This window comes from Podarcis liolepis, assembly GCF_965112155.1.
Source record: "Podarcis liolepis genome assembly, chromosome: 3".
In the NCBI taxonomy this organism is placed as follows: Eukaryota; Metazoa; Chordata; class Lepidosauria; order Squamata; family Lacertidae; genus Podarcis; species Podarcis liolepis.
The window spans coordinates 41,632,062-41,920,419 of record NC_139557.1 but is presented as its reverse complement, the minus strand read 5'-3'; the positions used below and the strand labels follow the sequence as shown (position 1 = coordinate 41,920,419).

General features: G+C 42.1%; 5 protein-coding genes and 5 long non-coding RNA genes across 28 annotated transcripts in view; 4 read left to right on the top strand and 6 right to left on the bottom strand.

The window, feature by feature from the left end:
• Positions 1-49,243, top strand: part of LOC310704259 — a 51,896-nt gene extending 2,653 nt beyond the window's left edge. The window contains exons 2-5 of one of the 2 annotated variants that reach the window (XR_014524675.1): positions 43,558-43,617; positions 46,705-46,873; positions 48,212-48,326; positions 48,862-49,243. This is a non-coding gene — a long non-coding RNA (uncharacterized lncRNA). The remainder of the gene's footprint in view (positions 1-43,557; positions 43,618-46,704; positions 46,874-48,211; positions 48,327-48,861) is intronic. The other variant, XR_014524674.1, reaches the window with a different exon arrangement.
• SH3BGRL2 (SH3 domain binding glutamate rich protein like 2) lies at positions 38,297-61,597 on the bottom strand. Its single transcript, XM_083497493.1, has 4 exons — positions 61,322-61,597; positions 48,360-48,545; positions 39,877-39,957; positions 38,297-38,733 (listed from the first exon to the last, which is right to left on the bottom strand). Exons 1-4 carry the CDS (start codon positions 61,364-61,366, stop codon positions 38,719-38,721), a joined length of 327 nt encoding a protein of 108 aa, XP_083353619.1. The 5' UTR covers positions 61,367-61,597; the 3' UTR covers positions 38,297-38,718.
• Positions 61,598-73,139: 11,542 nt separating this feature from the next.
• On the bottom strand, positions 73,140-78,212 carry LOC310704264. Its single transcript, XR_014524681.1, has 3 exons — positions 76,629-78,212; positions 75,624-76,550; positions 73,140-74,577 (listed from the first exon to the last, which is right to left on the bottom strand). It is a non-coding gene; the product is annotated as an uncharacterized lncRNA (long non-coding RNA).
• A 110-nt stretch (positions 78,213-78,322) lies between these two features.
• Positions 78,323-99,726, top strand: LCA5 (lebercilin LCA5). Of its 4 annotated transcripts, none has more exons than XM_083497457.1 (9): positions 78,323-78,574; positions 84,118-84,238; positions 86,934-87,316; positions 88,300-88,829; positions 90,409-90,546; positions 91,766-91,862; positions 92,834-92,982; positions 94,385-94,517; positions 95,926-99,726. In XM_083497457.1, the coding sequence occupies exons 3-9, from the start codon at positions 87,121-87,123 to the stop codon at positions 96,729-96,731; spliced, it is 2,049 nt and encodes a 682-aa protein (XP_083353583.1). In that variant the 5' UTR covers positions 78,323-78,574; positions 84,118-84,238; positions 86,934-87,120; the 3' UTR covers positions 96,732-99,726. The 4 variants fall into 4 exon arrangements, with proteins under 4 accessions (XP_083353583.1, XP_083353586.1, XP_083353584.1 ...); XM_083497460.1 differs by having other exon boundaries at positions 78,360-78,574; positions 87,120-87,316; XM_083497459.1 differs by lacking the exon at positions 78,323-78,574 and adding an exon at positions 79,028-79,146.
• A 14,902-nt stretch (positions 99,727-114,628) lies between these two features.
• Positions 114,629-144,332, top strand: HMGN3 (high mobility group nucleosomal binding domain 3). 7 transcript variants are annotated; one of them, XM_083497435.1, is made up of 7 exons: positions 114,629-115,020; positions 132,681-132,731; positions 137,892-137,921; positions 138,945-138,992; positions 141,996-142,109; positions 142,228-142,327; positions 142,633-144,332. In XM_083497435.1, exons 1-7 carry the CDS (start codon positions 115,006-115,008, stop codon positions 142,644-142,646), a joined length of 372 nt encoding a protein of 123 aa, XP_083353561.1. In that variant the 5' UTR covers positions 114,629-115,005; the 3' UTR covers positions 142,647-144,332. The 7 variants fall into 7 exon arrangements, with proteins under 7 accessions (XP_083353561.1, XP_083353564.1, XP_083353563.1 ...); XM_083497434.1 differs by lacking the exon at positions 114,629-115,020 and adding an exon at positions 125,474-125,624; XM_083497438.1 differs by lacking the exon at positions 142,228-142,327 and having other exon boundaries at positions 141,996-142,068.
• Positions 123,984-125,441, bottom strand: LOC310704241. The gene is made up of 2 exons (XR_014524671.1): positions 125,356-125,441; positions 123,984-124,989 (listed from the first exon to the last, which is right to left on the bottom strand). It is a non-coding gene; the product is annotated as an uncharacterized lncRNA (long non-coding RNA).
• Positions 134,668-170,329, bottom strand: LOC310704238. Of its 2 annotated transcripts, XR_014524667.1 has the most exons (4): positions 170,075-170,329; positions 169,291-169,313; positions 140,124-140,174; positions 134,668-135,249 (listed from the first exon to the last, which is right to left on the bottom strand). It is a non-coding gene; the product is annotated as an uncharacterized lncRNA (long non-coding RNA). The 2 variants fall into 2 exon arrangements; XR_014524668.1 differs by lacking the exon at positions 140,124-140,174.
• Positions 150,519-156,117, bottom strand: LOC310702373. The gene is made up of 3 exons (XR_014523478.1): positions 155,478-156,117; positions 155,191-155,221; positions 150,519-150,778 (listed from the first exon to the last, which is right to left on the bottom strand). It is a non-coding gene; the product is annotated as an uncharacterized lncRNA (long non-coding RNA).
• Positions 170,330-170,432: 103 nt separating the features above from the next.
• Positions 170,433-236,128, top strand: PHIP (PHIP subunit of CUL4-Ring ligase complex). Of its 8 annotated transcripts, none has more exons than XM_083497422.1 (40): positions 170,433-171,182; positions 171,308-171,366; positions 171,473-171,502; positions 171,707-171,766; positions 186,527-186,677; positions 186,763-186,861; positions 187,573-187,733; positions 190,732-190,953; positions 191,403-191,503; positions 194,505-194,575; positions 195,076-195,176; positions 195,267-195,307; positions 196,198-196,296; positions 197,298-197,451; positions 198,032-198,166; positions 202,098-202,226; positions 202,586-202,811; positions 203,143-203,268; positions 204,304-204,487; positions 205,325-205,445; positions 206,284-206,424; positions 206,896-206,972; positions 208,699-208,930; positions 211,526-211,645; positions 214,712-214,819; positions 215,436-215,560; positions 216,041-216,123; positions 217,449-217,560; positions 217,761-217,822; positions 220,038-220,193; positions 220,606-220,726; positions 221,823-221,948; positions 223,099-223,171; positions 224,236-224,286; positions 224,667-224,816; positions 225,204-225,356; positions 226,334-226,497; positions 227,783-228,042; positions 228,704-228,865; positions 229,196-236,128. In XM_083497422.1, exons 1-40 carry the CDS (start codon positions 171,110-171,112, stop codon positions 229,861-229,863), a joined length of 5,487 nt encoding a protein of 1,828 aa, XP_083353548.1. In that variant the 5' UTR covers positions 170,433-171,109; the 3' UTR covers positions 229,864-236,128. The 8 variants fall into 8 exon arrangements, with proteins under 8 accessions (XP_083353548.1, XP_083353544.1, XP_083353549.1 ...); XM_083497418.1 differs by having other exon boundaries at positions 217,761-217,873; XM_083497423.1 differs by having other exon boundaries at positions 205,322-205,445; positions 227,783-228,033.
• Positions 236,129-236,676: 548 nt separating this feature from the next.
• Positions 236,677-241,960, bottom strand: IRAK1BP1 (interleukin 1 receptor associated kinase 1 binding protein 1). The gene is made up of 4 exons (XM_083497431.1): positions 241,507-241,960; positions 240,724-240,789; positions 239,645-239,775; positions 236,677-237,780 (listed from the first exon to the last, which is right to left on the bottom strand). Exons 1-4 carry the CDS (start codon positions 241,777-241,779, stop codon positions 237,498-237,500), a joined length of 753 nt encoding a protein of 250 aa, XP_083353557.1. The 5' UTR covers positions 241,780-241,960; the 3' UTR covers positions 236,677-237,497.
• Positions 241,961-288,358: the final 46,398 nt, after the last annotated feature.

Genomic DNA, 288,358 nt, shown 5'->3' with positions numbered 1-288,358 from the left:
CGGCACCAACATTAAATAAAAAAGTAGCTCAAAAAGGATATTGCAGATCTGGAAAAGGTTCAGAAAAAGGCAAGCAAAATGATTTTGGGGGATGGAGCTACTCCTCAATAAGGAAATTCTACAATCTCTGGGGCTTTTTAGTTTAGAGAAATGGTGAATATGAGAAGACGTGACAGAAGTGTGTGAAATAATGCACAGTGTAGAGAAAGTGGATAGAGGAAAGTTTTTCTCCTTCTGTCAGAAACTGAACACTGGAAGATTCAGGAAATGAATCAGCTTGGATGGCTTCAAAAGAGATCTAGGGCTCAACCACAGTTCTGTTTGCCCTAATGCTTTCCTCCATGGAAACACGTGGTTTAGCGCTGAATTGGAACAAACAGAAATGGGATTTTCTGCAGACTGCTCTTTGTTCCGATTTAGCGCCAAAGAGTGGGTTTTCCAGGGGAAAGTGGCTGAGACCTGAGCCTAGAAAGCACAGGGTAAGTGGGAAACTGCTTGGACTTGGACTTTCTAGGCATAGGTGTCACTTGAGGAAGAGCCAGATGGTTTCTCAGCCGAGCCAGTGGAAGGGTCATGTTCCCCCTTTCTCTTACTTCCCTAATCCCTTCCTTGTCTCTTTCCTTTGTCAGCTTCCTCAGTCACTTTCAGTGCAATTCAGGTTATATCGTAGGTAGGCTAAACAAGCCAAAAAACAGGGTCACTAGTCCTCTTTGTTCCTTCCAATTGAGGAATGTTCAAGTGGCTACTGGCAGAGCATGAAACAGACCAGGACAAACTCATAAAGACACTGCCGTCCACAAGCTCTAATCTACATCTCTCCCCCTCTCCAAGCTGCCTCCTACAAAACTTCACTGACTCCTGAATTTTGCATTATCATCATCAAAATAAAAATATTTGCACCCCATTAAAAGTTATGCACTGTCTTGTTTTCCTGTTCAGAACACACACTTGGGAGCATCTAAATTTCTGAGTCATGAAACCACCACATTATCTATCCAATTGTGGTCTACTGTGCACATATTAAATGCACTGCCTTTTATAGGGAGATTGGATAGCAGCTTAGCTTCCCAGGAAGTCCAGACAAGTCACAAATATTTTATGGCCCTTTTATACTTACTTATCAGCACATTCCTGCTGGTATTATTCCAAGCTTCTTTATTTCTCTGTTAAATGTTACAAGGAGACAAAGCATGCTGGGAATATTTCAAAAGAGAAGGTCTCCACAAGGATATACCATTCATCTTTCTGTCTTAAAAATAAATAAATCAATATTTAGCATCTTATTTCAGAACTGAAAGAGATTTTTTTTAAAAACACAAACCCACTAATGTAGCAGTATTTCTGAATATCAACCTTGAACACTGATCAGGATATTTGAAGACTCCACACTGACTTGCAAGGCAAAGCAGAGAAGTCTAATTAAATCACCAGGGAGCATAATTTCTTCCATATATCACAGGCCCTAATAAAAACAAAGGCTGGCTGGTTTTATTCATAATAGGGATCTTGTTTGCACAACCCAGAATCTGAGATCCAGCGCCAAGGGCCTTCTGGCGGTTCCCTCATTGCGAGAAGTGAGGCTACAGGGAACCAGACAGAGGGCCTTCTCGGTAGTGGCGCCCGCCCTGTGGAACGCCCTCCCATCAGATGTCAAAGAGATAAATAATTACCTGACATTCAGAAGACATCTTAAGGTAAGGCAGCCCTGTTCAGGGAAGTTTTTAATATGTAACGCTGTACTGTTTTTAACACTGATTGGGAGCCGCCCAGAGTGGCTGGGGAAACTCAGCCAGATGGGCGGGGTATAAATAATAATAATAATAATAATAATAATAATAATAATTATTATTATTATTATTATTATTATTATTATTATTATTATTATTATTATTATTCTCTCTAGAATATACAAGTCTGTTTAATGAAACACACACACAACCACTCATTTAGGGCCTCTAATAGTGCTCTTTAAGGACAAGAGGGCAGAATTACCGTACATACAGTACATCCTTGTAGCACAATGGGCAGTGCATCTGGCTGTTAACCAGAAGGTTGGTGGTTCGAGCCTACCCAGGGACAGCTGTGGGCAGGTGTCTTGCTTTGCAGGGGGGTTGGACTAGATGACCATCTGGGTCCCTTCCAACTCTATAATTCTATGATTCTATGTATGAGCACCTTGATTCCAAAACCAACAGGCTGGTACCTCTAAGCATACTACTTCATTTCCTGTCTGTGAATGTACTGTAACTTCCTGCTGGACTCTTGTAACTTCTTATACGAAAAATATCAGTTTTTTTCTTGTCTCACTGTTGTTGCACTATACTTCAGGATGTAAAGGTGAAGGGAACGCAGGGGACTCTGTGGTCTAAACCACCGAGCCTCTTGGGCTTGCCAATCACAAGGTCAGTGGTTCAAATCCCCACGACAGAGTGAGCTCCTGTTGCTCTGTCCCAGCTCCTGCCAACCTAGCAGTTCGAAAACACACCAGCGTGAGTAGATAAATAGGTACTGCTGTGGAAGGAAGGTAAACGGCATTTCCATGTGCTCTGGTTTCCGTCACGGTGTCCCATTGCACCAGAAGCGGTTTAGTCATGCTGGCCACATGACCTGGAAAGCTGTTTGTAACTCATCAAGGCCATGACACCTACTAATCCTCATAACCCCAGTCTTGTTTGGACTCATGAACTAAACACTTCTGCTTAACTAGGTAATGGACTGAAATGACAAAGGCTTTGTGTTTGTTATTTTATTGCGTTGACTTAATCCAGCTTCAGAGAGCAGGCCTCAGATACTGCTGCCTTCAGGAGTCGGGAAGATATCTGGAAGATGCTTTGTGAGTCATTTTCCTCAAGGTGTAAAGTATCAGGTTTCTGCAAACCCTGCTTTCTGAGGGAGAAATAATGATCTATTGAGGGAAGCATAATTTGCTGACACATTCTGTCATCTAACAAAGGGAATTTGCTTCTGCTTGTAATGACTGCAAACAAAGGCTGCTCGTATCCCTGGGTAATACCATGAAACCTGCTGCTACCTTTCTATTATAAATGACTCAGAGAGTTTATAGGCAGTTTTTTGTCACCACGATTCGAGCGTCTCAGAAAAACCGAACACCACAAACTTTATAGTGCAGTGTTGATGATGAAACATGAAGGTGCATCCTGGCTAAGAGACGCCATGTTGACCGACAACTGGCTAAGTGCAGGGATCGGAAAGGGTTGGGCGAAGACAGTTAATGCTTGCTTCTGTCTCAAGCTCTTTTCTGGGAAGGAACAGCTGGTTCCCCTCCAGCCAGTGTGGTGTAGTGGTTAAGAGCGGTAGTCTCGTAATCTGGGTTCGCGTCTCCGCTCCTCCACATGCAGCTGCTGGGTGACCTTGGGCTAGTCACACTTCTTTGAAGTCTCTCAGCCCCACTCATCTCACAGAGTGTTTGTTGTGGGGGAGGAAGGGAAAGGAGATTGTTAGCCGCTTTGAGACTCCTTAAAGGGAGTGAAAGGCGGGATATCAAATCCAAACTCTTCTTCTTCTTCTTCTTCTTCTTCTTCTTCTTCTTCTTCTTCTTCTTCTTCTTCTTCTTCCAGCTGCTGCACCCAAACATTGCTCGCTCACGGGTGTGTTTCCTCTTCCTGGAAATCAGATTCACAACTTACAGCTTCTGCTTGCTATCTGTGCATCCAGTGGATCAGCAAGAAAACACTGAAAGACACAAGTTACCCCATTGCCAATAAAACAACTATGTGATTCTCTCCAGAGAGAACGTCAGGAAAGGTCTGAACTCCCCGATACCTCCTCATGTGTTTCTTTGATTCTTGGTAGAAAAGCAAACTTTTACCATATTTGTATCCCACCATACATGGGGCTATTCAATTTTAGCTTCATGAAAACTGGTGTGAAAGTTAAGTAGGTTAGTTTAGTATGGCTGCTCCCATATCATCCAACAGCCATCCAGCTTCCCTTGTCCAAGTCTAATATTCTACCTACCACTGTATCAAACTGAGGTAATAATTCAGGCCGTGCAGGTCAGCCCTGGAGTTAAGACTGGTAGGAGATGCCTTGCTAGGAATTCCACTTCCCTCAGAGATTTGACGGGTGCTGGCATGCCACGGGGCCTTTTCTGTGGTAGCACCCAGGCTTTGGATCCCTTTGTCTTTAGATTTGTGTCAGGTGCCAACTCTGTATATGTTTAAAATGTGTGCTTAAGGCACACCTTTTCAGCCATGTTTTGGAGAACTCTGATTAACTACCCTTCTGTTTAGTAATTTTATATTGCCTGTGGTTGTAGTGACTAGAATTGTTTTGATTGTTAAGAAATTATTCTGAATTATGACATTGTGCTTTTATATTTGGAAATTCACCTTTAGATGAAAGTCAGGTGATGTAAGGCAGTGTAATATAGGGTGATGCTTTTAAACTGGGCCGGGGCTTTGTGATCCATCTGCTGCATGCATATCCATGACTTTCCCAGTCATAGGGCCATCCAACACAAGTAACATGACACCCTTCTCTTTGTGCCTCAACTGAGAGAAAATAGGCCTCTTCATTGGTGGCCCCTCATTTGTGGAATGTGCCTGGCACCATCGTCAGTTGTTAGGCACCAGTGACAATTTTATTTCCACAGGCATTTGGTGGCCCAGTTACCCTCTATTGTAGCACTTATCTTTTAGTGGGTGGAATAGGACTTGTCCTTCTTATTGTGTTGTTGGCTGAATTTTGTGTTGTGGGAATCTTAGGAATTTGGTATTGTACATTCTTTGCATTTTATCTTGTTAAGTTGCTTTGAGACTTTTTTGTACAACATGACTGACAAATGTAAACAAGAACAGCTCAGTTTTGTCTAAATCCAGGCTTATTCACTGTCAGATGAAACCGCCACATCTGCCTCAGAATGACAGGGAAAGGTGCCATGAATAAAAACCATGATCAGGATACTGAGAGCACCCTTTCCTGTAATTCTCAGCAGGTTTAGAGTTGTGTTTTATTGTTACCTTTACAAGCTGCAGAGCAATTGGTCAGTTTGACTGGCTGTTTGGTGGACATTCAAATCTATTGGTCCATGGGCCAAAGAGGCCATAGGTTCCACCAGAAACAAAATAATTGGCTGGAGGGTCCTGGCTATAGGAAATAGTAGGCATGTTTTCAGGCTAAGAAAACTGAAAATAATACCAGGGCCACAGTTCTTGAGAAAGTGGGAACTAGACAGTGGTCTGTAAAGGTATAGCTCATGTGTCAAACGTGCTGCAAAATGGTCCTGATTTGAGAGCAGAGAGTGTAGCAAATTGAAAAGGATAATTGTGATAGCAGTGCAAATATTTTACCCCTGCTGAAACGATGCAACGTTAACATCCCCCTCTGAAGTCTTGCAAGCTCTAGGAAGGAGAAAATACTGCCTCGGAGAATAGTTACAGACCATCGCAATAGCTTTTAATAAAGCTATAAATAATGTTCACTTTGGCTATTTTTGTTAGTAAATGTTATCAAAAGGAAGTTGTTTGTTGGCTTACTGGCAACGGACAATAAATCTGATTCCGTTTACTCACATCTCCAGGCCTTGCTTAGACAGAAACGAAAGACACATGATTTACAGAGGATTGTTCTCCTGCACTCTCTGCAAAGAGGGGATAGCGCAGCTGGATTTCAATTACACCACTGGCTACTCCAAGAATACTTACTTATGAGAAACAGCGTGCAGGACTGTAACAGGAATTAGGAAAAAGCTTCATCCTAACAAGAACAAGATCCAAAATATGAGAATAATACTGTACTGAATTTGAGGGAAATATGCAGAACAATAATAACGTTAAAATTAAATGGCAGACTGTAATCTATTTCAGAAGACAGAACACCAGATGAAAGACTGTTTTGACTAATTTGTCTTTTTCAATCCCTTCCATTTGGTCTAGCATACTTGGGAAGAGTGATAACACCACATTCCTGAGGAAATACTTCCAAGTCTTTCATGTGCAGCCTGCACAGCTGTGGGTTTTTGTTGTTATTGTTGGTGGTGGCGGCAGTAGATCATTAGCTGTAAGCACAACTATAGGTGGCATAATTATACAGAGAAACCTAGCAACATACAAACAGTATACAATAAACACACTTACCCCGGATTATGGAATGTTTCACTCAAACATCATTCTCACACAGTCCTCCCAGGGCTCTAAGCAGACCATCCTGATGTTATGGACTGTTCAAAAGCGGAATACATAGCTTCAGAAGATGTGGACTCTCAGTGGTGAGTGGTGCCCATTTAGGCTGGTAGAGCAGAAGGCAGGGAGACGAACAGTAGGCAGAGCCATAGCCAATGACAGGCAAAGCCAACTAGAGACTCAGCTGCATTGGTAAAGGAAAAGCATTTTATAAGGCTTATAACACTGTGGCACCAGATGGCGCTGTAGAGTCCCGTTTTTCACCAACATGATTTCCCTTTAGGAAGTTTAGAATGCATTTTCCTGAAACACTTTTTTGATATGTCTAGATCCAGCCTATTTCTGATTGTGTGAGTATCCTCTTCCATGCGCTATTGAGACAGAAGAGGAGGTTAACAGCCAGCTCTGGGCTGCATTTACACAGCAGTATAGTCCATTTCCCCAACATTTCCCTAACTGATGATTTGTGCATTATTTTTGAGTTTTCACACGGCACAGAAGCCCCTTAGAAAACTGAGGGAATATTGCACAAGTTTAGCACTTGTGTTATATGATTCCAGGAAAAAGCAATTCCTTAGAAAATTGTGGGAATTTTGCCTGGCAATTTCCCCCTCCGTTTTCATGGGCTCACACCAGAGTTGTTGAGTCATGAGGTGATATACCAGCATGCATTGAACTCTCCACCCATTTCAAGGCTCACGCTGTTTCTTTTCTCTCTCTCTTCTTTTTGCCTGACAAGAGCACACTGGTATTTTGGCCTAGAAATTTCTGCCTAGAAGAATGGTAGCATAGAGAGGGAGAGGGTCACAGTGAATCATGTGCATACAGGGTGGCCGAAACCAACATCTCAGTTGACCTCTGTTGATGTTTGCTGCTTGTTCTTGCCATGTGAATGACATTTACCACAACACGGCAGAGCAGCGGGCAAGATGTAATGGAATGTGTCTGTGTAGCATGAAAGGAATGTTAAAAAACCAAGAAGCTCTAGCCTTATAAACAGTTAAACTAACACAACAAGCCCACAAGTGAATGCAGCCCTGGATGGCTGGAAGCAGACAGGTGGCATGTGGTTGTGGGCACACTGAAGTTGATAGTGCATTTCCTGTATCAGGAAGGGTGGGCTAGATGACTTTTGGAGTCTTTCCAGGTCTGTGATTTTATAAGAATAGGGGTAAGAGTCTGGGAAAAGAGAAACCAGTCCTCCTAATATTTATTGAGCTCTGCAGTGCTAATTGGATGCACGTTTTTCACATCCATCTTAATGGTTTCCTGCTATGAAAAAAAAAACCCATAATAAAAGTGATGCTTTCAGAGAGAGCACCAGATCAATTTTAGACCCATTATAACTGATCTGTCATGGGGGGGGGTATTACATTTATGCTTAATTATATGTTGCTTCAATACTTTTTATTTTATTTGGGGGGGGGGAGTGATAACTATCATTCAAGATGATTTCTTCTCAGGTGGAGTGCCTCTATGAAAATAAATTGGTTCCAAAAATTAGCCACACTGTAATGGATTGCTTGGCTTTAGATCAAACTGAGCATCTCCCTCCACCCCATGGTGTCTCCTCCCCTTGTTTCTATCTTCACAATAAACTGCTGAACTGAAGGGGGGCAGGAGAGAGAGAGAGAGAGCAGCTCAAGGTCAGCTGATAAATCCCTTCTTAGCTATGCAACTTGAGTCCAAATCTCCTGGCTCTCAGTCCAGCACTCTTCTCAACTGTCCTATACCTTTTCCATACGTATCTAAGTATGAAAGCTTTGTGCTGTTGCCAGGTCAATTCCTGAGCCTACGATGGAGGGGCTCACAGCATCAACACTCCCAAAGGGTCTTGTCCCCCCTCCCACAGCCTTGTATGCAAACAGAACTCAACCATCGTGATCTGCTAGCCTCTACAGCTTGCTCCCTTTAAGAGCCTGCAACCTTTTTTCCTCTAGCTCACATCACAGCAAACTCTCAACTCTGGCTCTGTCTTTTAACTAACTCTGAGCCCACTCTCCTATTCATTTTCTTAATGGCCTATTACCTTTCCTTTGTTTTCTTAATGGCTCATCTCCTAGGTCAAGCATGGGCAAACTCGGCCCTCCAGATGTTTTGGGACTACAACTCCCATCATCCCTAGCTAACAGGACCAGTGGTCAGGGATGATGGGAATTGTAGTCCCAAAACAGCTGGAGGGCCGAATTTGCCTATGCCTGTCCTAGGTGATCTCCTGAACACAGGAAGCTGCATCCAGGGCTTAGGAGTGTGGCATCCAGTTAGACTCCAGACATTGATTAAATTCTAACACTTACTGAACCCAGGAATTTAGGGGAGTCTGGCACCCGCAAACTCTTAGCTCTGTGATTTTGGATGTGGGTGTGTGATTGGTGATTCATTGTTTGCACTGCTGCAGCATTTGAAAAATAGAATCATAGAGTTGTAGAGCTGGAAGGGACCCCAAGGGTCATTAGTCCAAGGCCCCACAACGCAGAAAACTCAACTTAAACATCTATGACAGATGGCAGATATAGAGGGGAGGGAAGCACTTCAGCAATGTTACTGGGGAGAGGTGGCTCCAGGGAGGCTTCAGCAAGAAAATTGGGGAAACAGTTTGGCCAAGTGTCTCCGAGCAGAATTCTGCACCCCACAGCTAGCCTTGCCGCTTTACATTTGGAAATCAAAATACTGTTCAGAGTGCCCAACTCTCTCTTAGGAAGGGGGGAAAAGCCCACAGCAACTACAGTAGCTTATTGCAATTAATTAAATGCAGGCTACTTTAATCTGCTGAGTATTACTGAAGTAGTGCTAACAGCTGCTGAGGAAGAAAACAAATCTAGCAGCCTTTGTGGGGACACAGTGAGAATTGTTGTGGGTGCCAAGAGTAATTTAGCCCCAGGGATGTGCTCTTCCCCACCCCAGCAGAAGACCAAATGCTCAGGGTGATCTCAATATGAAGAATGAAATCAAGGATTCATCCAAAGGAAGAAAAGTTATAGCAGTGGGTGAGTTCAATTACATTCACATAGGCATGTTTCAGTCTGGAAAAAAGTGGTCACTTTTATAGGCCGTAGGCCAGTTAGTCACATAACTGACTAGATGGGGATACAACCCTGGGCTTAATCTTAAATAATGTCCCGGGACTAATGTAAGCTGTGAGTGAATTCTTCTTCAGTCCTATGCCTGGGATTCAGGAGCAACATTACCACATTAAATGAATTGTGCAAACTGAAGGGAGAACAGAGGATCCTGACATTAAATTCTTGAATGTGTTTCATCTACATTGGTTCCCATGACTGTTGGCTATAATAGGGAAGTAGGGGTTAATTTTGAATGTTACAGTAGTTTCCATCAGAAAATGCCTGTGGTTTTCAAGCATACATGAAGGAGAAATCTCTTCTGCACAAAATGTGTGCATTTTAAAACCAATTATGAGTACTACCATGCCTAAACTCTGTGTATAAAGAGGTAACCCTAACCTCTAACCTCTAACCCTAACCTCTAACCTAACCCTAACCTCCGCACCTTCCAAGACAAGCGTAGCCCACTGAGGATCTGAAGAAGGGCTAATTGTAAAAATGTAGGATAGATGGATGCTGTGGAGCTGTAGCTCAGTAATTGCTATTAGGCAGACACCTTCACAGTATTATTTATGGTGCCTACTAAAAGCATTTTTGGTTAGGCAAGCCTACACAGGCATGTAATTTTAATTTATTGTGCAGATGTGTTTTAAACCTGCTGATTTTATTCATGTTTTGCTAAAACGTTATGTCAATTTGTAGTGTTTGATTTTATTGGGTGCTTTATGATGTATTTAGTCATAAAAACCTATGTATTGTATGTATCTATATTCTGTAAACAGCTTAGAGGGTTTGGGTTGATTAAGACAGCCTGTGTCAGGTGTCTTTTAAAAAGGGAGATCAGTCTGGCAGACAACCTCCCACAAAGACAGCTTGTTTGTCACCTTTTCCTGTAAGGCACAGTTACACGGGAGTCTTGAGAGCATGCTCAGTCTGCACAAGGCAAATCAAACAGACCTGAGCATCTCTTTGCTCAGTCTGACAGTGGGCCCCGAAATCCTCCCCATGCATGGGATACGTGGCAGATGTGTAAGGTCCTTCGTTCAATCCATGCAGAAAGGGTAGAAGTGATATGAAAACTTTGTATATTTGTCTATTTCTTAAAGTCATATATACACCAATTCCTGTGAGCTGATCAGAGTTTTGAACATCATGTTCTTCTTCTCAAGACCATTTCTCGCCCCATCTTCAACCTTTTCAGGTGGAAATCTACCTTTAATCCCAGCCTGGGAACTGCTTTTAATTTATTTCTATTTCTGTTTGTCTTTCACCTCTTGCCACACCACCACCGTTGCATCCACTTTTCTCTTTATTTCTTTCAATTTCTCCCATTTCTCTGCTTTACTTTTTTTTAACCCTTTCTCTTTAAAACAGGGATGGGGAACCTGTGCCCCTCCCTATGTTGTTGGGCAAAATTCCCATCATCCCTGACCATTGGCCATTCTGGCTGGGGCTGTTGGGAGTTGCAGTCCAACAATGCAGAATCCCTTCACCCCTGCTTTAAAAGAAAGCACATTTCTAAAAGTTTAAAGAAGATGGTGGTGGTACACCTGGTGTGACTTACTTCACAACTGACCTGACCCACAAGTTCAGGGCCGGTGATGTAGCTGGTCAGGTAACAGCCTAACCTTTCCCGCAGGGTTGCTGTGAGGGTACAAGACGCCACTATATATGGTTGCCTGACCTCTTTGGAAGAACAGAAAGGCAGTGAATGTAATTAAGAAATAAAATATTGGCATGGGTGTGTGATACTGCATGGGAGGTTTCTGTAAAATCTCTTTGTTGTAGCATGGAGCCAGTGTGGTGTAGTGGTTAAGAGCGGTAGACTCCTAATCTGGTGAACCGGGTTCACTTCCACATGCAGCTGCTGGGTGACCTTGGGCCAGTCACACTTCTTTGAAGTCTCTCAGCCCCACTCACCTCACAGAGTGTGTGTTGTGGGGGAGGAAGGAAAAGGAGAATGTTAGCCGTTTTGAGACTCCTTCGGGTAGTGATAAAGCGGGATATCAAATCCAAACTCCTCTTCTTCTTCAGTGGCTAAGAGACTGAACTGCAGATCAGAAGTTCTCTGGTTCACATCTGACTTCAGCCATGAATTCTCACAGTGGTCTTAAGCTGTTCTCGTTCCACAGACCCTGTCATCTACAATATAGAGCATAATGAATACTGACTTATCCTACAAGATTGTTGTAAGGATTACATCACCATCATCATCATCATCACCATCATTTATTTATACCCTGCCCATCTGTATGTAAAATGTTCTGAACGCTTTGAAAGCGCTATATGGTATTATTAGATATTAATAAGTATTATCAGTGTTTTCCCTCCGTAGAAAAATACCATGAAGTTGTTGCAATATTTGCCACATTTTTGAACAACAACTAAAAGAGGTGTTGGTACTGTACCCTTAAGTACTCCCTGAAAAAAAGGACTGAGTATTATTATTATCTTGCCAATGATGTTATTCTCTACATAGTGATCATTGTTCATTAACATGTATGCTGATCAAACGACTAGTCTGAGACATGCCACCGTTACCAGACTACTGAAATGCAAGTTTCTAAACCTTTTCTTCATTCATTAGTTTATTATCTAGGTCAGTCAGTAAATGGTGCTTTTTATAGAATCATACTTGGAAGGGACTAATCCAGCCCAACCCCCTGCAGTGCAGGAATTGTGAGGCTTTTACATTATACACTGTAAGTTGTAATTTTGAGGCTGCAGTTAAAAATAGAACATAATTTTCTGATCAAATCAATTGGGGGGGGGTTAGATTATGTCATAAAACAATCTATAAAAGCACAATGGCATTTTATAGAAATTTAGTTTGATTAAACAAAGGCAGATTAGATCCCCCCCCAACCAAAGGTGTTTGTCAGTGGTTGGTGTCATTTTCACATTATTTTCAGATGTGAAAATTGAATTTTCAAAGCCATGGGATACAGGACAGTTGAAGCAGAAACTTCTGGGATCTCCAGAGCTCCACATTCATTGTTTCTGCAACTTCTGACAAGCAAGGACACAAAAGGAGTTGGGCAACGCTAACCAGCGATATCACGCCCTTTTTCTTTACAGATTCATAACTCAAGATGAAGCATTAAGTGAAATGTAGGTCCTGTTGGCTAATGAGCATTGAAAGGTGTCGAATCCTGTCCCAGCCACATGAAAGCTAGCCCTCGAAACCAGAAGAGAACAAGCACACAACAAAGAGAGAGTTGTCAGCGGGGTGAGAGAGATCAGATAATTAATTCTCCTTCACTAATTTAGAATTCAGTGGGTGAGAATGCCCTCAAGGTTTTGGATCACAAAAACCTCTCTTTTTGAATAACTTAATCTTTTGGTACAATTAAATATCTCGCCTCCCCTACATTTTTTTTTAAAAAAATAAAATTGGTAGGCTTCTGGATTTTTCATCAAGAAAAAAATGTTAATGATTTCCCATGTTTTTGTGATTTGCAGTCTTAATAAAAATGGAAAGAGCTATTTGATGTTGCACGCAACATCAGCAGGATGCTGACGAATCACTTCCCTCTATCTTAAATCATAATGTGGGCTTTGTGTAACGCAGTGACTGAGAGTGACCTGGAAAGCATCCAGTTCATTTTACCATCCCAAAGTCTTGGGCAAGGCACGTTTTGCAACTCCTGTCTCCCCTTTAGAAGCGACACAAAGGCAATTGTGTCTTCACTTACAGGAAAGGGACCATAGTACAAAGACTTCATTACAGTGGTACCTCGGGTTAAGTACTTAATTCATTCCAGAGGTCCGTTCTTAACCTGAAACTGTTCTTAACCTGAAGCACCACTTTAGCTAATGGGGCCTCCTGCTGCTGCCACGTCGCTAGAGCATGATTTCTGTTCTCATCCTGAAGCAAAGTTCTTAACCTGAAGCCCTATTTCTGGGTTAGCGGAGTCTATAACCTGAAGTGTATGTAACCTGAGGTACCACTGTACATGCAGAGGTCCAATAAATCATAATCATAATAATAATAATTTATTATTTATACCCTGCCCATCTGGCTAGGTTTCCCCAGCCACTCTGGGTGGCTTCCAGCAAAGATTAAAAATACATTAAAACCTCAGTCATTAAAGAACTTCCCTAAACAGGGCTGCCTTCAGATGTCTTCTAAATGTCAGATAGTTGTTTATCTCTTTGGCATCTGATGGGAGGGCATTCCACAGGGCAGACACCACTACCGAGAAGGCCCTCTGCCTGGTTCCCTGTAACTTGTCTTCTCACAGTGAAGGAACCGCCAAAAGGCCCTCAGTGCTGGATCTCAATGTCCCAGATTCAACCCATGTCATTTCCAGCTAAAAGGATCTCAAGTAGCAAGTGATGCCTAAGATACAGGACAACCACTATTGGTCAGAGTAGGCAGTACTGGGGTAGCAGGACAATGTGAGTATTTTAAAAAGCTTCATTTCTTTACTTGCAGTGCATCACTGTAAAGTGCTAAACTGTAAAGGATGGCAGGCTTGCACCCAGCAGTTCAGGGGACTCATGTTCAACTTACAAGAAGGCATCTTCAGATGCTTCCCACCCATTCAAATGCCCCACCACCACCCTGGTGCCTTCCAGATTTTAGTCTTAACAGATCAGGACTCTGATGGAAGCAATTTTACGTTAGAAGTCACCCTGCCAAACAAAGAATGTCCATTTAGATGAAAGCCATATGTGACCGGATGCTACCACACCAACCCTAATTGGCTGCTGAGGAGCCTCACCTTAATATTCAGACACAAATATTGTGTGCTACCCAGGCCCAAAGCTCCCTAATTTATTTCCAAGGAGGAGCCATTTCTCTCAAAGACATGGTGAGGCAGCGATGGTGCTGATGCAAGTTGGCTGGGTGGGGATAACTTTGTATACCATTATTCTCTCAGTGCCTCCACTGCTGTGGAGAATTCCTTGCACTCGGAATTGCTGAGTCATAGAATCATAGAATCATAGAATCCTAGAGTTGGAAGAGACCACAAGGGCCATCGAGTCCAACCCCCTGATTCCATCTGCTCAATGAGGCCAACAAACCTTAAAGATCATTGTTTTCAAGGAAGAGAGCAAAAGGCAAACCAGAGGAAGAGCTGGGATGTTTTAACCGTTGCCTGTGTTTACAGTGCAAACCAAACTATTGTTGTGGAATAAGATGGGCATGGCAGCAATTAACCACTCTCCTCCTTGTACAATTGTTAACTGCATAAGGGCAATGATTGAATAGGGCTTGTGTCTCTAATTCTACATCTCAAATATTTTATATCCTCCCTTAAAAAGGACTTCTGAAGGCACTTCTGAAGGCAACCATAAAAAATATAAGCATAGCCAAAAAATAAAACCAATGGCTTTAAAGCAGAGTTATTAAAGTATAGTCAACCAGCAGAGAGTCATGCAGATATTGCAAGCCACGGGAATGGCTGTAATAATAATAATAATAATAATAATAATAATAATAATAATAATAATAATAATGTAGTGTGTGTGTGTTTTGTCTCCCTGAAGACTTGGATGGGCTTCTTTCTGTACAAATCAAAATGAAAATTCCATCTGTGGCCAACGCCACATCATTACTGTTGTGTATTGAGTCAAAGGATTTTATATCTGTATTATTATTGTCTGTATTGTCATTAGGGTAAAGTAACTGCCTTTTGGTTTCAGAGGGTACAACTACTATTGGTTCATTTAAGCTGCTGTATTTGGATCCTCTGTCTTATTGGTTTCCTCCAAAAGGCAGGACTGTGATTGCCTGATATTGTTCCCTCCAAAATGTATCCTTTCTAGCTAGTCCCCTGTCCCTATAAATGTAGCTTTCCCCTCCTCAGGCTTCAGTCTTGTTTGCTTAAATAAAGAAATGTTACTCGAGAACTGTCTCCAGCATATTATGTCAAGAGAGCTGAAATCACAAACCCCACGTCACAACAACTACATGCATGCATCCTCAAGTAAGTACAAAAATATAATTTGGGCATCAGTCCTAAGGATGCTTTCAGCAATGTGAGCCACCCACATTAAACTGATATAAAGTATTGCCAGGAGCTGTTTATAGCAAATTTGTGTTCAGAACCATGGAGAGCATCATACTGTATGTACCATGCTTTCAGATATTTACAAATTGAAGGGCCAAAGCAAATTGACAATCAGTAACAACTATTTTTAATGAAATGTTTCCGTTTTAGGCATGAGCAGCAGAACATTTATTACACCTTCTAAATAATACACAGGGTGACATGACTATTAGAAAGCATCAAGCCCAGATACTGTATATATCAACTCCAGAAAGAATATACGTATGCTAAAATGTTGAAACAAACTCAAGCAGCAAAAAACAACAACCCAAGAATTGATTAGGTAACTCTGGGAACAATTGAATATCATTAAATTAGCTGGCATAATACACCCATATAAAATAATAAAGGGAGAAATGGATAACTGGAAACTCACAATTCTATATGTATAAAAGAGAATTGGAAATAACAGACTTAAGGACAGGCTTTGCTGCTATAAAAAAATCCAATGTGTGTGCGTGTGGTAATTATTAGAACTGGCTATTTGACCATTTAATGAAATATTTATATTAATTAATACTTGAGTTTTAATGAGGTGTTTCATGATATCTATATTAACAAGTATGTAATTCTAGTTAATTATTAATAAGTGAATTTATTTCTAAACAAATTAATACAGCATTGATTTCACATATAAGAAGCACATTATCAGAGATCAGACCAAATGATTCCACCCAGCTATCACCCCAAATTTGTCCTTTTTTTTGCATTTTCCAATAAACGTAGTTCCGTTGCATTTTTTAAATATAAATCCAAGTTACTACATGATGAATGTTAGGAGATTTTAGGAATGCCAGTAAGTGATGGGGGGCAGTGTATCTAGCACCCAGAAACCCCAAGATTTGTCTGCTTATACCTGCTTTTACATCCACTTCTCTCGGTAAGAGTGTCTTGGGCTGAATTGTGATGCAAGGAAACAGCTGGAAAGTTGTTTGTGTAGCATGGCATGCACCTATTTGTTCAGCATTTCTTCAGGAAGGGAATCCTTTTAAAAAGAGGACCAGCACCACCACCCCGGCTACATTTTAAAATGTTTCCAATTAACACATTTGTTCTGCACCAGATATGAAAGAATCTCTCTCTGTGTGTGTGTTAACGTACTGCTCTGTGCTTTGTCAAGGGAGCAGGGAGGAATAAATTCAGCGCAGAAGGTAAAACCGCTGTGGAATGCTCTCCTGATCTGGAGTTTGCAGTAACCAGTGCCTCTTCACCTCCATTATAAATTGATAACTAACTTTTAAAAACTTAGCTGTCCCAGATCTCATTCTGCTTCTCGGTGTCACGGCATTTTCTGGGTAAAGAAAGAGACGGTCATTGTATCAGTAGCTACATAAAAGAAGCCTTTTCACAGCAACTGTGCTGATACGCTTCTAACAGAACCTTGGATATTTATAGGCCACAAATGTGGGTGGAATAAAGTGCTGAACTGAATGTGAGAAAAGTCATTGTACATCATTAGGGAAGCGAAAACACCTGAATTTCAGACTGCTGTCCTTAACACACTTACTAGCAGTGGAGGCTGGTTCGTTAGGGCAATGATACATGCCAACGCCCCACCAGCCTCGGTCTGCCCTCAGCCAACCCCTACCTGCCTTCTTTTGTTGTTGTTGTTTAGTCATGTCCGACTCCAATCCAGGGTAGCTTCCCTAGTGAGCCTTTTGGTCTTGCTGATTGGGAGGTCAGCAGTTCGAATCCTCACAACGGGTTGAGCTCCTGTTGCTCTGTCCCAGCTCCTGCCAACCTAGCAGTTTGAAAGCACTCCAATGCAAGTAGATAAACAGGTACCGCTCCGGCAGGAAGGTAAATGGTGTTTATGTGCATTCTGGATTCCGTCATGATGTCCTGTTGCACCAGAAGCAGTTTAGTCATGCTGGCCACATAACCTGGAAGCCTGTCTGTGGACAAATGCCAGCTCCCTCAGCCTGAAAGCGAGATGAGCGCCGCAGCTCATAGTTACCTATGACTGGACTTAACCGTCCAGGGGTCCTTTACATTTACTTTATATTTGAAGCATATTGTTTCCCTCACGGAATCCTGAGAACAGCTCCCAGGATTCTTTGTGGGGGAGCCATGGCTATTAAAGTGCTATAAATGTTTAAATGTATGGTGTGGATCATAGATTCATCTAGTCCAACTCCTTGCAATGCAAGAATACTTTGCCCTATGTAGGGCTCAAACCCATGACCCTGAGATTAAGAGTCTCATGCTGAGCCTCAGTGCTGCCCTGTAAAACTCAGCTGGGATGAGGATGGGGACAAAGCCAGAACTAGTTGGCTCTGCCTGTCATTCTCTCTGGCGCCACCTACTGTTGACCTCCCTGCCTACCCATCCCAGTGGACACCAGCCTCTGCTACCTTTGAGGGAGTAAGTGCCTTTGACTACAGTGGGACTTACTTGAGTAAACATAGGTAGGATTCAGTTGAGAGTTAGGGGGGAAAGGGAGAGAAAAAGGAAGAGGGGGAATAGAGACTTGTAGCCAGTAAAGACCAGAGCTAACATAAACAAACTAAAAATCTTCTTGGCTAATGAGTATGCACCGAAGCTGCTGAGAAAGGAGTAACAAATGGCTAGATCAATGTTTAATGAGGTCAGTTTGAGAGCTGCTTATATAATCTGAGTGTAAAAGCTGCAGCAATGGCAAAGCAGATGTCTCCCCTTTTTTTGCATTTACCCCTATTCAAGATAGCAAAAACATACAGTAAATTTTAAATATCAGCCCTCCCCCCTGCAGTGTCAGACATAATTAAAAAGTGTAAGTGTGAAAAGAAGCCCCCCCCCCCACCTTCCCAGCGTTTTAAAGAGCTAGTTTGGATGAATAGTATGGAAATGTTAAAGGGGAACAGGATAAAAACCTTGAATAAAAATCTTATGGAGACATTCCATAAATATTAGATAGACAGTAGAGGTTTTGGGTTGTTTTTTAAAAAAACAACAACAAAACAACATTTCAGGGTAAATACAGATTCCGCTGCCCCACATTTTTCTGGGAGTTAAGGGGAAGAGAAAAGAAATATGTGTTTAGTTGATCAGGACCTCATCAGCATAGACATGGGATTCTCCCTTATAGCACTTGAGATCAATGTGCCATCTTGCTCAGCATTTCTAAACTGACTGACGGGGCCTCTCCAGAGTCTCAGATCCTTCCTAGCCTATCCTGGAGATGCCTGGGATCCAACCTTTCGCAGTGGCTCCAGGCAGTGCCTTCAGAAACCCCTGTGGTGATTGTTTCTTCTGGTCTCCCACTTGAAACATGGACTGTTGGACCTAAGGGAGGCTGGCAGGAAACAAGTTGCAGTCCTATGCACACTTTCCTGGGAGGAAGCACCACTAAACACATTTAGGGCCTCCAATAGTGCTCTTTAAGGACCAAAGGGCAGAATTATATACATCCTGTGGCACAATGAATCATAGAATCATAGAGTTGGAATAGACCACAAGGGCCATCGAGTCCAACCCCCTGCCAAGCAGGAAACACTATCAGAGCACTCCTGACATATGGTTGTCAAGCCTCTGCTTAAAGACCTTCAAAGAAGGAGACTCCACCACACTCCTTGGCAGCAAATTCCACTGTCGAACAGCTCTTACTGTCAGGAAGTTCTTCCTAATGTTTAGGTGGAATCTTCTTTCTTGTAGTTTGGATCCATTGCTCCGTGTCCGCTTCTCTGGAGCAGCAGAAAACAACCTTTCTCCCTCCTCTATGTGACATCCTTTTATATATTTGAACATGGCTATCATATCACCCCTTAACCTCCTCTTCTCCAGGCTAAACATGCCCAGCTCCCTTAGCCGTTCCTCATAAGGCATCGTTTCCAGGCCTTTGACCATTTTGGTTGCCCTCCTCTGGACATGTTCCAGTTTGTCAGTGTCCCTCTTGATCTGTGGTGCCCAGAACTGGACACAGTACTCCAGGTGAGTTCCCACATGTCAGATGCAAACAGAATTGAGAATCTTGTCTCTGCCACAGGAGATCTCGTTTCATCCTGCACGGGTGCAGCTTTGTTAAAAGAGAATGTTATCTCTGAGGTGAAGTGAGCATAAACAGAAGCATCTTTGGCTTAGGAAGACTCGCCATAATTTTGGGGAATGTTTTGACTGAAGTCCTGAATGCAATGGAATCTTAACAGATCAGAAGTTTGGCCGGTCAGTTTTTTGCGAACTTTTGATGTGTTTTGAGTGAAGGAAAACAGAGTACTGTATTGAGATTTGCTTGAAAAGAAGTCTGCTGGGAAGAAGACATACTGTATTGCCTAATTTTGTGCATACACTTCACTGCGTTATTTTCTTTATTACTTGTAGTCCATGACGCAACTGGCCATGCTGTGTCTAGCTCAGGAATTCACTTTGGCCTTTTCTACAGCTATTTTCATGAATCAGACATTCTTAAAGCTGAGTCGTAAGGATGAATGCAAATTAGGGGCATAACCCACGCCCATACATGGGGCAGCTGTCCACATGTTGCAGGGAAAGAATTCCATAGGTTCCCCTCTTCCCTCTTGTGGTGTGCACAAAGCAGTGCACTGGTTTGTTATGAAGATTCATGAGAGTACTGGGCAAACACCTCCCATGTTCCCATCCACTCCTCCCTCTCACCTGATGCAAGTTCTTCAAGTTGGAACACATAATGTCCACACACTCTAGAAGAGAAGAAAACAACTCTGTTTATGTGGATACCTTTCTGTGTCTATAGTTGCATCTGGGTGAGTCTCTGGATTGTGCTGAACTTCTTTTAAAAAATAAGGGAACTTACACTACTGTTTTCCCCAATTTGCCTCCACAGGATGTGGGAAACCTGGCAAACTTTGAGGCCCAGTGGCCTTTCACCACATCAGGACCAGGGGGTTTGCCTCACCATATTCTTGAATGCCAGCTTTATTCTGATATTAGAGAACACCTTCCCGAGTCCTTACTAGAGAACATTAAATATTGGAGGTTGAAAGCGGGGGAAATAGCCTTCTGTTGCAAGGAACTAATCAGTGGTTGACTTGGAAGTAGCTACTTTTTTGGTAAAGGCCTCCAGCACCAGGAGATTTTGGGTTTTAAGAGTCTAAATTCATTCTGGTATGTTTCTCCCCTATTTTAATGTATTTTTAAAATTTAGATTATTTTTGTTTTATGTTTTACAAAACTATGTTTTTGCGTATACTTTTCAGCATATTTCACTCCTGTATGTTGTTTAGATGTGTTACGGAAGAATCTAGGTGTGAGGCTGCTCAGTCACCCAGCTCGTTGGGCAGAGCCCGTGTGTCCCTGCAGAATAAAGGAAGGAGTCCAGCCACCAACCGGAGCAAATAGCTGTAGACCAAAGTTTATTGAGCAACAGGTTCAAAGAGGAATTTTGAACCCCGAGGATGGGGTGAGAAGGACTTTTAAAAGTTTCTATCTTATCCCAGCATGCAGTTCATTAAGCATCATCACTACATCATTGCTACATCAGAAAAGGGGAGGGTTAACATAGAAGGAATGTGTTGGGGCAACAGGCGGATATGGGATATGTATTGGGAAGTACATTCTAAGCACCTACTACAAAGGGACAATAGAACTTTGGTTTGCATAGTCTGCCTCCTGGGCAAGTCTGAAGGAGTGTCTGCCCAGAGATTGACACCTATGAGTACCTTCCTGTGAGTAAGTGACCTCCCGCTTGAGGGATTATGGCAGGGACCGAGTGGTTTCCAAGTCCTTGGTCAATGAAGCAAATTGGCGGTGGAATGAAAGAAACTGGCAAAGGAGTCGATTTTATATGATTTTTAAAGCTAGGTAACTTCTCTGAGCTGTCAGGTCGAAAGGATACATTTATGCATAATATTGGTAACATTTAACAACTTTAAAGATGTGCCCACCCCCTGTAATTTCTGTAACAAGATGTATTTTATTTTGTTCTCTCCTGATATGGTCTTCACAGAGTAGTTCAGTAAGTTCTGGTCTATTAATTGGGCTGAATCATTTCAGCATAGGCAGCACACTTTCCCTCAGAAGCCCAGTTCGTGAAGTACCAACACTGAAATAGCCTCCTGCTTACTTGGACGCTGAAGCGCCCTTAACCCCTTCTTACACCATGCAAGATGTTTTCCTACATCTTCATCCCACCTTGGTGGAGTCCCATTTCAAGGCCCAGCATTGCACGGTTAGCAGGGAGCCTAGATGCTATCAGCCGCTTTTGGGTATCAGCTGCTTTCAAGTGTGTGCTTCTGATTGGTTTGCAGGGAGGTAGTCCGATGTCTCATCAAGCAGTTCTTATTCCACACCTCCTGCTGCATTTCCTCATCACTTTCCTTATTGCAAAAAATATATATAAATGGTCCAGTTTTGTGGGAAAGCGGATTTGTTGTGCAAGGGCATCATATCAGCTGCACAACCTGAATTTGCACTGATGTGACCGGACCCCACCTGAAAACAGTAACAGCCTGGAAGTGCTCCAGATAGGTTGCTTCCTATTTTTCTCTTGCCAGCAAAAATGCAGTATGAGTTCTCTCTGCGGAGACCTCCTGATGTTGCCATCACCTTGCAGGAAGCAACACAATTCATCTCCTCATTTGACCTGCCATGCTCAGACATGTATATTCATAACACTTAAGTCACAGCTCATTATATGTAATGCACATAAAATATGGATTAAGATTGTATCTGGTTACATAGGGATCATACACGTGTGGGTTGTTGTTGTTGTTTTAAAAAAAAGGAGCAGGGACAGCCTATTCACGTAAGTTTTTTTGCTGTGACTCTAGAAAACTAGGTGCACCTGTCGAACCAGATAGTTTGGGCGCAGAGGAGTCTTCCCTCAAGGCCACAGTGAAACCCTGGGAAGAGTTAGGCAAAGCTAATCATGGGTACAAGTCTAGACAATCATCTAATGCAACTCCTTGCTCCTTGGCCTCCTTTGGTAAGTGCAGCGCAAGACTCTGACACTGCTCCAGCGTCAAACACGCAACCACAAGTCCAGAAGCTGAAGTCCAAAGATCACATTGGTTTCTCTGACCCAAATACCCTCTTCAGCTGCATTCTCTCTCTAACACAGAGGAGAAAGGTGCCATCTTGTGCCCAAGGCTGAGGGGGTCCAGCATGCACCATGTGCATGCGACGTCTTGCACACAACATGCAACACATGCACAATACTGCATCATTAGGAGGAGCTCAAGTGCGGAGCCCAGTGTGGCGTAGCTTCAATGGCTGGCGGTTCCTCCTCTCGCATGCTCTCTCATGACAACCTAGCAGTTCAAAATCACACCAGTGCAAGTAGATAAATAGGTACCACTGTGGCAGGAAGGTAAATGGCGTTTCCATGCACTCTGGTTTCCCTCATGGTGTTCTGTTGCACCAGAAGCAGCTTAGTCAGGCTGGCCACATGACCCAGAAAGCTGTCTGTGGACAAACGCCGGCTCCCTCGGCCTGAAAGTGAGATGAGCGCCGCAACCCCATAGTCACCTTTGACTGGACTTAACCGTCCAGGGATCCTTTACCTTTATTGTAAAGTAAATTTGCATCTTTCTTCACCTTTACATCCCTGAAGCCTAAAAATACACAAGTGGAAACTGTTTTGTTTGTTTGAGGGTTTTTTGCAGGGGGTAGTGGTGGTAAAAGGGAGTTGGAAACCTGGGCCCAAAATACTGTGGACTGCAATACAGTGGTACCCCGGGTTACAAACACCTCGGGTTACAAACACTTCAGGTTACAAACTCCGCTAACTGGGAAGTAGTACCTCGAGTTAAGAACTTTACCTCAGGATGAGAACAGAAATCGCGCAGGAGCAGCAGGAGGCCCCGTTAGCTCAGGTTAAGAACAGTTTCAGGTTAAGAACAGTTTCAGGTTAAGAATGGACCTACAGAATAAATTAAGTTCATAACCCGAAGTACCACTTTACCTGTAAAATGTATTGAATATGCAGTTTCTCAAAGGCTGGTTCCTCTGTGTAAAGAGATAATCTCCTGTTTCGCTGGGTGCATGTTTTCTGTTCCCTGGTATGCATCAGTCTGCACTCTGCATCTGTGGAGACATTGTGCCATCTTCTTGTGACTGGTGTGATTAAGGAAACTAGAGGTGAGTTGCCTGGGAAAGTACAGCAAAGAACATGAACAGAGCAATCCTGTCCTGGAGCTACACCCACTGAGTGGCGTGGACTCACACCCAACACAGCCTTGCACCACTGCAAGCCAGTGATATGCCAACACAGCAAAGATAGGGATACAGCTGTGGCAATGATGAGCAATGCAGGTGGAACGCCTTTACTGTCATGTCAATGCAAATGTGGAAGGGGAAGGTGGGTGGTGTCTGGGGTGTGGTGGGGGGAAGATCAGAGCTTAGTCAGAATCCACTCTCACTGCCCTACATGCATTTCCCCATCACCTCCCTTATCACAGAAAGTGTAGTCATCAGTGTGTGTGTGTGTGTGTGTGTGTGTGTGTGTGTGTGTGTGTGTGTGTCTTGGATGATGTCTTTGGTCCCAACCAAGGTTGCGATTTTGTATCTGCAACAATGTAATCTGTAGTAGAAGGAAGTGCTGAAGTGGTCAAACTAGTCCGTTTGTTAAGCTAATACGTCTGGCCAACTCAGTTAGGCATCCACTTACATGTCTAAAGAGTTGGTCAAATTAAGATGCATTACCCTAGAGACATCTGGCTGGAGGCTGCATCATCTTGGAGTATAGCCCAGGAACCGGCCTTGTCTCTTAGTCTGTCTGGAGTTGAAAAGACACAGAAAGGCTGGACTTGCTCCCTGTGTCGAGACTCAATTATGGCCACCTGGAAGCCTAATGGGGAAGCAAGATCTGTTGGAATGTTAATCCTCCAAGCCCCCACTCCCCAATCTTATGCTTGGGTTATATATATATATAATCAAAACCACGTAGCCTAAAGACACCACCAACCCTGGGTAAGGAGTGGAACGCCAAATGTCTCTCACCACCTGGAGATTGGGGGCATGAAGTGGTGTGATCTTTGCAGGGAGCGGAATTACTGCTCAAGAGCTCCTCCAAATCAACCATCATTGCACAGCCTGAATTTCACACCGTGTCACTGAGTTCCACCTGAAGATCGCAACAGTCTAGAAGTGCCCTAGTTGAGCAATTTGCTCTTACAGAGATGTAGACTAGAGATGTAGACTGAAGCCTTACAAGTCCTTCCTTCCAGTCTTATCCATCTCAAGCATCATACCCCTCCCCACAGCGACCTGGATCAAACTCTTTATTTGTTTTTCTGTGTTGCAAAGAAATAAATACCTACCTACCTACCTAACTGGAAGGCAAGCGTCATCTTGCCAGGGGTGCTCCCTGATCTCTTGGGCCTTACAGTGGAGCTGGGGGCTTTTCGGCAAGAAGAACAAATCATCCTGTGGCACCAGAAAAGTCTTTATTGTGGAATAAGTTTTCATAAGCTTCATCCAATGCATGAAGTGTATTCCTGCGTTCCAGCTAAATGCATACATGCAGGGCACTGGGGAGGCTGAAAGCAGTGAAATCAGAGGGAAGTGAAATGTAGAAGAGCACAGACAGTGATGATCATTAGTACTATCTAATTAGCAGTTCTAATTCACAGAACATGTGTTGGTAATGCAGACATCCTGGCACTGATAAACCAATTCGTATTAATAATCATTAATGTGTTGCGTTATAATTGAATAGTTTCATGCTGCAGTCTCCCTTTGAATTTCCTTTGCTCCAGTGTGTGGGGGGGTGCTCCCAAGACCAGTTCTTCATCAGGTAATGCAACAACCCCAGTCTCAGCTGGCTCATATCCAAAGCTCAAATCCAGAGCCAGGACAACATTGACAAAATTAATTTTGGGCTCCTACCAAGCACTAGGGAAGACCTTGGGCTTCCTTAGATGCTGAACGCTAAATGTTCCTCCAACTGACACTGCTAGCTAAACACTTCTTATCAAAACCAAGGCACATGGCAGCAGAACAAACAGTGGCTGGAGACAGGGCTCCAATTCAACTCAACTCACATTGGGTGCTTGAGTGTCGTCTTATTGTTAACTGTATTTCCAAACAAAGTCACCAGAGGGTCTGGGAGGTAAGAGCACACCCGACAGAAGAATGGGCTGAGCCATGCGCTTAGGCAATGGCACACTTTAATTTACAAGCAAGGACCTATCTGTTGCACCTGCTAGCTGTGACATGCAGGGTGGGCCAAGGGAAGGAGAGGGCAGGGCTCCTGCACCTGCAATAGTTGCAGGACAGGCTACACCTGCTGAAACCTCCTCTGCTACACAGCTACTAAAGGCGCAGGAATCCTGTCCTCTTGCTCACTTAGCCGCTGGGGACTGAAAGACTCGACAGATATCTGTGTGCCCATGGCTATCAGTTCTTAGGTTTGTCCATCACTCTGCTTTGCTTGTCTGTTCAGGAAGACCCCATCCAACACCCACAGAGGCACCTCTGTCTGTCCCATATGGACCAGAGGTGAGGCCTATTGCAGCAGGACGAGGAGGCAGAAGAGGCGAGTTCCGCCTTCAGTTTTTTAGCAGAGTTTTGAGTGCCTTTGGCGGCTCCTTTCCTGGCAGCTCTGACTCAGACCTTTTCTGGAACAGGCATTTGAAGAAGGGGCGGGGAACCTTCTTGCATGTCTCTTCCAGGAACCCACCCACATTTCCAGGAAACTTTGGGGTAAAAGTGTTCATAGCACACTGGGCATCTGGGTTCTTCCTACCAGAGTTTGCTCTCTGCCATGATGGAGAATTTAGGCAGTCCCTCTGGTGCTGTCCCTCTCCCTTCCTCCAGAGCTCCTTTGTCTGGGACATGTTCAAGGTCATTCCCAGAAGTTTCATCTAACACCAGCTGCTAATCTCTACCAGGTTCTGCATCCCATATAGGTAGGGAACAGGATGCAGCACAGCAGGCCCTTGCAGTCCTCCTTCACACTCCAACAGGAGAAGTTTTGTGGGTCCTTCCTGGAAGTATGCTGCTTCTGCTAACAATCCCAGAGAAACTTTGTCTGAAAAGGGATGAATAATGTTTGCCAGTACCCACTGATGTATCTATGGAAAATAGAGAAATGTATAGGTGTGCTTTCAGGCAATCAGAAAAGTCACCCGAAATTGTGCGCATTAACACGTGAACATTGGCATTCACTGAATAAATTATTGACCACCAACTTTTAGGCAGAACATTGACTGTTATTTCTGTGTTCATTCAGGATTTGGGAAGAAATGCTTTCCAGTGTAGCATAAAAGTAAAGATCAATATGGGACATGTACCTAAAATGGCTTGGGACCTAAGTCCCTAACATAGCACCTTCCCCAATATCAGCCATCTCCAACCCTATGGCGGGCACTTAATGCTTCATTGATAGTGTCCCCACTGGGGGGATCCCTGGCTGGAACTGACTTGTAACAGGGCCTTCTCAGTGGTGCTTCCCCATTTGTGGAATGTCCTCACTGTTGAGGTGCACCTGCCTCCCTCATGACTGGTTTCATGATGGTTGAAAGGCACTGTTCATGGCAAGCCTGCCATCACTGGCAGAGGGAATGTTTTTAACTGTCCTTAGAATGTTCTAAGCAGTTTTAGAAATGCTTTTACTTACTTACTATGCTTTTGCTGTTAATGTGTTGGTTGCCTTGTACTTCTTTGGGAGGTAAGGCGGGATATAAAATAAAGGAACCAAGGAACGAACAAATGAATACGTAAATGTATAGCTAAGTGATCAGCTTTATCATTTAAACTAGGCATCTACATTTTCCTCCAGGAAAACTATACTGGGGGGAGGGGCTGGGTGGGCAGGGTTCACTTGACATTTGTGGTATAATTTGCAATTGCAATTTTTTGCCAGCCTATAGAACTGTTAAAAGTATGACAAGAGAAGAAATGGAAGGGAGGGGTATATTGGATTATATGAGTGCTGAGACATTACTGCTAAGTAGATTCTATCTGGTAGTGTGTAAATGTGGACTAAAACCCAGTCTCAGGGGGCAGGGGTGGGAAAATCCTCTAATTAAAAGAGTTTGAAGATAGAGCAGTAGGAGGCTGCTTCTTACATGCGCACACACACACACACACACACACACGACAAATGCATATTTGCAAATATTATTCAGATACACATTGCTGAGAGTTGGGGTTGACTGCAGCTTTGCACCATTTTCTTACGTATGGTGGCAAGCATATGTTTGCGATCATGTAGTGAGTGTAATGTCATGCAATTTCTGGGATGGTTTCAGTGTAGTGGCTAATGAAGTACCGCCATGGTTTTCCATGTGCTTTTTTTCTGTAGCCCTCTAGATGTCAGCATCACACAATTCATTTCACCTAAACAAATAACAGGAAGGGGTGGAATCCATGCCTAATGTATCACCTTTGGCCAGTGCTTTTTAACCAAGGATTACATTGAAGGAGTTTGAGTTGTCTGGTTTGAGAGAGAAAGAGAAACCACCTATAATTTTCTAAGCTGTTTGTATACTCAGAACAGATTGTAGTTGTAGTGTGGTAGGAAGAAGTGGAACCGAATTGTGTGAAGGGATTCTTCATTGTACCATTTGCATAGCGTTGCATCGTTCTGGACTGGACCCTTCCTAAATGCATGGCGATGACAGTCCATTTCAGGTTGCACTACTTACAGATAGTTCCATTGGGTTCCACATGTGTGCACCAACATATGCACAGTTTTTACATATGATTGTAAAAGCGAGGATACTTTTTTCTGTATCCACGAAAGAAAAAGACACCATGTGCAAGACTGCACTGAGGCAACTGGATTAGTAGCAACGGATGTGAGAAGCTTGCAACTCAGGCTCCCTTACCCCATTCCCTAGATAGAGCATATATTGTTTGCCCCAATCTTCTTTTGGAGCCTCCCCGTGGAGAGGATATTCTCACTGGAGGAAGATTTTTCCATTCTTCCTGTCTGCAAAGCCCCAAACTAGGTCAGGAGCAAAGAAGATCAAGAGCAGCAGTCTGTGGTCCGTGGAACTTTCTCCAGCCCTTTCTTCTTTAGGGCCGTGACAGTTTCCAGGCTAAGATAAGAGCGCCCACTAATACATGCCTTGTGCTAATGCAAAAGTTTCCAGGCTATCATTTGAGTGTGTGATAGATATCCACCTTTTATTTAATGTAAATGTGTTTCCCAACGTGAAACGTCTTATGTGACAGAGTCATGCCTTCCCTCAAACTACAGTGGTACCTCGGGTTACAGACACTTCAGGTTACAGACTCTGCTAACCCAGAAATAGTGCTTCAGGTTAAGAACTTTGCTTCAGGATGAGAACAGAAATCGTGCCCTGGCGGCGTGGCAGCAGCAGGAGGGCCCATTAGCTAAAGTGGTGCTTCAGGTTAAGAACAGTTTCAGGTTAAGAACGGACCTCCGGAACGAATTAAGTACTTAACCCGAGGTACCACTGTACTGTGTTTTGTTTCTGGGACAAAACAAGACTTCTCACTCTGCACTGCGTAGTGCCACTCTTGTTGCAGTCTGAAGAGCTCTGTACCTCCAGAGGTACTTCCTGTCTGGCTGTTGACCAAGGTCTATACTCGAGTCCCAGGACTGCTGGTCAGCTCACTCCCCTACAACAGGGGTCACCAGAAGGCTTAACCCATCCATTTCTATTTCTATTTTGCATTTAATTCTAGCCTTGTGCTTTGTATTCAGGTTCTTTCCCCCCCTTCCCCTCTTCTAAAGCCTATGGGACTCACATGTAGAAATTCTGGCCCTCTAGTCTCTGGTGTTTTCAAACCAACCACATGTTATTCTGCGTCCAGAGAACACTTAGTTCCCATATCAACCAAATGCAGAACTTTTCTCCACCCCGTAACTGCACCGCTAGGAGATATGCTCAACTGTTCCATTCAACTTTCCCAGAGAGGAACGGGAAAGCACCACTTGATCATATGGCAGACCTCTCAAGGTCTTTCCTTTATCACAGTTTTAAATGGTGAAGTAATAATTCCCTTATATTAATAGATAAGAGTGCTAATACATGACTTTATGCCAGTGCAATTCAATTGCCAGGGCAGCTACAACTGAATTGTGAGGCTCTTTTATACATCTACAAGGATGGATAAAAATCCATATATATATATGGATTTTTATCCATCCTTGTAGATAGATAGATAGATAGATAGATAGATAGATAGATGACCCACCTAAGTGGTACTCAGAATATCACTCAAGAAATCACTCAAGATATCCCTCAAGTAATTAAGGATCAAAAGAAGAAAAGGCACACTAACCTGGGAACTTCCTCTCTGCCCAGAACGTTGGAGGCTATACACCACACCCCCTCAACAGTATTTATAGGAACTCAAACACTGAGATCCTGCTCTGTTCCAGTAACAAGAAGCCGAAAGCACCAGCCTGAAGATGACGAGTGAGACCTCGTCGAAACGTCGCCTAGACACCCCAACTCTTACACGGGAAGACACCCGAAGACACCAAAACCTGCATTCCTGTACCCGTGAAAATCTACGAAAGCATATATATATATATATATATATATATATATATATATATATATATATATAAAATCCATTAAGTTTGAATATAACCAGATTTAATATTCAAGGTAATAAAAGCATATAAAAATCTATAGGCATAATATCTTAAAACTGAATCCATTTCCATCTATCAAACATTCTGAGTTAAAGTCTGCTTTCCTGCATGAAATAACAAACCCAGAGGCAATTATATGTGAATTTTTGTGGTGAAGTATTTGAAATACACACAATAGGTAAACTGTATTGGTTATTGCGGAAATCATGACCACAATTCAATGGTCCCTGGAGTCCCAAAGGCTGCAGGATTATTTTTTCCCTTTGTGGGCTGCTTTGCCCAGGTATGCCCCAAACCTCAGGGACATTTATCATGGAGAAATACTCCATGCATAATACCATACTGCACAATCGTAACACCCCTTGCTCCTGAGCATTTCAGTCTGCAAGCAAGCGGCCTTGCTGACTGCCCTCACATGTATGCACCAAAAGCAATCCTTTGTTTCACAACTGCTCCCTGAAGCATATATACATTTTGTAGATCAAAAGACGTGTGCATTGCATTCACGGCGATTTTGGATTATGTTCCCGAATAGAATGAAGGCTATATTTAGTGACAAACCTCTTTCTACGTCCAAAAGAGCTGAACTGAAGCAGCGGCAAATCACGTTTTGTTGCACTGAGGGCTTTGCTCAAGCAGCTTCTTGACAATCCATCTATTAACGCAGCTTGATGAGTTCAAGAAACTCAAAATGTAGGCAGTTTTATAGGAGGCTTACATTGATCTGTGTTTAAAATTGGTCTATAGCACGAATGTAAAACCTATAACGTGCATCCAAGGTCTTCCTTGCATTCTGTCCACCATTAACAATCTCCCTCTGCTGCAGGCCAAACAGTTTCAAAGAGGATCAGAAGTGCACTTTACTCTCCTTGTAGAAATACCTTTAAGCTTTGCATTTACGGAACAAAGGATGAAGTTATGCTCATTGCATAAACTAGGGTGGTTGTTGTTGACTTTAGTTTAATCATTACCCGTCTTTCAATACTACTTTGGCATTTACATCTGTCTGAGGGAGATAATAAATGCTAAGTTTTTGTGCAAGAGAGAATTCCTTCTTTGCACTTAAAACACATCCTGATGTGCCACTTCAGATAACCCATTTTAAACCTCTGAAATTATACTTCGAAGCTTTGGCAAAAAGCTTTGTGCTGGTCACAACTCTTATTCATGTCACATCACCCAACCAATGACTCAACAGACAGCATATTTCACATACACACACACACAAAATCTAATGCAAGGATTAGCCAATAGGATTTCTTCCAGTTGCTATTGGAATCCTAATTCCATCATCCCAGGGAGCACAGCCAGTGGTCAAAGATGATGGGAGTTGCAGTCGCAACATTTGGAGGGCAGCAAGTTGCCTACCCCTGTCCTAATGCATCTGCCCTTGGTTTTGGACGCCCCAAAGCTGCAGCAAACATTCAGTGGCCCTTAGGACAGCCACATCTATGCCAATCCCTTTTTCTTGTGTAGTAGTTTTTTGTAGCCATCCTTGTGTGCCTCTGGGGAGATTTACAGTCTGGAAAGCCAGAACAATAGCACACAATCCTGAACAAATGATCCCTGCAAGGTCGTTTTTCTAGGAGAGGTCATCAACACTTTGAGGGCAGTGGGCATGTTGATAAGTTGTTCCACAAAATGGCTGCTGGAGGGGGTTGCGACTGGCATATCACAAAATGGCTGTTCTGGGATGTGTGTCACTACACAAAATACCGGCACATCTAAACAGCAGAAAGAGAGACAAGAGTACAAAATGGTGTGGGCATGTTCTTCTCCCATCAATGGGAGAAAAGGCATCACATCACCAACCTCCCCCATGCTCGTTCACAGGGAGAAATTCTTTACACCTCTTCTTTGTTGAGAACAGGAGGATGGGTGGGTGCCCAATCCTGGCATCCAATGAAATGTGGGCATGTTTAAGGGGGTGTATTCAATGTAGGAGAGGTTGAGTCAGTGCAAACAGAAACTGAGCAGGAAGAGCAAACAGCCTTGGAGTTTGCTTATGGTTCAAGACGTTTATATTTACAACCACACAAATGTAATTTGGGTGGTGTAGTTGCTAGTTGTACCCTGCTTTGTGTGGGCTGTGCTCTAAAAGGAAGAATATTATACTTTGAATAAATGTAGACATAAATAAAAGGGAAAGGGGAAATATTTCACATTTGGAAAGCTAAAAAAAAGAGGAGAGATTCACTCCTCACAAACATTGGTTTTGCTTCACAGAATAAATCAAAGACACCAGCTGGAAATCTGAAAATAACACCAAGGATCTTTTTTTAAAAAAAATGTTTATCAATAGCAGCTTATTTTAGACTGCTTTGCAAAAATAATTTCACACACAAGATACCTTTTTGCAAACTCATGAAATCAACTGGGTGCTACTTTTTCTCTGCTCTCCTAAGAAAGCTTTTGCCAGTTTAAAACACTCTTCTTCCTGTGGCTTGTTTTAGAAAGTGATGTACTCTTAAATAAATATACTCCTGCAATCCTAGACAAGTCTACTCAGAAGCAGCTCCCACTGATTTCAATGGGGCCAATTTCTGACAAGTGGCTCTGGGTTTGCAGCAGAACAACACAATCATACGCATGTTTACTCAAAAGCAACCCCCTCTGTTTAATGGCACTTGCTCCTAATAAGTATTTTCTGTTAGCACGAGATACCAAATTACAAAGTCTACAAAACACACAGGAAAGGCCACAACCATTTCTGTGGTCACATTTAGAGATGACACAGCCTTTTAAGGGACAGATGAGAGATGCCAACAGAATGTGAGAAACACACACAAGCCATACTCTTCTTCATATGTAGGTTTAATATGACAATTTAAGCATTAAATATAAAAGTTATTTTTATTTTTAAACACAGTACACCTGAGACACATTACACAGGATTCCATCTGTCATATTATACAACAGAAGACATGGGAATCTTTGTCTGACGTTATTCAGTGCCATACCTTAATGCACAAAAGAAACAGGCTTTGGGGAAGCAGAGGCCAGGGAGAAATGGATACTTGGATGGGCTGCTATATCCTGCCTTAAAGAAGCTTCCATTCATGGTATGAAATGTGTGGCAGGGAGATGTCACACACTCAGCTTCTTCCAATCACTCCAAGGGCTGTTAGTGAATCTTTTCCTGCTGCCTGGTATTGAAGACACAGGAGCCTGATCTCAGTTTGCCAGGTCTTGCTCTAAGTGAGTTCAATATGCCAAATAGCTGAGCAGGAAGTCAAAATCTGGCAGGTGCAGACTTGCCTGTTCAGCACCAGCACAGGAGGTGCTGGACTCACTGAATTTCCCCATGACAAGCAACTGTCAATTAGGCACCATGCTAGGCACCTTAGAAGCTCCCATGAGATGTCCTAAGGTGTCCTTGTTGTTTTTAAGAATTGATGTGTTCGGTAGATCTGAGCTCTATGAGCCATACATGCCTCAAGAACGCACCTGCAATGGCCCACCAAGTCGTGCGCACAGCCAACAGAGCGTTAATGGGGCAAATGCATGCTACAGTGTCTGCAGAAACTATGGCACTATGGTTTAACATTAGGGCTGGCTTGCGGCACTGTACTTGCCGAACCAAAGGACCTTTCCCAAACATCTGGTTTGCTCCCTTGAACTAGCAGCCAGTGAAATACCTGAACAGATGTGCCACAATGCTACATGCGCATGTATAGGTGGTCCTCTCCAACACAAGGTTTATCAGAAAAGCACAAGACTAACATTGGCAACATAGACAACGTAGAGGAGAAAGGATGGGAGCCATTTCTGCAGGACTTGTTCATGTACATTACCTTGGTTACTCAACATTTGGTTACTTGCAGCTGAATATATAATGTGCTTACATGGGGAAAAAAACCCCAACATTGTGTTTGAAGTGATGTTGGGTGAGATCAATGCTCTGCTTGTGACACAACGGCTCTTTCACAGACGCAAGTCACCACCGAGTGCTGCACTCACGGAATAATGAGCATGCATGTGTCAACAGAGCTTTTAAGAAACTAAGGAGAACTGTAACTCCATACAAGGATGGCTTCTCACTTTGCTTCCAAGCAGATACCTGAACACAAAAAAAATACATGTAGCAGCGGCTGTGTTTCCAAATTGTCAGTTTTCACTTTAAAACACACACAGAAACAGTAACAGGAAAAAGGAAGTCATACACGCCAGCATCTAGCTTGTCCTCTGGTACCTGCACTCAGGGGCAAAAGGCAGCTTGCATTGAGAGATGAAATCCAAATGTAAACACTGGAAATAAACATTAATTTCTTTGTCATTTGTGCCGACAGCTGGCCTGGTCAAAATTAATACTTCTCGGAATGTGTGTAGCCACTTTTGCAACATGGAGGCAAATATCATGGAGTCCTGTCAATCATCCCCATATCCTCCAGAAAAAGAACATGGGAAGGGGGACCCATCTAAAGAATGAAAAGGGATAAAGAAGGTGATGGATTGAAAGAGGAGGGGCAGAACATCTTGAGCTACTAGTTGCAGCCAAGGTCAACTTGTAACATGGGTCTTCTCACTGCTTTGGCATACAGCCACGCCTAGGTTTTAGAGTCTCTCAGGTCTGCTTTAGCTTTTTGATGGTTTTTACGGATTGCAAAAGGATTTTGAGAACTGCAACAGAGAAGGGAGAGAAACGGACAACTCCCTTCTCCCAGTGTAAACTGATGCAGCGCTTTACATGTCACAAGTGCTTTGAACAGTAACTAAGGGTGTGATCTGCAAACAGTGACATTCCACTTCCCCAATGAGAGAAAAGGTACACCGGGGAAGCTGTCACATATCCTAATCCAACACACGCCCTCTTCCAATGATCGCTTACATGTTTAGGGCTTCACCACCATGAGCAGGGTCCCACACTGCACAGGAGAAAGGTTCTCTGTTTACCCCTGTGGACCAGGGAGGGATGGGGACAAAGACAGAGTCAGCACACTTGTCCTTCTCCTGCCTTCTTCTCACATGCTGAAAGCTAAGGTCCTGCTGTCGGGGCTTCCCACAGGCATCCAACTGGCCCTTATGAGAAGAGAGTGCTGGAGTAGATAAGACACTGACCTGATGCAGCAAGCTTTTATGCTCAAAAGTAGAGTTGAACACCTGAATTAGTGAGACCCATTTTCCCTCCATCAAGTGCTAATCCCATATAGAAATTGGAAGGGGACATCTGCTTAAGATCTGATGCCAGAGATAAGGAACCTGTGGCTTTGCTGTTGGGAATACAATTTCCAGCATCCTTGACCCCTGGCCATAGCGGCTGGGGCTGGGTCATGGACTAGCCACCCCGGCCTTAGGCAAAGCTAATCCTTGCAGCAAAACTGGCTGGTCCAGAATTTGATAATTCGGTCAATTCCTTTTCTTCCAAATCATAGTGTATCCCAACTTTATGACACATGGTGATGACTCTTGAGTCTGGCATGCTTTTAAGTGACGATAAACTCTGCTCCAACAGAGCTGCACTGATTTATGCTTTTTAAAGGATGTGGCCCACTTTATGAACACAACTATTTTTTTTTTGTCAGATGTGACTGCGCATGGAAAAAAATATCTTTTATCACAATAATATCAGGTGATCACATGAGGGGGTATATTTTTATGCAGATCAAAGCTAGTCTCAAACTACTGGAATATTTCCCATGGAGATAGATTAATTTTCCATATTAATTTTCCTGATAAGAGTACATCCTAGGAGGGGCTGGGAAACCACAGAACAGGCAGGACAAGAAATAGATAAAAATAAATGAGAGTTTAGTGGGGTTTTTAACCACCAACTGAAAGGAATGCATTCTAATGTTCTTTTACATAAAAGAAAACCAGAAGGCTGCAATATAATGAAAATAAAACAGAAAGAACTCAAGCACCTTACAAAATTTTAATATAAAAATGAAAGCCAAACTCTGAATTAAAAATCAAATAGCATTAACCAGTGAATTTATAGAGCTGATAAAGGCATGAAAACAGGGCACCTTTTGAACTATTCTTGCATTCTAAGAATACACTCCCCCCACCCACACACCCCACATAAAACCCATTAAGGCATCTTAAATAATGTGCCTTCTGCTTATTGCAAACACCATTATAATTAAAATTAACTAGACTCCAAAGAGCTGCTCAAGGACTTGCATGCTCCTGGTGGAATGGATAGAGCACAGTGGATTTTTAAGCTGCCATCCCCACACGTCCCAGAAGAGCAGACTTGTTCTGCCCCCAACAACAACAAAACTGCTTTCAAAACTTCCCTGAGCTATGCGTAACAAAATAGGGCTCATATACAATACTTTATAACAAGCATCCCCAAACTCAGCCCTCCAGATGTTTTGGGACTACAACTCCCATCATCCCTGGTCCCATTAGCTAGGGATGATGGGAGTTGTAGTCCCAAAACAGCTGGAGGGCCGAGTTTGCCTATGCCTGCTTTATAATCATCTGTGATTTTATCATTAAAGATTCCATAGCACTTTCCTCTTTTCCTTTTCCTTTAGTACTTTTAGGACCAACACCTGAACTATGCTATTGCCCTGATACAGAGGATCCAATATGCACACGAAGGAACATGCCCTGATCAAAATTAAAAAGGAAACCCTAGCAAATGGGGGTTATAAGTGACATATTCGCTCCCACAAGAAATATGTGAAGTCCTTTATCCCCAGTCCAAAGCTAGTAAAGCCGTATTCAGGTCTTCGTATCCTGTGTAAACAGGTGAGGCAGACTGCAGGGATGAGTGCCCTAGCTCTGATCCTGTTCGCATAGCTCCCTGTGTGTTGGAGAGGGAGAAACAGATGGAACGGGGACTCTCCGGTACTTTGGGGAGCTTTTTACACATTTCAGAAAGCTAGAAAGTCAAGGCTGTGGCACATGGAACCAACAGGAAGCTCCCTGTTTCATACGTTCACTCTCCAAATGGTAACAGTGACTGGGTAGGGTGGGTTCATCGTTGCAGCCCTCCGTCACATGTTTACACTTAATCTGAATGCCTGAAGAGGGCTTTCGTCATGCTCAAACGCCCATTAAAATGAACGAGAGTCAAGCAAGAGACAAGCAGCTTCTTCCACTGGTAAGATCATTAACTTTCTCTTGACTGTGAACTTTGTCTTGGATCTGGGACAGGCTTATGTGCACCTCATGCCAGCTTTAAATCAGAGCATCTATATTTTCCAGGGGGTGCTTGCACTTCAAACAATAAATATTCAATTGATAAGTGGTCTTTTAAAACCCAGCTAGGCTGCCATGCTATGCACCTATTTAACTCACTTCTGAGTAGACATGCATAGGATTGTGCTGCTATTGTTTGGTCCCACACTTTTCATTTAGATGCCTCACAGATTCACAGAATAGGCTATCCGTACTGCCAAGTATAGCTATTTGGGACTCTGAACTGGAAGATGCTAAACACACCAGTCCAACTCAGCACTATTATGTAAAGTAATACATTTTACAGGCAAAAATATAATGCTTCTTTCTTTAGGAAACCCTCCCCCCAATACCCTTCCACTTTTAAGGCAATAGAACTATTAATCTACTTAAGGTTCTGGCTTGTATGCTTTTGCAGGCTCCGATTATGCTGTATTACATGGCACACTACAGATTTTAACCTTTGTTCTACAATTAATCTCACTGACAGCAATAGGGTTTTTAAGTAATATCAATGCTTGTAAGGTGGGGGGAAATCTATAATTCATACAAAACTTTTTTTGGCAAATGCATGTAATGAGAGCCAGTGTGGTGTAGTGGTTAAGAGCGGTAGTCACGTAATCTGGGAAACCGGGTTCGCTTCCCCGCTCCTCCACATGCAGCTGCTGGGTGACCTTGGGCCAGTCACACTTCTGTGAAGTCTCTCAGCCCCACTCACCTCACAGAGTGTTTGTTGTGGGGGAGGAAGGGAAAGGAGAATGTTAGCCGCTTTGAGACTCCTGAAGGGGAGTGAAAGGCGGGATATCAAATCCAAACTCTTCTTCTTCTTCTCTTCTAATGTAGCTCAAAATGGCAGACATGCCTGGTGTTCTCATCAAGAGGTAAGGTCCATTTTGTCAGCTTCTCATTTTAGAATCTACTTGCCAGCTAATTCTTTTCCATCAAGTTGCAACTCAAAGCAAGCTATGAAGTACATGCAAGATGGCTGTTGTTTTAAGAACTGGCTGCTGAATACCAACCAGGGGAAATGTGAGATTTGATTCGCTGCCCCCTCCAAGTAGAAAGAGAATACCAGGCCACATCTACCACAATAAGCACATTTCAGCACAGATAGCACAACTAGCACATATTCTGGAGTGGTGTCTTTGCAGCTCAACGCTGCTGACTTTAGCATTTAACTGTGTTCAAGAACAGCAGGTTACACCTGCCATTACAGTGGTGCCTCGCAAGACAAAATTAATCCATTCCGCGAGTCTCTTCGTCTTGCGTTTTTTTCGTCTTGCGAAGCATGGCTATTAGCGGCTTAGCGGCTATTAACGGCTTAGCGGCTTAAAGAAAAAGGAAACAAACTCGCAAGACGTTTCGTCTTGCGAAGCGACTCAAAAAACGGAAAACCCTTTCATCTAGTGAGTTTTTCGTCTTGCGAGGCATTCGTCTTGCGGGGCACCACTGTAACTCTCAGCTCAGAATGCAGTAAACATCTGAAACTCTGACAATGCTCACTGTACAATCAGATTCAACACACCCACCTGTCACTTTCAGAATGGAAGTAATGTCTCAAATGTGGCATCAGATGCTGTTAGGGTCAATGGTACCCAGCATCCACCACAGATATGTTTGCAAAAAGAAAAGGGAAAAAGGAAGGACACCCCCCCATCATTACCATTTTACCATCACCATATACCCCATTTTTGTAGCCACTGTCTTATTTCATCTTTTCAGTGTCAAACAAAATATTAATGGTGCATATTGGTGTGCATCACAGTGATCCACTACGGAAGCTGTTGTGTGCTGGACATCAAGAATTTCATTCACCCAGACAATGTGCTTGCTGAATCCTCAAGGAACTTGTTCTAAGGCTCCGACTCCTGTTTTTTTTTAAAAAACAAACCAACAATTATATAGTTATTTTTTCCAAACACTTATTTTACCTTATAAAAATTACTCAAAAGTGACGAACCACACACAACATTAAAATAATAAAGCATCAAAATACACATTTTAAAAAAAACAATTGCAGCAATGACATGACAAATAGGCATTTTAAACAAAAACTTTATCAGCAGGAGTTGAAAACAGAAAATGAGAAACACCTGCTCTGCTCATGCAGACTCCCTGTGCATTTTAGAACCCTTCAAAAGCACATGGGAAGCCTACATGAGAAGAACAAGCTTGTGCTTTGGCCCTCCAGATGTCGCTGAACTACAACTCCCATCAGCCCCAGCATGCATGGCCAAGGAACAGGATGAAGGGGATTGTAGTACATGGCCATAGCTCCCCAGCAGTGGTGTAGAGGGTCACCCACCATTTAATGGAGAATGACTGGGAATGGGATAAAAGGAGCAGAGCAATCGCAGTCATCCTCTCTGCTTCCTCTTCCATGTGATTAACAATGGGTGGAGGAGGAAATGCATGAATAGGGCTATATGTAATATCATAGTTTGTGTAGCTGAGCCTCAATTGCCCCTATGCTAATCTCAATTTTTTATCACTAATGGTCAATAGGGCCAAACAAGTTAAGAGAGCCCGGAAAGGTGCCTCATAGGAATAGGCTCTAAGCTTTATCTGCTCACTAAGAGGACGCCAAAGGAACCAGCTATGACTCCAGGTCACACACAAAGCAAACTGCGACCTGGTTTGGCAATATTCCCAGGAAATCCAGTAAGTTTGCAACATAGTAGGAGATACACGTGTTTCAATGAGGACCAATTTCTTTGATATTTTATTAGTATCAAACCCTAAACTTGAAAAGAAATTTAAAAATAGCTGAATTAAAGATCAATTGCACTACTTGGATTTAACTGAGTACATTGTGACTTTAAGTGTTTATAAATTATGAAAAAATAACCAATTGTGCTTATTTTAGGTTCAAGCTATGATGTTGCCAAAAACATCCCATACCCTTTTATTCATTTTTCAAATCAAAGAACATGCCGTCTATTCCAGAAAGAAAATATACATTGAAAACTACAAGCTGAATCACATTAAGCCTCATATCATGAAATATTCACCTTTGATGCCAAATTAGGTTTCAACCCAAGAAACGTAAAGACGGTGTTGCTTTCCTTGGCTTCAAAAAATGAGTCATAATCCTAGAGAGAAGGGAGGGGGGGAAAGGTAAGTTATTTTTAGAGCTTCATCCCACTGATATTGTATCAGAGATGCAGTATAATAATGCTTACTGATATATAAAGGAATAACTTTATAATAGTAGTGGAAGGATAATTCCAGTTTACCCATCATTTGAGAATGTGTGTTTTCGCTCCTGCTTTGTAATTGATATGGAAAAAGGAGAGGGAGGGAGGGAGGCAGAGAGAATAAATTTAGTTAAACCCAGGATACATTCCACCTGATGATCGGCACCATCAAAGCAATTCAAAGGAGCATAAAGAGCTGTTTATCAGATGAACTTAATCAGATCATTGGTTCATCGAGCATGCTGCCCTGAGTGGAAGCGGAGATAATGATTAATAATTCACAGTAATATAATTACATATGTTCATTGTAAGAAGCAAACAGCTCTGGCATTCCACCAAAAAGCATCGCAGTACACAGCCTACACACAGTTCAGGCCTACTTCCCAGAAACAGGTTCTGCAGCTTTCTCAGCTATTGGCTTAGTTTCAAGTTTCACATGAAAAAAGTAGAGGCTGCAATTTCTGGTTAAATTGCCTAAATGTTAAATAGTTTTTTTAAAAAGAAGAAGAAGAAGAAAGCAAACAACCTGACAGTTCAGTCCTATGAACGCCTACTCGGAAGTAGGCCCCATTGAGTTAAATGGGGATTACTCCCAGGCCAGCAAGTTTGTACAAGATTGCAACATAACTTGAGGTGGCACCAAAATGTATAGCTAAGAGCCACCTGTTCCTAAGGCAGGTTTCTAAACAAAAGTTCAATAAATCAATAGTAGGTTTACCTCATAGCTTGCCCCCCCCCAAAATGGGCAAGGGATAGCTGATTAATTTGTTTCCTACAGAAATATCAAGAAATATATTCAGAGCCAGTTAGCAAGCCCCTTGACTTCTTAAAGAATTAATATCACTGTCTCATTGACAATAAAGGCTTCCTGGCTTTAAGGAGCAATTAGATTCTGTGGGATTACAAATGAAAGCTCTCTCTGCACTGCTTTCGGGAGTTGATATTTTGACAAACCCCTGTGTGTGTTTAAACGGCACCCTTCAGTTCTGTTTGCAACCTATTGCTTTAGCATTCTGCTAAGAGCCTTATGGTCTGAATGGGGGCTTTGTTGTTAAAAGCTTAAAGAAACAAAAGACACGTCATTCACTACTGATCATGTGCAGACTACTTGGGCTAAAAATTCCATCCTGCGGCAACTCATCAATCCTCTTTTTTCAGGAAACCCTATCTGTACCTAAGACCAGCTCACTACATATCTAAAATTGGGCGGTAAAAGGACTGAGCATACAACCCTGGAGAAGCTGTTCCAAAATCTGGAACCCTTTAATGGTGGAGCACCAGCATTTACTTAAGAAACCCCTGTTCAGACCTTGCTTCAGCCACAACCTTGCTTTAGGATGGAGCTATATGGTGCAAACTTGTGTTTTTGCTGAGATAACATGAATGTGGGATGGTGGAGAAAGGAGGTACATGCTGGAGAAAAATCTGAAAATCCTGCACCCAACTCTTCTCACCTACAAATGTCCCAGAGGTCATTTCCCACCTTGCTTCTACTTTTGGAGTGCAGCTGACAGTACTCGCATCAGCTTCTTCCGCAACAGGCATCAAGAGTACCTCCATTTTTTCTCGGAAGAGAAGGACTTGGTATACTGTGCAGATATTGCGCAGCTTCTGCTCAAGCTTGAAGTGCCACAGTACGAACCCAAAGATTGGAGACTGTTCATTGACAGCAGCAAGCGATCACTGAAATGTGTTCTGCTACACAACGGCAACCAGTTTGCTTCTATACCCCTGGCTCATTCGAGTACACTGAAGGAGAACTATGAAGCAGTGAAGTATGTGCTGGAGAAAATTGGTTATGATCAGCATAAGTGGTTTATTTGTGTTGACCTGAAGATGGTGAACTTTTTGTTGGGACAACAGTCTGGCTTCACCAAGTACCCATGTTTTCTGTGCATGTGGGATGGTAGGGACCGTGCTCAGCATTACACGAAGAAGGACTGGCCTGTGCGGGAGGAATTGGTGCCTTGCAAAGAAAGGAACGTCATCAATGACCCTCTGGTGGACAGAGACAGCATACTCTTCCCACTGCTGCACATCAAGCTCAGCTTAATCAAACAGTTCACCAAGGCTCTGGACAAGGATGGTGACTGCTTCACTTACTTGAGCCAGGCTTTTCCAGGATTGACCATGGAGAAGTTGAAAGCTGGCATCTTTGACGGTCCTCAGATCCGTCAGCTCATCAGAGATCCAGAGTTAGGAAAGTCAATGAACGAAGTGGAACTGGAAGCGTGGAAGGCATTTGTTCTGGTAGTGAAGAACTTTCTTGGCAACAATAAGGCCAGAAACTACGCAGAACTTGTCAACAAAATGCTGACTGCTTTCAGAAACCTGGGCTGCAACATGAGCGTCAAGATGCACTACCTATTTTCACATATGGACCGGTTTCATGAGAACCAGGGTTCAATGAGTGACGAGCAGGGGGAGAGATTCCATCAGGACATGAAAGAGATGGAGACCAGGTATCAGGGTCGCTGGGACACAGTCATGATGGCTGACTACTGTAGGACTCTGAAGAGAGACCTCCCTGCCGCTGAGCATTCCAGGAGTTCCAAGAAACGGAAGTTCAAGCCCTGAAGTTTGAAAAATGGTGAAGCAACATGCAATTTACGTGTACTTACCTTTATCAATGCCCACCATTCAGTTTACAGTAAACCTGACCTGATGGAGAGAAACGGATGCCATTTCCTGATTCAGCAGTGCAAGAATACCCTAAATCAGTTGTAGAAATCTAGACAACATTCAAAAAGTAAAAAAATGTTGCCCAGTGTAATGTATTTTCACACATTTCTATGCCACCTTTCTTCCATCATGGAACTCAAGGGGGTGTACAAGAGGTTTCTAGGTCTCCCATTCAGGCACTGACCAGACCCAGCCCTGCTTAGCTTCTGCAAAGTGGCTGTATCATGTGCTCTCAGACCATCTCCTGAAGGAAATGAGATTAAGTGAAATATGCCCACCAAATGAGATGTACCACCTGCAGCACAAATGGAAAGGGCATGCGAGTTATTTTGCTAATTACATTAAAAGCATGCAAATTAGTTTGAGAATGTGTTTAGCTTCTCCCCGGGAGCTCAAGAAGTATTCACTGCAGTAGCGTTATACAATTTGCCAGGGAAATGCAACCTGCACACATAATGACCAAACAGCTGTGCCACTTTACTTGCAAGACGCAGCATATGAACAGGGGGGTATATGGTGGGGAACTCTGGCTAAGTTTGATGAGCTTTGGCTCAGGCTGGCATCTGAATTCCAAAAGGCAACAGAGGCAAAATTCACTGGAGTCCAGCCAACAAGAAGCAATTTGTGTTCCACACATCTAAAAGGAAAGCAAGACATTCTGCTGTAAACTGCCCTGAAGAAAAAGCTCACATGCCTTTTGAAAAGGCAAAGGGCTTACCAAATGGTTAAATACTATTCTTTGGGGATTGTACTGTCAATTTATGGGATACAGTAATCAAGTGCATTCACTTAACTGTTGAAAATCTTCTTCAGGCAACTGACTAGTTAACAGGATCAACAGCAGAACGCTGCAGTGGAACCTCAGAACTCTTGGTAAGTCAACCCCTTCAATGAACTTGCCCCAGGCCCTCCCTGCAAGTGTTTCTTGCTTGGCTGGAATGTGTCCCTCGACTGTGATAATTTACATCACTTATTTGGCTGCAGGATGGAGATATGCAAGTTTGTGTAGAAACCTCTGACTTGTTCATGGCATTGCCACATCCACTGCTCTGGCCACCACTAGCATGCTCCTGGAAGGTGGCCCATGAAAGCATATGGCTCATGGACTGAAAAATATTTTTGATGCTGCTGTTGGAAGATTCCAACCACTTCATTCCATCAGCACTGTTGCCAGGGGCTGGGTGGGGGCTTGCAGCGGGGGTAACATATCCTCAACAGGGCCCCTCCTTCAAGTGAATGTTAAGTGAACTTCTAATACCTCCAATAAGATATTCCTACACAAAAGCTGGTCTTAACAAGTATCCAACATGCACACACCACCACTATCTCTTACATGAAAGGAAACCATTTTGTAAGGAAGGTTGATTTCTCTTTATTCTATCCAAGCAAGCATCACATTACACACAAAATAATGTGATGAAGGGATCCCCAACAGGCAAGGGTGCTTGTTTGCTTTTTAATTAATGATGCCCCAATGGTTTTGATTCTAAAAACTGACACCAACGGCCTTGGGAAGAAACTCGAGTGTTTTGCAAGCATTATTTTTGAGTATTCACAAAAACTCTCAAAGGTTTTTGTAAGTATTTGTTGGGAATATGCAAAATCCTGATTTGTTTTTTATGTAAATAGGGGGGATGAGAATGAGACTATTCCAGTGTCAAGGGTTTGCCCCATGTTGGGCAAAAGATTCCTGCATTGCAGGGGTGGTTCTTTCTGACTCTATGATTCTATGAAGAGATTCATGTCCTAAGAACTGTCCTCATTCTGTTCTCCACCCTACCTGCCTACAACTCCAATAAGTAGGATGGTGGGGTTTGGCAAGTAAGATAGCTGTCTTTGATGGACCCAAATTCTACAAGCCCCAGCACACAGGGATCCCACCAACACATAATGAATGGGCCAAACACCTTTAGGCAGAACCATGCAGGTGTTGTCCAGCTTCGTTTTGAGCTATACACAAAGTTTGTCTGAAATTAATATGTGGAAGCCAAGATCCCAAAATATCAGGATGGAAAAGTTGTACTTAGATCCTGTTATCACTGCACAGCATCAAAACAAGAAGGCTTCCTTTTAATTAAAATGATTGCACAAAGGGGAGATTCCATCAAATCCCAGGATTTAGCTGAGGAAGCATTTAGCTGTGCTGATATGGCAAAGTGGATGAGAGACTGAGCTACAAAAATCAGAAACTCTCTGGCTTTCAATCTTACTTCTGCCATGAACTCATTGGTTTGCCTTAAGCAAACTGCTTTCAGCCTCAGTTCCCTTGTCCATCTTCTCTGTCCCCCTTTGCAATTTGAGAGATGGACCTACTGACTTACCTAGCATAAGTGGTGGGGGAACCTGTGGTCCTCCAGGTGTTACTGGACTCCAGCTCCCATTAGCTGCACCCAGCATGTCCAAGGATGATGGGAGTTGTATTGCAGCCCAGCACTATCTGGCAGGCCACAGGTCTATATGCAAGAACTACAAGAGGAACATCCATGAATGAGCATTCAGGTATAACAGCATCCCTACTGAAGCAACAGTTCCTTCCTTGGCATTTTCAAGAGCAGAATTCTGGTCCTCACCTAATAGAGAAACCCAGCTTATTGTGCTGAGTGTTTTCATTTTCACATGACATTTACACACATTTGCGGGTGACTTGAGAGTACACCTGCTGTCTTTAAAATGTCACCCAGGAAGCATCCCTGATAAATGAAGTATAGTTTTGCATCTCTTTGCAGTAACTAAATTACCATGGCTGTCTGCCAGAAGAGACAGATCATTAAGCCACTTTAAAAGGATTTCTCAATCATGCCTTGCAGATTTTGTGTGTATGGGTGTGCGCAGGAACTGCATAAATACATAGAACAGTGACAAGCTTTAAAAGGTAAAACTATCACCTTTGAGCTCAGTGTTCAAAGCATGGATCAGAGCATGATTTTATGTCTCTCTCTTTTAATCATGCGTGCATATACTGTAATTATATAATTTGTTTTTAATGTTGTATTTTAAATTGTTGTGACCCTCCCTGGCACCCTAGGGTGAAAAGCAGGTGATACATCAAAACTGATACTGCTGAGGATGCACAGGGAGAAATGAAGAGGCAAAATGATGAACACAGGGGAGGGGATGTTCCTTTTTACTCTTATATCTGCAGAAAAATCTTCAGCAAAAACCCATCTTCAGGGTCCTTGCTCAACAATTGAGAAAATATGCAAAGAGGTTTGCTTCACCCTTCTCCACAACATCCGAAAACATACAGAAAGGCAAAGAAAGCTCCCATAATTGCAGAAATAGTTAACAGGTTGTCAAGCACAAACTGCACTGAATATAAAACAAGAAAGGGCAGAGCTTGGCTGCTTTCCAAGGACAGTCAGAACCACCAATAATACTTTGTAAATCAGATTTAGATCACTCATGACCCCACCATCACAAGACTGAGGCTCCCGTTTTCAATTTATCAATTTTCAGAGCTCAGGTCTCATTACACTTAATTGCAAAGACAGCACAATCAAGCAACTAGAAAGAGATTAAAGCAGATGCTGGGAACTCAGCTATATTAACAGAATTGTCCCATTATGTTGGCATTAAATATCAGTGCAAGGGTATTTCCAGATGTTGGCTCAGTCCAAGGATTGTGGGTGTTTAAGCATGCCCCACAAGCCTGGGGTCAACTCTGCTGATCAATCATAATCCAATGGGGACACAGCAACTACTTGCACAAACACTAGTAAGATTAGCTCCAACCCCCAATAACAACAACAAAAATCCCAGCTCACACACACACACACACGGATGGTTTTGGTCGTGCTTTGAAGGTTAGGCCTTAAGATCTTTTCAACAATCCTGTCCTTCCCCAACCGCACCCCAAAACACACACACACACACACACACAGAGAGAGAGAGAGAGAGAGAGAGAGAGAGAGAGAGAGTGTCATAATGAGTGATTTGTACACTTTTCTGCATTTATTTAAGTGCTGGATCTCCTTGAGTCCACAATCCTTTCATCTAAGGATGAACTGCAGGGTCAGATCCCTGCAGTTCAAATACACATCCCATAGCCCAGTTACTGCCAAGTCCTTGTGAGCGGGATAATGAAGTCATTATCAACAAAGAGGTTGCATGTATGTGATACTCATACAAGGTAAGTGTTAAAACATTTGCAGAACGAAACCACTTCAGGACCACAGTTTTGCCAGTTGGCATTTCTTAGTGCAGAAAGTATTGATCTGATGTGTAGAGATCTTTCCTAATCTATTTTATTCAAAAGGGTTCTGGAAGCCTCTCTGTGTGAAAGAAACAAGCAGAAGGTTCGTGATGTTTGGGTTATTTCTTCAGGGAAGCTGAATACAGCTGGCTTAAACTGGTTCTCTTATCTTTTTCTGTTAAGCTCATGTTGACTATAATACAGTCGTACCTTGGATCCCGAATGCCTTGCAAGTAAAACGTTTCGGCTCCCGAACGCCCCAAACCTGGAAGTGACTGTGCTGGTTGTGAACGTTCTTTGGAACCTTTCTGCAGCCAATTGGATGCCACACCTTGGTTTCTGAACATTTTGGAAGTCGAACAGACTTCCGGAACGGATTCCGTTCAATTTCTGAGGTACCACTGTAATAGGCCAGAATGAGTCTGGGCTTCACTTTCTCTTTCTATCTCTTTTACCTCTGGTGTAGTGTTCTGTATACAGTGTTAAGGTTTAGACTTATTATAATTTAATGTAAGTTTAAGTTAAGTCTTCTGCAACTGGATTTTTTATGGACAGTGCCAATCCTGAATACTGGATTTGTGACCATTATGCTCACTTGACTTCAGTAGCAGTAAAGCTCTGCTGGATGAAATATCAATTGACTCTGATCTATTTTTTAGGAATCCTGTGAAGTGTTTAAGTTTTCACTCTGCTAACTATACATTGGAATCTGCTCTGGATCAATACTGAGTAGAATTTCACTGACAAATTTTGTATGAAAAAGCCTTCCAAAAAACTTGCTTAGGAATTAAAACTAACACGTCGCCAATGTGCCAGGCATAGGCAAACTGGGCCCTCCAGATGTTTTGGGACTACAATTCCCATTATCCCTGACCACTGGGTCCTGTTAGCTAGGGATCATGGGAGTTGTAGTCCCAAAACATCTGGAGGGCCAAGTTTGCCTCTGCCTGCAATAAGCAATAGGCTAGAAAGTAACCCAAACCTTTCGGATACAGAAGAAAAACAACCCTGGTACCAGAAATAACAAACAATTTTAATATTCTTTTTAATGACTTTTTAATGATGATACTGAATAATGGAATGAGTCAATAATCTGCCCTAGAAATTTCCCAAAGCAGCATGCAAATGGCTCCAAGACAAAGACGATCAAACATTTAGGATCCAAATACAGAATTGTTAGTGTAGGAAATACCAAAAAACAGATCAAAAGTTGAGCATTAACCCTGACCATTCTGCATAGGGTATTTCTCAATGCCATGCTATCTACCAATGCAGGATGGGAACAACAACAAAGTACCACTATGGTCATTCTCTCGATTTTCGAGTTGTCAGGAAAAACCAGTGGTGCTTATGCAGTTCACAAAGATGAGGATGGCCAAAGCTAACACAGGTGAGAAAGGTAGAAGCTTCAAAAGTTACTTACTCCACAGTACTGATCATCATTGAAAATCTGGGGTGGGAGCGGGTTGCCTTGTGCAGGCTGCTTGTCTTGAGGAATGTTTTTATACATCCATCGCCTTTGCTCCTCCGACATGGTGATATCCACCTCTTCAAAGTTGATCTTGTTGCCTTCCAGAAATCGTACAATGTCTTGCTGCCTCTTCTTTATCTGAGATTGGGGGGGGGGCAGGGGGAACAAAACAAAATCAGGATGCAACTTAGTTGTTTGCTAAGACACTATGCAAACCAAGTTAGTGGGATAAAGTTACTTTGAAGACATGCAGTACAATTGATTTCTAGCAACAGGGCTTTTAAGTGTGATGGATTTCCTGCATCCCCCCCCCCCCCAATCACAACCCCATGATGGTAGAACTGGGAGGCAAAAAATGTTCTTGTCGATGCAGGTCTCTTAAGTGCAACTATTGAACCCAAGAATGCAGCCTTTCATTCCCATCGCCAATTTTAAATTCTGTTTTTCCCCACAGGTTTTTTATTCTCTGACTCAATGGGCAGGTTTAGACACAAGCAGAAAAGTCTCCCTGCTACATCCAAATTCAGAGAAGCTGGCCTAAGCCATGTGACAACAAGGGAGGCACTGAACAGGACTAACCCATCAGCCTGGTGCCTTGAAGACACCTTCATCATGCCTTGAAAATACTTTGGACTACAGCGCCCATTAGCGCCAGCCAGTGCGGCTTAGCTAACCTATCTGAACAATGAGTAGATCACCATATACTTCCACTTGATGTAGCTAGGGGTGAAGAGAGGCAGACAAGATGGAGCCACACTTAGACTCGAGATATGAACGAATGGTATTTGGGATTTAGTTCAGTATAGTGTCAGCACTCGGGACTCTCTGTCTGCAACCTCATGGGTGTCTTATTACCGTATTTTTCGCCCTATAGGACGCACTTTTTCCCCTCCAAAAATGAAGGGGAAATGTGGGTGCGTCCTATGGGGCGAATACAGGCTTTCGCTGAAGCCTGGAGAGTGAGAGGCTCTCGCTCTCCAGGCTTCGGGAAGCTCTGCGCAACCCCCCCGAGCCTGGCGCGAAGCCAGAGGGTCGCGCAGAGCTGCCTGCGCTCCCGGGGTCCGCGCAGCTCTGCGCGACCCTCCGGAGCCCGGCGCCAAGCCGTGCCGGCCTCCGGACGGTCGCGCAGAGCTGCCTGCCCTCCCAGGGTCCGCGCAGCCTGCATTAGGAAGCCTCAGCACGCCCGGGCTTTGCACAGCTGTCCGCAAGCCTGGGGAGACCGGCGCAGCTCCCTAGGCTTGCGGATAGCAGGCTCTTCTGGGGGCTGGGGTCGGGGGAAGCTCGGGCTTCCCCCGCGCCAGCCCCGTGCCTTGGGGGGGGGGAATAATTTTTTTTCTTTATTCCCCCCCCCCAAAAAAAATAGGTGTGTCCTATAGGGCGGTGCGTCCTACGGGGCGAAAAATACGGTAACTGGCTGCGCCTGCTTTCTAATTTTTTGTTTCTGTTGGTTCCCTCAGGGAATAAATCACTAGAGCATAGTAAACTGTTCACCTTATCCTGTCTAAATGCCAGATAACGCAACTAGCATCTTGCCTGGGCCTTAATATGCTTTGATAAAAGAGAAGAGTACAGCTTCTGTCACTACCGAACTGAAGGAAGCAACACAAGGCATCTTTGCTATTTGAATATGGATTCATGATGCGTGATCTTCAGCCTCTGCCTCTCAGCTTAGACTACCTTGCAGGGTTGTGATGAGGAGAAAGACAGAAATCCCCAAGCCTGCCACCTCTAAGCTGACTTGAGAGGATTACAATTGTTATGATAAAAAAAGAGTATCTCCCTGAGAAAAGGCTAAGGAGTAAACACTAAACAAATCCAGAGTGGAATCGCTAAGATGATTGGATAGCACCTTGTACGCCTCCTTCCGGCAACTCCAGCAGCCAAGCTGGTGACAAACTTATTGCTCTGCCTTCCTTTGGACCACAGCAGAAAGGCTAAGAGGGGGGTCTTGTTATCTGGGCAACCCAGGACCTTGCACCCCATGCAACGTTGCATGCTGCTAAAGCAGCAATTTGACTTCACCCCCAGACGCACACTCCATTGTCTCTTGAGACAGATGGATGCCAACAATATGTTTGATATATAAGACCTTTTTTCATTGCTAAACTGATTGAAATTAGATTTTTTTCTTTTAAAAACAGGTTGAAGATGTCCAATTTTTGTATTTGCATTGAAGCCCCTCACTGGAAACTGAAGAATGTTTCCAATGGGCTATGCCTGAATATCTTACTATTCTGTGAACCTATAGAATTTCTGGACGCAATAGGTTGCACAAACTTCACTCCAAAGCAATTTTATTCTGGATTACTCTTAAAGCGCAGGGTGGGTTAAGTGCCCTTGTCATCGCTTTCTAGCTTTCTAGGGTTACATGAAGCTACCAATTTGCCTCTGTTGACACCTCAACTGAAAAGGGCAGGTTCTCTTGTTTCCTTACAAATAATTAAACTTGAATTCAAGGGAAAGGGTTGATGTTATGGAGCGAAATTAGGCAACAGCCAATAAAAACCGTTTCTCCAGCAGGCCATTGACTCAGCTGAGACATATGCTGGGATCATCTGAGCAATACTCCGTTAAGAAGCCCCGCTGGGGGCCTGAGAAAGGCGAAAATCAGTGATTCGGTGGCTATTTGCCATGGCAACCGCATCATTATGTACATCACAGGAGAGCTGCTGGCTTCTCCAGGCAGATGTTCAATTAACTTCTAATGTGCCACACATTTGGGGCGTGGGGAGATGAGAGAATGTTATCATGCAATATGCTCTCCAGTTTTTAAACATTAAAAAAAAACCAGCAGTGGGAGGTTAATTTTTGCAAAGATCGCTGTTTGATGCACTGCCCTCTAATCAAGCTGGCACAATCTGTCTAGTCCTTATAACACAGTGCAATCCTTTTGCCTCTTTAAAAAATATAGCATTGAGGCTCTCTTAATGCCTGTTATGCACCTTTTACATCTTTCCTTAGACTCTTGGCTGTTGTAAGTGGGAAATGTTTTTAGTAATGGCAATTCATGAAGGACATGTCTGTATGCACATACATTGTTAATGACTGTTCAGAAGACAGAAAATGGAGATTTACAGATGGGTTATTCACAGCAAGTAATCCATAAAGCACAATCTGGGGAGTGTTTTCCACTCGTATCTCCAGTCTGAAAAATGGCAAAGATAGAAGCACAATATAGTGCACTACAATAAATGGCAACATATACCAGTATTTGCTTACTCAGATGTAAATTGCATTTTGGTCCATGAGCATAACAATGCAGCCTAGGAGTTATTGTAATGTTATACATATACATTATATTGCTCACATCTAGAATCACTGGTATGAGTTTGTGTTTTGCTTGCAAGATAACAGGTGCATCAGTCCTCCTCAAAAATACAGCAGATGTGTATTTCCTCAATTTCAAAAAATGCAGGTTCACCAGATGACATCCAGAATGTTGACTATACTCAACATTAATTCCTTTAACCTAACATTCTGTTTTGTGAAAATTACATTTTTCTATGCTCAAACCTGTAATCTTAGCAAAAAAAAAAGGGGGTGTACAGACCATGGATTTGCTTGACTAGAAGACAACTCTTATTAAATATACCGTAACTGTGTTAACAAGTGGGGGGGGTATATTGTATTACATGCTTGCAGTTAATTATATATAATTAAATGCATACACAATAATAATACACATACTCATACAATCCTTTTTTTCACTTGTTAGCACAATTATATTTAATAAGTGTTATCCTGTAGTCCAGTATTTCCTAAAATAGTGGGTTACCACACTACTTCATAAAATCATAGAACTGTAGAATTGTGGAGTTATTGAGACAGTGACACATAATAGCCACTTTTAATATCATTTTAACTATCAACTACAATCTTTGCCTGGGATGTTTGCAAACATTCTAATTGCTGGAAGGGGAGCAGTTCATTGACAGACTGTTGTGAAGAAGTACAACTTCTGCGAAGGAAACTTTGGCTAGGAAGGAAAACCTCACAGGAGATACACTACTGCATTTACAACAATGCCATTGTGTTTTTCACTGTGCATCATGTTACACATATTATATACATCTATCTACTAGGAACAGATTGTCAATCTCAGCACCAGGAGGAGAGATGTAGTCAAGAACCAGCAATGCTGACCAAGTAAAAGAGAGGATTAGGAACATAAGAGAGTTCAGGGTTGCTTCAAAAACTACAAGCATATGCTGTGTACACATCATCGTATTTTTTAAAAGGTGGCTATGCAAGTCTACTCCACTACTTGTAGACACAGGGAGGTGAAAAAAGCTACATTTCCCTGCTGATGTGGGTAGTGTGTATACACCCCATGAAAGGAGTGCGTTTGGTTGTTTCAAATTTGATGGTGTATGAGCGCCACAACCCCAGAGTTGGCCACGACTGGACCTAATGGTCAGGGGTCCCTTTACCTTTTACTCTCAATCCAGGATGCATAGAAGACTGAGAGACCCTAGAAGAAGGGTAGCTGAAGTAAAGGGAAGAGATAGGCCATGGGGATGAAATATAGAGAACATATAGTAGGGAGATGAGGAAAATAATATGCTGTTTACATGCAGTGGCAGGAAAGGGCCTCAGGACAAATGAGTCTAAAGAGACGAGGAAATAATAATAAATAATAATAATAATAATAATAATAATAATAATAATAATAATAATAATAATTTTATTTATACTCCACCCATCTGGTGGATTAGTGGGAAAGATGGGCTAGGGAAAACTCTTGTGCAGAACTGTGTTCTTGGCAGGATGGGAACAGAGAGGCACAGCAGCTCTGATGACTGGTCAACTTTGGCAGAAGGTATCAAGGAGGCATGAAAGCCAATGGGACCATGAGAAACTAGACTGAATATCCTGTGTCAAACTAGCAAGCCAAATACTTGCAGGTCAGCTGCAAGTGCCTAGTTAATCCACATTAACATTCATATACAAGTAATTAATATACAGAGTGCACCTTTTGTTCCAGTGCCTTTAAAGTGACCAAAAGAATAAAACTGAAATGCATCATTCCAAACTTCTAATATAGGAAGGGTGGGGGGAGATTTGCACTTGCTAAATGCTACACATACACACACATTTTGAATGTAAATGGGGAAAGCTCAGCTCCGTGAATGCATTAATGCCAATGGACAAAGCAAAATGCAGTAACCTCTGAAATATGTTATTTGTCAGCTGGTTCACAAGCAGAGCTTACACTCCCCCTTTCAACAGAGACAATTAGCTCATCAACTGGTAGGGAACACAGGACTAGCATTTCTGCACGTCGGAGCAAATTTATTCAGCAGCTTAGCCCAAAAGCAAAATCAGCAGATAGATAACAAGAGTCGGCTAAACAAATGTCAATACCGTATTAAGCAGTTTAGAAGTAGGCACAAAAAATGTGCAGTCGCCAGACAGGTGTCAACAAGTTAAGATGGAAAACTTCCAGCCGTACATTCCCAAGAAGGGTTGCTTTATTTCCTTCACACTTCCAAGGAAGTAATGAGCAAGGACTTATAACTCCAGCAAAACTAATTTTATTCAGTGAAAGAACAGGCACCTACAAATCTAGAACTTCAAATGTGTATTCAACTAGCATGGAAATGAAGGGATGCTTTTTTTTATTCCATTTAAGGGCTTGTCCACACTTCTGCTTGTCCTGTGTCTAGAAAGCATGGATCTCAAAGGTTCCCCCCCATAAAATACCTTAAAGCGATTTCATGGGGGCGGGAGGTTTTGGCATTTGAAAATGATTCGATATGGGGGGTGGGGGAGAATTGAAATCCAGTACAGCAGATGCAAACTAGGATAAAGATTTCTATTTAAGAGGCTTGATGGAAAAGGAAGGTCTTCAACAGATGCCAAAAGAGCAATAGAGATGGGGCCTGTCTGATATATAACAGGAGGAAGTTCCAAAGGGTAGGAGCCACACTTAAGGCCCAATTCCTGTACAGTGCAGAACTGAGATGCTTTCTGTAGGAGACCCTCTTCAACGGAATGCCAAGATCAGTAGAGTACATCAGTATGAGCCCATCTTTTAGGCAGAAGATGCCTTCTCCAACTGCATTCATGTCTCACCATCAGAAGCAGGACAAAGCATTCCAATTGTCTGACATTGCCATTGCACTGAATGTTTTCTTTTTCAAACCCACAGAAAATGATCAAATTCAGATATTGTTTTTCAACAAGGAAAGGCAATAAGGGGGGGGGGATACAGAGGCAGCACACTTGATCCCAAAAAGCTTGTGTGGTGAAGTGGGTTGTACCTCTCCAAGCCAGATAGATGCTTGGCACTGCTATTTCTGACAGCGCAAATTGCCAAGAAGGAGATTCAGTTACCCTCCTTTCCCTCATCTTCCAAATAAGTGCTGCCAGAAATGAAATCACTCGCCACATGATTAGTGAGGCACACTTGGAAATAAGAGAAACCTATTTTCTGTGGTTTCGGGGTTGGGAGAAGAAGTGGAAGAGAGGTTCTCAGAGGGGATGCATTTCATGTGCAGAAACAGCTTTTCATTGTTGCCGGCTTTGAGGAAACCTCTGCATTTGATGCAATAAAAGATGAACCACTGCTGAACAAAATCAAGTCCAACATTTCATCAGCGTTATCAATGCCCATCCCATCTTAAAAGTTTGTTGCTCCATTGATTTTCTAATACAAAAATCCACAGAAACAGATTAGCTACAATTAATAAATAATAATAATAATAATAATAATAATAATAAAAGAAATTTAAGCTGCAATCCTAAACACACACTTATTTGAGAGTGTGAGGCTTGCACTCAGTGAATACAAGATCCATTGGGTCCTATTTCCAAGTAGCAAGTTCCAGAGATGTAGCTACATTGGTATTTTGTAAGGGGAAGGATGCCTTGAAGCAAACACATGGAATTTGCTGCAATCATCCAGATGTTGTGGGTCTCCAAATCCCATCTGCCCCATGTTCAGGGTTGGTGGGAACTGTTCTTCAACAGCATCTGGAGGGTCCTGGGTTCCTTATCCCACCTCAAAGGCTGACACACTGGTTATGGCATATAAGTGTGCGTGCTGGAGTGTATTTCATCAGATGCATGAAGGCTTATACTAAAATAAATTGAGATGCTACAATACATTTTTTTGTTGGTTTTCCTAACAAGTAAACATGGATTCGATTGCTAATTTTCAGTACTCTCTCTCTCACACACAGCACTTCCTTGTGTACAAATTCCTGCAAAGGCATCCCATGCGTTTCAAAAGAATGGACAGAGCCACACAAACAAGCAGCAGAGGCACGTAACAGCAGCAATCAAGTGCCAAAGCAAGTCTGGGCTTGGTTGGGGTTTCAAAACACACAAGGAGCCAATTTGAATACAGCAGGCATCCTACTGCAAAAGTTTAGCCCCCAACACATAAGGCAGAGGGCTCAAGGAAGTGTAAGGAGAGCATCCAGGAGACAGTGAGTTCACCCTTGCTCTTCCCCTTAGAATATAATTGAGGTTGGGAGGGATTAAATAAGGCTTGAGCCTCAGCAATGACATAGCCAAAGTGACTGGCAAGTGGTGACTGTAGGGCATCATGGCAGCTTTCACTTAGGCCTCACCATCCAATCTAGCCACACATGTTCATTCACATTAGAATTACTGGTGCCTCTTGGGATCACCTTGGGCTCATTGCTTCCTTGGGATCACCCAAACCCCTCCGCTTCTCCTGGTCCGACAGCTGGAGATACAACCGTAACACAAGTTGCTGGAAGGAAGAGGGGAGGGTGCCAGAAGGGCAATGACTTTCTGGGGTTGCTCCCCTCACCATCCTGTACAAGGACCATCAACAAGCACAGGGTCTTCAGCAAGCAAGGGAAGAACCCTCTGTCCCTGGATGCTAATACTTGAGGTACATTACAATGGGAAGGGTGGTAGGACCCTATCTGCTGACCATCATAGGAACAGAGACACAGCTGGAATTGTTACAGCCTTTATTAAACACCATCAGTGGTGGTGAATTGGGCAGCAGTGGCAATGGCTGGAGTGGAAGGCCTGGCCCTTGAGCAAAGCCTGCGAGGAGAAACCAAGTATTTGCATATGACAAAGGAAGTGGTAGATGGCTGCAGCAGTTATCCACTAAAACAGTGGTTTCCTCTCTTCCCTTGTTTACCCATGTGGGGTACTCTCTCCTGGGAACTCACTTTGTTGGAACAGAGTGGAGGCCGATCCTCTCGTGGCAGAGTACCTATCAGGGTTCTAGTAGGGGAAGCGTTAGCAATGTGCACAGAAAAGCCCCCTTATTATTTAATGTGCTCCTTTCTCCATAGTTCCCCTCCCTGAAAACCAGGACATTCCTTTGTGAGCTCTAGGTATGTGTGACTTGGAGCCAGAGATATATGGCCCCGGGATGCACTGCACCTTCTTATCTGATGTGTTATCTCCCTATGCAGGGTTCATATACAATTGGTGGTGTGATGCAACTGGGTGTTGAACAACACCTTATCTTATGCTATGTCATGCCACTATGTCAAGATTTTGTTTTGTTTCTCCCGCTCCCATTGAAGCCAATGGGAAGAAATTCCTGGTGTAAAAAGCTGGCAGCCAATGGGGGTGCAGTCGTGATCCTCCCCCATGATTCCACCCTGGTTTTGCCAGCCCTGTCAGCACCTCTTCACCAGCAGAACTGCACTGCGATATATCATGGGAGTTCCACCTGCATATCTCAGGTTCTGCTGGAAAAACAAGGTTAGCACTTCTTGTACTCCAGGGTGCCCTAAGCAACCCATCTCTTACAGTACCATAGCTTTTACGCCATACGTAACAGGGAGGCCTCCAGTCTGCAGGCCTAAATAGGCCCATGAGGCCAGTTCAGCCAAGCCATGCCTACCTGCCCACACCTGTCTTGTTATGATGCCCAATGTGGGGCAGGTAAGGCCAGGGTTTGGCTGACAGTGTGTTTGTAGGCACCTGTAAAGCCATTTTCTAAGTGCAGAGGGAGAGAATATTTTGAGGAGTTTTCCTTAAGAGCCCTACAGCAAAAAAAAAGGTCACTTGACATAATTGTGACATCAAGTGGTTGACAGGTAGGCAGCTCTACCCACCTGTCAAACTTGGCCTGTGGGAGGTAGAGGAGATAACAATCTGGTCCACTGGGCTATAAAAGATTCCCTACCTCTGTCATACACAGAAAGCATCTGCACCCTTTTAAAAATGTGACAAAACCGAAAGATGTTGGTGTTGCATTACTACAATATAAGCTAGCTGCTAATAACTGACAGTAATAATAGGGGGAAGGCTTCTATTATGAGTGTTCAATGACTGTACATTGTACAAGTGCCGAAAAGAATCTATGTTTACACAGCAGGCTCCTGACGTGGATAAATAATTGTTATTGGCCATTAGTACTTAGCCACTGAGCACTGCATATGCATCATGCTAAGCTGTATTAGGAGGTTCCACTTTCATTGTGCCAATGAAATGAACACAGATATTATACAGCTAAAAGTCTTCCAGCAGAAATGCATGGTCTACAGATGCAGTGTGTATATGTTTGTACAGAATGCAAAGTTCAGTACCAGCATTACTGAAGCACAATTCATTGCCATCACAGAGAAGCTCTCCAATAAGTCTGCTCAAGAACATATATGGATCAATAACTACAATCAGATTACCTTTTCAGATACCAGAATTAGCAGAATTACAGAAATCTGAATTACCAGTCGTAATAGATAAATGGATTACAAGATGAAATGGTTACGCAGTTGTCTCTGGTTATATGAAACAGCAATTACACCAAGGCAAAGATATAGGACATTTGAACCACTAACACAAAGCCAGAAGAAATATTGATTTGATTTTAGTACTACTACATGACTGTGACAATTTATTTAATTTTTCAATGTGACATAGTTTGCTTGGCCCTAGGACCTTTAAATTATCAAACTAATACCAAACTGGTGCTGTTGCAAGAATGCAGACTAAGATATACAAGCTAAGTTTACTTATTTATTAAATTTGTTAGTTGCTCTCTCTTGCTCAGGGCAACCAAAAACAACTTACAATCAAATAAACAAGCAAACAATAAACCCCACATAGATACATTAAAACCAAAAGGAAAGAGAAACACATTAAAAAAATCTTACCCCACCCACTTCTAAAAAGCTATATGTAGTTAAATGCCAAAGGCCAGGCTATAGAGGAAAACTTTTGCCTGGCACCTAAATGAAGGCACCAGACAAACTTCCCTGGGGAGAGCATTCCACAAATGAAGAGCTACTGCAGAAAAGACCCGTTCTCATATTGCCATCCTCTGGACCTTCTGTGAAGAAGGCACATGAAGGAAGGCTTCAGATGATGGTCTCAGGGCCTGGGTCAGTTCATATGGGGAGAGGTGGTCCTTAAGGTATTGCAGTCCAGAGCCTAAGTCCAACAATGAGTCCTGCAGCACCTTAGACACTAAAGCTTCAACCCAAACCTCTTTTGCACTGGGCTGGGGTGAATCACTTGACTGGCATAGATGCACACCAAATGGGCTAGCAGAAATACTGCCGGCAAGATCCTCACTGTTTGTAGTCCGCGGAAAGCTTCAAAATGGGGCATTTCAGGGAGTGGTTGTACTATCCTGGAATCTGCTGGATCCCTGAAGCCCAACTGCTGTGCCAGCTCCAGGATAGCAAGGCCATTTACCCACCCTGCCTTTCACCTCTGCTAGCATGAGTGATGGGGCTGTAGATGAAGCATTGGCTCCATCATGCCCTGTGGCTGCCCAGCCAACCAGAGACTGGATTTTCCTGACTGGAGTTAGTATTGCAGCCTTGCATTCTCTTACCTGACGTTAAGTCTCACTGAATTCATTAGGACTTACTAGTAGGTAAACATGGTTAGAATTATACAGTTAGTCTTTAAGGTGCCACAAGACACTTTAAATTTTTTTTGCTGCTAACACAGAAACCTGAAAGCATTTCTTGAGCATTTAGGACTATTTTAAGATGGTGTGCAGAATAGGTTCCCACGGGTCATGGGCTAGGGAACTATGAACGAGGGCTGAAAGCTTGGCTCAGCAGTTCATTCAGCTTAAGTAGTTCATAAGCATATTTACTGAGAAAGTCTTAGTGGCAAATGACACTGGTAGAGCATGAGACTCTTAATCTCAGGGTCATGGGAGCCCCTTGGAGAGCAAAAAATCCCTGCATTGCAGGGGGTTGGACTAGATGACCCTTGTAGTGCCTTCCAAAGTCTACAATTCTATAAAGTACGCATGTATAGGATTTGGAGTGGGGCAATTATGGCAGGGAAGAAGTTTAAAATTGAGACATCTGTAAGTTACACGTGACACTGTTCTATTACAGGAGGCTGTCTTCGTTCTTGGGTGTTACCATAACATGGATGAGGGGTGGGAATAGTAAACTTGGCCTTTCCTTCCAGCTAAAAGCTGCACCTCTTGCCTATTACACTGCAAGTCATGCTACACTTCCTTCAGTATTTCAAACTCAAAAGACACTTCCATTGAAGTTCCAGCAAAAACAAGTATACCTCAATGTAAACTGATTAACCAGTTAAAAGACAGGTTTTTAAGTGACCTAAAAATACTGGTTAAGCAGCACATTTGTTCATCATGTGTCAATATTATTCATTAAATTTAACAGCGGGAGATAAGTTGTTAGGATCGCAGTGACTCAGACATTAATATTTACCATACGTCTTTGACTTACACTAGTCTATATTTTACGGTACCGGGAAAGAAAATAAGTTTTTGTTCAACAGTTCAGCATGTGTCAGTATAAATTATATTTCAGCACACACTTTTTGGTTCAGTTACGTAAATATTTTTGCCTCTTCTGTCTCTTAACGTCTTCTATTACAATGCCTTAATGAAATTTGCCTTACTGCACATGATGATTATATGTTTACCCAGTAGTGCATTGTGGTGTCAAGTTTCAATTTACGCCCAAATGCGTGTGAATAGAACCACAGTCAAGATGTGCAGCAATTTGAGCAGATCCAACAGCCCCCCAAGCCATGAGAGCTTATGTGCATCTCCCCTCCCCATCCCAAGTAGAGCATTCATCATCCTGTGCTGATTTTGAGGTGCTTTAATCCTTCCCCCTTTTTACTTAAAACCAACTGTCTCCCTGACCTTTTCACAAACAGAAGTCCAAAATCAGAAACCCAGATCGCCATATTACAACTACTACTACCACATGGGGCCCCTCCAGGGCTGGAGACCAAAGGGGACAAAAACGCTTCAGACCACAGGAGCGAACTCCTAAGGGCTGAGGTCCCTTTGCCAACTCACCAAAAAATAAAATATCTGAGCCCCCCCCTCAACAAGTTGATGGGCATTGCCATTCAAATAGTATAAGTCATGTGATCGATTACGTGGGACGGGGCTTACCTGCCCTCCCCCAAAATATTTTATTCAAGTTTGCAACCCTGGTGCTGATTTTGAGGTGCTTGATGGGTTGGAAGGAGGAAGGATTCGTCTCCCTGGCCTTATTTTTGTAGGAAGGAAAGAAGCCCCGTTTATCAGAAACCCAGGTACCACGTCAGGAGGTCCTGCAGGGCTGGGTGCCAAAGGGGCCGCTAGAGCTCGGCGTGAGCCAAAGCAAGCGCCTTCTTCTCGGCCAGCCAGAGGTGAAACAGAGAGCTGTCCCTCCGCGGGGAGCGACGCAGAAGCGTCCATAGGGCAACCCGAAATGCTCTCCATTCAATGGAACTGCTCCACCTCTGGGGTGATGAGACGGTTTTCTCGGGGATTCCCCTCCCTCCTTCCGTTCACCTGCAGGGCGGCGGTTCTGGTGCGTCTGGTTCGGCGCTGAGGGGACGCAGCGTCCCCCTTGGGACCAGCCGCCAGTCGCCCGCGGGGCTTTCCCCAAGGAAGTCCCCTCAGGAGCGCAGCGCAAGGCGGCTCCCGCCTGCCTTCATTCGCCCTCCCTTTCCCCTTCTCCCCCACTCACCGTCACGGAGCCCGAGAGGGAAGCGACGAACACTCGGAGCACCATCTTCTCTCCCTGCCTACATTCGCCTCTTGCCCGGGCGAAGGCGCACCGCCAGCCGACCCCTCTCTCTTGCCCCGGCGGCTTAGCTAGGGAAAGGTGAGGCGGGCGCAATTGCCCAGCCCGGGCTTCAGCCGCAGCCGCGCGCGCGCCCACACACAGCCCTGCTGAAGCGCAGCCCGAGCGCGCCCAGATAAGCAGGTTGTGGCTTCTGCTAGCGGCGGGATTCGGGAGATAAAAGCGAGCGAGCGGCAGGGAGGGGTTAAGGTGTGCGCGGGGATCTCTGGGAAATGGAGTCCTGTGACTGCCTGGAAACGCCCTTTCCCCACCCCACCCCAGTCGTGAAATGTTATGAGGTAGCTGTGTTGAGTCATTGCGTCATCGCTTCATTACTCAAAAGATTAGCAATTAAAACCAAGACAAGCCAGCGAGCAAAGGTTGGAGAGAGGTCTAACCCTATTTCATGTATACCTTTTGCCTCGTTTTTAATTGACCCCTTTGACAGATTGTTTCCCAATCCTTTACACAGATGCAATTTATATATGCCTTCCAAACACCATCTTGTTACCTGCCACTGCAGTCTCCAAGCTGTGTGAGATTCAGGGGTCAAGGCACTTGCGCAGGGCTTGTGCTACCTTTGGAGATGAGGCAAAGCAGAGACTGCGGTGTCTTTATGGTATGTGGTTTATTTACCCATATATACAACCTGAGCCTATGATGGAGGGGCTTCCAGTGTTACATTCCAAGAAGGTAACGTTTCTCCCATTTCTGCAGCCTCCAATTCAAACGGCCAACCCACATTGTGCTCTGACTCCCCCTCTGCAGCCTGCTGCCTTTAACAGACTGCAACTTTTCTTCTCTACCTAACATCTGGTAAACTGCAATCTTGAACGCACCTGCCTTTGCAGGTCCTATATCCAGAATATTGCAGTCGGCAGCAGTGTCTGGGCAGAAATCGGTAAAATGTCTGGGAAAATCTGGACAGCGGTAGTATCGTGTTTGCTGATTTTCCATTGGCCACTGCATTCCTCCCTCTGCTCTGTCCCCTTTTTGCCCCTCCCCCAAGCTCACTGTTTGAAATATGGCAACCCTATATATGTCTTCCAAGCAACATATCTTCCAAGCAACATATTTAATTAATAATCTTTTATTCATTAAATATATGTATTTTCCCCACAAATGCAAAATTTGTGGGGAAAATACCTATATAGCTCACCATGTGGGGTATCTAATACAAGAATTGGCTGGATTCCTAGAATCAAAGCACAGAGCTAAACACACACTCCTGCAAGAGAGAGCCCCAGCAGAGTTTTAAAATCATAGAATCATGCAGCAGAATGAAGTGTGATGAATATAGGTTGTTAGACCTTTTAATATTATGTTTAGTCTGTTAGCAGAGCTTCTCCATTTCTACCCCTCTTAGTACTAAACAGACTACATACCTTTGTAAGTTTTAAAATGTTATACTTACAAAGTTCCAAGGGTCAGGGTTCGTGCATTTATCCAGGCAGCAGCAAGTCAACAGAGGCAGAAATCCTGAGATACAAAATACAGTGCAATAGCTCTAAGCACATGCTCTGAGCCTGTAGCGAGCAAACTCAGGCTCATCCTACCTCAGTGAGGTCATATGGTGAAAGAGAACAAGCAAAGAAGGAAAGTTAACTTCCTTCTAGGTGAGGGGCGTGACCAAGTTGAGTCTAGGAATACAATTCTGTGGTCTTAACCCCTTCATACTTTAACTAGCCCTACACTTGCTAGCTATGTTTGACTGCAATTTCCCACAAAATTAACCTCTGGCTTTGCCAATAAAAAGCCTGCCTGGTTTCTCTTTACTTCTGCTGCCTGTCTAACCAGGAACAGCTGTGTTTTTGTTTTTAAGGAGTAGAACGGATCTGGGTTACAAGCCAGATTTTATGTTTTAAAAAATGGGGCACAGCCGTTACTTCTTGATCCGAGAAGAATCAGTTGATTTGAGAATCAGTGGAGACTATTTGTTTTTCCTATGTAGCCCATAAACAATCCAGAACAGTGGTCCTCAAAATTCGCCCCCCCCCCCAGACCACTTGAAAACTGTTGAGGGTCTTGGTGGACCACTCAATTATTTTTCAGCCTCTTGTAACAATTGTAATGTGCTGTTCTAGGTGTGGGTTGATTTTTAATTGTATTTTTACAGACCTCCCATGAACTACCAGAATGTCTGTAGACCATGGTTTGGGAACCCCTGTGAAATATACTCAGAGTCGCAAAGTGATTTCATGCTCTTTATTGAGCTCATAGTGGTGAGGAGGGATGAATGAATGTCCCCTCAAAGTATCTGCTTATATACAATATTTACACAATGGGCTGCACATGATTGGCTAATTCCAGAATTCTACTGTAAGCCAATCAGGTTGTGGATTCACTTCTATCTGGAGCAGGATTGGGTGGTTCCTGCCAACCAATCATACTGCTGCATTGTTCTAGGACCAATCAGACTGCTGCATTCTGAATCCTATTGTTCTAGGACTAATCAGACTGCTGCAATTTGGATCCTATTGTTCTAGGACCAATCAGACTGCTTCAGTTTGGATCCTATTCAACTCAGTACATAACACCCCTCCCCTCTAAGTTCCAGTCCTGCCCGGGAGGTCGCATTCATAGTCCTCAAGGTATGCCGGCGGCCTACGTGTGCGTTGCGGCCTGTGGTGTTCCCTGGTCCGGGGTTCAGGTTCTGGCTCGTGTTCCAAGGATGCTGGCTGTGATGGGGCTGTTTGGTCTGGCGCAACCGGCTCGCTCAGTCGTGGTTCTGGTTCTGGTGTCCTTTCGGCCTCACGGGTCCTCTCTGTATTTACTGATTCTGCCTCGCCTGCTGGCCCCTCCTGCTCTATGGGCCTCACTGCCCCGCTGTTCCCTTGGGATTCCTCTGACCTGTCCTCCTCCTGGGTTTCTCCCGGGAATCGTCGCCGTATCTGGTCGCAGTGGCGGCGCCAGCATTGCCCCCCATCCGTTAGCACTTCGTACGACACTGGGCCAGTGACCCTGGTGACTGTGGCGGGTACCCATGCTGGGCCTGCCCCAAAATTCTTTGCGTACACTGGGTCCTGGGCCTCGAAGGTCCGGGGGTTCCTGCCTTCCCCCACCACTACCTCATCCTGAGCTCTATCGGGGTGAAGGCGGTCCAATCTGATTGCAAGGCGCCGACCCATTAGTAGTTCAGCGGGGCTCCGGCCAGTCGTTGAGCTGGGGGTGCTGTGCTGTGCTAGGAGGAATGTGGCAAGGCGGTACTCCCAATCCCCTTGCGTCATGCGGCGAAGGGTGTCCTTGGTGGTCCGCACCATGCGTTCTGCTTGGCCATTGGTGGCAGGGTGGAACGGCGCTGAACGGATGTGGCGGATGGCGTTCTGTGCTGTGAAGGTTTGGAATTCTCCTGACGTAAATGCAGTCCCGTTGTCTGAGACGAGAGTGTCAGGGAGCCCGTGGGTTGCAAACAGCCTGCGTAGTACCCGGATGGCTGCGGCCGTGGAAGTGGATGGTACCAGTGCGACTTCCAGCCATTTGGTGTAGGAGTCCACCACTATGAAGAATGTTTTCCCCTGAAAGGGGCCAGCGAAATCCACATGCAGGCGTGACCACGGTGCTCGGGCGGACTCCCAGGACTGGACTGGGGCCCTTGGGGGATCTGGGCGGGATTCTTGGCAGGCCTGGCAGTGTTTGACCCAGGCCTCTATCTCTCCATCGATCCCCGGCCACCACACATAACTCCTGGCAAGGGCCTTCATTCTTACTACCCCTGGGTGTGTCTCGTGTAGGGCTGTGAGGACCCTTTTGCGGAGGGGCTGGGGAACAACGACTCTGCTTCCCCATAACAGGCACCCCTTGTGGGCCGACAGTTCATGTTTGCGGGTTGTGTAGCCGGCGAATTCTGGCCCGGGGCTGCTGCTGGGCCATCCCCTCCACACCCAGTCCAGGACCCGGGAGATGACCCTATCTTTCTTGGAATGGTGTGCAACTTCTTGTGCCTGAATGGGGCGGTCGGGAAGCAGCTCCAGGCTCATAACCTCTTGTGCAGGTGCTGGGTCAGGGCCTGTTTCTGGTAGTGGTAGCCTGCTGAGGGCGTCCGCATGGCCCATCGCCTTCCCAGGTCGGTGAATCAGTGCATACTGGTAGCTGGCAAGGAAAATTGACCACCTGAGGACGCGAGGAGACAGCACTTGGGGGGTCTGCTTTTCGGGGGCAAACAAGCCAAGCAACGGCTTGTGGTCAGTCACCACGGTGAAGGGCCGCCCGTACAAGAAATCATGGAATTTTTTTACTCCCTTCACGATTGCCAGACCCTCCTTGTCAATTTGCGAGTAGTTCCGCTCGGTTGCGTTGAGTGTCTGGGAAAAGTACGCCACCGGTACCTCTCTTCCATCCGGGAGTTGGTGCCCCAGGACAGCACCAATGCCATAGGGTGAGGCGTCGCATGCTAGCACCACCGGCAGCCTCTCGTCGAAGTGTGCCAAGACAGAGTTTGAGACAAGCAAGTCCTTGACTGCCTGGAATGCGGCCTCCTGGCGCTGGCCCCACACCCAAGGGGCCCGCTTGTCCAGGAGTCTGTGTAGGGGCTCCGCTACCGCCGCCTTGTGGGGAAGGAAGGAATGGTAAAAGTTCAATAGTCCCAAGAAGGCCTGAAGTTCAGTCTTGCTCTTGGGCGCTGGGGCATCACAAATGGCCCGTACCTTGTCCCCAGTTGGGTGGACCCCTTCTGCGTCCACCATAAATCCCAGAAAGTCCACCTGAGGCACTCCTAGTAGACATTTTTCCCGCTTCACCTTGAGACCCGCCGTCTGGAAACGGTGCAGAACGGTGCGGAGGCGGTCCTCAAACTCCTCTGGTGTGGGCCCGGCAATCAACACATCATCGAAGAAGGGGGTGACACCAGGAATCCCTTTAAGGAGAGAGTCCATTAGATTCTGGAATATGCCTGGTGCCACGCTCACCCCGAATTGCAGCCGCTTTACCCTGAACGCTCCTCTGTGCGTCACAATCGTCTGTGCCTCTGCTGTGGCCTCATCTACTGGCAGCTGTTGATATGCTTGGGCCAAGTCCAGCTTGCCAAAAATTTCCGACCCAGCCAGGGTGGCAAGGACATGGCTGACCACTGGCACTGGGTATGCGTGGGCCGTGAGGGCCTTGTTTATGGTACATTTGTAGTCTGCGCAGATGCGGACCGAACCATTAGGCTTGACGGGTGTGACGATTGGAGTTTCCCAGGGGGCATTAGGCACTGGCTCCAGCACTCCTTGCTCCACGAGCCGGTCCAATTCCTCGTCTATACGGGGTTTCAAGGCGAACGGGACCCGGTGGGCCTTGAGCCTGACCGGTCGTACTGCAGGGTCAAGCTGTAGCGCAATGGGGGGCCCCGTATACTGTCCCAATTTCCCATCGAAAACCCCTGGAAATTCCTTGCATATGGCGTCCACGTCCACTTGTAAGCTAGTGTGGTTCACCCCGGTGACAGCTAGCCCCAGTGGTCCAAACCATGCCAATCCCAGTAAGCTAATGTAGGGGCCCTTGACCACAAGCAAGTCCAGTTGCCACGTCCGCCCTCGGTATTGCACCCTGAAGGTCCCCACCCCCATTGTGGGGACCTTACGTTTCTGGAAGTCCCGGAGGGTGAATGGGGCCGGCCTGAGTTTGGGACCCCCAGTAGGACACAGTTTCCTTAAGGTCTTTGCCGAGATTATGGATAGAGTTGAACCCGTGTCAAGCTCCATGCGGCATGGGGCCCCCTCTATCTGTACCTCTACATAAATTTTCTCTACGTTGGGGTGGGGCAACTGGTATACCTGGCAGTCCGTGAGCTCCGTCGAGTTGCCTTGGTGCGTTGGGCCCCGGGACCTGGGGCTCTTGGGTTGGTCATCTGATGCCTGGTGTCGGGTGGGCCGAGCCCGACACACCCGGGCGATGTGTCCCGATTTTCTGCACTGCCTGCACTCTGCGTTGCGGAAACGGCAGGTCCTCCTCTCGTGACTCTCCCCGCAGCTTGCGCAGTTTCCTCCTTCTCGTCGAGGCAGCTGTGGTCTGTGCGCTGCTTGAGTGCGCTGCTGTACTCGGTGCACCTCCTCCCTGTCAGATCCTGAGTCGTCGGTGAGGTCTTCATGGTGGACCCTCGGTTGGGGTGGCAGGCTCGGCTGTGCCTCTTGCGTCGACCTCTCGGCAGCTTCCGTTGCCAGGGCCTCCTCCAGAGCGACCTGGAACGTTAGGTCCTTCTTGGCGTAGAGGCGTCGTTGCAGCTTCTCATCCTTCAGGCCACCGACGAGGCGGTCACGAAGCATGTTCTCCAGCTCTGAGAAGTTGCAGAACCGGGCAGCTTGGCGGAGAGAGGTCACAAACCCAGTTATGGTTTCCCCAGGGGCTTGTCGCTTTGCGTAGAAGGCATTTCGACGAGCCACCACTGAGGGCTGTGGCGAAAAGTGCCCCTTTAGCTGTTCCATTATTGTTTTGTATGGAACAGTAGCAACGTCTTCAGGCGCAAGGAGAGCCCGGGCGATTTCAAACGTCTCCTCTCCGCAGACGCTGAAGAATATCGCCCTCTTCTTGGCGTCTTCTTCGTCGGTGACCCCTTTGGCTTCTAGGAGGAAGGTGAAACGGGAGGCGTACGCTTCCCAGTCTCCAGATGCTGGGTTGAATGGCGAGAAGCTGCTGTCGGTTGCCATTCTGAGTTCCTTGTGTCCCGGAGCTGAAGCCTGGATACACGGTGCGAGGCAGCGATGCGGCAGGTGGCGGTGCTGCGGTGCTGTGTGTGGCAGTCAGCTCAGCGGGATCCCACCTTCGTCGCCAGTGAAATATACTCAGAGTCGCAAAGTGATTTCATGCTCTTTATTCAGCTCATAGTGGTGAGGAGGAATGAATGAATGTCCCCTCAAAGTATCTGCTTTATATACATTATTTACACAATGGGCTGCACATGATTGGCTAATTCCAGAATTCTACTGTAAGCCAATCAGGTTGTGGATTCACTTCTATCTGGAGCAGGATTGGGTGGTTCCTGCCAACCAATCATACTGCTGCATTGTTCTAGGACCAATCAGACTGCTGCATTCTGAATCCTATTGTTCTAGGACTAATCAGACTGCTGCAATTTGGATCCTATTGTTCTAGGACCAATCAGACTGCTTCAGTTTGGATCCTATTCAACTCAGTACATAACACCCTGATTTAGACCTATTGCAGACATGTCCAACCAGCTGATCACCGGTTGATCCTGGTAGATTGCGGTCGATCATGGGATCCTTCTCGATCACTGTATTTTTAAAAAAGAGGAGTGACTGTCTCCACCCCCTGCCCCTCTTGCTCTGTCCCTCTGTTGCGTCAGGTTTCATGGTGAGCAATTTATGTTTTTATACCTTAAAAAAGGCTCAGCAACTCTTTGCAATCCTTCCGAAAAAAACCTCAACAACTCTGGGAGTAGATCTCAGTCTCTTGGGAGTTGGATGTGCCTGATCCATTGCATATTTTTTTGGCCCCAAAGCGTACTTTTTGAGAAACTGGTTTCATTCTGATAATAAAAGCTCATTGCAGATTGATTCTGCCTTATTCCTCAGTGTGTCTGTTTGGAAACAGATGAAAACAAATATAGGCAGTCCTGGCAATGTCGGGAATGTATTCACCCCTGCCCAATGATGTTGTGGGTGGATGTTTACCAAGATCACAATCACACTTCCTTCTTTGTTCACTTGGGGCGTATTCAGGGAAGAATCAGCATGGAGAACCTAGTCCAGGAGAGGGGTTTTAAATGCATATCAAGTAACCACCATTCTCTCTCTCTCCAGTGTGGTGTAGTGATTAAGAGCGGTAGACCTGTAATCTGGGGAACCGGGTTCGCGTCTCCGCTCTTCCACATGTAGCTGCTGGGTGACCTTGGGCCAGTCACACTTCTTTGAAGTCTCTCAGCCCCACTCACCTCACAGAGTGTTTGTTGTGGGGGAGGAAGGGAAAGGAGAATGTTAGCCGCTTTGAGACTCCTTCGGGTAGTGATAAAGCGGGATATCAAATCCAAACTCCTCTCTCTCTCTCTCTCTCTTCTGGATAACAGGATCTAGAATCAATCTAGACTGAAGCCAGCATGTTAAGGAAGAGCATGAACAATTTCAAACTGGAGGGGGGCAGTGTATTAGTGCATATTCAACTTTAGAGGTGATCTGCTATCCTGGAACTGAGCCTACAGGCTACAACCTCCAGCCTAATTTGTATACTTTTTGTTTTGTTTTCCCTCCCCTCTTCTCCTTTGTGTAACATATTGCCTGATTAACAAGTTCTAGAGAACTCAGAAAGCTTGCCACCGTTTTGTGAAATTTTAGTTGGCCCCAATAAAGATATTGTCCAGACCTATAGTTTGGAGCAGCTTGTCCTTTTTTCTTTTTTAGCAGTACACTTCAGCCCTGTTCGGTTGTTACTGTTATGTAGGGCCAGGAGAAGTTAAACCTGTGCCCAATGAGGGCTTTAAGTTGTGCCAGGAGCCTCCATAAGCACAAGAGGCTTCCCAACTGAGATGAGCATGAAGGGGGGGAAGCTATCTTTAGAAACAGATTACACAATAAAAGGGGGGGAAAGAATCAGTCTAGCACCCCCAAAATAAATACCAAACTGCCTAAATAAATCCTACAACAGATTCATCACCAGTGGAAGGGTCTGCAGAGCAGAAATGTTCACCTCTGTCAAATGCTGAAGGGCATCTGTGGAGCCTTCTGTCCCCTGCAGTATTCATAACAATCAATAGACATATGTTGGGTGAAACAGATATCCTATGGATTGCCACTGTTAAAGGCCGTCAACAAATACCATCTGGAAGGAGCCTAGAAGGCCACATGCAGGCTGCAAGGAGAGCTAGAGAACAAAGGGAAGCCTACATGTTTGGGTCAGAAATGTAACTCACCAACCATTCATTCTGCAGTCCACTGCAAGCTAAGTAGAAGTTCAGACACAGGACAGAACTGCATGATGCCTTTCCTAATATGCAAAGCAATACAGAAAGACTTGTAAGGAACCAATGTAATTAGTATTATATAACAGAATTTAAAAGAGGGGGAACTATATAAACATGTGATTTAAGGCATCTTTTTTTGTTTCTTTTTGCCATCAGGAAGCAGTTGATTTTGCATTATTTGTCTTCAAACCCAGTGCTTGCTCCAGTTTGACCCTGTTGCATTAAATGCAGTATAATTTCTGGACCTTCCTGATTTTCCAGACTGCACTCATAACCTATCATATTCTACTAACTTTTCCTCTTACTCAACATATCCTGTCTTGGCTTACTCAGTGTCTCAGCAAATTTGTTTTTTACGAATCCTGAACAGTCCACATACTCCACCCCAGAGCTGCCAGATAATTCTACCCTGGCTCTTCGCAACAGACCAGGATTATCTCTCAAGTATGATTCTTTGCTAGGAAAACTACACTTCTTGTGTAACACAGGTTTTGATGTCAGGGACCGGCGGAGCTCTTGATGAGCGTGTGACGGAGACAGGGGGCCAGTCAGGCAAATGATGCAAGAGAGGGGGATAGCAGTATATGGGGTTTGTGCTGCCTGCAAGTGGAGAAAGTAAGGGTCAGAGCTGTCAGAGACCAAGGTGGGCATGCAGGACAAGTCAGAGGCGGGAGAAAAGACTGTTCAGGTGAGGAATGGGCCAGTCGAATCCCCGCCACCCCCACCCCAATGTCTCCTAGAACCAGAAGGCGCTTGAAAAGGAAAGAGCAGCCATGGCTTCCATATAAGAGAAGTCTCAGGTTGGGTGCATACATAGTTTGTTATGTACCATCAGATGAAGATACATAAGATGGTGTGTGTGGTCCCACTGTTGCTGCAACTGCTCTGCAGGGCACAGACCTGGTCTAGAGACTAGAAGCATGTTTTGACAAGGAGGAATCACTACCAGTGGTGTGCCTTCCTTAGCTGGGGAAGCATGGCCATTGATCAGGGATGATGGCAGTTGTAGTTGAACATCTGGAGGGAACAATATTGGATGTACATCCAGACTGTTTTGTGGGTAAGATTCAATCACATAATCTGGAAAAGTGGATTTGGTACTTTTAAACAACAAACCTGCTTCCTCCGCCCTCCAGAAACTGACAAATCAAGATGAGTGTTGTGTTTGGTTGCTTGGTCTTTTTTACACTGAACTGTTTCTGTTGTCGCAACCTGCCCTGGGACCCTATAGTGAAGGTAAGGTAAGACATCTTTTAACAAAAACAGGTGGTCTGGAAGCGGCCTTAGTGTCCAATTCTCTGCAAAGGCATTGGGATTTAGACTGCAGTCTCATACACACCTAGGAAGAAGTTAAGTGGAATTCAATGGGGCTTACTTCTGTGTAGATATGTATGTGAGGGTTGCATTGTCTTAATGGTTGCAGCATGTTCATAATTACAGGTTTCTATGGAGTGGGAGACGGCATGTTTAGCTAGTTGGTTAGTTGCGCAGTTTTAGGTAAAGCCATTATTGTCCAACATATCCAAAACAAAGAAACTTCACATTAGCACAGGTTCAAACAATTAAAATACTAAAAATATTTAAAATAAAAAAATTCCTTCCAGTAGCACCTTAAAGACCAACTAAGTTAGTTCTTGGTATGAGCTTTCGTGTGCATGCACACTTCTTCAGATACACACTATCTGAAGAAGTGAGTGTATCTGAAGAAGTGTGCATGCACACGAAAGCTCATACCAAGAACTAACTTAGTTGGTCTTTAAGGTGCTACTGGAAGGAATTTTTTTATTTTGACTATGGCAGACCAACACGGCTACCTATCTGTAACTAAAAATATTTAGTTACTTAGAAACATTCATCAGGCAGCAAAACAAAAACATGAAGCTGCAGCAATCAGTGGAGCAGCAAATAAAATCCAAGAACTACTTCAACAATGTTTAAAACCAGAAAACAAACTCTCTTTGCTTCAAAGAAATATCTACAGTAGTAATGTGATGTTCTTCCACGGAAATAATCTACAGAATTTTCCACTTCAATAGCAGTCATCAAGGAGCAGTCAGTAGCAGTCGTCAACTTAGAAGGCTCAAAATGTGTCAAATCTAGCTTCTACAACAGCTAGGTTGGGAGGGCGTGTGTACATGTAGCAAGGAATCAGCAAATACCCGTGCAAATAAAAAGTGATATTTGGAATGCATAAATTGAAGGTGAAGACATGTTTAACACATCTGGAGAACTGGAGTACTGGAAATAAATGTGTAATAAGAAATTTTGCTGCAGAATTTAAATATAATACTATATATTTGATGACACCCAAAAGGTAACAACTGCTTTTTCAAAGAAGAGAACTCAAGGACCGTTCATAGGAACCGCCCTGGACCCTGCAATCATCATCCGCGGCCCTTCTTCATGTGCCCCCTCCACAAGAGGTCCAGAGGGCGGCCACACGAGAACGGGCCTTTTCTGCAATGGCTCCCCACTTGTGGAGCCTCACCTGGTACCTTCATTACATATCTTTAGGCACCAGGTGAAAAATGCTTCTCTTTAACCAGAGCTTCGCCTGATTAAAATTTTAATGGCTTTTTAAATGTGTTGGGGGTGGGGAGTTATTGGCTTCCTTATTTGTTTTATTATGTATCTTGTGTTCTCATTTTTGCATTTTTATGTTGTAAATCGCTCTGTAATGAAGGGAAGCATACAAATTTATTAAATAATAATAATAGAATACATAATACTTATTCAAAGTGTAAAACTAGCTCATGAAGTTAGTGAATTAAATACATTTTCTTAAGATTATGGTTCTTAGCCGATCACCTAAAAGAGGAAGATTTTAAAAAAAACACATTGTGAAAGAATGGGCTTCTATCGCTAATACGAATTTTACTGGCATACACAACCATGTTAGGTTTTCCTGCAGTTGAATTCCCAGCTAAATAATCATTGCCTGAGTCAGTGTTAAGGCTCCACTTAGAGGATTCATAGACAACTGCAGTGGTGTTCACAATGATTCTGTTGTTCTTTTAAACCAGGGAGGATACGTCTGTGAGTCCCCTCATTGCTACAAACTTAGGTGCAGAATTATATTCTTAATGGTCACTAGACTTAAGGAGAAAGGAAATGGTGGTTCAGAAAGTATATAGCGCAAGTCAGAAAGAGATAGGAAAGGACCTCTGTACCCCTTTTGTGGTGTAGTGTTTAAAATGTCAGACTACTTCTGGGGACATTGGGTTGAAATTCCCATTCAGCCATGAAGCTCACTATCCTGGGCTAATTACTATCACCCTCAGCTACATCACAGGGTTGTTGTGAGGACAAAAATGTGGTAAAAGAACAGATAAATTTAACAGAAAACCTTGGAGAAGTAGGTTCAGCAGCCATGTGCAGGCATTTTATCTGTGTAATGATTGATCTGAGGGCAGGGTAAGAGGAGGAGGAGGTCAGGGTCAAGCCTACTAACCCTATCCCATACTACGTTCAAAGTCTCATTGTCATAAGGGTCCTAAATGTCAACACATCGATATATATGTAGGCTCTGTATGTGTGATTGATAATCCACTTTTTTTCAGGATACAAGTTGTACAATAAAAGCTAAATCAAATCATATAAAACCTCTGGGGTGACAAAATCTTGAGTGCAAGGGATGGAACCAAATGATGTGATCCCAACCCATCTTTCTTGTGTGTTGGTCAGACTAATCATGATCATGTTGATCTACATAGGTCTATTATCTAATTGGTAAGTTTTATTTTCACATATCAAAGTCAACACAATTAATACACAGTTTAAAGCCCTACTATAAAAAAAACACCAATGACTCATTTTCCATAGCGTGGAATTCAACGAACTTTTACTCAGATTAGCCACGTTGAAATTAGTGGACCTAGCTTAGGCATGTTCACTAATTTTGATGGATTTACTTCGAATAAGTTATTGAATTCCATCCATTATGTATACTGCGTGCTACTGGTTTTTGTTCTCTAGTTGTCCAACATCTTAAATGCACTAAATAAAAGAAAACTTGAAGAGAGATCAAAATCAAAACCAGGACATGAAACAAAGTTATGATAATTAATGCAAAATTATGAAAATGATATATGCGTGTATCAGAGAGAGAGAGAGAGATGCGCTTTCCCTTGCAAGGCTTAAAATTTCAGATTATGAAAGCCTTATTTCTTGAATGTAAATTATGATTCACTGTAGGCGATGCAAATTCTGATGCCTTGATATGCTGTGGGAACACTGTTCAGCTCACAGGAGCCTCATCCATGTTTGCCTGCCAAAAAGTACAAAAGGGGTATCAGTAGTGACAGGAGCAGTTCTGCTGCTGTTGCTGTCAGGAGGATATATTGGAAAATCCTGTGAGGAAGCTGCAAATAGCTCAGCGCTATGAAAGCCGACAGCAGCTGAACATCTTATGCAGCAGGAAATAAAAGTAATAAAAAAAATGCCCTAGTTTATAAAACTATGCAATTGCATCTGAGCGGATGAATCAAAAACAGTGGGGAATGTCACCAGCAAAAAGGTGATCTGGGACTGGACATCACCAGGGCAGCCAGGTCACTCTGGTGACTAGCTGTGGGACCCCTCCTAAAACACGGCATTTCCCAGGCAGTGTCTATCCTCAAAGTGAACCCTACTGATGAGACTTTTTTCCTACGCCATTCCCTTAAATAAAAAAGACAGAGGCCTGAATATATTATCTACCACAGGGGTTCGGAAACCTTAACCTCTCTATCTGGCCCTTGCTACTCTCTCCAGGCCACACATCTTCTCCAGCTACATCCTTTCACCCCAGGCCCCACCTTTCAATTAATTTTACATATTATACCCTTGGCCCCACTCACCTTTTGGCTTGTGGTCCCTTGAAGGTTACTCAGAAGGGAATGTGGCCCTCAGGTTGTAAAGGTTCCCAACCCTTGATCTACTGGACTAGCAGTTAAATATTTATTGATGCCACCATGCTTTGCTTGTAAACTTCTTATGGTTGGTCACTGCCAGAGACAGAAGGCTGAAGCAGATCCACCATTTTTGATGATCGGGATTGCATGAGGCAACCACCCCGCCAACATAAGGCCACCATCTTAAGTGTCTTGAGTTTCAAGCCCTGAACACTCTTAACAGCTCAGGAGCTGCAAGCCCTTTCATCCATTCAGTTTTGGCATCTGAAAATAGGAAAATGGATGTCTTGGTTCTACAGGCTGTAGACAATCAGGGATAACCAACATGGTGCCCTATCTCCATATATTGTTGGACTACAACTCCCATCATCCCTGACCATTGGCCAAGCTGATGCACCACATTAGTAATTAAGTGAGATACCTTTTCACATTCTGGATCTCTTCCAGTCTCCAGTCTGAGAAACCTTAAGTTTGGAGTTACTCTTCCAAGCTCCAGGGCCTTTGGCTACCTGTTTTCCAATTCCAATCCTCATCTCCTGCTACTACGTCTTGTCTTACAGCTTTATTCCACCTTTACCCTGGGCTGTCTACTACACCTAATACTCTTGGAATGTCCATCCCACACCTTACTGCCCATCTAGATTTCATGCTACAGTTCTTTCTCTGGTACAATACTCGGCCACACTTGGGCTTTTAGCCCAGTTAATTGACTAGGAGTGCCACCCTAGGCTGCAGATTTTCTTGGGCATCAATGTATAAAAATTTGTTCTTTCTACAGTGGTACCTCGGGTTAAGTACTTAATTCGTTCCGGAGGTCCGTTCTTAACCTGAAACTGTTCTTAACCTGAAGCACCACTTTAGCTAATGGGGCCTTCTGCTGCTGCCGCGCCGCCAGAGCACGATTTCTGTTCTCATCCTGAGGTACTAATTCTGGGTTAGCGGAGTCTGTAACCTGAAATGTATGTAACCTGAGGTACCACTGTATTTTCATTGTCCTTTTCGTTACAATAATACACATTTTTGGTAATGTTATGGAGCCTCTTAAACATGTCATAGTTTAGGGCCTCAGCATGTTTTAATCTTGCCCTGTGGTCAGGGTCCATTGGCAGCACTGAATTCTGGTGGCAGCCCTGCATGGGAAATTCAGTGGGATTCTCTGAGGGAGAGTTAGCTTCTGATTTCACAAACATGGGGTGTGAAGGGCGGGGGTGATTGTTTCATTTTTGAAAGCTGGCAACATTTCAAAAAAGGAAGTTTAGTTTTTTTAATCATTTGCTAAAAACAAATGATTGAATCAATCCTACTCAAAGATCAATTAGATTTGCCTATGGCTGCCTTCCAGGAGTGCCTGGCATGCTCTGGTCCATGGAGTCACGAAGAGTTGGACACGACTAAACGACTAAACAACAACAATGGCTGCCTTCACTTACTGTAATCCAGCTAGGAATTGGCGGTATAATCAACAATGTAAACACATTCCTAAATCTATATTTGCAAAGAGTTTTGTGACTAGGGTTACTGGTTCCTTTATATTTTCTGATCATTTAATTAAAATGTAAAACTTTGCTTCTACTTTCCATTCAACACTGTCAAAATCTAATATAATTTTTTGATGATACTAATAGTTTCTCTTCTAGTTTCTTGTTTAATCCTGCTATCTTCTGTATGCTTTTTTCTTAAGGCCATTCTACTAGTTTTAAATGGTTATGAGCCACTTCAATTTAACAAAATAAATATGGGCACTTTTATACATGACATTAAAAAGCCATTCAAGCTTCTTCCCTGCAATTTGACTCATATGTAAATATTGGTAATATGGAATATGAAGCATAAGGTAGCATTTTTAAAATCAGTTACATTCTGATTATGGCAAATGTAGTTTTTACATTAATATAATATGCCTGTTTGGAGTATTCATTTAGTTTATCCCCTTAGACGATATATGTTATTTATATCACATATGTAGATTCCATCTGTCCTCCAGTGTGAGTGACAATACATTATCACATCTAGTGATAATACTTTGGTACGAGAGATTTTCTCTCAGCACTTAATACTGTGGTACCTAAGTGTGAAATCGTACAAGTGTAAAAACGTACAAAGCTTAGCTAGGAAAATTTGAATTTTTCAAGTTATGTACAAACACATGCCAGACACCAAGGACACAACTGGATATGTATTTCCAGGGGGTGTTTTGGAGATCAGAAGAAAATGAAATACAAAAGCGACAACTTCCTGAAAGGGAATAGCTACAATGACCAAGACAGTGTTGGTGGCAATTCAAACACTGTGGCATTGGCAACCTAGTTTACACACAAAGTGCAAACAAACACTCACGATCTCAATTCAAAACCGCAAATGACAAAATTGAATTGCTCTGTGAGGCACTTGAGAAATAATACCAGATTTACAGCTCACTCCTAATCATGGCCACGTTCACATCATATATTTAAAGCACTATGACCAGTGCTTTTTCGGGGGGGGGGGTGCTGGGACACAAATACCCCTAAACATTTTGTGAATCTTTGTCCTTTCGCTGTATTTATTTGAACTATCAAATTGTGATTTTCTTGAGTCAAAATTAGAGTACCCCGAACATTTTTTTTAGGGGAAAAGTACTGACTATGGCACCACAGTCATAGCTCCCCCCCCCCCAAAAAAAGAGACTTATGGACGCTGTAGTTTGCCAAGGGTGCAGAGAGTTGTTTATGAGACACCCCGTCCTCATCAGAACTACAGTTCCCAGAATTCCCTATGGAGAGGGACTGCTCCCATAATTCTCTGGGGGAAGCCATAGCTCCTTACAGCGGTACCACGGCGCTTTAAACATATAGCGTGAACGTGGCCCGTGTCTACTCAGAAGCAAGCCCTACTGAGTTTCACGGGGCTGACTTCCAAGTAAGGGGGGTCAGAACTGCGGCCTTATTACGGCACCGCAGGAACCAGCTGCTGGGATGGGACGCTCCGCAACCCCCGCTGCTCTTCTTCCCGTCGGCTTCGGAGAACTTCCGCCTCAAGCGGCCCAGCAGCCAACCAGCACCTTCACCTGCCCCAAGCTTCGGTCCAATGGAAGGTTCCCTAGAGCCTTCAACTTCGGCCCGCCCCTTCCGGCCCAATCGCACGCGGCGATTGGGGTTTCGAGCGAGGGTTTTGGCAAGGAAGGCGGCCAATCGGGGGAGGGGAAATAATCGGGCTCCGGGTCCTCCTCCTCCTCCTGCCCTGGTCCCCGCCCCTTTCCTTCTCGCCTCATCCCCCGTTACCTTGGAACCTGCTGTAAATATCCCGGGACGCGCGAGATGGTGGCGGCGGCGCGGCCCCTTTAAGCTGAGCCTCGGCAACCGTCTGGCTCGTGCAAGGGGGTCGAGGAGGCAGGTAAAGCCGGGGCGGGCCGAGGGGCGGGAGGGGGCTGTCTGCGCCTGTTGCTCTTCGGATATATTGGTACCCCCCCCCCCTTCTCCTCCTCCTAACTCTGAGTATTGTCAAAAGGCAACAGTGCAAAAAAACAACAACGCAAAAAATCCCTATAAAACACCCACCTCCTTCCCTCCTTTCCTCTTTTGCCAAATGTTTCCCAAAGGCTTAAAGCACCTTAATGCGAGGGGGCGCAAAATAAATATTTTTGCAGTAGATGAAAGCAAAGGTTTCTGACTCAGTTACACACAGAGAGAGAGACAGAGTATACACACACACACACACACACACACACAGGCTGCAAAAATGAAGAAGAAAAGCTAAAAAGCAAGCCATAAGTCTTAACTCCAGTGCTGAAAACGCACCCCGTGACTCCTAACGTGCTCAGAGGCACCCAGCTCTTTGAATTCCAAGCTGCAGGTCGTTGATATCTGGTTGGTAAAGCTTGAGGTCCTGGTAAAAATATATATATATACAAAGTGTAGAACCAACAAGCCTGAGGACAACGCACCCCTACCGCTGGAACTTAACAGGTTTGTTGTGGTATATGTGTTTTCACAGACCCTAGCCCGCTTCATCAGATGTGGGATGAAGACAAATAAATATTTGGAAGTGCATCTGGTGAAGTGGGTGCCAGTCCTTATTTCCATAGTAAAGTTTGCTGGTCCTTAGGGTGCCTCTTTGTTTATTCTTTGTTTGCTGCCACAAACCAACACCTCCATCCCCTTTGGGAACTTGGAGATCTGTGGATAGTATTTTCATTTAATGAAGCAGGACTTCCTTCATGAGTAGACATGCATAGAATTGCACCGTTTATTTCTGATCTTGCATATATTAGGGCTGGGGGTTGAATCTCTTGTGTTTCATGGCCTCCTGTTCTCTACGTTTGCAACTCTTTTATCTCTATGTGTGTATTTCTGCACAAGCCAACTGAGCATAGAACACTTAATGCTTGGGCAGTATTCAGAAAAGCCTATTTCTAGTTTATGAAAATTTCCACCACAATAACACAGTCCTATGCATGTTTATTCAGAAGTAATTCCCACTGTGTTCAACAGGCACTACTCCCTTGTAAGTGCATTTAAGATTTTCAGCTGAAGACAGTTTTTAAGATCGCCTAAGATGCTTGGCTGTTTTCATTTAATCTCTGAACGTAAAACCTCTCTACCCCTGCCCACCCCACCCCCACCATCCCAAAACTAGTAGTTGTGGTAAACTTAAAACCTGCCTGTCTTCGTAACTCTTTTCTCACTTTGTGGACAGGTCAGTTAGGTACTCCCAGTTCAGTACTCCAGAATACATAGAAGCTGTACATTTTTGCCAGCACAGTTATTTGAGGTCTGGTTACTTGTACTATTTTTTATATTCAGAAAATAACAGAGAGCAGATGTGTTAACCATTCATAGGCAGACATTTATGGCACCTACGCTGCAATCCTAAGCACATATGCTAAGGAGGAAGGCCAACTGAACACAGTAGCACATAATTCCAAGTAAACATGGATTAGATTCACTGGTATTGATGTAAGGAATTGTGCATTTAGATACTGCTATTTCAGAACTTTCTTGTTGAAGCATGTAACTAGTTTCCCAACTGTGGATTGTTTATATTGTTGACCATGATGCCATGAATCTCTTGTTTATTTACCATAAAGCAATGTATCTTCTTCTGTCAAATACTAGCCGGTATGTATACATATGTCGCAGATACTTGTCAAACATTAAAAACTAGCTACATAGAATAAACATAAAATGAAACAAAAAGTTTTCAAGCATGTTCACCCAACAATAATAATAAAAAGGACAGATCCTATCTTGCCTTTGGCCATCCAGATGTCACTGTACTACAGTTCCTATTGTCCCTCTGTGTTGGCTGGGGCTCATGGAAGTTGGAGTCGGGCAGCATCTGGAGGGGTGCTGGCTCCCCACCCAAATTATTCCAGGAAAACACAGTCTTGTTCCCAGCTTGCATTCACCAGTGAGGTTTCTTTTTTGGTATGTGAGGTGTTTCTGGTTTGGTCACTATCACTCATAATAATAATAATAATAATAATAATAATAATTTATTATTTATACCCCGCCCATCTGGCTGGGCCTCCCCAGCCACTCTGGGCGGCTTCCATAGAAACCAGAAATACAGTAAAATATCACACGTTAAAAACTTCCCTGAACAGGGCTGCCTTAAGATGTCTTCTGAATGTCAGGTAGTTGTTTATTGCTTTGACATCTGCTGGAAGGGCGTTCCACAGGGCGGGCGCCACTACCGAGAAGGCCCTCTGCCTGGTTCCCTGTAGCTTTGCTTCTCGCAATGAGGGAACCGCCAGAAGGCCCTCGGCGCTGGACCTCAGCGTCCGGGCAGAACGATGGGGGTGGAGACGCTCCTTCAGGTATACTGGACCGAGGCCGTTCAGGGCTTTAAAGGTCAGCACCAACACTTTGAATTGTGCTCGGAAACGTACTGGGAGCCAATGTAGGTCTTTCAAGACCGGTGTTATATGGTCTCGGCGGCCGCCCCCAGTCAGCAGTCTAGCTGCCGCATTCTGGATTAGTTGTAGTTTCCAAGTCACCTTCAAAGGTAGCCCCACATAGAGTGCATTGCAGTAGTCCAAGCGGGAGATAACCAGAGCATGCACCACTCTGGCGAGACAGTCCACAGGCAGATAGGGTCTCAGCCTACGTACCAGATGGAGCTGGTAAACAGCTGCCCTGGACACAGAATTGACCTGTGCCTCCATGGACAGCTGTGAGTCCAAAATGACTCCCAGGCTGCGCACCTGGTCCTTCAGGGGCACAGTTACCCCATTCAGGACCAGGGAATCCTCCACACCTGCCCACCTCCTGTCCCCCCAAAACAGTACTTCTGTCTTGTCAGGATTCAACCTCAATCTGTTAGCCGCCATCCATCCTCCAACCGCCTCCAGACACTCACGCAGGACCTTCACCGCCTTCACTGGTTCTGATTTAAAAGAGAGGTAGAGCTGGGTATCATCCGCATACTGATGAACACCCAGCCCAAACCTCCTGATGATCTCTCCCATTAGTGACCATTAGATGTGATGCCATTAGTGACCATTAGATGTGATGAAATAATTCTGCACTTCACTGCAAGAATTCTTTGTAATCCCTTGCTGTGCCATCCGTCCAGTCCTCATACTGTTAAGCCAAGTTGAAGCCCCACTGAAATAAATGGAGTTTGCATTGGAGTAACAGTCTGAGAATTACAGTGTTACATCCGATATCCTCAACTGGGGAGGAGGCATTGATTTTTGATGGGTCAGAATTGCAGGCTGAGGCTGTGATCCTAAGCATACTTGTTAAGAAATAAGCTCAATTGAATGTAGTGGGAATTACTTTCAAGTAAGCAAAGTAAAGCTACAAGTCAGCTTTGTTCATCATTGACATCCTGTACTGCAACTTCCTTAAGAAAGAGACTTGGAGTGCCTCATGTTCTCTGTACCTGTGAACATGCATTAGAAAATGAAACCTATGAGGAAAATGGAGATATTAGTTTAATAAGGCCAAAAATAGCCCTTCATGGCTTTTATTAACTATATTGTACTGTTGTTACTTCTATAGACTTAATTTCAGTACATGCATATTACTTGCAAGTAAGTCTGTAAATGACTGGAATTTTGAACAATGTTATCGAAATTGCCAAGGAAATGCAGATAACCTTGAGGATTTAACTTGCGTGTGCTGAAATTAAAATGACTTCATAATTAAATGAAAGTGTTCCGTGATAGTTAAAGGCAATGGACCAGGAAGTTTCTTAATTATAAAAGTCCTCATACTTGCTGAAGTAACTCAAATTTCAAAGCAATTCATTAGCCTCTAAAATGAACAGTACTTCTTTAGGATGATGAAATTGCTTACAAGTTGGCAGGGGTACCAAGCTGGGCAAAACTTCGCAGATAATATTCTGGATTTCAAACGGAAAAGAAACCTGTTCCTAATTTATAACATCCACAATTGTATTGAGTTGGCAAGGACCCTCAAAGACCCTTTTACTGATTTGACCATTTACACTGGTAAATCTGCCTGTAACGCCACAGTTGTGTAACAGCAGTGTTTGGTTTGTTTTGTTATGTGTTGCTGTTGGGTTTGGATTCTCTGCTCCTGTTTGTTCTGCAGTGCTTGTTCTTAAGCCTTAGGACTAAAAGGATGCTTTGACAAAATGTCACTCGGACTACTTTGTTAATAACTTCTCTTGAGACTAATTTCCTTGATGTTATATTTTTCTGTATGTTTCCCTTTGAAAAAATGTAGCGAAAATAGCAAAATTATGTGGGAGCACAGCAGTGGAAATATGTATTTTCATCATAGCATTTTCTGTCAGCTGTAAGATTCTGACAGCTGGTGATTTTCTTTTTAACATTTAATGCTCGGTTCAGTTTAATTTCCACATTGGCCAGATATGGTGTGTTTGTTTGTATGTATACATGTACAAATACATAAACAGCCATCAGGGTAGCCAAAGTAGAATAATATGTCTGATCAAATAGTTCAGTAGGAAAATATGCATATATTAAATGCCCCCCAATATCAATCACTTTCTTTTCTACCTATAACTGATTGCATCTTGATTTAGTCTTTCAGTTACACAGATCTTGCTGCCAGCATAATTTTCAAGCTAAAGATTTCATTTGTAACCCCACCCCCAAATTAAAATCAATCACAAGCTTAAGTAATAAGGAGAATGGGGAAATGCAAGATTGTCCTAGTACTATTCAAAACCTTTCCTTAGCTATCAGAATATTCTCATCTATATCTTTGTTTCCAAAGGCTTCTCCAGTCACAGGTGACATTTTATTTATTTATTTTTTGTTTCATTGATGCTACATTTAATGGTTCTTATTATTTTAATCATTTTCCACCCTTTGAGTATGTTAATGTTGGGGAAAATACTAATCAATGTGTTTGAACTAAGAAGAGTACTTTTAAATTTGCTTGGAGATACTCATTGACTATTTCTGTAGCCTCTCAAACTGCATTAGAAAATTCAGTTTAATTCATTATAATCTTACCATATCAGCTGAACAAGGCATACTGTATTTATATACAGGAGTGTGGATATTCATCTAATTAGATTAAAATGTGTTTCTCATATTGAAAAAAATGCTTCTTTTCAATGAAAACACCAATAACATATTAAAACTAAAATCTCTGCCTATTCTTTTCTGCATAATATACTCACTGAGAAGGACATTCAGTTTCTACCACTTTGTTTTCCCTAATAAGTGTTTCTTATCAAAATTCCACTGAAAAAGCACAGAGGTTGGACTAATCAAACTACATATTCTGGAGTAGTTCCAAGGACTTCAGTGGGATTTTAGTGATTAAATGGTTTCTGGATCATAGCCAGAATGTGTGGGAGGCTAGAAAGGTGACTCCTGCAGTTACAGTCTAGGGTCATGTGTAGCATGAGATGGTTCACATCTGTGGAAATGAATGGAACGCTAGTTAAGGAGTTCATAACAATAGGAACTTTGAATCCTCTTGCCCTAGGGAATGAAAATAGGCCCTTGAGGATGAGTGACCCAGGAGCCACATGGGAGATCCTACTTCTATCCAAAGGAATAAAGTTATTAAGAGAAAAGGATTCATAAAGTTGTAGGTTCAGACAGTTGTAAGTATTTTGAGGTTGATTTCATTAGAAGACTCAGTGAAATTTTGTAGAATGGTTACTAAAATCATTAATAGGCTGGAGTTCCTTTCCTACAAACCTCTGAATCATTTTGTTCAAATGACAAAATTTTAAAATATGATCTTGAACAATTTAGAGACTTTTTTTTATCATCATCATCATCGTACCCCAACCATATGACTGGGTTGCCCCAGGCACTCTGGGTGGCTTCCAGCATATACAAAAACATAATGAAACATTAAAAAGCTTCCCTGTACAGGGCTGCCTTCAGATGTCTTCTAAAGGCTGTATAGGTACTCACCTCCTTGACATCTGATGGGAGGGCATTCTACAGGCCCCACTGGAATTTAGGGTTGAATCAAGTAGGTGGTTCAAGTAGAAGATTTTGAATTTGGGAGGGTTAATTTGTTTTTAAATTTTGTGTTCTTTTGTTGTTGTAAGCCACTTTGAGACCTAGATGGTGAAAAGCAGGGTACATTTTTTTAAAAAATAATGCATGGACATAGGAAGCTGCTTATAATGAATCAAACCCCTGCTCCATTTCTTCAGAGTTTAACACTTGAGCCTACCCTGGGAAATAATTATTTCGCATAACGTTCTGGTCCACATGGCACATTAAACTATAGTTAATGTTTAACTATGGCCTAACGTGAAGGAGTAGAATGCTGATGCACACTGTACCAAAGTTCCCACTTTGCTCCTCCTCTTCCTCGCCATGTTGCCCTGGGAGCAGCATCCCACAAGCCTTATGATGCCCAAACCCAGGCCCCTGGTGCTTTCCATGATCTTAGGCAACTTTTTAAACGTATTAGACAAGTTTAGGAGAAATCAGGTGACAGCTTTTAGCCACAATAGCTAAATGAAGGCTCCATATGTTGGAAACACACCTGGGAAGACCTCCAGCTTCCCAAGACTCCGGGGCATCTCTCCGGTGGTCACACTAGCTATAAATCTCCCTCAGTCCAGAGAGACTGGTGATAAGTGACCCCTTCCTCCTGAGATGAGCACACTCGTCTTCTGGCATCTCATAGCAGAAGAAAGAGTCAATCAGTAGCTCTAGTGTGATGAGAGAGCCAGTGTGGTGTAGTGGTTAAGAGCGGTAGACTCGTAATCTGGTGAACCAGGTTCGCGTCTCCACTCCTCCACATGCAGCTGCTGGGTGACCTTGGGCTAGTCACACTTCTCTGAAGTCTCTCAGCCTCACTCACCTCACAGAGTGTTTGTTGTGGGGGAGGAAGGGAAAGGAAAATGTTAGCCGCTTTGAGACTCCTTCGGGTAGTGATAAAGTGGGATGTCAAATCCAAACTCCTCTTCTTCTTCTCTAAACTACTTTATTTTACAATCTATATACAGAGAATCCATCAGCACATCTGTGCTCTTTGAGCACCAGTACAGAACAGAAAAAACACTTTCAGAAGTGAAACTAACTTCCAACAGTACAGTGGTACCTCGGGTTACATACGCTTCAGGTTACAGACTCCGCTAACCCAGAAATAGTACCTCGGGTTAAGAACGTTGCTTCAGGATGAGAACAGAAATCGTGCTCCGGCAGCACGGCAGCAGGAGGCCCCAATAGCTAAAGTTGTGCTACAGGTTAAGAACAGTTTCAGGTTAAGAACGGACCTCCGGAACGAATTAAGTACTTAACCCGAGGTACCACTGTACTCCAACAGTACTCAGACTTCCTGTCTCACACTCTCTCAGACACTCACATGATATACACAAACATAGTGCTACTGCTGGAACTGCATGGATGGATAAAAATCCTAACAGTATATTCCAAGGTGCCATACACTGATAACATACAGGGCAGAACCATCACCTGCAGGCCTGGCTTGTGATCTCTCTACAGATCACTGGCAATTGTAGGAAACAAATGCTTGGTTTCAACCAGGTCTGGGGAACCTGTGGCCCTCCTGCTGTTGCTGGACTGGGGGTAGATGGGAATTGTAGTCCAGCAACGTATAGAAAGGCCCCAGCCCTGGTCTGGATTCACCTTTTGTTGTTGTTGTTGATAGGTTTGCTATTATAATGGTAGGGAAAGTATTCAAAATATTAAAATATCTGATTACCACAATCTTAAATAGTAGCTTATGTAGAGCTTGAAAATGTTTGATTATTCTGAAATCAAAATACTTTCAATTTTTATAAATTAATGGTTGATTAACAGATGGGTTCTTCTGCTCTGTTTCCTTGTTTGTTTCCTTGTTTATTTAAACAATCCAGATACCATACCTTTTAAATTATTTTGTTTGTGATGTAATGTGCTACTTCAAACACTTCTTAATTTTTTTTGTCTCCTCTGCCATGTTACCGTTACCAAGAATGTCAAAAGTGTACATATTTGACAGCAGCTTTTAAAGAACAAGTCAAAACTGCACTTCTCCGATACACACAAACACTAATGTCAGTGTTAGATGAGGAAAAAGTTAGCTACTTTTTTCAAATTATTTTATCCGTTATAAATATGTGTTTGTGGCAGGTGGGTTGTTGTTTTGTTGTTTTTGTTTTAACTATGTATTTATGCTCTTACCTTGTATTTTAATCTTGTGAACCACCCTGAGAGCTTATGATGAAGGGCAGTATTTAATTTAAACAAACAAACAAATAAATAAATAAATTCAAAAAGTTACAAAATGGAATGCTAAATGACTTTCATTCCCCTCTCTGAATTCAGAAACAAGCATACATTCTGAACAAAACTACTGACTGCCAAAGGGAGAGCCAGCAACCCTTCTTCTGAATGTAGGGTAATGATGAATTGGCAAGCAGCCAGCCAGCACTTCCACTGTGACTCTGTGAGCTGTCCTCTGGCAAGATGAATATTCCTTGAGGAAAGGTCTTGAACATTATTTTTATTTAGAATGGGGGAGAGAGGAAGGAGTCTCGATTCTGGACCCAACAGAAAATCAGACAGTGATAAAAGCAGCAACTCTTACTATTCTGACGACGAGTCATCTCACGGCTCTGACCACTCGCCAACGATAAGCACTCAGTCTACAAACGCTGGAGAAAAAAGCAGCAAATCGCAGACTTTGAAAAGCCTCGCACATTACCAAGGTAAGTGGTAGGTAAAACACGATTTCTAAGCTAAACTGCAATCCTAAACATATGCGAAAGTAAAATAAGTTTGGCTGAACCTTTCCGTCTTGTGTAAGCATAGAAGTTGTATGTATGACTGTAGGTCAAACGGTGCTCTATTATTTATAGTCTTCTATTTTTCATATTATAGATTTATAAAAAGTTGTTTTTATTTTTAATAAGAATGAAAAAGAAAAGAGTTTTCTGTCGGGGGGGGGGGAATCCTGTAGTTCCACAAGTTCTAAATGAGCAATTGAAACCTAATTCTTCCCTCATTTTGCTGAGGCATTTGCTCAAAAGACTGACCCATTTGCTTCGCAGAGCTGTTCTGGCACCGTTCTCCTTCCTTTCCACTACACAGTTTTTGGTCTGACTTGCTCAGTTGTTGTGCTCTCTTGAGCAGCCAGCCTCTGACTGTGGCTGTGTAGAATTCATTTGGTGCTTCTCTGCTGTTGGAAGGTATCTGACAGGAGAACCGAGAGGGAGGCAATTTTTGGCGATTCCCTTCTCCCCTGCAATCCAACCCCGCTCGCCCAGTATCTTCTCTAGAAAGTTGGAGGACTTTGGAGCAGATTTGGGGAGTAAGTGCCAGGGGGGCGGACTGGACAAATCTCTGAAAACTGCCTCCTTCATCTTCCATCAGTAGAGGCACAACAGTAGGATATAACCAACTCTTGCTGTGATTTGCTGGGATCAAAACACCTTTAGAATAGATCTCCAGAAGTAAATGATTGAAAGTTTGCTAAACCAGTTTTGCTATACAGTGAGGAATTATTTCCTTTTCTCTGGAAATAGAGCCGAAATTATGTGTTTAATGTCTTAGAAATGGTACAGAACTTTTGTGGCCTATTTCTAAGGGACATGCCTATAACAAGCCTGCAAGGAGAGCTCTTGTGTGTCTTAGAAGTATAGCGGCGGGTTGCTGATTTTCATTGTAACACCAACATCTTCTTTCGTTGCAGGCACTAAGCAAATTGCCTCTAAATATGCGCCCAGCAAACGAGGAATCCGCTGGGGGTTTCGCTCCCAGAGCCTCAACAGGGAGTCTCCTGCCAAAGATATTAGCCTAGTTACAAAAAGAGTTCTTTCTGCCAGGTTGCTGAAAATCAACGAGCTCCGTAATGAGCTGACAGAACTGCATGTCAAGCTCGATGAGCTTCAGAAAGAGAACAGGGCGCTCAAGCGGCTTCAGTACAGGCACGAGAAAGCCCTGCATAAGTTTGAGGACACCGAAAACGAAATCTCTCAGCTCCTGGCACGGCACAGTGACGAGATGAGGATACTGAGGGAGCGCTTGAGACGATCTCAAGAAAGAGAACAAACGACGGAGCGGAAACTCCGGGCTTCGGAGGAGGAGCTGTACAAGGCCAAAAGCAATTTGCAAAAATTGAGAAGGCTTGCTGAAGACAGGCACCTCCCGGAACGCGATGAGCTGGCTAAGAAGCTGGCTTTAGCAGAAAACAGGCTAGATGACACTGAGAAGAGAATTAAGGTAGGGGACGGGGGACGACGACACTCAAACTACTTTTTATCATTCTTAATAAATTTCTCATTCTATAGGATTGCATATATAGAAATAGCCAAGCCGTTGTTGGCAAAAGTATGGGGGGGGGGGGAGAGAAATGCAATGTATAAATACCGTATATACTCGAGTATAAGCTGACCCAAATATAAGCCGAAGCACCTAATTTTACCACAAAAAATTGGGAAAACTTATTGACTCAAGTATAAGCTGGTTCACCACACCACAAAACAAAACTCTCCCCCCAGCCCCTCCTGTCCCCCTGCCTACCTAGGGTGCTGCTGAGAGGCAAAGGCTGGGGGCGGCAGTGGAGGAGGAAGAACAAGCAGCCCAAACGGGCTGCTTTCGGGCTGCTCGTTCCTCCGCCGCCACCTTTGCCGCTTTGGAAATGCACTCGGGTGGGACTCTCACTCGAGTATAAGCCGAGGGGGGGCTTTTTTAGCATAAAAATGTGCTGAAAAAGTCGGCTTATATACATGAGTATATACGGTAAATATAGTAAATGCTAATTTCACCAATAATTTGCTCCACCAATCATTAATTCTGTTGTTATTCACAACGTCTTGAAATCTCAACGACTGCATTCCTATATGTACTTACCTGGGAATAATATTCCAGTGTATTCAGTGGGACTTACTTCTATAAATAAATGAATGAATAAATAAAGTAAGTAAGTAAGTAAGTAAGTAGGTATGTATGTATAGGACTGCATAATAGATAAAGGGAACCTCTTTAACCATCTTTCCATTTTATTTACTGGGTTGGATCCTAAGATCCTGTGAGCAGAGTTCCCCTCATGATGTGACTCACCCAGTGCTTGCTAGTGGAAGACAGAGAGGCATATTTTTTTTGCCAGTTGTCCATCTCCCCCATCCTTGTGTTCCCCTGCCCCCCCCAAAAAAAACCCTTTCTATGGTTTTAGAGTCCTCTGGAACACCATGAAGGATGGGCAGCTGGCTAAAATTGTCTCCCCACCTTCCCTCTGTAGATGCCTCCACTGAATCAAAGGTCCCTTCCATTCATGAAAGTGCCCCTTCGATGAACAGAAGGGCACCTTTGGATCTGACCTTAATTGTTGAATTAAATATTTAAACAAAGTATAATTTTACATAAGCTTAATTAAAGGGAGGAACAAAGTCTTTGAAGATATGTTGGTTTTCTGCTGCTGCTTTTTATGAAGCTGTTTATGATGATGATTAAATTACTGTTGATAGTTTGTTTCATTTCGTCAGGATTTTTTTCCTTTTGTTCTATATTTTTATGCATAAGCTGCCTTGAGTTTGACTTTTCTCATAGGAAAACAGAATGAAAATGTCGAGATAAATAAAATACTGTATAAGTAAAATGAAATAACATACCAATTTGTAAAATAAAGGGGCAAGATTCCTTGAACATTGGTGTTGAGGAAGGTTCTGTCCCCAAGGGTTGACAACCAAGAACCTGTCACAGTGTCACCCCTCTCTCGTTAAATAATCATTTCATGTTGTCCAAGTTTGGAAAATTAACAGACATTTGGAGAAATTGATATTTCTGATATATTCAATTGCAGGACTTGGAGAAGAACCTTGACCTCAGTAATAGTAGTTTCCAAAGACAGTTGCATTCTGAGAAAAAGAAATTATGTGATGCCCAGGAAGAAAATAAAGTTCTCCAAGAGGAAGTCCAACGGCTAGGTCAAAAATTAAAGGTAAAAACTGCAACTTTTCTTGGATAGAACAGCCTTAGCACATGATTTTCCAGGACCAAGGTAGACCCACTGATGGCCCAGGAGTTGCATCAGGACTGCACCATGGTAACATTTTTAGCTTTAACCAAATGGATGGCATGGTTATGCATTTGAATGATGTGATATATATTACAAAACACCCCACAGCACAGAATATGCCTGTACAGGCGAAGTTAGTTTTTTCAAGGACTCCACAGTAATGGCAGTCTAAATGAGCTGCAGTTGGTTGTAGAGAATCTGCCTGGGCACTCCAGTGGGTGTCGGACAGAGACTGGGGACTACAGCTAAACAGATTATAAAGTTGCTGTGCTGTGCTAAAAAAAAAAGGTCACTGCTTTGGGGCATCGCTCAGCAGCATGCATTCTACCCAAGCACATGGAGAAAACCTGGCCAGAGCATTCCACAGAAGTGTTTGTGTGTCATTATGCACCCTGCTCATGTGACTTCCATTGTCATAACTGTGACTGCAGCATTCATGAACAGGATTCTCAAGTGTTGAGTGAATAAGTTTGCAGTGGCAACTCCCGTTAGGGGGCTGCAGTGAGTGTATTCCTAAAACCATTCTTGTCTTTCATAGTTGTATGTTTCTTCATTGAAGCAGACATATTGCAAGATGAATGTTGTCGTTTCAACATGGTTTGGATCAGGAGTTGCATCAACAATAATACTTTGGCTAGTGCTACATAAATAAAATTATGTAAAATAAAATAAGAATAAGAATAAGAATATTATTATTATTACTGAATGCTCTCCCATCAGATGTCATGGAGACAAGTAGCTATACTACCTTTAGAAGACATCTGAAGGCAGCCCTGTATGGGGACGTTTTAATGTTTAATGTTTTGTTACGCTTTTATATATGTTGGAAGCCACCCAGAGTGGCTAGGGCAACCCAAACTGTTGGGTAGGGTACAAATTGTTGTTGTTGTTGTATTGTCTTTTATAGGCAAATTTGCTCATTTTACACCTCCAGTTGCTTCTTCATTGTATGTCAGGAGGTAAAGCACATTGTAAAGCAAGATTTGCAAAATAATTGTTATAGAGGCTGAAAAGCAAATATTTTTAGTACATAACTTTTTTGAAGATCGGATCTAGAAATTCGGTAAAACAAGGAAAGTGAAAAAGTGAAAGGAAAAGTGAAAAAGTGTTTCTGATTTGACAATTCACATTTTTTTATTAGGAAAAAGAAAGAGAACTGGATGCAAAAAATATATATGCTAATCGGATGTTAAAAGTTTCACCCAAAAAAGATGTTGATTCTGCACCAAGGAAAAAAGGTAAATGCTTTCTGGAAAGTTTTATAAGCAAATCTAATGGCCAAGCTGAGTTACAGGGGTCATATAAGACAATAATGATCAATGCCTCCAGTATTTCTGGAATTTTGACCCCACAATTTATCCTTTCAATGTTTAGGTGTTTTTTTAATCAAAATGATATTTATCCTGAAGTGGCACAATTAAAAATTCAATGAATGTCATTGTATGGCAAGAATATAATTAAAAGAAGAATGAAGTCTAGAGTGGTAATGAATCAGATGGGCTGACACATCAAGAGGTTTGAGTTTTGAATACATTGGTTTTGATAGGGAATGAAAACTACCCTCCAAAGATATGTAACTTTTCCTTTTCATAGCTCCAATTTCATTATACATTTTCTAATATGTGGGCTTTGAGTTGTATCCAGTGGTGTTGCTCCGCTAAGGCTTCCATCTGTGGAACAGTGAGAGAACCAACTTTTGGTGATTCCTCCTTCTCCCTGGAAAACCCTTCATCTGCCCTTCATCTGCCCTGGAGGGTCCCCCAACACTCTACAGCAGATTTTTGGGAGAGGGGGGTGTATTTGAAAATTTATCCCCTTATTCCACAGACGCCTGACTATCAGGTTAGTACAGTCGTACCTTGGATCCCAAACGCCCTGGAACTTGGATGTTTTGGCTCCCAAACGCCGCAAACCTGGAAATGAGTCTTCCGGTTTGTGAATGTTCTTTGGAACCCAGATGTCCAACAGGGCTTCTGTGGCTTCCGATTGGCTGCAGGAGCTTCCTGCAGCCAATCAGAAGCCGCGCTTTGGTTTCCGAATGTTTTGGAAGTCGAACGGACTTCTGGAACGGATTCCGTTCTACTTCCAAGGTTTGACTGTATATGTTTAGGAGCTTCAGATGACTAAGGAAACACTGGCCTTCATGTTAGACTGTTTAAAATTAATCTATTTTAAAAGTGATGTGAATTGAGTATTCATTTATTTACAGCTTCTAATAAGAATACTAAACGAGAAGTACAGATAACAAAAGGAGTCCAGACTACTGGATGCTCTTCTCCAGTAGAATTTCCTCAACCACCAGACTTTATTTCTGATGGAATACCAGAGGAAAAGGAAGATGATGCACATCTCAGAATGGTGAGTTTAGCCTGCATTCTGCAAATCACTATTCCCAGTGCAATAAGGATAAGTTCTTAAAGGGTGGTTGAAAATGAGCCTTGTTATCCTTTGTACCTGGGGTGAAGGTAACGCAGACTGAAAGTATGAGTTTGTTAATGAGAGGACTCCCAAACAGTGTAAAGGACAAATTCAGGATTGGTCCAGTCTCCAGGGGTCACCTGCTAGTGGGGGACATGGCCAAAAGGAGCTGTGCCCTCTCATAGACATGCCCCACGCATACAGCTCAGAGCATACATTTTCCTTCACACACACGTAGGCACAGAGGCCTCTCTCTCATGCACATACCACACTCATCTCCATCCCATCCCTGGGCTCAGAGAAGATGTTTAAACCTCTGCTCTCTGCCCAGCACTGAGCTGAAGAAGGAAGATTGGAGCTGGCTGACCACTTTAAAAGACTTGTGCAGTGAGGGAGCTCATCCAGCCTGTGGGTTGTGCATTCAGCACCCTTACACTGATGGGGGAGAATAATAATAATTGAATGTTTGGATTAGATATAATCCTCGGCCTTGTTGCTGAAGAAATGCCCTGGAGTTCACAGGTTTTTGCCCCCCCACCCCAAAAAAAACCATTTTCATGTGTGATCCAGATACTGAAAATGTTATCACTGCCTTCAGGATGTTGTACTGTGGGATGGAGGAGAACATGGGTGGGGAAGCAAAAGGGGATGGACAGAGCACACGGCATATTAGAGAACAGAAAAGGAAAGAGAGACTGTCCCATCTCTTTTTTTCCATAGGCTCTTAAGTGTACCATGTCAGTGTTTGAATTCTCCTTTCAAAACTGACTCCAGGAGCAATGAGCTGGAGCTGTTTTATGTTTTTAAAAAACCACTGATGTATATTTTGATGCTACAGTGGTATATAAATTAGTGTTGTGAGCACGTCCAGTGGTAAGTGAGTGGAGGATTTGCCCTGAAGAAACAGTAGGTTTGGGGAAAAGTTGAACAGTCTGTTTCTTAACTGTTTCCCCTGTGATGTCTTTTATTTGTTTTGAGGATCAGGCTCTGTGCAGCTATGATATTATGCCAAAGTTTCCATTAGTGGAAATTAATATAATGCCATTGAATCGACTGGCTATAGCATATACTTCTACAAATAGCTTTTTTTTTAAAATAAAATCCTTCAGGCAGCATTCACTTAACCAGACCTGTCAATGGAAGCCCTGCACAAGGACTTCCGCTTGCTCAATGGGGCTTCTCCCCTCTCCTCCCTTGCCCCCGTGCCCTAAAAATTGGTTTTGCAAGGGCACACAAGGGGAGGGGGTACTGTTTGATCAGGCACGCCTGCACAGATGGAACAACGGGAAGAATGTGATGTTATAGTCCCCCCCTTCAATTCTATATTTAAAACTTCCTTCAGGAACAGTCAATTAAAGACTGGAAAGAACAAGCAGAACGCTTCAAGGAAGAGCAGAGCAGAGAAAGAGAGGAAAGGCTGAAAAGTGATCAAGAACTGCAGGCCTTGGAAGAGAGAGCCAAGAAACTAAGAGATGGTAAGAAAATGCACTTAAATTTGCAACCGGAGGCTGCCATCCTATCCACTTTTCACTTGGAAGCAAGGCTTTGTGAACTGAATAAAACTTACTGCTTACTCTGAGTAAACATGTACATGATTGCGCTTTCTTTTAGTAGGCAGGATATTAATTCATATGTGAAACACTTCTTGCTAGTAAGCATAGGAAATTTTATTTTTCTTGAAGAAAATAAAACATGTGATTCTTAGTATTTATTGGCTGTGCTGCTTGTGAAAAGATTATGGGCTGTGTTCAAAATAGTCCTCTTTGCGGGCGGAACAACATACACTGTGCAGTGGCTCCCCCCGCCTCCTGCATGCCTTCCAAATCTGTTCTGATCTATTCTTTGAGGTAGATTTGTGGACAACACAGAGTACATACAAGGAGGAGGGAGGCCTATTTTACCACCAGAAGTCATTCCGCTCACACATTTTTTTAGCCCTGTTCCTTCTCAGATTATACTGAGTTCTCATCTTCTGCATTTATTTAAAGGAGTGCAGAAAGGTAAATAAACATGCCATTAACATTTTGTTTTTTCATTTCATACAAGAATTGTCCTTTGGAATTATATTTCCCTTTAGAAAGGGTAGTGTTAAGCTTCAATACAGGAAACTTGTATTTTTGGCGCATTGTGGAGGGGTGTTTTTATCAACAGTGACAGGTGAGTTGTTTCAGTGCCAACACAGTCTAGGTCACTGCATTTGTGGAACAATTTTGCTCCAGTTTTCAGTTTATGTATGCACAATGCCACTGAAGTCAAACCTCAGAAATGTGTGCAGAAGCAAGTGCAATTATTGGTTGTGGAAGGCTACCAGGCATGGCGAAGCCCACGTATGTTCCCCATACCTGCTGTGTATGGGCTCAAGCATGTTTAACTAAACATGGGGTTCCAACCTCACTGCACAATTCTCAAAAATCGACCAAAACTCCAGTAAAAAAGTAGAGCTCAGGGGGGCGGGAATGGTGAGCTTTATATGATGTAACGTTTTCAAGTGGAAATAGTATTTCACCTGGTCCGGACTTCAGAACAAGTTGAGTTATTTTGCATTTGGACTTTGAACTCTCATCAGCCCCAGCCAGCATTGACAATGGTCAGAGATATTGGGAGTTGGAGTCCAACAATTTCTGCAGGGCCACAGGCTCCTCATTCCTGAGTTGTAGGAGTAGTTGTAGATCATTTGCAAAAGCTTGATGGTGACAACATCAATCAAAACTGAGCTTTATATAATTGTTTGAAGTCAAAGGGGAATGGAATTCTGTAAAATAAGCAAGTACGCCTTGGGTTATGTATAAACCAAGAATGTGTTTCATTGTAAGCCATTCACAAAGGTGACTAACATAATAATATATCATTCTAAGTCAATGTTGTTGATGCTTTAACCCACAGAATGGGAAAAGGAAGAATCTGAGAGAAAAAAGAGGGAAAATAGTCTTCTGCCGGAAAAAGAAGAAAAAGCAAAAATGGAGACAGAGATATATAGTTTGGGAAATGGGATGCAAAATAATGAAAGCGAAGAAGAGGAAAGACGGAAGGCAATTCTGCTTTCTAAAATGTATGAAATTGACAAGGAAACGCAGATCAATATAAAAGTTACTTCACAGGAGCACACTTCGGAGACTGTAACTATACCATATTCCTTGGAAAAAAGTAAGAGGCCGTACCGGAGCTCAGAAGCAACTGAGAAATTATTCAATGGTTTTCTGGAATATGGCCAGCACAATACGGTTACGAAAGGAGAAATCCAGAAACAGCAAAATATAGAGACCACAAGCCCAAGCAGCAATTTGACATTTGGTTGCTATGTACCTTCTTTTGGGAAAGTATCAGGGAGGCCAAGTTGGGCTAATCAAAAAAGTGATTTCCTTGATGAACCCACTAAGGAAGACTTGGGTCTCCACACGAAGAGAGATAAAAAGGCCAACTTAATGGAGCAGCTGTTTGGAAGCGGTGCCAGCACCATCACTCCACCTAAGAAAAATGATTTGGGTACTTTCCGACAAGACAGCGGCCCAAACAATGGTTTCCAGGATAAAGGCTCTACGGTCAATGTAAAAGACGACGGCGATCTTTTCTTCAGTGAAGGGAAAAACTTCAATCCCAAAAGGCACCGACTGCAGCACACAGCAAGCAGACCAGCAGTGAAGGCTTTTGATTACTTGGAAGATGAGATTGAAGAAGTACTGTTGCAATGATTATATTCTGCGAAAGTCCATATGTGTAAAGAGTACATGTATTTAATGCGCTATTTATAGTTTTTAAAACTTTTCAGATATCGTTATAAATATGAAGTGACTGAAAATATATACGTGGGGGAAATTGGGATATGTAGCCTGATGTGTCATCAAGATCGCAGCTTTTTTTATCTAGGGTGCCCTAAGCAATTGAAAGTGGTGACTGATAGAGGTATACCAATCTGTCAGGTTTCTTAGCACAGTCCTACCCAGTCTATTCAGTCTTCTCTGCCCGCCCACCTTCATAATAATCTCTCCGTCTTCTCTAGATCTTTTCCATCCTTCACTTTTTAATGTACACAGCTTGGTGGCACAGTGAGTCAGGGTGCTTCTGCATGACATCATTAGCGAAACATTTTGCATGTGGCCACAAAAAGAAATAGCTGAAATTCCTCCCCCCCCCCCCCCAGTAATAAAGTAATTTCCATCGCTACTCTTCTTGAAATTGTTTCTCTAGGGCTACAAATGACTTTAACCAGTTTTGAGGGCAATTTTAATCCTCCCTCTGTACCACCAGGGAAGGGAGTGTCTGCTATTGGGAAGTCTCCCAAGTAGTATAGTTTCAATACAGCAGAGGTTAAATGCAAACGTTTTGTTGAACTAAGAAATGAGAACAGTTCAAAGGAGACGGCATATTATGATGACTTTTCAACCCATCAGCTCGTTCATCTGGTCTTGCATAATAAGCCTAAATATTGAGAAAAGCAATACCGAGTCTATTTTTCTTATAATAGAAGGGAATCTGATTTTGTCGTTCAGTCAAATAGAATGTAGGACTTGATGGGACTCTAGATAATTTCGTAATTTCTCACCTTCTGTTGGAATGCGTATGAGAAAATGGTTTAATGGTGAAGTGAAAAAGCGTTGCCACATTTTAGGTTAACCTAGCACTTGCTTAATTTGTCATCAGCCACACTCCCGCATATCACACCAATCCCATTAACAGACCTTCTCTGTTGTAAATGGGCTGCAGATTGCAGCCATGAGCACAGTCCACTTAATGAAGTGGACTTGTCCGACACAACCTTGTGCAGTTGTTCTTAGTGGATTTATTAAATGTTGCCTGATGTGCTATCCGGTGGTGGCTGTCGGAGGATGGAAGAGAATTAGTCAATGGAACTGGAAGGAAGGCAATTATTTGCAGTCCACTTCTCTTCTGCAATACCCAGCTCTCCTCCTAAATCTGTTCCAGTCCATCCTCCAACCCCCCTGGAGCAGACTTCAGGGCGGCACTGAAAGGGGTACAGGTGACTGCTGAAAATTGCTTCTGTCCTCTTTCTAACAGATTCCTTTCCATCAGCAGGCGGTTAGCCTGCAATGCCATAATGGAAAATACTATGATATTTGATCAAATAAATTGGATTTGTTTTAATACTTAGTTTTTGTTCACTTTCAAGACGTAACTGGGAATGTTTATATGAGACTTAGGAAGATCTAGTGCTATGGCTGGTAAAAATGTACATTTGGCTGTGTCACTTAGTTTTAATTGCAATTCTTTGGTTGTGTAAAATGCTCAGTTTGTACTACTTATATGGAACATTTTGAATAGGAAGCAATCTAAAAACATCAGCAAAAGAATTGGTTAGCAGCAGTCCAGATCTCAACTTAAATACATCTGTTGGACTTGCACTATTGTCCAGCTGAAGCAAAGCACCAACTTCACCTTTTGGGGCTGCTTTTATTTTGGCTATAGACAATTGTCCCAATCTAGGGAACATAGTTGAGTTGGGTCAGATCCACATAAAGTGCAAAAAGCTGTTGAGAGATGAAAAATAGCCTGTTCACTTTGGTGTGCATGTAGAACTCTGCCACCCTAAAGCTTTTGACCTCTTTAGGCCTGTCAGAGGCCTTATGAGCAGTTGCAGTTGAGTCTCCAAGCAATGATAAGGAGGATGCTTCAGCCTCTGATGGCAACTGTTGAGTAGGAGAGAGGGACAGGGACTAAAACTTGGTGCCTCTGTGGCCCCGCTCCCCTTGCATGCATCCATCTAAACAGATAACTCAAGCTGTCAGTGACTTTGTTGGGGCAAGAGATATTGAGTAAGTGCTCGCAGACAGACGAAAGGAATACTGGTGTTCTAGAATGAGGTTAAAGGCAAGGCAAAGAAGAAAAACACACTATCATTTGCTACAGAATCGAATTAGGAAACAATTCCACAATGAGAAACTGTAACTGTCCATTTGGTTCATTACGCTATGTAGCTACCAGTTGCCATTTTCGTTTTGGCTGGCTAACCTGGATTTTTTAGAGATGCCATCTTGGCTTGACGCAAGTCGTGGGTCTGTACAGCTCCAAAGTACCCTTCGGTTTTTGCCAATCTCCTCAGCTACTAGTTTAGTTGCCAGGCTTTTTGAAACCTGTAGGAAAGACCACAGTGGATTTTGGGGGCAGCGCAAATAGCTATTGTGGAGGTTTGATTTTAGTATTCTGCTCTGCGATATAGATGGAGCTTGACCAAGTTTCCAGTCAGAATATCAGCAGACATTGTAATGAACTCCATCTTGACATTTGTTTGTGATCCGCATGTGAGAGCTGGTGGGAACTTTTGACAAGTGTTTTGCTGTGGTCTTCCACTTCTCACCTGTTGGCACCCCCTTGTGCAGCAGCTTCAGGGTCCCAGCAGCTGACGTGTGGCCTGTAGCCTGGAGAGGGAGCTTCTTAGCACTGAAAACCTTTTGCATTTCTAATTCAACACTAAAGGGCGATAATGTTTTTTCTTGTAATATAAAACAAAGCATTTTTATGATTCAGAAGAAAATAGTATGTATTTTAAAAGAATTGTTTTAGAGCTAATGCTATAAAAATATTACCATCTGTACTGATTTTTAATATCTATTTATTATGTAATGTTTAATTTGTTTTTATAACTTTATATTTTGTGTCAAAAGTTCTACCTTGGAACAATGCTTGGGTGTTTTTTTTAACAGAATGATTTATATTAAAATATTTCTGTGATGGGTTTGTGTAGATCATATCTGTTTCCAAAAAAAAGAAAAAGAAAAAAGTGTGCTGCTGCACATACATAAAATGCCAACATAGCATATCTCTCAAAAGTCAAAATTCTGACTTCTGAAATAGGCACGTGCCATATTTTGTTCATTTCCTAATGGCTTATTCTAATTTACTTATTAGAAGAAAATATCCTTTCACTTTTACTGACCCCCTTTATTCCTAACACAAAGCTTCTAAGAGGCACAGAACATAGAAACTTCCGTTTTTCTCCAGACCAAATGTATCCTTCATCCAATAAAATTATTTCTTTCAGTCAGTAATAAAATCTAAGTGATATCTGTACAAAAAAAGCAAGCCGTCCTTCAGTACTATTGTCAGCTGGCTACTAGCATGTTGCTAGGATACACACAGTAGATTTGATTAACTGCAGTTTGCATGAGAAATCCATCCACATATTTGTTTTGCGTTAATATAGCTCTCAATGGTACATATATTTAGAAAGAAGTAGGTATTTATATTGAGCTTTTTGTTTTTTTAGCTTTACCATTTCCGTATCTGATTTTTATCAAAGCCTTTGCAAAATGAACGCTAATGGCAACTGTTGCCTCCGCCAGTTAAAATATGCTTACTGTTACCTGGTTGTGGGAGAGTGGTACCCAAGTTATTCCAATGAGAAATGTGTCTGTGGGAAATCCTGCACTGGGAACAATCCATAAGAAAATCTCCTTCCCAATAAAGTTCAAACTGCTGCTAGCGGTGGACTAGATATTTGGCCTTGTATCTTCTGTCCTAAAAAAGGACAGTGCGGGCGTCCTTGCACATGTGTCAGGACCTGCATGTACTAAGCAATGTTTGCAGATTCCAATAAGGGTTAACAGATCTTATTAAATGTTTCACAGAATCATGGAATTGTAGAGTTGGAAGGGACCCCGAATCTTTTGCCCATCATGGGGCTCGAACCCATGAGCCTGAGATCAAGAGTCTCATGCTCTACCAACTGAGCTATCCCAGCAGGATGGTGAGTTTTCTACACTAGTGCATTTGTGATTTGATTCAAAGACCTGCTTGATGTTCACTCTTTTTGAGTTTCATTCCGTTTGGAGTGCAGATCCTAGAGGGTGGTGATGGGTGTCTTCTTGGAATCGTCATGTGGGTAGCTTTTTGATTATTGTTAGAGAAGGCTGACCTGTAAAGTAAAGAGACAAACTCAAGCCTACAAATACATAACCAAGTGGTTGCAGACTTGTTCTTCATAACAAAGATTAACAGGTGCAGCAGCTCAGTTAACCAGGCCTCATAACAAAGGGTGCAGTGGCAGAGTCACTTTTAACTACCACAACTCTATAAATAAATGGTTTGTTTAAATGACATCTTGGCAAAAAAAAAAAAATTTTGCTTACATATTCAAAGAGTATGTGATTTTGAGGCACAACTTATGCACCCCACTCTGGCATCAGAACTCTCCACCAACCACCTCCCATTCTGATAACTCATCAGAATTTCTGGTGACAAAAAATAAGTCGTTTGGGGAATAAAGCATTCCCTAAAAATGAATGAATTGCCAATGGCTGTGTGAAGCTCATCTTTCCTTTCTTTAAATAAATTGCACATCTTAGTAACTATATGACTGGTTAAATGTTGAGGAGAGTCTGTTTCATTCCACCAACTTGAAATGATCTGGAATATTTTCCATAATAGTGCCTCTTTCTAGTTTCTAGCTTATGACTGTTATTTTCCTGGACAAGGAATTGGAATGGAAAAAGCTATTTAATCAACTGTAGTCAAACAGAATTCCTTTAGAGGGCACTATTTTACTTCCATAGAGTTGTACGAAACTGCTGATATGAGTAAGATTTAGCTTGCTTGGCTAGATATTTAGAGTGTATGTAGTCTTAAAAAAAGAGAGCATGGTTTTTAAAAATTAGGCATGCATTATGTCATGTCTCGTGGACCTCTAAAAAATGCAATCGCTAGTGGTCTATCAAATGTTATGTCATTCATACATAGAGTTCTCACTTTTGCTAGGCTTCATCCTTAGGGCCGATTTCCACTTCTTTGCCAGAGTGAAAAATGTCCACAATGCTCATTAAAACATTCATTATATTGCTCTTTAAAATATATCCAGTAATATTTGAGGCCCAGTCCATCTAGGGGGTGCTGCAGGGCATTGCAACTCTGATGTATTGAATTAAGCAGAACAGAAGGCATGAGGCAGGGGGTGCTGAATTTTGGCCTTGCACAAGGTGCCACTGAAATTTGAAATGCCAAAGTCCATCCCTGCACTAAAGAGTTATTTCAGAAAATGCATAGTTTCTCTTGGTACTATATGGAGCATCCCCTTGTCACCAAAGATTGCATGCTTAAGTCTTGCTCATCACATCATAGGCTCTCTTTGCAGATTGTTCAACTGCAAATAGTTGTTGTGGCCATCAAAACACACCAAAGTGGTGTTGCCAGTGACTTGGGCCATGAGACAGAAGTGTTCTTACAATTAAAAAAAAAATCAGCTTCTTAGATACGGAAGAACTATTTAGACTTCCCACACGCACACTGAAAAATATAATTTCCAAATGTCAAAAAATAATTTGAGCAATAGATTAGGAAAAAATCTAACAGTGAGAGAAGGGTCCTAATGCCCTCCTATCTTTCTCCTTAGTGATTAGTTTTATGCTTGGAAGTTTACATCTGAGCATAAAGCCCCAGTGCCGATGTCTAAAATTGTCAGTCAAAATTTTGTTCCAAGCATTCATAGAGCTTGGCAGCTCTGTAGTTTTACATTCCAAAAACCAAACAGCAGCATCAAAACAGCATTATTTTGTCTTCGCCTTATCAACAACATCCTTTATATTTGGAAATTCCAATCGCTTTCCCAGATGCAAACTGGGTAAACATTTTCCCCTGGAAGCAGAATAATCGTAAGAGAAGAAAATGGGGCCAGGCTGAGAGAAGGCTCTGGTGCAAGAATTTTAACTAGGCTAAAATTTCAAACAATTCTCTGCCTCACTGGAGAAACTGAGAAGTCGGTCTCCATCTCCCATCCAGTATTCCGGCTCGTATGCCAAAGATGCCGTCACGTGTCTGCAGCCATCAGCTCTTAGCCATGCTGAAGAAAAAGTGTGAACCAAATGTGAGTTTTTCTGTGGCACGTGGGCATGCTGCCAAGATACTAATGAAGGCTCATTCCAAGGAGAACTGTCGGCCTTTTATTGTACTGTTTTTAAGTATTCCACCTTCACAAAGGCTACAGCTCATTTGGTTCCATTCTGCTGTTGGGTATTGTAAGAAAAGAGAGTGGCGGCTCCCTTTGTGACATGACAAGACCCCTTCCGGCTTTAAAAAAAAAAAAAAAATAAAAAACTCACCTGAACTTTTGGTTGAAGGCATCTTTCTGCTTTCAAATGTTAATCCATTTATTACCCTGAACTCTTTAATGTCTCGCAAAGTATTATTTAATTCAAGACGGGGGGGGGGGGAAAGAACATGCTGTTCCTGCTACATTTTCAGGAAACTCCACAGGACCTCAGGGGCAAAATACAGCTGAAGATGACACAAGCTTCTATACACCAGATTGGTCTGTTTGTTCATCTAGCTGGTACCCAGTTGGCATCGCCTCTCCAGAGTCTCAGGCAAACCCCCAGCAGATATAGCCAAGGAAACTGCCTTATATTGAGTCAGACCACCTTGCTCAGTAGATTGACCATCAGTAGAAGAAGAGTTTGGATTTGATATCCCGCTTTATCACTACCTGAAGGAGTCTCAAAGCGGCTAACATTCTCCTTTCCCTTCCTCCCCCGCAACAAACACTCTGTGCAGTGAGTGAGGCTGAGAGACTTCAGAGAAGTGTGACTAGCCCAAGGTCACCCAGCAGCTGCATGTGGAGGAGCAGGGAAGCGAACCTGGTTCACCAGATTATGAGTCTACCGCTCTTAACCACTACACCACACTGGCTCTTGTGCCTCTCTAGGGTCACAGGCATGGTTCTCAAACCTACTTGGAGATGCCAGGGATTGCACCCAGAACATTCTACATGCAGAGCAGATGATCTGCCACTTCTCTTGACATCTGGCTTTGGAGCCCTACCAATAAAAGCATCTGCACCAACAGCAGAAAAGCACGGTGATTCCATTCTGTTTGCCTAACTGCACTTTAAGTTGCCCCTTTTCTTTATAGGGATTGGGAAGCAATTCCACTCTGACACATGGGTCTACTGCTCTCCCATGTAGCCTGACCATAAATGATATCAACCATTCCCACCCCCACCCCCCGGATTAGAAAATGCCATTTCTTTTCATTGAGATGTCATTGAGAACGGAGGCAGTGATTTGGGGATCCAATTTTGGTTTGACATTTTTAACCAAATAGTTCAGGTCCCATCACGAAAAATTATCAGAATAGCAACTTGTGTCTTGTTTAATGATTTAGGGGAGCCATATCTGAAGGAGATAGGATTGCAAGTCATGTGGTAAAAATGAGATTTAACTGAGATTCTACCAGCTGGAATGTCAGATCAGATCCAGTAGTAAGTTGTGTTTGTGGTGTGATTCATCCTACACCCCATGCAAGCTTTTTTGGTAACCATTGTTTCTTGTTCTGAAAGCTGTCTAAACACTCCTTCTGCTTCTTGATACAAAATTGCTATAGTGCATGTCTAAAAGTGTCCTAATAGAATTGTATTCCCACCACTTTTTCTAGACATTTTAAAGAAGTGTGTGGCGCAACAGCTTCTGTGGAAGGTTATCCTGATTTCCATATAGGTATGACTGTATAACAGAGAATACGGTAATGGCAGCAAGGATTTGATGTTTCAGTCTGGAAAAATATATAAATACAATGCAGCCACATAAAACTTCATTATTGCTGGGACTAGTTTATCATCCCTTCAAATTGAATTTATTAGTGACTGATGGTCACTAATTAAAGATCCTAAGAGGGCAAAGAGCTTTAACACTAGCGCGTTTGCTGTGATCAGCAAAGTGAAGAACACTCTGATCTCAAAAATAATCCTTTATAGTGGTTATATTGTTATGTAGATATACTGATAGCTTTGTCTAGGGAACGGGGCACCTCATACGAATAACTCATAGGAATGTATTGTTAGATGGTACAGTTCCATACAAGAAGACCTGTCAGGAGTATAATGTGTACTTTACTGTTCGTGTACATTACTGTTTACTCTGCCTCCAGCACACTCCTACTGCTGGTGTTTGAAACAGTGTACACAATATTAAAAGGTAAAGGGATCCCTGACCATTAGGTCCAGTCGTGGCCGACTCTGGGGTTGCGGTGCTCATCTGGCTTTATTGGCCGAGGGAGCCAGCGTAGAGCTTCCTGGTCATGTGGTCAGCATGACTAAGCCGCTTCTGGCGAACCAGAGCAGCACACAGAAATGCCGTTTACCTTCCCGCTGGAGCGGTACCTATTTATCTACTTGCACTTTGACGTGCTTTTGAACTGCTAGGTTGTCAGGAGCAGGGACCGAGCGACAGGAGCTCACCCCGTCGCGGGGATTTGAACCGGTGACCTTCTGATCGGCAAGTCCTAGGCTCTGTGGTTTAACCCACAGTGCTACCCGAGTCCCTGTACAAGACATTAGCTGCAAGCTATATCAATCCTGTAGTTTTGTGAGAAATACCAACGTGCTTCCCATCAAACCAACTTCCATCCCATTTGAAAACATAAGCTGCATTCACTTTGCAGTTAAGCTGTGGTGTGCACATTTGAGACAGACGTTGCACACAAGCAGATGGCTGCGCAGGTGACAGGTTCACTCATGAATACGAGCTCGGGGGGGCGTTGCAGGTGTGGGGAAACCGAACAGGTGATGCACATTGAGACAGCCCTGCTGCATTTTAAGATGCTAATTTGTACAAAGCCAAACACGAGGAAGTTTTTCAAATCCCTTTGCTGGTCTTTGATTTTCATGCCACCATCATTTGAGCAAATGAGCCAAAATAATCTGGGCTTTCACCGAAACAGAGTTGACACGTGGGAACTGCAACATAATGTTCCAGTATGGAGTACTCAGTTTAGCATTTCAGCCAGCCATTTTTGCAGAACACTCCATTCTGTTTCCTCCCTGCCCCCATTTTCCTACCCTGCCCAGCAGTCACCGAGTATTCTGTGCCAGATGAGTATGCTCAGTCCTCATTCAGATTATTTTTGGCAGGCAGGGGTGTGTATCTCCAATTCAGTTGTTGTTTTTACCTCTGAATGATATTTGACACTTCTGCATAACTTGGGTTTTTCCCAGGCCTACAAATCTACTTCCCTCTTGTGTGTGAAAGGGGCCATTTTGTCGATATTCAGACCCAAACTCAGAGAATGAGTCCTTCTTCCTCTCTGCCTTGACTTTTTTGCCAACGCGATTTCTCGCACATATTTTACAATGTGTTTAACTGAAATGCTTCTTTGATGTGTCTAGATCCAGCCCCTCTGTTCTTCTCTGCCTTTCTCTCTTTGATGGGCCCATTTTATCCAAGTTAACCAAAGTTACAGTATGGATTTTCTCCAGATTATTATTTCTATTCTTAATAATTGTAATTTTGCTTCTTTGTATTTAGCATCTCAGCAGGAATATGCCACACTGTGTGGCCTGAAGACTGTATGTAGCTCAAGTCAATAAATATACAAATATACATCAGCAAACCTTCTAACTTTGCAGCCCCATGTATTTTTTAGGTCCAGTTTAGACCATTTACATTTCCCCTTTCTGGCTGCCCTCAGGGATACATTTACACCAAGACCCTAAATCTTTGGATTTCTCCAGATCCCATTTCTATGCTCACTAAGTTACAGGCAAGCATAATTAAATCAGTGCACTGCAAAATGCAGAGGCTGTGTCCCCAGAGAGGCCATGATGCCACGGATAGTCAAAGTGGATGCGTTCCAGGAGACAGCTGGAAAACACCCTGCTTTTGCACCTAGAAGCTCCTTCAGCAATTTGTGCATATAGAAGTCCTACTGAAAATTTGGCTAGCTTTTATATTTCATTTTGTAAGTCAAACCACATGTGACTTTCTGGCTCTGAAAAGTTATTATCCATTTTGTTCTATTTTGGAATGGCACATCAGTACTGCGTAATGATGAACAGAGCACAAGGAGGATGAGAGAACAGTCAAATGACAGGTCTCAAGTGTGGGGATTCCCACAAATGAAGATATGGATGAATCACTGGAAAACAGGCTATGCTGAGTACCCCCCCCCCAAAAAAGTCATCCCCCCCCCTTTTTTTAGCCTAGAGATATCTAACATGGTTCAATTTATCCATCCTTTAAAGACAGCAGAAAGGAGGCAACATACAGAAGAAAATATAACTGCCAGACTCCGAAGTAAGATTACTAAAGTGAAAGCGCTAGGAGACTGAAATCTGGGGACTCCTTCAACTACAAAATGTTCTACCACTGAACTATGCTCTCACTTACCTCTAACAACAAAGGGAAGTTCAGATACAATTGGGGACCACTTGATCTCCATGCATGTAGCCTGCAAATGAGCTATACCTCCACCTGCCTGAGAAACCTTATGTCTTGCCTCGGGAATGGAGAAAAGATTCTGATTTCTTTATGAGTAGGTCTCAGCTCATTGCCAGAAATGACCTGGAAACTTCTACAGCCACTTAGGTGTGTATGTATATATTCCATGGGTATTCACTCGCTAGGAATACTTCTTTGAAAGACACACATGATAGATTTAGCAATCTGGAGCAGTTGAGTAAAACTGAAGAGCTATCTTCTGTTTATCTCTATGCAGGAATCATGAACCAATGAGTTGAGAATGGAAAAACATGGGGAAAGTAAAATAAAATTTTACTTATGTAGAATTTTCATAAATGATATGGTTGATCCACAAATCTGGTCAAAGCAGGAATAACATCAGGCCTTCATTCCCATCAGGTTGACATGTGCTCTCACTGATCCAAGCCCCATGAGGAATAGTTGAATGAGCTGGGTATGTTTAGCCTGGAAAAGACGAGACTGAGAGGAGATACCTTCAAATACAAATACAGTTGTACCTTGGTTGTGGAACTTAATCTGTCTCCCGAAACGGTTCAAAAACCAAGGCACAGCTTCTGATTGGCTGCAGGAGCTTCCTGCACTCAATTGGAAGCCGCGGAAGCCGTGTTGGATGTTCGGCTTCCAAAAAACATTCACAAACCAGAACACTCACTTCCGGTTTTGCAGTGTTCGGGAGCCAAAATGTCTGAGTACCAAGGTGTTTGAGAACCAAGGTATCTGAAGGGCTGTCACATGGAAGAGAAAACAAGCTAGTTTTCTCCTGCTACGTAGGGTAGGACTTGCACCAATGGCTTCAAGTTACAAGAAAGGAGATTCCAACTAAGCATATGAAAAAACTTTATGCTTTTTGAAAAATGTGTTTAATACAACCACATTTACTTTGAAATAAAATCAAATGCACGGAACCTTGCATCAGTTTCCCATCTAATATCACTGTGCCCTTCCTTCACTCTTTCTCCCCTAAGGTACTGTTTATTTCAAAAACAGCACTCCTGGAGCACAAACAGCAGCTTGGGAGAAAGGCATTTTTGGCAATGAACTGGCATGGAGCCCTTATGTCAATTGAGAACGCAGCACTGCATCAGGACTCCACACTTCCCCTGCAAAATAAAAGTGGCAGTGCTAAGCATGCTTTTCAAAAAGCATGATTAATACAATGTGTTGTTTGGTAGCTGCAGAGATCTTATGTGAGTGCACCGAGAGGTAGCTGCTCTTCTGAGGATGTGTGATGGACAGAAGAAAACAATGACAGATTGACAGACTGAAGTAAAACGATCTTTTCTTCAGCTAGCATAAACTGGTAGAATACTTACACCCTCATTTGTGTGAATGACTACAGTTGAAGATTCCCCCACCCCCTCCATCTAATTTGTGCCCAAATTTGGTAAGGCTATTTTAGTTTATATTGCATTTTACTTGGAAACCGTAAAAGCATACATCTCACAAGAAGCTGAAACTACTCTCAATCCATTTTTTAAAATCTGGATGGGCTACAATACTGATCTGATTTCAATATGTTTGTTATCAGAAACTGATTTGGCTCCTTAATAGTGAATATTCTATTTTCCAGATTCTCCAACTGACTTGAGATAAAATATTAAACATGGTTATCCCTTCTAACGAAACAAGATAGCATTTCTGTATTAAATTGTTAAAGATTACATACTACACCTTCTGAGAATATTTCTTTCAAAAGAAAATTATCGCTCAGTTATTGGTTGTGTATTTTTTATTATGACCTACGCATTTGACAATGTTCTTAGCTTGGAGCTTCAGAAATGAAGGGAAGTCACTGGCTAGGTGGTCAAGCACTGTTGAGAGGTTGCACCCAGGAACAATATTATGACAAGCGAAAGACTAACCTGACCCCATCCGTGTACTCCATTTCTTGGTTTCCTCTTCCCCCTCCATGCATTTTCCCTTTTTTATCACGTCTTACTAGACTGTGAGCCTACAGGCAGGGAATGTTATCTTTTAGCATCCGTACAGCACTTAGAACATTTTAGATGCTTTACATGTGTTAAATACATACATACATACAGGGCCGGACAACCTATGAGGCAAGATGAGGTGACTGCCTCAGGCAGCAGGATCCACAGAGGCAGCAGATTCCAATGTAGATCTTTATCCCTGCTTTGGTCCTGATATTTATCTTCACTCGCCGCTTCTTCCCTGGTGGAGAAGGGGCACCATTTTGTGGTTCACCTCAGGTGCCAAAATGTCTTGGGCTGGTCTTTCACGCTCCTTTCCCCAGAAGTCTCTCTTCCTCATATAGCTCTACTAAAAACATATTTATGAGAGTGTTAAAACACTGCCTACATTGCATGCCATGGTTGCTGTTGCCTTCCCAGGCTACACAAAAAAGGCATCTTCCGGTCAAAATAATCTTGCAGAATTTGACAACAGATCTGTCAAAAGTAAATGAGAGGTTCTTTCCAATTTGTCACATGCTGTCTCTATAAAAACAGCAGAAATAATGGATATGAATTTTAGCTTCTTGCAAATGAATTTAAATGCATCCTCCCTTTCCTCTTTTGTGTCTAAACTTCAGGATGGTGAGAGGAAAATGAGTCAGAAAAATCAAGAATTCAGAAAGAAGACTGGCAGTGAAGCTGTGAGGACTTGGAAGCTCCCTAGACACTGTGACTAATGGAAAGCTTGAGATTGTAATAGTAATTTCATCCTGTTCAGATATGGGAAACGCCTGCTTTTCAGGGAAAAGGTTCTAGATATGTATATTTTGTATTGAACTTCTATCCCCAAAGAGGAAAAATCCATAATAAAGCAATGTAAAGAAGCAGCAGCAACAATTAATTTTTGAAAATCGAGTGAGAAGTTAAAATTCTGTAAACATGAGAGGAAAAATTGAGCTGCTCATCGTTAACTATTTCATATCCGCTAGCAAGTACTCTGGGTTACTTGTGCAACACACATTTTACAGAAGTATTTACTATTGCAATTGATGTACTAACTCTGCATGTTTGTGTGTGTGCTGGGGGGAGGGGAGGAAGTACACTGTCTGTTTGTTTGTTTGTTTGTTTGTTTGTTTGCTTAGCATACATCTCACAAGATCTCAGGGCAGTTCACAGAACAAAATATTGACATATGTGTACTGGAAACACACCACACAGTGCAAACAAAAAGAATACCACCTTGAGGGAAGACATCTGGATGCACTCTAACAAATGAATATAAACTGCTCACTTATAGAAATATAAAATGGCTGTTAGAAAAAGACATTTCTAATACCAATAAATGGAAGTTTTCATTTTGCCAGCATGGGTGTGTTTCTGGCTCCTGGAAGGGAGCCCTCTTCCCCCCATCCGAGTGGAACAGGCCTCTGCGCTGCCACAGGCCAACATCCCATCTCTTTAGAACTGCTGGGCCTCTTTATTAAGCCAAGTTTGTACCTCACGTTTGTTTAAGCATTTATTTCATTTTGACAGCTGTGACGTAAAGAAGTCCCTTAAAAAAACACATTTTTTTTCCTAGTAATAAAAATGCCTTTGACTACCAAATATCAATTTCCTGAGTGACCTGGAAACACCATAACCATAATGTTTGAGGGCAGTAGTGTTGCCAGGGCTAGATTTAAGGGGACAGCCATTCAAGAGGCAGGCACTCTGTAGAATGAGCAGGACTCCCAAACCAAGAAGAGCTGACTTACCAGATTTTGAAATCGTTTTCGTTGTTGCCATGTTACAAAGTTCCCCCTCCCTCCCGCTGCATAAGACCATTTGAAGTACAGTGCTACCTCAGGTTAAGAACTTAATTCATTCTGGAGGTCAGTTCTTAACCTGAAACTGTTCTTAACCTGAGGTACCACTTTAGCTAATGGGGCCTCCCACTGCTGCCGCGCTGCCGGAGCATGATTTCTGTTCTCATCCTGAAGCAAAGTTCTTAACCAAGGTACTATTTCTGTTGGTTTTTTTAAAAAGATATTTATTAAGATTTTCAAAATATTACAAAAGAAAAAAAGAAAAAAGAAAAATACAAAATAAAAATAGTTAAAAACAATTCAGTCTTTCCATCACTTATCTTTCATTTGCTTATTTCCCCGACCTCCTCACGCCTCCCCTTTTTGTATTCCAATTCAGTTTGTTAGTTCAGCAAATCCCTCCCCTCTTTGTTTATCCTAGTCTTCAATCTTAAAGTATTGTAACATTAGATTTTTACCTATTAATAGTCCTTTTTTTCATATTCCCTTATAACATTACAGCTAAAGACCACTTAGTTTCTATCCAACATCATTCTAACATTCATTAATTTTACAACATTTCTGTAAATAGTCTTTAAACTTTTTCCAATCTTCTTCCACCGCCTCTTCTCCCTGGTCACGGATTCTGCCAGTCATTTCTGCCATTTCCATATAGTCCAAGGTACTATTTCTGGGTTAGTGGAGTCTGTAACCTGAAGCATCTGTAACCTGAAGTGTCTGTAACCCGAGGTACCACTGCAAAGTGAAGGAATGCCTATTACTTCCTACCTTCCCTCCCCCCAACCTCCAGTAAATTCAGAACATAAAATTACCTAACTGCACCTCTGCTTCAGGGCTATTCAGACACCACCACCATTTGGACGTGTTATGAATGCAGCAGGGAGGAATGGGCTCATGCCTGCTGGAAACCAAGCCAAGCTCTTCAGAATGGAGAGTTTTAAGGAAATTCCATATATTGCTGTTGGTTTTTTAAAAAACAGATTACAAACAGGACCATTTCTTGAGCCAGGTAGCAATTTAATCAATTTAAATTGTCCGACGCTGGAGATAGTGACACTCAATGTTACTCACTGGGCTGTTGTTCTATAAACTGTATATATAAGGAAGGCACTTTCTCTCCCAGCCCCCCAACCTTATTTGACTACAAATGGTATTGGAAAGGTTACTTGGAGTTAATGGATTTTAAACAAACCACAGGGGTGGTGGGTTGTTTTTTGTTTTTTGTTTAACCTCCTTTCCCCTAGCAAAGCAGATGGCATTGGCAGGTGTTGTGCCTCACAGGTCTTAGTATAAATAAAAATTCTGGCTATTTGTTGGACAAAAAGGGGATGTATAAACAGACCCGGGCAGTTGGATGACCTGGGACAGGGAATGTAAGCACTTCAAAATCAAGTCTAAACCAAAGTTGCATGGACGTTAAGGACAGGCTGAATGATGTAGCTTTGGGCTGCGTAACTTGAAAGAACAGACCTTTGTTCCCTACCCTAGCTAGGTCTTATATACATTCCCTGTGATTTTGATGGCCAGCAGTTACCTGGAATGCTATGCTCCATCGTGGTTGAGGAGGCAAACCCTGTGTAATATGGCAGGTCATTTGGGGTTCTCCATTAAGTGGAAGTACAGTGTTAACTTGTGCTGTCAAGCAAGCATTAGTGTCCCCAGAATCTATTCTTGCCGTGTCTCTGTGGTCTACTTTGCTTTCTTTGTGATAGCAGTGCTGCTGGTACAAGGGTATCACAACGCATGATTTTAGAAACAAGCCTTTCCTTAGCCAGCAGTAATAGTAGCTGAAGGTGAAGCTCTCGCTGGCAGCCCCATTCAGTTCAGTGAGAAAGTAAATAAAGGAAGTACTCAACTCTTCCATCAAATCAATGGCATTTAAAAATGCTCAGTCCCAGGCAGGGCTTTTTTCAGCTGGAACTCACTGGAACTCAGTTCTGGCACCTCTCTGGTGCCTCCAAAAGAATAATGGAAACTGTTGCTTGTTAAGAAGTGTGCATGCACACGAAAGCTCATACCAAGAACTAACTTAGTTGGTCTTTAAGGTGCTACTGGAAGGAATTTTTTTATTTTGACTATGGCAGACCAACACGGCTACCTATCTACTACTGTTGCTTGTTAAGGGTTTCAGAGAATTGAAGCTGTGAGGGGCAGAAAACTACTGTTCCCGTGATTTTTTAAGGGCAATAATGTGCTTTAAACATGAATTGGATGTGATTTATAAATGTATGGTGTGGATCTGCCTTAATAGTCCCAAACTAATATATTCCACTATGCAACTTTATCATCACTTTCTGCTAAGAAGGAGAAGAAACCTTAAAAGATCTGTACCTAGGAGCAGTTCTGTTTACAAAATACAGTACAAAGCTGTATGAAACACGAAATGCAAAAGTGTGGGGTGGGAATGTGAGCTTTCACAAACGGGATAGAAAATGTAAACTTATGACACAAAAGGCTGAATGTTATTTATCACAGGCAGGGAGGGCACACCCTGTTTCACTGATGTCCTGCCACTGCCACTTTCTCCCCCTCCTTTACCCAGATTGTGCAACCGAGCCTGTGAAGCCTTATGACCAAGTGATACTAACCTAAGGTTACCAGATGTCCCCATTTCCCGGGGACAGTCCCCGGATTTACAAATCAGTCCCCATACAAAATCCATTGAAGTTAAAGAGTGTCCCCGGATTCATTGAAAAAAATCTGGTAACCTTGTGCTAACTGCTGGCAGTCATCTCCAAGGTTCCTACTACACCTTTTCATGGTTCCTCATCTTAAAAACCAAATTTGGGTGGGCTGCCCTCAAACCGGGATACTGTCCAACAGAGGACCGTCCTTCAAAACAGAGGACTGTCCTCTATAAAAGTAGGACACAAGGCTAGCCAGTTCCTGCTTGATATAGGCCTAATTTACCGGTATGTGAAATAAGGGCAAATCCATGACCTGATGGTTTTCAACTGACTGTTGAAATCTCTCAGATTATATACCGGCCATATTTAATGAAGCTAGCAGCTTCCTCCGGAGCAGGCAGCAGAAACAAACAATATAGTAATTTGAAATTCCCTTGAAGTGCATGGCCTGAAGAGGACAACCGACATCTGCTCTCAAGAGCGAAGCAATCCGGTGCGTAAAATTAAAATAAAAGCATCAGAGACGAATAGATCAGGGCTGCAGGGATTTACAGTATTGCCAACCATATTTCGTAGGCTACAGCATTTTACACACTAACTCGGTATAATAATAATAATAATACCCTCCAAGTGCCCCTATTTTCCAGGAACAGTCCCGGATTTACTGAAAACGTCCCTGTTTCTGATTTGATTGCGAAATGTCCCGCTTTTCCTTAGGATGTCCCTGTTTTCACTGGAGGGTATGGTCTCGATATCAACATTATGGCAACAACGATGAGGTAGAAGGACATGTTAGGATCTTTGGAGGAGGGGGGAGCCAGTTGTGCCAAACGCGGAAGGGTGGAGAAGGAAGCAACCCTCCTCTCCCCGCTACACTCGGGGTAAATGGAGACAGGGCGATCCGCCATTCTCCTTCCGACCTTCCTTTGGGAAGGAAGCCTCCGCGCGCCGCCGGCTGGCCAATGGCAGGATTCCGCCTCGCCCCTGCGTGCCCTGCATCTGAACCGCAAGGCCTTCCCCTCGCTAGTCGTCTGCGGCGGAGGGGGGGGGGGCTACCGAACGGGGGAGCCAATCGCGATCCAGAAGTGTGCAAATCCCCCCCCAACACACGCACACATGCGCGCGCTTCTCCTTCGCTCTCCGGACGAGGCGGGCGGTCGCTAGTGGCAGCGGGTGGAGGCCGCCGCTTGCGCCCCCAGGAAGGCTCCTCCGAGAGCGCCCAGGCTGCTGCTGCCGCCGCTGCTCGTTGGGGCCGCCGCGGATCGGGGACATTTCGTAAGGCACCGCCGGAGGAGGACGCGAGATCTGCGCTTGTGCAGCGGCGGTGGCAGTCATAGCAGCAGCAGCGGCAGCAGTAGCGAGCGAGCAATAGCGGCAGCCGCGTCTTCGTCGCTTCCCTTCGGCGGCCCGCAGAAGGGACATCATGCCGAAAAGAAAGGTGCGTGGAGGTCGCCTCCAGGTCTGAGTTAGAGGGAGGCAGGGCGAGGGGAAAGAAATGCACAATAAAAAGAAAACGCAGCCTTTGGCAACGCGCGGCATTTGCGTGGTTCCGGGAGGCCGCGCGGGTCGTGCACGACTTGAGCGTTGCTGCTGCTGTTGTTGCTGGAAGCGCCTGTTGCAAGAGGCGGCTTGTCGGGAGATCTCTGTAGTGTGACATGTGCGTGTGGCCTTCGACGTCTTGCACGTTTTAATGGCGTGTGTTTGTGTATGATACAACCAGCAGTGTGGGCTCCTCGCTCCGTCCTTATCTAGTTGTCCCCGGAGCTGCTTTTGCAGCCACAACTCTTGCGCGCTCGCTGGCGCAACGTCGCGGCTGCAGCGCTGCCGCCGCTCTTTTCTCCGCTGGGGAAGAGTTGGCTGCTGACAAACTCCGAGCGGGAGGCTGTGCAAACTGCCTCTGTGTGTTGTTATTGTGTGTGTGTTTGTGTGCATCTCCCCCTTCCGGGACCTGCGCCCCTGCCTTGCGCCTGCCTCTTGTCTCCCTTGCAGCCTTGATGATGGTGGTGGCGCCAAGGTAACATGGAGAGACGGGGAGGGGGCAGACCAGAAAAGCCATATTTAGACCAAACGACACCCTTCTCCTCGCCTCCCGTGACAGACCCCGTATGTACCAACTCCGGTGTCAATCAGGACAGGAGGCGGCATCGACGGCCTTGGGCAGCACAGGCTGCCGGGGATCTACTCGCCTACGAAGGCGGCAATAACAACGGAGAGTTTCCAAAGAGCACCCAGGGAGAGCGCTCTGGACGGCGCGGAGGAGCTCGGCACCCTCGGGGACGGGAGCCGAGAGGGAGGCCTCTCCGCCGATGCGCCGCTTGGCCTCGGAGAGTTTCCCACCTCCGCTGCCCATTCCTCGTTTCCATCTCCTGCAGCTGTTGGGGAATTCCTGCGCCCCCTGCACTGCACTCCCCTCCCTCCCCAAATTCAGATCTCGTGCCTCCCCCTGTACGCTTGGATTTGGTGGTATGTTCCTTCCCTATCTCTCGATGCGCTTGTTTCTGGCAGGGAGTTGTTTTTGCATTTCACCCAGAAGCCAGCAAGGCAGGGCTGAAATGGTCAGAGGCAGTGCTTTTTTCCTCCTGGGGGTACTCAAGGGTACCCCCCGCCCCCCAAAAGTTAAATGTTAAAAGTGTGGCACTTACTGTAACAACTTCATGGTGAGTACTCTTTTTAAAAAAGAGCGTGAAGATTTATTGTTTCCCCCAAAATGGTGCCCTGAAGAAATTTGGGGCTGGGAACTTCACTGGATAAATGCTGAGGAGTTTGCAAGTCTATGAATCCAACATAAGCATGTGTAACTAAAACAACAACAAAATAGTCAAGGGATAGGGAATCTGTGGCACTCCTGATACTGCAATTCCCATCACCTTGACCATTGGCCATGCCAGCTGGTTCTGATGGGAGTTGGAGTCTGCAGTGCCACAAAAGAGCGGCTTTCTCTATATAGAAATGGAATTTCTACAGAGGTTCTGTAGAAGTTAATATCAGAATAAAAGGTACCAATGGCTTTCTAAGGTCAGCAAGTTGTTTAAAACATTGAAATAAAACATGCTGTGTGGTTTTGACAAGAGGAAGAATAAATCCAAACTTGACAAAGTAAAACCAATACACCTGGCTTCGGGCGTCTTTTCGTGTATCTTAATAGCTTGTGTCCTTTCCTTCTCAACCCCCTCTTTTGATCTCACTCTGTAATACAGTTGTACCTTGGAATCCGTTCCGGAAGTCCATTCAGCTTCCAAAATGTTCGGAAACCAAGGCACAGCTTCCAATTGGCTGCAGGAAGCTCCTGCAGCCAATCAGAAGCCACGGAAGCTGCGTCAGACGTTTGGGTTCCAAAGAATGTTCGCAAACCGGAACACTAACTTCCAGGTTTGCGGCGTTCAGGAGCCACAACGTTCGACTCGCAAGGCGTTCGACTTCCGAGGTACGACTGTAAAGAATGCAGATAACCATATTATCAAGAGAAGTATGAAACTCTAGAGCCAGGGATTTCAACTCAAATGGTATTTAGATATATTTTGAAGTTTTAGCCATCAGTGGACTGGAAGAATCAAACACAAAGTATTAGTGCAGAAAGAAACCTATTGATTACTGAACTATAATACAGTGAAGGGTCAGCGCTCTAAGCTCTTCCAGTTAGGCTTTCACATGTCTGCTGCTGTACTGAAAATACTGAATTAGCACTAAGTAAACCAGAGTTTTAGTATGGGATTCATAGCCCAATACTGCACTAGAACATTTGTTTCCTCCCAAACCCTTTCATATATAATGCTCAGAACAAATGTGCCGTCACCAAGACTGGAAGAGGCCAACCTTTTAAGGTTTAAAGGTAAAGGTAAAGGGACCCCTGACCATTAGGTCCAGTCGTGACCAACTCTGGGGTTGTGGCGCTCATCTTGCTTTATTGGCCGAGGGAGCCGGCGTACAGCTTCCGGGTCATGTGGCCAGCATGACTAAGCCGCTTCTGGTGAACCAGAGCAGCAAACGAAAACGCTGTTTACCTTCCCGCAGGAGCAGTACCTATTTATCTACTTGCACTTTGACATGCTTTTGAACTGCTAGGTTGGCAGGAGCAGCAACTGAGCAACAGGAGCTTACCCCATCACAGGGATTTGAACCGCCAACCTTCTGATCAGCAAGACCTAGGCTCTGTGGTTTAACCCACAACGCCACCCAGGTCCCTGCAGGTCTGGTTAGGTGACAGTAAATGCAAATGCAGCTTTAAGTCAGACAGTGACCTGGTTTGTACATAATACTAAGCTGTGTTTTGGACAGACAGTGAGCTAACTATGAGTTGTTCTAGAGAAAAACAAGCTATGGCTTGTTTCTCCAAAGTTTGCTCTGATTTCCACCAGCTCTTGCTTCATGCTCTTGTAGTTTAGTGATCATCTGGGGAAGGCTGGTCAAGCAAACCGTAGTTAAGGAAGGGTGCTTGGTTTACATATAATGCCAAGCCATGGTTAAAAGAAATGGATGTTTGTGTAAGCCCAGCAACAAACTATGGCTTCAGATCAGCATTATCAGCAAGCCACTGGTTTTAGATGCTCTATGGTTCTTTAAACTCAGCTCCACCCATTGTTACAGCTTTTAATGATTTGTTGTTACACCATTTTCTTTTAAAAACATTAACCCCCTCAGTCATTGTAATGTTATCTTTAAATAACAGGTTGGCAGAGGGAAGGTTTCACTAATAAAGCAAGCACATTGAATTGTTTTTAGGGTTTTCAACCTGAAAATATCAGCTCCTGATGTAATATTGGATCTTTATAGTGAACAGAGAAATCCCGTTTTGCATGTATGGGAACCAGTAGCTCTCCAGATGTTGTTGAACTGATCACTGGCCATGCTTGTTGGCACTGATCTGAGTTGGAAGAAGAAGAAGGAGTCTCAAAGCGGCTAACATTCTCCTTTCCCTTCCTCCCCCACAACAAACACTCTGTGAGGTGAGTGGGGCTGAGAGACTTCAAAGAAGCGTGACTGGCCCAAGGTCACCCAGCAGCTGCATGTGGAGGAGCGGAGACTCGAACCCGGTTACCCAGATTACGAGACTACCGCTCTTAACCACTACACCACACTGGAATCTGCAGGTTTCCCCTATCTGCTGTACAACAGTTACATTGAGGGGGCAAGCCCTGATTCCCAACCACTCACCCACTAGTTTACTTTCTGTCTTTGTCCAGCCACTCTCTGACCACACTCTCTTGGAGTTACATCCTGAAGCCAGTTGAAGCCAGATAAAATTATTATAGAATCATAGAATCATGTGAGTAAGCGGATCCCCATCTACCACTTAAAAACAAACAAACATGTTATTGTAAATATAGAAAAAGCATTCATGATGCTATACTCATTCATCGTACTATAAATAACAAATAAAGAAGAGGTTATTCTAAACCAGAGGAAATAGTGAAAACAGATTTCAAACCTTCAGATTTTTCATTCCAGAAAGATTAAAAACCACACACATTCTCTGTTGGGCAGCATCTAGGATGGAGGAGTTCCTGATGGGGAAATAAAGAATTGGGTGTCACTAGAATTGCAACTTGCATGTGCATGTAAAATGCAACTTAGACTACATGCACACTGCAGTTTACTTTCCTCCTTGTGCCTTCTCACTACTAGTTTGGGAAGTAGCTTGCACATGGCTTTAGCCACAAACTGTATCTATCTTGGTGTTTGTACTGCCTTTTGATGGGTTCTCCCCCAAACCAGCTTTGATCTGAATATAGAAAAAGAACAACCTAGCTGCATTATAAGCTGGTAGGTAATGTGTACACAGCCTTGTTTAGTGAACAGTATGCACACCCTCCAACGTTTCTCCGATGAAAATAGGAACGTCCTATTCCATAATGATTTTACTGTTTATACCCCACACATCTTACTGGTCTGCCCCAGCCACTCTGGGCAGCTTCCAACATATATAAAAACACAACAGAACATTAAACATTTTAAAAACTGCCCTATACAGGATTGCCTTCAGACGGCTTAGGGGGTCGGATAATTCCATACACTCCAACATTTCTCCAACGAAACTAGGGACATCCTAAGGAAAAGTGGGACATTCCAGGGTCAAATCAGGAACTGGGATGGCTTCTCTAAATCAGGGACATCCCTGAAAAATAGAGACACTTGGAGGGTCTGCAGTATGAAACCAGTGACTGAAAAAGGACTGTGGCCCTGCTTCTTTGTATTCACAGCAGAGCAGTAGGGCACACATGTATGTAACATGCACAACTAGGCCGCAGTTGTAAAATACATTCCCAAGACAGTAAGTTCCATCTGCAACACCTACTTCTCTGAATAAGGAAATTTAGGCTGGAAGTATGTCAGGGATTACCGTCTAGCCCCACAATCCTAAGTGAAAATGCTTTGAAATAAAACCTATTGAATTTAACGAGAGATTTCAAAGTAAGGCCTATTGAAAGCAATGAAGCTTCTAAGTCATTATAATTAGGCATGGGAGTTCAGACCTGCTAACTATATGGTGAATTTCCCTTTTTTAACCAACATCTCCTGAAGTTTTATTGTTGTTTTTAATTACGTTTTATGGGTATTTATGGACTGTTTTTATTATATTTTGTATGTTGTAATCTGCCTAGAAATTCAGTATTAAAGTGCAGGCTGTAAATACCTAAATCAAACAAATAAGTATCAGCTTCTCGATGGGGCACACTCGGTTTTGAACTGAGCACCTGCTCTTCCACTTTGAAAGCAGACCTCTTCACTTTCGTTTATTTCATACAATTTATATACCCCTCGGTTGTAAAAAGAAACCTCAGAGAGGTTTACAAAAAGAATAAAACAATGAAATTATCAGTAAAAATAATTAAAAACAATTAGTTTAAGCATTCAAATGATAATTAAAATCTGCACAAGCTAAGAACACATTAAAACAAAGAAACATTCTACATATCTGGGTAGGATTGTTTAACCAAAAATGTTTTTAACAGCCACCCAAAAAGAGTACAGTGGTACCTCGGGTTAAGTACCGTATTTTTTGCACCATAACACTCACTTTTTTCCTCCTAGAAAGTAAGGGGAAATGTCTGTGCGTGTTATGGAGGAAATGCCTACGGGTGGCATGCCTACAGATTTTCTTCCTCTAAAAACTACGTGCGTGTTATGGTTGGGTGCGTGTTATAGAGCAAAAAATACGGTACTTAATTTGTTCCGGAGGTCCGTTCTTAACCTGAAACTGTTCTTAACCTGAAGCACCACTTTAGCTAATGGGGCCTCCTGCTGCCGCCGCGCCGCCAGAGCACGATTTCTGTTCATATCCTGAAGCAAAGTTCTTAACCCGAGGTAATATTTCTGGGTTAGCAGAGTCTGTAACCTGAAGCGTATGTAACCTGAAGCGTATGTAACCTGAGGTACCTCTGTACAGTGAAGGCGCCTGCCTGATGTCAATAGGCAGGGAGTTCCAAAGTTTGAGTGTTTCCGCACTGAAAGTTTGAATTCTTACAAATGCAGAACAAGTATTATGAGGCACCTATAACAGCACCAGCTCTGCAGATTGAAGCGGTTGTGTGGGCATTCTCGCCTCCACTGAGGTACTTTATTGGTGATATTGCTGTTGACAAACGGTAAATTGCCTGATAGCTGAGCTTGTTAGGGCTAGATCAAAAAGAGCACTTATGTGAAACAAATTGATCAGATGGGGAGCCGGAGATTAATATAAGTCGAAGTGGAATGTCACTAAAGCTGCGTGACTTCTGAAGCCCAACTCCCTGCTGCTTTACAAAATAAATAAATAAAATGTATTAAAAATATTCACGACCTGGTATTCCGCTATACACCTCAAGATGTTCTGTACTCTGCCACATTGGAAATCACCTTTCCAGAGTCAGCTCCTAAGTGTGCTTGTTTTGTAATCCAGTTAAGCAGTGCTATCATAACTTACACCTCTGCCATTGAATATCCAGCGGTTTTGCAGCCACCTACCCCTGGGCAGTCCTTAAAGACCTACCAAAAATGCTGGGACGTTTGCTTTTTAAAAAGAAAAATAAGACCACAATTCTAATGGTAGTGTTTAAACTTTATAGACGTGGAAGCAAAAGTAAAAGATAAAGCAGCGTGTGCCTACTCAGGAGCTTCAGATATGCTTTCACAAAAACTCGTTTGCCGTACTGTGTTCAGTTGTAACCTCTGGTATGTCGCCTCATGTTCTGTGCTACTCTCTGCAAGGAAACCAGTGTGTAGGTAGCTTTGGCCCAGGAAGCGAAAGCATACTACCTTCATATCCTGCTCTATACTAAATCTGCTGGTTTGTAATGACAGGTACCTGTCAAGGCTGTGCAGGCCAATAAATCAATACAGAAATCTTCAGCTTTTTGCCAGGTACAGCAAACAATAATGTTCGCTAGATAGCAGTTCCCAGTTTAAAATAAGCAAGTGTCCATAATCCATATATACACACAGGGGTTTTTTTAAAAAAAAGAAAGGATGAATCAGAGAAGAGATTGCAAATAGGTTTTCAGCAGATCAGTAAGAATGTTAGACTCAAATGGATCAATTTCGTTGATAAGCTCTGTACTCCCAGAACAGTTTGTACAAATGTAAAAGAAGACTGTTGGTAGTTGAAATATCCTATGATTTACATTCTTCTTCTTGGACCACAATTTAGTTACCCAGGACTGAATTGCATGGGGTTGGATCCAGGCTAAAGTTATTTGAACCTGGTTCTTGTTAAAATCAATGGGATTTGAGTTAAATTCTGACTAGTGACTGAGTAAATTCAGTGGAACCCAAGCTTAACGAACTTTGTCTGAACCCATTGATTACAGTGAAACTTTTGAAGCATGTTCTGAGGATCTAGGTTGTGAGGCTGAGATCTGAAGCTGCACTTTATTTGAAAATCAACAGTATGTAATTGCTCTGTTCATTAAAATGGTGCCTCTTTATTAATCAGGGCAGCAGAAGTTTTTAATGCAAGTGTTGGTAAAAACTGCATTAGCAAGCACCATCTTAAAGGAGGCATTCTCTCTTTTCACACATACAAGAGGAATGCCTTCTTTTAAATGATGCCAGCTATTGCATGTGTGTGCATTATCTAAAAACAAAGAAAATGTGCCTCTGCCTTGTTTCAGAAACACAGTGGTACCTCGGGTTAAGTACTTAATTCCTTCTGGAGGTCCGTTCTTAACCTGAAACTGTTCTTAACCTGAAGCACCACTTTTGCTAATGGGGCCTCCCGCTGCCGCCGCGCCACCGGAGCACGATTTCTGTTCTCATCCTGAAGCAAAGTTCTTAACCCGAGGTACTATTTCTGGGTTAGCGGAGTCTGTAATCTGAAGCGTATGTAACCCGAGGTACCACTGTACTAGGTTGGATTCAGGTAGAGGCCAGCAGACAGAGGTGTTGTTTTGTGAATTGTTGTACAAGCACATTGTGAAATGTCAACACACCTCTGGTTTTTAGTCGTCTTTTTCTCGCAAAAGGATCTTGCACTAAACATGAAAAAGCCATGTGTGGAGAAGCCCTTTGCTCCCGTCTAACTTAATGTTTTTACCTATATGCACATTTAACTGGTAGAGATATTAATCAATTAAACACATACAACTTATGATTAAAAATATTTAACTGGGTTGCAGCTCTAATTTAAATATATTGTTTGTCTAACAGAAGATGCAGCAAACCAAATGCATATATTTTGATAAAGAGCAAACACTTTGATCACTGTCTAGAAACTCAGGACAAGCATTTGAGGCCTTTTTGTGCCTGTAAGTCTGAGTTTGGGAATCTATGGTTATGCTACAACTTCCATGCTGGTTGGTGTTGATGGGAATTGGGAGTCCAACAATATCTGGAGGGCTACACAGGTTCTCTTTCCCTGCTGTAAATAGACCTTGGAGGCTGGGTATTGAGTGGTGTACTGCTGGTTGTTGTGCACAAGTTATACCTGCTTCAAATTTATTTATATTATGTTATATTTTATTTATTATTTTCATAGCCTGCCCCAAGCTGGTAAATATAAAAGCAGTGGAAGTTATCTGCAGGATAAATAGTGCTTCAGGATGAGAACAGAAATCGTGCTCCGGCGGCAGCGGGAGGCCCCATTAGCTAAAGTGGTGCTTCAGGTTAAGAACAGTTTCAGGTTAAGAACGGACCTCCAGAACGAATTAAGTTTGTAACCTGAGGTACCACTGTACACTGATACAGTTGCAGTACACTTTTATACTTCACAAATAAACAAATATTAACAAATAAACAAACTAATTGAAACAAAACTAAATCCCCCTCGCTCCCCTCAGTAGGTTTTTTGTTGTTGTTATTCTCTGTTCTTTTGATGAATAATTCATGGAGTAATTTTGAATAGATAATTTTGGCTGTAGAAATACAGCAAAGATTTAAAGGGTTGTGTTTTTCTTGTGTGTGTTTTTTTAAACACAGTTTAAAACTGTGTTTTACAGTTTTTTAAAACTGTGTATGGCTACAATCCATATCCTACTGAAGAGCAAGCTCCATTGAGGTTAATGGGACTGTCTTCTAACTAATAAACTAATAACTAGGATCAGCCTGTATATCAGGATTGGGAAGATGCTTGAAATTCATAGGGTTGCATCCAAACAAATCCTTTGTGTGCACAGAGTGAATTCTGCAAATGGAATTTCCATTTACTTTCTTTCCCCCAGTGTGCTCCCAAATCTGCCTAGGGTTCCCCCCCAACTCTCTAGAGTAGATTTTGGGGTGGGGAAAGAGATGGAGGGGTAGTTCAGTTTTGCTCACAGAAGTGATTTGGTGCAAGCAGCGATTTATCTCAATAAAATCCATAGTGTCGGGTTTTTAGCTTGGTGTTGATGTGCCTGGAGGTTTTTGTTTTTTAGCCCGGTGTGTATCAACCTTCATGTGTTTTGATGTCTTCAAGTCATGTGGCTATGTCACCATGATCCAAAAATTTCCTGCAGCTGTTGGAGCTCTGCCTCAAACGTGGAGTTTCCACATCCAGAAATGTTGCCCAGTTTATTTCAGCGAAGGCTGTCAATTGCACATACATTCCTTTGTGTGACACACACACACACAGATAGATAGATTGTATTGACGCAAACAAGAAATTTGGCTCACGTTGCCCACTGTTTTTCTGCTCTTGGACTCTTCAAGGCCAAGGCCTCACTTTATTGAACTCTGTGGGCCTTGCTTCTGAGTCAGTTTGCGTAAGATGGGACTGGCAGTGTATTAAGCATTAGTTGCTAGTTCATTCTCATTTCAGGAAAGTGTCACTTCATGATGTTGACATTACCCTCTTAAGGATTAGAAAATTATCATTCTGCTTCCAGTGCATATTTTTAGAATTTAAATCTTCTCTGTGAAGGAGTGAAACTGTTTCAGCCATTTTGTGTGCTTTGTTCTTGATTGTAAAATGGTTTCTTTTAGTTAGTTTGCTCTTTGCAGGAGGGTCAAATTTTCAGCCCTAGAATAGGAAAGTTAAGAGTGAAATGAAACAGTAAAATAAAAAGATGGGGCCAGGAAAGAAAGCAAAGAAATGGTGGGAGCGAGAAACCCACAGAGAACTCGGCTGCCCTTCTGATTGGCCAAGACATTGGAATAGGGAGCGGAAATAATGTATATAAGTAAAGCTGATAAGTACCGTTTGACCTTTGTTTGAAGAAACGAGAAAGCTACAATCAGAGAAAAGAAGCCAGGATGGAGAGGAGGGATGCAGTAAACCTAGACTCCAGAAGCTGAACTGAGAGAACTAATGACTTGAATAAGGAAACAATATAAACTAGGTTTATCTGGATGTGTTTTCCTCTTTTATATTTCAGGAGTGGCTCACCTAGTGGGCAGAGCTGCAGCAGTCGCCTCCCGGCATTGATGTCAGGTTTGGGGCCCTGCTCAACTTGGCAAGCCACTCCTGGTCTTTTTTTAAATTTGCTTTTTTGGTTAACAGTTCAAACTGTTACCATAAACCGGCTCACTTTATGTGTGGCCTTACTATTCACCCCATGCCTCCTGGCCAGGCCATGCTACCCAGAGAAATGGCTAGGCCACTAAATAAATGGTAGAGGTGAACATCCTGTTATGTGGAAGCAACCAGGGAATAAGGTATCTTCTGGGCGGTAGTGTTCAGGACCAAGGAAGAAAGGGCTGGATTATCGGGTTTTCTCACTTACCTGCTTCTTACGGTGCAGGGCAGGCTGCGGTCCATGGCTTCATACTCATATTTTCTTCTCTTAAATTTTATTACATATTTAATGGAAGCGTCTATATAGCTGCACATTTTATTACGGTATGCACATTTAGTATGAAGATGCAGGTTGCAACTCAAAACTCTCAAACTACACTGGTACCTTGGTTTAAGAACAGCCCTTTTACGAACTATTCGGTTTACAAACTCCGCAAAACTGGAAGTAGTGTCCCGGTTTGTGAACTTTAGCTTGGTCTAAGAACGAAATCTGAACAGTGGAAGGGCACCAGTGGTGGGAGGCCTCATTAGGTTTTGGTTTAGGAACGGATTTCCAGAATGGATTAAGTTCATAAACCGAGGTTGCACTATACTAGAATAAGGTACAAATACAAAAGGTGGTAGTCTAGAGAGGTGCTTTGGCCTACATATGCTCTAAAGGACTTTGAGAAGAAATTAAGTGCCAATCATTCATGCCAGAGAAGAAGCGCTTATCTGGGAAACATTTGTACTGACTAAGGGTGGAATCCTTGTGTTGGCTGGGCTTTCCAGCATGGCCACATCTTCTGCTCATAGTGTCCTCAGCCGAAGGGGCAGGGCACTGATCTGATCAGGTCTGATGCTGTCACATGATGGCAGTGAGACCAGCTTGGCCGCCAGCAGATCCACAACTGGTTCAGCCCCACCCTGAGAATGCCCTTTTTTTTACGCATCCCATTGGCTGTCACCAATGGATCTCCTGCCCACCTGCACCTTTGGCAGGTGGAAGTGGGAGATTGGCAGTGATGGAGTGACATGGGGCCACGTTCAGCCAGGGGAGGACGTGGCCACAACTAGCTTTTTAGCTAAATCAAGATCTGGGTGTTTGAAAACAGACCAATGATATGGGGGAGAAAACTTTCCATTCCAGTCCCTTATTTTTCCACCGAAAGAAATCAATTTCAAGAAGATTATTTGTTCCATCAACAGTTAGTAGCAATGGCAATATTGTGTAAGCTCTAAAAATGTAACTGATGATTTTCTGGATATTTTTCTTAGGTAGTGTGTTAGAGAGCACATAACATGTTTTATTGATTTTTAGATAGAGGTACAAACAAGTGCATATACAAAACCAAACTCAAATTCATAGTGCAAATTTGCCTAATTGGCTGTGCAGGTCAGATTAGCACCAAACCTAAAATTGTTAAAATTGCTAAAATGGAATGGAAGCATATCCTGTTGTTTACATATTACACTTAAGCTACATTTAAGTGTGCATTCTTTATTCTTGAATCAAATACTACTTACCGTTTATATACCTGCTGCTTGGAGAGAGTTATTTTTTTTAATCCTTCCCCAAAATAAATCAAACATGTTAAAGCAGATCACACTGTAAATATTTAGGGTGCATCAGAAAAGAAAACATCCAGTTCAAATCACAGGATATGGTAAAGGCTGCTGTTTAAATTTTAAATGTGAAAATTTTATTGAGCCCATGCAAGCATGTAGTTTTTATACATCGAAAAAGAGGGCTTGTATTAATGCTTATTAGGTAATTGATGAAAGATGCATTCCATACCTATATACAATATACATACATTGAATATTTCAGAATCTATGGAATGCTAGTAGTTTTTCTATTTTAATTCTTTTTAAAACCTTCCTGATGTTTAAAAGTCACACAGTAGCATTGTTATTTGTAATTTTCATGGGTTGTTTTAGGAAGAATGTCCATAGTAAGTAAAAAGCTGGTTGAGTTTGCCTAGGCTTTCTGTGATTGCAGAATTTTTATGTTCCATGGAGAGCAATAGTCAGTATATCAAAAAACCAAACTAGTGAGATTCCCATTGGTTTTTTGAAATACAGAGTATTGTGGTAGTGCTTTTGATCTATCATCCCACTCTGAAAACTGAATGTGTGGTTTGAGAAAACTCCTGGTTTCTTTAAAAAAAATAAATGCTTTATTTGCCATGCCCAGAGGTGCTAGTCAAAATTCTGGGGCGAACATTTAAACAATCCCCACCCCATAATATACATATATTAAATACATATGTAATTCTGATGCCTACTTTAGAAGGTTAGAATAAATTTATGGACTTGTTAAAGGTATTTCATAGGCTAGATAGAAGCCCTATCCACATGTTACTCTGTCATTAGGAGAAATCTCCACTACCTGTGTTAGACTGTCTGTCTGTTTTTGTGAAGTGTAGTGCTTAGGAAATAATTCCCTAGAAATGCGGACCAATGTAGTTGCAGGATTTTTAATTGCGCACAACAACTCAGAAATCTTTATGAAAACGTCCAATTTTTCATGTTTCAGATGGTGGGGAAATCTGTTTGCTAATACTCTACTACTATATAAATAACTTTTGAAAAAGCAGATACAAGTAATCACAGCTTCAACAAAATAAGGACAACATACTGTACCGAGTTTACAAAATATATTTGGTCAGAATATACATTAAGGCTGCCGTTTTGATCCCGCTTCTCTAGGAGTGAGCCGCAGGGAACTTACTTCTGAGTAGGCATGCCTTGGATAGCATTATAAGAGGCAATTTCATTTTGTAGTTAAAAGGGAACAAAAGGAGGAAAGGAAAACTAGACACATGCTTAGAACTGTAGGAGCCAGAAGTCCAAAATATTCTTTCAGTTCTGTTGTGTCTTTCTCTGCGTTGGAGAGGATGAGAGCAGCCATGCCAATTGTATTTTAAAAATCATTTTCCACACCTACAATTGCTGAGCTATTGGCCTGGTTTGGGAATATTTTTCCCCTTCAGTCAGCAGTAATGGTAATTGAAGCAGTTAATAAGGCAAGGCTTATCAATACATTTTGTCTCGTCACTGGCTCATAGCAACACTGCATTTAAATTCAGGAGATTCTGCAAAAGAATAATTTACAATTAGATAAGAGTGTCTTAGAGAATCCAATTTCACCCTTCACCTCCTTCCACTCATGCCCCTCAACTTTTGGCATTTACACCAAATGTTTGCCACAATACAATATTCACCACAGCTTATGATGAAGCTTTTATTATTACTAAGGCTTTTTATTAACATGCATTTTGGAGCACAAATCTCCTAACTTGCACACACTCTCTCTCTATTACTAAGTTATTAACCTTGAAGAAATTGGGCATTAATTCTATACAAGGGGCTTTTGCACATTTTGTTTCTTTTGCGGTTTCCATCAAGAGTAATATATTAATACAGTAGATCTTTAAACAGTTTAAACTGTTACAGTCTGTATATCATTACAGTCTATATAGCAGAACTTTTTTTTTTAAGGAAATATTTTTTCTTGAAGTGTTTGTTCTTACCCTTATGGTCACAAGACTGCAGCCTAAATTTTCGTTCCTTTGCATACTTACTTGGAAGTATTTTGTGTAAAGTTTAGAGTTGTTTGTATGATGACATCTGTAGAATAATGTATTATTAACATTGGCTCAAGAGAGCCAGTGTGGTATAGTGTTGGGATGTGAAATTAAGATGTGAAACTTCTCGAACAGTGATTTTGGCCCCTTCATAGGATTCTTGTGTGGATGAACTATATGCTACCTTAAGTTCCTTTGTGGAAGTCTGAGATTTAGACTACTGGCTGATTTGGAACGTCAAGGAATCAGTGTGATTGCTTGTAAAATAAAGATGGCAGAAGCTGTGAACAGCTAAGTTCACCTCCCACCCTAGTCAGTGCAAACATAGCAGTAACTGATCACATCTGCCCTATTTACTGGTATGGCTGATCGGAGACCATTTTTGAGGGAAAGCACACAGGATACTTAACATGGGACAGGATAATATCCCAGGCACTTTTTCTAAACAGTTGAATAATAATATGATGCTGGTGCCTGTGAATTAATTTCAGTTTTGTTTTCCCTGCCTGCTGAGCAGCTGACATCTAATAATCTAAAATAATCCCAGATCTGGGACTCAGTAGAGTTCCTTCTTCTCTCTCTCTCTTGTTAAGGTTTTGCCTCTGAAATTTCATTTTATCCATCGAAACCTTTAAACAAACCAGAACACACTGGTAAATTCTAAAAATGTAGGCTTTGATTATCTTTTTTATTTTATTATTTGTGTTGCATTCTTTTCAATATATCTACCCCAGTGGCAGCTTACAAACATTGTAAAAGACTGTACCCAGTAAAATCACAGGTATTTTTAAATTATTTGTAAAAGCCATGATTTGGAAAACAAAATACACAGGCCTATATTTTTCTGAAACGTGCACTTCCAGATCACTGGGCAAGCCTGCCTTGTAGCATGTGTCATCTCCGTGAAGTTCATTTCCCCCCTTTTGTTCTCTTTCCTTGTTAAATTTGCAAATAAAAAAAATGAATTTTTAAAAAAATCACTGGGCCATCCACCAGAATCGAAATATATGCTGGTTTAAGAATTTTACTGCTTGTAAACCATACTTGTAACTGCCATGGCATGCTCAGTTCTTGTTAGATGATAAACAAACCTTGGTGTTTGGGGTTCAGTTAAACAAAATAAGCCTCTGCGGTAGGCTCATGATAAAATACTGAAAAGTGGGCAAGGTTGAAAACTGTTGCTTTGGCTAGAGAAACCAAGGAAACCTGTTTATGTTATGCATGCTAAGCTGGAATAAGCCCCACTAAACTCCATGGCATTTTACTTCTGCGCAAGAAGTGTGCAAAGACCAGGCAACGTCAGTCTCATTTCATGGCTTCACTAATAAGAGACGTTGTTTGCTTTCATTTTTGCAGGCTCGCTCAGGTTGAGTAATCAAGCAGTGAGAAATCAACTGTTGTACATGCATGTGTCTGAGCTGCCTATTGCTCCCTCAGCTCCTTTCTCAAAATGATTCTATTGATTACTTGTTTTCATTACTTCTCTCTTCACTTCTCTTCTACAGTGACTTGTAAAATAAACTGGAATACTGTACATGCGTAATTGAATGGTTGTTCTACTTGAAGCTGCCGCTGAGTCTTCTTCTGAAGCCATTTTAATTTTAATTTACATTATATTTTCCCTGATGGCCCAAAACATTTCAGGGTCTGGAGCATATCAGTTTTAAAGAGTGATGTGCTCACTTTCTAGGATTGCGGCTTGCAACAGAAACCTAATTCAATTTTCTTTGCTGAGGCATTCAGGTCTCCCTTTAGCAGAAAACTGTAAATGAGATGTTAGTCACTGAGACTGCAGTGCAAGGGAATAAGCCTCGTTGAATTAAGTGGGACTTGCTTCTGAATAGACATGTATATGAGTCTCCTGTTGTTTACTCAGTCGCCACTCCTACTGAGCTTAGTCCTGAGTATTGAATTGCAGTGGTGCTCGGTAATGCATCAATACATCATCCAAAATCGGCTTGAAGTCCACATCGTGATAGGGTTTCATAATATTTGACATGGCAATAGATCGTAATTCACGATGTGTTTGTGTGCTATGTAAAAAAAACGTGATGTGGGAAAATCCGTGAAGCCGGTTATTCCTTCTCTCATGCTTCCTGCTGCCCTGTTGCTCTGTATTATAAAAGAACAGTTATAAAAATATGTTTAAGTAAAAATGTATCAGTTTTAGACCCCCGAAGTGGTAGCCGTTGCCAGGACATTACAGTTGTACCTCGGCTCCCGAACACCTTGGGAGTCGAACGTTCTGGCTCCTGAACAATTGAAAACTGGAAGTGACCGTTCCGCTTTTCAAATGTTCTTTTGGAAGCCAAACGTCTGACGGGGCTTCCACGGCTTCCGATTGGCTGCAGGAGCTTCCTGCATCCAATCAGAAGCCATGCTTTGACTTCCGGCTTGACTTCCGAGGTACAACTGTACTCCGTTCGCCTCTACATAGTTACATCCTTATTTCAGACATTGTGATATGTTGGTGATATATTTAGCTGGTGATATATCGCGATATTGAAAACTGGGCATCACTCAGTCCTAGATTGTATCCTTTGTCAGTTTGCCAGTGGCATTATATGTGTCCTGGGGAAAATGGGGCGACCTCATGACTGCCTACATGAGAGGCAGGATGAATTTGAAAATCAATTCCCGTGCCTTATTTTGGTCCATTCGTCATTTCTGCCTCATGGATCTCTTAATATTGGCGGAGCCCATGCCTGTGGGAAGCGAAGCATTTGGTGTTCCAAGAGATTTCTACATCCTTGTTAGGTTAAGCCTCAAGGTTCCACTCCGTTCCCTTATCTTATCAATCTCCAGCTGTTGCATCCCTCTATGAACGCACCTTGTTAATCAGCTGGAAACTCAGCTGAAGCATATGAGCGCCATCTTTTTTAGGCTGTAAGGCAGCCAGTGTCGTATCCTTGGGGAAAGCCTCATTCTTGCCACAATGAAAAATTTACATAGACAAGATTTCAGCACTGGGGTTGTAGCCTGGGAATTCTGAAGTGCCTTCGGGATGTGTCTGAATGCCGTCTTGTAAATCTGCCATTTTGTTTAAAGCGATGTTCTGTTACTGTCATGTGTAGAAGCAAGGGAAATACATATTTAGCCTGTGCTTTTCTTGTCTCGGTGTTTGTCTGTTATTGAGGGAAGTTAAAATACATTTTGCAATTGCACTCCATTACCCTGACCCCTTAGAGCCTAGGCAACACAATTGCTGTGCTACCATTTGACAGGTATTTTGATTGACTCTTGTTTGTTATTAAAACTAAATAGTGAATTTTGAAAGCATTTCAGGCAGTTTATTTCATGTGTAATTTAAAGCTACCTTTAATGGGAAATGTAAAGCCAGCTTCAGAGATGTTTTTAAAACTGGCAAGGTCAGATGCTCTATCCCTGATTAAAATGTGTGTATTAGAGACAGGGCAACCTACTGCTATCATGTTTCACCATGAAGTCAAGGTTGCGCTCGTCACTGTTGCTCTGAAACATGTGAAGCACTTAAAATAAGAGTAGTATTTTGGAGGGATAGAAGAATGTGTAATGCTTGGCTTTTGCTTTCTTATTTCTACCCTGCTTGTCTGATTTAAGGAAGTAGAATGTAGTGTAACTAACTAAATTCTATCATTTCCTTCCTAGTCTCCAGAGGGTGCTGAAGGCAAGGATGCCGCGAAACTAACAAAACAAGAGGCAAGTGTAACTCCTTCCTTCATTTCTCAACCATTCTTTATATATTGGTGACTTTATAAGACAAAACACTAGCGAGACAGTAGAGTTAGCTCACATGTGGCCAAAGTGCAACTTATCTGCTAGTACATGCAACTATCTCTGAGGGGTGAGTCAGGCCTGAAATAGTTTGTGTGCTGTGTCATTCATATTCAAAGTTAACAGTACAACGACTAACTAATATTCTGGGTCAATGAACAAAACACACACACACACACACACACACCTGTGACCCGATAATTTACACAAGTTAAAACAAATTTGCTTGCTGGGTGCAATTTTCTGCTGGATTTAAGAGAGCGACAGGAAACTGCAGACCTTCAAAACGTCATCTCCTGTTCTTCTGCATAGATTCCTCGATTCTGAAATACTATACTACAAGCACTGGCTGAATATATTTTCACTATGTCAGGTTCCTATTAGAAGACCGGACAAATGCTAGAACATTAGCAGTGGCCAAGTTTTTATCTGTGGTTGCTAGAACCAATAATCCCTATATTCTGAACGAAATGCTTGTTTAACCTGGAGGTAGGCTGTATGAATTGTGTATTGCTTTGTAACGATTGGTTGGGTCTCTGGACCGTAATAAAGGTTGATGATAATGATGAATATATTTTCAGCAATAAGAGCCATAAGAAAATAGAGAAATTAAACACTAAGATTTTGTGTGTGTGTGTATTGCTTGCTTTCAGATGGCAGCTGGCTGGTCTAGCTCCATCAGAGAGCACTCCCTTTGCATGCATGTTCAATCACTGGCATCTTCAGGTATCCCTGGTCTGAAACTCTGCAGAGCCTGTGACAGCCAGTGAAAATCTTGATATGGCAAAATCTGTTTTCTGGCCACATCAGAAAAGCGATTACAGAAAGTTCATTTACACAGAAGATATCGAAAAAGCCATGGTTTTACCCGTCTGTCATGACTTTATTATTAATATATAACGGGGAAGAAGAAGGACCCAGATACAACAGCAGATTATGGAAGTTTGTGGGACTCTTAATAGCTAAAAGAGACTTGATGTGGAAGATCAGTGACCAGCATCTTGGAAATTCTGTGTGCCACTGGGGTGTGGGTTTGTTTAGAGAAACCTGGTCCTGTTATTCCTTGTAGGGTACTTGCAGCCATGATAATAGACTGAACCAAGCTCTAATTATTTATTATTACACCAATTTTCTCACTAGCATGGCACAAATTGTGGCTGCATGGAATATACAACCTCAGCTGAGAGTCGTACTGTTTATTATGGATTATATATCATTGAAACGTTGTCTGAATGCCTTGGGAAGGCTTGGCTTTAAAAGCAGTTTATAAATGATGATGATGATGATATCACTAGGCAGTATAATGTGCTGCTGTTTAAATTCTGTAAGTTACCACTTCTGTCTCCTAAATCTGAGAATATGTACAAAGGCACCGTTGAGTTGGAAGACTTAACTCTAAGGGCATGTCTGCTCTACAAGTGAACTCGCTTCCGTCTGGCACTGCTTTTGTTCACTTCACTGGTCTGCTGCTGAGGCAGCCTGGATGCCCTGGTCTGCTCCTTACGACTGGGATAGTCTCCAGCTTTGGGATCTCTTTGGGGGGCAGCTTGAAGCAGCTTCTGCTGCCAGTCACAATCTTAAGGTTGTTTTTTGACAGCAGTCGCCTTATTTTGCATTTCTCTTACTCTTTAAAAACATTTTCTTCCTGGGAAGCACAGCTGATAGACTTGCGCAAATCAGACAGGTATGTAGAAAACAGCAGCATGGTGAGAGTTTATCATTGTTCCTGTTTCTATAAGCCTGGAACTTACGCAGGGCCTACGTTCTGGGGATTGCATCTAAAGTCAAAATAATGCATAGTTAAAACACATTGGGTGCAGGTGAAATTGCCAAAGACTTTTTTCCCAGATGCCCATCCCCGTTTTTATTTTTTTGCCAAGCACATAAAGCTGAATGCACGCAAGTTAAACACACATAAATTTCAGGCACACTGTATACAGTTCCATGCAGACTGTATTTATCAGGTAGGGGCCATAGTTCAGTGGCAGAGCATCTGCTTTGCATGCAGAAGGTTCCAGGTTCGATCCTCAACATCTCCACTTGGGGATGGGAATGTCCCCTCTGAAAACCAGGAGAGTCGCTGCCAGTCAGTGAGGACAGTACGGAATAGATAGACCAATAGTTTGACAGCTTCCTACACACAACTTTTTGCAGAATTGTGCAACCTTAACGCCTATACATGGGTCCATTTAGTGCCAGTGTAGATGATAGCAGGTGGGTGCAGGATATGTTTGTATAAGAGATGACACAGTGTGACCTAAGTAGCCAACAAAAACCCCAAACTTTTAGCACTTACACTCATTTAAAAGCAATCAATGCATTTAGCTAGTCTCCAAACTGCAAGCATTTTCGCTAACATTTGATTTACTTACGCACAGTAAGGGAATGCTTTTCCTGATCAGATCAATGTATGAATGTCCTTATTTTCAAAGAAGTTGCCAATCTGAAAGAACAAATTTTATTTACAAAACCAAGTGCCTGGGATAATTAACAATGAATTGCTTCTCTTCTGAAGCACTTTTAATGTTCTCTAGAGGGCATATTTGAACTTAAAAAACCTGAATGTTAATTGTGGAAATGAGAAATGTAAAAATTTGTGAAGCATGTGAGGGTAATTGGCTGGAGGCAAAGTTGCGTTGTGTAGTTGTTGTTTTTTTAACATGACTGTGTGGAAGAAAATACTTTTTTTCGAAACAAGAGTAAAAGGCTAACCATAGCTGCTGAATGAAATGGTCATTTTTTGGAAAAATGGAAAGTTACTTCAGCCTGACACTGGTGTGATAAAGTAGAATAATTCTCTTCGTTACTCTGACCTGGAGCTCAGTGCGCTGCGCAGGCTTATTTACGTCATGTGAAGAAATTTGGTTCTGGAGCTGAAAATTTATGGTCTGTGTGTGCTAAAAGGTGCCCTTCCGCAAGGCGAAGAAGGCCTCTTCAGTTTGCAGCAGCAGCTTTCCTGACTTAGTGCAAGATACTTGTGCGAGGAAAGCAAACCTTCTCAACCTCTTGAACGATATTCCTCTAGCTCTTGCACAGTAGTTCACAAACATCAGACTTGGCCAGAATTTCTTCTGCACATGCTCCTCCAGGTGCAACTCCATGTGTGCAACCATGTATGAGACGACTAGATTGAGATGCATGCATTTAGGAAAGAAAATGTGTTTTTCACACAAGTCCTGTGCTCATATCACATCATTGCTGCTTTGCCAGTGAAATGTCCAGTGCATGCCCATGCCTGGAAGGGGGAAGAGAAAATCCTCAACTAGAAAACACAAACATGGTACAAAAGCTACAGGCATGCCTCAGGTGGCACACCAAATACTAATATTATAGTGTTCTCCCTTTCCTGTTTCCTAAGGTGTGGTCAGCCCTGTCAGTTCCGACAGTACTACACAGAGCAGGGGATGCTTGCACCGAGATTGTCATCTGCTTATAGCGTGGGAACAGATGGCTAGCACTGTAAAGAGCTACCCCTGAAGGGTTATCTCTTCGGTGGCGCAGGAGTACTGTGTATGTCCCCTCCCCAGATGAATGTGACTTTCTCCCTCCTACTCAACCATGCCTGGCAGTTTCTCAAGCTTCCAATAGGCTTTCCATGGGTGGGACCGTGTCCCCATTCATGGTTCATTTTTGTTAGATCAGAAAAACAGCAGAATGTGCTGGTGGTGCCTGTGTACCGTAGGACCACAGCTGGCCTTCACCTGAAGACATGCCTTTTGCCATGGACTTTTTCTTGAAGGAGAGCTCAGTTGATGGGTTTGCTTTCTACAGCTGGACTTGGTGATATCTTAATAACCTTGGGTTGTTTGCATCTTTGCCCCCTGTTTTTATTATTTTAGTATTTTATTGGAGTGTTTTTGATATCATTGTTTCATGCCGAACTTTATATTATTGTTCATTGCCTTGCAATAAATTCTCTAAAAGCGTTAATTAAAATAAACAAATAGTACATTGTTGTTTTAAGTTTGGCCTGACTTACGTCACAGAGGAAAGCAAAAGTACTTCCGATTCAAAATTCCTCTAAATGAATGTGTGGCTTGATGCTTCACTCGCCAATCCATGAAGCCACAAATTCCCCTTAAAAATCATGGTTGTACTTTTCTCAGATTTTCCGCACAACTCTACCAGTTATTTACAAGTTACGACTTTTCAAGATCCTCTCCCACCAGATTCCAGTTTACAAAAGGAGCAGTAAATTAAAGATTCCGTGTCAGCACTGATGTTTTCTGATCATAGTATCAAATTTCAATCATTAGCATCAAGACTCTTTAGATTCCGTTGCAAAAGAATCCAAATTCCACATCAAGAAAGTCTAGTTTACTAGGTGTGCATTATTTATTCCCCAGTGTTTGGGTGCTCAAAGAATACGGCATTATTATTTTTAGAAAGCTCCAAAGACCACCAAGTCACTCTTACTTGGGCTTTGGGAATGGGGGTTTCAGATTTTGTTTGTTCATAATGTGCCTTGGAGCACAGTCCCAGAAATAATTTCCACTGATCTTGCCACAATAGGTTTCCACAAAGACTCTCCTCCCTGGAAGAGAGGGGAGTGGTTGTGGGCGGGAGCCCGAGCACCGCCCCTAGCAGGGGGCATTAGCTCCCTGCCTCCTCCTCTCACCTGGCTGGTGCCCACGCCCCCTCGGCAGGCATCCAACCAGGTGCCTTCGAGGGGGCGTGTTCAGCAGCCTTTTGCGGCGGCGCCAGCCTCTCCTCGGCCTCATTCTTCTCCATCCTCTCGTCGCGAGTCAACAGGACCCTCGTCTCAACTGCAGGAGCACAGCTGCCTTGGAGCACAGTCCCAGAAATAATTTCCACTGATCTTGCCACAAGAGGTTTCCACAACCGTAGAGAAACAAACAGGAAGATAAGATTGCAAAACGTAGTAAGCAAATAAGCTGAGCAAGTACATCGCGTACATGTAAAACAATAATCCCTCAGGATGCAAAGACCTTTGCATTTGGTAATAAAGACTTCTGTTGTCTTTCAGGTACATTTTATTTTGTTGGCAAATGAGTGACAGATTTTTGCCTTGTGTGGATGTGAACTGCTGCAAATCTACAAAGATGTTTTCTTTCCTTTTTATAGCCAACAAGACGATCTGCAAGATTGTCAGCTGTAAGTATTTATAAGAGCTTGTTTGTGTAGATAGGAAGCCACCTTCTTTCTCATGCCACCCTTGACAAGGTGGCACTGGCCATGCCGTGTGGCGAGTGGTAAGCCAATGTTACCTAGATTTGGTGTTTAATCCTTGAATGTAAATCAGGCCTCTGGAACGATCAAACTTTCCTGAGCAGCAAGAAGCCCCGGGACAGCTACGAAGGGTTTTGTTTCCTTTTGGTCTGAGCACAAGATCTGTAGCATTTTTATAATAATTTATTTTACCTACAAATATGCACATAGAGCATATTGGAAGGAACAGATCTTCCAGCATTGGCTATCAGCACTCCTGATCCTGCTTTAGATACTCAGCCAAACTCTTGCAGCCTCTCTCCCCTAAGGCAAGTAGTAGAACTAGCTCCACTATTTGTGGCCCCCTTCCTCTGGATGAAATGTGTCACTTTCCAAAGTCTGTAAAGGATATCTGGAGTGCACTCCCAGTCATTAAAGAATATTAAACTCCAGTTGTTAAAGTTTCTGAGATTTATAGCAGGCACAAGGAACCTGTGGCTTTCGAGATGTTGTTCGACTACAGTTCCCATCATCCTTGACCATCGGCGATGTCAGCTGGAGCTGATTGGAACTGGAGTCCATCAACATATGGGGGACCACAGGCTCCCCATCCCTGATTCACAGGAATCTGAAAAACCAAACTCACATGTTGTGTTGGTTGGCTGGCTCCTTATATCCTTTCCAGAAAAGAAATGTGTGGTCATTTTGTGTGTGTGTGAGGCGAGAGAAATGCAACCCCTTTTGGAGATGACGGGAAACTGTTTCTCACAGTACATCTATAACGTGCAGAGAACCAGACTTTCAGACATTTTGATAAGATATAGAAGGTAATTTTGACTGAAGCCTATCTGTAGAAATGGCCTCTGGCTTCTTCGGTGTCACATGTTAAGAAGTGGGGAAAGGGGAAAGACGAAGAAATAATTGGTAGCAACTGTGCTAATGCTTGGATTGTCTGAAATTCTTCCCTAGAAACCAGCTCCACCAAAACCTGAGCCTAAGCCAAGAAAAACCACTAAGGTAAAAATTGATTTTAACAGTGGTTTGTTTTTTGTTTTACTGTGCCTACTGGGCACTTTCTCTGTACCGCTGTATTATCTTGCTCAGTCTACCCAACATGAATAGAGGGTTATAACTGTTAATAGTTGCTGAAATCATTACATCTTAAAGTAATTAAAATTAATGTAGGATTAACATAAGAAAAGGCAGCAACTGCGGGTCAATTCTGTGAAACTTTTGCAACAGTAAACAACCTGAGTTGTAGGCTCAAAGCCTGGGATAGTTGTCACATAATGTATTGTTATATGCCCAGATACTAACAACATTCAGAGGTGAAAACACAGTATCTAATTATGGGAAAGGGAATGATGAATCAATTTCTTCAGCTTAGCAAAATTTTAAGTTAGAAGACTATATTGGGCATGAGCTCTGTTCCATGATTGCATGAGCCTGTCTCTGGAAAATAAATTAGCAATAGTTTTTACTTTACATAGTAAGTACCTTGCAGTTCTTCATTGCTGGTGCACCTATACCACATTTTAAATTTTATTTTGTCACGGAAGCCAAAAACACCTAATCCCCACAAGGTGCAAAAATAAAATGGACACTCCGGAGAGTAATTCTGCGCCCCCTCCCTTCCATCAGATTTAAGCCTGATAAGCAGTAGTTTTATAGCCCACTCCACAATCAAAGGAGCCCCAAGAAAAACGATATCCCGCTTCTCTGGAGTCTAGAGCTGTAGCAGTCTCCCAAGTAAGCTGTCAGCCAGTGTCAGCTGAAACCGAAAAGCACAGATATGAGAGGTCTGCTTTGAATGGGCATCCCGCCAGAGCAAGGGACTTTCCGCCTTCCCCTCTTCCCTTTTCATGCACCCTGCACCCTCCCCAAATCTGCTCTGGAGAGTTAGGGGAACCTCTAGAGCAAATGGAGAGGGGAATTCCTGTTGCACAAATGGAAATTGTTGCAGCGATGGGACATAGTACTTTGCGCTACCTTGGGATAAATGCCCAGTACTTCACAGAGGTGGAGCAGCACTAATGTTGTGTATGGTTAGCATGTCAGACTAGGATTGAGGAGGCCTAGTTTCAAATGCTCCCTCAGCCATGAAGCTCACTGGGTGACTTTGGGCCAATCACTACCAGCTTAACTTACCTCACAGGGTTGTGAAGATAAAATGGAGGAAGTGTGTGTTGCCTTGAGTTCCTGGAAATAAAGGTGGGATATAAATAATACCGTCGTGGCAAAATAATTTGTGTTGTTATATTAGCCTGAGATAAAAGAGTAATAGAAGCATTGAAAATAATTGATCGTTTCAAAGGCTGCACACAGTTTGGTAAATCCTAATTAGATAGAGCATGCAGTTGTTTTCCAGCTGTTCTGACTTCAGCCCTGTCTTAAACGCACTTTGCCTTCTGCCTTTTTCTCCCAGGCCAAACATTACTGGACACTTGGCGAGCTGAGTACATATTTGTATATAGCTCTGGAGCCCTGTAAATATATATATAGTCCACCACCACCCCTGCATACAGTGAGGGCTTGGTTTGACCTGAAAGGAGGGGCCCCACCTCTGAGCTGCAATATTTGCAATGGGCTACATTATAGGGCTGGTGTAAGCTACTCTCAGCATAGTCCTCCAACCTGCAATCAAGGCAAAACACTTAACCTGCCCTGCAGGGCTGTTGTACCCTGAAAACCCCCAGCCTATTTATTTTTATTTTTGTGAGCCATCTTGAGTCCTGGTTCCGAGGAAAAGGCAGGAGACAAATTGAAAGAATGAATAAATTACCTGGTTATAGTACATGGTTAAGGGTTTTCTTGCTATGGCCAAATCTGGGACAGGTTGCCTCCCCTTCCAGCGGGCTCTGATAAATGTTCTTTGCAAGTTTTGACCTTGCCTTCTAGAAAAGGAAGTGATCATTTCTTGCAAGCTCCACTCTCCACTGACCTTAAGAACAGTTACAGGAAGTCCAGTGTTCCAATCTCCACAAATCCAATGCAAGTCATTGAGGTTCTCCAGCTAGAGACATGCGTGCTCAGTGAGTTAGAGAGCATGGAGAAGTTCTGCATGCGTCAGGCTCCTCCCCTCCCTGCTTTTCCTAGCGAGAAGCCTTTGTGCCCCCACATCACAAGAGAACTAAAGTAATATCACTTCAACTCGATTTAGTGCCTTAATTTATTTATAACAGGCATAGGCAAACTCGGCCCTCCAGATGTTTTTGGACTACAACTCCTACCATCCATAGCTAACAGGACCAGTAGTCAGGGATGATGGGAGTTGTAGTCCCAAAACGTCTGGAGGGCCAAATTTGCCTATGCCTTATTTATAATGTCAACAGGATCAGTCTAGTGTAGAAACAGCTGTCATGCAAGAAGTGGTAGTCTGGATAATTAGTTGTCTGGAGTTTCACCTTCTAGCATATTCCATGTTCTTATTAGCCCGTCCTTAATATATAGGCACTTCCCGAGATGATTGATAGATGATAGGTAAGATTACCTCTCTACTGGAACAGTCCATCAGTTTAAGCCAAAATATTTTCAGTGCACAAGATTAAAATATCTTGTAGGTTTTTTTGGTCGTCTTCCACAGAAGTGGTAAAGGAGGAGGCCTAGTTGACTCGGGTTCCTGCATGCAAACACATGTACGCCAGTCCCATTTCTGGATCGGCATATGCACCTTTCCCCCTTCACACAAAACCTGGTGGGGTATGTTTGTGGAAAGGGATTGTGCATAGGTAGCTCAGCTGGTTAGAGCACGGTGCTAATAATGCCAAGGTTGCTGGTTCGATCCCCATATGGGACAGCTGCCTATTTCTGCATTGCGAGGGGTTAGACTAGATGTTCCTCGGGGTCCCTTCCAACTCTACAATTCTGTGATTCCATGAGAGACCAGGTGCCTGTGCAATGTGCCAAGAGAGCCTCCAGTGATTTATTTCTGATGGGTTTTTGCAGAGCGCTCGCAGTTGCTGGGGAGCTTTCTCGGTTCTATAATGAATCCATCTCCCTCCGTTTGATCTTGTTTTCCAGAAGGAACCCGGAGCAAAGGCCAGCAAAGGTGCTAAGGGGAAGAAGGATGAAAAGCAGGAAGCGGCAAAGGAAGGTACTGCACCGTCTGAAAATGGTGAAAGTAACACTGAAGAGGTACTTTGCGTGCAGAACTCCTGCCGATTCACTCAGTTGTGTTTTGTAATTCGGTTTTTCCAGCCATTGCAAGCATGTTCATAATATTTCTTTTTATTGCCCCGTGATGTTATTACAGATCCGCATCTCTCGCTCCACTGTTAGTGTTTCAGCATCCAGAGGTGCCCCACCCAGAACACTGTCAGTAAAAGGGCAGATTGAAACAGTGAAAGTTCAGGGTACGGTAGAGCAATCTGCATGTGTGCAGTGAATAGAGGCAGATAGTAGTGTGGTGCTTTTCATTGTGAACAATTGAAGCTGGCAGGTAAGGCTTCTCTGGCTTTTGAAAATCAGGAACCAATGAATGTAAGTTTATAGATGTCCTGTCTATATCAATGCAGTGTTTAAAAGTCCGGAACTGGGCTGTACAAATACTGCAAAAGGAAAGATTGCATATTGGTTATGCTGCTTTTTTTAAAAAAAAAAAGACTTACATGTAGTGGTCAGTTACCAAAACCTTCTTTTCCCTTTCCTTTTTTTGCAGGTACAGAGAACTGAATCAGTAGATGACAAGTGCGTGTGAACTGACATGAACATTTGAGGATGATTTTATGTACCTCTAGACAACTTTTAAAAGATATTTTTATCAAGTATTTTGTAAATGCTAATTTTTTAGGACTTAAAATAAGTTGACAAACTGTATATGAACATTTCCCTCCTTCCATACCCACGCTTCTAGAAATCCCCAATGTTGCCAAGTTTTTAAAAAGTATCAGCTTAACATTGGGGGAGGGGAAAAAGTGTTTGTAATGTTGGACCAGCATTCCATATTCTCGCTTTTCAGAAATGTACGTCTTGTGCATATGGTGATGTTTTTACCGTGGGTGTTTGGGTTTTTCTTGCGGTTTTTTCTAGAGCAATAATCCGTGGTGTTTTTGTACTTAAGGTTTATGCGATTTTAATGAAACATGTACAGATAATGGCCACCTGCTGACTCTTTTGGATTCTTTTCATTTGTTGACAATAATGACGTCTCCTTGCCAGCAAATATAACTCCCCAATATTTTCACTAAATCTGAGATATGCTGCCTTATAGATAACTTCGCTCTGGCTGGGAGGATACTAAGCACACTTATTTAGAGGATATGTCCCATTGATTTCACAACTTAATAATTTGGCAATACAGCTCATTGTTTAGAACCAGAGGATTTAAAATACAAAATAATTCCAACTAAGTGGGTTTTGGTGAAAGCCAAAGCGCCGTGTGATCTCCATGGAGCACTCATAATACATGCAGATCTGTGCAAAAAGATATTTAAAGATTCACATACGCAGACTTGCACGGCTTTTGCCGTAAGTAGCCAACCAGCCATACATTGTAGGCTGCCAGGCCTTTCAGAAGCCGTGTCTGCATATGCAAAACCAGAAAGCTTCTTGAGCCCTGGTGGGCTGCCATACATGGCTGGCTGGGTGCAAGGTCTGACATTATAGCACAAGGTCTAAAATGCCCAGCCAGACATGGCCAAACTTGGCCCTCCAGATGTTTTGGGACTACAGCTCCCATCATCCCTAGCTAACAGGACCAGTGGTCAGGGATGATGGGAATTGTAGTCCGAAAAACATATGGAGGGCCAAGTTTGGCCATGCCTGTGAGGGGTCTTTTTCCAGCATTTTTGTTTCCTGCTTCAACGTAAATAGCACTGTAACAGCAGAAGCTGAGCTTTGGAAACTCAATTTCTTTATCGCTTACGAGATGCAGCTTTGATTTCACATCTCCTCTTAACTAAACCCCAGTTCCATGTAAACACTGGAGATTATGCCACTGTAATTTCTGTTATGTTCCTGCTTTTAATCTCTTATTTGGCAATTCCACCTGCTTTATTGGAGGAATGGTGGTCAATGGAGGTTAAACAACATCATGTGGTACCTGGTAGAAAGGATGAAGCTGGAATATATTAAAAGGTCTGGGGCTGTAACGGTGGTGTTAAACAAGCTGAATGATTCCTAGTGCCCATGCTAACACTGCTTTGGTCCATTATAAGCATCTGGTCATCTCCCCCCTCTATTTTTCTCCTTTTTTTTTTTTTTTTTGCCTGGAACTTGAATATTTCTATTGTTTGCAGAGTGGGAAGGGAAAATATTTCTTGTCTTTTCATAACATTTATTTTCATTGCTGTGCTGGTGGCCATAATGTCTAGGAATATATGCATGTTTCAGTCAATAAATGAAGTAATGATCACCTAACCCCTAGTGTCTTTATTTAGGACTGGGCAAAAATGGTGCCACCTGCAGTAGCCTCCTACTTTGAAAAATATCATTTCAATTCAGTTGGTTTAGCTCCTCTATTATACACACACATTACAGTAATGGAGGCAGGCAACACCTAACAAGTGCATCTTGTGTTGATGTATAAGAATAAAGTGACATACAAAAGCTTCAGAACATGTTTATATGCAAATGCATTATTATATTTTCATTAATCCTCACCAGATCACAGTGCATTGGATTGGTTTTTAAACAAAACCCAGCTGTTTCCTTTAATAGAGAATGTCCTACCTAAGCATACACAATTGCCCTGTGATTTGCTTCCTGCCGTGAAGCTCTATCGACTTCGTTATTTAGCTGCTCTCACCAGAGTTTGACTCTCTTAACACACGCACACTAATGAATTTCTTTGCAACATCCCTTTGATGTAGGAAGGTATTATTATCTTCCATCTTACAGATAGGTAATTAAGACACAAGAGATTTATTGCCCAGCCCTTAATGCTGTTCTACCGACTGAAAATGGAGTGAGCAGAGATTGCCTTGACCAAGAGTTTGGGAAGGTATTCATGTGCTGGACAAATTAGGAATTAAATCTAGTCAGAAATCATAGCCTTCTAACCTTTTTGTGTCTCTGCTTTAATTTAGCTTAGAGCAGGTATGTTCCAAACGGGTTATTTTCCCCCCAGCAAGTCCATCTGGATTGCAGGAACCAAATGCTTCAGCTGTGAAACGCTAACTTAAATGTGCCTGGTGCCTTAAGAGTGCATTCAGTTTGAAATAATATGTAAACCTCATTTAAAGTACTTCCTTTCCTGGAAATGCTATCTTGCCTTGAAGAGAATATGTAGGAGGCAAGGTCAAAGGGAAAGTGATAGGATGTAGTCTGCATGGGTGAATATGTTCTCATCCATGCTTTTCTGCAAAACTTTGCAGTCCCCGTTTATGTTATGTCTGTTATAGCTTCTTCCCTAGATCAACATGATATATTGCTGTTACATAGATTTGTGGTGTGACCACACTTGAAAAACTACAGTTCTGGTCACCACATCTCAGAAAAAGCTATTGCAGAGCTGAAAAATATACAGAGAAGAGCAAGCGAAATTGTGGCTAAAGTGAACTTCCACTATATGGAAAGATTACAACAATTTCGGCTTTTTAGTTTGGAAAAGATACAGGGAAGTTTTTCTCCCTTGGTATTAAAACCGAAGGTCATCCAGTGAAGCCAGATATTGGAAGATTCAGGGAAGACAAAAGGAAATATTTATTTACACAAATCTTTCTTTAAACTGTGTAATTTGCTACCACAAAATGCAGTAATGACTATCAACTTGGATAGCTTTCAAACCATTAAACTTTATTTTGTTTTACACTGTTTAGGTCACTGCAACGTAAGAAGCAGCTCTTGGTGTTTACAGAATCTGAGTAATATTTAATTAAAGGATTTATACCATTAGCAATACTTTCAGGCAATTTAACAAAAGCAAGATATGATACTGAAGTAAAAATAAAGCATAGTTTATATGTTAAAACAGCACTCAGTGACGAAAAGATTGTGCAGCTGGTGTCAAACAAACATGTCTTGAAAGGGAATTTGATAGACTGAGCACCACAACTAACAAGGCCTTCTCTGGGTGCCACCCACCTGATTTCACTAGTAAGGTGAATAAACCTCCCTCTCTAAAGTGGAAAAACATTGTCCATGGGACCATACTACCTAAATAGTGCTGGGAGAAATGAGGAAGAGGATGGGAGCTACCGGTAACCCCCAAGATAAACTGGAGAACCCAGACCTTGGGATTAGGCTCTTAAGAGTGCTAGCTCAACACAACCTAGTAAGAGATGCCTTCCTGAAGGTGTCAGTACCTCCAGGAGCCTCTGATGAATAGCATACAATCAAACATAACTGCATGAGTGCTAGTTAGTGCATGAAGGGATTAAGACTACAGAGCTGGATTCCTAGACTCAACTAGGTCACGCCCCCCTTCTCTGATGAGAGAGAAAGTAAAGCCTTCCCTTCCTGTTCCTTCTCTCTCTATGTCATGTAACTGACCAAGGAAGACTTGCCTAAGCAAGTGCCAGGCTTTGAACATGTGTTTGAAGCTATCTCTCTGTATTTTTGACCCAAGCGTATTCTGCCTGAATTCTCCATTGCTGCTGCTTCAAGAAATGCATGAATTTGACCTTTGGAACATTTTGTAAGTAAAGCGTTTAAAACTTATTTAGCAGTGTGTGGGCTGTTCATTGCAAGAGGGGTAGAAATAGGAGCACTGTTTCCAAGCGGACTGAACGGGATAAAAGGGTCTAACAACCTATATTTACAGTTTAAACTCACAAAAGTTTAGCAGCAGTAAACTCTGCTACTGCCCCATGTTTTGAATTGAGGCACCCAACCGATGCATTGATTATATTATTCACCCCACACACGTGGGTCGCAGGGATTCATATTTTTCCTTCCAAAGATAACAAATCTAATATATTTGAATTGAAACAAGGTGTAAATTGTACTTGGAGCAGACTCGTTTAAATTAAAGGGGTTTTAGTTAATCACGAATGTCCAAAGTCCTACTAATCCACACCGGATTCAATCCATTGTGAGTAAGGAAACATTATTGATATCAGCTTTTCAAACAAATAAGATTTAGTGGCTGTGTTTCAATGTACTATGAAACGATACTATGTGTAAGGGACAGAGCTGGAAATTGTCAGTGCTTTTTCTGGGACTAGGGTTTACAGTATTCTGTAGACGTAATATGTATACACAATATTTTGTTGCACGGGAAATGAAGAAAGCTGCTGTTTGCTCATCCCCACCCTGCTTCCCAAATCCCTGGCTGTGGTGTTATGGGAACATGAACACACCAGACCCGCACCCTATCAGCTGCCTTCCTAATAAGGGAGCAGGTGCTGTTTATCTGCCTTCGCTTTTGTATCTCTGCTTTCCTGTCTGAAATAAGTCTCTAGCCAGACACATTAGTGTTTTTACCCTGGAACTCCCTAGGGAATAGAAGTTTTGAGTGTGACTGCTTCCTCATCGATGGTATAGCCTATTTTTAACTTAATGAAAGATGGACAAACATAAGAAACAAAAAACACGGCAGCTTTTTTGTGTGTGCTGAGTAGAGTCTGCCTTTCCACTTGCTTCTGTTTCAAAGTATTGCTTAGGTGTACATAGATGCCTCTTCTTAGGGTATGTCCTTCAGACCAGCTGTTTTGTATGTTACCATCCTAATCTTCAACCATTATCAGACTTTTCTAATTTTTTAAACAAGATTTTAAGTAGGGACTCACGCCAACAGAGTTGTGTCAATATCAACCTTGTCCCTCTCACTCCCTCTCTTTGAAAATCATGGTTCAGGAGAGGAAAAAGTGAAAACCAATTAATACATACTTTACAAGTGGCTTCAGACTAAAGGAAGCAATCTACTTTGCTGCTGGTCCACTCATATTGCACCATCCTCTCCTGCTGCTTACTGGTAAAATACGCATTTGCACATCCTTGACCTGCTACACACATATGACTGAGCACCCTGTGACTGGGCTGTGCTTCCCATGGAAATGCATGGAGGTATTAAGGACGCAGGTTCTTCATTTCTGGACTTCTGTTAACAGAACACGGGGGTCCTGATCCCTGTGTTACATATAACAGCTTTCCCCTTTGGAGAAGACTGCACAATAGGTCCAAACCCCCTGCTGGCTTTCCAATTGCGTAGCCCAGAGCTTTCCAAACTGTGTTTTGCAACATGTCAGTGTGTTGGCTGCAGTTTGTAGGCGCGTCGTGTGAATGCTCCCTGTGCTCCTCCTGGAGCTGGAAATGGGTTAGTTTAACCTCGGGTTTGCTAGTAAAACTGAATTACTACGTGGCTAAATGATGCATGTATAAAAAGTGTGTTACCAACATGAAAAGTTTGGAAAGCTGATGTAGGCCCTCTGTTGCCCCTGCCATTTTACATGAGCTATTTACAACAAAATTGATTCCTCCATTGCATGTCCTTTTTTCTGATTTTGCCCTGCTAGTGCTAGTAGTTCTTTAAACATCGAAAGAGGAACTTCAAATAACAATGTACAAAATGTGACTGATTTGGGACACCTAAAATGTTACGATTTACAATTTTTTGCACAACTGTTAGATTCTATCACATTTGTAAACACAAATTGAGGCAAGTACAGTTCTTGAAACCAGAAGTTCCAGAAAACCTTTCTCTGACCTTGACTTTCTTGAGAAGTCTGTTTAGTCAAGTAGGTTTTTATATTATTTTGTTAATAAGTAATTTAATATATTTTTCATATTTTAAAAGGAAAAAAACATTTAAGGATTCAAAACTATTTGAAAACATAGTTTTATTGCAGAATGATGTGCACCAGTAGCCTGGACAATTTCTGACTTTGAATACACATGATAAAGCCTCCTTATTGCAGAAGACCAGTGTCAGGTAATTTGGATCCTACTATAAATGATGGATTCTAGAAAACTCATTCTGATATGTGATTTTGAAGCTGAGTATTATGAAAAGCTGTACTCTAAAGGTTAGATAGCAGGGGAATCTATACTTCTGCGTCACAGACACTGGAAATGGCAGAATCTTGTAATGTGTATTCTTAACTAGAAATCAAGAAAAATCACAGCTTCTTGTTACCAAGATTGAAAGTGCAGCAATGGAAAGTGAAGTAAATCACAATTTTCTGGATCCAACAGGGTAGCTTAAGTATGTCATGGAGCAGCTGATCAACATTACATAATTCTGAGTATGATCTCCAAAACAGACAAGATAACTTTTGTCTTCTGCTTTGAAATGCCGTAGAGTCCCTATGCAGCTCAGGTGGTTAGAAACCATTCTGCCCCTCTCCTGCCCCCAAAATCCCCTTGTACCTTAAAAAAAGAAGTTGTTGCCTGTTTATCACAAAACCAAGCTAGGTGGTATCACAAAACACAACTGAAAAATGAACTGTCTAGTTGCTTGCCATTCCTTAGTGTATAGGAGGCGAGGGCTGATCTGTGAAGGAGGCAGGCTAGATGCTGGACTCCAAACCCCTACTGACCTTTTCCTGGCCTGATACCTTGGGTTACAGACGCTTCAGGTTACAGACTCTGCTAACCCAGAAATAGTACCTTGGGTTAAGAACTTTGCTTCATGATGAGAACAGAAATCGCCCTGCAGCAGCGTGGCGGCGGCGGGAGGCCCCATTAGTTAAAGTGGTACCTCAGGTTAAGAACGGACCTCCAGAACGAATTACGTTCTTAACCCGAGGTACCACCGTACTGATTGTCCTTGCTGTAGGATGGCAACTAGAGCGGAGGTTGTAGTAGTTGCAGACAGTAGCAAGTTGGATATGTAGTGTGGATGCGGCTTGAAAAGGAGATACATTTTCGGGTTTAGAATAGTGGGCTATGGCTGCACTAAGAATGGATAGATTACTCCGTAGCAAAAAATTAACACGGTCAATAGAATTTTGAACAGCTGAGGTCATACTAATCCTTTTGTATATCTGCAAACAAAATACCCAGGGGATTAAATATTGAATGAAGACAAACCTTTGCAGTTCTAGATTCCCTCTCTTTCTGCTACCTGAAATTTGCTGTCAGAATTTGAGCGCCCCGTTTTATTTTTCAACAAACCATGTAGTTGATGCTTGTGTGTAGTTAGTGAGAGTTATTTAAGGCCAGTGAAGAAGAGAAGAAGAGTTTGGATTTGATATCCCGCTTTATCACTACCCTAAGGAGTCTCAAACCAGCTAACATTCTCCTTTCCCTTCCTCTTCCACAACAAACACTCTGTGAGGTGAGTGAGGCTGAGAGACTTCAGAAAAGTGTGACTAGCTCAAGATCACCCAGCAGTTGCAGGTGGAGGAGCGGGGAATCGAACCTGGTTTACCAGATTACAAGACTACCGCTCTTAACCACTACATATTTAGAAGAACAACTAATAGTACACAAACGGTCCCTTTATACTTTGCTGTGAAAATGCATGACATTATATCAAAGTTTGGACGCAGGTGGCACTGTGGTCTAAACCACTGAGACTCTTGGGCTTGCCGATCAGAAGGTAGGCAGTTCGAATCTCCATGACGGGTTGAGCTCCCGTTGCTCGGTCCCAGCTCCTGCCAACCTAGCAGTTCGAAAGCATGCCAAAAAGTGCAAGCAGATAACTAGGTACACTCCGGTGGGAAGGTAAACGACATTTCCATGCGCTGCTCTGGTTTCGGTGTTCCGTTGCGCCAGAAGCGGCTTAGTCATGCTGGCCACATGACCCGGAGAAACTGCGGATAAACGCCGGCTCCCTCGGCCTATAAAGCGAGATGAGCGCCACAACCCCAGAGTTGTCTGCGATTGGACTTAACTGTCAGGGGTCCTTTACCTTTTTATATCAAAGTTTACCAGGCTTGTGTGTTGAGCACACTGCTTTATGGTAGTGAGATGTGCTGCCGCTTTGCCGGTGAGTCTTGGGGAGGACCGCTCCCCCTGCAAGCCCACTCTCCACCTTGGGCCTGGGGGCGGGCCCCTTACTCCACCTCAGCACACAAGGCTCCAAGGAGGCCTCGGGACATCGCTGCTGCCGCTTTGCCGGTGAGTCTTGGGGAGGACCGCTCCCCCTGCAAGCCCATCCTCCATCTTGGGCCTGGGGGCGGGCCCCATACTCCACCTCAGCATATAAGGCTCCAAGGAGGCCTCGGGACATCGCTGCTGCCGCTTTGCCGGTGAGTCTTGGGGAGGACCGCTCCCCCTGCAAGCCCATCCTCCATCTTGGGCCTGGGGGCGGGCCCCTTACTCCACCTCAGCACACAAGGCTCCAAGGAGGCCTCGGGACATCGCTGCTGCCGCTTTGCCGGTGAGTCTTGGGGAGGACCGCTCCCCCTGCAAGCCCATCCTCCACCTTGGGCCTGGGGGCGGGCCCCAGACTCCACCTCAGCATATAAGGCTCCAAGGAGGCCTCGGGACATCGCTGCTGCCGCTTTGCCGGTGAGTCTTGGGGAGGACCGCTCCCCCTGCAAGCCCACTCTCCACCTTGGGCCTGGGGGCGGGCCCCTTACTCCACCTCAGCACACAAGGCTCCAAGGAGGCCTCGGGACATCGCTGCTGCCGCTTTGCCGGTGAGTCTTGGGGAGGACCGCTCCCCCTGCAAGCCCATTCTCCACCTTGGGCCTGGGGGCGGGCCCCAGACTCCACCTCAGCACACAAGGCTCCAAGGAGGCCTCGGGACATCACTGCTGTTGTTCTGCCAGTGAGTCTTGGGGAGGACCGCTCCCCCTGCAAGCCCATTCTCCACCTTGGGCCTGGGAGCGGGCCCCAGACTCCACCTCAGCATATAAGGCTCCAAGGAGGCCTCGGGACATCGCTGCTGCCGCTTTGCCGGTGAGTCTTGGGGAGGACCGCTCCCCCTGCAAGCCCACTCCCCACCTTGGGCTTGGGGGCGGCCCCCATACTCACCACCGCCACAACTCTAAGGACACTGCTGCTGTGGCAGCAAATGTTTAAGCGTGTTATATATTTTAAAATGTTTTAAAGGGGTTTTACTTTTTATTTTGTTGTACCACCAGAAACGGTGGTTTTTTATCCATGTATTTTTATTTTGTTTTGTTTTATTTTGGGTTGGGGTGGGATGGTTTGTTGAGTGGGGTGGGGATTGGTTTTGTTTCGGTGTATTTTTTGTTGCTTTTATATTCTGTAAATGGAGGCGAGTATGAGGCTTGGGATTCCTACTGTGGAGGGGCGAGGGAGGTATGGCGGTGGGGGCAGATGGCATAGGCGAAGGGGATCGAGATACGGATATGCTCGTACCCCTTCCAATCTGCGCCCCATCCCGAGAGACGAGGGTAGGGTGAGAAAGGATTACTCACCTCCGTCACTGGTGTTGTGCAATGCCAGGTCTATAGGCAATAAAACCGCCACCCTGCGAGATTTCATCATCTCGCAGGGGGTCGACCTGGCTTGTGTGACGGAGACCTGGGTGCGCGAAGGGGTAACTGTTACCTTACGAGAGATGGCGCCCCCGGGTTTCTCCGTCCTCCACCAGTCACGGACTGTGGGCCGGGGGGGAGGGGTGGCATTATTAATCCGGGAAGATTGTTCTTTCAGGGCTCTACCACCGCCATCGATCCCCGGCATTGAATGTGTTGGCCTAGTGTGGGGCTCCGAGGTGAGCTTGGCTGTCTGGCTGGTGTACCGGCCACCTAGCGCACCAGCAGCCACCCTGTCAGGCCTGCTGGAGGCGGTGGCCGGCTGGGCCTTGGAGTTCCCTAACCTATTGGTATTGGGGGACTTCAACATCCATGCCGATGCCACTCCCTCCTCACAGGCTCTGGACCTGGTGTCTTCCATGGCGACACTAGGGCTCTCCCAGTTTGTTTCGGGCCCCACACATCAAGCAGGCCACACGCTGGATCTGATCTTTGGCGTTGGTATAGATGTGATCATGTCTCCTTCGATGAAGGTGCCATGGTCTGATCACTACGCTCTGAAAGCCAGGATTGATGTTCCACCCCCACCCTGCTTAGGTGGTGAGCCGATTTGGGCTCGCCCGCGGAGGCTGATGGACCCTGATAGATTCCGCCAAGCCTTGCGGGACCTTGCTCCCCCTGGCGACTCATTGACTGAGCTTGTTGAGGGCTGGAATACCCAGCTCCTGGCAGCCATCAATGAGATCGCACCTAAGCGCCCTCTGCGACCCCGCAGAAACCGGGCTCCCTGGTTTACTGAGGAGCTCCGGAAAATGAAGCGGGACCTCAGACGGCTAGAGCGAGTATGGCGGGGTGCCCGTGACGGAGCCTCAAGAACATCTTATAGGGTTTTTATGAAAACCTACGAGATGGCAGTGAAGGCCGCTAAGAAGTCCTACTTCTCGGCCTCCATTGCATCCGCTAGCTCTCGCCCGGCACAATTATTTAGTATAATTCGGTCTTTAACGTCCCTCGAAGGACAGCCAAATTTAAATAACAATTCGACACACAGCTGTGAGGCATTTGCGAGCTTTTTTGCGGAGAAGGTCCTGTCGCTCCGCCATGACCTCCCTGCCAATTTGGATACAATAAAGGAACTGGAGGCCCCTCGACTGTCCTCGGGTCCAGTACTGGACCACTTTGACCGGATATCCCCAGCCGATGTGGACAGACTCCTCCGAGCTGGAAAGCCCACCACTTGTCCTCTCGACCCGTGCCCGTCTTGGCTGATTAGAGCATGTCCAGACGAGGTGCGGGCCCCCCTGGGGGATATCATCAATTTGTCCCTTGGCACCGGGACATTCCCAGGGGAATTGAAGGAGGCAGTGGTGCGTCCACTCTTAAAGAAAACATCATTAGATCCCTTAGATCTATCCAATTACCGCCCAGTTTCGAATCTTCCATTCCTGGGTAAGGTGATTGAGAGAGCGGTTGCTGAACAGCTTGGTAGGTTTCTGGATGAAACATCGGCTCTGGATCCATTCCAGTCCGGCTTCCGCGCTGGTCATGGGACCGAGACGGCTCTGGTCGCCCTAACAGATGATCTTCGTAGACAGCTGGATCGAGGTGGGTCGGGGCTGCTGATTCTTCTAGATCTGTCAGCAGCTTTCGACATGGTCGATCACGAACTTCTGGACCACCGCCTCGCCGACGTGGGGATCCAGGGCACAGTCCTTCAATGGCTGCGCTCGTTTCTCTCTGGTCGGGGACAGAGGGTGGCGCTTGGGGGGGAACTGTCATCCCGCCACTCCTTGGTGTGTGGAGTGCCTCAGGGTGCGATTCTCTCCCCGATGCTTTTTAACATCTTTATGCGCCCCCTCGCCCAGCTTGTCCGGAGTTTTGGGCTGGGCTGCCATCAGTATGCTGATGACACCCAACTCTATCTGTTGATGGATGGCCATCCTGACTCGGCCCCAGACACACTGATCAGATGCTTGGAAGCTGTGGCTGGATGGTTACGTGGGAGCCGGTTGAAGTTAAATCCTTCGAAGACAGAGGTCCTCTGGCTGGGACGGGACGATATGGGATTGAGGGGGCAACTCCCATCTCTTGCGGGGGTGCAATTAGTGCCAGCACCGTCCGTCAAGAGTTTGGGTGTAATCTTCGATACCTCCCTCTCTATGGAGGCGCAGATTACAGCTATAACAAAGGCGGCATTTTTTCATCTCCGCCAAGCTAAGCAGTTGGCCCCTTACCTCTCTCGCCCTGACCTAGCCACTGTGATCCACGCGACGGTCACCTCCAGATTGGATTATTGTAACTCGCTCTACGTGGGGCTGCCCTTGAGACTGACCCAGAAACTCCAGCGGGTGCAGAATGCCGCAGCGAGACTCCTTACGGGGTCCTCGCTGCGAGATCACATTCATCCGGTGCTATACCAGCTGCACTGGCTCCCGGTGGAGTACAGGGTCAGGTTTAAGGTGCTGGTTCTAACCTTCAAAGCCCTATACGGCCTAGGACCCTCGTATCTACGGGACCGCCTCTCCTGGTATGCCCCACAGAGGAACTTACGGTCCTCAAATAAAAACATCTTGAAGGTCCCAGGCCTCAGAGAGGTTAGGTTGGCCTCAACTAGAGCCAGGGCTTTTTCGGCTGCGGCTCCAACCTGGTGGAACGCTCTGTCACAAGAGACAAGGGCCCTGCAGGACTTGACATCTTTCCGCAGGGCCTGCAAGACAGAGCTGTTCCACCAGGCCTTTGGTTGGGGCACAGCCTGACTCCCTCCTTTGGCAATCTTTACAGTACTTTAGTTTATGGTTGCCATCAATTCTGATTTTAATTAATTCTTATGATGTTTTTATAATGTTGCACTATTTTAGTGTTGTCAGCCGCCCTGAGCCCGGCTTCGGCTGGGGAGGGCGGGATATAAATAAAATTTATTATTATTATTATTATTTATTAACATAACACCCACCAGGAGCGATGCCTTAATGCCTTCTGTTAAGTTGTGGGCGAACATAGCAGACGACACAGCGATTCTTCAAACAGCTCTTCTTTATTCAGATGTCAGAACAGAACTAAGCTGAGGGGCTCAGTCAGCCTGCTTATATAGAGCTCCAGAACAATGTAACTGTTGCCATTTTCTAAAACTATCCAATCACTGAACATCACTTTTCGATCCTTCATTTGCATACAAACTATCTGCAGTATCCCCCTGCTGGCCCAGGGTGAGAACTTCAGTACATAACACCTTCCTCGTGCACTTCATCAGGAAGATTTTGGGCATCAAGTAGCAGGACAATCTGAAACAAAGATGTGTTCTCCCAAGCCCACATTCCCAGATGTTTGCATTTCATCTCTGCTTGCTTGGTCATGTCCACAGAATGGAAGATTGCAGGATTCCCACAAACATGCTCTACGGGGAGCTGGCTTCAGGTACCAGACCTATTGGCAGACCAACTCCGATGTCTGCAAATGTGACATGAAGGCTAGAACCTTAATTCCATCGCGTGGGAATCCCTTGTAGATGACCGCAGAGTCTGGTGACAATCAGCCAGGTTGTGTAAACAAAGCAGTAACCAGAGAAGGAATGACCACTGGGAGGAGCGCAGAAAGAAAAAACGCCATGGTACACATGCATCAGCAGAACCGGACACCTTCATTTGCCCCAGCTGCAACAAAACATGTCTCTCCTTTATTGGTCTCTACAGCCACAGCAGGTGGATAATAGCTTGACTTCACCCCCAAAGGCACACTCCTCCACTGTCTCCGGAGACAGAAGGATGCCAGCAATATCAGTTTACTTCTGCTGTTTTTACTTTATTTATATTCTACAACAGCAATGCCTTTTCTTTTACAGCTCCATATTTCACCCATATGGTGAAATGAGATTCATTATGAGTTTTTACATATCATTTTTTCAGTTGAACCTTTAATAATTTTTAAAATGTAACTATTACTTTATTGGCATTTAATTAGAGGGAAATGGAAAACGCAATCAAAGCTGGTATACCTATAGCATACTACAATGTAAAAGAAAACTCTATTTTACATTAAGCTAAAGTACCCTAATTTAAGTTGAATAAACACTTCCTTTGCACATTTACTTGGAAGCAGATCCTACTGAAATTAATGGGGCTTTCTTCTGAGTAATTAGGTTTATGTTTGGATACAAATCCCATTGACGAGTCATCCAGCTTAAGTTCTTATTAACAGTAGTAACTAAACGTGTCACTGGTTTATGTAGACTGCATTAAAAAACTACCACCATCCCTTTTTCAAGGGCTGCATCACCAGTCCTACAGTCCTCATTTTGTTTCTTCTTCAAATGAAATGGTTAATCTCTGAGCAGCAACGTGCATAGGTCACTAAGCCAGGGGTCTGCAACCTTTAAGACAAAAAGAGCCACTTGGACCTGTTTCCGAAGAAAAAAACACATGGGAGCCGCAAAACCATTGCAACATTTAAAGCATGCACGCCGCTGCCCTCCGATCTGACAGCGGGCGGGAAGGTGACGTCGGGACGGTGCGTGACTAACGCACGCACCGCCCCCATGCGACATCACAGCCAGTACAGCGCCCGCCACAGTGGGGAGTGTCGGGGCGCACAATGCGCCTCCTCCCCTCGCTAGTATCCGTCCCGGAGCCGCGGCAAAGTTGTAAAAGAGCCACATGCGGCTCCGGAGCCGCGGGTTGCAGACCCCTGCACTAAGCAGTACGGCAGGCTTCTACATATGATTTCATCAAAAGGCAGGGTAGAAATTTTGCTTAAGTATTCTTCAGCTGTTCAGAACTGTTTGTTTCCATTACGATGAAATGATAGCTTAAAAGTAGTGTAGTGTTTGTGTTCAGTTTATTTCCCAAAAGCTACCTTCCATTTAGCAGAATATAATTTCTTATATATTCTATTACCTTCATATTGTCTTTAAAGCTGTTTTGACCCTTTTGGTGCTTTTGCCTGTGTAAATTTCTTGACCCCCCCCCCAAAGAGCTAAAGGCTTATCTTAACTCTGCAGTGCCACTTTAAAAGGCGTCAAGTAGTAGGACAGAGTGGGAGGTGATCTGAATCAATGCTTTTAACTTTTCAGTACAGATCGACTGCAAAGGCTTCTCAGCCTTACTGTCTGAATCAACCTGTTTTACACACCTTGCCATCCATCTTCAATAGCAGCTATCTTTAGAAGAACTTCTTACCATTAGACAGATCTAGGGGGCTGGGACGTTGACTGAAATATTTACAACCATAGAAATCCTGTGCAAGAGGAGAAGTGGAAGGCTTGCTGGGAACTTCCTGTTGCACTACTTGGGGAAGAGCTGTGCTGAAGGGGATTGGTTCAAACACCTGGGCTGCATTCCCAGTTCTTATTTGCTAGTTGGGTTGAGACTCTGCCTGCGTCAGAGGGGTTGCAATTTTGAAAGCCCAAGGAGACAGGGACAAGAGGCCCTGGTATACTTTTGTTGCTAGACAGCCTTAATGAAAAGACTGAGGAGCACCTGAAAGAGAGTCTGGGACCATGGTTCTCAATGAGCGTGGTGTGCCACACTGGTGTGGCAGGAGAGGGTGGAAAGAGTGGTGGGAAGATTCAAGGACAATCAAAGCAACATTTAAACATTTCAGTGTAGTGTAGTATAATATTAAAAATAACTTTATTTGCAGAATATGGATATGTTTTCAAAATGAGAGCAAGAGCATCAAATGATACTGAGGACTACTAAATAATAATAACATGCTAGTTAATATGCTAATTAATATGCTAATATGATTTATCAGCTACTTTTAAAATGAGGCTGCATTTTAAATTGCATTTTAACCTGTATTTTAAATTGTTTTTTTTCTTTTCTTTTTCTTTCCCCCCTATTATGTTTTTACTGTGATTTTATTGGTGTTAGCCACCCTGAGCCCGGCTCTGACCGGAGAAGGCGGGGTATGAATAAAATTTATTATTATTATTATGATCCAGAATCACCGTTCGGACATAGTACTAGAGACCAGCAATGGCTATTCTTCTACATTACCAGAAGTAATGTATTTAGTGTTAACTTCGGAAGTGTATACTCGATTCTGACCAAATCAAGCCTCCTGGTGTATATTGTGCTCTGGTTTGGAGGCTTATGCTGTCATGACTTAGCTGAATAGAGGTCAGGTGAGTGGCACAACCTCAACACTGTCCACTACTTTCTAATGCTAGAGGTGCAGCGCTGGCCTTTTATATGGCAAGTCAGCTGTAGCTAATGTGTCACGTTATTTCACGTAGAGAGCTGTATTGCCAGAGCAGACTGTGTGATGACTGAGATGCTGCTATGTTGCTGAACATAAATAACTATATAATTCCTATCATCACACACACTATTATCTACTGCACAACAGCAACATTTGCTGGTGGTGTTAAGACACATTCTGCTGTGATCTCACTAGCCAGCTAGGGACACAAATATCGTGGCAGTGCTTTGACTCTGCACAACCTAGAAGACGACAAGTAGACTGGATTTTAATTCAGGAATAATTTCAGCAGCCCACCTGCTGCCAATAGAGCTGACATTTCTAAAATAAAGCTCTGCCTCAAAATAATGTTTTGTTTTAGACGGCACTAGGACTATATGATATATAAGAAAGGGATTATTATACTTTTACTTTTCAGGGCAAGCACAGAAGAAAAGCCTCACTCAGCAGGTTTCTTCACATTAACTACCTTTTGGACAGAAACCTGCAGCGAAGCTTGCAAAAAACACTTAATACATAATTTACTATTGAATGAATGCACCGATTTGGGTGTTCTAATTAGAGCATTTACTATACAGCAGTGGTGCAGGTAGATAATTTCGGAACCTGGACTTAATGGTCTTACAAGCTACCCCCCCCCCCCTTTAGATGGCTGCATATATTACCTCAGTTGTGAAACAGAATTAACATTTATCTCCCCACCGCCCCAGGTCATTCTATGCTTTACAGCTGCTTCTATATTCCTGATATGTGAGATTGAAACACAGACAGCCCCAATTTAAACAAGAAATATTCTGAGCAGGTGTAGTTTCATGTTTTAAACTCAGTTAAATAATAGGATCATCGTGACTATGGGAATAAAATGGAGTTTGCTTCTGTTGCCCTGCTGCTACACACATTTTTTGTGAATGCAGATCACTTTGCTGTGGAAAATATGTGTGTGTGTGTATATATAAAATAAATAATAATAATAATGATAATAATAATAATAATAAAGGTCTAGAACTCTGTAGACATACACGATGTATTTACTTGAATGTAATGCACACCTTTTTTGGCCAAATTATGTCACGGAAATTAGAGTGCACATTAGATTTGATGGTGCATTTACATTTGCTAGTAAATACTTCTTTGGTTTCAAGGTTTTGAAAATTAAGGTGCACATTAGAGTCACATAAATATGGCATTAAAAAGAAAGGATATTGCAACAGTCAGCATCAGCACCATGCTGGTCCAGGTACTGACACCAGGCCTGTTTGCTGCTGCCCCTATCACCTACCACTCACTAGTTGTTGTCTGCAGCTGAAATACTAAGAAATACAACAACTGATTATCAAATTAAACAAACAACTACACTTGGATCTTCGGAAAGCAGACCATAGAGGTATGCATATTTTAAAAAGAGTACCGTTTATTCATCTATGCAGATAGAAGTGTGTTGTGCTTTGTGTGTGTGTGTGCATGTGGGGAGGGGCAGGGAAGTGCTTTCTACTATGAAAACCCAGTATCCATCCCACAAAAGATGTATTAATTAATTTATTATTTTAGGAATTTATACCCCAACTTTTTCATAAAAATGTTTGGCTTCCTCCAGGATACCAACAATAATTTGTTTTAAAATCCTTTTTCACTACTACTACTATTACTATTACTACTACTACTAATAGTAATAATAATAATAGTAATAATAATAATAATAATAATAATAATAATAAAAATCACAGTAAATGCAGCAGGAACAAAGTCAGGAAAGGCTCAATATGCTGGTATTAATTGCCAGGCAAAGCCTAAAATAGGAAGTAGTCATTCAGCAAGTGCCAGTAATGAAGGAAAAGTAGACGCTTGCCTTATCTCAGAAGGGGAGCTTTTCTATAAACCATGTGCAATAACAGAAAATATCCATCTCTTTCTTGTTGCAAATAGACCTCCACTGACTGTGGAACAAACAGGAGGGCCTCATTTGACAATCTTAGGGGAGAAGGCACTCCCTTAGAGAACCTGGTCAGAAGTTGCTTACGGCTTTATAGATAAATATCAAAAACTTAAACCTGGCCCAGTAGCATGCTAAAACCAGTTCAATTTTTTAAAAAATAAAAAAGGTGTCGCAAATTTGCAATAAATTGCCCCAATTAGAAAGCTAGCCATTGCATTCTGCACTAACTGCAGTTTCCCAACTGTTGTCTTGTTGGGCTGTGTATAAGTGCTGCATTTTGACTAATAACTAATCAAGGATGTTATTAGCAGGAGGCATAGCTGCTCAGGACCCCTTCACATGCAAGCAAAATTGGCTGCTGCACATTACTGCACAGACACTGTATCCGGAAGTGTAGCCAGCCTTGTAAGTTCTCATACATTGCATGCACATATGTGCACATTAAAAACATGTGAGCATCCCATCAGAAATTTTCATAATTTCCTTGCTTTATTTCACTCACATGAGATGCTGACCGTACTTGCTTTGTGGTAGTTTGTCACATCAATATATGTGTTTACAGTACTTTGCCCACCACCACTTAAATATTTAATTGGCAATTAATATGCTGAATTTTTACTATATTAATCAGTAGGTGCAAATGTTAAACAGCGAGGCTGAGTCTTAAACACACAGTTCTTTTTAAAGCTATTTTGGTTCTAGTGTAACTGTAACGGAGAATGAAAAAGGATATTCTGAGTGATCAAAAATGAACGTCAGCTTTTCCTTAATCCACTGTGTGCTCTCATAGTTCCTTCAATATCTCAAAAGGCCCCTTCATTTATATCAATTTGAAATTTAAATTTAAATTATTTTGTTGAAAGTCACGATGATTAATCGACTAAAAGGTTTAAAATCGGTAGATAGCTCCACTTATAATATGTAAGCAAAACAATTCAACAGCTGCAAGAGCCAATTCCCAAGAGACAAGACTGTGAAAGCAGACAATATACTGTTCTAACCAAGTAGGAATAATTGATCTTTCCCCCATATATCTTATTGTGACAAATGGAATGTGTTTGTACATTATGTGTTTTACATGTACATTAAACAGACATGTGATGTAAGGAAACTGTATACTTGAATGCATAGTGAATAACTGATTTGGAAGTAGCTCATTTAGTGAATGCAAAAACAATAAATATGCGATAAAAGCTTTATAAATATATTTGAATTCTTAATGGCTTTCAAAGAACTTCTGTTAGATATAACCAGTTCATATTAGTTTTATAAATACTTGATTTAGTATCAATTGTAGATAGAAATATAAACATTGAACTACATTAAAATACCTACAAATAAAGGAACAATCAGTAGACCTTCCGAGTCACCGAATTAATCATTCTTGAAAGATATTGTTATAACTTTGATAAAGGAAATCTGCAGTAAAACATTATTCCATTCTTCCTTAATTAAGTTGCTTCCTAGCAATGTGATGCTTCAGAAAAAAGTGCTTTCGCATCAGGAAAGGCTTGCATTATGTCCACAGAAAACTTTACTAATCTTGTGTGCCTAAACTCAGTTAGTAGTAGTTTGCGGCCTTATCAAGCTTTTATGAATATATATGATGCTGCCTTATACAAAGTCTTTGGGGCTTTTAAATCTGAAAAAGGCAAGTAAAATAGAGGCATATAAAATTATACACACTGGCAGAAAGTAGAATGTGAATGTTTTCTTCTTCTCCTAATACTAGAACTAGGTAAAGGTAAAGGGACCCCTGACCATTAGGTCCAGTCGTGGACGACTCTGGGGTTGCGGCGCTCATCTCGCTTTATTGGCTGAGGGAGCCGGCGTACATGTGGCCAGCATGACTAAGCCGCTTCTGGCGAACCAGAGCAGCACATGGAAACGCCGTTTGCCTTCCCACCGGAGCGATACCTATTTATCTACTTGCACTTTGAAGTGCTTTCGAACTGGTAGGTTAGCAGGAGCAGGGATCGAGAAACAGGCATTCACTCTGTCGCAGGGTTTCGAACTGCCAACCTTCTGATCGGCAAGCCCTAGGCTCAGTGGTTTAACCCACAGCGCCACCCGTATCCCTACTAGAACTAGGGCTCATCAAATGAAGATGAATGTGCAAAAGGAGGCATTTCCTCACACAGCATGTAATTAAAACTACGGAAATTTATTTCACAACATGTAGTGGTGGCCACTAACTTGGAGGACTTTAAAATTCATGCATAAGACTATCAAAGGCTACTAGTCATAATGGCTATGTACTACCCCCAGTGTCAGAGGCAGTATGTGTCTGAATCCAAGTTGCTGGGAACACAAGAGGGAAGAGTGCTGTTGCACTCATGTCCTCCTGCTTATGGGCTTTCCCTAGTTATCTGGTTGGTTACAGGGAGAACAGGGTGCTGGACAAGGTGGTTTTGGTCTGATACCAAAGGACTCTTGTTATATTCTGAAGCCAGGTTATAGGTCCCGCTAGCTCTAGGCAGCCTAATGTGACAAGTGGATGGGTCTTTTTTGAATGCTGTTACCTGAGACTTTAACTGGAAAGGTTAGGAATTGAACTTGCAACATTCCATGCACACCATAACACTGTTTAAACCTTTCTCCAAAAAGCTCCCCATCCGATACCCAGAGGATTCTTAATAACCATAGGAGACTAGATAAATGGTTATTTACAGAATTTAAAAAGGAATGGCATATGTTGGAAAGATACACAACAGCAAGGTTTTGTATGACCAAGGTTTATGATTCTGGGAACAAGTGCTCCTTCTCTGCCTCACCCCTCAAATCCTGGCTCATTATCTTGGCTTGTTAACTGATAGTAAACCAGAATCCTCCTGTTCAGATATAATGGGAACTTGGGCTTACAGCAAGCCAAGAATGAAGCTGCTGTGTGAATGGAAGAACATTTGATCCAAATTCTCATTCCTGGCTTCATAAACCATGGTTCATCAACTTAAGAAATAGCTTGAACGCTGCCAGCAAATGGTAGTTTAAGATGATGCTAGTGATGTATCTTAAAATCAAATATCTAACGTAAGGAGGCTTAGACTTGAATAACTGTGTAGTATACAGTAGGCATACACTTCTATGTAACTTCTCCCCATGGGCTTATTATTGATTTTAGATAGTAGCAACTGATGACATTTGTAAAAGGAGAATGAAATATCATGCCATTCCACACCATACCACCACATATTATTGTTAAACTGTTCTACAGGGCAAGTCACTCATCTGACCAATGTCTTGAAAGATGCAACATATTAAACACAAGGCTGTGTATTAAGATCAGTGCCCTGACTAACCCCTCAATCCATGTGGAACCCATCTTCCAAGAATTGTTTCCTCACTCTCTACAGATTCGTAGCAGATTCATTTGTGTGTATAAAAATTAACACTACTGAGTTATCCTCTCACATTCTACAGCTTAGGGACTGCACATGGGTAAGGTAACACTTCAAAAATGTAACATTTAGCTGATCAGCTGTTTAGAAAGAGATAGAGGGTGCTTAATCCAGTCCTCCTGTCCACCAAAGAGCCAATTTGGGGGACTCCCCCTCCCCACACCACCTTTGTATCAGGGCATTGGTTCTGAGCTGTTGACATCTCAAATGTTGTTTTCCCTTCTATTATCTTGAGGCTTGCTTGGTGATGATACCAGAAAGCGAAGATCAGGATCAATCTTTGAGAAAGATCTTATTTGTAGCTTTGAGGAACATTTCTGTAAATGTTGTAGAAAGTTGTAAGTTGACTCAAGCTTTCTTTCAATTAGCGAACAAAGCCCTTGACTTCTATGAAATAATCCTAATTTTTGAAATAGATACACAGCATCAGAAACTACATTAGCGTTAGGTAGCTCACTAGTCTGCTGTGTTGTAGCTTCTTAGCAGATTGGTTTAGCTTCATGACAGTAATTGTCATTAAGTAACTGTAGTGAAGTGAGGTAGGCAACTGCATTTAGGTACAAAAACCAATTGAAAGCAGTACTGTGAACTAAAAATTACAACTTTCCAAAGGTACAGGCCTTTAGCTATTAACTGACTGTTGTTGCTGGGTTTTCAGGCGATGAGTGTAATACTTTGTACATGTGTGTTTTTAAATAGTTTTGTTTTAGTGCTGTTTTTAATACGGTTATTTATTTGTTTTTTAATATTTATATTTATTGTGTCTTTTAGTTGTAACTGTATTAATATATGCTGTAAGAAGTCTTGGGTCCCGCACTGGGCAAAAGGCAGCATGTAAATAAAATATAATAAATAAAAATAATATGTATCTATTTAGCACTGCTAGTATGCAGGTTTGCTTATTAATAGTCTGAGCCAAATTTAAGATCCTCTGGGATGAGAGTGTTTAGATTAAGCAGATCCCAGACTTTCTTTCTAAGCTGGGGCTTCGGTGGTCTAAGCCCCTCACCCTGGTTGGGCTAGAGATAAGGTGGTGGAACTTAGAACAACATAAGTCCCCGAAAAGGGATGATCTGGGAGACAGGGCAAGCAGAAACCTATTCCAAAACCTGTTCAGCCCAGTCATGTCACCTAGGGCCCACTCCTCAAAACTCATGTCCACACTCACCTGCCAGTTTAGTTGGCAACAGTCCCTCCCAGAGGCTCCTAAATGCCATAACTTCCTGTAGTTAGGATTATTCTGCTAGTCCCCATCCACAATACTCACATGTCATGACTGAACTTCTAGGACTGAAATTACATGAAATGTCTAAGGGAAAATGTGCAAATGTTAATGCTGGACAATGTTTACATAATTAGCGTTTAGAATACTTTGATGCACACTTGTATGTAAAATTTAACAAGAGAGACAAAATAGTAAAAAATAACCATATAGGAAGAGAGCCAGAGTAAGAAATATTAAAAAGGCTATGAAGTTCATTGAAAAAAATGTTTGCAAGATATCTCAACTACAGGCATCAACCCTCACATATATTTTTAGCACTACTTCCCACTACAGAATGTGACAATTTAGGATAACTTTAATTCCATGACTATGTTTCAGGCCTTTCATTGTGCAACAAACAAATTCAAGAATCTACCCTCACATATTCTCAGTGTATTAGCCCTGGCAACTTGCCCATCGTACTTGTTCCTCATTACTAAAACTACAAGTTGAAAAGTACAAAACAGGCAAGGCAAGAGATTCTGGGTTTTTGCAGAAATGTATTTGTATAGTCATTTTAAACAACTTTTCACAACATTCCTCATTTCACCACTTTCCTCAACAGGGTGTGTGCCAGCAAAAACGTTTATGCAAATATATTGATAATGCACTATAAGTGGGTCTGAAAATGGTACTGCATAACTTATCAATCCATATTCATTAGAGGTCCTTTACTCATACTGTGTTCCACTAGTATGTTAGTTATGATATATGTAGAAACATTGCTATTTCCTTTCGAAAATAAAGTATTTCCTGCTATTTTATTATAACAGTATGTTTAGATCCAAGTGTGTTGTTCCACAAGCAGAAAGCATTTTCTGCTCATGGAAGGGCTATTTCTGACATAGCATTATGTGAAAGAAAGTGCAACACAATTAGTGCAAATCACTGCACAACCACTTGTGAAAGACAGTTTGCTATATCTCTCTGGTTTCCATTGGTTGGCATTAGAGATAGCATGAGCGTTGCTCTCAACTTCTATGAATGGAAGGGGGAATTTGATTCTTAAGGCAGTGTTTCCCAACCGGTGTTCCGCGGCACACTAGTGTGCCGCGAGACGTTGCCTGGTGTGCCGTGGGAGGGAGGCGGGCGAGTTGGGCGGCGAGAGGCGGGGCGGCGGCGGCGAGGAGAGGCCGCCCAGCGCGGGGCTCTCGCCGTCTGCCTGCCTGGCTGCCTGCGTGGCGCTGACGTCACAGGGCTGTAACGTGCCCCACATAGGCACACGCAGGACGGCGAGCGAGCTCCCTCCCACATCCCATCGCCACTCGCTTCGGCCGGCCTACTGGGCTGTCGCAGGCGGAAGGCCTGCGCATGCGCGAGGTTTTCACGCCTTCGGGATTCCCTTCACGCCTTCCTCCTCCCGGGTCCTTGAGAGCGCGGGAAGTGGCAGCGCGAGACCGGCGTTGAGCCTGGTAGGTATTGCGCTTGCCAAGGCAGTCATTTGGGAAATGAAAACTTGCAAAGCAAGCAACCAGTTCAATCTGAAGTACGTGTATGCTTAATATCCTGTATCTGAAACCTGTTCTGCCCCCTCCCCCACACTTGGTGCCATTTTCATCTACACATGCAGCAGAGTAAGTTGACCCAGAATAGTACCAATTCAGATGGCAGATGGGAGAATGACAGTGCTGAATGCTTTCCCATGTAGAACAGTCCCTGCAAATAAAAACCTAGCATATTTGGAAGAGGGATGCTAGCCTAACCATTACCTTCTATGCTGTTACTATTTTTTAATTTTTTTTTACATAAGTAAAAAGTGACCTTTCCCCATCTGGCATGGTGGTGTGCCTCGAGATTTTTTTCATGAAACAAGTGTGCCTTTGCCCAAAAAAGGTTGGGAAACACTGTCTTAAGGATTCCTTAAACCTCTGCTCCAGAGGATTGTGAAACCTTTCAAAAAGCATGGAAGGTGGCTCAGGTTGATTGCAGAAGGAGGGAGTAGGTGAAAATCACATTTTTTCCCTTTACATTTGCAAGAGCCTCTAGTCGAATAAAGGCCCTTGCAGATGTGGAAGGGCACCTTTGCATCTAGCTCCAAATCTTCCAGAAATGCTTATGTTTAAATCACACATTTGGAAAGGAAGCCCTAATGGATTAGGTGTGAGAAGCTCCCCATTGCAAAGCACACCTTAATGGCTGGGGTGCAAAGAGTTCTGCATTGCAGAGTGAATATTGCAATGTAGAAATAGTTGCACCCTAGCTCTTAGAGCTTGCTTTGCACTGGGGAACACCTCTCAAACAACATGGGCCCCCCATCTCCCTATAATTGATGATATGCCTAGATGCAGCGCTTATACACTACAGTACGGACCATACTTTGTTTCCATACTGTGGTGTACCTCCAGGTACTTTGTTCCATGAAGTTTTCAAACAGTTCATGAAACAATAATAAGCATAGTTGTTCCACTCATGTTTCTTTGCATCCATCCGCCAAAGTGTTTCTCAGCCTTAATAAAAACATTTTCTCTTGGGGCAATGCCCTTGATGTTTCTCACAATTTCCTGTCTTACTGAAAGAAATGTATATACAATGATATGCAGTCAATTATATCTATTTCTAATATTCCAGAAATACTACAGTCAGTGTTATCTACATTTGTTTTAAATACAGCAAATATTTTTATTGTCAAATATTTTTCTAAAGAAGGAGTTTCATAAACTGCTACTAAAGGTCTTTCAATTTCTCTGTAAAATATGGTGTTGCATCTACCATGGGGAAAACAAATCTTTGTAAGTTTCCTGAAACTCAGCAACCCTACAGTAATGAAAGGAATGCCAAACATTCATTTTCAGAAAGTTAAATTAAAACCATGTTACTACCACCTGTAATTATAACATGATTTTGTAAAATTAAAACCATAACGTCACTAGTTAGACTACATCGTTATATATTTTAAATAGCTATTTTATTCTGAAAAGGGGAATCTTACTTGTGTAGGACAAACCTCATTATAACAGAAGCAGTTCACAAAGAACCCATTACATCTCAATGACAGTGGAACTAAAATATTTCTCTTTAAGGATAATGCAATTCGACACAAATGCATGAATTTCAAAATATACTACTGGAGACCGTGTGAGAGATTTCAGAAATACATTTTTCTAGCAAAGAAAACAATAACATTACTGGGACTTAGCACAATGCACTGCTGAGGTATCACTGATAATAAGCTGTTACAATTAAAAGAACGAACAAACCTCAACATCCTCTATTCTAAATGTACAATACCAAAATAATTCTAAGACTTATGTAGAAGAAAAAACAACTTGCATGCAAAACAAAAGCCAATGATCTTATTGAAGAGAAATCATTTTAAAATGATAGAACTGCACCCTCTGCTTGTATTTTTAGTGTGCTATACTGGTGATAATAGAAATGTCAGTGTTTTTGCATGTGAATTCAATCAACAGAATTACTGTGGGATATATAATACAAAAAAGGAAAGCCTTTATAGTCACAATCATCCTTCTTCTAATTAAAAACTAATTTCTTTCAGAGTAAGTAACATTGAAATACAGATCCAGCACCAATAGATTGTAATTCATATAAACACCTTAGCTATATTTGTACACATATAAGCAACCATAAAAAGAGCAGGATAAACTTGCAAATCTTATTAGCACTGCCTATTAAGGTCTTTATTCACATTCTACATCTTAAATATAAGGCTCCAGAGTAACTGAAAAATATAGTACTTTATTAAAAGATTGATTAATTAAAACCTTCATACAATTCTATAATGTAAAATAAAAGTATCAGGTTCAAATGGGGGCCACAAAAATAGTAGGAAAATGAAATGGTGAAGATAGTAAAACAGAAAAGCTTGTAGTACAAAATCACTTCAGTTCTAACTTAATATTAATCCTGTATTAATTTGTTACTCATCTCAGGATGACATGTGTACCTTCTAGATATCAATTTTTCTAATTCCAGAAATAACTAACAGCAGTGTGGGACTTACTGCAAATCATACCTTCATACATTTTCCAGATATATGCTTTCTCTTTTTTGTGATATGATGCAAAAGACTACTGTAGCAATTGCTCTTGCAATGCAATCATATTCAAGTTTACTCAGAAGGAAGACCCACCGAGTTTAATAGGGCTTATTTCAGGGTAAATACAGTTCCAGTTTTGTGCTGAAATAAGCATATATGCAGCTCTTTTGTGAGCTGGGGCCTTAATAACTTGACACTTATAAAATCATTAATACAACATATTATATAATTATTTACTTGAAAACTACATACCTTATTTTCGTTCAAAGCTGCAACTTCAGAGAGAGGAAATCATTTTAGGTTAACATAGTTCGAGCATCTCTAGAACATATCACTGTAGCTTTACTGTATTTGATGAGCAGTTTTTAACTGATTTGTACTAATTGCTTAAATGGCCGCTTTTTCTTTCTTTTTTGGAATACAAAAATTCCCCAATGCCCAACTTTCAATCCCAAAACATTGATATATTACATAACAAATGCTGACCACTGTTTATTCTGATAAAATTCAAACTGTAACACATCATGCCTCTAAAGACACTTCCCTAAGATGGAAATAAACACTTTAGGCAGGTGAGCCCTGTTCATTACCTAAATACAGCATGAAACACAAAATGTAAATGTAACCATTAATCATGCGATAACCCTTCTGTATGTTATCGATCCAGCTGTAAATTACCTCAAGTCCAGCCATAGGTTGCATCCATTTTCATCCTTTTCACTTGTCTGCTTTCATAATAATATTGCTGTCTTAACCCGCCGTCTCCCACTATCTAAGTAATAAACCAGGGCAAACGCAAATGTTGACATTGCACCTTTTAATAACACCAGGAAGTCACTTCATGCTCCTCTTTTAAGCCAGAGGGAGAGAGTCAATAACAAAGGAAAAGCTGTAGAGACAAGGCGTATGAAAAATATATATACATTTTTATTTCTTCCTTACACATACATATAAACACGCTCGCCCACCCCTAATGAGTAACACTTAGGAAAGAGGAAAAAAACAAACCAAAACCACGCATGACATTGCAACTTACAAGCAGATGGGAATCTGTAGCATTTAAAGGCGACAAGGAGGCATGTGGAAGAAGAGAGAAAGCCTGGAGAGGACGGGCCCTACCTGCTCACCCCCCTCCCCCAGCAGGCCCTGGCACGGCGAGGGCCGAGAAGAGCCTCTCACGCCCGCCTCGCCCAGTGGGGCCTGCGGTCCCTGGGGGCATTTTTTTTTGCCTCATTCGGTTCCTAGTTCGGCTACATTGAAACTGAGCAACTTCCAGCGCCACCGCCGCCAAAGGGCCTCTCTCTCTCTCGCGCGCACAACCCCCCCCCTTCCATCGCTCCTCCCGCCTCCGCGCGCGCCGTATCCCTCCGCCGCCGAGGCCTCCCAGCCCTTCTCTTACAGAGAAAGCGTCTTTCAGCCGAAGCTGCCCGCCCACCTATCCACACCCCGCCTCTGCCCGCTCGCTCCGACATCTTCGCTCGGCTTTCCCCCCCACTAGTCCGGAGCGAGCTTCAGCTCGAGCGCGTTGTTTTGTGTGGGGAGGGGGAGGAGGAGGGGGGAAAAGAGAGGCAGGGCTCTCTAGGGCGGGGAGCGCAATACCACCACCACCCAACCCCGGGGAAGGCGACCTGAAGGAAAGGGAGTGAAGGGGGTTGAGGAGGGGGGGCGTGTGCGTGTTTGTGTGCGCGCGCGCCCGCCCTGAGGGGAGGGGGGCTGGGACTCTTTGTCTCGGCGGAGGGATTGCGTTCTCTACTCCGCCCGCTCTCTCTCTCGCTCGCGCCCGAAGCTGGCTGGCTGGCTGACGAGAGAGGCAGCAGCAGCAGCAGCAGCAGCGGCGCTTGGGTTGGCGGCGGGTTTTGCTGCGAGTTGTTGTTTCCTCCTCCTGCTGCCGCCGCCGCCGCTGCTACTGCCGCCGGGGCTTGAATGGTGGAGCCGAGCGCCTCGCTGTTGCGGCTGTTGCCACCGAACAAACAGTGACAGCTCCCGGGCGAGCGCCGTCGTCGTCTTCGGCTCGCAGGGCCCCGCCGCCGGGGGAGCTCGGCTTCAGCCAGCCGGGCTCCTCTGGCTCGCCATGTCCGGGGACGGCGGCGGCGGAGGCGGCGGGAGCAACAACAGCGGCAGGCACTCGGCGGAGCTGCGAGCGGGTAAGTGAGGGGCCGGGCTGCCGCCTCCTCCTCCAAGGCCGTGTTTCTCTCCCCCCCCCTCTCACGGCGCGTGTTCGCCTTTCTCAACCCCCCCGTTTTCGCCTTTCTTCCCACCCCCCCTGCAGAGCTCTATTTCCTCATCGCCCGCTTTCTGGAGAACGGACCCTGCGAGGAAGCGGCTCAGGTAAGCGCGCTGGCGCCGGGGTCTGGGCCTGCGGGGTGGGCTGCCGCCGCCTCTTCCTCCGGTTTCTGACGGCCCTCCTTCCGCTCCTCTTTTGTTGCTCCCGCAGGTCCTGATCCGAGAAGTCGCCGAGAAGGAGGTAAGCGCTGCGAGCGCCTTCCAGCCCGGCGCTCTCCATCCGCCTCAGCGCCGGCGGCTGCAACGGCCTCGCCTCCTCCCCTCCCCTTTCCTCCGCCATCCCGGGCGGGCGGGCGCTGCTGGGGCGTCGGGAGGGGGGGTGCGGTGGGGGGGCGGCTAGTAGCCCTCGGTGACCGGGGGTGTGTGTCTTTTTTTCTCCCCCCAGTTGCTTCCTAAGCGCACGGACTGGACGGGGAAGGAGCATCCCAGGAGCTACGAGAGCCTAGTAAGAGAAGCGGCCGGTCGGCGTGGTTGCGATGTGATGTACTAGGGAAAGTTTGTGAGCAGCCCTTTAAAAATTGAATTTCCCGCAATTTTTTTTTTAAAGCAACTTAAAAAAAAATAGGGGCCAGTTTTTAAGCTCCCGGTTTTTGCTTCCTGGACGTGGCGGTGTGTGTTGTTTATAAGAAAGCAGATGGTGCCTCCGAAGTCAGAAATCTGGGGTCCCCGAGTTAGGGTAAATAATAATAATCCTACTAATGCGAGAGCCCTAGAGTCACTATGCTAGAAATAAAGGTACGTCATGGATGTTGTGCGGGGAAAGCGAGAGAACAGGGAGGGGAGGAGCGAGCAGGAACTGCTTGCGAGAGGCAGGCAGGCCTGTAGGAGATGGGGGCGCTCTATTCCATGCAGTCTCGCTTCACATACACAATGGGGCTGAGCAGATATTGAGCAACTGTAAGCAGGCTTTATTCAGGGAAGCCCCACAACTTCCTTAAGCTTTTATCTTTTGCTTGGAACATAACTAATAAAAGCTGCTTTGTGGTTGTAGTCTCAGTCAGTATATGCATACAGTAATCTGCTCTTTGTGTCCGAGTTCTGGTAATGTGGAATTTCAGAGCAGAACGTTAGTTTTAAATAGAGTTCTGTTAGGCAGTGGCAACTTTGTGGACTAGTGTGCTGTTTTATGGAACAATTATTGTGCGTTCATATATCACTTTGGTTGCAGAATTTGTTTTTTTCTGTCCTGCGTTTCATTCTGCTTGTCAGTTTTAGGTGGGCTTTGTTTTCTACTCTTGATTGAAGGAGTGCTTGCTTTAAAACAAGTCAGGCTAAACTAGAAGAGACACTCAGATCTGGGTTTTTTTGGGGGAGGAAGTTCAAAGTAGCATTTAAGATGCCTCCAGGATATATTTTACTGCCCACCCTTTTCAGGCCAAGTAGCAGGTGGGTGAAGAGTTGTAGATCAGGAAAACAGTACAGAAGTGAGAGCTGAACATCTTTTCTAGCAATTTCACTCCTTCACATAGCTGCTTGTAAAATGTGTGAGAGAGAAATCTGTGAGAACTTTGATCATTTAGCCTTCAGTGGTTTTACTGGCTGTGTCTAAATCAATATTTCTCAAACGTCTAATAGTTAGGACACACTTTTTATGAGCTAAAATTTGAATTGTGCCATCATTTGTACACTCCCCAAACCACACTTTCATAGTACATTGGAATAAGAATTATCCACTTAAAGAACTGTTCATCTTGTGTGTTTATTTGAGTGAGTGATCTGGCCATGCCTCCCTGACTGAAAGCAAGCAGGGCCAGAACAGTGACTCATACAGGACAGGCACAGCTAGCTGCAACATCCAAGGGCAGGTAGTTCTGCTTTGTTTTTCAGCAGGAGTGACTGAATGATAATCACACTCAAAATTTTCAGTGCCCGGTGAAGTCTTTATTACAAGGGCATAAGGCCAAACCAGTAAATTATGCAGAGTTGCAGTGGTCTGCCTCTTTTCTGAGTGGGTACTATTGGCTCACAGAAGCTTTTAAAGTATTTTTGACATTCTAACAGTTTCTCATCCAATGCCAGTTTTGGCATGGTCCTGAATATTTTTAATATGCTAGTAGTTTAGATCAATAAGCTGGAAATGTTTAGTGAACAATAAATGACTTGTTTTAAAGTCAATCTTTGGCTTTACTTGCATGTTAAACTACAGTACTACAGTTGGAATGTTCTTCTTTATACATCCATTGCAGCATGTGAGTGATATCCCTGGAGAGATAGCTCTCGAGTGCTTATGTTTTCCAGTGTTGTTAATACTTGAATGAGGCACAAAGGCACATGGAAGGCAGCAGTGTCTTTGTAAAGTAAAGTTTATGTATAATCACCTTATTTTTTTAAAAAAAACACAAGTGTGAAGTCCTGGATTTTTTTTTTATTTGTTGGCTCCCCCCCAAAAAAAAAGTTATGAAGCCAGAAATGCCTCTAGGCTCCTAGTTACCAGTACAACAGCAGAGTTTTATAACGGCACAACATGATTTGAGGTCATGTTTGTAAAGTTCACTTTTCACAAATTCCTAAAGTGCTTTGACTTGACGCTGAAAGAAGAGGTGAGGAGAGGAATCATAGGAGTGGACTCCTTAAAGAGGAATCAATACGCCTACAGTTATTTAACTCTTCTTTCAGTACAAAATTGAAGTGCTTTTAAGAATTTTGACTCCAGCTCTTCTCAGTCGCAGCCAGCATGGTTGGGGATAATGAGAGTTGTGCTCCAGCAGTATGGAGGGCTCAGGTTCTCCATCCCTGCTTTAGATCAATGTAACTTAATTTTAAATACTGTAGTGTTGATGAATTAACTGTTCTGCGTTCCCAAAGTTATATCCATGTTGAACATAAAAACACTGAATGAAATTGCTTGTATGTTTCACTTTCTAAGTCAACAGCCAAATTCTGTAGTCTAACTAAGCACATGGACTCTTATTACAAGCAAAACAGTTACCACATATTCAGCCAGCAGTGCCCAGCTCTACCAGTATGAAATAGCAGAATTAAAATAGTGTTAAGCAAAATTGACCTGTAACACACCTATCTGGTTTTTCCCCCAATTGCATAAGTTCTCAATCATTCATGTTGCAATGAAACAGTTCTAGCAACACCATAGAGAAGACACTGGTTGGGATGCCTTGGTGCCATTGCAGACAGCATGTTAGATAATTCCCAATCGTAGCCAGTGACCAGGTCTGAAACCATAGGTTAGAGCAGTGTTTCCCAAACGTTTTTGGGCAACGGCACACCTGTTAGCCGGAAAAAAATCTCGCGGCACACCACCATTAAAGCCCCGCCCCGTGACGTCAGCGCGCAGCGTCACGCCGGGAGGGACGCACAAAAGCGAAAGTTTTTTCCCTCCCCCTTGCCGGGGTGGGAGGAGGCAGCAAAGCGAGGGCAGCTGAGGCGGCGGCGGCGATAGCGGGCGGAGGAGGGGGCGGCGGCGGGAGTTGCTGCTGCTGTTGTTGCTGCTGCTGCCCGGACATGCCGGCCTCCTCCTCCTCCGCTGTCTCGCGCTCCTCCCTTTTGCGCGCGCTGCCCCGCCGCTCGGCACCAGCACCGCGGAGCCGCCCCCGGCTCGACGCGGATCCTCGCCGCCGCCGCCTCTCACCGCCCGACTCGCCCGCCTTCCTCCCACGGCACACCAGCCGGTGTCTCACGGCACACTAGTGTGCCGCGGAACACCGGTTGGGAAACACTGGGTTAGAGTTTTACAATAATAAATGAAGGATGAAAGTCCAAATTCTATTCTTCGTAATTGATGCCATTTATTTCTTACTAAGGACGATTTTTGCATTGCTTAATAAGAAGAAAACTCTGTGATGTACATAATAAAATCATCAGCAAAACAGATAAAATAAACAAGAAGTTGTTAAACACACATAGATAACTAAATTATATGTCTGGGTAGGCTTGCTGAAGTAAAGTTTGTCCCATGCTCACTCTGGATTTGAAGTTGAGCCCAGTTTAATTTTTGTTACAGTGAAATTTGTGGATACCTACATTAAAATACATTATTTATACATTGTGAAAGAGTGTGTGTGTGTGTGTGTGTGTGTGTTAGAGAATGAATGAGAAGGAGGAGGCACAGTCTTTCAAGAAAAAATAGTGAGACTAAAGTGAAGGGTTAGTCAGTGGCTGATGCAGTATTGGGATCTAATCTGGCTTCTGATAGACATTGCATTGATTTTTTTAAAAAATAGAATAATCTTATATTTATTTTAAATACAGAATACAGAAGCAAGGATGAAGTTAGCCTTTCCTTATAAATCTGATACATTACTAATCACATGAATTCTTGCTAGCCTGTCTGTTTGCACATACTACATACTAATTTGTGTGATATTAACTGCTTGAAGAAAGATAAATAATCAGACCTTGAAATTAAAAAAAAATAAAACCCCTTCCTTCTCTGACAAGGGTTATTCTTAACTGTAGCAGGCAGCCTGACAAGTAAGTGTTGTCAACTCAAATGAATAAATTCAGTAGTCATTGGGATTAGAATCCTGTTTCTCATTTGGAGACTTCCTAAACACCCTCAGCTTATTCCTGGATCCCTGAGGTTTTGGGTGATGTTGTCCACCTTCAAACCATAGCTCTGTGGGTAAAGCATGTAGCTTAAGGCCTCAGGTTCGTGTGTGTCTGGAGACAAATCTTGAAGACACTGGAGGGAGCTATGCTGGTCAATATGTTTGGATTTAACAAGTGATCCAACACAGTATTATTGACTCCTTACACCATTAGTCCCTTTCTTCCTCATCTTTCCACTGCTGTCCACTTGTATAGTCTTTTGGTTAACTTCTTGTACATGGCTATCGTTTTCTAAAGGTTCTAGATTCAGGTAGGTAGCCATGTAAGGTCCAGTAGCACCTTAGAGACCAACTAAGTTTGTTCTTGGTATGAGCTTTCGTGTGCATGCACACGTCTTCAGATACAATGAAACAGAAATCACCAGACCTTTATATACAGTGAGAGGGTGGAGAGGGGCATTACTCAGAAGGGTGGTGGGAATGGGTGATTGGCTGATAGGTGTGGTAAGCCTGTTGGTCTTACAGGAAAAAGCAAGGGATGAGATGGCCAAAAATAGCTTTATCATGTATAATGAGATAAGAATCCAATGTCTCTATTCAGACCAGGTCTCTTCATTAGTTTTCTAAAGTTGCTGCCTTCATGGCATAGTGGACCCCTGCTGTTAATTCTTGGTTGCTGAATGAACAACACTGCATGTTTTATTGGGCATATGGTCAGTAATACCAGAAGTGGCTATCGGGGACTGCTTAGCCATTTCTTTAGAATCTTCCCTCTGCTTAATTCAGTGGGTTCACTGGGTTACTGATCGCTGCACTTCTGTGTTGCATTGTGAACATATTAGATGTGTGTTTTAAGTATAAAACATGTGTTTTGGGCGCCTTTAACCAAGTATCCCCTCCTTCTCAAGTGTTAATGTATGTTTACATTCTCAAGGTGATTGCTATTAGTAGTTTCACTTCTCCATCTGCGCTTTCCGCAGTCCTTTTTGAAAGTCCAAACGTAGGTTCTTTGATGCTACTTGTACAAGGGATAGTAGAGATGCCTTTTGGGTTGGTTGTATCTATGGGGTGGAGTACTTGGTCCTCTCATAGTAATATATGCTGTCCTTCCTTCTTTTTCTGAAGCCTCCCAGGGGCTTGTGGTAGTTTGTCTATGGAACTTTTTTTTACTCACTGTGTTATTTTTATGGTGGTAGTTCGTTTTTTATGAGCTGCTGTGAGATCTTCATATGCCTTAAGTTGTGTGCATGGTTTGTGGTGCAGAATTGCATTGTTGCAGTTGTAGAATTGGAGTTTTTAGTAGTTGTTCATGCCTGCAAAGTGGAGAAGATAACACTGTGTCCATTTCTCATCACCATTTTGTCTTCTACTCAGTGATCCTGTTGTGTATTTCTTGTTGCTTGCATTCAGTATTCACGATCAATTTTTTCCATAATGTTGCAGAGTGTGGAGCAGAGTAGTGATATGTGTGTTCCCCATCCTCTGGCTGCAGTTCAGATGTGACTGTGCAGCGTTGACTTATCGTGGCAATGTGTGCTGGCATTTGTTTTTAGTTGTGGTGCTTCATAAATATGTGTTACCTGTTGATAAAACATGGCTTCTATTTTGATAGCAGAAGCATTGTAAGATACATTGAATCTGCAAGAACTGAAGTTGAGAAGGGATCTATGTAAAGTTTATGCAATAGAAATCCAGACCTGTTAGATGCTCAAAAAGGGATGTGCAGAATTGAACTGTGATATACTTTTTTTCTTGAGCTCCATGTGTATTTTGATGTTCACAAATACCTCCTGTAGGAATAAGCTTTCCAGTCAGTTCAGCGGAAGGCACAGCAATTCATGAGTATCAGTAATGTTTGCTTCTTTTGAATTGAACTTTAGAAACCGTACTGGTATGAGAACTCTGCTTGTTCATTGAAGCTCCTGTGCCTGTGAGATGTTACTAGACTTGGGAATTACTTGCGAGCATGCTTTTAATGTGGCACTTAATGTATTGGATTCCTATTGCTCACTGAGGTTTCTGAGTACTTCTGCAGTTTTCCTGTTCTTCCATAAACTAGAAGGATATGTTTAATTGTCTGAAAAAATAGGTAAGTGTAAGAACATAAGAAGCCCTGCTGGCTCAAAGGCCCATCTAGTCCAGGATCCTGTTCACATAGTAGCCAACGAGATTCCTCTAGGAAGCCTGCAGCAACACTCCTGCCACTTGTGTTCCCCGTCAAATGGCATTCAGAGGCCTGCCACCTCTGATACTAGAGAAAAAAATTCAATCTTGGGAATGCCAATGATTTAAATAACTATCTGATAAAGCTACATGTCCCAAGTGTAGAATGCAAATCTAGACACTACCGAATGCTTCTAAACATTGCTTCCCTAACTTGGTCGCCAAATGGTCATTCATTCAATGGAAGGCAAGAATGGGATCTGTTTGTGTAGACTGGGAACCCTTATTGGGAGTACAGATTCTTGTTTGTAAAGCCTTTTTTGACTTTCTGCTAAAAATGTGAAAGTTAGGCACACTTTGGCAGATTCAATACTGCTCCTCCCACCCATGTTTTGATAGAATGTGTGGCTGGAACATGTAAAGAAGCTGTCTGAAAAATGTTAACACACACCAGAAACCATTCAGTTTACATGTATTATATCCATTCATTATGTTATTAATTAATTTTATGAAACAATGCCTTTTTAGAAATGGATTTTTTTCTGTCAGAAAAATATAACAGTGGACAATTTTCTGGCACACATCTGTAAGTATAGTAAGAATTAAATTAGACTCTTGGCAGTGGTAAATGCACTCGCTAATTGTGCTAGCACAACATTGAGGATGATTCATATATGACCCTTCTATGATAGGTGTAGAGTTGTGTTGGGAAAGAAATATTTGTTTAGAAGTTCACGATAGTTGCTTTTCCGTCTGTGCTATAAGATTGCTTAGGGGAAGAAAAAGTTATAGCATTTGGCATTCTTGTTATGACATAGCTGGCATAGTCTTTTCTAGCTGTATATATTTTGCATACTGGATTGGAGCCAGGTTAATTTATTTGCACTTTGATTTTGAGTGAGCGTGTCAAGTATTTCTCAGAAAGCATATACAGAGCAGGAAAAGATATGGAAAAAGTCACCTAAACTGATTTAAGGGCTGGAGCACTTCCTCTGCAATGAAATACTAAAGCAATTGCATTACCTTGTTGAGAAAAAAGAGAGATCGTGGGGGAATAAGGAAGTTGGTAACATTTTCTTCTTTTAGAGTGAGGCTAGTAACTTCAAGGCTAAGGACTTTCTCAGTGGTAGCAATTGAGGATGAGATTGGTAATAACAAGCTGCAGAAAGTTTTTGAAAATAGCATGTGCTATTGCATGGTTTATTTTCCTACTATCTATTGTGTTTTTAAATGGATTGAATTGTTCATTGTTTAGATCTTTTTAAAAAGATTTTTTTTTAAAAAAAATTGTGGCCTGTCTTGAATATCTGTGCAGACCAGAAAATAGAATATGAAATAATGTAATAAATGCTTTTATTTACACTTACCCTTATTTGCACTTACCCTGCCCTTTCAACTTTTCTATTGTGAAGCTCTGCATATTACACTGCTGGGCACTGCTTGCATACCCACACTACATCAGACCTCATACAGAAGCTCTTGAGTTGTCCTGTTCTTCCAGGTCTCGTTTACAGCTCCTCTCATGTTGATTATTATAGCTGTGAAAGTTCCTAAGCCCATGTTGGGATGCCTCACTTTGTCCCTACTTTCCAGTAAGTATTATAACCCTAGTCATATTTCTGGACCAGTCCAGATCAGAGTCTATCGTCCTGCATTCTATTTAAAGTAGTGACCAGCTGCATGGTTTGCAGCCTCCTCTCCTATTAGTTGCTGCCTATAAAATGGGGATTCAGTTTATCACAATTATAATCATTTTAGATGTATTAACCACAAATTTGTGTGATCCCTGATAATGTCATCTAAAGCTAGTGACAACCACCATATTTTATGTGTGTTATACTCAGTCTTTTCTTAACTTTTACTTCTAGCTTCTGAGTTTCTTTGTTTTTTTGGTTTTAATGCTTTTAGTGGCTGTGCTTGGTTATCATAGGAATGAGCTACACTGAGCCTTGAACTTGTGTGCTCCCTCTCCTCTGGCATGGCTCTAAGGAAGCTTTGGCTTCCATTTTTGCTTACTTACAACTTGTCATTATGTCTAAATCCTAAACTTTTGTTAATCTTAACTATGGTTTGTTGCTTCAAACTATGCATACACCAGAGCCATGTTTTCATTTACTCATGGTTTTCTTGTTTGCTTTCTTTAATTGTCTGTTTCTATTACTATAATTTACAAATTCTGGGGAGTAAAACTACATTTAAAAAGCAACTAGTTTAACTACTTAAAATAAGTTTAAACTGGTTCAGATTCATTGTTGCAAATTCAATACTTGCAACAAAAGTGTCTATGAATTTTTGTTGTTAAAAGCAGGTTGGGTGAGAGCTAATAACTGTGCAGGAAGCTCCTCTGCCACCACCAGTTCATGCTTGCTGAGAAGCTACTTCCAAATGTTGGAGAACCAGGAGCTATAATCAGAAGTATCAGTTGCAGAAATCCTGGAGCATGCACAAAAGTGCTTGAGGGGATGTATGGGGATATTTAGATGCTGTACCACATTTTCAAGAATGAATTGAGTGCTTAGAAGGAGAATAAATTTCATCACTCCAAATGATAGTTCCAGTTGTGGTTATACTTTTCTCATGCAAACTAATTGATATCAGTTATGTTTATTTTTATGATTATGTGTGCATCTCCCCCATAGTAAAAAATACTTTAACTTTTATTGACAAGGAAATAATACTTTCAAACCTCCACCCATGAAGGACGTAGGCATTTGTCTAGATCAGGCATAGGCAACCTTCAGCCCTCCAACCTTCGGCTACAGTTCCCATCATCTCTGACCACTGGTCCTGTTAGCTAGGGGTCATGGGAGTTGTAGGTCAAAACATCTGGACAGCCGAAGGTTGCCTTTGCCTGGTCTAGATGTTTTGATGCTTGAATTGTCACACTCTTTGGGAACCTGATCAGTGTTATATATTTGTATCCTGTCTTCCTGACTGACAATAGACTTCTAAGGTATCTGAAAGTAGATGAAAACTGATATATATTAACAAATTAATAAGATTGTTTAAAGAGGAAAGACTGACTTTTATTTAGAAAGGAAGAGGGGGAACAGTGATGGCACATGTGCTCTTCCTGGGCCTTAGATGTTGCCACTTGTGTCTGTTTCAACTGCTGTTCTCTGAAGGTTCCATGGAAACCATAGAGGATAGTAGACCCCTCCCTTGTTTGTTACCTATAAATCAGGGCCAGGGAGTACCAGATGTTTCAGTTCCCAAGAGAATAGAGCATCTTCTCACATGGGCAGCTGGACAATCAGCAACTCCTAGCATTTTCTGATGACGGGGGCCTGATGAAGGTTCTGGGGGGGACGGTGATGGAAAATGTCCTGTCCCTGAGCTTTACTACTGGTGCTGTGATTCTTTCAACTGCTGCTTTTAAAAGTTCCATGTTGACACTATGGGTGAATAACATCTCTCCACAAAAAAGTATGCTACCTTATAACCCATGATCAGCTACTACCAGATTGATTAGTAATCATCTGATGTTGCAGCTCCAGACTTGCTGTAATTTAGTTCACTCTAATGGCCCAGTATTTTTACCCTGATTCCTTCAGTTCCCCTGGTCACTGGCAAATGGGTACTGATTATAATTTTCATGGGGCACATGACTGAGTTCTTCCCTCCAGCCCCAAAGAATTTTTTCCCACCCAGGATTACCTTCACAGCTAAAGAAAGGATAAAAATTATTCCCTGCAAGGAAGCAGTTGAATTGGTAGCAAGTACTTTTTAACTCTACAGTTTTTATTTGAAGTATTTTGGGATTTCTAACCTCAGAAATTCAGGATGGTGTCATTGGATACAGCCTTTTTCTCATACTAGTTGGAACATGGTTCCCATCAGGTAATTGATCATGCCTGATTCTCATGGCAATGGCCTCAGTCACAGCAACAGGCTTTGCCTCTGTTGCCCTTTCAGACTGAAAGCATGGACAGAATTCATGATGAATAGATTAATCAGATGATGCTCAGTCATGCACATTGTCCTTCTGCACAGCTCAAATTACCACCCATGTCTATGGATCTGTGGAGGAGGAGGATGGATCCAGCTGGCTGACTAACTGGATCCAGAGGCTGATAGCTTGTGAACTGACACAACAGCTAAGACTTCCTTTCTGTTCACCTGTTGTGGTGCTTCTTTCTGGACATGATTTGGCCATCATGAGGCTCCTTTTATGTCTTTGAAAAAGCTGTTTGACTGTGGGCTCAGTTTTCTATCTGGTGAGTGCTCTTGGCAAGGTACTCTGCGAGTCCTGTTTACTCCACAGATTTCTGTGGCAGCGATCATCACATGATTCTCACCAAGGCTGGGGAGTAGGTTGTGGGAAACTCATCATTTCTTCTTTGTGGTATGAGGCCCTTGAAATGTCCATACTCTTCCACATATTTTGGCCTGCAAGATTCCCCTTGGAAATATTTCCTCATAGCATAGCAACCATACCCAGAATAAGTAATTAGAGAAGTATGGAATCAGGTACTCTTGCCTCTGAACTTTAGCATAGCAGTGGGGCGTACACAGTGGCATCATTCCTACAGCAGTTGATCTCTGGGAGAGGATGATGATCTCGCAGGCTTCTTGGTCAGATGGGATGCTGATTGCACTGTGGTCCAATACTTGTTCCACTTCTGGGGATCTCTACCTCTGCTAACAATGAGTACCTCTAAATCTGTTGCTGAGCAACCATGGGTTGTTGGAGAATACATTTCTTTTCAGGTGGGATGACTATTTCCTTTCATGCTATCTTGCTGATAACAAGGACCATCACAAAGATAAGATGGACAAGATAGACTGCATTCTTTCCAAGACTGCCATGATTACTACTGTTTGCTGGACTTTTCAGACCTTTCTCCTTCAGATTAAGAGCAGACTTTCCTTCCCAACAATGTCAGATCTCAAGAGGATAGTCTGTCAGGTATTTCGGATGAGACTGAGGGGCATGTGGTCTTCTCTAAGGTTCTCGTCTGACAAGGACCCCAGGGTATGCTTTGGAAGAACAACAACCCTACAGAGAACTCCTGCACAGCTGGGACCTGGAAGAACTCTGTTTCATTGCTGATTAAGCAGAATTTTGTTTTTTGCAGTTTTTCAAAGGGGCAGGGGAAACCTTAAGGGAAGTGGAAGTTTATGCAGTATTTTTTTATAAAACAAAACCTCTCTGCTTTAACAAAAGAAAATGTATCATAACTTAGAATATAAAATTGCACCATTTAATATGTTTTTAATGAAATTAAAAATGGTGAACTGCAAATACCCAAATTTTAGTCTACTCAAACTTCCAGATTTTTCCTTTCAGGCTCTGGAACGCATAGTTCCTGTTCCACCTTTTTCCTGACCTTTTTTTTAAATCATCTAGCAGGCCAGGGCAGTGAGTTACTTGTTTCCCAGTTTGTAGCCAGGTGTCTGTCACAGTCATTTTGAGGGAAGAGGTGGAAGGGATCATCTTTGAAAAGAAAAGCATATTTCACAGGACACTCACCCACAGTGTTCTCCCCACATTTCCCCTGGAAACATTTAAAATTTATTTTGGAGGGGAAATAATTCTTCCCTACTCTGTATCTCGCCCACCCCCCCCAACATGGGTCTTGACGTCTCTAACTTGACCTCTTTGGGCCTGGAGTATTTGCTGCATATGCTGGAGGGTCTTCAGAGCAGGTCAGCAGCTTTTAGCCAGGATTTCTCAGTGGATCCTATAAATTCAGAAGCATTATAGCACTCAGTATCAGGGTTGGGGGGAGGCAGGAGAAGGCTGCTCCTAACCCTAATGTTTCACTCATCTTTCACCTTCTCGGTTTCAGAGATTGCCTTCCTGAAAGCTGAAGCAAACTATCACCTATTCACAAGGAACTGTAATGAAGGCTACTCAAGTTCTTGTTCATCAGATCCTTGACCAAGTTTTTAAAAAAACAAAACGAGTTTGGGTGTTTCCTCAACCTCTAACAAGAGTGCTGCTGTTGAGTTCCCCATGACTCTCTATGACTTTCTCCAGAGTGCTAAGCTGCAAAGGGCTCATAGAGGCCAATTTTGTTACCCCAACATTTTGCGTCCCCTCCCCCCATTTGACACTCTTTCCATAGTTTCTGGTGTATACTGAGTGTGCTCAGTCCTCATTCTGTTCTTGTGAGGTCTCTCTTGTACCTTCTGCAATCATGCTACATCTTCACCTTCCCCCCCCCCCCAGTGTCTCCAATTTGTCTCTATTGCTGTAGGTATGGTTTTCCTATTGGAGGGATAGTTAACCTTTTTGAAGCCATGCTAATTATCTTGAAGCGGTGAATTTCATAGTTCCATCATGTGTTTTATATAAAAGTTTTTTTTTTTATTTTTGCCTGTTCTGAATGTACTACCAGTATGTTCTGTTGGGTGGCCCTGAGATCAAGTATTAGGAGAGAGGACAAAATCATTTCTCTTTCAGCTTTTTCTACACTGCATAAGTTTATTCAACTGTCACACCTCACTTCTTAATCCTTTAAGAACAGTTATGTATTGTTTTAGTTCAATTTGCATTTACTTACTTTTTAAGGATTATCTTAAATATGTTTTTAATGTTTCATATTTTATCAGTATTTTAATTTGTGTGGGTCGCTAAAGTCTCTGGGTGAAAAGTGGAATATAAATATAATAATTATAATAATATTAGTTACTAGTGTCCTTTTTCTTGCTTATTAATACTAAAGTAAGGCTCTAGAGGAATACATTAAAAATACATTTTTGTTCCTCCTTATTCGGGGCCTTACTTTCTTTCTTCTAAAATTTTGCTTGCCTGTTGACTGACAAGCCTCATTCACAATCACAAAGACATATGATAGAAAAATTGAATTAAAAGAAAAGGGAGAAACCTTTTAAATTTTCTCTAGAAGCTATAACTGGTAGTGAGAAAAGCAAATAGAAGTAATTTTTCACTTCTAGAACTTTGGTTTTGATTGATTGTTACGCAAAGTGTGGCCAGAGCATGTTGTAAATTTAATTTAATTTCTTACTAAAAAGTTAGTGATGTCCTTTAAATCCAGCAGTTTGTGTTAATTCAAATCATGCCCCAATTGGTTTTTATCCATTCACTTCGGTGAGTACAGCAAAATATTCTCCTGTGCACTATATAAGTATGAAAGGGGGAGGTGTGCCACCTTTTTCTTTTTCTTTTATTAAAAAATAGTCTGTTAGATGTGTCATTCTGCAGCAATTGACAAAAGTGCAGTGAGAAAAACACCCATCTACAAAGGCAAGGTAGGGGGCGGGAGGACCCTTTAAAAACAAAAATTAAGCTTTTTTTAAAAAAAAGATTATCTTTTGTGCAACTACTTCAGTGAGAAGGGAGAAAGCTGGGTTGCTTGTCACTGATTACGTCATAAATTGTCTCCTGTAGATTGATGAACTTGGATAATGACATTTTCATGTGGCAATTAAAATAATAATGAACATTTTTATCTGGGGAGGAGTACTGCATTTTTCTGCATTCTGAATATAATAACCTTGTAACTTAAGTGCTATTGAGAGAAAAGACATGCAGATGTGCACACAAATTAGAAAAAATATTCTTTTAATATATAATAAACTAGTCATCTGGGAAAACCCGTTGTTAAAAAGAGTATCATCACAATTGATACTGTTTGAGTATTTGAACAAGAAGTGCATGAATTGCATGATGGGGTTCATACTGAGAGGGAAAATACAGTGCGGAAAAGTTTTCCTGCTGAGATATAAAGAGTAAACAGTTCTGTCTTTGCAGATCCAAATTTGGCTGCATTTGCATGTAATGGTAAGCCAGGGTTTCTGGCTTATTGTGGTATACTATAAATAAACAGTGTGCTAGTTCACACTGTGCGATCACTCCTTCTTTGCTTCTCCTCTGGTGCAGTAAACAATCCAGGAAGCCTTGACTTTCCATTATGTCCAAACCCAAGGATCTTGGTTTGTTTATCCCTAATAAGTCATGATCTATAAGTTAACAACAAACCCATGGCTTAAGATTTGACGAGAAACAAACTGCAATCCCTGGTTTGGTAGAACTGACTTTGGTAACTGCTCCTACTTTGTAGAGAAACAGACCACAAGCCTGGGTTCGGACAGCAGTACAAACCAGACTGTGAGGCAGCCAGAGTAAGGGAGGTGGTCAAGGGAACTTCAGTGTGTACTAGCACACTCATTCATATTAAATGAATCAGACCTATGTATGTGCAGTGTTTTAACTATCAAAACATTTTAATGTTAATGCTAAATACTATTTCTAAAATATGTCACCTTGTTTTCAAATTGACTCATTATGATACTGCGTATTCAATACTATTTCTGTAGTGATTCAAATAATTTTGTTTTCAAATTCATAAATATTTTAAACATGAGGTTAGGGAAAAATCAGTCTAGATTTTATTTGTGTGTTCATGTGAGTCCTCCTTTAAATACTGCTTTTATTGTTGTGTATACTAGAAATCATAGAAGCATTTCAGGTGTCAAATACTGTCACCTTTTCAAAACATCACCCCCCGATACTTTTCTAAATTAACAGAAGAATATTGGATATTTAACTCCTGGTTTCTTCTTAACAGGTAAAATACTATAGACACTTGGCACCTGATCACCTGCTTCAGATATGCCATCGACTAGGACCACTTCTAGAGCAAGAAATTCCTCAGAGCGTTCCAGGAGTCCAAACATTATTAGGAGCTGGAAGACAGTCTTTGCTTCGCACAAGTAAAAGTATGGTTCCCCCACCCCCCAAATGATTTGTACACTTATTTTGTTATGTTTCTATGTTTATGTTTTATTTTATATAATCAAATAGGCTGCAAGCATGTGGTGTGGAAGGGATCTGCTCTTGCTGCATTGCACTGTGGAAGACCTCCAGAGTCTCCAGTAAACTATGGCAGTCCACCTAGTATAGGTAAGAGTCTTACTAAATAAGTGTGTAACATTGCTAGTGCAGCAGTTGGATTTATGTCAGTAAGCGTTGGTGGCCATTTGTTGCTGTGGTGTGTGTTACTTCTACCACTTAGAATTTTTCTGTATGTTAGTCCTGGTGCTCATAAATCCTAGTATGACATCTGATTTCAGGCTTTAGGAAGGCATCTACGTATTCAAAATAGATGATTAGATGCCTTTGCACGTGTTTGTAACCATCACATCCCAGTGTCTGGGAGACTTCAGCACTGACTGAAACCTGCCAGACATTTGATTATAGTGTACATCTAATGAACATCTAATCCTGTGCCTACAGGATTATTTCTGCATGCATGCTTTCTCTTTACACTCTTCTTTTTTTGCCCATCAGTCTAGGTAGCAAGTCCAAATTGCTTCTCTTTCTTGTAGTTAGTAGTTTCTGTGCAAAAAGGTACTTGGGAGCTTGGAGAAGATGACATGTTTGCAAGTTAGTATAGAAAATGGCCAAGAGGAAGTCATAATCTGTTTCTTCCCACATTTATTGTCTTCCTATTGAATAGTAACAGTGAAAGAATTGGGGGATCACTGGTGGTCAACTTTTTACTATCCAAAAAGGAACTATTTAGGAACCATTTTTGTATTGCTTTAGGAATGATATTTGCCTCTTTCTGGATAGCCACCTGACTGACATACAAAATGCTTTTTTTTTTAATAGCTGAAACTCTCTTTTCAAGAAAACTAAATGGAAAATACAGGCTTGAACAACTTGTTCCAACTGCTGTATATCAACATATGAAAATGCACAAGCGAATCCTAGGACATTTGTCTTCGGTATATTGTGTAACGTTTGACCGAACAGGCAGACGGATATTCACTGTAAGTGCAAATTCATGAAAATGTGCATAGTCATAAAAATGTTTAAATATATCTTTAAGGATGATGTACTGTACACATTACTATGATGCAAAGCAGGTAGCTTATGGCAAAAGGTTAATTCATCTCGTTAAGCACAAAATTTCTACATTTCTCTCACTTATGGTGCTCTTGAAGGGGGGGGGGTAGTTCTGTGGAGCCTCTTCTGAGGTGCTGGTCTCAGCAGTCCTATTTCAGGACGAATGTAATACTTTCTGTGGTGGTACAGGCCAGCCTCATAGTCTTCTTTTGACAAGAAGACCTGCTTTCTTTGGAAATAGTTGCGAAAAGCAATATTTTACCTGGATATAAACAGAGGGACATTTTGGAAGCAGGAACCTCCCGCTGGAGGCAGGAAATTCATAATGAACTTAACTGAGAGAAGGGACTCCATGGTCTGTTTCTGCTTGTTTTGCTATGGTGTTTATTTCTTCTGTCACATGTGCCCTTGGTTGCGTTTTATTCCTCTTCCTTTTCCGAGTGGATGAAAGGTAGGGCGCAGAGGGCCTTCTGGCGGTTCCCTCACTGCGAGAAGCAAAGCTACAGGGAACCAGGCAGAGGGCCTTCTCGGTAGTGGTGCCCACCCTGTGGAACGCCATCTCATCAGATGTGAAAGAAATAAGCAACTATCTGACATTTAGAAGACATCTGAAGGCAGCCTTGTTTAGGGAAGTTTTTAATGTCTGGCGTTTTAATGTATTTTTAATCTTTTTTTGGAAGCTACCCAGGATGGCTGAGGTCTGGCTTTAGCAGTTACCGGTAATTTAGGTGAAAAATTGTATCATTTTTTGTTTGTGTGGAAGATCTCACTGCAGTTGCAGTTCAGACTTCTGACTCTAGGAGAGGAACATTTGGCGAGTCATCTTGCCACTCCAAAGTATCGTAGCTTTGTTATTTCACTTTCCTCTTTATCACCCAGGATCAACCTGGGGTTAGTGAAGGTGATAATGATGGACTTTCTGTGTTTTTCTCCACCTGTGTACCTTCTGTTGTTCTGGGTAGGAAAGATTAAAGGTTGATTGGAAGTGACTGGAGGATAACATGGAATAATTCCCATTTCACTTGGATGTAGTAGGTATCCAAGTGAGTTATGTACCCTCCTGCTGCTTGGAAGGCAGGAAACCACATAACATAGGTTTGCTGATTCCCCATCAGATGAGTCTTCATTTCATTTCTTGACTCAGAACAATCCCGTTTCCTCTCCTCCATTGTGTTTATTTCTCAATCTCAGAGAAATGTGTTTTTTCCCTTGTATTCTGTTTTTCCTGCCATTTTTGTCTTTGCCTCTTCTCTGCCGTTGCTGCTGTCTATCATTTTTTATGTAAAGAAGAAGCGAGAGATCATTCTATTCCTATGCCTCTCCTCTCAGACTTGCCCCTTGCCTTCCTGCTGCTCAACTCTTGGCAAGGGAAGCGCCTAAGGCCACCTCTTCTGTAAAGCACATCTTAGTGGTCAAAACCAAGTGGGCTGTCTGAGCAGTGGCTGCAGTGAAGTTTCCGCTGACTTCCTCACCCATTGTACTTGTTCATCAGGAGCAGTCAGATTGTCTCCTGGAAGGGCTTCAGCCATCCTGGCTGTAGATGCAACTAGAGCATTGATTTCTGCCATTTCTCCTTTCACTCCCCTATTGACAACTCTGGTGTCTTCCCTGCTCCCCACAAAAGCAGCTAATACTGTCTCCTGCCCCTTTATCTTCCACTCTTTGCCCCGCAGGCCTTAACTGAATTGCTTGTAACTGTGCAGTGCCTTATATGAACCAGCAGAGGGTGCAGGATCCCAACAACTTGATTGAAAAACACAATTGGATGGTGGGGGGCTTACTCTTAATACAGCTCTTGTTGTAGGTGCCATGCAGAGTGTTTGGATAAAACACTGGAACATTGATACCACTTCTAGGTCTAATATAGCAACAATCCTAGTGGAAGATTGCAGCATTTCCTACCTGCATGGCAACATAAAATGCAAGATTGCTGGAAAAGGTTAAAAGTAGTGGTGGCAATATTTGTATTAGTAACTTTAAACTATGGGTTCAACTTCCCCTGCCCCCAGACACAGTCATGGCTATATGCGCTTTGTATTTCTCTCTCTGTCCCCCCCCCCCGATGTTTGGAGTTTTGGGGAAAGGCTTAGATGGGCTTGAGCCCTTTTGTTCTGGTGATCATGATAATTGGTGATGGTTGTGGTGGCAATTACAGTTGCTTATTCTGCTCTAGTGAACAGAGCACAGTGCTGGAAGTTGTTTATGTATGGGGTCACTGGGAAAGATGTAGTCTACTCTCCCCTCTCGATAGGCCCGTATAGGTGTCACTGAACTTCCTTTCATACATTCCCTTATTAAGAGAATTTGCTGTCAGACTTAATGTTGTAATGCTTAGATCTCAGTGAAAGTGATAATTAAAAGTAGGCAATCAGACTAAAAGGATTTTGGTTTTTCTTCTTCTCCATGAATTACCTATGCCAGCACTCGTACACTGAGAACTTGTAAATGATACTAAGGATAAGAAGTCTTAACACAATGCAGTAAATAGTCCCTAAAGGCTTATTTTAACAGAAATGCTGGCATTTAATGCAGTGTTTGGAATTCAATTTAATTGCGTTAATTCTGTAGCTTTGCCATCATATCATTAATGTTTTGCTCTTTCTTAATTTTTAGCATGTGTAACTTTTGCAGTTGTTGAAATATATATGTCTATTTCTGCTGTAGAAGGAAGGTGTGTGATGCTATTGGGCAGGGCAGGGCAGGGCAGGGAGGAGAGATTCACATTCGGTACAATGACTGAATAGGAATCAGAAGCAAACTTCCTTGCAGAAGGGATTGCTTGGATCCAAATGAGTGTATATCAGGGTCCGTATTAGGATCCATATGAAATCTGTATTGGAGTCTCATAAACTAGCTAAGCTCATAAACTAGCTAAGTGCCATGAACTTCAATTGGGCAGTAATTGTGGTTAATCTTTTTAAGGGTTCTGATGATTGTCTTGTGAAAATCTGGGCGACAGATGATGGAAGGTTGCTTGCTACTTTAAGAGGACATGCAGCGGAAATATCGGACATGGCTGTTAATTATGAGAATACCATGATTGCTGCAGGGAGCTGTGACAAAATGATCAGAGTGTGGTGTCTCCGAACATGTGCCCCTTTGGCAGTTTTGCAAGGCCACAGTGCATCCATAACATCACTACAGGTAACAGTTTGCTTCCTTCTATGGCATGATTTGAGTATTATTAATGTTATCTTCTCACTTGTGGATATCTATGACACTTGACTTAAACAAGGCAGGGCTGCTCAGTCAGATATCAAATGCTTAGACAAATGCTTATGTATGAATTGTTAAGTGGATTATTTTGCATTCCTGTTTGAAACAGTATAGGTATTAACTGTTCTGAACAAAGACAATGGCAGGGGAGAAGGAATATTATTTGTGATTTTGTTTGTGAGTGTGTGCGTGCACGTGCTTTCTTCTGCCTGCAGTGAAGAGCTTTCTGACAGACTTATGCATGTGGCTGATTAAGTAACTTTTTATAGAAGTGGTAATTATGATAGAAATTTTACTTTATACTGAATCATTTGGATCACTTGTTTTCACTGTTTGCTAAAAATCAAGAATTATAAATAGCTTTATTTGTTTTGCAGTTTTCACCACTATGCAGCGGCTCAAAGCGATACCTGTCTTCAACTGGGGCAGATGGCACTATTTGCTTTTGGTTATGGGATGCTGGTACACTTAAAATAAAGTTAGTTTCTCTCTTGTATGGTATTAAGCACACTGTGGAATTTTAAACATTGCAGTTGATAATGGGTGGCTTTTGGAAGTTATGGGCTTTTATTGTTGTTGTTTAAATTTATATACTGCCCTTCACCTGAGGATCATAGGGTGGTTTACAGAATGAAAGCACAAACATACATTATATAATAACAAACAAAACCATACCCCCTCACAGTTTAAAAGGCCATAGATTGTTTAAATAGCCAAAGGCCTAGGAGAAGGAGGTTTTTGCCTAGTGTCTAAAGAAGGCACCAGGGAAGCTTCCCTAGGGAGAGCATTCCACAAACAGGAAGCCACTGGAGAAAGAGCCCATTCTTGTGTTGTCAGCCTTCCAACCTCTTGTGGAGGAGACACACAAAGAAGGGCTTCAGATGATGATTGCAGCATCTGGGTCGGTTCATGTTGGAAGAGGTGATCCTTAAGGTATTGTGGTCCTGAGCCATTTAAGGCTGTGTAGGTCAAAGCCAGCACTTTGAATTGTGCCCAGAAACTAATTGGCAGCCATTGAAGTCGGGTCAGGATTGGTGCAATATCCTCAAACTATCCTGCGCTGGTGAGCATTTCTTATTCTCTCCCCTCCCCCCAAACTCTCTAGAGGTGGTTTTATGTGTGCATTGGGGTCTGGAGGGGACAGCAGAAGTAGAGGAAGCTCTATAGAATTCTGCCCTAGGTTGTTTCTGTGTGTGTCGGTGCTAATATTATAATTTATATTGCTTTCTATATATCAGAAAAAGTAGCAGAGGATTCATTCTAGCATAACAGAAAAATCCTATGCCTGTTCATTCATAAGTAAGCTACATTGTCTTCAGTGAGGCTTGCTTCTTGGTTGATGCTCTTAGGATTATAGACTTAGTTTATTCTTATTCAAGTCCCATTGAGTTTAATTAAACTTCTAGTTAAGTATGTGTAGGATTGCTGCCTAAGCCACAAATCTTCAGTGTTAGGGTTCAAAAGTCTCCTCCCATTACTACTTTTGAAATGATGATGCAGCGTTTAAACACAGTCTGTTTACTGTTTTACTAATTTCAGTTACAGCATTTTTTATTATAAAAACGTTTCAAAATGTCTGAGCTGAATGTAAGCATCCATGTTAAGGCTACTAATGTAACCTCTTTGGTAAATCAATGACTCTACTGGACGTCTTTGAGACATTGGGTGATTAACAGATGGGCAGCCTTAGACACCTGTCAAATTGGACCATGAGGGAGGAAGATAAGAATCTAGCCCTTTGGCCATATTCAGTTCTCCACCCTCATTGTAAGTGTCTACATTTTCATAGAGCAAAATGTTGGTAGGTAGCATGGGCATATGTTTTAGATAGTGCTTCTATGCTGTATGACAGATCTATTTAATTACAAATCAATACGTTTTTTAACCAAGATAGTATGTGTTCTTACAGGAAATACTCTTAATGAAACTGACTTCAATAGGCCACTGATTTATGTTAGCAACCCTTGATTGGCTTTCTCCTATATTAGAACATAAGAAAGGATGGGATTCTTGATTTGTGTATTGAAACTCGGAGAATGTACCTGGGATATATGCCCGGGATTCACAATGTGGCTGTAGCTCTAGGCCATGTACCCATTGTGTGTTTGGAGACTTGTCTCCCTGTCACATCTTTCATATTTATTGCAACAAACACCAATGTACCTGTAGTGCAGGGGAAAGTTGCTCTAGGCAAAGAGTAGACAGTTTATGAAATGACTTTGTAGTCCTTTCAAAAAGAAATAAAAAGGCATGGCTCTGGAAAATACTGACAATACCCAACACAGAGATGTGGTTTCTAATGCATCACAGCCTTTATTTTATTACTACAAAGTACTGTTCAGATCCCTGTAAAAGGAACTAAAACGTATACTGTTATAAAAACCTGTCTTCGGTAAGGTTGTATTTTGCTTTTCTGTTACAATGGAGTTTGCTTCATTATCCTAATTTGAATCCTACAATATTGCCCAGGGAATATAATTAAAGAAGATTTCCTACATGTTGTCCAGGCCTAGGGCTTGTGTCTAGATTTAGTATCAGAAGTAACCCTAGCTACTTCCATCATTATAAAGCATAATAAGAATAATTTTATGAAATCTTGGCTTCTGATGCACAGCATGGTGATTTTTGCAATTATGAAATGAATGAGACTCTGATTTATAACAAGCAGTTGGTGAAGTACTGCAAGAGAAAAACCATGCCATAATTTATTTTTTAAAAACTCCCCCCTACCCCTGCCCCATATTAACATTGCATGGAGTTGGTTGCTGATTGCAACCTATTTCACAGAGATCACTAATAAACTAAAAACAGATTAAAATATGCACCAGCACTCTCAATATCTGGGTAGACTTATCTAAACAAAAATGTTTTGTACAAAGAGTACAGTGAAGGTGCATGCCTGATACCAATAGCCAAGGAGTTCCAAAGTGGGTACTTTGTGATACCTGTAAATATGCCAGTTCTGCAAATTGAAGCTGCTGAGTAGGTGTATATGGGGTAAGGAGGTCTCACAGGTAAACTGGCCCCAAGTTGTTAAGGGCTTTATATACTAGCAGTAATACCTTGAAATTGGCTTGGTAGCAAATTGGCAACTGGTGCAGGTCTCTGAACACAGGTGCTATATGCTGACAGGTCTCATTCCTGCTGCAGTGTTCTGCTTTATCTGCAGCTTCTGGATCAAAACATGGGAAACCCCACAATGAGTCTTGAAATTACCAATCCTTTAACTTTTGGGGCTCGACTTTCCCTGTCTAGGAATAGCTGTAGCTGTTGAACCAATTGCAGGTAGTTCTAGCCACTGAGGCAACCTGAGCTTCCAGTGACAGAATATATCTTAGCCTAAGAGAGTAGGATGAACTCTATTTTAGTTAAGTCTTCCTTCTCATTTAGATTAATGCCTTTATTTACGAGCTACTGACTAATTCAGTTGCTGTCTTAGGTTCTGTTCATGGTTTTAACTGTGTGTTTTAACCTTGCAGTCCAAGACCAACAAAGTTTACAGAGCGTCCAAGACCTGGAGTCCAAATGATCTGCTCATCTTTTAGTGCTGGTAAAGTGCTCCTCCTCTCAAACCCCGTATTAGTGACATATTCATAACTTTTAAAAATGTAGCAGTAGAATTTGCTAAGTAGCATCCTGATGCTGATTTCTAGATGTCTGAATTGTAAACAGTAAGCAAAGGATTTGTTGAAGGCCATCTTGTAAGGAGAGCAGTGTCTGAGAAAGACTTGTGATTTTCCATTAAGTCGCAACGTTCTTAAATGATACATAAATGATATACTGTACCTTTATCCTCTTCTGCCTATGAAAGCTTAATTGCTAAAATATGTGCTCAGGTGAAGTATCTAATAATTGTGTCTAGAAACATTGAATCTCAATATAGATTTGGATAGTGGTTGAGTAAAAGTATTATTGTTTTGGTGTTCAGATTTTTTTGTCCATGTCCATAATGATCAGTACACTGGAACAGACATTGGGAAGTGAGATGGAAGATTGTCAAATTGAGAAATAGAATATTATGATGATGATGGTACTTTTTGTTTTCTTTAGGTGGAATGTTTCTGGCCACTGGAAGTACAGATCACATCATTAGGGTTTATTACTTTGGATCAGGTCAGCCAGAGAAGATATCAGAGTTGGAGTTTCATACTGTAAATACCTCCTCAAAATTGCTTAGCTATTTGTTTGAAGTGCTTTGGCATCTTGTAGTCATGATGTTAATTTTTTTCTTGTTCACACAGGACAAAGTGGACAGCATTCAGTTTTCTAACACTAGTAATCGGTAAGCAACTTAACCATTTGTGTATATCATAAGGAATGCCTATCAAATTTGACCCCTATGGAACCAAAATCATTTCCCACCCATGGCCTAAGGATTTGGCAAGCTGAAAGGGTGTGTGTGCTGGTGAGCAGGGGGAGAATGGTTTTGATAAGGAGTAACAGGAGGGGATGGTTTTGGCAAGGTGATCGGAGGTGGATAGGTGGGTTTGGCAAACAAAGTGAGCTGCCCTTAGAAGATAAAATATATACTAGGGAGGGAAAAATGCTTTTAAAAATATTTGCTCCATCCCCATGTGAGGTGTTTTTTTTTTAAAAAAAGCTCTCTTGCATAATCCTGACCTTGTGTTCTGCAGGCTTCTGTTCTGCCTCTACATGATTCCTCTCTTCCAGCTGTGTTATCCAACAATTCTCCTTAGTGTCTTTTTTTGCTTGGTGCCTGAGCATTACCTGTGCTGCCTGAATCCAATGGCAGCTGTAGTCCAACAGCACCTAGAGGGCACCAGCATTGGCTTCCCCTGCTTCAGATTATATAGGTTGGAAGCTTTGGCATTAGGCTCAGGTTGTTGGGTAATAAAAGTTGGGCTGCAATCCTAAGCACATTTCCCTGGGAGTAAGTCCCAGTAAATCCATTGGACTTTGCTGAGCATTGGTCTACTTCTGAGTAGGCGTGTATAGGATTGCAGTATTGTTCTCGTTACACAGCACTTTGTGTATGTCCTGCAGATTCCATCTAACGCTGTTAGTCAAGAATTCAAGAAACCATAAATAGACTAGTGGACTTAAAAGTATCACTAGATTGCAATATGATCTTTTGTGAAATCTGTAGAGAAAGCATTGCAAAAAACCGTTTTGCTTGTGAAAGACAATTAAAGGCATTTTTCTCTTTGTTAGATTTGTCAGTGGAAGTCGTGATGGCACAGCACGCATCTGGATGTTCAAGAGAAGGGAGTGGAAGAGTATTTTGTTAGATATGGCTACTCGGCCTGCAGGGTAAGCCATTTTGATCTTGAGTATGTTGAGTATGTGGTTAGGAGTAGCTGAGGCATGAAATATTTAGGAGTCTGTTGGAAACAAAACAGGAAAGGAAGGGCAGGGGAGACAGGACAAGTGCCACTTAGAAATCAGTGAGGGCTCCATCCATACCACAATAGTAGGGATTGTGGACAAATGTTCTGATTCAACTAAGAATGTAAAAGGAATGAAGAATGAATATTGTTGGATAATAAATAACGAGATGAAAGATTTAAAAAAAATTATTAAAAGATGATCCAAAAAGAACTCCCTTAAGAGAATCAAGTCTTTTTGTCTTAAGGCCGCCCTTCAAAGAATTTTTACGTGTGTTTTTAAAAAATAATAATAATTCCAGTAGCCCTTTAAAGACCAACTAAGTATAAGCTTTCTAGGTATGAGCTTTCGTGTGTTTACACACTTCTTCAGATACTCTGAAGCAGAGGTTGCTGCAACCTTATAACTGTTGATGACTGTTACTGATAGCAGTTGGTTCCACAGGGAAGGGCAAGGGATTTTTAAAGGGATAGATGACCAAAATTAGATTTAGAATGTATAATAGGACATGAATCCAATATCTCTATTCAGACCAGGTATCTCCATAGTTTTTAGTTTGGTAATGAGTTGTAACTCAGCAACTTCTCTTTCAAGTATATGTCTAAAATTCTTTTGCAATAAGACAGCTACTTTAAGATCTTATATAGAATGTCCTGGGAGATTGAAGTGTTGGATAAGTTAGTAGAATTTTGGATTTTATGCATATATGATCATTGTAATCCTAGTTCTCAGGATAATTTTCAGCCACCTGTGTTTTTTTAATGTTCAGCTTTATTGTGCAGTCTCTTTGCATCTAGTACCTAGTGTGTGAAAGGATCATGACAACTTTCAAGTTGACCAAATCTCTAAAAATAATCTTTGCACTCCCGAAATTCTGACAGTTTCTGATTAACATTTTTATATGCTGTTTTGTTCATTATTTGTAGACAAACTTTACAAGGAGTAGAAGACAAAATCACAAAGCTGAAAGTTACAATGGTGGCTTGGGACCGTCATGACAACTCTGTTATTACTGCAGTTAATAACATGACTTTGAAAGTCTGGAACTCTTTTACTGGGCAACTTATTCATGTCCTTATGGTAAGGAAAATAAAGTAATATTCCTCTTTCTATAGGATTGCTGTGCCTTCCTACTGAAATTCTTCTGTTGTATATATATATTTAATTGTTTCAGATAGTTTAAAATATTGATCATGCAAGATAGGAGAACAAATTTTTGGAGGGTGGAAGTGTTGGAAATATTATAGATCCTAATGGGCTGGTTTGCATGTAATACTAAACTATGGTTTAGTGTTATGTAGTTGAGCTTCAGTGAGTGCCTCTCTATTTCATCCACTTTTTGTATGGCCAGGAAGAAAACTGCTTCTGAGATCACTCTCAGTTTCAAAAAAAATGGATTTCATAATAATATATAAGAATCTATTATTAGTTGCTAAATAAGCCAACTTTATAACAGGATTCCTGGTTTTTACATAGTGCTAAATCAGGATTCTTTGAAATGGTAAGGAATCTCATCATGGCCATGATGAAAATGTCATTGTATGGGATTTGGCTAAGGGAATGCTTAGAACTTACTACACTCCAACTTACTTACTCCAAATAATTGGATTTAACATGTTCAGTTTAGTTAATTTATTTTCTATTCTTTTTTAAATATCAGGGTCACGAGGATGAGGTATTTGTACTTGAGAGTCACCCCTTTGATCCTAGAGTTCTCTTCTCTGCTGGCCATGATGGAAATGTCATAGTATGGGATTTGACAAAGGGAGTAAAGATCCGATCTTACTTCAACATGGTAAATAATTTGGTTACTTACATAAAAAATGATGTTATAGAAGCTCATTTTTCCTTTAACAATTGAAATCAAGTATGTGGTATATACTTATTATAGATGCATACATAATACAGACAGATTAGTAATGTAAACACTAGTGTGCTGATACTTTACGTTTTTCTAGACTTATTAATGCATGTACATTGGATAGGTGATTTAAAAACTAATTGCTGCTTAGTCAGTTAAATCTGAAACCAAGAATATGGTGTAGATCCATTTTATTCATTATCACAGTTACATCTCAACTGGAACACCTATTCATCACTTGAGGAATTTTTTCAGTCAGGGTTGTTTGATGATGTTGTGTCAGCCCATCACTAGTCTGTCCAAATCTGGTCCATAGTTGGATCAGGTTTGGGCAAACGTAAGTAATTTAGGAACACCTTGAACATGACTTGAAAGATTAGATTAAATTTATTTTATAGAAAGAGAATGAAGAGCAGTATCCCCTGGTGGAGTTCATAGAGGTTTAGGGGCTGGTGATGATCGCATGTAACAGCACAAATGTGCAGATTGATGTGGGTGACATGGTGCTATAACTAGATCATTAAGCAGAAATTAAACCAGCGTTTCTGAGTTGAGGTGTAACAGGAAACATTTGCTATGATATTGGAAGTGCGGAGTGCAAAGAGGAGGGAGCCACAGCTTATTTTCCTGATATCATTAAGTAAACTGGGCCTCTGGCCAATCTTGCAAATGGAAATGTAGTGTACAAGATAGCATGTTGAAATGAGTTGGTCTCATGTCATTCATTGCATTCAGTCACACCAAGAAGGTATATACAGTCGTACCTTGGAAGTCGAATGGAATCTGTTCCGGAAGTCGGTTCGACTTCTAAAGCACGGCTTCTGATTGGCTGCAGGAAGCTCTTGCAGCCAATTGGAAGCCACGGAAGTCCCGTTGGACGTTGGGCTTCCAAAAATAGTTCGCAAACCTGAACAGTCATTTCTAGGTTTGCGGCGTTCAGGAGCCAAAATGTTTGAGAACTAAGGTGTTTGAAAACCAAGGTACGACTGTACCAGATGAACAAAGAAGCTCACTAAGATGCTTACCTGCTCAATGGACCAAGATACAAATGAGCCTTTTGGCCATGCTCATGTGCTCTTCCCTTCTTGCTGTGCCTAAATGCAAAATAGACACTAAACATAGTTTTCTATTCTGTGCAAACTGGGAAATGGTGGTTACCAGCTTTGGAACAAACCAGGATCATAAATCTAATTCAGAACATGGCTTAAGATCCTGGGTTGTTCTGAAACTGGTAGTCATAGTTTCCCAGTTCAGACAAAGCAAGAAGCAATTATTGTTTTGGTATTTCCTTATTTAATTATGGCTCGCATGAAGGGGCTGTGTACACTGACAAAGGGGTTGTTGATATCTTCGTTTATTTAGCAGAAGTATGATCATCTGAATGTGGCTGTGGTCCAGTTGCCTGGAACAGTTATTCTTTGCCAATAGCTATTTATAAAATTGCTGTATGAAGGAATTGGGACCACTTCCTTTATCCCTTGTAACAGGAACATTATTTGTATACAGCTGCTGCTTTGAACATGACAATTAAGAGGAATCCTTCACATACTAATATTGCTCATTTCTAAACTCTATGGTGAAATCCAACTTTAAAAGAACACTTGAGATTTATTGAAATGTTATAATTGAATTCTTTTTGCCTAGACTCTCTTTGGATAGTATGATACTATCTACTAATTCAGAGCAAATGGGTTCTTGTAAACTGTAAATCAAGCAGAGATTAAGGTTTGTGATACTCGTGATTATTCCACATCTCATGCTCATTCAGTAAATCCCTTGCATTTTTCAGTTGTTGTCTCTTGCTGAAGATAGTGTTGTATAAAAGAATAGATAAAACTGAGCCAGTGCAAACCAATGAGTTGCCTCGTGATCTTTTAGGGTGCTTCTTTTAGTAGTTGTGGTTATCACACACCATTTTGCTGTTAAGTGTAGCAGACGACTATCCAGGTTGTTTAAAATTAAGTATTTCACATCTCTATTGCTGTTCAGTACTTCCAGCACACCTTTTCAGCATCTGCCACTTTTCCAACCCTAAGCCTGCACTATTAATTCGATTCCCCTTATTGGGGATTAGATCCTGTTGAAATCAGGACTTTCTTTCAAGTAAACATGTATAGGATCAGGCTCTGAATGTTGTGTTAAGAAAAACTACTAAACTGGTAGTCAGATGACTTTTCTACGTAAACTAATTCTGTTTAACAGATTCGTAGACAAACTTGTAAGTCTTATAGCACTGAACATTTGAATAGCAACTGACGTGAGAGACAAGGCTGTATCCATTGCAGGCATTGTTAGCACAAATGCCTTTTTGAGCTTGTGCTGTGGAACTTCCTCTCTTCCCATGATACAAAGGGTCCAACCTCCTTTCCCTTTGATATCAAAGACTAAAAATTGTGCCATTAGAGAGCTTGAGTTGATACAAAATTTATGTAGCTATCTTTAATAAAGGTTGCTTATCCTATTCAACAACCCCTTCTTTGACTCTTTTTAGGATAGAATAGTAAATGCTTTTCTCCATCTCTTTGGTCCTGTTGTTTGGAAGTAAATTCTATTTGAACTAAATGGAATTTACTGTCAGGTAATATGTTTATTACTATGACTTCTTGTTTACTGATTCTGAAGCACATCTAGAATTTTGAAGAGGATGGAGTTACACCATAATCTCTGGGCCCGCTATGCTGTATACACTAATCAAGACAACCTCTGTACCTTATTTTCTCGATGAGAAATAGGCCTATTTATCATTCTCTTTCTTCAGAGAATGCAAGGTTCAGCTAGCTCTTATTTGTGGAAGGGAACCCCATTTCCTCGCTTGCCTTGCCATGGTTAGGTGAAAGTGTTTTGCGCTTAAGTGCCACTGAAATTATTTTGCAACTGGGAATATTGGTAGAGAACATAGGGCATGAAAGTATCATTCTCTTTCTTCAGAGAATGCAAGGTTCAGCTAGCTCTTATTTGCGGAAGGGAACCCCATTTCCTCGCTTGCCTTGCCATGGTTAGGTGAAAGTGTTTTGTGCTTAAGTGCCACTGAAATTATTTTGCAACTGGGAATATTGGTAGAGAACATAGGGCATGAAAGTTCAGAGTGGTGATTGGTCACCTGTGCTTGGTTGACAGGTTTCAGGGAAAAACAAAAACCCATTTGTTCTGGATTAATGGAAGTGGAAAACCTGAAAATGAGTATATCAGGTAAATTCTTTTTAAAAATATTTGCAGTTCTTTATATGAGTTGCAATCAATCAAATACAGTGTTCAGGTTGAAAGTAAAAAGCAACTAGTTCAAATATCCTTATTGCAGTGGCAACAATTGGGCAAGTGCTTTAAATAAACAGAATTCATTGTGGTTTGCAAGAAGGGCCAAGAACTAATTTAGCACTTAGTCATGAAATGAGACCAAAGGGCACCTGTCAAATACTTTTGTTCCCATGTTGTAAACTAATTTTTATTGCAGCTTTTAATGATAGTTACAGTAATAGCCTGATCCTAGACATGTTTACTTAGAAGTATCTTCAAATGAGACTTGCTTCCTAGCAATAGAATATTAGGATTACAGCTTTGTCTTTATTGAAAATATAGTGGAGGAAAATGTATATCCTCCTTAAGAATAACTATATAAAAGACAGTGTAAACTTAATTGAGTAACCTTATATTTTTTCTTAAAATGTCAGAAGGCAGGAAATGTAGTATTGTTTAATGAATGGTATATTGGACTTTGCTTACAAGTGATATAAAAAAATAAACCACGCTGAATGTAATTTTCATCTAACAGCATATTTCCTTTTAAAAATAGGTTTGTCATGTGTTTGAAAATAAAATGACAATTTTGGTTAGAAGTTTGTTGATATTGTGTGTTGTTGTATTTTAGATTGAAGGACAAGGACATGGGGCAGTGTTTGACTGCAAGTGTTCTCCTGATGGCCAGCATTTTGCCTGTACAGACTCTCACGGTCATCTTCTGATCTTTGGATTTGGCTCCAGTAGCAAATATGACAAGGTATTGTGCAGAAAACAGCTTAAATTTGTTTCAGTTGTAGCTTTGTACAGGATCTATAATTTACCATGGCCATCCAAACTGACTCTGGTTTATATCCAGATACTCCTGCATTTATGTAGCTTTTCCTATTTCCTATTTAAATAGCTTTTCCTATTTAGGTACAAATAGGAAAAGCTATTTAAATAGGAAATCGGAAAAGCTACATAAATGCAGGAGTATCTGGAACACAAGTGTTTCTGTAGCTTGCTAGTGCTTTATGGCTCTTCTGAAGTTGACTCTTAAAATAATAATAGGAAAGAGCTGCAAATAACAATGAAATACTAGTTTTGTCTATAATTTAAAATTTGATTTATTTACAGATAGCAGATCAGATGTTCTTTCACAGTGATTATCGGCCTCTCATCCGTGATGCCAACAACTTTGTATTGGATGAACAGACACAACAAGCGCCACACCTCATGCCTCCACCATTTTTAGTTGATGTTGACGGTAACCCTCATCCATCAAGATACCAGAGATTAGTTCCAGGACGTGAAAACTGTAGAGAGGAGCAACTTATTCCCCAGATGGGTGTAACTTCTTCAGGTATCAACAACTTCAACTTGACATGGGCCTTTGAAGTTTTATTTGAGTATGCAGTATTCAACAGGATTTCCAAGGAAGATTTCTTAGCACTGTTACCAGACTAAATTCACAGAGTGATGTGCATATGGGAAAAGCAATGAGATAATGTTCATTATTTTCCAGCATTATTTATGCTCTCTTAATGATCACTAATAAAGGGGCAGTGTCACGTTCATAACCTCCAACTACCTTTATTGCAAAGGGGAATCACTTTCTAATATTCCAATACTTCTAATACATTGATAAACTATGGATCAGCTGAAGAACTAAATTCAAATTCTGCTTTTCATAGGACTGAACCAGGTTTTGAGTCAGCAAGTTAGCCCCTTGGACAGCATGATACAGAGACTTCAACAAGAGCAAGATCAAAGGCAATCAGGAGAGGCTGGAACTAGCAACACTAACAGAGTTGGCCGGGGTAAAATAACTCCTTATTTAAATAGCCAAATAAGCAGGATCTGACTTGCCTCCATTCAGTATATCGCATTTATGGAAAGCGGGCACTTGAGCACAATAATAATGTCTCTCATCACTTTCCAGTAATAAAATGTATTTGTTTTTAAACCAAGGAACTTCATCAAATTGCAACTAGCAGGAAAGCTTAAGGGAGTTACGTAAGCTGTCTTCAGACATTAAAATAAGGAGTGGAGTGAACTCATGAGGAGGGTAGTAGGGATGAGCACTCAAGTCTCATGCCGTGTTGCCATTTCGGTTACACTCCATCTTGCAAAGGGTGACTGTTTGAAGCAGGGAGCCTTCTGCTCACGAAGGTTCCCCATTCATTTTAGATCCCTGGAAAATAAGAATTTGCATTGTGTGGGGAGCCTCCTTGTACAAGGAGGTTCCCTGCTTCAGATTTTCACCCTCTAAAGGGGGCAGTAGAAGTAGGGTGCTAATTTCTGCTGGCTCCCTCCATGTGTTCACTTCAATCATTGTAACACCTGAAGAAGGCAATAGTGGCACCCATTTTACAGTTTACAGCCTAAATTAGTTGAATATAGTGGACTTACAGTAGTGCTTTATAAGGGTGGTTAATTTATACTGCCAAGCTACCTAACTATATTTAGAAATTGTATTTTTAATCTACATGTAATTGTCTTGCCTGGAATCCTGAGTTGTATTTCTGTGAACAGAACAAATACTCTTTCTGTGGAAGGGGTTCAGTTTCAGCAAAGGCTCTTGGAGCTGGGAAGGTGTTTTTTCCTGATACCCTCTATGGCTTTCAGTGCCACTTTTCACACTGTTCTGCTGGGGGGGGGGGGTGTCCCAAATCTCTGTAGCCAACTTTTGAGCTGGGCTGTGGGGAGATGGGGAAATTGTGAAAATCCCCCTTTATGCCAGCAGTAACATGCTGTGAGTGAGTTTGTTCACAGGAATTATGTTCTAAGCCATTAATTTTATGCATCAGATTCCCTCAGAACTGTCTCTGAAAATATTGTTTTTCATTTCAAAGGCTCTGTAAACTCTACCTCTGAGGTACATTCACCACCAAATGTGGGGTTAAGACGCAGTGGACAGATTGAAGGAGTGCGGCAGATGCATAGCAATGCACCAAGAAGTGAGATAGCTACTGAGAGAGACCTAGTGGCATGGAGTCGAAGGGTTGTGGTACCAGAGCTGTCAACAGGAGTAGCTAGGTAAATTCAAGTATCTTGGTATCAAGTTGCTAAGTTTGAATAGCTAGGCTTACAATTAACCTTGGAAGTTATTTGTACATATTTCATTTAAAAGCCCCAAACTGGTATCAGTCTTCACAGGATGCTTTTGCTTTTGCTTTTCTTTAAGTCCATATAACAAGCAGTGTTCTCAAATTTATTATTGGAGGAATGGCTGCAGATACAGAATCTCTTCTTTCACTTGCTGTGCCTGGAGTATATCTATTATGCCCTTAGTGGTCACCTTTAAAACAAAACAAAAAAAAAAAAAAAATATCACCCATGTTGGTTCGGGAGAATCTGCACCATTAGGGTCCTGAACATCTAGCCTTGAATTAATCATTCTTTATCTTTTACTGTATCTATTCAATTTGCAGAAAGAGATATTCTATGGTACTGTTAAAAGTTCATCTTTATGACACAGGGAAAAAATCACCACATTTAAAATGTGGGTTAATTCTGTGAGCCAGAAGTGGGTGTGCATTCCTTGGACTTAACATTTTTGGACTCTAAAATGTTCATTACAAAATTGTTCAGTTTTGTGAATATGAATAAATGTGTGTACAGATCTATCATCTTTTTCACCTTTTGAGGGGATTAAATTTTTTGGTATGCTATTTTAAAACTGCAGAAGGAGTTGTTGATTTATGTTGGCATATATACTTTGGAGTCCTACGTTGTCAAACATGGAACATATTGAAGTGTGTGGGCACATGGCCTCTTCTCCAGGAATTGGCATGGACCTTGTAATTCTACTGCATGTAGAATTATACTGTAAAATACGCGCACATTAGTATCTAAATTTCTCTTTTGTAGTAGGCAGGAGGAATGGAGAACAGCAAAGGGAGAAGAAGAAATCAAGTTATACAGGTCAGAAGAGAAAAGAAAACACATTATCCCTCATGTTCCTAGAGAGAATAAAATACCATCTTTACCTAAGGTAAGCAGTGAACCATTGTCTCTAATGCAGTCCCTCATGAAAGGTGCCGCCCTAAACAGAATTACTTGCAACTAAGCCTTATTGCAATCAGTAGGAATTATTGCTGGGTAGACTCAAATATAATTGGGATAGAAGTCTGATATAAGGTAGAACAGGATTTCAACCATAGCAAGGCAGATCTTCGGGAAAGCTGAGGGTATATGGGATAGTAGGGCATGGCTTTTTAGGGGTGAATTTTTTTTGCAAATTTCTTCTATGAGGGGGGCGGGTCTTTAAAATATGCTTTTGGGTATGAGGAATTCAAATCTGGGGGTTTTTTTGATGAAGAAGCACATAAATTGCTTTTGGAAAACCAAATAATTTTACTTTCTGAAAATGTAAACTAAATGTGAATGTTAAATAATATTAATATATAATATAACTACAAGTACTTGGAAATTATTTTTACTGATTTCTGTGCAATTCTACACACATTTTACTTACCAAGCAAAACTATATTATATTAATTTAACAAAAATATTTTTGAATTCCCAAGTCGTGTTACCACTTTATAGTACCTCACATTTTTTTTTTAATTTTAAAGTTGAAAAACTCAACATACCCTAGGATGTTGTAGCAGTATGTGAGCTGGATCAGTTGCTCCAAGCACAACCCTACTTTTGTATACTTAGATAAAATGTTGCAGTTGCTTCATCCCAATCTTCTATATCATAAAAACCATATAAAGTTAAATCTGTTCAAAAATTCAATCTACATGTTAAGATCGTTCATCAAAAAGAATTTGGGAACAGTGACTTCTTGTGTATCTTCTTGTAATGGCCATTTTGTGTCTTCCTAGAATCATTCTCATGATCATCTGTTAGATGTTGGTGATTCAAAAAAGCAACAGGCCAACCAACATAACTACCGTACTAGATATGCACTGGAAGAAACTGCCAGGCCAAATGAAGATGCGGAAAAAGGAAGCAGTTCCTCTGAAGTAAGACACTGAATTATATTTTATGGGACGGTGACAGTAGCATTCATTCGGGTTTATGTTGGTGGTGGGTCAACATTTTTGTGTGACATTTAAGTTGCATGCATCAAAACTGACATACTTGCTTTAGCAAGGCAGTGCTGCAGTGTGGAGGGCTCCTGTTCATCATGCCCGGCTTCCAGGAAACAGCATGTGGGTGGGGGAGTGCAGGGAGAAGTAGATGAAAATTGGAGAGGGATCTACAAGAAAGGGACCTCTGCTGGAAGCTGATTCTGCCTTTGTGAACAGAAGGAGCCCTTTGCTCACAGGGGACAAGTCTAGACCAAACCCAACTAATATTTCTTAGAAGAAATATTATTGGACACACACACACACACACACACATATAATATGATGTTTGTATTATGTGGATAGATATTATATTCTAGTATGTATTACTAGTTATAAACAAACATTATATTCCCTTGCTTTTAGGAGGGAGAAGTAGTTGTTGCAAGTGGAGGAACATCTGAAGATGAGAGGAAAGCATGGCACAGTGATGGCAGTTCTAGGTAAGAGACTGAATATAAAGGTCCATAAAGGTTGTTAAATGCACGTGTACACACACACACACTCTCTCTCTATATATAGCATAAAGGAAAGAAAGAAATTTAAAAAGGGAAAAAAATAAAAACAATGAGATTAAGAAAAGATGGATTAACAAACAGTTATGGAATGCAAAAGAAAGAAAGAAAGAGAAAAGAAAAGAAAAGAAAAGAAAGAGACAAAGAAGAAAATAAAATACTTAGGCTGGGATCCAAGCTGCTGTACATGCACAGGGGATTTTCATCATCCCCTTTTAAGCACCAGTCTCTTCCATACTTTGAAACCCTCTCTCAAGGTAGTAAGATGCTCTAGGGTAGCAGTCCTATATCCCTTGCATATATAGTTCATGTATTTGTAGGTCCCAGCTATAGTCTATAAGATTTTCCTGTCTAAGCTAAAGCAAAACTTGAACACTGAGAATGGGTTTCCTGTAGCTTGAATAGTTTAAGATAGACATTGAAGAAACATGCATAAATATATTTTGGTCTAGAGTATAACTTTAGTTTAAGTAAATGAAGGAACTGGAAATTTGTCAAAAAAAGTATTCTGTACTGATATTTTTGCAAAGTCTGTATACTTGGGTCACTAGATAAAGGCAAAGCATTGTTGAGCTAATGCACAAAATGTAAGAAATCATTTAAATAACAGAAGAGGAAGTGTAACAGTGATTAAAAACAGTACTTCATGGGCCTATTTTTTGAGGCGTTCAGTAGGACAATTATTCTTAAATGTTTAATAGCAGAAATATATTTAAGGAGATTGGAAAAGTAGTTCTGCAGTTTTGCAAGTGACTGATTTCATGTATTACACAGAATGGTAACCTGAACCTGGTTAGTATAAACTAGAAAACAGGAAATTTTAAAACATTTGAAATGTTACTTTAAGTACAGTAAATGTTAACTATAAGTAGCAATAATCTATTTTTTCAAGCTTATAGTTGTATTTGGGACCCAAAGATAACCACTATATTGGAAATAAGATTAAATATGTGTTAATTGGAATATTTAAGGAAAGTTTCATAATTTGGTAGTTTTTATTTTAAAAATACATTCTACTCTTGTATACCTGTTTTTATGCTTAGGATTATGTTCATCCTTTAGCGATCCATTCAGGAAACGCATGTAGAGTCAATCAATTCTAGTTCTAGTAAAGGTGGGGTAGGAAACACTTAAATCTTCTTAGCATCATCATCATCATTATTTATACCCCGCCCATCTGGCAGGGTTTCCCCAGCCACTCTGAGCGGCTTCCGACAAAATATTAAAATACAGTGGTCTGTTAAACATTAAAAGCTTCCCTAAACAGGGCTGCCTTCAGATGTCTTCTAAAAGTCTGGTTGGTGTTGTTCTCTTTGACATTTGGTGGAAGGGCGTTCCACAGGGTGGGTGGCACTACCGAGAAGGCCCTCTGCCTGGTTCCCTGTAACTTGGCTTCTCGCAGCGAGGCAACCACCAGAAGGCCCTCGGCGCTGGACCTCAGTGTCCGGGCAGAACAATGGGGTGGAGATGCTCCTTCAGGTATACTGGGCTGAAGCCATTTAGGGCTTTAAAGGTCAGCACCAACACTTTGAATTGTGCTCAGAAACATACTGGGAGCCAGTGTAGCTCTCTAGATTTTAAGTCCTGGCTGGAAAGTTATTTTTGTGTGTGTTAAGCTTGTGTAAATTTATTATTGGTTTGTTATTTCTTCTAGTGACTGTTCTAGTGATTATTCAGACTGGACAGCAGATGCTGGAATTAATCTGCAACCACCAAAGAAAGTTCCTAAAATTAAGACTAAGAAAGCAGAAAGCAGCTCAGAAGATGAGGAAGGTCCTGAAAAACAGAGGCAAAAGCAAATCAGAAAGGAAAGAAAAAAAGATACTGAATACAAAGATGGTCCAACATCACCAAAGAAAAGGAAACCCAAAGAGAGAAAGCAAAAGGTTGTATTATAGTAGTAGAATATTAGCTAATATAAACATTATTCTGATTAGCAGTAATGTTTCTTTAATTGTTGTCAATATTGATCCCTATGAATGGCAGTTATAATTTTAAGGCACCCACCACACTACATTAATGTACTTACGGTACATGTTTCTGAACTTGAAAGTGCTACTTTCTTTTTTTACTTTGCAAGAGTTTTGAAGTCTTGCATGTGTTAAATACACAGGAAAGGAATCAACAGAAGAGAATCTCTTTGATCCAACCCATTAGTAGAGTGGTTTTGTTCTCATGCAGTGTGACTTTCATTCAGATTAAATGTAGTGATGGTACCTGTCCTCCTTGTGCATTTTGAATGCACTTTTTTTTTTAAATCATTCACCTGTGGAATGCTTTTATGTTAATCCATTGTCATAGAGGACAGCCACCTAAAAGCTGTTTGGGGACTTGGAACAACAACCCTGGTTGTATTCCTGTATTTCTTCTGTGTTTTCTACTACTTTGTAGGGCTTTTCCAGATATTGTTTTGGATCTCAAGTTGCTCCTCTGTTCCTGTAAGAAAGAAGGACATTTCTGTAAAACCCCTTCTCTATTTGTAGCCCTCTGTACCACATCCCACACTGTTCATTAGGGCCTCCCAATCCCAGAGCAGATTTCTGAGGTAGCAGAATGCATAAAGGGAATGGGGAGGCAGGAAAGCTCTGTTCTGTGAAAGTAAATTCTGTTCTGTTCATAGATGTATGTTTGGATCCGAGCCAATGTTTTTCTGCAGCAGTTGCCTACTTGCTGATTAATTGTACAGGATCCTGAGTACCTGTGTGTGTGGGGGGGGGCGGGGACTGCCATCCCTTGAATGGCAAAATCCTAACCTGTTTCACATATAATGCTAAACTATGGTGTGTTTGTGTGTAGAATATTTATATCTATTTTCTAACAGAAAATTACTCAATATGATTTAATGTTATTTGCCCAAGCCTCAGTCCAACCCCCTGCAATGCAGGAATATGCAGCTCTCCCATATGGGAATCAGACTTGCAACCTTGATATTATCAGCACCATGCTCTAACCAACTGAGCTATCCAGGCTAACTGTAGCTTCTCATGACATCCAAACCAGGACAAATGGCAGTTAGTCTTAGATATGATTAGTGGAAATGAACCAAATTGATTTATGAAGCTGGCTTGTTTTCACTAACTACAGTATAGTTAAGATTAACCACAACTGAGTTTGGATGAAGGCTAAATTGTACTTAATTTAAAGCAGAAGCTTCCGATTTCCAAACCAGAGACTGAATTGCAGGGTTGGTCTATATATCAGATAGGAGACAACTTGCAATGTATCTAATCTCCATTTACTGGTCCCACTGCTTCAATCTTCATGGCTTCACTAATTCTTTTCATTAAAATTGTGGGGACCCACCATTAAAAAATAGCAGTTGGTAAAAATCATACTCTGCAGTAAGGATGTGAAGATGGTGACTATCTTTTGAAAATTTACTTTGAAGACCTCAATTAGGCTTTATTTTAATAATGTGGATATGAGCACAACCAAGGTAAATTCAAGCTTATAGAAGATTTTGATACTGTGTGTTTATATTCTAATAGACTTGCTTTCTACTTTCCAACTGTATTCCTCAAAGCAACTCCAAACATTAAGGAAAAAGAATGGACACATTGAAAACCATGTACTTAAAACAAACAAATAAGCAGCTGAGCTGGAAAAGGATCAGCCACTTAACATAAGCTTTCCCTTTCCCCCTCTCCCTCCTGGAATCCTTTCCAGACCGTAGTTGCTGTTAATGGCTGCATAGCGTGAGAGAGAACAGTGTAGCTAGAGCAGCATTGCATTTGGACATTTTTTAAATTAATGAAAAACATTTTGGGTGGTTTCCCAAACCACACAATTGAATTTATTCAAACCGGATAGTTAGAAAGTACAGATTCTGTAAATAACAATTTTGTATGCAATAAGAACATTCTCTGCATTACAGAGAGCTGTTTCTTCATCTCTGCACCTTTCTATATATCCACCCATCGGAAAAAGTTAGCTCCCAGGGTTCCACTATGCTTAGAATCATAATGAGAACTGAATCTTGCAACAGAGCTAAATTATGCAGATAGTGTCTGGGTCGATTCTTAGTGGCAACCAGTGGATCAATAGGATGAAGCAAATGAACTGCAAATTGAGGTATAGTGGAAGTGGTTGAGTTGCCTTACAGTAGGCTTCCCACAAAGCACCCACCCACTTGTGCCTTCCCATGGTCCAGGCAATATATACCCTCCATGCACACACAGGAACAGATGTGCTAGTAAATACACAATCTTTCATTTTCAGAGTTCTATCACAGTCTAGCATAAGAAGCAGGGCCCGTGGTGGGAGTCCTATGTAGACAAGGGGTGTGTCAGGTGTGCTCCTGTTACAAACATTCTCCTATTTCGTCCCCCCCCCCCCCAGGATGGCTAACCAAAATATTTCAAATTAAATATATTTTTCAGTAATTCTTTAGACTTCTAATGATGCCTCAAATACAGTTGTTGTTTTTTAAATAAAAAATCCTAGAGATTAATTCAGATTTATTGGGGGGGGGGTTCTTTTAGAGGTTGGCTGTGGGAGTGTTGGCAGAAAATGGCTTGACATTGGAAGAATGGCTGCCTTCTGTGTGGATCACAGACCTTGTTCCTCGCCGATGCCCATTTGTACCACAAATGGGAGATGAGGTACGTTAAAAAAATTCTTTTTCTCCCTTTATTCTGTGCTCTGTCTATGTATTCTTGTTTTATTGTATTAGTCTATTTTCAGAGTAATTAAAAACAAAGCAGAACACTGGAATAACCCCGAACAGTGGTGCTTGTTTTTAAAATACCAGTTATCTCTACTTGTCACTGTTGAGTGATTCAGACACCGGGGTGCAAACAGTATAAGAAGAATGCATTGCAATTCATAGAGAAGGAAAAACTATATATGAGATGCTTGTCTCTTAGGCCTGTACAGTGGTACCTTGCAAGATGAATGCCTCGCAAGACGAAAGAGTTTTCTGTTTTTTGAGTCGTTCCGCAAGACGAATTTCCCTATGGGCTTGCTTCGCAAGACGAAACGTCTTGCGAGTTCTTGCGAGTTTGTTTCCTTTTTCTTAAAGCCGCTAAGCCGTTAATAGCCGCTAATAGCCGCTAAACCGCTAATAGCCGTGCTTCGCAAGACGAAAAAACTGCAAGACGAAGAGACTCGCGGAACGGATTAATTTCGTCTTGCGAGGCACCACTGTATACTCTTCAGTCCACAAATCATTGCAGTGGTGAGGTGTGCAGAGTTAAGAGAACATTTCCCCTCTCCCTTATTTCTGCTCCCTTGGCAGGCTGCTGGGGCAGAGCTTTTTTGAGAGCTGCTTTTATGGGAGCCATCATTAGAGTTGCCAATAACCCCTCTTTTGTTATAGTGCAGAAATTTTGGTTGGGTAGAGTTATTGATAAATTCAACTAGCTCACACCGTCTATATATAGTGCCAAATGTCAGATACCTAAAGCAAATTTACTCAGTTCATTATTGCTTCTATTACAGAAACATTTTTCTCTGGTGGCGTAAGGGAGGGGCATCCAACAACCCTTAGATTTACACCCAGTATAATAGGGTCTTCAGGATAAGAAATTAGACTGATCTGCTCTCTATGAAGTTAGTAAGACTTGTTACTGTGTACAGTAGATTCTTGGCAGAGAAGGGAAAACATGGTGTGGGAGAAAACATTCTACCTTACAGGATTGTCTAGTCCTTGATTCTCCAACAATTTTCAGCCTAAAAAACTGGGTCAGCCAGAAGAAAATATAGGTGTGGTGTGCTTGTTGATTGTAGGGACCATATTTATGGAAGATCGCAATTCTGGCAGGCATATCTGAGCTTAGGTTTCCCCCCAAAGTTTTGCTGGTGTGTGGATTCCAGTGGGCCTGTAGCCATGGCAAGAAGGCATGGTGTTTCAGCATCACACCATAAACTGAATCAGCCCTTTTGCTCTGAAACTGGAAAACTGTTTTGTTTAGGAGAGCTCAAGTGCTACAATGGTTAGAGTGTCAGAGTAGGATTTGGGAGAGAAAGGTTCAAAATTTCCACTCAGCTGTGAAGTTTGCTGGGTGACCTTAGGCCTGCTGCATACTTCCCCATCAGGTGGTTGTTGGGATAAGATGGGGAGACAAAGAGCCCTGTATGCCACCTTGAGTTCCTTAGATGAAAAATGGATGTAATGAATAAAATTCCAGGTGTTATCTTATTCTAATGTTAAAAAATAGGAGCGGGTAATGCTATGGTCTAAGCCACTAAGCCTCTTGGGCTTGCCTGTCGGAAGGTTAGCGGTTTGAATTCACATGATGGAGATTGTTGCTCTATCCCAGCTTCTGCCAACCTAGCAGATTGAAAGCATACCAGTGCGAGTAGATAAATAGGTACGGCTGTGGGAGGAAGGGAAATGGTGTTTCTGTGTGCTCTGGCACGTCACGGTGTCCTGTTGTGCCAGAAGTGGTGTAGTCATGCTGGCTACATGACCTGGAAAGCTGTCTGGACAAACGCCGGCTCCTTGGCCTGAAGTGAGATGAGCGCTGCACCCCATAGTTGCCTTTAACTGTCCTGGGGTTCTTACCTTTTTTTTTTTAACTGAATGTTATAAACTTGCACTGTGGTGTATTAAAAAGCTTCAAAATGTTTAAACTGATTATTAGTGTTGAATTTTGCTTTTAAATATAGCTGCGAGCCTTATTAGCCACTTCACTGGTTTCATATTATGCACAATAATGAGAAACGCATAGCATGACTATTTTGCTATTGTAAGCTAAGTAGAACCCAAAATGTACACATTTCATAAATGTATAAAAACCTTACAGGTGCTTGCTGAGAGCAGGTGAGGATAGAAGGAAAAAACACATATATGAAAAAGGTAGAGAGAATCATTTCACTGTCCCATTGTTTACACAGGCTATTTATGGTTCACACTGAAAAGCTTACTTTAAATGTCCTCAGGGATGGAAGAGGGCTGCCTCTGGACATTTATGAAAAACTTTGAGCTTTTATTGTTGCCAGGATTGGGCACCAGTTGTCTACCCCACACACCCCATGGATGGTAAAAACAAAAGCAGCACAATAAGAGCAGTATATTTAGTGTCCATGGAATTCTGCATGAATGTTGTGGAATAAAAATGAGGAGAGGGGAGAGAGTAGAATGCAGTAGCTGGAACCCTTAACAGAATTTGCCATGCTATAACACTTTGTTGCAGAGCCATGCTTGTTCTCTGTGTCTTATATTCTGGTGTGAGTACAGTGGCTTAGATAGTTAAAACAGCACCATTCCTGCAGAAGTAGCAACAGGCTTGGAGGAATTCCTATGTCTGCAGAAGTGCAAAGAATCATATAGGGGGGAGAATTTTAAAGGACCCTCACCATCAAAACCCCCAGCGATAGAGGAGCATGCTCAGTAGCCATGGAATGCTGTCTGGCTGTTGTGTTTAAAAAGGAAAAGGCTAGCGGGAGTAGAAACAGAATTGTAGCAGAGGACATGACTGGAACAGTGAAAATGAGGTAAGGGAAGAGGTGGCCACTGGTCAGGAAGTAGAAATGACAAATTGCATGTCCTCTGATATTTAAGTATATGTTATGCGGCTGGGTAAATGGACTTCCAAGTTTTAAAAAGAAGAGAATTTCAAGAAAAATATCTCTAGACATTTAATGTTTTTGAATCGCCAACTTTTTCACACATCAAGTAAGGTGGCATTTTTTTTATATAAAAAAGTCTCTCTTCTATTCTTAAGGTATATTATTTCCGACAAGGCCATGAAGCGTATGTTTTAATGGCAAAGAAGAACAAAATATATAGCATTAATCCGAAGAAACAGCCATGGCATAAGATGGAACTACGGGTATGTCTCTTCTGTTTCCCCCTTTAAGTTCTGTATGTGTTTATCTTGGAGTAACTCCCCTAAACTCAGAAGGATTTATTACTTTGTAGGCATATGTAGGTTGTCCTCTAAAACAAATCATGGCAAGGTGGCATTCTTTATCTTTGACCCTCTCCTATCTTGTGTGCATTTCCCTCCATCCCGCCCTTGCTGCCATTGACTGTTCCTAACTTCTTGTAAGTTGAGTGCAATTTCAATGTTTTGTGGTCATGACAGCAAAGGATAAATATATTGCCAAATGAAGAGTGGCTGTTAGCATAATCCTCTTTCTTATGTTTTTGTATAATGGTTGCATATTAAGTTTCTGTATAATTTATAGACCACATTGCCTTCTCCTCAGCCCCCTCTCATGTACTGTAGTATTTGAATCACATTCTCTACCGCCTTAAGACACTGAAGTAATGTACAGCATTAAATACATTAAAAAATTACTAAAAGGTAGACTCCATTTTACTTCAAAATACAAGGAAATATAAAGCTTAGAACTCCCAGACTACTTTTGCTGTCATATGTTAACTATTTCTGTTGTGTTTTCTTAGTATATTGAATGCAAGACTTTTCTTTTGGTCTCCATCAGGAACAAGAACTCATGAAAATAGTTGGAATAAAATATGAAGTTGGGCTACCTACACTTTGCTGCCTTAAACTTGCTTTTCTTGACCCAGATACTGGTAAATTGACCGGAGGATCTTTTACAATGAAGTAAGGGCCACTGTTCACATACGGCTGTTGTAATATTTGTTGCTAAATAAGTGTTTGTAATGTGCTTGCAGTGGATCTAAATTAAAAGGTCCTTATAAAATGAAGCTTAAAAGGGCTTCCTAAGTAACTTTCAAATATTCATCGCTTTGAGCTTTTTAAGAAATTCCTTCTTCTCTTTCTTTTACCTGTTGAAAATAGAAGTTAAGAGAAGATAAGAGAGCAGTAATGGGCTATACCTCTGTGTGCGTGCTTCATTTTAATCAGCCCCCCCACCCCCCAACTTCCCAGCAATTCAGTGTTAATTTGGTCTCCTACCAGACTTCTACTTTATCCCTTAGTGTTTTTGTGGGGCGGGGCACTGAAGTTCTTCTACAATGTCTACTAAATCTTTACTTGGCATTGATATGTTCTGAAATATTTTTGGCTATGAAATAGCAAACACCTTTCTTAATATTTTTGTCTTATTTTGGTTATATCCAGGTATCATGACATGCCAGATGTTATAGATTTCCTAGTCTTAAGGCAGCAGTTTGATGATGCAAAACACAGACGCTGGAACATAGGTAAGTACCTTTAATACAATCACTGTATCAGTAATTTTGGGAGGTGTTAATTATAATTCTGAGCATTAAATATAAATACGGATTATTTACTCAAACCTGCTAAGTTTTCTGCTTTGAACTAGAGATGCCATACTTAATGTATTTTCCCAATTTTGCGTTTACTTTTTTAAGGAAGGTAAAAGCTGAGCTGACTAGGTCAAGGCAGAAAACTGTGGCAACATGGCTTTTATCCAGCTAATTAAAGGCCTGCAAAGCCTGAGCTCCTTGATTAAGAACAGAAGTCCTTTGAACCAAGATCTCAGATTTTTGGGTGGATGAGTGAAGCAGGAAGCCATATAGATTCACGTTAAAACAAGTTGCCTCACCTGAATTTTAGAAGCAACAATAATTGAAAGCAATTATTAAAGCAGAAAATTTTAAAAATTTGTTTCTATACTATACAATTGAGTATAGGATTATGATAAATCTTTTATTTCTTGACAATACTAATCAATATTAGTCTTGATTAGTAATACTAACATAGATAACATTCGAAATCAATATTACTTTTGCAATACAGTTGGGTATGAAAAAATTAAACAAACAAACAAAAACCCTGAAGAGAATTTAAACATTTTTGTTTTAGTATATTTTTAGGAGTATGTTCTGAATGAATATACTATTGTCTGCCTTGTCTTCTCCTGTAATTGTAAGTCAAAAAACGGCATTTCAGGGCCCATCTTTTATCCCTGGACCAACAGTGTCTGCTGAACAGATAGTTGGTGCTGTCAGTACTGATCACATAGAGGGGAGGGGAGAGAGGACTGAATGGAGAGGAATCAGCCCTCGCCCTCTAAGCCAGGTGAACAGAGCTGGCAAAAGCCCACATGCAGGATTCAGATCTGTTTTTGAGCTGTTCATGTCTTAGATGTTGAGAAAAGCAATGCTGTAGTAGGAGGAAGGAATATGGGCCAAATTTATGGCTGCCTTCTTTATATCTGGAAACTGACTGCCTCTGTCATACAGTCTCAACATGAGATTAGAGGATGTGACACAGACCTCTTTAATAACAAAGAGCCTCTGTGGCATCTTACCTTTGGGAGTATTTTGCAGCCCGCTGAAATGAATCTTCTTTTGTCAAGCTTATCTGGTTGTAATGGTGTCATTAGAGTGCTGAAGCTTTATGCAGTCCTGCTAATGGAAAGTTGTCAGGGTGTTGCATCTTCTTGTTTGCTCAATAGTTGGCAAAATCTACCTCTAATAATATTGGTCATGATTATAAGAAACTGTTAAGATACAGTTCTATCCCTTCTGGAGTAAAGACGTGACTTTGTATTCTTGTCCAGGTGATCGATTTAGATCAGTAATTGATGATGCTTGGTGGTTCGGAACAATAGAAAGCCAAGAACCTCTTCAGCCTGATTATCCTGACAGCTTGTTTCAGTGCTACAATGTCTGGTTAGTAGCTTTTGCTTTATACATGGGGTTTTATTTTTCTCTTTTGGTTTTTAACCTCATGTGTGTTTAATCATTAGCTGGTACGTTTTCTACCTGCATTTTGTTGAAAATATTTTTGGGGTAAAGTGTTGATCATCTACATATTCAGATAAGTAATAGTAACTTTAACTTGATTGTAATTTTCTCTCTCTCTCTTGAAGTTGGGACAATGGAGATGCTGAGAAAATGAGTCCTTGGGATATGGAGCCTATACCAAACAATGGTATGTGTCTACTTTCCCCTAGATGTACAGAAAGGAGACAGAACTTACTATGTACGTATGTGATGAACTATAAAGAAGTTAAGCTGATTATGCTATAAAAGAAGGGAAAACAAATCAATTTCTTTATTACATTAATAAAATGTCTGTGAACTAACTCGTTACCTGTCTAAGAAAATTGAACATTGCATTTTGGTTGCCTGGTTTTCAGAAATTGATACAAAATTTTGTTGTTAAACTACTTGGAAGCAAACATTTTGCAAAGACTCCAAAACCTGTCCTTCCATTGCATTGCTGGGGTGAATTCCCAAGGTCAGAGTTCATAACACTGCTGGATTCACTGTAATAAATCCTTACTCTGTTAAGTTCAGATATTGATATATAAATTGATTAAATTTAACACTTTAGAAGTATTATGATGATTGCTTCTACTCATGAGTGGTAAAGTGGAAGAATGAAGACTCTGTCCCAGTTACCGTATTTTTTGCACCATAACACTCACTTTTTTCCTCCTAGAAAGTAAGGGGAAATGTCTGTGCGTGTTATGGAGGAAATGCCTACGGGTGGCATGCCTACGGATTTTCCTCCTCTAAAAACTACGTGCGTGTTATGGTCGGGTGCGTGTTATAGAGCGAAAAATACGGTAATTTGTTTATGTAGGTCAGGTGTGGGAACCTCTGGCCCTTCAGATGTTGCTGAACTACAACTCACATTAACGTTAGCCATTGGCCATGGTTCCTTTGGCTGATGTGAGCTGTAGTTAAATGCTTGGAGGGCCAAAAATCTCCCACTTTGGTGTTGGTGATCACTTGAAATATCTGTATGGAGACAGCGGCACTTGGCAAGCTATTTGGGTCCCCAACCCTCCAGAGCTGATTGGATAAGAGCTGCAAGGGAGACGGGGATTCCTTCCTGTTCCACTGATGGAAATCTGTCTGCCCAGCAACGCTTTTGGATACAACTTTCAGTCAGTCACTATATTTGTATTCTGTTCTTCTATATGAGTACACCCAAAAGCAATTCACAGAAAAGTAGGAAAAACAAAGGGAAATTGTAAGTGACCTGGAACTGATATTGTAAGTGACCCGGAACTGGTCTGTGACCGTAATAATAAAATTCTATTCTATTATAAATAAACACCAGCAATACATTGCTATACATGTCATTTCCTATAAAATACAAATAACATTAAAATACTTAATTTAAAGAATCTCCATCAATGTAAACAATTCACAATTCATTACAAACAGGAAGAGAGAAAAGGCAAGAGGCAAGAAGTGCTAGTCACCTCATCAACAGAGCAACTAAATAACTTTCTGCCTTGCTTCCAACCTTGGAGCTTGGAAAAGGGGCAGGAATCACTATGCAACTGCAAGAATGTCCCCTACCCATCTCCATAGCTCCAAAGGTGGAAGGAATGCTGATCACTTGCCATGTTGACTGCAGTGAGAAGAAAAGTAGAAACTTCATAAACCGCTTGCTATATGGAACAGCCTCTACTTTTATAAAGAAAAGCTTTGACTATTAAATGTTGGAATTGTCAAGGTTACAAAGTGGTTTAGTGGTTTACAAAATGCTTTAGTGTACCCTAGTGCTAGGAGAGACATAATTTCCCCTAACCATAAGTTTCTTTTGCGCCTTCTAACATTATTCTTCAAACTTAGCTACTTAAGAGTCTAATTTTAGTTGGATCTCATTTTAGCTCTTCCTTAGAAATCCTAAATTCTTAATGCCAGACTCCAGACTGGTTAACAAGAATGTTTATCATTATATTTGTGTGACGTGGAGATGAATTCATTTACATGCTGACCTCAATCAAGAAGATTTTCAATACTGTAAAAGTAATTAGATATATTAAAAATGTAGATGTGTAGCTCAAATGTATATAGCCTTTCATCCATCTAACTCAGTCCAATCCCTTAAGGATAGATTATTTCATTTCATTCTTTAAACAAAAAAATAATAATCCTAGCTAGCTATGACTCTGTGCAAGTATGTTAATAATGGAAGATGCTCTGTAATGCAGAAATAAGTATTTGTTTTTCTTCCAAATGCATTTATAATATTCCACAATCAGTTAGTTGCTCTTAAAAACAATAGTGGGCTGTGAATTGTTTATACCATTGTGTTGTTTTTTTTTTAAAAAAATAGGTATGCAATTTCTTAAGTTGCAAGGATAATTATATCAGCTATTATGTTCATTTTGTGTCTCTTTCAGCTGTGTTTCCAGAGGAGCTTGGAACTAGTGTTCCTTTAACTAATATTGAAAGCAGATCATTAATCTACAAGCCTTTGGAAGGAGAGTGGGGTTCCAGGACTCGTGATGATGAATGTGAAAGAATAATTTCAGGGATAAACCAGCTGATGACTTTAGGTAATGTGAAAGAAGGGGGGGAAAGTGTTTTTTTTATCATTTCTATCCATTAAGATAGTCTCACATTCCTGCATATTTTTAATTTGGCCTTCTGTATTAAAATTCTTCTCAAAACACATACTGAAATTCAAGTTTTTCAGTCCACTTCATTTGTGGCAATCATTTCTATGCTGGAATAGGGCATGCATGAGATGGACTTTCGAGAAAATATTTTTGTGTGTGTTGGTCATAGAATACAAATATTCAGTACCTTACAAGTAAAAAAAAAGTAACTTCTACTTCACATTCTTATTGAAAGACTTGTAGAATTCCCTCTTTAGCTAGGCACTCTCTCACTCAAATTACTGCTGCACATTAAGAAAATTGCTTCCCTATCACTAATGTAGTAATGACATCTTTCTTTTGTGTTTAGATATTGCTTCTGCTTTTGTGGCTCCTGTGGATTTCCAAGCTTATCCAATGTATTGCACTGTCGTTGCATATCCTACTGATCTTAGTACAATTAAACAGAGGCTGGAAAATAGGTTTTACAGGTTTGTTTTAAGTTTATTTTATTGTTGGTGTTTCCAAAAATGTTTGTGATTTTATATACGTTAGGGTAATTTCCTGGGCAGCTTTTGCTTCTAGCTGAGCTGTGTACAGCACAGATCAATTACTGTGATGTACAATGAAATGTCAAACTGTTGTATAAGACTTTCTTGTCCTATGGTTAAATCTTGCAATGCTCCAGCCCACTGTACCTTGATGTGGATTGCCTCTTGTCTAAAGGAAATCCTAAATGGCTTATGGGTCCCTTCTTTTCTTAACTGTTTTTCTAACTGAGCAAGTACTTACGTTAAAGCTGCTGTTCCTCTTGGAACTGCTTAAAAGGAAGCCTACAGGAGGTATTTTTGATTATAAGCTCATAATTTTATCTCTTTGAGCCTCCTGTCATAACCCAAGGAACCAGAACCAACCAACACAGTATTCTGTGATCTCTTTTCTCTAGGCCAGCTGCACTGTTTTTTGGTCCTTTTCTGGGACTAATTCAGAATGTGGGCATTGATCTTTAAAACTCTTTATGGCTTGGACCCAGGATAATTGTAGGGCTGCCGTATGCAGATATATGTACCTATACATTTGCAGTGGAGGGCCTGCTGTGAGTGCTGCTGCCATCTGAGATAAGGTGGGCAGCTACCAGAGCGAAGGCTCCCTTCGTGGTGGTGCCCCAGTTATGGAAGACCTGTCCCCAATCTGATCCATTAAAATCTAAATATGTAATGACTCCACCTAGTGGTCAAAAGCAGGAAGTAGGTAGGTACTATAATTCAGTTTGCGCCTGCCTTGACTGAAGCAGTCATGTATTAAGCTCTCATTTTTTTCTTCTTGTCAGGATGGTTTTATATTTCTGACAATTTGTCCATATTATTAATTTAGCCCTACTTTGAGAAATGTGTATCCCGATAATTGTTCCAGAAGCGACTGTCTTTAGGAGATTTTGGGGATGTGGGAGGGACAGAGAGGAAGGGTTATCAGAAGTTTGCTTGTACAACACTGAACATCACTCTTCGTTTCCAGGTCTTTACATATTTTGAACAAAATTTCAAAAGTTATTTTTTCTGTGATACGCATGTGTTCTTTATTTCAAAGGCGACTTTCTTCACTTATGTGGGAAGTTCGGTATATCGAATATAATACACAGACGTTCAATGAACCAGGAAGTCCCATAGTTAAATCTGCCAAATTTGTCACAGATCTGCTGCTGCACTTCATAAAGTAAGCTAATGAACAGACCCACAGTGCATATTGTGGAAATAGCATAAACCAGAGGAATTCTTTACATGCTTTTAATCTGTAGTGAATGTTATTTATGTTTACGATGGGTAAGAGTGAACTATTAATTGTTATTGTGAATAAGAGAATTTATTTTTTCAGCAATTACCACTCTTCCAGAAACAACTTTATCCATGGAAATAGTGTGTTGTAAATTCCATTGTGGGCTCATTTAATCTTGTTCTCATTACTGGAAGGCTAGGAATTGGGAATACAGTACGATCGCATCTTATGCGTGATTAATTTGTGTGATACCAACTTTGTGTGGTTGAAAGCCAGGTAGTTGAAATCCTGCAAATTAATTGCTGAAAGCTTAGAAACTGCTTGTGCCTGGGGGTTTCCTGTTTTGTTTTGTTTTTGAGTAGAAGTGGCTTTGGATAGAGAGGCAGGAAAAATATAATCTGAGAAAGATACAAAGAAAGACAATGTTTTATACTCGGCATATTCTTTTACATGTTTAGAGGAGAGAACATGGTTAACATTACCATTTAAACAGTAGGAAGGTTGATATTTAAAATCTTCCTAATGTTGGGCAGTATTCCATGCTCCCATTCTGCTAGTGCAAAAGCCTTGTGATAGCAGAATGGAACTTTCTCTCCTCTCCCCTGCAGCTCCATGCGCACCCTCAAAATCAGCTCTGGAAAGTTGAGGAAACTTCAGAAGATTGGGGAGAGGAGAGAGAATGGAAGCATTGCACCAGGGAACTCTGCTGGCATTACTTTGACTATAATCCAATAACATGAAGCAATAAAATTCTGTATTGTATAGACATTTAGATCCTGATTTGGTTTTCCATGAGCGCTAAGGGTTCCTTCCATTAATAGAAGGGACTCTAATCCAATGGAGGCTCCCACTGGTGGAAGGGAGAGGGAAGACTATCTTCAGTTCCACCTCCAGCCCCCAGTGCCGTCTCCCAGGCTACTCTAGTGGGTCACCCAGTGAGCAAGGAGCTGCAGTGGAAAAAAGAACCAGCCAAAATTGCTTCCTCCCACCAGCGAGCATCCTGTAACTGGATTTCTGCTCAGGATCCAAGTTACTCTGTGCATCTGTGGCTGCAAATAAGCTCATTAATGCAAAGTGTTTTATTGAACAGAGATCAGACTTGCTATGACATAATCCCACTGTATAATGCCATGAAGAAAAAAGTCCTCTCTGATTCGGAGGAGGTAAGCTAACTCAATATGTCATGCATTTCTTTAGAAAGTAGTTATATATATTATTTCAAGTATTTTTCTGCCCAAATTTAGCTTTCAGAGAGGGGTTCTGCAATGATAATCAAATTCCTTCTAGTTCAAGCTCCTCATGTTCTTTACAGGAAGGATGGTTTTTAGTCCCTAATTTATTTGAAGTAATATTTGTGTGCTTTATTCATTGCAACAACAATTTACTTGTTATGTGAATTATGAGTGAACATTATTTCTACATACAAGCTCCATGAAAGTATATGCATCACACACATGTACACACCTCTGTCCCCAAATATAATGCAATTCTAGTAAAATCAAGTATTTAAGCCTTAAGCATTCTTTATGCAGAGAATTTCATTGCAGGTGTGTACCTTCCTCAGAATCCCTGTCCTTAGAGCCACTGCTGTTGTTTTGATGTTATGCTGGTACAAAGCTATATACTTTTGCTAGCTCTCTCACATCCAGAGCATAGTGTGCAACATAAAACCCAGTCGACTTTTATTTTTGGATAAAAGTGCAGAATTTGGATTCTAGTTTACAAAGAATACCTGTGTAGCTCAAATTAAGCTAGGAAGATAAATTATTGCCTGGTTAATGTTCTTTATGTTAGTATAAGAAAACATTAATCAGATCCATAAATTCTGATATAATGTAATTTATAACTGTCCCTATACGTGTGTGTGTGTGCTTGTGTTTTAAACAGTCACCGTTTTAAAATTTGAGATTCTGGAAAATGCATCCCTATCTCAATACGAGCTAGTAATAACTTTACAGGTATTTGTGGGCCTTGTATCACACACTGAACTTCATGCAGGCAAGGAAACGACTGGAACTAGTAGCAGCAGTAACAAGCGTAGGCAGTGTCTGTGGCTGCTGTTTACAAATGCTGGCTTCTTAAAGTGTAAAAATATTTTCAGACTTACAAGTTCATAATAGAAAGGAAGTAGAAGTAAATAAATAAATATGAAGTAGTACCCAAAGTTAAGTATATTTCAAATGCTTAGTATTTCTGCATCATGTGATGAATATTTTATTGCCCAAAGGAAGAAGAGAAAGACATTAACATGCCAGGCACTTCTACTAGAAAGAGGAAGGTAATATTTGTTTTACATCAGTGATTTCTGCTTTGGTTATGTGTGAAGTGGGAGCAAACAAATTTAAATAAGGCCTCTTTGATTATGTGTATCTTCATGTTTAATATTATTGATTATTTCAATAAATGTTAAAACTATTGATTTTCCAAATGGTGGGTACCACCAGCAGCCCATGGCTTCCTTCTCCTGATTTTTTTCCAGATAGATATTAAAAATTGACTGGGTTCAATTCAAGTAACAGTGCAAGGCTTCAAAATTTGAGAGAGGTCACAGAATATTTTTTCCTTCAGCATTTTTCCACAAGGGGATAATCAGTTTTCTGTTTAATTTGCAAGAACAGCTACTTATTTGATAAGCCGTATTCAATATTGCTGTTCTAGGATCATCAGCCCAAGCGGAGGTTACGTAATAGAGCTCAATCCTACGATATTCAGGCATGGAAGAGGCAGTGCCAGGAATTGCTGAATCTAATTTTTCAGTGTGAGGATTCTGAACCTTTTCGCCAGCCAGTGGATCTTCTTGAATATCCAGTGAGTATTTTGAAAATATGATGTACTTCTGAAACATTTACCTTAGAAAACTGAAGTGGAAGAATAATGATAAACATTTTATTAAGTAAAAGACAATGATGTTGAGTTTTCAGCAAAATATTATTATCTATCTCTCTTACAGGTGTGGTTGTATTTGGTACTTCATGCATTCTGTTTGTTGAGGCTGTTCATCTGCCATACATCTGATTTGTAGCACATTCAGAAATTTTAGGCCTTTTTCCATTGGGGGATTTTGCTTAAAACACAGTATAAGATTTATGGTTTTTCATACTGGCTTGTGCAGTTATTTTCTGCTTTTTCAGTAATTAGTAATATAACATTAGATTGTTGAAATCAGTTCATGAATGTTTCTAAACATTTCTAAAGGATTACAGAGACATCATTGATACGCCAATGGATTTTGCCACGGTTCGGGAAACACTAGAAGCAGGGAACTATGAATCGCCAATGGAATTGTGTAAAGATGTGAGGCTAATCTTCAGCAACTCCAAAGTGTATACACCGTGCAAAAGATCAAGAGTATGGCTTTGCAATTTATTTCTTGATATGTACTGATGTTCTTTAAATGTTGTTTGTTGCTAGAGAAGCGGAATGTGTAATTGATTTGAATATGGACAACAAAACACGTCTCAGACGTTAAATTTAAAGCATATTTAAAGATATAGTTGGTGTTACCTGAAATAATACCTTATTTTGGGTCTTGTGCCTGTTCATGGAGAATCCTGATACAATTCAACAGATCCTTATTCCCTGCATCTACCTATTTTTCCTGCACTTGGGCATGCAGACAAGCAACGTGACGGGAAGGAACAATAGAGTAGATGTCTGTGGCCCCTCTCCTGTCCTCATCCAGTGTTCCCTCTATCTGTGTTGGCTGCTTACATGCTGACCAAAAGCACCTATGGAGAGTACAAGGCTGGGTGAAGAACTGTGAACATTCCTTCTAATGTTCCCATTGCGGTGCATGGGAAACAGAGAATGTGATGCTGTGGAGCCTTATGGGGATCTTCTGTGCAGTTGATCTTGCTTCATGTGTCTGCTGATTTGTGTAAACTACTATGGTCATCATGGGACACGGGTGGCACTGTGGGTTAAACCACAGAGCCTAGGACTTGCCGGTCAGAAGGTCGGCGGTTCGAATCCCCACGACGGGGTGAGCTCCCATTGTTCGGTCCCTGCTCTTGCCCACCTAGCAGTTCGAAAGCAGGCAAAGTGCAAGTAGATAAATAGGTACCACTCCGGCAGGAAGGTAAACGGCGTTTCCGTGCGCTGCTCTGGTTCGCCAGAAGCAGCTTAGTCATGCTGGCCACATGACCCGGAAGCTGTACGCCGGCTCCCTCGGCCAATAAAGCGAGATGAGTGCCGCAACCCCAGATTCGGCCACGACTGGACCTAATGGTCAGGGGTTCCTTTACCTTTACTATGGGCATAAATTTTAATGTGAGACAAACTGTTCAATTTTTTGTCGTATTAATACACTTTAATATTTTTAATAGATTTACAGCATGAGCCTGCGCCTGTCTGCCTTCTTTGAAGAACACATTAGTTCCATCTTATCAGATTACAAATCAGCCTTGCGTTTTCATAAAAGAAGCACAATTAAAAAGATAAGGAAGAAAAGAAGCAGAAGCAGTTCTCTTTCTAGTAGCGTTGCATCAAGGTATGATAGAGTTCTTCGTTCTTCCAAGTGCAATATTTGAATGTTTTACATTGGTGTGGCAGCACTTGTGGCTCCCTTTTGTTAATATTTTACACTGCATAAAAAGATATTTCCTAGCTTACTCCCATGCACAGGCCCAGGGCTAGCTTTGATTCTTCCAGTCCAGTTGTCCAAGCTGCCACTATCATACATGAGGCCACCTGACCCCTTGGTGTAGGAGTTGTTTTCTCCCTGCGCCCCACCCACACCCCAGCATCTGAGAGAATACAGTGGTACCTCTGGTTACGTACTTAATTCGTTCCGGAGGTCCGTTCTTAACCTGAAACTGTTCTTAACCTGAAGCACCACTTTAGCTAATGGGGCCTCCTGCTGCTGCCATGCTGCCGGAGCACGATTACTGTTCTCATCCTGAAGCAAAGTTCTTAACCCGAGGTACTATTTCTGGGTTAGCGGAGTCTGTAACCTGAAGCGTATGTAACCCGAGGTACCACTGTACAGTTAATTCAGTAAACTTACTAACCATAAGGGGATACTTGCAGACCAGTACTTAAGCTGTGGTTAAAACTTAAAGCTAACTAGAGTGGTACCTCGCAAGACGAATGCCTCGCAAGACGAAAAACGCACAAGACGAAAGAGTTTTCTGTTTTTTGAGTCATTCCGCAAGACGAATTTCCCTATGGGCTTGCTTCGCAAGATGAAACGTCTTACGAGTTCTTGCGAGTTTGTTTCCTTTTTCTTTAAGCCGTTAATAGCCGCTTAGCCGCTAAGCCACTAATAGCCATGCTTCGCAAGACGAAAAAACCGCAAGACGAAGAGACTCGCGGAACGGATTAATTTCGTCTTGCGAGGCACCACTGTAAAAAGATACTTAAAAACCTAGACATTAAAAAGGTCTTAGCTTGATAAGCTTTAGACATCAGACTCATTGGCTAATGGAGAACATTCTAGAGTCATAGAACCACAACATACAACATTCCCAGTTTGTCACCCACCTAATATTCAGCAGCAGAAGCAATCAATTTCTACTGAATATTCTAAGACCTGGGCAGGTTCATGTGGGATTAGGCAGTTCCTTGGATACCTGTGGCCCTAGCCATTTAGGCCTTTAAAGGTTACAATCAGCATTTGAATTGCTGAAGAGGCATTGAGAGAGATGTGTGTGGGTGAATTGGACCACATAAAGACAAAATGGCTCATGGATGAAATTAGTTGATAACCAGGGCCTATTGCTATTGCTTTACGCTATAAAATAGCATGAGTTGTCAGACTTCTCATCTGTTTGTAGTCCGGACAGGAAACGAAAAATAATAAAACCACAGCTGAAAGCTGAACCCCCTGCTATACCTTTGCCCTCTGCACCATCACGTTCAACATCCCTGAGAAACACTGCTGCTCAGATGAATGGAAAAGCAGATGTGACTTTGGTCCGAACAAGGAGTACAAGGGCAGTAGCAGAAATGGCAGTTAATGAACAACCATCTACTTCTTCAGGAGGAAAGCCTACAATTGTGAAACCTAGTGCTACTGTTACATCAGGTAAATCAGGTGGGTAAACTTATTAATAAGTGGTACAGATCTGGAACCTAAAATATAATGGCTTCCACTGCAGATGCAACATCACATTTATATGTTCATATTCAGAGTAGGAAGACTAGGAACGCAATTTTACTGCCACTTCCAAAGGCCTGCCAGCAGGGGGGGGGGCAGACTTGCCTTTTTTCCTTCACAATGTAAAATTTTCATTTCTGTCCCCTTTCCCATTGCACATTCCAGTGGAGGCAAATTTAGTTAAGTCAGCTGCAGGCTTGTTGTAGAGAGAGGGCCTGATTCCAGCACTTCTCTAATGAATGTAGGGGCTTTGGATACTACCTTCCCCCCAAATACACTATTTTGGGGCCTGATGCCAGCTACTTCTGGTCAAAGGACCATTGCGGACATGTCCCAATGTTCTTCAGTAGCAGAGAGCCACGTCTCCTTCCAGACCCCATACAGTCAGCAGATTTGGGGGTTGTGTAAATCATGGAAGTATAGAAAACCATAGAGTGAGGATAAATGAGTGAAATAATCTTAAATAGAACCCCTCAACAATGTTTTGTTGAAAATATATTTCAGAAGAAATAAGAAATGTATTTATTTGACCAACAAATATATAGTAATTGAAAATCTTGTTTAAAACTTACCTTTTGCTCTCTCTGTTGTCTCCCAGTACTAGAGGATTCCACCAAACATTCCAAGAACCAGAATATTTTATCAGTCCATAATCAAACCAATTATACTCATAACACTAGGAATAATACTGCAAGAGAAAATGTAGAGAAGGATAAACAAATTAAACGTAAACCAAAATCTTCCACTCTCAGCCCACAAGGTAAGCTTCTTGTATTTTTAAATGTTGGTTATTATGGAATATATAATAACTGGGGCTGCAGTTTTAGATTGATTAAAAGTAATTTCCACCAAATAACCACTAAGTAATTTATAAGGCAAGTTTTTAGTTTATCAGTTTACAGCCCTGATTAATACTAGAAAATTTTATGGTGTTTTTGGTGTGTTTAATCATTCAGATGAGTCTAATTTGTATGCAACTAAATTGAGGCCTGATTGGTCCTATACTTAGGATTGCTCTGCACTTATTTTTTATTTATTTGCAAAGGAGATGGGTAATGCAAGTCACTGACATGTTACTCTGTCTTTATAGCAGATTGCAAGAATAATGTCATGGCTTTGGCATCAGGAAGCATCCAGGTAAATGGACATGGGGGACAGTCTTCAAAGCCTATGTTTAAGAGGGGTCCTGGACGGAAACCCAAGATTGAAACAAACAACAATAGTTGTGAAGTGGTGCACAAGAAAAGAGGGAGGAAACCAAAAAACCTATTACTTGCTCAGCAAAAGAATTTAGGGCAGAACACAATCCAGACTACTAAAGACTTAACACCACCACCACCACCACCACCAGAGGAAGCATCTGTTTCCACTGCATGCAATTCTCTCTCTGAAAATAATGTGAAGGAAGACTTGTTGCAAAGAAAAGGGCGTGGAGGCAGAAAGCCTAAAAGAAAGCTAGAGGCACAAGAGCCAGGATTAGAACTTACGTTTTCTGCGGATCCTAAGATTCAGACGAGAAGCAAGAGAAAAAAGACAGATGAACCTATTGAAGAAGAGCATGAAGAACTTAAAGATTCTGAACCCCACATGAGAACTAGAAATCAGGGTAGGAGGACAGCTTTTTACAATGAAGATGACTCGGAGGAGGAGCAAAGACAACTATTGTTTGAAGACACCTCTTTGACTTTTGGGACATCTAGCAGAGGCAGAGTCCGCAAGTTGACTGAAAAAGCAAAGGCTAATCTCATTGGTTGGTAACCAGCATTTAAAAATGCTAATAAACAGGTACAGCTGAGGAAGTGGTAGAACTAAGGATATCTGCTTTCTGCTGCTATTTACAAATGAGAATATGTTCTGATTTGGAAAAAGTATAGCAAAAACAAACTGAACATTTCTTTGAAAGAAGTATGTATTTTAAACTTTTGCTATTTATTGCCCTCCAAGTAGGTTATACATTTCAATTCACTTTGTTCAGTTGGTATTGAAGATTGTATAAATGGAAATTCTTGATTTGCAGAAATGTTACTGTAATTTTGGACAGTCAGTAACCTCTATTTGATTAAAATTGATAGAATTTTTAATGTAACAGACTGAGAACAGAACTCCTATTTTTGAGTGAGCAAGGTACAGTACATTTGTATAGAGTGTAGTATCTGTGTTTTGCAGGATATTAGCAGAGTGTGGCAGTAAATGCCATTGAGAACAAATGCAAAATTCCAAACATTGCTAATAAGATGTTTAATTTCAGTAGTAATTGGGCACACAGCTTTGTACAAACCAACCTAGTGCAGCTTGTTGGTTTATCTAGGTTCAGCCAGAGAGAAAAATCACACTATGTAGATATATATATCCACATTGGAAAAAGTTTGACTAATATGTCTAATTTTTCAGACCTTCATTCTCGTATCAATCAAATCTCTGTTTATTGTGCCAAAGACTGAAAACCGGTGCAGTAGAAAAGTTTTTAGTGTCAGTGTAGCATACATTTTTCAATTATGCTTATGAATCTATGTTCTAAATATACACTGTTCTGAAAAATTATCTCTACTGGTACTTTGTAGTAAAAACAATTAATGCACTGGTGGGATCCTTAGGCAAAATGTATAATTGGGTTAAAGGATTCAAGGAAACTGCAGGAAAAGTGTGAGATTCTTATGTTTACGATGCGATCAGATTGATTGTTTATACAAATTGTGTTAAAACTGACTAAAATTTTAAAAAGTGTCTGTGTATGTATATATTATGTACACAAGCACATAAATATATACAATATTACCCAGGAATAATTTTTTTCAGGACTTTTTAGATAATACTAGATAAAATTTTAAAATGTCATACTTTTATTTTAAGGGGAAGATTGGTTATTTTCAATTATTAAAGATAAAAAGGCCAAATCACTTTTTATGCAATCATGTTTTATACAGTGTTCTCATTGCACATTGTTTTTCTGCACTTTTTACAGTGTACTTATCAAGCTGACATAAGTCAATATATACACCCTAAAGGAAAATCCCACTTAATGATTGTGCCTTGTAGTCTATTATTTTGTGCATCTTTAGTAAACTTAAGTTGTCTATTGTAAATGACTATATGACTTAGGGGAATGTATTGCTGTATGTACTGCTATGGAAAAAGAAACAGTTATTTATTTGTTTATGGTACATTTACTTATTTTATACCTTTAAAACAAAGTTTGTATTAAAACAAACTTTAATACAATTTCTATTGTTTGAAAGTATAGTCCAGTTTAAAAGAAGACAAAATACATCTTTAAACAGTTGCATGGTACAAAAATGTAACCACACTTTTCATTTAACACCCATTGGGAGAAGTAAGCCTCAATCTAGAGATGCAGATGTATACATACCTGTTCAAAAGATAACTGGTGCCGGCAGCCTAGCTGTTTGGAGGGTAAGGATCTGAATATAACCTCCCATGCTTCCACTGGTGGGGGGGAGGAGAATGTTAAAGGGGCTGCTTTTCCACCTCTCCAAACAGATCATTGGCTCTACCATGTTGACAAAACACAGCTAAACCTTCGGTTACATGAATATAATACTGGTAACAACACACACAAAACGTCAGGCTGTTTGTGACTATGTAACTTCTTTTTCAAAAACAATTCAACATGTAATATACAATATCACAACGTGTAATTCCATAAATCAACAGAACATATTATGATAAAGTCCAGTGGATGGTCAGGAGAGACAGTCCAGTCAGTTATTAATTTGGCAAACAGGCAATAACCACGATGTGGTATGCTTATCCTGTGGTGTTCCACATCTCGCTGCTTTGAGGATTGTAGTGTTCTAGTGCTTCTTACATGTAGATATCAGATGGAAAGCTTGAAAGTATGGCACGATAAGGATTCCGGGATAATACCTTGTTTCGCCCAATCTGGCCTCGTCAGCCGTGCATATTCATATTCTTGTGTGCCAAAAACATGGAACATAATAGGTAGAGTTATGAGTATTCACGGCTGACAAAGCTTGATGGGGCGAAACAAGGTATTATCCCAGAATCCTTCGTTCCATACTTTCAAGCTTTCCATCTGATACCTACATGTAAGGAACACTAGAACGCTAGAATCCTCAAAGTAGCGAGGTGTGGAACGCCACAGGTTAAGCATACCGTGCCGTGGTTATTTCCTGTTTGCCAAATTAACAACTGAATGTACTGTCTCTCCCAACCATCCATTGGACTTTATCAGAATATGTTCTCTTGATTTATGGAATTGCATCCTGTGATATTTTATATTACATGTTGAATTGATTTTGAAAAAGAAGTTGCATAGTCACAAACAGCCTGACATTTTGTGTGTGTTGTTACCAGTATTGTATTCACGTAACCGAAGGTTTAGCTGTGTTTTGCCAACATGGTAGAGCCAATAATCTGTTTGGAGAGGTGGAAAAGCAGCCCCTTTAACATTCTCCCCCCCCCCACCAGTGGAAGCATGGGAGGTTATATTCAGATCCTTACCCTCCAAACAGCTAGGTTGACAGCACCAATTATCTTACATTTTGTGTGTGTCTACCATGTTGGCAACATTGACAGTCTGTGTTAATATGTAGTTTCCAGTCCGGGTTTGAGGACTGCAGGTGGAAGCAACTTCAGGAACTATGTATGCAACACAGCTATGTATGCAACATGATACTCAATTAGTGCACATATGTTGCTCGCAGTGGATGGTGTATGAGGTTCAAGATTAATATGCATCTTTTATCCATTTGTGTCCATGGCAGTTGGTTCTTAAAATGCATTTCTGATTTTATCACAAATACTCATAAACATCAAGATAATTCACTTTTATTTGAAGTAGACTTATCGACGTTATGATCAGGCCAGTTTAGAATGTTTGGAGGCAGGGAATATTCTGTTTTGGTTGGTTAGTTGCCATCACCATCTCCTCTAAATAACCCATATTGGTTTGGCTTTTAAGAAAATATCTTCAACTAAGAGTATTTGCCAAATCATGATTTACAGTAGAATAATAAATTCTACTGGCACTAGTCCTCCTTGGATACCTATTTTCATTAGCATATTATAATTATGGGATTTGGGACACTGACTTATGTTTTTAAACATGCATTCTTACTAATATTGCAGACATTAAACATGAAAATATTTCAGCAGCCTATGTACAGTGATAGTTCATTTCACAATGGAAGCATTACAGTAGATTTATCTTGTCCATTTAAGAATTTCACTGTTGATGAAGGCAATCAATTTCAAATGTGTGATTTCCTTTTGTTATCTGCATTGTTATATAAAAGAAATTGGCAAAGCAAACATGAAACCCCATTGCTGTAAGTTACTCCATTTATAACTATGTCCCACTTGGCATATATTTATGTATATACTTGTATACATCAAGTATGTGTATGTAACGTTGGAGAATGGAATAGTACACACCACCATCATAGTGTCTGAAAATTACACATTTCAGAACAAAAGAATCGAAGTCTTATTTGCAGTACACAAATGTATTGTTCCCCATTCAAGAATAATTTTGTACTCAGAATTCACAAGCTTATTTTTTTCTAACATTATTTTGGTAATACATTTGTGTAGAAACACTTAAAACTGTAATTGTGCTAAATATACTATATAAGTGCTGTAAATTGCATTGGTTTGACTTAAATTACTGTCATTGGTTAGATTTGACCGATTTGCAAAAAATTTATTGTACCAACACAGAAGAGCTTTTGATTTAGCACATTTTAATATAAGCAATAAATACTGGTTCACTAACTTTTGGAGGGAGAAACCATAATGAAATGTGGTATGGATAAAACTATTGAGAGCAAAGTAATATTTATTTTATGGCACATTTACATGGAAAATACTATGTAGACACTCTTTCTGTTGGTAATTACAGATATTCACACAAGCAATTATCTTACAAACTTGGCAGTAATGAAAACAAATGTAAAATGCAGTCTACTGAATACAGCTTCTGATACAGAGCGGTCCATTAGTTCCATAATGCTGAACATTAAATTACTTCAATATTAACCAGTGGTTACTATACAACGATGTCTGATAGCAGCACATTCCATTTTCTTTGATTGGGAAATAAGTTCATTTTCACTCCAGTAATCAATCCCTTGTTTGGCTAAGCGGGTTTGAAATTTAATTGTTTCCCAGGGATTAAGCTTGAATTACATTGGTATAATACTGGGTACTGAAGAAATGATCTTTATCATTGTGGTATGAGTAGCGATGCAGCTTTACAAAACCTGTCTTCCTATAGTACTGCTGTGATGTAAACTTGCACAAAATTATTCGTACCAGACTGTCAATTTTTTCCATTTGTGGTTAATTCAGTTGTTTAATACTTTATCTTAGTTTGGATTGATCTTTGTAAAATACAGATTCAAAAGCATGTAGTACTTCTCAACGTTTAAAAATGAATGGGGACATAGTTTCAGTACATAAGTCATGTGCTGTGTTACAACTCTTTGTGAAATACCAATTTGAGCTTTCAGTTTCATGAGCTTTAGTACATCTAAAGTGATATTAAGACCCCAACTAGAACTCCATACACACAGCTCTTAAGTGTGTTGATTTCTGCAAAGAGCTGATCCTACTGTGCTGAAGAATGTGGATCCTTTGCTTTGAAGCAAGAGCTCCTGGTGGTCTATTTAATGAAAGCTTAAGGCCACAATCCAGTCGTACCTTGCATCCTCAGGGCATGCAGGAGTTTCCTGCCATCCATCTCACCCACACCGGCCATCAGACTTTCCACAACTGGAGAGGTGCACTTGTGGGACAGCTGTGTCCTAGTGTGTGTAAGGGACCCACTGGATTGAGCCTTGTTGTAAATTTTGATGTATCAATCTTGCATTTCATGTTCTTGGACCTAAGCATTCATCTAATAAAAGGGCTGTCCAGTTTCTGCTGTAAATAATGTACATATGTTTATAATTCAAAAAAGGTGTACATTTCATATATAGTGGCCAAGTCTGAAAATTATTTCTAATATAACAAAATCTGGTATTGTGTTTTCTTTTAAATGTGCTAACTTTACATAATTACTCTTGGAATAATGGTGAAGCAGAAAATTATTTTGTTGCTCTCATTTTCCCATTTAGTTCACAACATTTTGGAATAAAAGGTACCCTCTGTTTCAGGAAGGTTACATTTATTTCAGGATATTTTTTGTTAAAGTACCGTAGATGTGAGATGGCATTTTGAAGATGGAAATAGCATAATATTTGCTGTTAAAGACCAAACCCCAAATTTGCCTTTTTTAAAGGGTAAATAATTTAAGGAGCTATTTATATGAAAAATCATTTTTCTTTTGATACCAAAAAGGGAGCCAAATGCTGAATATTTGAATTTTAAATAAATGCAGATAATTGCTTCAGGATATGGTATAAATTTTTGTTCATGATATAATTAGTGCTGGAAATGACTACACCTTTAAAGATACAGCACCAAGTTTCTACACTTTCACATAAGACATTTAACATGGTATATTTATCTCAGATGCATGTTTTAAAAAGGATAGGCTATTGACACACATTTTGAAGTTACATTTTTGGACCATTACACTGCAAAAATTGAAAAGAAAGTTATTGAGTGAATACCTTAAATCTTGCCACTTAATGTTGAAACATATAATGTAGTGTAACTTAAGGAAATTGTCTGGAACATCTAATTTTGAAACTGACACATTTTAAAGCTTTGCTTACTTTGTACAGAATGGTGTAAATCCCAAAAATGTTCATGTAACCAACATACAGTTTTACAAGTTTAGGTTTTATCAAGGTTATTTTCTTTCTCTTCTGCTTTATCAAGTTATAAAGTGCAGTCTCACACCTGGATGAACAGTGCCCTTTCTTTTTGTACATATTGATCGAAACTTTTATTGTTATGTGAAACACTTACGTTGGTTTTGATGAATAATACTTGGAATCCTTTTATACAAACTAGAATGTATGTGTATGAATTACTGTCACTGCAATGTAGTAACTACAAACCTATTTTTAAATAAATAGAAAACTCGTTTTTCTAAGCTGCTTTGCTTTTGTTATTAAACTAATATAAATGTGTGAAGTACACAAGTTGTGTCTAAAAACTTTCACCATACTGCAATCCTACGTTGACCCAAAAATAAGCCCCATCAAGTTCAACGAGTCTTAGTCCCAGGTAAGTTTCTACAGGACTGCAACCTTAATGACTTAAATATAAAGGATATTGATTGGCAACAAGAGTAACTTATTTTCTTAACACAAATGCTCTAATGGAACTGGTAAATTTTACTACCATCATTACATGTGTGAGACAGCCTTACAAATTCTATTATCCAGAGATGTGTGATCAACTTTCTTTCTGAAGGCACTTATTCTTAACAGGTGCATAGGCAGGTATGATAATATACTATAATATAATATAAAATGGACATTGTCTTGGGCTGGGAGAATGAAAAACATCTGCATTATTTCCTTGTTAGGAAAAGCTGCCCCCGCCCCCATAACCTTGCTTCCTTACATTAGCAAAGCCAGAATAAATTCCACAAAAATAGCAAACTGCGGATGAAATACAAAGTGTGAATAGTTCATGCAGGTTGGAAAGTTAGAATTTTATTAAATTGGAGATAAAGAAACTATAGGCAGAGTTGTAAGTTCTATCCTTTTTGTTTAAACTGCATTCCTTAATCTGTGAAACTATTCAAGCAGAAATCACTCAACACCTTGCCTAGTCTCACCACCAACACCCAAAAATCAGCAAGTTTTTCAGCAACAATGCAGTTTTACAGTATTTCCGTCTCTTATTCATAATTTCTTAACTCAGACTGGTTATATTTGAGAAATTTCTCATGTCAGACAGTAAATGCACATCCTTATATTTGAAGGCCAGGAGCTTCTGGCATCCAAGGAATTTCTCCCCTGATAAAATTACTCTCAACAGAGATTTCTTGAACTACACTGACAATGTGGCATTTCACCAAATGCAATTTGTCTAGTGTAAAACACTGAAAAAAACCTGGTTTCTGTCATCAGCCATTAAGAATTATTCTAAACAGTATATTAAAAATGTACTTGTATCTATGGGTATCACAAGCATTCACTAGGTTGATTCCAAAGTTTGTTTTATTCATGGAAGGAGCTGCTGATAATGGAAAGTGTCTTCTATGAACACGAGGGCTTCTTCATGGCAAGAAGTTTTCTTCCAAGAAATGAAACGTAAATTGGGATCCAAGCCACAGCTTGCGTCCAAGTCCAGAGAATTACAACCTGTGCTACAATTTCATGGAATCGTTTAAAAAGTGAACAAACGTCAGAGTCACTTTAACATTTTGATTAAGGAAAAGCTAGTTAAGCTTCCTAAGAATAATGTTCTTCCCAAAGGAAAACACAATGATTCCGGACTTCAGTAATAAATCAGTTTACATTTATGTGAGCTGCTTGTTTTCTCTTCCTTTCCCCCTTTATTTCAAAAACAGCATATACCCTTGAGGAAACATAGATGGTGGCACTCTGGAGTCTCTGCTGCAAACCCAGTGAGTCTGGGGCATTGGCCAAGTGATTTTCGAGGTGGCCCTCCCACTCTTTCACTTCCTCTTCCCTTATTAGCAAAGGCTTCCCAAGGGGCTGGCCAAGCAACTGGCAAACTTCTTGAGCTTTTTGCCGTGCACTCCCAACAGCAGCAAGACAAACCTGACGTCTGCAAAAAAAACAAAGACAAATGAGAAAATTTAGCTAATTAAAGCAACAAAAAGGGAGTGTGTCAATTAAAACCGTTAACCAATGTAGTACCTACTTTTGAGCACTGTATACTCTGCTTTTCAATGAGAAAGACCTTCACAAAGCAACTAACAGTACAATCCTATACAGATCTACCCAAAAGTATGTCACTGAGTTCATTGAGATTAATTCCAGGTATCAGTGTTAGATTTCAGCCTCTATATATTCAGTGATGTTATTCCCTCCCCCATTTTACGACATTTAAAATTTATGCAACTTAAACAACTAAATTAACCCCCTTCCCCCACTCCACCAGTTTACATTGTTGTGAAAAATAACAACACACATGTTCCATGTCAGATTGGAAATCCAATGTAAGTTTGTCAAAGGCTGAGAAAGGCAAATAAAGTTCCGATCTCACACAGAACAGAGTTAATTTGTCTTTTCTTTCCAGAGCAAAAAGCAAAAACCAGCTCATTGTGCCCAGAGTGAGGTGTATGCTGGTGGTGGAATCTCCCCTGCTCTGATATGTTAACAGTTAATAAACATGTAACAAACTAATGGAAAAGTATTTAATTTTCTCCCACAGGCAACGTTTAACTTTTGTGTAGTTTTGCATGAAGTGTTAGCTGCCCTACCCTTTGATACCCTTTGATATTCACTCTTTGAAAGTTTTACCAACTGCATGCTTTCACAGACCGTGCTGCTGCCGTTCAACAGTTTAATAGTTCTTTATGCTTCAGATCTGAATCAAGGCCTTTATACACTTCAGTGGTGTTATTATATACTTGTTGTTTAGTCATTCAGTCGTGTCCGACTCTTCGTCACCCCATGGACCAGAGCACGCCAGGCACTCCTGTCTTCCAGTGGTCATTATATACATGCACTGTCATTTCAACCTTTCCATACCAGACAGGCAAAACTCTGAAACTAAGCCAAAATATATGTGATTGCATTTATTTTCATTCATCTCTTCTTAGGCTGGCTTTCTCCTCCTCATAGGCTGCAATCCTGTTCCCACTTTACTGAGAGTACAGTGGAACCTTGGGTTGCGAATGTGATCTGTGCAGGAGCCACGTTCGCAACCCGCAGCATCGTGCATGACGTGATTTGGTGCTTCTGCGCATCTGCAAAGTGTGATTTAGTGCTTCTGCGCATGTGCTGAAACCCGGAAGTAACCCGTTCCAGTACTTCCGGGTTCGCCGTGGTCCGTAACTTGAAAACATGCAACCCACAGTGTTCGCAACCCGAGGTATGACTGTACAGGATTTCACGGTTATTCATGTACCAGCATTGGGGTGCTTGACTGAATGATTTGTCATCTTAATGATACATTCCAATTTAGAACCTTCAGAAGAATATGGAGCCTTGTTTCGTTTTTTTGTCTACTTTAATATTATATCAACCTCTTTCATGGGGGATTTGCTCCTGCCATGGCTTGGCTTAGTGCTTCTGGTCTGCTTCTCTCCAAGTCACGAGTAGCAATCAAGGTTTGTTCTTGGTTTACTGTTCATGGTTTATTTGGGGGAAACAAAAGATGAGCTTGGATTCTTACATAATACAGCTTGTTTTCCAGCAACGGGACAAAAGTAAAACACCTGCAGTTTCCAACTGTGTGCACTAGCACATTCAATTTAAACCATCATTTATTTTATAAATGGTTTACTATTATGCACGAGCCATATCTATATGAACATGTGTATTCCACCAGCTGTTTTCTTGGACTGGTCAACAAATTAGAAGCTTTGGCTACTTATTAGAGAACAGATTTCCAGAGGCATGGCAATGGTAGATCAAGCTAGCAAGACATAACTGTCTGGTAAAAGGAGGAAGTCATAACTTACCGAAGGGCATCTACTGCCTCCACTGTATGGTAAAAGTGAGGTGGGCTGATGATAACAGAGCTACCTAGCTTCTCAACAAGGAAGTTACAGACGTCTTGCATTTTGCCGAAATCACTGAATGTAATGCAGACCTATATGGGAATGTAAAAATTTGCAAGCCTTTTTAGTGTCTTAGCTAAAAATTGGGTAAAGATGAATAATACAAAATCAATTATAATATGCATTTTGTACAAAGCTAAATTAGATTATACTTTCATTTATATGCTACCTCTGTACAGAGGAAGTTTTGCTCAATGTGGCTTACATAGCTTTCAGCAATACATGAAAAATACTCATATCTGTATGCTTATTATTATATGGAATTAAAGCAGACAATTTTTGTCATATTCAAGTTTTTAGAATGACAATCGTTTTGTAGAACCAACTACGGAGAAGCAATGAATTTGCAGAATTGGAAAGACATTCAGGAAATTAATATTAACCCCTAGTTTATAACCACACATGTCAAACGTCTGGAATTGACATCTTGGTGTTTTTGTAAAAAGCTCAACAATTTCAGTGGCTTCCTTTAAAAAAGCAAACTTTCGGGCCTTCCTAAAAAAAACTCAACAACTACCCTACACTGTGTTCAATAAGACTTCCAGATACGCATGTATGGGTTTGATGCCTAGATCCAAGGCTGCAATTCTAAACACAATTCACATAAAGAAAGCTTTTCTTAGTTTCAATATGAATGTTTTGAGGATTGGATTGTAAATTTGGTAGATGTTTCAATTTCTGCTTCCATAAATAACTACACCAGTACCTCATTATCAAGCGTGCTGTGATGCTGACATAGTTTTGTAAGGCTATTAAGATGGTATTGCAGGAAAATACTTCAGGAGTAGGATGGCAAAAAAGATAATATATAAATAACCACAAGCAGTAATACTGTAATGTATGAGTGTGGAACCATTTTCACCTTTGAGCAGAAAAGCATATTAGGACATAGTTTCACATTTCTTGTTTAATGCTCAAGATATATATATATAAAAGGGTATTTGAGACACATGACCAATACTCATACTTAAGACACTTGCCTCTGCTTCCATCTTATACAAATTGTCTATTCTACTAAAGTTCTTTGTCACAGTCATGTCGTTCTCCTAGGGAAAAAAACACAACAGCTTTAAGTACAAAACTAAGGAAGAGAATGCTTTTCAGTGAAATTATGGTTGCTTAACTAATACTAAGCAATGCAGCAGAGTTCATGGTACACTATTTCAAGGTAAAAATAAAAAATCCAGCTTAGCATAGATGAGTAAATCTTGTCTTCACGCACAATTACTGTATCAAATACTATTCTGGACTGTTAACCCAACCTAAGCAGAGCATGAAATCATTTATTATCCAGCCTGTTACTCCGTAAATATATCTCGTTGCACCAAATACAGAGAGCAATTTTTAAAACCTGGTTGCCATCTAAGCAACCTGTGTGCAGCCTTGAGTTCACTGACAGCAGGGCAGGATGGAAATGCAGCAAATACACCATCAGGAAATACACAATAAACTTGGGCTTGTAGCCAAGGGATACTTCTCTAGCCTAATCATTCCACTGTGCTGGTTTTGCTCAGTTTGAATGCTTCTATGGTGTGGAACCACTGCCCTTCCATGTGTTGCAGCTTGGCTCCCATCAGGTCAGTGGTGCTGAGGGTATCTGTAGGGGTACAAGCGGCCCACCCCATCCCACCAAAATATAAGAGAGAGCGAAAGCTTTTCCGGTGCAGAAGATGGTGATGATGTGGTGTAGCCGCAGAGAAAGCCGTTGAGCTGCGCGCATGCGCGAGAGGTGGATCGGCTCTCCTTCTCGCCCGCCAACCCACCGAGATTCCTCCGCGCTGCCGGGCGCTCTGGGCGACATAATCCAGCCTCCGAGTGACGCTGCTCCGCGCCGCTCCGACCTCCCCTTTCTTGCTCTTCAGGTAGACGGTGACTTTCGCCCGGTCCGGCCTAGCGCTGAGCTCCGAGGTGCCGCTGACGTGAACTTCCCTCCCCGGCGGCCTCGGGACTTCATTCTCCCGGCTGTTGTCCCCCCCGGCGGGCGGAGGGACCAGCTCGGCAAACACCCGGGCTGGAGAAAGCGGCGGTAACGGCATCCCGAGGGAGTTGAAGGAAGGAGACCGCTAAGGCGCCATGGCAACGAAGTCCTCCGCGCCCAAAGCATCACGGGGGATGTAGTTCTGGACGCGGTCGGGTCACGTGGCCTATCCGGCGCCCCCCGTCGGGAGAGGCTCCTCGGCGCTTGGGAGCGCGGCGTCCCAGGGTTCGTAGCGCCGTCTTCCTGTTCACGTGACGCCCGCCGAGGTGCGCTGCTTTGTTTTGCCGAGGGAGCCTGCTGCCCTGTTCAGCTTGAGCGCTCGGAGCTTGGGCGCTTCGAAGCTGCGAGTTCCCTTAAGCAGCTAAATCGAGTTTTTTTTTAATTCTCTCTCTCTACGTGGAGTGTCCTTAGAGAATAAGTTGGTAGTTTTCTCTCCAAGCAGCGTTAGCTCGATTCCAAGGAAAGCACGGGAGAAAACTCACCTGCACAGGAGCCCGCTAGTATAGGCTGCAAATGCACCCTTTCACATATTGAACTTAATTGGCGACGTTTTAGAAATGAAAATATCAAGCAAATATTAAGCATGTTTGCCTACTTACGTGCTGGAAAAGCCCGTCTAACTGTATGAGGCTTGTTACGCATAAGATTAAACCAGCTCTGTATTTTCACATGGAGTGAACTGAAATACAGTGGTACCTCGGGTTACAGACGCTTCAGGTTACAGACTCCACTAACCCAGAAATAGTACCTCGGGTTAAGAACTTTGCTTCAGGGTAAGAACAGAAATCGGGCTCCGGCAGCGCGGCAGCACCAGGCGGTCCCATTAGCTGAAGTGGTACTTGAGGTTAAGAACATTTTCAGGTTAAGAACGGACCTCCAGAACGAATTAAGTACTTTACCCCGAGGTACCACTGTAAAAACTCAGTCATTTCATTTAGGTGCAGCTCCCAGGACCTTCTGGTGATTCCCTCCCTGCGAGAAGTGAGGCTACAGGGAACCAGGCAGAGGGCCTTCTCAGTAGTGGCACCCGCCCTGTGGAACGCCCTCCCATCAGATGTCAAGGAAATAAACAGCTACCTGACTTTTAGAAGACATCTGAAGGCAGCCCTGTTTAGGGAAGCTTTTAATGTTTGATTTTTTATCGTGTTTTTAATATTCTGCTGGGAGCTGCCCAGAGTGCCTAGGGAAATCCAGCCAGATGGGTGGGGTATAAATAAAAAATTATCACCACCACCACCACTGGGTGTACATTTCTTTGATTCCATAACCCCTATCTTAAAGAACTGAATTAGGCACTAGTTCTAGCCCCACTTACCTGACAGTGAATCCCACTGACTTCAATAGGACTTCTACAAAGATGGGTTTAGGACCCTTCTGTTAGAATCTTTTGAAATTTGAAAAAGCGTATTTTCAAGTTGGTTTTACAAGCAGATCCTAAACGTAAGCATCGGCTCCAGCAGGAGGAAGTACAGATATAAAATGTAATTATTAATAATAATAATAATTATTACTATTAATAATAATAATAATAATAAAAATAAATGAGTACAAGTGCAGTCTAATAAAGCCCTCCTTGCTAGTTAAACCCACAGAAACCTGGTTTGCGCAGTTTCTCCTCAAATCAGTTTGTGGTGGAAGAGAGGGCCTCACGTCAGTCTTGCATTATGCATTATGAATGTAGGACCTGTAGGATGATTTTGTTGGGCATGTGCATTGGGAAGCTTTTACTAATGGAAAGTAATCTCTTCCATTTCTTCATTCAGCTGGGCTGTCCGGTACTTTAGAAATACATATATACATCTCAATTAATGACCAGATTTTGCTGTTGAGGGCAACTTTGAAACACCTGACTCTGGTGCTTCCAGTAGCAGATTCAGCAGTCACTCACATGCTACAGACAGACAAGGAGAATGCTTATCCAATGTGCAGTGCTCATTTGATTGCACTGTCATTTAGAGTGATCACTGAAGTGTGTTTAAGAAGAAGAGATTGTAGTTCATTTCAGTAAAATCAATACAAATCTGACCTGCATTTTGCTTTGGGGATAAGAAAATGCCTGAGAATGTTTGCGACCAGCATATTAAAGAAAAAATGAGCTAGTTTGTGATTGTTTGGAAATAATAACAAGATTGCAATTGCAGAGATGCCCTGAATGTGAAGCTTTGTTGACTTTGTTATACTGAGGACCTGAGCTTTGTTGTGCTTTCAGCTTTAATTACTAAGAATCACCACAGCCAAATGGATTTTATTTTCACTTTATTCCCATCAAAAGACCTTTGGCTGAAAATTTGCTTCTCGGCATACTTACTAGAAAGGGTTGTTGCAGGGAATAATTTGTGATTTTTAACACTGCGCACATTAGATCCCAGGCTAAGGGCATGTATCAGATTCTTATATAGCTTAGTAAATACAAATTCAAAGTATAAAAATCTTTTTAAAATATATCATTTAAAAAGTATCCAAAGGTTTCAGTAATTTAATTTTTTAAATTTATGTTAGTGCATTAAAATAAATTATTTTATTGTACATTGTTCAATAAATAATTTCCAAGTAAATCATTTTATTGTGCATTTTATTGTGCATTGTGTTCACAATGTTATTGGGGCGGTTACACACAATCCGGCTTTCAGTACTGTTTGCACATGCAAAAGCTTTGAGATAAACATACTGCTTCATTCTAATTAGTGCATGTCCTGTAGCTTCCTGCTAAAACTCGTCCTCCCCCCCAAAAAAAAACACATTCCTGGGTGTTTGTTTTGTCCCACTTTTTTGTGCTATAGTGCATTGGAAGAACATATCGGAACTAATGAAGTGGAATTAAGTGCTGGCAGTCCCGAATAAATCTACCACTAATGCACTATTATTGTATCAATAACAACTTGTAGAATATACCTGGGGAAAAAATCGCAGTCTGGATGAGCCCTACATACCAATTGCATATGCTGAAACAACAGTTAATATTGCATATGCAATATTACTTATTTAGCCATGCCAGCTAACTATGCTAGCAATTTCTTAACAAAAGCATTAAGTCAATTATTGAAGTCTGAAATGAATTTTACTATTTTAAAAGGTATTCCCCTCCAGAGCACTGATTTTATCAAATGCCATACCTGCTGACTTGTGAATTAGGAGCAAATAGAAACTTAGTCTTCTCTGGTCTACTAAACTTTTAAACTTCTGTAAAAATATCACTTACAGTTTCCCTTATACAGTGAAAACGATTTCAGAAGTGGTATGATAGCCAGATATTGATGCATTTTATTTTGAATCTTCTGCATAATGTGTTCCACAACTGTGATTTTATTGTGTCTATGTGCTTTGAATTTACTTTTGAGTCTGACTGTCCACAAAGGACAAAGTATACTTCTGGCGCTTGCACTTGTCCCAGAAGAATCGGGAGGACAGAAGTCGGGCACTGTAAATTTGGAAGACGAGAATCTTCCAGTATAATATATACCTTCAACTCACCTTGTTTGAGAAGGTGGCTAGTGTCACTGCATGCAACAGGAAAGCTCTTGTATCTTTAATAGCTATGGAGAAGAAACAGGCTATTGTGTCATACTGCCATACGTTTTGAGAAAAGATGCAGCTGCTGTAATTCCCTCTTAAATTGTAGAATGGAAAGGGACCCCAAGGGTCATCTACTCCAATTGCCTGCAGTGCAGGAGTCCAGCCCACGTCCTTCCCTGGGTGGGCTCAAACCACCAACCTTCTGGCTAACAACCAGACACTGACCATTTGTGCCACAGTACAGAAGACCTGTCCTGTCACTTATCTGGTCACCCTAAAAACAACTGACTAGGATGGGGAAATAAAGTTCATTATATGCAATGGCAAGAAATCACATAAGGTGGCAGTAAGAGACTACGAAATATTCAGTCTTTCAGAGTGACATATTTCAGTAATTCATTATTCACCGAAAGCAACTAAGGGCAGAGCCATACCAAACACTGAAAGCATATACAACACACATTTAAAGGACATGACTTCTCCCAAAGAATAATGGGAAGTGTACTTTCCCCCTCAGAGCTACAATTCCCAGCCCCCTCAAACTAACATTCCCAGGATCCTTTTAAATGTTTTAAAGATATTTTTTCTTAACTTTTCTGCGTTAAGTGTGCATTCAGTAGTTTACCTCCTTTGTAATGTTTCATTTTGAAATCTTTAAGATAATATTTTAGTTTCCTGTAAATTATGTCGCTTTGAGGGTATACTTTATACCTGATTTTCTTCAGTAATGTTTTATTCTGGATTGCTGTATTCAGTGTTTTAATGTGTTGGGTTAAACCACAGAGCCTAGGACTTGCTGATCGGAAGGTCGGCAGTTTGAATCCCCACGACGGAGTGAGCTCCCGTTGCTCAGTCCCTGCTCCTGCCAACCTAGCAGTTCGAAAGCACGTCAAAGTGCAAGTAGACAAATAGGTACTGCTCCGGCGGGAAGGTAAACGGCGTTTCCGTGTGCTGCTCTGGTTCGCCAGAAGCGGTTTAGCCATGTTAGCCACATGGCCCGGAAGCTGTACGCCGGCTCCCTCGGCCAATAAAGCAAGATGAGCGCCGCAACCCCAGAGTCGGTCACGACCGGACCTAATGGTCAGGGGTCCCTTTACCTTTACCTTAAACTGCTTCGTGATTTTCCCCTCTAAAATATTAAGTGGTCTAGAAATGAAATGAATAATAGCAATAATAATACATCTAAACCCAGGCTCGTCTCCCCCAGACAAACTGCAAGCCCCCATTCAGATGCGATGCTGAACCAAACCACGGCTTAGCCCTGGGCTAAGGCAGCAGCAAGATTATGGGGAAAGTGCTATGGCCATGATTGGCAGTTTGAGAACCTGCTTGTTTGCACTAAGGCATGGTTTGGTTTAGTATGCTGTCCAGACATTATTTACCTGTAATTCAGTGAGATAGAAATGATGAGACCTGTTTGCTCAAATAGCTGAATATGACATACATTTACATACCTGATAACAGCACAGCAAGGAGGCAAATCAGTTATTTATATATGCAGACATTTTATTCTAGCCTCTCGTGCAAAGTCACTGGAAACCACTTCAAGCTGATCTGATAGGGACAGAGCAGAACAAGCAATCGAGCAGGAGAGGTCTACATTGCTCCATAGAAAATCACAATTTAATTGATTTCCAAGAGCTTATCTCATGCCGCTTTTTAACAAGACTGAACCTGCCACCTACCACAACAGGAAAAACTCTGTATGAAATATGTCAAAGAGAGATTGCAGTAAGAGGCCTCATAGTGATTTCTTTAAATCTCAGGGCATGGATGTCGCTTTTCCAGGATACGGATTCTTCCCAACAGGTGAAAATTACACCACAATATCCCTGAGTTCTGTGCAAACTACTTTTACACTGGGATATTGATCATGGCCATGTGAGAAAGGCTTATGCCTGTGTAACAATTAAGTTGCAATATGAGAAAACTAAACTCAAGAGAGTGATATTTGAAAAAGTGTGACCATGATAGTGTGTAAAATGGTCAGAGCCGCATTGCAGGCCCAAAACCCTAACAATTCATTTCTGGAAAATGCTAGAGCTCCTAAATCAACACATTCTGGGTTAAAGCTTGAATGTGAAGAAATGTACATGTTTCAAGGCATTTGTTTTACACATTGGAGGGCACTGCAAACTGAATCTAGGTTCTGAGCCCTATATGAGAATCAAGTCCTTTGAGAGGGCCAATACATGCATAAAAGCCAAAGGGTGTATTTTAATATGCAGAGACTCAATAAAAATGTTTTTTTTTAAATGTTCGCGAGAGATAAACCCATCTCTACATTCTCTATTGTGCATAGATATGGAGTCTTTTGCTATGTACAGAGCTACCAAGAAGGTCAGAGAACCTGGCTATCCATTCATACCCATAATAGCAACTGAAATGAAAACTTTCTAACTGAAGGTGATGGTTCCATGCCCTGGTCTATTCCACGCGTATCTCTGAACATTGGAGCTTTATTCTCCTCCGCTGAGCCCTAAGGTGTCACCTCTGCTGCCAGATTGAAGGCCAGTCCACAGACTCTCCCTGAGGAGAGATCCAAGCTCTGAAAACCCCATTACCTCAAGGGAGTCAACAGTTGCAGAAGAAGGCACCAGGAATGGTTAGGAGGCAGTGAATGACTGGCTAGGCCTGCTATGAAACTCAGCCAGTTGCTCCAGGATCTGAGACAATGGGATGTTTCACTTCAGCTTCAGGAGCACTGTCCATGGTGCTGGAGTCACACCTTGATCTCTGTCCATGGTTCTGACTTTTGTCTTGCCCTGCCTTGCTGTCCTGCCTAAGGAACCAGACCATGGCCTCCCTTTGGTGAAGGGACATTGCCGGTGTGAAATTCCAGAGGATGGATAACTCATGGATAAAAACAATTGATTATTATATAAAAACCTGTGTATGTCTATATCAGTAACGGACATCCACATCTGCTTCTTTTAGAGTAAGAAAAGGAACAAGGTTTTAAGCTGTCTTGGCTACGTTTAGACTGCCAGGGTGAGGAGAAATACAAGGCAAAGCATCAGACCAAAAACAGAACGGTCAGAGGCAGTCTTCCAACTGAGTTATCATTATTGGCAAAGGAAATAATGGGATACCAGACCGTCACAAATTTATTAGTAAATATTTAGAACATGATCCAAACAAAGTTAAACACTTAATTTTAACTTTATTTTGGCTGTGCTCATTTAACTTTGATTTTCTTAGCTTTTCCTTCTTTTCTCCTGAGTTCAGGTATGGAGAGCCTTTGGCCTTCCAGATGTTGCTGAACTACAACTCCTACCATCCCTAGTCATGGGTCATGCTTGCTGGAGCTGATGGGAGTTGCAGTTCAACAACACATAGAGGGCCAAAAGTTCCCGCCCCTGCTGTAAAGTGCTGACAAGCTGTTTTACACTTATGTTTTTATGCAAATAAAGTTCTATCAGAGTAAAACTGCTTAATGCCTAAAAACCAAATTTCTCTCCCAGAAATGTAATGTGACACTGAATAATATTAAATCCCTTTCTTCCCTGCCTTTGCCTTTATAAGCCTTTTAAAATAATGTAATTGGTCTCGGCTATCTGATACTTGCTTATGCAAACGTCAGTTAAAATAATTGAGCTGAAGTTTCCATCTGGTCCTCTTTATAAAAGATTTGTGCACTTGAATTTTTGTTGAGTGGCAAAATAGACTTGGTAGAGTAGTAAGGCCTCAAGGAGACAAAAAGTTCATCAAATAGTAAAATTGTTCTCATGCTGCACCATTTCGGACTACATGTAAAGGAAGGCAGATGCCTCCTGAACGAAGATGCCACACACAGAAAATGAGCCATGCTACGGAGAAAATCAAATGATGTGCTTTTGCCCTGACACCTCTAGTTTTCTAGGGAAAGATGTGGGTTTTTTATGTATATGCTGTGTTTTACCTGCAGCCCTGTGACAGGCCACAAGAGTAACTGGTAAACCGTCTAGATCATGGGTAGGCAAACTAAGGCCTGGGGGCCAGATCCGGCCCAATCACCTTCTAAATCCACCCCGTAGATGGTCCAGGAATCAGCATGTTTTTACATGAGTAGAATGTGTCCTTTTATTTAAAACGCATCTCTGGGTTATTTGTGGGGCCTGCCTGGTGTTTTTACATTAGTAGAATGTGTGCTTTCATTTAAAATGCATCTCTGGGTTAGCTGTGGGGCATAGGAATTGGTTCATTTTTTTTCTTTCCAAAATATACAAGGTCTGTGGGAAAATTGGCCGGCCCCCTGCTGAAAAGGTTTGCTGACCCCTGGTCTAGATTAGGGGTAGGGAATTGCATGAGGCCCTCCAGATCTCTCTGTCCAGTCCTTGGGCCACATCCCTCCTTAGCTCTCATGCGCTTTTGTCCGACTGGAATGTGTCATTGAGTTCTGATAATACTTTTTGCTTGCCGAGATGGAAAGAGGTGTGTGTGCAACAGGGATGGAGTGATATTCAATTCAGTTCGTACATAAAGGCAGATCTATAAAAATTGCTTTTCCCAAAACGATATGAGAATGGAAACCCAACTAGCCTCGGAAATTCACACTTATCCGAATTATGCAAAGCAGTTCTCCAACCCATGTTTGCAAAATGCATATATTAGAGGAAAGTGTACATACAGATTAAATGGGCAAAAAAATAACATACAAAAATGCATTTCATTTTTTTGCAAGAATGTGAACACTGCATACAAAAATGTGACATGGGAAATTCACACAAAAATGCTGGTGCATGTTTGTGAGGATTTAAAAATAATTGCAAACTGCTGCAGAAATGTAGGGAACTGAATTTAAGATTGGAAAAATGAGAAGCAGAAACAAAATGGACATATGTGGCCTCAGATATGCTGCCATGTACCTCATGTTGCATGACATTTTAATGTGATTTGCAAGAGTAGTTCCGAAGAGTTCCCAGCAAGATCTTTACTCTGCAGATTCCATCTTAAGGTGAATTAAAGACCAAGCTTTCTCTTCTCCACTCATCTATTATGGTCCGTCAGAGCCAAGCAGTGAGGAACACCCAGCTCCAGGCAGTTGTAGGTAGAAAGTTGTTATCAAAATATGATGTGAGCATTGGTAAATCCGAAGATTTACTAACACGTGCACCCAGGATTTAATCTAATAAAAGGGTTGTTTTCAGGGGTATACTTGCACCACTTACCTAGCACAAGATGGTCTTTCATAGTTGTTTCAAGATTCCTAAATTACAGTTATATTGTTTTTATGTGTGTTTTAAACCATTTAAATTTCTGGTTTTCAGATTTGCAGGGGGAAAAATTGTGAAGACAATCTTGTTTGGGGACACATTGGAAAATAAAAGGAGAAGAAGTGATCATTCAGTAAGCACAATGATATGACAGATATGCAAATAGATATGATTTCGAACAGATAATGCTAATAAACCTGGATGCATGCTTAGATTTCACTGAATGGCACTGTGGTCCTTGGAAGCGAAGATCGGCCGATTATGCAAGACTAGTATGTACAGGAAAGAGGACAGATGGCAGGAGCTTTAAGTGCAAGTTTTCTTTATGTAGCTATCATCGCCTTCTCTCTAGAAGATATTTTGAATCCCTTGCACCTGTTCTCTTACCCCCAACCATACTTAAAAAAATTCTGTTTATAAATAAATCAACATTGGCTTGACTCAGCTGTTCAAAATTCGCCAGCTAACTTTCTGTGCCACCTGAGATGAATATTGTAAAGCATTTAAAAATGTAAAAATACACAGGGAATTTATGGGATATCTAGCATGAAAATGCCATTTGCTGCTCAGTCCTAAGAGATGCTACACTCAGGGTTGGGTGCAAGGGTATCAGAACCTTAAACTAGTGACTCCCAAAATATGCTCCTGTGGAACATGGGCTTTCCATGAGCAGGACCAAAGTGCCCTGTCACTGAAATCTCTCTCTCTCTCTCTCTCTCTCTCTCTCTCTCTCTCTCTCTCTCTCTGTGTGTGTGTGTGTGTGAGAGAGAGAGAGAGAGACAGAGACAGAGACAGAGACAGAGACAGAGAAAAACTGTTAAGGGAAGAATGGATTCTTGGATTCTTGCTGTGACTCGTGTGGGAAACCATCACTCACCAGTGCTTTCTGATATTTTGTCCCCCCTCCACCACTGAGTATGGTCATTGGCTTAGGAGAGCAGGCAGATTACGGGTGCTCAAACTTTTGAAAACAAATAGCCAGTGGCGTAGCGTGGGGGGTGCAGGGGGGGCCGGCAGCACCGGGCGCAACATCTGGGGGGTAGGGTTAGGGGGCACAAATCCACGGGTTAGGGGGCACAAATTACTTGCCTTGCCCCGGGTGCTGACAACCCACGCTACGCCACTGCAAACAGCATTTGTAAACAAGGAATAGCCATTCTCTAGAATCTAGAAAATATATACTAATCGTCTCTCCCAATGTTCACACATAATTTAGCAAAATGCAAATTTCTCAGAATAACAGAATCATTAACATAAAAATAGACAATATCTGTGATCATTATAACCAATTAGCAAACTTTAACAAAGAACAGGTGGTAAGGGAGAGGACGCTATGGAGAAGGGGGTTTCAAATAAGTTTTCAAATCTATGTATCTCAGGTTCTGTGAGATGTTGTTTATTTCATTTGGTTGTTCTTATGTCCATTTGTTTCCTAAGGAAACAAAGAAACCAGCAAAATGGCTGGTGCTGAAATGGATACTTTTTTCTTGTTCTCTAACTGTGTCATACTGTAATTAAAATGATCAACGCCTGCATTATTCTGTAATTTGGGTTAAATGCAGGAATTTTGGGAGTATAGAGAATCTTGCCTCAGTGGGTGGATTAGATTGACACTGAAGCCTTCCAGCCTGTACTTTTATGCAAAGTTAAGTTTTGTTGAAAATAATCTGCATATTAGTCATGGCAAATCAGGTTTAAGACAACTTTCCTCAATACCCAGAAGTTAATACTTAGCATTTTATGGCTGCTGATGTCTTCAAAGCACTGCATGGCATTAACTAATTAATTCATTCACAAGCACTTAAAAGAAATTCATCAAGAAAATTTGAGAAGTGTGAAATAGGAACAGTGAGTACCAGAGGTGATATTTCAACCTGGATTATTTGAAAAAAAAAAGAAAGCACTCAAAGTGAAACATTTCATCGTTTTAAAATTGCTACCAAAAGAAAAATTAATTCCTGTCAGAGCTTTCCATAATACCTAACACTTAGTGCAGGGTATTAATTTTGGATCTAGATTGATCTGTGAGATATAAAGATTCCTCAACAGAAGGTCATGGCAATTCATTTATACTTGAAGGGCATCTATCAGTGTGGGATCTACATTAACATTTTTTGAGTGGTATTCAATTACGTTTCACTAGGAGAAGACTCACTGAAATTAACAAACATGACTAAGTTAGGTCCATTAATTTCAGTGGGTTGCTTTGCATAGAAGTTATTTTATTATTATTAGCCTTTACTGGCATACGTTTAAACAATAAAATCATACAAAATCATCCAAATATGTTGATAATCCAAACACATACAGTATATAAAAGACTAGATAGCCACCACTGAATAAACCAGGCAACTTTAGCTTTAAAGTTCTCGGCTAAATACTCCAAAACATTCTTGGTAGTTTCGGGAGCATCATTCCTCAACAAATATTGGATTACAGACCCTTCGTAAACTGATATTTTAAGCTGTAAGGGAGTCACTAGGAGATCTTCGCGAAGGGTGTTGAGAAGAGGGCAGTCCAAAATTATGCCATGTATTGTATCTGGTGTTTTCTTATAACAGGAGCAGAATCTGTTCTGGAAGGGGATTTTTTGAAACCTTCTGAACAAAAGAGATGAGGGGGATGCATTTAGATGAGCTAGCATAAAAGCTCTGCAATGCGTGCGATGGAGTATCTAAATCATAAAAGAAATTAGGCATTGCACCATGGTGGGGCTGCATCCTAAGTAAGCAGATGAACGTACAAAAGGTAGAGTTTTTGGATTTCATGGTCTAACAGTCTCTGCTTGATGACTTGATGAGAAGATTTGTGACTCATCCGATAGAAGAAGGGAATCTATTGCAATCCCTATTTGCCTGAGGATAATATCAGAAAACTATGTAAAATTATGTGATCTCTCAATAAATAAGTCAGTAAACTTTCCGGGTCTGCATTCAAGTGAATTTCTGGCCAGTATTTGAAAGTCATAATCCAGCCCCTAGATTCTAAGAGATGCTGGCCTAACTCTGCACACATAGGAGACACATTTTGGAGCTCCTCGAATTTGTCGGAAGAGGGATGCCTCTACACCCTCGACTTTGTTGTTAAAGTCAGTTATCCACAAGGGAATCCCATAAAGGGGTTGTGAAACAATATAAAACTTGGTTGAATACCACCCTTTGGGTGGAATTTGGTGTCATGCTATGTTGATAGTTCTGTTAGGGTAAGCATTTTGGCTTGCCAAACCAAATGACACCCCCCACCCCCCCCATCCTGGCTTTCACTTGTAGAATCAGCTCAACTATTAAGGCTTCATTCCAGAATTCCCTATAGCACCCCAGTGTTGATCAGGTTATGGGTTACACAGTTCAGAAGTCACAGCAGAGCTGTAGGATACAAGGGTAGGCATAAGCTAAGACATTGTCCCAATACCTGACCTGCTCCCTGAGCTTCCCTGTTGCTTTCCCAAGTTGTCTTCCCAAGCTGTGGGACTGGGCAAGCAAGTGGGGCCTTCTCCGAATAGGCTGAGTCTGATGGGTCTGCTCATGCCATCACAGGTGGCCCCATGTCCTTGGTGACAGAGGTGGTGTTGACATGCTGCCAATCTAGTGTCCTGCTTGCAGGTTTGTTGGGAACAGGATACTGGATACTGGACTGGATAGGCCCGTAACCTGATCCAGCAAGGATCTTCTCGTATTTCTGTTTAAAGCATGCGAACATTCAAGAAGCAAACAATTTGATTTTGACCTGTTTTTAGGAGGTAATTTAGTTATTGTTTGATTTTATACCAATGTTATATATCTGATGTTCACCGCCCTGAGCCCGATGTCGGCCAGGGAGGGTGGGATATAAATAAAAAGTTGTTTATTATTATTATTACTACTACTACTAGGATCAGGTGGTCAGGAGCAACTTTAGTGACAGGATACAAGGCCGTTCTGCAACCTCAGCATCCGAGCCAGGCCAGAATTCATGAAAAGATCTAGTTGCAAGGGTCAATCTCAAATTGGGGAGCATGACTGGAGCTGTAATTCCTAAACAGTGGTACCTCGGGTTAAGAACTTAATTTGTTCTGGAGGTCTGTTCTTAACTTGAAACTGTTCTTAACCTGAAGCACCACTTTAACTAATGGGGCCTCCTGCTGCTGTTGTGCTGCACGATTTCTGTTCTCACCCTGAAGCAAAGTTCTTAACCCGAGGTACTATTTCTGGGTTAGTGGAGTCTGTCACCTGAAGCGTCTGTCACCTGAAGCGTCTTTAACCCGAGGTACCACTGTACTTAGATAAAAAAGATACATTCTCATGGTTTGATAAAGGGGCACTCAGTGCTTTTTTTCCAGGGTATTCAGCACCGGCACCTCTTTTGTTGTTGTTAAAATGTGTGGCAGGTTACTGTAACAACTTCATGGTGAGTTGTGACTCAAGAACCTCTCAAGAGACTCGTTGAACCCAGATTTTTGAGAGAGTTAAAACTGAACATGCTATTACACTGAGCAGGGCCCAATGACTTTAAGCGACATTTAGCAAATACTTTAAGCAACCTCTCTTTGTTTTATTTTAAAGTGCAATTTAAAAACAGGGCTGGGGACGTGTGGCCCTCTAAATGTTGCTGGAACTTCAATGCCCATCTGCCCCAGCCAACATGGCCTATGGCCAGGTATGGTCGCTACAGTTCAGCAAAATCTGGAAAGCCACAGCATCCCAATCTCTGATTTGAAAGATGTGAGGTGCTATCTTAAATGTGTCTATTCAGGAATAAACCACATCGAGTTCAATGGGATTTACTCCCAGATAAGTGGGTCTAGGACTGCAGCTTAAAACACACACTTGTGTATCCTGGAATATCCTGGCAAGATGCCAACAGAGAATTTTTTTGGAAAGCATTGACATTTAATATCAGTTAGGTCAGGAGATGTACTTTTTCATGATACATCAAACTGAAATCTTGGGTGCTTTTGATGGTCCTGAAAACAATGGATTGTATTGCAAGGTAAGGCCTGCCCTATCTCTCTCTGTCATAGCTAAGCTATGAATTGATGTGCTTTCTTTAATGCACTTTTCTTCTTGTGCTTAGGAAGAATAATATCTGTTCTGCTGTGCTATGCCAAAATTGCACTGAAACAGCTGTCTCTTTCTCACTGGCCTAACCTTTTAATCAAAAGCATTGCAGACTTTAGTATAACTAATTAGAGTTTAATGTCTACCATGTCAGGATCTTTCCAAGCCGCAGACTAATTTATTTATGCTCATATGACTTTAAATATTTTAGGAGAGATGTCTTTCTTCTGTTTAAATACCCTTTGGAAAGTTAGGGAACTGACTCAGCAGATGTTTGAAATGTATGGTTTTGCTTAGCAAGTTAGCAACTAGGGTCCTAAGCCTTGGAGATCTGCCCTTTTCTAAGCAGATCCTCTCAGATGGTCTTCTCCAAAATTTCCTTCTGCTCATATACACATATACAGAGAGTGGTCGATCCTTTAAAATGAAATGCTGTATCCTTTAACCCTTTTGTTGTTCAAATCAGAAAACATGTCTATAGACAAATGGTTTGGGGCATGGATATTTCGACCGCTGATACAGGGTCACATTTTTATCATTTCTGTTCAACACTCTGGGTAAACTCTACAAACCAGCTTTGGGGAACATTTCTCATGCTGAGGGATATATTAACGTGTAGAAAGCAGGTGGGGGCCATATACACACAAGCGCAGCCATAAACCCTTAGCACACATACAATCACATGGACATACAAAGGTCCTGTAGATTCACAGTAACTCAAATTTCACCTTTTATTTTCTTCATAGACTTTCTTTTACAAAGCTTGCCAAACAAACAAACAATCAAACAAACCAACAAACAAACAAACAAACCAACAAACCTCTCAAACAGCCTTTATTTGTCCTGAATGTGCAAAAGGCAAAAGGAACTCCGTAATCCCAACAGAAGTATGCAAGTAAGGTCAATACACAGCTAAGCAACAAGCCCTGCTTTACAGCTATTTAAAGCCTCAACCTTCAAAATGTGCAGATGATCCCGAAAACTGCATGCACAGAGTTACAAAATGTGTGGGCTGCTTTTTGCGTACTTGCAAGGAACACAGGCCTGCTGAAGACCCCCACTTCATGCTTTCATCTTCGTTCCTCCATATTCTTATGGATGCAGGAATGCAGGTCACACAGCATCAAAGCCCTTTCCTCTCCCTACTGAATAACTGGTAGACCTACCGCCTGACACTCCCTCAAATGCCTACTTACAGCTGAGGATTACCTTTCATGCGTCTGGTGAAGTGAGATTATGCCATAGGAAATGTGTCAAGGTGTCACAAGGCTCCTTCTTCTATTTTTGACTGCGCACCTTAAACAAATAGGTAGTTCTATAAGGATGCGGGTGGCTCTGTAGTCTAAACAACTGAGCCTCTTGGGCTTGCCGATCAGAAGGTTGGTGGTTCAAATCCCTGCAACGGAGTGAGCTCCTGTTGCTCTGTCCCAGCTTCTGCCAACCTAGCAGTTCGAAAGCATGCCAGTGCAAGTAGAGAAATAGGTACTGCTGTGGCGGGAAGGTAAATGGTGTTTTTGTGCGCTCTGGTTTCTATCACGGTGTCCCGGTGCACCAGAAACGGTTTAGTCATGCTGACCACATGACCCAGAAAGCTGTCTGCGGACAAGCGCTGTCTCCCTCAGCCTGAAAGTGAGATGAGTGCCACAACCCTATAGTTGTCTTTGACTGGACTTAACTGTCCAGGGGTCCTTTACCTTTTACCTTCTATACCATACCTGTCTCAGACTTCAAGGTTCTGCCCCCTTGCTCCATCCCAACTCCCTTCTTTGCACCAGCATTTAGATTTTCCCCCATGTAACCCCAGGAGAACAGAGGGATACACATGTGATAAATATATGAGACTCATATCATTCAAGTCCTCTTCTTAATCCCATAAACTATAGCAAGAATTGTAAAATCATTCCAGGTTTCACATCACACACTATAATCTTGTATTTTTTTTAATACAAGATAGCTTACACAGGATCAAAATAGTACAATATAGAATAAGAAAACTAGTCTGAAAGATCAGTGGTAATTAAGACAAGAGGCAGTTTAAAAACCTGGAAAACCTCCACTTAAACCAGAGGTTATTTTGAGATTCAGACAAGGCAAGGGGCATACGGGGTCTGTACCTTGATAAAGATTTTATTCACAGGCAGGATGAGAAAACAAATCAAGAAACAAAGCAAAAGTTCTGTCAGGGGTAAACTGTTCCCGGGATCCTTTGAGGGAAGCAATGTGCTTTAAATGCGCTTTAAACGCATGGTGCTTTAAATAAATGGTGTGGCTGTGACCTGGATGGACCTGTGATCATTGCTTTAAGTATCTGTAGGGTTTTCCACTTTCTTTCTAAGAGACAACTAGAAGGGGACACCCAGCAGCACAGTAAAGGCCACAGCAAATAAAAAATCTCTGGAATTCTTGTACAACAACTCTCTAGAGACCTTCTTGCATGCCGTGATGGTCAGATGCATCACACCTTTAGAGAAAGAGGAGGAAACTGCCCACAGGTCCCTTTTAGCTTGGCCCCAAGAGAGGGCTTTAAGAAAGAGAACAAGACTCTTAGAGGGGGGTCGACTCACACAGCCTGTTCATCTGCAGAACATGGCACAAATGACTTTCCCTGTTATGAAACGGGAATCCCTCACATTTCTTTTCGCACCCTCTAGTGTAAAATGCTTTATCTAAGTAGCGGCAGAGTGTGAGGGAGGGTTTCTCTTGAGACAGAGCCTGTGTTCCTCAGCTAAAGAGCAGTGGGCAGAAATGACACTGATTGCATTTTCTTGTTCTGCTTTAGGTTAGAGCACCCTAACTGTTCTGGCAATTTCCGAAGTCAATGGCGCCGGTGTTTGTTTATGGCCTTTTGCAAAGGACTTGATGCTTAAGGCGATGCCTCATTTCTGTCTCTTCGTCTTCTTCTAATATAAGCAAACATCACCTTTCAGTAGATCTCAGAGGACCCCTTTAGATGGCATATTTCCCCACAGACATCTCATGAAGCTATACTTTCCCATTGTAATCTGAATTTTCTTATGCCAGCCTGTAGTACAGGGCCCAGCCACTGCTCACAGGGTGTGATGGGCTCCTTGCAGACATTGAGAAACAAAAGTTTTACCCATACATGAAATGAAATCCCAAGGCCAACGTTTGGGACTTCAACTGCACCAGTTGCCCTTAGCAGGGGGGCAGAAAAAGGGTAAATAATTCACGTTTCTTTCAAACAACAACAATTTATTATTTGTACCCCGCCCATGCAGGTAACCAGCCTTAAGAGCTATGTATACTTTTACCTGAACAGCTTCTAGGGCAGCCAGATTGTAAGAACAGACTGTGCATTTATTTTTAATCTTTTGGCTACATGCCGGGTGGTGGTGGGGAGCATGTTAGATTTATTTTAATATATAGTAAATATATGTAGCCATAAATAATGTCATCCCCTAATAAATGAGCAAATGAAGCAGAAGGCTTTAAACAAATAAATACAAAGAGGAGACTGCTTAATTAGTGCAGAAGCTGAGAATTTTTATTGCTTTTCAAGACAATTTTTTTTCAAGCTCAATTGAAAGAACAGGGGTTTGATGCCACAACAACAAAATAATTCAAAGTATAAAGTGGAGGAAAAGGGGGAATTAGCATGTTGGCTTGCTAAAAGCTGAGAACTAAAGATTAGGAAGGAGATAAAATGATGAGGTGGCAGCCTTTAAATAAAAAGTAGGAAGCATTAAGGAAGCCTTTAAAGAAGAAGAAAAGAAACAATGTTTTTATTCTCTTAGAATAATTCAAACCAACTTTTTTATTTTTATGCATAGTGACACTTTGCTGTTCTTACAGATGACGAAGCAGCTGCTCTTCCTGTCTGCACCAAAGAGGCTACCCTTCTGGGATCAAGATGATATTCGTCCCCTCCCTGTTCTTGGTTTACTGCCATTACACCCACTCCCTGAATAGTATTCATGCTTACAAAAAGAGATAGCAAAGGACAAAAAGTACTGTTCTCATGGCAGTAACACAGCACCCCAACCCTTTGCCATAATCATGAACACACATAAAATACACACAGAGCGTGCTCTCTGACTCTGTTACGCTTCATTCTTGTTTCATAGGCTGAGTTCACAAGCACAAACGAGACAAGCTGTGGGTTCTACTCAGGAGCAGCCTTTCTTTCTGAACTCAGTGTGCATGTTTTTAACCTAATCTACAGCCGCATTTGGGGCTACACAGGCCTAAATTGAGCTAGATACTCTGAATAGTATCAGTTAATCAGCCTTTGGTGGGAAGTGATAAATCCAGACCCTCACACTTTCTCCAGAACAGCTGGTTCAGAGCACCTAGCTAATTGATCGAGCTATGGTCTGACAGTCATTTGCAAATATGGTAAATACAGCGGTACCTCGGGTTACAAACACCTCGGGTTACAAACACTTTGGGTTACAGACTCTGCTAACCCAGAAGTAGTACCTCGGGTTAAGAACTTTACCTCAGGATGAGAACAGAAATCATGTGGCGGCGGCGCAGCAGCAGGAGGAGGCCCCATTAGCTAAAGTGGTGCTTCAGGTTAAGAACGGTTTCAGGTTAAGAACGGACCTCCGGAACAAATTAAGTTTGTAACCAGAGGTACCACTGTACATGGAAGCTGGAATGGATCAATCTGTCAGTTTGGGTTTCTCATTTTTTCCAGGCTGAAATTCTGTTCTCCACATTTCTGAAGCATTTTTTGCCATTTTGATTTTCGCGCATGAAATTTCAATAGTATTTTGTGGCAGATTTCCCCAAATACACATTTTTTGTATGCAGTTTTTATTAATTTGCACATTTTTGCTAGCCATTTCCCCATACGTACTGCACTGTTGTATGCTCACCAGGCCCCTATGTGCATGGCCAGCAGAGGACAGGGCCAATATGTGGGGGAAGGGCAGTGGGTGAGACGAGCCTCTGCAGCCCCTCAACCCCCTCATGCTTTGGGTGAATGCATGAGGGTGTGTGAGTCATATGTAATCCCCCCCATGTGTTACTTATGCATTCGCCAGTTATGATTGTGGGCTCTTATTAACCCCCCACCCCAAATATGCCCAATTCCAACATGCATCTGTGCACTTGAGTCACACCACAAATTATTATGATGTGATACAAAATGCCATGTGGAGACATCTCCATAGGAGAATGAAGTGGTGAGAGGTGTGTACCTGAGGAACATCCTTCTCTCCTTCAAGACACTACATATGCTTAGCAGTTTGCATAAAAAAAGAAATTGGGAGAACAGCTGTTGCGAATGGACGAGTGTGAAAATGTAGCTCTAAAGAAATCTTTCATGAATGGGCCCCAACAGTGCTTTCCCCCCTAGAACAGGGGTCAGCCAACTTTTTCAGCAGGGGGCTGGTCCACTGTCCCTTGCGGGGGGCTGGACTATATTTTGAAAAAAAGAAGAACAAATTCCTATGCCCCACAAATATCCCAGAGATGCATTATAAATAAAAGGACACATTCTACTCATGTAAAAACGTGCTGATTCCCGGACTGTCTGTGGGTTGGATTTAGAAGGCGATTGGGCCGGATCCAGCCCCCGGGCCTTAGTTTGCCTACCCATGCCCCCCCCAAATAGGTGCTGCTGCTCACAATGTTTTTAATAACAGAAAAAGAGGTGCTGGTACTGCGTACCCCCATGGAGAGAAAAAAAACACTGGGCCCCAATAATGAAGAAGTAGTACCGTATTTTTTGCCCTATAGGACGCACTTTTCCCCCTCCAAAAATGAAGGGGAAATCTGGGTGCGTCCTATGGGGCGAATGCAGGCTTTCGCTGAAGCCTGGAGAGCGAGAGGGGTCGGTGCGCACCGACCCCTCTCACTCTCCAGGCTTCAGGAAGCTCTGCGCAACCCTCGGGAGACCGGCTCCGAGGGTTGCGCAGAGCTGCCTGCAGTCCCCGGCTCAGCACAGCTCTGTGCGGCCACCGGGAGCCGGGGGCGATGCCCGCCCCGCTCCAGATGGCCTGCCCAAAGCTGCCTGCAGTCCCAGGACTGCAGGCAGATCTGCGCCACCATCCCGAGCGGGGCGCTAAGTCCCGCCCCGCTCGGGATGGCGGCGCAGAGCTGTCTGCAGTCGCGGGATCAGCGCACTTCTCCCCATCGCCAGCCCCACAAGCTCGGGGGACAGCGGGGAGGCAGAGCGTGCCTTACCACTGTTCCCCGAGCTGGTTCTTCCAGTCCCGCACCTGGGGGGGGGGGAATAATTTTTTCCCCTTTATTTCCCCCCCAAGAAACTAGGTGCGTCCTATGGGCTGGAGCGTCTTATGGGGCGCAAAATACGGTATGTTAACTTTTAGACATGTACATTTTCATCTTACAGAAAGGAAGGAAGAAAAGGAAGAGAAAGTTCTAATAATGAGGGAAGAGGGTGGATGATGCCCAAAGTTGAAGCACATTGTCAGGCCCCAATCCATACAGGAAATGACATCACTGGAGGGTTAGCATCCTACTAAACAGGAGCCTTTCAGTGCTGTGTTTTCTTTTTAAATGCCACATATTTCCCAGAGCTTTGAGGCCATTTCTAGTGATGAAATCGCCTCACTGTTGCCACTAATGAAGAAAACCTTGAGGAACGAAACCTCAAACTTTTCACCTGCTTAACTAGAGAATTAACTTAAATCTGCGAAAGCCCCACAGATGGATCACAAGCACGGCACAGTTAACACGTTGATGGCCTTTATGGATTATGGAGATGCATTTCCACGAATAAAAACACTTTATCTCATTCTTGCCTCTGCCAAATGTAATAAATTGCAGCTGAAAAGCATTGAATCACAGCGGCCTGTGATTAGCACTTAGCATGGTTTGCATTTTGATGCGGCAGTCAGTCTGAATTAAACTCAGCCATGCACAGACATGCCATCAACAGCTCAGCAGCTACCCTCTCCCCACATTTCTCAGGTGGAGCAGCTATGTGGGAAGGGCCAAAGCACAGGGGTAGAACATCTGCTTTGCATGTGGCAAGTCCCTGGTTCAATCCCTGGCATCTCCAAGTAGGGCTGGCAAGATCTTGGTCTGAAACCCTGGAGAAAGCTGCTGCTGCCAGTTAGTTAGGCCAGGGATAGCCAAGGTGGTTTCCTACAGATGCTGCTGGATTCCAACTCTCACCAGGCCCAGGCAAGATGGCTGCTGGTCAGAGATGATTGGAGTCCTAGTCCAGCAATATCTGGAGAGCACCACGTTGGCTACGCTAGGTGGGCCAATGGTCTGGCTCAGCATAAGGCAGCTTTCTATGTTCCCATGATGCCACAGGTTCCATATTTCTAACTGGGGCACTAGGCTGGCAAGGGAAATGGAGGTGCTCTTCCTAAAATACTCTGAGGTGAGGATTTTGCACCCAGGCTTCTAATATCTTTGAACCTCTAACTATCCCTTTATAACAAATCTGTTCAAAGTCCTTATGATATTTAATTTTAATTACATTTTCCAAAAGAGTAAGCAAACTTTGGGACCTGCCTGTGGTTTGGGGGGCTAGAGTCTTGCTTGTTCTTTTTTGCAGGTAAAAGCTGACTGCATGAACAGCCATTGTTGAAAATTATTGCCTTTGGGGACAGATGTCTTTGGTGGCTATTCCCCCCCCCCCGCCCCAGTGTTATGCTTTCATTTCATGTTGCAGGCACCTTGGCCCTACTAGGCAACATCACGACCAGCCCTATCATTTGACAAAGTGGAGCAGGTTTCTCAGGTTGCAGAGTGGGGAGAAGGGGAAAGCAGCAAGGTGTTGGTTGGACAGAGCTGTGGTGTGGGCGTTCTGGTCTACCCTGCAGCCCTAAGCTAACCTGCTACCCTTAGGTATGGGATAGGGTGTTATCCTATCATCAGTGTTGAAGTAACATTCACCTGTCAGTCCAGGTGGCATTTTTATGTGCAACGTCTGTGTGTTTGGCACCTCAGGTAGCTTTCTTGCCCTTGGCAGCATACACATCTAGGTCTAGACACCTGAAACAACATGTCTATGTCCCTTAGAAACTTGCCCCTGGTGTTTAGCTTCACTCATGGAGAACCTTTGATGTTTTTTTAATCAATCAGCAATCTGCATCAAACCCAATGGATTGTGTGGTACTGCAGTCCCATGGGAAGATGGGTCATATGTTCAAATATCATCCAAATAATACTTTGGCGAATCCTGAGGAGACACATCTAACCTTCATGGCAGCAATTATAGGATAAATATTGTTGAGAGTTTAGCTGGTGTCTCCTCTTTGTCCTCTCCTGCTCCTGCTGAAAGGATATGTTCCACTTTTCTTTTTATAATCTTGCTAGTCAGATGATAGAATCCTCAGAGTATTTTAAAATGTCAAGTGCTCCATGTAGCTTTGTTTGTTTTAAAGTTATATTCTTAGGAGAGCAGCATCCTGAAACTTGATAAAATGTTTACCACTTTTAACTCTTGCATTTCCAGCTTGCATTTCTAACTTTGTTATCGCAAACCTATAAAGTCAGCATATTCCAGTGCGGAGGGCTGGTGTGGTTGACGACTGAAACACTTTGAATGAGCGAGCGAGTAGGTGGATGTCATGGACTGGCAGGATGATGGGGAGGAGGAAGAGGATCCAAGTGAGGGGTGTATCCGGGACTGGGACACCCCGGGGCAAACAGGGGCTGGGGAAGGAAGTACTCACAGGGTGATGGAGGATGGCGAGGGGATGGGTGTCAATGCACAGGAACCGGAGCAGCAGGACCCATCACCAGAACCAGAGGGACCCCTGTCTCCATAAACACGGTGGGGTCTGAGATGTAGGAAGCTTCATGGTTGAAACCTTTATGTTACAAATCTGTTTTAAATATGCACGTGTTCACAATGTTTATTGCGCTTTGTTATGATTACCTTTAAACCAAAACTGTTTCTATATATTTTACTTCACTCTGCTAGCTTCCTACACAACATGTGGAACATGTAATGTACTTATACAGAAACATTCTTTTTGCACTATCCATATGCCAAATGATGATTGCTGTGATTATCATATTTTTAATCACTAGATACCAAGCCATTCCCCATCAGGTTTTATAAGACATAAAAACACACAGACAAAAAAAAGCTATAACCCATACCAAGAATTAAACAGTGTTGTTGGGCATAAGGGTTCTAAAATATATCATCTTGCATGCAAAAGCATCCTCTGATAGTAAAAATGGCATGAAATTAAAGAGAAATCAACAAATTGCTTTCCTCATTCTGGCAAACTTTGACTTACAAGGAGAAAATACATTAACATTTTCCCTCTCTAAATGAAGTCGCTAAAATGCTATTTATGAATAATAATTGGTATATTTGCATACAAAGCTAACTGCAGAGTAGGGGGAAAAGTTTGCATTTGCATATTTCTTCTTGTAAAGTTAAAGAATAAGGACAACTGTTCCCAACATCAGTGCTTGATATCTGGTATACTTAACGTTCCTTTTCAAAGGAATGAGTAGGCCAATCTGCAGTGCAGTTAAGTCTGAGGGATGTGGGTTATGCAGATTTGGTCTAACTGAAGTATTTTGTCTCGGTCCATAGAACCACAAGGCTGACTCTTACAATGCTGGCCAAGGTAGAACCAGAAGCCTTTGATGTTGCCCCCTAAAAAGTCATCCACAGAGTTGGGGGCTTTTGCCTGTGATAGTTCCAGTCAGCTCCTCCTAGGAGAGAATGGTACACCTGCACCTTGGAGACAGCTGATGGATTGTTGGATAAGAGATCTCTGCTTTGCCTTCCCCTCCTCCAATGGATAAATATGTATCAACATATAAATTGCAATATTTGGCCTGGATTTATTTCATTCTAATTTATATTTTTATCTCACAATTTCTCTAAGGAACCTGGCATAGTGCACATCAGGTGTGGCGAAACTTTGACCCTCCACATGTTGCTTAATGCCAATTTCCATCATCCCTGGGGCTGATGGGAGTTGCAGTTCAGCAACAACTGGAGGACCTAAGGTTCCCCACACCTGATATACATGGTACCTGCCTATTTTACTCTCTTAACAAACCTGTGATGTTGGTTAGGCTGAGAGACAGTGGCCCAGAATCACGTAGTGAGTATTATGCCCAAGTGGGGATCTGAACCTTGGCTTCTCTGGTCTAATCCCAACACTCTAGGGACTGTTTCATCACTTGTCATCCTGGGAAGTGGAAAATCAAATCCACTAGCATCTGGCAACAGCATAAAGTAAGCCACAGCCTAATCAAACACAATGTACTGTGTTATGAACAGGGACTTTATTTACACAGATTCATCATTAACTTCATTTAGCAGTTTGGGAGCTGGTAGCGGTAATGGTAATAAGGATGCCAATAGGGTTTTAATTCAGCTTTAATTTGATTATTAGCTTTATCGTGCAGTTTTAACAGTGGGAAAAGAAGGGTGCCTATGCATTTCAAATCTGGCCTAGTTGACACGGAGGAGACCAACTCAGCAAATTTATATGGCTTGTGAGCACACTGTCCAGTTAAAGCGCACGGCTTCTGCCAAAGAAGCCTGGGAACTGCTGTTTGTTAAGGTTGCTGGGAATTGTAGTTCTGGGGTATGTAAACTACATTTCCCAGAATTCTTTGTGCGACGTGCTTTCAATGTGTGGTGCAAACGCAGCCCTATGTGAACCCTAGCTTTATCATTTGTGAATGGAAGATAGGACTGCAGGTGAGGCAGAGCACAGAACAATATCTGGCTTTCCCCCACAAGGCCCGTTTAAACTGGTTTCAGAATTTAGCTGGCAGCCAGTGCACAATAATGGTTAGACTGAACTTTCCAAACTGTGTGTCGAGACATGTTAGTGTGTTGACTGCAGTGTGTAGGTGTGTTGCACGAACGCACCCTGTGCTCCTCCTGGGGCTGGAAAGGGTTAGTTTAACCTTCGGTTTGTTGGTAAAACTGAATTACTGCATCATGGAATGATGAGAAACTGAATTACTGTGTCATGAAATGATGCATGTCCAAAAAGCATGTAACAAACTTAATGTTTGGAAAGCTCTGGGCTAGACTGTCAGGCTAGGACTTGCGCAGACCCAGACTTGAATCCCCACTCAACCATGAAGTTCCCTGGGTGACCTTGGGCTCACCGTCCCACACTTTGCCATACCTTATGGTGTTTTGGTGTGGTTAAAATATGTGTGCAAGAGAGAGAGAAATGAAAGCATGTATTCTTTTTAAAAAATGAGTGGAATATAAACAAATGTTCACATCTTCAGCCTTTTGCATCTTCAGGGCAGCTCTACATGCGAAATTTTAGGGTGCACTTTTTGGTTTGATACTTTCCCTCCCCCACCTGCCCAGTAAGGTACAAACACAGCTGTTTTCTTTTTAAGGAACTCTCCTCCACAACATTCCAGCCCAAAGTTGTAGGAATGTTTTCCCCTCTATCCTGCAAGTGTGGATAGTGGAGATCACCACAGAGGGGGAAGAAGCCACACGGCATGCAGAAAGATTCCCAGCTGCCCAACAGTATCTTAAAAAGCAGAGACATCACCTTGCCGACAAAGGTCTGTATAGTTAAAGCCATGGTTTTCCCAGTAGTGATGTGTGGAAGTGAGAGCTGGACCATAAAGAAGGCTGATTGCTGAAGAATTGATGCTTTTCAATTATGGTGCTGGAGGAGACTCTTGAGAGTCCCATGGACTGCAAGAAGATCAAACGTATCCATTCTGAAGGAAATCAGCCCTGAGTGCTCATTGGAAGGACAGATCGTGAAGCGGAGGCTCCAATACTTTGGCCACCTCATGAGAAGAGAAGACTCCCTGGAAAAGACCCTGATGTTGGGAAAGATTGAGGGCACAAGGAGAAGGGGACGACAGAGGACGAGATGGTTGGACAGTGTTCTCGAAGCTACCAGCATGAGTTTGACCAAACTGTGGGAGGCAGTGGAAGACAGGAGTGCCTGGCGTGCTCTGGTCCATGGAGTCATGAAGAGTCGGACACAACTAAATGACTAAACAACAACAACAACAACAACAGGCAGTGATAAAGGCTCTTATAATGACAAACACATTTATGATTGTGTCTAGTTACAGGAACAGGGTAATAGGGACCTTCTGCCAGGTTGTTTGAATGAAATAGACACATTTCTCTGGACTGTGGTTTGAATTAGAAAGGGTTATTTTCCACATTACATGCCTCATTAAGCATATTCATACAGAAAACATTTACAGGCCGATTCTTACTATCATTTGGGAAAATAGCTTCTGTCTGTGTGAGACCCTTTCTGCCCTTTACATTTTACTGCTGTTGTCATCATCACAGCAGGTCTCCAGTGTGGTGGAAAGGAAACGGCAAACTGCATTGTGAAATCCATCCCGATTGTGAGAGTATTAAAAACAGCGTGAATGGCACCCAAGTGAAGAGGTTCGCATGGTTAAAATGCCCACTGTTTAGTTGCATCCTGTGACAAGCGGCAGCAACTTGGACATTAACCTTTAATTCCTTTAAGATATCTCATAACACAGCCCACTCAAAATTAACGTTTTAAAAGGGCAGAATAAATATTAGAAAAACCCTTTAACGTCTGACAAAGAGATACTATAGACAAGAAAAGAGTATCTTAAAAAGATGGCAGGGGTGTTGCTAGGTATTTAAAAGCATGCAGGGCACAGGCCTGTGACAAAGATTTGCAAAAAATAAAGAAATGCATATGCTAATTTAGATGCATGCATGCCTTTGGGAAATTAAGATGGTGACTGACTGGGTTTTTTTTTAATGGGTGGAGATGAGAGGCAGGAGACTTGGGACCTACTGTAAAAGACTTAAGTATTGCTCAGGTCTCCTAGCCACCCCCTGATGAGTGCTTGTAACCAGGCAACGTAGCATCAGGTCATAGTTGAGGTTCATACTCTGTTCCTCAATGTTTCCTTGGAGCGTGGAAATCCCTGGAGAACAGGCAAAAGTGAAGGAAACAAGGGAAGGCTTAAAACTAGCATGAAGAGCAGGGAAGCCTGGAGGAAGCAGCTGTTGAGGTAGATGATTAGGAGAAACTTCACATCACTGACTAACACATGTAAAGGAGGCTCCAATACCTTTCTATATAAGAAAGCAAAGCTGCTTGGGGAGATGAGAATTCAGAGTGGAGAAGCATCAGGGCGATGATGCTTCACCCTTTCCCTACCTGTTGTTTGTCCCCCACAGCCAGGACTAGGCACTGATGAAATAGAGTAGGGATGGCCCTCCAGGTATTGCTGGACTCCAACTCCCACCAGTCCTACCCAGGATAGCTAATGGTTAGGGGTAATGGGAGGTGAAGTACAGCAAAATCTAGAGGACTACAAGTTCCCACACTGACACTGTTGTCTAAAAAAGATGTGGGAAAGTACAGAAAGAAGACATCTTGGGAGGTCAGAATTATGATAGTAGAAGGATGGGCATTTAAAAACTATTCTGGTTTGAGTGACATTTTAGCCTGTTTCCTTTCTTCAGAAGAGATTCCTTAATGATCATTTTTATTATCTGTCCAGGAACTCAGGATGCCTTGGGCTATAAATATGAATGTATTATGAATGACTTGGTTTCAGAGATCCCATGAGTGGAATTCCGCTTGTGCAATATTTCATTGCTGGCCAAAGGGGAAAGAAGGTGATTTTGGCTGCTTTCCCCCTTCCTCTATGCCCACCTGCAGCTTTGCTCGGAAGGGTTGAGGGGTCCCTTCAAAATAGTGGGAGGGGGGAATGGGAACCAGGGAAAATCGCTATGTCCTCTACCCCAGTGGGAGCCTAGAGTGGGCCCAAGACCTTTCTGTGAGTGGTAGAGCAAGACTAGATCCAAGTTATTACTGTTTTGTTTATGGTGTTATTGGGAAAGCACACACCATGATGTACATTTGTAGTAATATGAGGTTTCCCAAGAGGATCTCATTGTTACTATGCAGTGCTTTTTTCTGGGGGTACGCATACCTTTAAACATTTTGTGAAACAAGTTTGGCCTCATTTCAATATGAGTAGGAATATGAGAGTACCCCTAAACATTTTTAAAGAAAAAAAGCACTGTTCCTATGAGAAAGCACAAAGGATGGGAAGAGGGGAAACAAGAATGTGGTAAAAGAAAATATAGTACTTACTTCCAACTGTCAACATGCTTGTGGAGAAACATTTCTCTCAGATTCCCAGAGGACAGGGACATTTCTATATTGGATGTATTTGGGGGTTTAATGTGACAGCTTGACACCACCAAGTGAGTGGAAATACAACATTGCCCAAAGGACTCTTGTCAAAGCAATACTAATTATCCCCCCTCACACTCCATTTTGCACCATTTCCATGATGACATGGACAGGCTATTGTCTTGCTTGAATTAGTAATATACCTGCCTGACAATCTGACAGATGTACAGAATGCAGTACACGGGGCCTGTAGCTGCCATGCCCCCACACAATATATCCTCCTGGGGACAGAGAAGTGCAGAAGTATTCTTCATGTGTGAGACACCCTAGAATAAGAAGCCACTCACAGAAGGAACTGAAGAGGGAGGAGCCAAAGAAAGAGGACTTTCTTCACCTCTTGTTTTGCCCGTAGAGATAGCTTGTGCTCAAGGAATTATGTTTGTTTTAACACTCCTGATTTCTAGAGTTTAGAGCAGGTGGGGGCAACCTGTGGCCCTCCAGATGTTGCAGAACAGCAACTCCCATTTTTTCTGACCATTGGCCATGCTGGCTGGGGCTGGTGGGAGCCTTAGAACCATGGAATTGTAGAGTTGGAAGGGTACACAAGAGTCCTCTACTCCCAACCCCTTGCAATGCAGGAATCTTTTGCCCAACCCACGACCCTGAGATTTATAGTCTCATGCTCTACCAACTGAGCTATTGGAGTCCATGTTATATGGCTTTTGCTGGTGGCCTCCATTTTGTGTCCAGAAGTGAACCAAAGATGAATTTATCTAAAGTGGGTGATACTAGGAACTGATCGCCTCCAAACACCTTGACCTTATGTGCAGTCTTGTATCTTATGGTCTTTGTGCCTGACTTTCTTGTCAACTAGCTCATGAGGAGGCACAAAAGTCCATTCCTCCTTAGGAAGCTAGGTTGCAATAATAGCAATAATATAATAACTGTTTAGTAAACAAAAATGCACCAGGTATGGGCTTTGAAATAATGAAGCCTCCATTTTAGACCACACAGGGAGGCTCTTTCAAGTGATGGTACTCCTAGCTGGGAGTACAGTGAGGCACGCCTAGTCGAGCCCCTTTTGAAAAGGAACTTATTAGAGAATGGATCCTTTGGTAGTCTCATATCAGCTTGCCTGAGAGTCACGTTAATTCACACAAACTATATACTTCCTATTATCAAACATCTTTAAAAAGCAGCAACATGCCCAATGGAAACTCTTACTCAGTTTATAGTCAGTAAAGCATAGGCCTGGTCCTCCCACTAAACAGAGCAAGACATCTGCCTCAAACAACTGATTTTGGGCCTGTGAAAGAGCAGCTAATTGTTAGTTAATTAACATAATTACTGCATTGTTCATTCCTAGGGAGATTTTTCTGCCTCAGATGACAAAATATATTGGCTGGCTTTGGGTACTGTGGGGGTATGTGTTATTTACCAGCCACCTCAGGCAGCAAAATGTCTTGGCCCTGGACACAGGTTCCCTCCCCTCTCAACCCCCTGAAACAAAAACCCATGTAACTGCCCTTCTAATACCCACTCTCCCAACAGCAAACCTCTTAGTTACCGGTAAATGGTTAACTAAGCTCCAAGGATTGATTGGTAGCAGCCGCTGAGGTACCATATACACAGGCTGGGATTTAAAGCAGTGGTTTATGACACACTGACAATTTCTGACTGACAGCATTGGGCTTCATTAACTTCCGTGGGGATGCTTGTCTGAGAGATCCAAGCCAACTTTTAAGCTCACAGCTATAGGTAGAATTACAGCTTGCTGCTGTCCGTGCGGCAGCGCTGCCAAACGTGATTAATTCACAAAATGTGATTAAACATTTTGGCAGGATTTTTCATGGTTTTTTCCTCCATGAATTATTTCTTTTCCGACATGGCCATTATGTTTTGACAGAGCACAGCCTCTGAAAAAAATGACATCCTGATTTTGACTTTAGTGTCTGTGTCTAGTACTTATATTGTAAAAAATTGCATTCAGCTAAGCAGGTGCTAGATCCTGGAACGGTTTTTGATGCAGCAAAATTAAAATCACTTTTGGCTTGCGGCAAAAGTGAAAACAGAAAACTGGGTTCTGATGGAGGCTTTGGCCCTGCGGAACAATATCTTAGATCTATGTTAGTATTAAAACAGGAAACATTTCGGTGTAACATGCAATTTATACAATAAAGTTGTCAAACAGCACTTAAGTGGATGTTTCCATTACATGTGCCTTTCCCATTGCTTATCTTAGGCTCCTCCATTACCTTCCACCTAGCTGGTGTAATTACTGCTATTTTAAGCTGAGTACTGTAGTCATCCCATGTGTAAACAGTGCATAATGTCAGAATGAGAAGCATTTTTAGATCATAGACATTAATCGAAGTGCTGGTACCCATGTATGAAGATGAAAATGTCAATCACGCCAAAAAGAAAATCCAAAGTTTGCAGGGATTGAGGGCTTAGAAGCAGACTGTTCTGTGGGTGTCACTAGGCAACTATCCTGGAGGCATGAGCAGGGTTCAAGTACAGTGGTACCTTGGGTTACATACGCTTCAGGTTACAGACTCTGCTAACCCAGAAATATTACCTCGGGTTAAGAACTTTACCTCAGGATGAGAACAGAAATCGCACAGCGGCAGCAGGAGGCCCCATTAGCTAAAGTGGTGCTTCAGGTTAAGAACAGTTTCAGGTTAAGAATGGACCTCCAGAACGAATTAAGTTCTTAACCCGAGGTACCACTGTATAACAAAGGCCAATGCTAGCATGACTGAAGGTACAAAGCAGGGAGATTTTCTGGAACTTAAAACGTGGTGAGGTGTGTGAGCCTCAGCAGTTGATTGTTGGGATCTATAAGTGGATGGCCATTAGAATCACAGACTTAGTTGGAAGGCATCTTGAAGAACATTGAGATCAGCCGCAGCCAGTGCAGGAAATCTACTATTACGGGATCTCTATTAAAATGCTGTACTTAAAAACCTCTAGCAAAGGAGTCATGAAAGGGTGTACAGCATATTTGGACAGATCCTGAACTGACGAGGGCAATTTGGGACAGATTTGAGGCTTCTCAGAGTCAAAGCAGGACTTCTATGAAGCACCCGGCTCACAAAATAATGGAGATTAAATGAATCCCTTTTAACCATCCCCAAATGGTAAAAGCTTCCCTTTCAGGAACACTGTTGTAGTTAGCCTTCTGAAATTTGGCAGGACTCATCCTCACCCCCCCCCCCGCAGGAGCTACATGTCAACATATTTTATCCAATTCTGCCAAAAAATAAAGCCATAAGCAGTTTCTTTTCTTCTCTTGTTAGTTAAAACTATAAAGGTACCCAAAACGAAACTCACTGGACCTATTTTTCTGATCGCATAGGGCAGTTCTGAAGCTGGCTCAGATTGAATCAGGCTGAAGTACCAAATTGAGGTCAAACCCAAATCTTGTGGTCAGTGCAGATTCTACCATTTTTTAAGGCAGAGTGTTCCACTGTCAAATAGCTCAAACCATCAGAAAGTCCTTCTAATGGCTAGTCTAAATCAAAGGTCTCCAAACTGTGGTTTGTGGACTACCAGTAGCCTGCAAAATTTATTCAGGTGACCTGTGGCATATCTCTATTAAACATGCATATTGATTTTTTTAATTTTATTGCTTTAGAAAAGGTTGTATTTCATTGTGTTTCAATTTGAATTCTGTGGAATGCACATTGTAATGCAATTAAATCCAATATAAGAAATAAAAGAAGCAATAAAAACACCATGAATCATACTGCATCTAGCACAGCACAGCACAGTTGCTACAACAGGCAGAAAAATTATTAAGTGCTTCATGAAGACTGCCAACAATTTTCAGGTGTTCTGGAGGAGGGTGGAGTTTAGGAACCACTGGTCTAAATATTTTTTTCTTGAAATTTGAACCAATTAATTCAGCTTCTAACTCCTAGCAAACAGAAAATAAACTTGGTCTATCATCAATGTGACAAATATTTGTCGCATAGCAATCAATTACCTATTTCCTCAACCCCTTTCTCATAAGACTTGATCTCCAGGTTCTTCACCATCTTTGTTTTCCTTGTCTGGACATGTCAAGGTCCAGTTTGTCAATATCTAAGGCCCCCAGAACTGGACTACTGGTGATGTCTGCCCAGATAACAGAGTTGGTGCTCTACTTCTTGCAGTCTGAAAACTGTATGCCTGTTGATGCAGCCAATCACATTCGCTGTTGCATTGCACTGCTGAATTGTGCCTAGTTAAGGGTCTGCTAAAACACCTTGATCTTCTGAAGAACATGGACTTCTGTCAAGCTGGTGTCACCTATCCTGTATATACATCTCCCTTTGCACTTTTTAATGACTTTCAATTTGTAATTTTCTTTTCTCTTTCTCAGCTCCATTCATACTCCTCTAGCATAGTACATCTGCTCCCTAAGCTAAATGATGCCTTGTTTGGGCGAGCAGATAGCCCTGAGAATCTGAGAGGTAAAATGAATGTCAGGAGTGGGGAGTAATTTGCCTTCTGTATTTTTGCTCATCCTTTTAGTTTAGCAAGGTTGAAGCAATTCAAAAGATGGCAGTGTCTGATAACTAACCACACGATCCTATTCATTCATCTCTCAGTGGATGGAAAGGATACCATCGCTCAGTTATATTTTAGTGCTACAGCAAGCAGAATTGTAGTTAGCACCTTAGGTATGTAGCATCATTCACAAATGACAAATTAAATGGCACCAGCTTATGCAAGTATATATATTCCGGTAAAAAGAACAAAATAGGCAATTGCTTGTGAGTGGGCACTATCTTTTTTTTTTTTTTTTTACCTCTAGCTATCATCTATGTGTGTCTGTTAACACATAAGCAGGGTGCGAGCCATTCTGATACCTCATTTTAGGTGCAGGAATGTCAAGGCAAGCATTAGCATATTTGGAGTTACACTCTTTCCAGTGCACACAAAGCAAGGGCTTTTGTTCACCGTTGAGAGACACCCCATATGTACAGTGTATGTGTGAAGTTACCCTTCAGTTAATGAGGAGGCAGGGTCAACCCAAATGCCCCCTACCCCTGAAGTCAAAGTGCATAATATCCAAGTTCAGCTTTCCATTAGTGAGGTTCTACCAAGTTTTATTCAGTCTTAAAACGGAATGGACCGGTAATTCAGTCATGCTTGTTAATTTCAATGAGTCCACCCTGAGTAACATTTAGTTGCAGCTTGCATCCATGAAAACCTGCATAGGATTATAACCTTCACAAGATAAAACAAGGAGGAACAAGCCATGGACTGTGCCTGTTTGCTCCCCTGTCTCTCTCCCCCCCCCACAGTGATTTTGGATGGCCTGCAAAGCCGCTAAACAATTTGGCTTGCACTCCTAAACAAGTTTTTCTTTTTAAAAACATTGTTTTGTAACAACAGGTTGTGCTGTTGCACCCACACCACCGTGGAGAGATCTTTATTTATCTGATAGATGGAGAAAGAGGATGCTTCTCTCTCTAACAGGGCACCATTCTTAGAAGAACAGGGGCTGGGGCAGCCTCTGCTATGCCAGTACTGCCCTAGAGAGCAAAACCACTGCTTAGTGGGTGCCTGTCTGTCTGCTTTCTCATCCCTCACTATAGATGTGCATGCATACAACACATCACAGAGACCTATTCATCCAGCTGGGAAAACTTCTGGGAATGAAAACGACTTGAAATTACAAAGGGTGGGCACCTTGTGTTGAGTCTGACCACTAATCCGTCTTTCCCAGTATTATCTACGCAAACTGGCATCTGCTCTCCAGGGTTTCAGACAGGGGACTTCCCTTCTGCACCTGGAGATGCAAGGGGTTGAACCAAAGACCTTCTGCACACAAAACAAGTGCTTTGCCACTGAGCCACAGCCCTTTCTAAATAAGCACATTCAAAATGGGCAGAAAGTAGAAATATTGTGATTTGTCCATCCCTACCCGATGATAAGCAATATGACTTCAAATGAAATAAGTAGGAATGAAACAGAGGTCTTCAGCTTGTCTTGTATGTTTGGCACACTGGTCATGATCATAGCTGTCAACTTTTCCCTTTTTTAAAGGGAAATTCCCTTATTCCGAATAGGATTCCTCGCAAGAAAAGGGAAAAGTTGACAGCTATGGTCATGATATGGGGCAAAGGAATTGGCTTTGTTACTCTGCTTGTCACAACTACGAGCTGCTTTTCAGGCCAGCGTTGGAGGAAAAATGTAAGGCCATCACAAAAATGGAGGATGGCTGTTAAGTTCAAGAAGATCCAAACCCTAGATGATATTCATCAAGAAGCCTCAGGAAGAGCAGCCAACTTATTTCCAGAGGAAGATACAAGTAGTTGCTGCAAGGATCCCATCAAACTTATAATCACTCTCTTGCTCACTCTTTTTGGAGCACTAGGGGGAAAAACAAGCCACTTTCCCATGGATTCTGTGTCAGCTATGATTTATTAAAAGCATTTTCAAGCATTATTTCCTTTTATTACACAGCAAAAGCTTATTAAGATGGCCCGGGAATCAAGAAGGAAAACAATGAATCACTCATGAAGAATAGGAAAATGATTTTTCAAGAGGCTCCTAATAAAGGAGCATTCATCATCCTTTCTTCATCTATCTTCTCCGTCTCTGAGCTGCAATCCCATCGCCAGAGCCCCTGCCTCTGCCTTGAAGCTGACTACCCGGGCTCTTTCTTTGATTCACTCCTCCCTCCCTGCATCCGACCAGGTGGATCATCTTAGGCGGATGGCATCTGGAGGCAAAAGGAAACATGCCAAGATCCTCTCCCTCCTCCCCTCCTCTCCCTGTTCTCTCTTGCCTTCTCTCCTTGCTGCTAAGCAAACATTTTAACCAACTGAGCAAAATGAAAGATTTAGTATTTTCCTCCCTACTGTCTCAGTGTATTTCTTTTTTTAAGACATGCATTATTTGCTCTGCTTATTGAGCCACATAGAGAGGAACAATTTAGCTTGATGGCTGGAAACGCAAAAGCATCTGCACTCCAGTCTCCAGCTCTTTCCCAAGGACAGCATCTGCTTCCAGTCTCTTTCCAAAGCTTTTGCGCGTCAGGGCAGCTTCACTCAATGCAGATTAGGAAGGGCTGTAGCTCAATGGTAGAACTGGTGCTTTCCACACAGAAAGCCTCAGGTTCAATCCCTGGTATCCTTGGTATCCCTGGTATCCCTAGGTAGGGCTGGGATTGTCCTCTCTCTAAAACCCTGGAGAGCCACTGCCACTCAATAGTACCAAACTAGATGGACCATAGAGACACGGGTGGCGCTGTGGGTTAAACCACAGAGCCTAGAACTTACCAATCAGAAGGTCGGCGGTTGTTGCTCGGTCCCAGCTCCTGCCAACCTAGCAGTTCGAAAGCACGTCAAAGTTCAAGTAGATATAGGTACCACTCCAGCGGGAAGGTAAGCGGTGGTTCCATGTGCTGCTCTGGTTCGCCAGAAGCAGCTTAGTCATGCTGGCCACACGACCCGGAAGCTGTACGCCGGCTCCCTCGGCCAATAAAGCGAGATGAGCGCCGCAGTCCCAGAGTCGGCCACAACTTGACCTAATGGTCAGGGGTCCCTTTACCTTTTTTAGATGGACCATGGGTCTAACTTACTCATAAGGCAGCACCCTCTGTTCCCATAGTATAGCCAGACTCAACCAGGGGCAGCCCAAGGCATTTTTCTGCCTGAAATAGAGCCTTTCCTATTAGGGGCAACGCTAGAACTTCTTGCTGAACCATCCAGACACAAGACCAGGCTTGTCTTTCTAGAAGCCACCTTGGACAGGTGATTTGTTTCACCAGTACACCAAGCATTGCTCATCTGTGCTCCCCCTTTTAAAAGAACCACTTTTCTTTGGTGAGTGTAAAGTACAGTATAGTATTGCGTGGTTCTAAGAAGATTAGATGTGCAGGCTGTGTGCATTGGCTATGCTTTGTGTGTGTTGGTATAAAGAAAAAGGTTCACCTTGCTTTGTATAACGTTCTCCCTTTCACCTTTCTTTTTCCACACACATGAGAGAAAGAGAGATTAGATTCTATTAGATACAACGGGGTGTCTTGTAATTTTTAATCCCTGCACAGGAGGCAAAGTTTTGGTGGCTGAGTTCTGTCATTGGTTGCACTGTGCTATAATGTATGGAGGTGCACCTTCTGAAACCTCTCTTTTCCTACACAGTGCTGACCCCAGATTTACTGCTTTTGGTCATTCCAATGCAAGCTGGGCTTCAGTTGTTCGCCAGCCTGGCTCTGTTGCCCATTAGGATGCAGTGATCAGCCTGTTTGGGCTTCCATTTTTTTTGGTGCTTCTCATCCCACCCCCTGAGGGCCTGGAGATGGTGTAATGCAACAGGAAGAAGAAGAATCAGGGCACTTTGGGAGATGAGCTGGAGAGGAGAAAGGGAGCAGAAGGACGGAGCTGGAGATGGGTTGTGGCCACAGATAACACCCACAACCCACACTTAAAGAATCTTGGGAACTGTAGTTAAAGGGTGCTGGGCTTTGCAGCTCTGTGAGGGGCAAACTACGGTTTCCAGGATTCTTTGGAGGAAGCCATGTGCTTTAAATATATGGTGTGGATGTGGCTATAACCAGGGACTAGCTCTTGTGAACCTGAAGTAGGCAGTACTCTCATGCATTTTGGTATACTGGTTTCTTCCAGCTGACAGTAAATCCCGGAAGCGTGTTAGAGTCCCGAGCTTTGGGTAATACTTTAAATTTTCTGAGATATTTCAAAGGAGCAGTTTGTACCGATGGTTGCTCTGGAGATAATTTGCTTTTCAAAAACAATTTAACCTGTATTTTATATTAGCACAATCAAAACCAGAAGATCAAGTTCCCTTTGAAAAGGAGCCAGGACATAGCACACCGCCCTAAATTCTTTTGTCAGGAAAGAATATAACACCATTTTGTGAGACAATCAGCAAGCAATTATTTCAGTATACTTTTTTTTTTTAAAAAAGCATTTGATAGGTATATGGGAAATCAGTAAGTACTCCCTACTTCCAAAGAGCAAATCACATTGATATACTATTCTCACTCACCATGCATATTTTAAAAACTTAGGAAGAACATTTTCTTCTCATTTGGGCTGAATAAATGCAAAAATGGAAACCAGGACTGTCACATTTCCTGTCTGGATAGCCCCTGAAGTCTCTGGGACTGAATCAATTAACCATCCAAGCAGTCCTACTGAACTAGCTTGTGGGTCTTACTGAAAGCTCAATGTGCCAGCATTATAGACCTAAACTGTTGCAACTTCATATTTTACCCATGAGCTGAAATCCTGTGCCAGGGAAAATGCTGCCAATTGCTGCAATTATCTAATTTGTACGACCACAAAGGAGACATCACCTGAACAAAGCGCCGCGATTGAAACAATTAACAAACAAGTAAATTGAAGCCAGACACAAGATTAAATGAAAGGAAAAACAGAGCCTAGGAAAGTTGTCACTTGAAACTGAATACAGTACTGGGAAGACACAAATGGCTTCTTGCTTTCTGTTTGTGGGCATCTCCCTACGGGGCAAAGACAGGTGGAATATTCTCCAGCAGATGGCAACCTAACTACAGTCAGCTAATTTTTTTATTTTTTTTTAAATCTGTCCGCTGTGTTCCTCCAGCTTGTTTTCCTCTCAGCACAGAGGAATGCCGATACTGCAAAACAAGTAGGCTTGGAGACCCTCAGTTGCAGCTTCCACCCAACAGAACTTTTTGGGTCTATTGGTATTTAGCAAGAGTTACCCTGGCACCGGACTTTAGATCAGAGACAAAATATGAGAGTTCAGCCTAAACACAGGCAGTTTTCTCTTTACTTCAGTTTTAAACTCCCCCCCCCCCCACTTTTTAAAGTGTGGCTTAGAAGGTTTCGATAGACCCTGTGCTATCTACTGAGAGCATGTTGCATGTCCAGCGCTTCATCTGCAAATTGCAGAGAACATTCCTAAACATGACACTCCAAGGGATGTGGCGCTTGCCAGGTTTGCTGCTCCTCTGCAACTGCCTCAAGTGATCTGAGCATGTGCCATATAGTGGCTTTGGGAAGGTGCGGATTGGAGAATGCTATGCCTGTCAGGGAAGCTTGTCCATTGTTTATGGTCTATTTTGGAGGAACTTCTGGGAAGCTTCTGAAATACCCTTGGTTTCAACAGCATGCAGCTCAGAAGCCAGGGCATCTAAAAGCATATCAGCTATGATTAGTGGAAAGGAAGAAAGTCAAGACAAGACCAAAAAAGAAAAAAGGGGAAAAAGTGCTGTGTTTAAATGGCAGCTTTGAATGACCAGAATAAATGAATTGCAGCAATGTGATATCAACTAGCTGTTTTCCCTTTCTCATTAAGGCAAGATGTTAACTTCAAATGAAACTATTTTTTCTTTTAAAAAAGAACATAGCATCTGATAGCCATTTATATGCAATGTAATTTGCTGGTGCTAAACAAGTAATGAATAAGGGTGAATAAATAAAGCTCATTGGATGGCATGTTATAAAAAAATTGTATTTCAAAAGAACAATTTGTAGGAACTCGCAAACATATTGAGTTTTTATTGGCTTTGGTTAAACAGTGAGGCAACGGAAAAAAGAAGCTTTATGAATACTGGTGTATATATTAAACATGTTTAATATCTGTAACAAATAATCCCTCTCAAAGAGACTAAAAATCTCATCTGATCAAAAAGGATCTCTTAAAGACTTGCATTAAAATTCAGCTTTAACAGATGTGGCTAGACCTCACCGTGGACAAAACCTTGAACATTTGATATAGTGTTGTTGTTGTTTAGTCGTCTTAGTCGTGTTCGACTCTCTGTGACCCCATGAACCAGAGCATGCCTTGGAAACTTTCACTTTCTTCTCAAAGCTTCTCCTTTTTTTTTTATGTCCATGGAGTTTTCTTGACAAAATACTGGAGTGGTTTGCCAGTTCCTTCTCCAGGTTTGATATAGTACATACCTACAATTTATGGTTCTAGACATGAAAGCATGATGTATATTTTAGTCAGGTTACTGGTTCATCTAGCTCACTGCTGGGAGATGATTTCTTCAAAAATATTGGCTGTGTACACACCATATATTCAGGCAGTGCTTTCCCCCCCCAAAAATATAAGTGTTCAGGGGTACTCTTATTTTCCTACTGATATGGAAATATTGCCCCTCAATGAGGACAAACTTAGATTCACATAATGTTTAGGGGTATGCACCCCCCACACCCCCTGAAAAAAACCACTGTATTCAGGGCACATTCAAAGCACATGGACTCCCCAGTGAATCCTGAGAGCTGAAGTTTACCCTTTACAGAGCTACAGTACCCAACATACCTCACAAACTACAGTTATTAGGGTTCTTTAGTCATGTACTTTACAAGTATGGTGTATACGTAGCTACTGTCTTGCAATATTTGATGGAAATGGCCTACATCTGAATGTGGGGCTTTGAATACCAAATGAAGCCATATTTCATTAGGACTTGCCTTCCTTGTGATTGGCCAAGCATATAAGCAACAAATGGCCACCACATATCTCCTAGAACCATAGGTGATCATCCAGTCTCAACCCCCTACAATGCAGGAATATGCAGCCTGTCCCTTACGGGGATCGAACCTGCAACCTTGCCATTAGCAGCACCATGCTCTAACCAACTGAGCTATCCAGAATGGGATAGATACACTCTATGGGAGTGTGTATTCTCTGCCATTGAACTATTCCATTCTCTCGAGAAAGAGCTCCCTGCTAGCTTCTCACCCAGGAAAAGTGGTGTGGAACAATAGTCATTGTACAGAACAACAATACAGTGCTACTTTTACGAAGACAAACATTAACCTGGGTCTGAGGAAGCCCTGTTTCTTGCCAAGAGCTGCAGCCACACATTATAAAGCAGCAAATCCAGCTTTCCTGGCCACTGCACATTTGACAGGGTGCAGTAGCCAATTCTGGTTCTGGTTCATGAACCTCTTGTGTATATGACATCTGTGTTTCCAAGCACATTTATTCTTAATTTGTGCTTTGCATACTCAGGTGCACACCTAAAAAGTGTAATGTGTGCAGCAGCCATCAGTTGCCAAAGAATAACTTGCCAGTACAGCCCAGAGCTGCTTTACACATTAGTTTTTCCACATAGAAAATAAAAAGGGAAATATGTGCTTTCCCACAAAATGTGAGGCTTTCCCACAAAATGAGTTGTTTTCCAGGCAATGCCAACTGGGCAGCTGTGGGCAACAGCAGGGAACAAGGCAGGACGCGAACAGGCCGTCCAGCATCATGCTGCCGAATGGGCCAAATCATTCGGTGTGGAGTTTGAAAGTCATATCCTGTTGCTCCAACTTAAGCCGTGAAGAGAGGAAAGGCTTGAAAGTTGGGGGAGAGAGACCAACTAACATTGCAATTCTGTCCCACCAGGCAAACCACTTCTGAATCATGGTTAGAAGGGTCCACAGGTTCCTCATATTCCAGTTAACCAGTGCTTCCTTCCCTCACATATGAGACAATCCATTTATTTTCCAACCCTGTTTATAAGTCCTCTTGAAAAACCCAATTCCGTACTTACTGTATTTTTCGCTCTATAAGATGCACCAGACCAGTTTTGGGAGGAAGAAAACAAGAAAAGAAATATTCTGAATCCCAGAAGCCAGAACAGCAAGAGGGATCGCTGCTTTCGCAAAGCCTCTTCAGGGCAGGGGAAACGTTCTTCCCGCTGCCCTGAGGAGGCTTCGTGCAGCTATCCCGGAAGCCAGAACAGCAAGAGGGATCGCTGTGCAGTGAAAGCAATGATCCCTCTTGCTGTTCTGGCTTCTGGGATAGCTGTGCAGCCTGCATTAGCTCCATAAGATGCACACACATTTCCCATTACTTTTTAGGAGGGAAAAAGTGCGTCTTATAGAGCGAAAAATACCCTAGTAGTCTAGGATTTGTGGTCAGGATGAAGGCAGCCTCTCCTTCATTCTGCATTCAGTCCAACCCTCTTGCTCTCCATCACCCTCACTTTTGTACTCTTCCTCCTTTTCTACTTAATTGCCCTGTCATGTCTTTTTCCTGTTCACTGTGCATCACAGTGGCTAAAGGCTAGTGCCAAAGCATTGTTTCTTATTAACGAGGCAACAGATTAATTACAGTACACCAATTCAACAACTCTTTCGAAATCCCACACCAAAGCTCTTGGTGTGTCAGTTGTGGCATGAAGAAGTAACACAGCACAGAAACGTGAGGTAAAGTATATTGAAATTTGTCATGGAGGAGTTCAGCTTTTTCTAGCTAGGAAAGGGTGGGAAAAATGGTTTCTCCATTCTTACACTTCAGTAAAGCTGAACCAAGGATGGTTTTCAGCTCTAGTGAAACTCACACCTGTGAAAAGAAATTATTTGAGCTCTCACTTCAGTTGATATGCTCAAAAACCTGGTGAAGGCTCTATGGGAGAAAACTCTACAAAGAGAGTAACATATTGTTATGCTTATCCCATGTTTTAGAGTGGCAAGAAGTTCCAGGAGTACAACGATTACTTAGCTTTGGTTTCTCTCAGAAGGAAATCACTGAAGCCTCATAGAGTTTTGTGACACAGGCGATTCTAAACCCACACTGGGGTTACATTCCAGGGATAGCGCCTAAAGAGTGTTAAATGGTGGGTGGGATTGCCAAAGTCTTTTTTCACAGACACAAACCCCCTTTCCACTCCTCTTTTTCAGCCAAGCACATAAAGCTGAATGCACACAAGGTGTGTAAGTTCCAAGTTACTAGTATTTGAGTTTACCTACATATACACAAATTGTGCATAGGTGAAGGCACATTCCAACAGGGTAATCCACTGTACTACATCAGATCTTGGAGATAGATAGATAGATAGATAGATAGATAGATAGGGATGGATGGATGGATGGATGGATGGATGGATGGATAAACAAACAAACAAACAAACAAACAAACAAACAAACAAACAAACAAACAAATGGCAGGCAGATACCCTTGATGCTGTTAGCTGACAGTCTCTCTCCCCCATCCAGGCAATTCCAATCTGTTTTGCTTTTAATCCCCAAACTATTGATTCTCTTCACATACAGACCTAGATTACACCACCTCCTGCCCTTTTCAGACATTACAGAACAGTCTTATGTCAAGAAGCAATTAGCTTCCATGGATGGAGCCTGAATATCCCGGGTTATTAAGACTCCTTTGTCAAGTCCAAGATGCTAAGCAGGTATCTCTTTAGGGCAACTCTTTGCAGAGTTCAATTTATATTTAGATGAGTATATTCAAACAAACAGACTAGGAAAACTGGTATTTGATGAACTGAAAGGAAAATGAAACAAAACTGGTACAGATCATTATATAACATTTGTAAAAATATATAGAGCTGGCAGGGAACACTGTTCACTAAGGGGCACATGCCATTGCGTGGACAGGCGGAGTCCCCAGATCCCGAGCGGTCCCCCCCCCCCGTCATGTGGAATAACGACTCAAGACAACGTGCTATGGGATTAAATTGGCCACAACTTTATTAAATTTCAAATGTGGGTAGACCTTGGCTCAGGCATTGGGCGTTCTCCCTCCCCAGTCCCCAGCCGGGGACCTAGGGAGCTTCAGGGTTATCCAGTGTGTGTGTGGGTGGGATGGGCCGGCTCTGGAGAACATATGTTCAAGCAGAGATAGCCGCCCCTGTTACGCCGCCGCCGCAGGGCGACCTTTCGGCGTACGGTCAAAGCCTCCCTTCAGAAACCCCTTTAACGGGGAACCCTGGTATCGCCGCCGCAAAGAGGAAGATGGACTAAAGGATTCCGCCCAAGGCCTGATACCGCCAAAGTTGTGACGTTTTGCTACGGGAAAGGCGAAACCTGCCAATGCAGGGAAATTCCTTTCTGGCCCTTTAACAGCGACCTTATCGTAGCAGCGCCCGCATACCTGTGAAGAAAAGTTAACCTGCAAAACCTATGAATAAAAGTTAACCTGCAAAGGAAGACATTAACTGAGGTTGGGTAGGGTGGGAGAAGCTCTGGAGCCAAGTGAGGATTCCCAGGTAAGATCCTCCCTCTATTGTGTGGGCAGGTAATTCTTCCCCCTACCTGGCCTGGTCTCTTTGGCAACGCTTCCCCCAGGTGGGATTGGACAACTGACTGAGGTAGGCAGGGACCTCCAGGTATCCCACCTGAGGGAAGGCAAAGCCAAGCCTATGCTGATGGGGCCGTTCCAGATCCAGGGCTGCGCGCGTCCACGCAAAGGGCGCCCCCCGTTTTAAGTGGGGAGCGGTCATTATGTACCTCCCCTCTCCACAGCATCTGATTCACCTGCCATTTTTCTCCATGATACTGTAACTGCTTCACTTCTTCTTCACCAGCTCTGGAATAACTGCTTTGCATTTTCACCAACTCAGTCGCTGCCCTGGTGGTATATTCCATTGGTGTATCTGATGTTGCACCAGTGTAGCAGTAGGGCTTCTGCCATATCCTAAAGCCCAGGGGTGGAAACCTGTGGTCTGCCAGATGATGCTGGACTACAAGTCCCATCATCCCTAATGATTGACCATGCTGACTGGCTGGATGCTGATGTGAGTTGGAGTCCACAACCATCTGAATCTCCATTCCTACTAGATTTCTTCCCCTGGCGTATCTCAACTATAAGACTGTGCCTTAAGTTGGTGAATTTTATTAATGGTAATAACAAGTCACTTTCCCAAATAAACAAACCACCAAAGTTCCTCGGAGTCTCTAACACGATTACGCAATCCAATTATATTTGTTTCATTAGTGGGAGCGATGACATTTGCTGCCACTTCCCCCCATATTATAAAGCTGTTAATAATTAATAATTTGTCTATTCCTACACAATCTGTATGACTCATTTATAGCACTAAATGTTAACAAAAATAAAAGAGCAAGGGTGAAGAAACTCATTATTGTTTAGTTAAAAAGTGCCTGCCTTGTACGGAAAGGATTGTAATGATTTCTTTTAAAAACAAATGAGAAAATGCAGAGAAAATGCTTGACCATATGTCAACATGTGATTTGAACGGCCACATATGAACCCTGTTGAAAGGAACTACAAATAGTCTAGAGCAGTGTTTCTCAAACCTGGGTCCCCAGCTGCTGTTGGACTATAACTCCCATCATCCCTAACTAGCAGGACCAGTAGTCAGGGATGATGGGAGTTGTAGTTTAACAACAGCTGGGGAACAGAGGGTCACGTAAGCTGCTCTATGTGATGGACTGAATTAGTGCTGAAAGGAATACTTTTTTCCAAGTTTACAAGGGCAATTTCATGACTTAATTTCCCCTTTGATAAGGATTTACTTTCAGATGAGCTACTTGTGAACAAATAAGATGAGTGTTAAGTTGTGGGTGAACATATCAGACGAAACAGCGATTCTTCAAACAGCTTTTGTTTATTCACAGGCCAGAACAGAACTGAACTGAAGGGTTCAGCCAGCCTGCTTATATAGAGCTCCACTAGAACGCAACAGTAACCACTTTCTGTAACTATCCAATCACTGAACGTCACTTTCAATCCCTTATTTGCATATGTGGACCTGAGTGAAAACTATCTACAGTATCCCCCTGCTGGCCCAGGGTGAGAATTTCAGTACATAACAATGAGGTACAACTGAAGTTTGCTCCGAATCATAATTTTAACCACTTTTTTTTTTAAACCAACCCACTCCTAGAGTAGCTTATATTTACATCCTTTTATAAATCAGAAAGCTTGCTGTAATAGACAAGGAACTATATTATGACAAATTAGATGGATGGCCCATTTTGCACACTAGATTCAGCCCCACCACCACTTTGGCAAGCGCTAGTTCACAACTGCTGAAATCCTTGTGGGTTTCCCCTGCACATTGCTATGTACTGCTCATTTCATAAGAGATGCTCTAGAGATAAGCATTAATTTAAATGCGACATCATTCTGTCTCGCTGACTCTGAAAGGACCAGTCTTGCATTACATGCCTTTAATTTTAATGGCAACAAAATGCTGCACAGGAAAGCACTGTGGTTACATAAAATACTCTGACGAATCATTTTCAAAGTGAAATTAATAAACAGAGGCCCATCAGGGAAAGATCAGAGACACTTGTCAAGAATGAATTGTAAGGGGGCGTGGCCAGCAAGCTAGAAGATGGCTGCATGAATCCATAGCTCCCCCCCCCACAGTACCAGAAAGCATTATTTATGACAATCTCAAAGTTAGCAATCTTTAAATGCGTTGTTATCAAAGGGGAAAGTTGGCTGCTGCTCCTCACCTTAAAATGAGCTATTTAACTTCAATTTTTTGCTCAAGGGAGAGGGGAAATAGTGAGGCCTTTGTACTGTCAGCAGAAAATGCCTCATCCAACATGGTGCCAGGTTGTGCTACACAATCAGACAAATCGTTGGAGGGGAAAATGAACTTAAAGGAGGAGTTTGTGGTGCAACAAACACCCCTTCAGTATTCTCTTATAGCTGGGGTACCAGAGTCTGTTAATGCATATTAGAAAGTAATAAATAGTAGTATTAAGATAATAACTGGAGTATTGAAGGGAGGATTCCAGCCAGTGGAAAAAGGCAGGCTAAGCTTCCTTTCCAAGCCAGGGATAGTGGCCGTTAACATGACAAAAGGTGTTGATGGGCCCTTTGGAACAGTATGGAGGTGGTGCAAGGGAGCTGAATGAGAAAGGAGGAATCTGCAAAGCAGTGCCATGAAGCTGTCTCCTCAGGGCGGCAGGCAGTGGACACTTGGGAGGGGCGGCAGATCCAGCCTCTGAGGAGTGTGCCACTCACCACTGCCTTGGGTTGGTAGCCTCCTCCGTATACCTGCACGCCCATGTGCCTGTCGGACTTGCGTTCGACCGAGCTACTCCTCCAGTCGAGTCCTCCAATGTGATTAATGACATGAGCCTTTGATGAGGCTCCAGGCATGTTCCCTCATTACGCAGAGTATACAGCAGCAGCAGAAGATGAGAAATATGAGCTACATGCTAAGAGTTTTATTTCTAACTACCCAGACAGAAAAGAAATAAAACATCCTCTCTCTGTGAGAGCAGAGAGCCAACTGTACAAAGAAACAGGAAACTAGTAACATCTGTCTCCCGTCTCCCGTGAGACTTCCAACAGTCTGGAGACTCTGGAATGTAAACGGAGTCTTGTGACTCCAAGCACCGCACAATGGCAACAAACAGAAACCTAACAGTGCCCTCCTACCTGCTTGCTACTTCCATTTGCGCCTCTCTGGCCTCCAAATACTCCCTGGGCCACCTCCAGGCATCTCAGTGGTGCCTGCAGCTGGGGAGGAGACAGGAGGCTGCAGAGGAGTTGGGTGGGATTTTCAATTTTGCCTCCAGTGGCAAAACCCCCTGCATTTGCTCTGCTGGAAAATCACCTCCTCCTTTATCTCCATCGCATCAAAGAGCTTCCCATCAGCAGGTGGACGCAGTTGTATGTCATGCATCCCGATGTGATGATGCTTTTACTGAGAGCTGTTCCACATTGAAAATGTGTATTTCTTATAGCCTACAGAGGCAATCCTTTTAAAGAGCGTGAGAAAGAGAAAAGGCAAGAAGAGGAAAAAGGTGTCGGCATTTTCTCCTTAAGCACACACTTTGCAAATGTCAGCCTTGTTTTGTATAGGGAAGCCACCTTCCGTTCTTGTCCTCATTTGCCTCCTTACAATGTGTGCCTCTTTTTATTGTGCACATTCGTTATTCTTTTTATTATGTGTTGGAGATTATTATGCTTTAATTGCCTTTGAGTGGCGCAGGGTTCTGCGATCTCTTTGATGGAAGATGCTATATAAATAAAATTGAATTAGATTGGATTAAGCTTCCTCTCAAGCACTGAGCCTCCCAGAAGTGCATGTTTTGAATTGCCTTCAGTCAAATGGGGGGGGGGCAAAAACCCAAAACAAAAAATGG

Excerpts from the sequence above, each read along its gene's own strand:
- SH3BGRL2 (XM_083497493.1), bottom strand. The coding sequence starts at position 61,366 with ATGGTGCTCCGAGTGTTCGTCGCTTCCCTCTCGGGCTCCGTGACG. Across the intron at positions 48,546-61,321 it reads CCCTCTCGGGCTCCGTGACG|ATAAAGAAGAGGCAGCAAGA; the intron begins GTGAGTGGGGGA and ends CCCCAATCTCAG. Across the intron at positions 39,958-48,359 it reads ATGATGATCAGTACTGTGGA|GATTATGACTCATTTTTTGA; the intron begins GTAAGTAACTTT and ends CCTTCTCTCTAG.
- LCA5 (XM_083497457.1), top strand. The coding sequence starts at position 87,121 with ATGGGGGAGAGAGGAAGGAGTCTCGATTCTGGACCCAACAGAAAATCA. Across the intron at positions 91,863-92,833 it reads TTCTGCACCAAGGAAAAAAG|CTTCTAATAAGAATACTAAA; the intron begins GTAAATGCTTTC and ends ATTTATTTACAG. Across the intron at positions 92,983-94,384 it reads ATGATGCACATCTCAGAATG|GAACAGTCAATTAAAGACTG; the intron begins GTGAGTTTAGCC and ends AACTTCCTTCAG.
- HMGN3 (XM_083497432.1), top strand. The coding sequence starts at position 125,601 with ATGTGGAAGCAACCAGGGAATAAG. Across the intron at positions 132,732-137,891 it reads CGAAACTAACAAAACAAGAG|CCAACAAGACGATCTGCAAG; the intron begins GCAAGTGTAACT and ends TCCTTTTTATAG. Across the intron at positions 138,993-141,995 it reads AGCCAAGAAAAACCACTAAG|AAGGAACCCGGAGCAAAGGC; the intron begins GTAAAAATTGAT and ends CTTGTTTTCCAG.
- PHIP (XM_083497416.1), top strand. The coding sequence starts at position 171,110 with ATGTCCGGGGACGGCGGCGGCGGAGGCGGCGGGAGCAACAACAGCGGC. Across the intron at positions 197,452-198,031 it reads AACTTATTCATGTCCTTATG|GGTCACGAGGATGAGGTATT; the intron begins GTAAGGAAAATA and ends TTTAAATATCAG. Across the intron at positions 220,727-221,822 it reads CTGGAAAATAGGTTTTACAG|GCGACTTTCTTCACTTATGT; the intron begins GTTTGTTTTAAG and ends TTTATTTCAAAG.
- IRAK1BP1 (XM_083497431.1), bottom strand. The coding sequence starts at position 241,779 with ATGCCGTTACCGCCGCTTTCTCCAGCCCGGGTGTTTGCCGAGCTGGTC. Across the intron at positions 239,776-240,723 it reads TGTATAAGATGGAAGCAGAG|GTCTGCATTACATTCAGTGA; the intron begins GCAAGTGTCTTA and ends ATTCCCATATAG. Across the intron at positions 237,781-239,644 it reads GAGGCAGTAGATGCCCTTCG|ACGTCAGGTTTGTCTTGCTG; the intron begins GTAAGTTATGAC and ends TTTTTTTTGCAG.